The 242195-nt window shown below is 35.1% G+C and overlaps 1 protein-coding gene across 15 annotated transcripts; it reads left to right on the forward strand.

Annotated features, from left to right (window-relative positions):
* Positions 1-17916: 17916 nt before the first annotated feature.
* ADGRL2 (adhesion G protein-coupled receptor L2) lies at positions 17917-155123 on the forward strand. 15 transcript variants are annotated; one of them, XM_012722499.1, is made up of 23 exons: positions 17959-18090; positions 78026-78239; positions 102348-102457; positions 107557-107568; positions 108484-109284; positions 115639-115932; positions 116481-116584; positions 117456-117641; positions 118446-118484; positions 121288-121471; positions 127745-127870; positions 128148-128353; positions 129457-129630; positions 130573-130782; positions 131624-131844; positions 133204-133270; positions 141954-142045; positions 143881-144049; positions 146877-147005; positions 147526-147622; positions 149378-149506; positions 152078-152130; positions 152825-152901. In XM_012722499.1, the coding sequence occupies exons 1-22, from the start codon at positions 18018-18020 to the stop codon at positions 152113-152115; spliced, it is 3675 nt and encodes a 1224-aa protein (XP_012577953.1). In that variant the 5' UTR covers positions 17959-18017; the 3' UTR covers positions 152116-152130; positions 152825-152901. The 15 variants fall into 15 exon arrangements, with proteins under 15 accessions (XP_012577948.1, XP_012577956.1, XP_012577945.1 ...); XM_012722489.1 differs by lacking the exon at positions 152078-152130 and having other exon boundaries at positions 152825-154857; XM_012722495.1 differs by lacking the exon at positions 152078-152130 and having other exon boundaries at positions 115837-115932; positions 152825-154857.
* The last annotated feature ends 87072 nt before the right edge of the window (positions 155124-242195 follow it).

Raw genomic sequence — 242195 nt, forward strand, 5'->3', positions numbered from 1 at the left:
CAGAGGCTCAGGGGCGGTGAGAGGCTTCACCAGAGACAGAGTGGGGAGCAGAACAGGCAGATCAACGAAGTACACTGCTGAGGGGAGCAGCTGGTGGGTCAGGAGAGGTCTGACACTCCATGTGGTCACCTCCGGGGCAGGCGGGAATTGAACTCATGCGGAAGCGGCTTTAGATTCTCAGTGCTGTGCTTTAACCCACTGCGCTACCAGAGAGGGCCCAATACTTGGATTTTTTGAGAAATATTTATTTATGCATGCAGAACTGAGATATAGGCTGAAGGTGCAGGGGCTGTGAGAGCATTCACCAGAGACAGAGTGGGGAGCAGAGCAGGCAGATTGTCAAAGTATACTGCTGAGGGGAGCAGTGGGTGAGACCGGAGTGGTCTCCATGTGGGTCACCTCCCTGGCTGGGGATTGAACTCGTGCTGAGGCAGCTATGACAAGGACTAACTTCGTAGTGATATGCTTTAACCCATTGTGCCACCAGGGAGGGCCCATACTTTGATTTTATTCCCAATAAATAATGTTACATGTGTATAAAAAAATAGGTGAAGGCTTGGATTTACTTTAATAATGCACAGTATTTATAAAGCTTTGGAATTTAATTTCAAGACACTATTTTTGGTTTCTTACAATGCCACAAAGGTTTTAGCCATCCATGTGGTTTGAAAAATTTGACAGAAATTCTAGTACCAAGTTTAACATAATTGCTAGACCAAAAGTATTTGTTTGCTTTGGTCTTAAAGTTTATTTTTAAAATACTGTTTTTTAGCTTTATAAGGACAATTTTATCTGTAAGTGCATTTCAACCTATTAGACATTAATGTCTAGGCTTTAATTTTTAACTAACAACCATTTTTTAAGGCTGGAGAAATGTATTGTTATAAGAAATGTGCTTTTCAGGTATTTAAGAGTTGTGAGAGAAACAGCCATTTCCACAAATAATTATAATACAAGGGATATAGTTACTGGCATGCCCAAATTAAGTGTAATGGGACAGGCTGGGGAAATACAGGGTAGTTGGAGTGAATTTGGAAAGAATAGCATGGAAAATAGGAACCCCATGAAAGCTGACCTGAAGGCAGAGGAGGATTTTGGGTGATGCAGGCTTTGTGCAGAGTAAAGGTTAGCTTTTAAGAAAGGAGAAACAGAAATGTGTTTTAAGGAGAATGGAAATGCAAGGTATGAATTCCTTAGTGAATAGAGTGAAGTGAAACTTGGATTCATGTTTGGTTCATTTATTAAGAACCTACTCTAATAAGACTTTATTGTATAGATTGTAAGAAAGCTACTAGTATTTTTGATTGAGATAATGTTACATTATCTGTTAACTCTCAGGGCAATGTAGTCAAAGAACAAGAGCAGGGAAATAGCAGAAAAGACAGAAAACTAGTTAGAAAGCATGTGTTGTTACCCAACTGAGAAGAGGCCATGGCAATAGAAGTTTCATAGTGACAGAATAGAATATGATAATTGATTGAATTGGGATAAAAAACGAGCTTGGGATATATGCCTTGGTTCTAAATAAGTCATTCCTACCTTCAGCCTGGGAGCAAGAATGAATGCATATTCTCAAAGCTACATTGAGGTGTGTCAAAAGAATACCAGCTACTCCAAAAATTAATTCGTTGATATGTTTATTTTTTAAAATGACACCTGTGAAAAAAAGTGCAATTTCTTTATAGTTGTTTCTAAAAGTATTGAATATATACCTGCATGTGTTTAAATGCTATGTTTTTTCAAGTGCTCATTAAAGTGAAATTTTTCATTATGTTGTCTTAAGTTTCATGATTTTTATTTGGCTTTTTTTTGTATTTTATATATTTCTATGAGCTGTTCAAAAATATAAAAAGTCAGTGCTTTATCATCTAGTTAGAGAAAAATATTTTGTTGAAGATTATTTTTGGGTATGATTAGACAGTAAGATATCCTCATTGTTTAAGACCGTTTTTGAAACACGTTAGCAGCTCTTTGACCACTGGTTTTCTATAAATACCATCCTGCCTCTTCAGAAAGCTTAGGAATTTTTTTTCTTTTTTTTTTAATTGATTGCAATTTATCTTGACTGTGCTTTTCTGATTTGTTACAACAAACTTATGTATTTATTCTGTTGATGCATAGGAAATTAACTAGCTACATCTTGCTCAACATAAGAATAAGGAAATCATTTTTGCAGTAGTTTTTCAGCTCTTTAGACCCAGCAATAATAACTTTTAGGTTTTATAACTGCCTGTATCTAGTTAATTATGGGTGACAAGGCTGAACAACAGCCAAAAGCACCTATCAGCAATGATTAACTCAGAGTAAACTCTCAGTATATATTTGAATGAACAGTTATCATTTTTGACAATGAAGATATCAGTCAATTACATACATGAGAACCTAACCAGAAACATGTTCCTCTATGGATATAGGAACGGTAAAGGTAAGACTGAAAGGGTTAGCGCTCATTTTCTCTGCTAATACAGTATTTTTGCTTCCATACAATAGAGAAAATTGGAGTGATGCAGTGATTATAGTACTTCAAACAAAATAATTTTTCAATAAATACTGAATCATAATTGACAGACTAAATTTGATGAACATTGATTCATATAAACAAGAGACCCTTGTCTTTTTGGCATCTGTTTTCACTCTTTAGATTTTTTTTTTTTAATCTTGTCATTTGGAAGATTTGCCCTTTCTACTTTTCTCAATTCTGCTCAGGGCTTTCTGTTATTTTTATTATGGGGTTTGCTATTGTTGCTATCTTCCTTACATTGTAAATCAGTGACTTACCTCATTGGCCTTTATCAAAACTGATGTTCAGATGTTGAAAACAGGAAGTGTTGATGTCATTCATCTACCTGAAAATACCAGTACTTTATGCTTTCTCCTTTCCTATGTAAAGACTCAGAAAAGGTGGTTGTTTCTCTTACTTTGATATTTGAATTGATTACCATAGGAAAAGAATCCTACTTTTACTAGTTCCTCCCCCTGACCTACAGTCACAACCCCCATATCCCTGCCCCTAAATTATCTGGAACTTTAGGATATTACCATGTATTATTACAGTTTTTTTTTTTTTTAAGATTTTTTTTTTTTTTTACACATATAAGAGCTGGGGTTTAGGACAGATGCATAAGAGGTGAGCATATTCACCAGAGGCAGGGGGGAGCAGAACAGGCTGATTGACTGAAATACACTGCTGAGGGGGGGGCAGTGGGTGAAACAGGAGAGGTCTGCTTGTGGGTTAGCTCCCTGGCCAGGGATCAAACTAGTGCTGCAATGACTGCTGATAGCTTCAGAGTGCTGTGACTTAACCGCTTGTGCCACCAGGGAGGGCCCTATTAAAACAGTTTAAAAAAGAAGTCAGTAGAGGATCTTGTCAGAACTGTCTCCTGGAAGGAAGACAATCTTCTCCTTTTTCTGCGATTGGATCAGTCATGCTGAAGACAGAATATGTAAGGTAATTAATACGAATTAATGGGAGGTTAATGCCGTATGATTGTTAATACTATAGTATGAATTTTATTTAGTTAAACCATACAAATAGTTAAGTTTTAAAAGATATTTATGATTGTTACATAAATAGGCAAAGAAATGCTTCATAAACTATTTTAGAAAAGTCACGGTGTTACCATCCAGTCACTTAGTGAACTGTGAAACACTAGCATTTAGTATCATAAAATCTTTTAGCAAAGATGGCTCCAATTTAGAATCAGCCATTTTCTAGTATGCATGAGCTGTTCTTCCACACTTCTTTTCTGCAATGGTTAATTAGATAACATAGGCAGATTATCTTTTTATTGTGGAAATATTTTTTGGGTGGGGAAGCACTATATTTGTCTTTCAGAATGCCTTCTCACTTCATGATTAATGCTAAAATCTCATTTTGTTCTTGCATTCACAAAAGTACTATAAATTGCATTATGTGAAACTGAATTAATAACTGGTTTGATTTAAAGTATTAATAAAATCTAAATTTGTACATTGTGGCTGTAGGGTTTCAAGATTCTAATTTAGTGAATGCCAGAAAATTTCTTGTAGTTAGTTTTGATGAATGTTATGTGAGAAGCACGTCTTCCTAGATGAGGACAGACATACATATTATACTGTTCACAGTCTTATTATTAAAACCTGTTAAATTTCATATTTAATATTCAAATATCTTTTGAGTGAACTGCTTTGATTTATTGTCAACATTGTTTGCTTCATATTTTAAAGTTGATTACATTGCAAATACTTGTCTTGAGGATTGGTTGGAAAGTTAGGATTTAGAAAAGCCACGGTTTTCGATCCCAGCGAAACTAAGTAAATCATAAATAATATAAAATTCTACAGTGCTATGTGTATTAGAGGCAATATCAGATACCTTAATTGCAAAATAAGACAGAAATTTAATCCTCAGAGTCAAATTTACCGGTTTTTCGTATAGAGGGGGAAGATAACAACTCAAGATAGGCGATGAAGTATGAATGTCAGTTCAGTAATTTTGGAAATAGAAAGAGACATGGATTTTAACTGTTTTCGTTATTCCAAATGGCAATAAAAATATATTGTGCTCATGTTCCTCTAAAAACAGATGCAAACAGTACTTTCTCAAATTCAAAATTTGGGAAGAAATGTACACATAGGGAAGTTTACCTTGCTAAAAATTTTTGCAAGCAAATTATCATGTATTTTCAGTGTAGTTGGAAAATTTATTTGCCCAAATCCTGTTTTTATTTGAAAGGATATTTATATGTATTATATGCTTTACATTTTCAATGCTTTAAACATTTAAAAAATTATTTTAAATTAAAATTGTTTCTATAGATGTTAATTTTTCAAATGTTTTAAAGAAAAATTTTACCAAAGGTTGATTCTACTGATGTTTGGTTGAATGTGAGTTGAAGTTTGATTTTCTCTACTAAATATGGACTCTTCTGCTTCCTATCTTTTAAGTAAGGGACTCTCCTTTGAGTAGCTTATTTCACTTCTGTAAATGTTAAAAATATTACTTCTCTTACGCCAAATATTGGTACATTAAGCTTTCCAAAATATATATACTTTTATTTTCTGTCTTTTAAATTGATATTCCTCAATGTTTAACTAAACTTTTAGAAAATGTCCTCGAGAATCCCTATTCTAGCAAACCTGTTTCCAGTTTTACCACATTCAGTTTCTGAATTCCATTCACTTTCAATTCTTCATTCTACTACTGATACATTACTTCCCACACGTAGTTCAGTCTATTCATTCACTCCTTCCTATCTCCTACCTTTATACTTACCATCCTTTCTTTCAGTGAAAACCATTTATGATATGCTATTTGCAAGGAGTTATACAAGGATGCCTGGCACTGAAGTAATAGAATAGTTGTGAAGGCCATGAGTTCTATTTTGAACTAGCTAACAATAAGTATAAAATGATACCTCAGTTACCAGGTCAGAGAACATTGTGTTATGGACACTGTTGGCAGTGTAACATGGTGTATCTGGTCTAGGTGAGGGTAGGAGGAAAATTAGATAGGTTGTTGTGGATAGGGAATAGGATTTGCCAAGGAACAATTGGTAGAGGTGATTCTAGGGAACATATACCAAGAAAGGAATGGAGGTGAAGGTAAGCTTCCATGGTTCAAAAATCAAATTAGCTTAATATTTAAAGAGAAAGAACCAGAAATGAATAAGAGATGGACATTCTCAAATTTAGGCATCAGCTGAAAACTATCCATCAACATTATTGTAGTATTTCAGGGTTTGGTTAATTTATTGTATATTCATTCTATTAGTCATTAGGATATTATACTGTTCATCAAAATCAAGATAAATCCTCTTCCTTATCATTGCCATCCTTAGATTGTTTATGGTACTGGACTCAGATTCTTGAACAAAGTATTGAATGTTTTGTGAAAATTTATCTTTTGCTTTGTTTGAAGAAACTTGTAATAATTACAAAACAACTATTAAAAATTCAATAGATTTCAAAGATAGTTTAATTGAAGAGAATTATAGGAAAACAAAATAGCAATTACCATAGAAAGGGTACATGCAATGATTATGGGCAACTGGGGAAGGAGAGAGATTTTTCATTGCCAGTACAAGTTGGCTTTATGGCATTGCTAGTTTTTGAACCAATCAAGTTTGTGTGGAATATTGTTAGATGGTATGCAGGAAGATGATATCTATATGTTTAAAAGGACAGAATACAAGGTTATGTTTAGAATTAGCCAGCAAGTCAGTTTGACAGAAGAAGAGGTTGGGTTAAGTATTTTTGCAGTTAGATCTGCTTGCATCCTATTTTCAGATTTTTTGTATGCCACTTTCCATGAAAAATTTCCCCCTTGCAAGTGAAATTGCAACCTCCCTAAAGTGAAATTGCAACCTCCCTATTGTTAAAATAGAGGTCATACATTTGTCGTGAAAATTAAATTACAGTGATAAAATAATATTTGTACCTTGGAGAAAGTTTAAAAACCAGCTGCTCTGAGTTTGCTTTTGTCAAAACACAGCCCCTAAGTGGTTTTTATGTTTGTTTGTTTTTGTCTTATATATAAAATGATCTCTAGTTACAGTTTTACACATTTTTATGGTTTGGAGTGAAATTAAGAAGATTAGTATGGTGAAGGTTTGCAAACTGGATGGTGGATGAGAAATTAGCTATAAGGTTTTTATAGAACTTTAGAGAGGTTTATTAGGGCAAAGAATAAAAGGAATGAAGGGGATTAAGACATTTCAGAGAAAAGGATCAATACAACAATGAGTAAACGTGTACCACGCTAAAATGAAGTACCTTTTATACTAACAACTATATTTTATACAAACCTAGAGTGAATAATGCTCCAAAGGAGTTTTGACTTTAAAACTAGTAGGCCCAGAACTAATTTCATTTGAGAATGTAAGTTTATCCATGCAGATACATATACACAGTAAGCATAGATCAAAAGGATTTCTTTCTTTTACCATTTCACACTAATGTGTTTCTTTGTTATTTTAAATCACGAGTTGAAGAATGTATGTATAATTCATATTAAATCAGTATACTGGTCTAGAAGGTTTTTAGGACACTAATAATGGAGTAGAGACCTCTTTAATACGGATGACTATATAAAACATTATTAATGTTAACAGATGTTGCACTTTAATCCCCTAGAATGATTGTTTGGTACCAGCAGGAGATTTATTAAGCCTGAGTTGTGTGAAATTGTGTGTGCATAAGCTGCTACTTAGATTGTAAAAACGCTATTGAAAACTGTTAAAAAGTTTTAGCTATAATTGGCAGAGAAGTATTAACTATACTAAAAGAAGTATGTGTATATGGTTGGCCCATGTGCCTTAACCTTTTTATCATTTATCTTCTTGTATTAATGTCACTGAATTATTAATTCATGAGCCAGGGTGGGAAGGGTGAAGGCACCATTTAAATGTGCGGCAAATTTATCCTTATCGCTAGAGACATGAAAAAAAGTCATTTTGTGTTATCTGTAAAATGGAAAGGACATTTAAAAATTCATTTACAGTAATCCACTTCACTTCCAGTAAAACACCTAGATTATTACTACCATATTATAATGCTCTTATTAAAAATTTGTAACCTTCTCCACTCTTTTGTCTTATATATAAAATATTGATAGAAAAGTTTAGCCTTTGTGTATTTTAATGTGATATCTTCAGTAGCTTAGAAATGTAATTTTTATGATTTTGGTAGTTTGATTTAAATTAAAAAAATTTGCAGAAAATAAAATTACTTGTAGTAATTAAAAACAAGGTGTTTTGTTTGGGGGAGAGCTTAGATACACAGAATTGAGAAACAAAAAGATTTCATAATATTTTTGAAATAAGTGATCCTGGCTAGGTGGAATTTTTAGCTTTTAGGTAGAAATTCAGCAAGTTAGAGTTTAGTAGTTTCTTGTTGAATACATTGTGGAACTGGGATATATCCAGTATTTTATATGGGTGAGTAACAACGATGACAGAAATTTCAAAAGTTTGAAGCCACTTTTATAAACAGTAATTTGAAACCGTCATACTAGTGGTAGAATACCTTAGGGGGTCTTGTCCAAACCTCATTACTTTTCATTCTCCCATTTCTTACTGTTTTGATTGGTTTTACATTCTCTCCTGCCAAACAAAGTAGTAAGATAGGTTACTGTGGTAATGTCCTTTGAGGTAATGTCCAAACTCTGTAAGCAATACAGGTGACTTTGTGACACACACACTTCAACATAATTTGTTTGGGTCAGTATAATGCTGCCCCCTGAACTTCCATGTTAGCATGGCTAATTTACTTTTATATGAACATTTAAATTAATTTGTAAAATAACAGTCTAAAGTTGGTTTGATGATTTTGTGCAGACACTGATAGTTAATGATCGCTTCATGACTTGACTGAACTGCATTCTGTTATCTTCTTCCTGTGTAGCAGGGATTGGCAAACTAGGTGGTTGGCTATTTTTGTAGTCAAGTTTACTGACATGCACACAGCCATGCTCATTCATTAGGCACTGTCTGTGGCAGCTTTTGTTACAATGGCAGAGTTGTATAGTTGTGGTCCTAAAAATTGAAAATATTTACTAATGTAGCCTTTAATAAATTTAAAATGTTTCCTGACCCCATCTTTATAGCTGCCTATATAATTTCTTGCTTCTGATCTTTCCTAACATAATGTGATAACATTGACAGTTTTTTTTTAAAGATTTATTTATTTGTGCATACAGAACTGGGGTACAGGCCAGAGGCTCGGGGTGGTGAGAGGCTTCACCAGAGACAGAGTGGGGAACAGAACAGGCAGATCGACGAAGTACACTGCTGAGGGGCACAGCGGGTGGGTCAGGAGAGGTCTGCCACACCATGTGGTCACCTCCGGGGCAGGCGGGAATCGAACTCATGCAGAAGCGGCTTTTAGATTCTCAGTGCTGTGCTTGAGCCAGCTGTGCCACCAGGGAGGGCCGCATTGACAATTTTTAACTTAAAAGAGTTAAAGAATTAATAGTAACAGTGATATGTTTTTTTCCTCTCAATATTTTTCTGGATTAAAGCTGCAGAATTATGTTAGTCTTTTCCAAAATATCTACTTTGGCAAATTCAAACTTCTGATCAGTTTTCCTCAGAGTTTTATAGCCTGTGCATTTTGTTGAAAATCAGTTTCATTACTGAATTGTGGTATCTGAAATCATCAGAGGTTATATGATTATATTTTAATGTTGAAAATCCTCTTTCTAAAAACCATATATTTCCATGATTGAGTAGTTAAGAAGCACTAATATGTAAAACTTGATGTTTTAATTTTTTTTTAAAGGTTTATTTATGCATAGAAGAACTGAGGTATAGGCCAGAGGTACAGGGGTTTGGAAGGACTCACCATACATAATGTGGGGAACACAACAGGCAGATCTACTGAAATACATTGCTGAGGGAAGTAGTAGGTGAGACGGGAAGTCTACTGTGCCATGTGGGTTAACTTCCTGGTCAGGTATTGAACCCATGCTGCAATGACTAGCATTACATGTGACTGGTGATAGCTTGACCATGCTGAAACTTTAACCAACCCTGTGCCACCAGAGAGGCCCTTGATGTTTTAATTTTTAAAGAAACTACAGATTTTGCTTTTGATTTTAATATTTTGAACTTAGCAAACCTTTCAATAGGACTCAGTTTGTTATATTTTATTTCTTAATTGTGTTCATGAATATTTTCCATGCCTTCACATCTAAGTCTACTGATTGCACTTTATTGGATAAATCACCAACCACATAAAATCTCAATCTAACAGTGGATATGAGAGTTTGTTCTGTTTATTAACTTAGAACACAATTTTACTGCTAATTTTCAGAAATAGCTTCTTTTTTCTACATAGCAATATAATCCTATTATTATGAATTTTGCTTATTAGCATTTATATATATATATATAGATATAGATATAGATATAGATATTAGTGGAACATAGGAATTGGTGGTGATTAGCCTTGCTTGGCTAAGCACAGGAATTTGCTCTTTCTGGAAAAAGTCCCAAATAGTTTGCTTTTTGATCATGTAGTTTTCCCAAGAAGGCAGAGAATAAAATATGTGATCTGAGTAAGTCTCAGGTTAACATTTATGGCTGCCAATGTAATAGTCTGTAAGTAGGTTTTGAAAAAAAATGTGTTTCTTAAATACAACTCCTTTAAATGTAATTTTAAAAATATGAATTGTTAGAGTAATTGCTGAGAAATGTTTGGATAAAGAGAGGTCCATAAGCTGCATTAAGTTGGAGTCAGGACCATAAACATAGAATTGGGAAAAGAATGGAAATAGTCTTATTATATATTCCTAAATGTGTATGCAGTTGACTTTTAGGCCTACATGTTAATTGTCTTAAACCCTAGTGGTAAGTTAAGCCAGAATTCCGTGTTCCTGATCTTTAAACCTTGCAATCTTCATCAAGATGTAACTCAGTTTGGGGGTGGGGGGGCTTCACTGGTGGTGCAGGGGTTAAAGACACAGCACTGTCAAGCTATTGCCAGCCACTGCAACATGAATTCCATTCCTGGTCAGGCAGCTAACCCCACATGGCATGGCAGACCTCTTCTGTCTCTCCTTCTGCTCCCCTCAGCAGTATATTTCAGTAGATCAACCTGTTTATGCTCCCTGCTCTATTTCTGGTAAATCTTTTCATTCCCCTTACTTCTGACCCACACCCCAGTTTTGTATGCATAAATAAATAAACCTTTTGAGAAAAGATGATACTGGTTGATAATCTCATTATTGTAGCATTAGCAGTAAGTTTTTAGGAAGTGATAATTATTATCTAATGCGTATTTTGGGTTTTATGCATATTTAATCCTTAGGAGATGAAAGTGGCAATGATATCTTAATCTATTTTGTAGTCTCTTTTGAATCTAATACAGGATTATTTAATATATAGGCTAAAATAATAAAGCCTATTAAGTACTCAATATCAAAATATATAATATACAGTCACTAGAAATTATTGACTGGACCTGCCATACATGTAATTTTGGTGTTAAGATTTTGACCTTTCTTTAGAATAATGGGAAGATTTGGTGATTATATAACTATATATATAGATGTAGTTTATAAATGAGTTGCGTCATTGATTACAAAAAGCAATATGCTATATGGCACAAAATTTTCTTTGACTTCTTACGGTGTAGTCTTAATTGGTAATTTTTCATTTTTATTTTTAAGATTATTTGGCATATTTTATTCAGATTACCTCATTACCTCTAAGAAACTTCTGATGGTGATATTGATGACCTAATACATGACAGATCCTGGGTCATTATTATTGCATTTAGTGGTTGTATATATAGACCAAGAGGGAATCTGAATATTGATTCAGGGAATTGCTAGTAACAATGATTTATGAACCAAGATCTAGTACTGTGCACCAAACAGAAGATTGCATTTCATGAGAAACATTGGTATTTTTCCTAAACAAAGTTTAGTCCATAATATCATAGTTGTTAATACTAATATTAATTAATTTTTTTTAAATATTTATTTATTTGTGCATACAGAACTGGGGTACAGGCCAGAGGCTCAGGGACGGTGAGAGGCTTCACCAGAGACAGAGTGGGGAGCAGAACAGGCAGATCGACGAAGTACACTGCTGAGGGGAGCAGCGGGCGGGTCAGGAGAGGTCTGCCACGCCATGTGGTCACCTCCCGGGCAGGCGGGAATCGCACTCATGTGGAAGTGGTTTTAGATTCTCAGTGCAGGGCTTTAACCAACTGCGCCACCAGGGAGGGCCAAATAATATTAATTAATTTTAATAGCAAAATATTCTTTCCATGATTTATCGTGAATTATACTTTTAGAAATATGGGCTCCCCCTCCCCCTTAGTTATAAGCAATTTCTTATCTACATTAGCTGTTAAGATTTACCAGTCAGGGATAATTTATTAATTTATAACATTATTGTAAGCATTTTAAATAGTACTATAAATAAGTAAAATTAAGATAGTTCAAGTGGAAATATTAAAAATTAAGTTAGCATTTCGCTATTGTTACCTAAGGGATGTTAGCTTTGCTCTGTAAACAGTTTGAAAATCAACTCATTATTCTTTCTGTATTTCATCTCTTTCATAATTCCAAAATGATGGCTTTATTTTTACTTCCAGTTTTTATTTTAAAGAGAAATATGATAAAACATACAAAGTTAATGTTCATCTGAATTACAGTGGTGGCTTTAGAACGTGGACTTTTACCCTACCCTGTTATTTATAGTTTGTACATAGGTTAAATATTGTCATTTTAGGGCAAAATGCTAATAGTCCACATAAATGATAATTACATATTCAAGCTGTGTGAAGATTTTGTTAAATAAAAGAAACCTAGAGATAGTTTATATCTATCATTTTGGGGGACCCAAACTATGTGCTAGCCTTAGAAATGGTTATTTTTGCACTAGAATATTAGCATCCTGAGCGTTTGGGGTATTTTTATTTATACATACAAGTACCGGGGCCAGAGGTGCAGGTGAATGGTGGGTAAGAGGATTCCTCAGAGACAGAGTGGGGTGCAGCACAGGCAGATCTGCTGCTGAGGGGAGCAGTGGGAGAGACAGGAGAGGTCTGCTGTGCCATATAGGTCAGCTCCCTGGCCAGGAATGGAACTTGTGCTGTAGTGGCTGGAGATAGCTTGGTAGAGCTGAGACATCACTGCGCCAACAAGGATGTCCAAGTGTTTGGAATTTTTAAATGATTTTTGTTCCTCAGTATATAGCATGTAATAGGTGCTCAGGAAACATTTGTTATTTGAATACTTGAGTGACTAGCAGAAAGAATGGCTCTGTAATTAGCCTTGAATTTAAGTTCTGTAGTGGGCTAGCTGGGTAACTTGGGTCCAGTTACTTTACATCTCTGCGCCTGAATTTTCTGCCTCAATAACATTGAACTAGTAAGGATTAGTGATATGTATTTGATACAGCATTTAGCATATTGTAAGCAATTAGGAGAATTTTCTAGAGTTTGTACCCTCAATTAGTATTCAATTTAAAACAATTCCTAAAAGTTGGAGAGAACTGCCACTTTAAAATAGCCTCCCCTTTTCCCCAAATGGGGAAGAGACTAAAGTCTATATTGTTACATTTTAGAATAAGTATTTACTTTTTTTTGTTTTGTTTTTGGTAGAAAAGTTAGGAAGGTATCAACTTTTATGATATATAAGTAATATTTTGAACTGGGCATGTAGCTTCATTTTTTTTTTTTTAATTTCATTTGCAAGTTTATGTTCAGTCATAAAACATCCCCTACATTGGTTTGAAAATGACAGTCATTTGTGTTTATTATTTCAACTGGAAGGATTTTAATGAAGAGAATAGCAGACTGCCTTGCACTGTTCCTCCAGTGTCCACAGCTACAAGCCTCTTTTGCATGCTCAGCATGACTCCTAGATATAGCAGATAGCAGATGTAATTTACTGGGAGCATTCCTGAACTCTTCTTTCTGCTCCTCCTCTAAGCCCTCTCATAGGAGAATTTATTCCTTCTCAACGAAGAACTTACAATAAAGGGTAAGAGCAATAATGAATGTTAAGGGGACTTTAGAATAAATAGTTTAATCAGAGTACACTAGACTTGATACCAGTGTCGGCAGAAATAAAACGGGGAAGAGGGCGGTGACTGGTGGTTGTTCACGTGGTTTTAAAATCTCCATCAGCATGCTCAGCTCTGGCCCTCTATCTGTGAAGGGAAAGAAAATAAACTCCAATGCTGAAGAACACTCACTGTCTAGAGCTAAAAAGGGCTTTCTGGTTAGTGATAAAGTGAGGGTTTACTTAGACAACTTACTGAAAGAAAACTCCCAAGGGTGTTGTTGTTTTTCTTCAGTGTTAACAAGAAGGGGAAATTCTGGCCTGTGAGGACTGCCTGTAAGACTGTTCTAAAAACTGAACACCCTGAATGAGGTTTAGCCAAATTGAAATGAAACTAATTTATTTTTCATTTTCTGAGGCTTTGCAAGGAGTTGGAGTGTAGTTAGTATTAACTTTCTTGGGGGTGGGTGTGGAGGTGGTTAAAAGCAGCTTTCTTTTGCTATTAAGTTCTGCTTATGATTCTAATTTTATAGCACAAATAATATCAGGGACTGATAATATTTTTTACTATTATTATTTTTTTGTAAACTGTCTTTAGCTTTGGTTTAGATTTGAAATATATCAGTGCATACACTTTTTGGTTTACCCAAAGAGTTAATGTTTCATTTTACACAGTGCCTGATAGTGAGGATGGGCCGTTTTGGTCAGGCACCTGCTTAAATGCCTCTGCCTTTTCTCTGTTCACATGCTTATAGTTGTTTTGGATTTATATCCAAGGTTCACAGGGGTTCAGTGTACATGAGTAGAAATCAGAGGTCAAACTTTAGGCATGAATCTCTATGATGGCTTTGCTCTTAGATGGATATCCATGCTAGTTATTCAATTTTAGGGACTTTTAGTTGAATTATTTTTCCTTTTAATCTTCTTTCATTGATGCTTAAGAAACAGGCTTTATTTTTGCTAAGTAGGAAGCACTTCTTACAAGGTTAACTGTGATTTCCTGATAATGTAATGGAAATACGCTAATAATGATACTGATTAGTAGTGTTTTCCTAATTTTGTTGACAAATTTTAAGATCCAGGATGTTTAATGCACTAATAAATATAAGCAGATCCTTGTCTGCAGTCTACTTCTAACTGTGCATTGTAAGTAGTGTATAAAACATTGAGGGCTGTTGGATGTAAACAGTGCTAAGGCTTATTCCTGGAAGTCACTGTTCAGCTTTGGATGGTTTAGTAGTAATGATGCATTAATTGACTTTTTACATGACAGAGTAATTGGATACTACATCTAAAAAAAAAATCTTGACAGCTTTGGTAGACAATGTTATTTAGTTTATCAAAACAAGGTTAGAATGAAATTATTTGAATGGTTTTGCTTAAAGGATAGGAAAAGGAGAAAGAGGTCATACATTAGAAGTGGCTCAGGTTTTTAATAATGGAATCATTTGTCATTTACATAGAAGCATTCTGTTTGTGTATTTATTAAGAAATGATCTTTAACATAGCATTAGGAGAGTTTTCATCTATACTATGACTTTACATTTCAGTTCCTCTTTGAAGACTTAGAAAAAAGGCTTTATAAAAATCTGACAAACTGGTGATTGATATGGAGAAGCATTTAGTATTTTCTGTTTGTTGATTTTTGTTACCATACAATGTGAGAAAATTTGGTAGTTAATAAAATTTAAAGGACAAATCTGCTAGCTATATCTATCCCTATCTGTCCTTAGGCATTTTCTCGCTATTAGTTTCTCCATATTTAATTGTTTATTCATTTTTTACTTAGCTGTTTAACTTTATTAAGTATTTCAAATTTTTATTTACTATCTTTTTAATGCAACGTGGTTCTGAATTTGTATCATTGTAGTAAAATCTTTGGTCTTAGTTTTCAAAATTGCATTTAAAACGAAGTTTGGGGGGGAAATTAATGTGAAACTGATTTCATATAGGCTGTAGAATGAGAAAAATAAACTTGGTGTACTTTTATTTAGTCATTACACAGACAGATGGACTAAAGCTTTATTGGCAGAAAAGAAGTCATGATTGTATTACATTCTAGAACCTGTGTCTGTTAGAAAGTCATTGATACGAAGTCCCATAATTGACTGTAGTGTACTCTTAAAATCACATTTCATGTTCTAAGATCTTAAAATTATATTTCATGTTCAGACCTTAAGGATACATTGAAATTTCACTCTAGTTAAAATTTGCTCATGAAATAGTCTATTCTGGCCAAAGACCACAAAAGAGATCTTGGTTGTGTGGTTTTCTTCTCCTTCCCCCTCACTAACAGAGGTTTTCCTAGCTTGGCAGCTGTTTCCTTCAAGGCCGTCATCAGTCCCTGATTTCTTCCTTCCCTTTATGCCCACAAACAAGGACTCTTTCAAATGAGGGGTGACTGAAGACAGACTGGTCTTGGATCGCTTTAAGAACCTGGAAATGTGTTCGAGAGTTGTGCTTGTGGGCAAGCAGCCTGTAGGCATTAGTACATTGGAATGAAAGTATTCATTACAACCAAAACTTGGTCAGAATTCTTTGCTTGAATCAGTAGCATTCCAAGGACTGTCTTAATTTTTCTGAGTGTAATGAATGCACCTTGTTCACACATTAAAATTATACTAATTGCTATATCAGATCACTTGAACAGTCTGTAGGATATAATAATTCATTGATTAGCTTTTTAGGTGCTGGGCCATGAAGTTATCTGACTTGTCTTTATGTGAAATAGCTTGCAGTTTTAAAGCAGGTATTTGCAGCTATAAAAGGCAGGCTTACCCATGTTTTTTGTTTTTTGAATAGTGGTTTCGATTGAAAAATGGGTGCTGTGAGTAAGTCAGTTTTGCAGAGGTGCTTGTCATGTGTCACAATCAGATTGATTTTTGATACATTGTCCTTACGTTTTTGACTTTCAGAAGAGCAAGTTAATGCTTTCCTTTGCTTTTGTTTTACTTCTTTGGGTACAAAAGCATCTGAAGTGTTCTGATAACTGGGTTAATGCCAGTTCTGACCCCCTCATCATAATATGTAAATGTCTGCAGCAATGTATACCTAAAATGCTATTGGTAACTTCAGTGAACTACTAGATCAGGCTGAATGTGGATCATGGCAGGAGGAGTAAAAGGGAAGTGTTTCATTTTTGATGGTATAGGAATGAAAAAATGAACTTAATACCAAAATGTCTTGGTAGTTCTATCTGTGATTTTGTGGACCTTTATATTTAAACACTAAATAATAGCTTCAGATTTTTTACATTCTTTTTGGTGTTTGTTGATAAAAGCAAGATAGTGACTTTGTAACTCGTTACATGTTCTAAGCCATTTAAAATCTGACCGCTTTTCCACTTAAGTTACATTAGAGTAAGCTGATAATAGAATGCAGTGAACTGCTAATAGAATTCCATGTGATACATGAAGCATGTCCCAATGCTGAGCAACTCAGATAATGTGGTATAGAGAACTGAATGTTATCTGGGAAAAATGTTTTCTATATTTCCTTTATGTTTTAGTGACAACATCTAAATTATGTAACCTCATTTTACTTGAGTTACAGGCAGAATATTGAAAAGGGCAGGGATATTCTTACTGCCTCACGTTATAAAACTCTTCCTATACAGCAGGGTAACAGTAACTTGAAAAAATTTGATCGTGTATTATTTAGAAAAATAAGTGTTAGAAGATTAATATGAAGAAACTGTTAAGATGTCCCTAGAAGGGAAAAGTTCGTAATTTCTTTAAGAGCCTAGCGTAGGATAGGGGGTATACTTGGGAATTGTCTGCATTTTATACGATTAAGGCTAATGTTTATTTTGCAATCGCTCCTACTACTATCAAAGAAATAAAACACTTCCAATGAACCAGTAAGTAGTCTTTGGTCTCATGCAATCATAGTAACTGAGAAATACTGATTATAAGTTACATCATAATTTTTTTTTTCTTTCCAGTTGAAGGATGGTATCTTTAAGGGCTCATCAGATTAGACTTGGCTACAGGTTTTATATTGTTATTGTCACTAGAAACAACATGTACATTCACAAAATTCTGTTAAAAGTATTATGTGCTAATGTCAGTACTTTGATAAAAAGACTAATATGTGGCATAAAGAGATAATTATTCCAGAATGTCTTTCTGTACTTTCCAAAGAGAAAAGTATTATTAGAAATTGATTTAGCTATTGTCAGTTCATATGCCCGGGTTATTCTTAAAGGTTTTGGGGCTTTCTTTTCAGAATGCAAAGTGTGGGTACCCAGTATATGGCAGCATCTTTCATATTGGACATAGAATCAACTATATACCACTTTTTATACTTTGGAGGGGGAGGAGCTGAGGAAAAGAGAGTTTTGTTGCTAGTTATGTGTTTTTTGTGGATCATAGAGATAGCAGGATCATAGAGAAAATGATGGATTTCTTTGTTTTTCAGATATGAGGATCAATGATGCAGACTGCTGGGTTCGATGAAGCTGGGCTTTTATAACTAGATTCATTAAGGAATACAAAGAAAATATTTAAAGAGATCAATAATGGTGTCTTCTGGTTGCAGAATGCGAAGTCTGTGGTTTATCATTATAATCAGCTTCTTATCGAATACAGAAGGTAAGATGCAGTTTAAATTTTATTTTTTTTAATTTAGAATTTAAATTATGCAGACTTATATAGAAGTGACTTGAATGATTATTATTTAAAAGATATTTTGAGTGTTGCATTCATTTGTTCTTAGAGGTTGAATTATTATCATTGCAAAGTTGCATTGTAGAAAATATAGAAGTTGGATTTACATTTTACATAAAATTATAAAATATAGTAATTGCAAGTAATCCAGAAAGAACTAAATGAAAGATTTGTTTTGATAGAAAATTACATTTATTGATTATATTTATTACAGTAAATTTCAGATTATTTTATGGCAATTCTTTTGCTTTATTTTTACTAGTTTTATTATTTTCTTAAATACATTCATAGTTCTAAAATTCCTAAACAAAATTGTTTTTTTATCTTTTCTGCAAGATGCTAACATTTTTGGTAGTTCTTCCTCCTTTAATGCTTTTTATTTTGAAGACTGACCTGACTTTCAAAGAACTAAATAGCTTTTGAGGTTTAATGAAATAACTGGAATCATCATTTCTTAATAAACATGGATTTCCTAGTATCCAGTACTTCTTTAGTCTTAAATAATATGTGGTAACAACATCCAGGTGACCTTTTACAGAGGTCAGAAGGTAATGTGGCACTAAGATGCATTAATTTTATGACTAATTAATTTCGAACTACCATTAGGTGACATTGGTAGTTACTGTATTTTGTGTGGAAGTATATCAATCTTGTAAATTTTGTGACAAAAGCATACTCTCTGAGAAAAATATGCACAATATAAGGTTTTATTTTTGTCCCAATTAAATACTTTTGAAGAAAATGAGAATTTTAAATTTGACTTTATATGTACTTTTAGTTGATTTCACTTATACCTATTAATAAAAGATAAGTAGAGAGTAAGAGGCATACTGCTAAATAATAGACAGAAACATATTATTCTAATGTCTTGGTAGTAAGTTTCAACATGTTAATATTTTAATTTTGACAAGAGATTTTTAATTGAATGGCTATTTCAAAACTGTATTTTATCATTTTTCCATAACCCTTCTTAACCCCTACATGTTCAATACTGATAAACTTAATACTATAAGCAACAAATTTAGAGAGATGTTAAGATAAGAATATGTACATTCAGAAAGTAAACAATAATTACTTGAAAAGTCTTACTTGAAAGTTGCAAATGGGTTACTTTCATTTTCAGAAGATATCATTCTGTGCAGTAGAATTGAAAGATATATCAGTTACACTTTCATTTTCAGAAGATACCACTGTATTAGAATTGAAAGATATATCAAATCTAGTAATGTAATAGTCTGAAAGAATAGTACTGTAATGATAAACAGTCAACAGAAACTGAGTTCAGTAATAAGACTTTCAGATTGCTAGGAAATCCTGTGTATAATTTATAATTTTGCATGTGGGTGTTTTGGAGGGAAAACTCACTGCATTCCTGCTGTCACGATAGAATATTTTTATACATTTAAAAAAGATTCCAGGTGTGGGCCAATAGCTCATTAGTCCACATAACGAAAAAATTTCCAATCAAAGTAGAGACTACTTTGCTGGCACTGTAGCTTCACTCAGCAGGGAACTTTTTTCATGAGATACTGCAGTTTTATTTCTAGTGTCACCTGTTAGGTCAGGATTCATATCTGCTGTTTAGAGAAATTTCATTTTTGGTGCATCAGGCCAGGGGGTGTTGCTTTTGAAGCAGTTCCCTCCTGTGGGTAAAAAGAACCTGGGATGAGCCCATACTGCTGGCTTTGATAGTATTCGTAGGTCTTGCAGACTCAGAACATTGATCCATAGCATAAGGTTTTGTCTTAGAAAAGTTTATCATGACATGTTAGCCCTTTTTTACCAGAAAGCAGATAATGCTGTATGAACACCCATAGAGAAAACAATCCTGAGTTCAGTATGAGAGCACAGGGAAGAAGATATAAATTTAACCATTCAGCCATTAAATTTCTTGGGGGCTTCCATGATTTTTATCTTTTGAATTTTCCAGGGATGAGCACTTTTGTGTATCATTTCCTGGATCCTTACAGATGAACTCTTAAGGTTTCCTAGATGATTTCCTCCCTATTTCCTCATTGAGTGACTAAATTGAGCAGGGCACCTATGATTAAAAGCTTCACAAGGCACAATTCTGCCCTTGAGGATCTCATGGTCTTTTGCAGAATTCCTGCTGGGTATAAAGTATCTACTGGGGCCAACCAGGCAAAGTAATTTGAGTGCTCGTGGCCTTTTGAATTCTGCAGCAGACAGGAAAGCACTTGGTCAGAGTGATTGTCATCAACGTTTAGCCTGGTTTTCCTAGTTTTCTAAATTTTCAATAGAAACCAGACATTATTTTCAAGTCATAGCAACTAAGATTTAAAACAAAATGACCCTGTGTGTATTATATTCAGCCCTGGATCATGCCTTCTTTTTCTCTTGTTTACAGGTAATGTTTTGCCTTAGTGTTCAAAGGCTCACCATAATTTTGGATTTATTTTATATCTATTCATAGGAGAGCTATATTTCTACATTTATTTGCAAGGGCTTTTATTTTCATTTTTAAAGATTTATTTACTTTTACATACAGAATGGGGTACAGGCCAGAGATGTGGGAGGTGGTGAGAGGGTTCAGCAGAGACAGAGTGGGGAGCAGAACAGGCAGATGTACAAATAAATAGACTGCTGAGGGGAGTAGTGGGCGGGTCAGGAGAGGTCTGCCACCATGTGGGTCACCCTCCTTGCTGGGGATCGAACTCATGCTGCAGTGGCTGCGATAGCTTCATAGTCCCATGTTTTAACCCATTGCGCCACCAGGGAGGGCCGATTTTTTCTATGTACAGAACTATAATATATAAGTATGGTTTGTGTGCATATTAAAGAGCAAGTCAGCAAGTATTTTTTTAAGTTTTACCATAGCAGAAGCTGATTTATACAAAGGTTCAGTTGTTAGAATTGGCTTATTTCTCTTCCTTTCTTTACTCCCTTACTAAGTTTTCCTTAGAATTGATTTTTATTCTAGAGAACTCACTTCAAACCCTACCAAAATCAGTTTGTTGAGAAATTGGTGTGCTTTGATTCTTTTAGCCAATTTTTATAAGCATAGTAACCCACTGTGGAATCATGTAACAGTAAGTAGGAAAGTAAATTGAATTTTTGTGTCCTAGAGATTTAAATTATGTTATATAATGGAGCCCTGGCAGCTAAAGTTAGGCCTATAAAGGCTTGCTAAAGTGACAAGCTACAAATAATAGCAGTCCTTCAGCAAATATGATAATACCCATTTCAGGTTGAATTTTTTAAGCAGTGAATATGTAATTAGATTTCATTAATCAAAATCTTGGTTAATTGCCTCAAATTACATTGTTGCTTCTTCTTATTTTATTATTTATTTATTTTTAAACTCTTTACTTACTTATGCATACAAAAACTAGGGTGTAAACCAGAGTTGTCTGTGGGGAACAGAACAGGCAGATCTACTGACAACGTGCTGAGGGGAGCAGCAGGTGAGACAAGAGAGGTCTGCTGTGTCTTGTGGGTCACCTCCCTGGATGGGGGGGATTGAACTTATACTGCAGTGGCTGCCAGTCGCTTCGTAGTGCTGAGACTTAACCACTTGCACTACCAGGGAGGCCCTATTTATCCTTATAAAGGAAAAATACTGTGACAGGTATAAATGCCAAATATGCCAGATAGCAACTACATATTATATATTCTTCCAAAAAATTTAAGAATGTACCTGTAGAAATAGTATCTTACCAGTTTTTAATGTACTTTTAAATATCTAAGCAGAAAGACTTGAGTTCATGATATCTAACTAGAATATGATGGTTGACTGCAAGGTATTTTAGCTAGTAGAATGAAAAAAGTTGACCTAGGAGTAAAACATGAATTAGAAAAAACATTTTGGCATATAAATGTTTCCTTCAGTATGGCCTATGATTTGGGTGGAAGAAATAGTCGCTTTATTGACTCTGAGGTTAAATTTAAGAAAGATTAAAATAATTTCTGAACTTTAAAAAAAAAAACTGAGCTTTTTCCTTTATTCTTTTCCTCTTAGTTTTTTATACACACAGATAACAAAATGTGTAAAATTTATATTTGCTTTCACCTAATGTCATTTTCACAGGGTAGTGATTTTTTTTTGTTTCAAAACTGTATCCAAATGCCTAAAAGGATAGCTTACTTACAGTAAGCACTCTGTATTAATCATGTGAAACAGCATAAATCTTTGTAGAGTGTTCAGCCATAGATTTAAAAGTGAGAGAGAGGATAAAAAGTCATAATAACAGGTAATTAATACCATCATGATTCTGTTCACAGAGACATCGGGGTGAAGGTTGTCTGAGTAGTTCAGTATTTGTCAGCAGGGCTTCCAAATGGAACTGATGATGATTGAGCTGACTCTTAGGATGCTGACTGCTAGGTAAAGATAGCAGTGAGCATGATGATGGAGAACAAAGATTAGTAGAGGACAGCATAGAAGTGGAAAAATTATTGCATTGTTCTTAAACATTAGGAGCAACAGAATCAGGTGGAAAGTTTGGTTGGGGCCCAGACAGATTCCAGGGATGGCACTGATACTACACAGTATCACACTTGGGAACCTCTGTAATGAATACAGTGCCTGCGGGTGATGGAGGTGAAGTATAGGCTGTAGGTGCCTGGATGTGGATATTACTTTTTTAAAAAGTTTTTTTTTAATTGTTTTGATTTTTTTTTTTTTGTGATACATAAGTAATAACCAGTTTTTTTGCTGGGAATTACTATCTATCCCGCTTCACGTGACTAGTCCTCTTTTAGGCTTCTTGGATATCAATTTAGACTTTGGGGAAGGATTTTTAAAACTTGTTATGACAGTATACTGAAAAGGAAATAAAGTATTGTCTGCAGATTAGAAAAAAAAAACATATTTTCTCTTAAGGGTAGATGTTACATCTTTAGCACCCCTAAACCCTTGCTTCAGTTTCTCTTTTCATTGTGATAACTTTGTTCTTTTTCTTGTTGGGAAGAGCTACATGACTGTTGCTAAGATAATGATGAATTAACTTACTGTAGACACTTAAATTTTCCAGTCTAGCAAAATTGATTACTTTGTTCATTTCAGTATATTTGATTAGTTGAAAGCTAGGAGGTAAATTTTCAGCAAAGGTACATGGGGATTTGGCCGTATGACTGCTATTAAACTTAATGGGAGTCACAACTCCCATTAAATTAATAGGAACTGTACAGCATATCTGTGTTCTCCATATAGCAAATGTAATCTTACTTTTTAAATTTATAAATTATGTAAATTAACAGTGGTTTAAAACAATTAATTAAAAAATATTTTTAGTGCAGATCAATGTGATTTTACTCCTTGAGAAAGTACCTAACTATATTGCTCTTAGGACATTGTAAATATTCTTTATTGTATTATCTGGCTGTAATGTAATTTGATTGTAGCATCTTTCTTTTCTAGGAATGCTATAATTTGGTTTTAAAATATAAATATTAATGCTGTTTACAAATATGTGACATTGCTTCTTATCTTGCAAAACCAAATGGCCTTATTATGTTACTACCAGGATTCAAGAACAGAATATATTTTTTCTTTATATGACTCAGAAGTGAAAAAATAAAACTAGTAAGCTTAATTGGATTCATTGTTATTTTTTAAGTTATTTTAATATCAGCATGAAAATATGCCTTATTTTCTATATGAAGTTTGTTGTATTGTTTTTCACCCCATCCTCATGCTTCATTTCTAGTTTTAGAAAGGTGCTATTTTAGGTTTATCTGCAGTTTCTACTGATGTATGAGTAAGTCTTTTGCTGTTGGAAATATGTTGAAGATCAGAGTCATCCAAGAGACCTTTATAACACTGTATTGCTTGGCTGTTTATCTTCCGCCAACCTCCATATTGTGACAGAAAAGACCACTACATTATTTAATAAATAAATGTGTTACTGTGAGACAGTTTGCTAAAAGTGAAGAGGTTATATACTTGTTCATATTGATTTTACATCTTTATTAGACATTTATCACAGTTATTATATTTTGAAAAGAATCAGTAATGTCCTAAAGGTAGCTTAATTAAAAGTACAGGAAACATTTAAAGCACCTTAATTTTGCAATTCTATATTTGTGTTAATTACTCCTTAGTGAGTCATTTCAGTTTTGATTAATCTCTTGCTTCAATTTTTGAATCCACACACCTTCTTTTATATACTGTTTACTTAGGTTGTGGTATTAGAGGATAAAATAATACAAATGATTGAGTAGTATTAATGTAGGGTTGACATGTATGAAAGAACCAATTTATCTGCCAAGCTACTAAGGGAGTGTCTTACTGAAACATATGCTCGGTACCCTATGGTACTCTATTTTCTTCTCACCACCTGCATGACAGAGAATGACATATGACAGCCGTGCAGTCTACATACATTAGACATCAATGTGGATTAGTGAATATCTCATGACATCTTTCAACCCTATTCCTGAACTCCTTTTGTCAACTTGACAGAAGTGATTCCAGGAGAATACCTAGCCCCTGCCCTGGGATCTCTTGGCTAAAATGTAAGACTGAGAAGGGAATTCCATATCAGAGCTTTAGAAGCAAAAACATTTATAATCCCTCCTTATCAGCCTGGGACTCTGCTGGGTTTGACTTTTATTTCTGCCATTATTCTTGCTTTGAGGGCTGTTTTTCTTAAAAGTTAATTTTTTCTTATTTTGAATGTAATACATTCTAAGGGAAAAATGGGAATTGAGAAAAGTGCTTAAAATAGTTTGATAAACGTATAACACATTTACTTTTTGTCTCAACATACATTGTTATTATGAATAAACAAAATTAGGATTTTTATCTCTATATTTTTATATTGTGATTATTTACTTTATATTGCCATGCCATTATATATTTAGATAATGGATTTTAACATCTGCATTGTAATTGATCTTGTACAAATCGAAAGTGATTTAATCCAACCCCCTTACCTGTTGGCCATTTGAACTTAATTACACTCAAGCAGAAGTAAAATAAATACCTTATGGGAGTCTTTTTTACCCAGTTATTTCCTAAGAGTAGGATTCTGGAATATGGGCATCTTTTCAGCAGATTTTTCTAAAAATCGGTTATACAATGTCCAATTTGATTATCCGTGTGTAAAAATAAAAGGTTACACAACTTAACACCATTGATTTAAAATTCTCAGAAGTGATGTCACTTTGATATCTGAAAAACAGGTACCTGATTGTAAATTAAATTTGTAATTTAGGAACTATTGTAAAAACAAAAATATTTTTTATGGATTTATCAGTTTTTAATTCATTATTTTTGCCAATTTTTCTGTTATATCATTGGTTTTTAAATTTGATGTTTTTGTTCTCTTTACTATGAAAATGCATTCTGATTTACCTTTTAAGTTCATATTGCTTAATTTTTTTTTTTTTTAAAGATTTATTTATTTGTGCATACAGAATTGGGGTACAGGCCAGAGGCTCAGGGACGGTGAGAGGCCTCACCAGAGACAGAGTGGGGAACAGAACAGGCAGATCGACGAAGTACACTGCTGAGGGGAGCAGCGGGCGGGTCAGGAGAGGTCTGCCACGCCATGTGGTCTCCTCCGGGGGCAGGCGGGAATTGAACTCATGCGGAAGTGGCTTCAGATTCTCAGTGCTGTGCTTTAACCCGCTGCGCCACCAGGGAGGGCCCTCATATTGCTTAATTTTATGAAAATTCAGAATCAAGCACTTTCCAGTATGATATAGTGAGATTTAACAATGATCAATATTTTACTTAGTTTTCTGTAGTCATTTTTCTTAGTTTTGATGTAGAGGTATTTCCATTATTTTGAGGCTTAAAATTAATATTTTGTGAATAATTGAATATTTAGTCATTCAAATACTACTGCAGCTCTTAAATGTTTGTATTTTAATTTTTGGAATTAAAAATTTGAATTAATTTTCTATAGGGTGAGAAATGTGGTACCAGTCAGTTAATTTAAAATGAATTTAACATTAAATCATTTGGAATGAATCAGTTGTTAATAGATGAAGTTGGACCATGCCCAGCTTACAGGTGGATAATAGACAGCAATTAAAAAAGAAAAAGAAATGAGCACATTTCGTATCACAGGTTGAGTTTTAGGTGAAAGTATCCCTGTTGTTCAGATTCCAATAATATATCGATGTTCTTCTCTACTGAAGTGATTTCCATTGCATCTGTTTAGTTTATTTTTAATCAATAAGTGGTTTTGTTGTTGTTGTTGATAGGAATAAGCAAGAATTATAGTGAGTAAAATTTCCTAGAGTTCTAGGCACTTACAAGTTCTGCATTTTGGGGATTCTGAAGTGTCAAGAAATAGAAGATATTTCCTGTGGTGGAAAGAGAAAGATGCAGATGAAACAGACCTTTTGTTTGCCTAGGTTTACCCTGAAAGTGAGATGTCAAATAATTCTTGTTTATATTGCTCTTTACTTATAGAGCTCTTAATATTTTATATTCTAATCTTTGTATCTAATTGATGTGTGTTGAGTACTTTGTTCTCTTTCACGTTCCTGTTTCCTCTTTTATTTATAATATTTAATTAAAGTTTAGGTCTTGTTAAATGCTTTTATATCTATATTCTGCCATGCTTTTATATGACAGAACTCTGTGAGATGGTTGCTGGTAATTCAAAAGTAGTGAAGTGAAGGAAACAATGATGAAGGTAGGCTAAGGTATATTTCATTGTTTCAAAGTGTTCTCTAAGGGGCCTCCCTGGTGGCCAGGGTCTGGCCAAACACTGCAGCATGAATTCAATCCCCAGCTAGCCAGGAATCTAACCCCACTAGGAAAAACAGACCTCTCCTATCTCCTACTGCTCCCCTCAGTCAGACTAGGTGTGTTTAAGTTTCTTATCTGGAAAAGTCTCGAAATTCAGTGCACATGTAAATCACATGGAGGATCTTGGTGAAATGTAGCTTCTGATTCAATAATCTGTGCTGAGCCTCAGGGTCTGAGTTTCTAATAAGCTCCCAGTTGTTGCTGGTGTCTAAGAGGACATCTGTATAAAGGAGTTTGGCTATTAAAATGTTTAGTCGAGAAAATCAGATTTTGTGTGACAATGATTTCTGCTATTGCAAACTGAAATTTCTTTCTAACTTAAACAGCAAAGTTGAAATAGGGAGATAACATAGCTTTTAGTTTTGTGACTCATTTATTTTAAAACAGGACTAAGCAATCCTGAAACTTTATTGAACATTCTTATATATTGTTAGCTTTCAGCTTATTTTTATATGTGTTCTATTGACCTTTTATCTGGTTCCGTTTGAAAAAATCCCTGAGTAATAGTACATACAGCCTGATTCTTTCTCCCTAGTACTTTCCACTACTCCTGATTGATCTGTCCTTTGATTCTGGGTAACATGGAAACATTTATAGCATTTTACTAATAATGCTTCTATAGCTTAAAGTAACATGATAAAAGCATGTAATGCAAAGTGTTAGGCTGGTTTTAACCCAACTAGAAAAAGTTTACTAGTTTTTCAAAATAACATTTTTTTAAAATTAAGAATTATTGACATTTTTTGCTTGAGTAAATGATGGGGTTATAAAATGGGAGTACTTGCATGTAAACTGGTTATTATCACCAGTAACTTAAAATGTTTTATCTGCTCAAAGTCATTAGTAATTTTCCCCTCTGTAATATTAGACATGTTTGAATATTTTATTGTTTTCTATTTAGTAGTAGTCAAAATCTCCTTTACTGTCCTGACAGAGATTGAGATAGCTTATTTATAATTGATATTTCAGTTTTATAATGCAAATTTCAAATTTATATTTTTTTGGGTAAACTTCATTACATTCTTCTGCTTCTTAAAGCCTAATGATAAGTAAAGATATAAATCAAATTATATTTTGATTTAGAGGTCAAGACATTTTTATTTCTTGGTAGTAGAATTTAAGAAGTATAGATTTAAAAGCACAATTTGGAGGTTTGGAATGTAAAATTCCATCTTACAGTGAAGTAATTAAAGCCTTCAAGGATCATAGCCAGGCTCTACGTATGCCAGCCTGTTTTTCTTTTTGTGTGTCTTTTATATTTAATTTCAGATTATTGTATTTTTCTACCTCATGAACTTAACACTTGAGAATATTTAAGAAATGATTTTTTTTGAAATATTGGTCATAAAAATCATTTATTTCAGTTTTTAAAGTTACACCATTTAAGAGCTGTGAACGTCAAATAATCTTAGGAAATACATGCCTTTTTTAAATTACAATTTTTCTTTGAAGGTGCTAACAGTTGCTGAGTATGATTAATTTACAGAACACTGAAAAACTGAAATATTGCAACAATAATTTTATCCTTTACTCCATCAGTTCACACTAATTAGCATTCATCATTGAGCCTGTGAAAGGCATGCCTTTGGAGCCCTACCTTTCACTGTGGGTTTTGTACATTATCTTTGCCTTTTTGTTTGACTACAACAGGAAGTTCTTTAATCCTTTACTTTGTTTTAGAGTTTAGGCAAATAGAGACTATCCTTGTTAGCTTTCTAAAGCCCTTACTTTTGTTGCACTTAATGGCACTCACTGTAGAGTCCAGGATGCTTCTTTATTTACCAGAAAGCTTGCCTTGGAGAGCTGTCATTCTGTTCTTTCAACAGTGTTGTTAATTGACTGATAGCAAAGATTGAGTGGAAAACCTTTAGTGACAAAAGACTGGATATAGGTGTGACTCCAAAGGCTAGTGAATCTCTGCTTCTTGATCCCATTTCTATTTGTAACTTAAAGTACTAAATACAGACTAGAAGAACAAAGTACATTTAAAAGCATTCAGAAATGTTAAGCAACAATAAAACTCCGTAACCATTTAAATGACAGCAGCTGACTATTTGAATTAACTTTGTGTTTGGCTTAATTTGGGGCCCTAATTATTCCTAACTTACGTGAGTAGATTTCAATTATAGTATCCTGCAGGGATTTGTAGCTAAGGCAACTAAAAGAATCATTTTACATAAAGCACTTTTGTTCAACTGATTAGGCAAGTTAAAACGTAATGATGTAAAATTGAAACCCTTCTGACAAGGTCCAAACAAATGTTTCTAGTAATTTAGTTAAAAAGAAGATAGAACTAAGTTTAATTTTAAATAATATTTTGGTCTTCTGGGAATATTAATTTTAGTGTAGTACTGATAAATATGTACATGTATCTTAAGATTATATATTTTAATAAAGAAATAAAACTTTAGAGGGCAGATTTATCACTGTGGAGACCTTTCTAAATAATCTTTATTTGCTTTGTAATCGTTGCTACACGGTTTGAAACTTCAAATATATGGTACACAAGTAAATAGCTTGAATGACTAGCACCTTTTTACTTGGAATACATTCCAGGTGACACAAATCAAAAACTCATTTATAGATTTCATATGCTTTATAGTAAGAAGGATTCCAGATACGGTTGACATCAGTAGACAACTCGATATTTAACTGTCCAGCCTAAACACTCTTACCACTACAGGAGGCCATAGCATATTTGAAAACCTTTAAGCTATTTTCGTAATTATTAGAAATAGATGCTACTTTAGTTCCTGACTAGTCTATGTACTGAGCAAAGTATATTAAAGAACGAAGTGTTTTTAACATCAGTAGGCCATTTTGAGGTTGAACCATGACATTTCACAAGAGTCTTGTCGTCATTTGATGGTAGTATATTAATGGTAGTGTATACAGTAAAAAGTCTTTAGTTTTAAGAGCTTTTTAAAAATATGTAAATAAGAATCCTAATTTATATAGCAACACAGTACGCTAGGATAAGTCACTAGCAGCTATACAACACTTGAAATATGGCAAATATGATGAAAAGGTGCATTTAAAAAAATTGATTTATTTATGCATAGAGCACTGGGGTACAGGCCAGAGGTGCAGGGGCGGTGAGAGGACTCACCAGAGACAGAGTGGGAAGCAGAACAGGCAGATGGGACAAAGTACACTGCTGAGGGGAGCAGCCTGCAGGTCTGGAGAGGTCTGCTGTGCCATGTAGATCACCTCTGGGGTGGGGATCAAGCTCCTGCTGAAGTTGCTTTAGCTTCTTAGTGCTGTGCTTTACCCCACTGTGCCTCTAGGGAGGGCCCCAAAAAGGTATTTTAATTTTAATGAGTGCTAAGCAACTTCAATGGCCACATGTGACTAGGGGTTACTGTTTTGGACAAAATAGTTTAAGGCACTTTGTTCACCTAGACTCTTTTTTGCTCAGCATATAGGCTCCTTTATAAATTCCTTAAGTTCAGGCATAGTGTTACAGTAACTTCTGTGTTTTTCGTAGTGTTTTAATACTCAAAATATTTCAGTTAATTGAAAGTGCATTCACAGATTATTAGCAACCAAACAATATTTTAAATACATACTTCATTCATGGTGAAGCTAGTTTTGCTATTGATCACCTAGAAACAATGTGGTGAATTTGCATCAAAAACCAACAGAGATGGATGTTTAAATAATATGTAGCTGCAGAAATAAACTCTTTAGGGTTAATACCTGAATATACTTCAAGGTTTATTGGTAGCATACTCTGGGTACTGATTGGAACCTCAGTTCTTCTAGGATTTTTATTGTTTTTTAAATTAACTAGATGGTAGCAAAAACCCCATATACGACTTCTTTCCTGAAAATGGAACTTCTTTCTAGCAATCCAATGATGAACCCATCTGATAATGCGATTTGCATTCTATGGTTAGAAAACTTTTTAGAAAATACTAATGAAAGCATTAGCTGGAAAATTCTTATGGCACTGTCTTATAAATTTCTTCTTAATAACTTGAAAATTTTCTGATTTGTAGCTTAGGTATAAGGAAATTTTATTCTTATAATAAATTATAGTGTTTTACTATAATGATATTTTGCCTATATGAATATCTGATTTAACATACTATCTATGTCTGTCACTGATTTAGAAAGCTGACACATTCTATGTTTGGTAGAAATTGAAATTAGGGCCTTCTCTGTTAATGCAACGGGGATATAGCATAGCACTAAGAAGCTACCAATTGCCACTTTAGCACAAGTTCAGTCTTGTCCAGGGAGGTGACCCATATGGCACAGCAGACCTCTCCTGTCTCACCTGCTTCTCCTCTCAGCAGTGTACTTTATCACTCTGCCTGTTCTGCTCCCCACTCTGTCTCTGGTGAATTGTCTCATCATCCCTGCACCTCTGGCTTGTACTCTATTTCTGTATGCATAAATAAATAAATCTTAAAATAAAAAAGAAACTGAAGTTAAATGCACAGTGCAGCTGGAGAAAGTAATTTCCTTATTCGTTAATTTTGAAGAAGAATTTTATTTACAGTGGTATGTTAAGAAACACTATTTTCTGGACTTCTAAATATTCAAGCCGTAGATACTTTGTAATTAAAACATTTGCTCACAAAACTTGTTTTTAATGATATACTGCATTGAGTTGAAGTTTCTGAATCTCACATTTAATAGTTCATTACTACCTCTTGTTTTAAAACAATAAAGGTGTTGAAGCATTATGTTAGTAATTTCATTACTGAATAATTTATATCTATTTTAGCAATTCAGTCCAGTCTTTAATTGGGAAGTATAAAAGGAAAGTTCAGAAATAGTAGAATCATGGCCCCCTTGTTAGAATAAATGAGGAAAAATTCAGGTGCCTACCTGGAAGGAGAAGGCATAGTTTATTTTGGGGAGATATTATTATGTATATAATCTGGTACATATAGGGTAAAATAATAAACAGTAAAACTTTATAGACATTGTTCACGTTTGTCACTTAAATAAGAAGGGATTTCTGATTTCCTGACTATAACATTGACGTTATTGCCTTTTTATAAATAACTCTTGAAAATTGATCATATGGAAATATCTGAAAACTGAAACTGCATACATTTCGGTAATTTTTTTTTCTACCAATTTTAGCATTTACAAATAAATACCTAACTTGGCATGCTGTCTCTGTGTCTGCACCTTTCACTTAATCTTGATTTTTCTGTCACTTTTGAATGACAAATAATAAAATTTATAAATAGTAGAAATATGCAGTTTCATGGTAGGGCAGTTGAGAAGTACTTCATTTAATAAAGCTACAGGGACACAGTAAAACATTTTTTATAACTATCATTTTCCTTATGTGTGCTTAAGAAAATTTTATTAGTATTTTTCTGCATGAGTGTCTGATACTTTCAGTTTGCCTATAAATATCAAATGTTTTGCTGATAGCTGGACAAAGCACTCAAATGTCAGTTCCTTCCAAGAGTAAAGGAGGCAGATGCAGCTGGTCCAGAGGAGAAAGGGTCTAGTTGGTACATAAAAAATTCATGTCAGCATTTCGACACCGCATTCTTTCGGGGTATCTGTTATCACTGAATAGGAAACTGTTTCAAATTGACAGTCAGACAGAATGTTGTGCTGAATGTGTAAATTAGAATTATCACATCTAGCAGTTCCTTTCACCAGGTGCCGACTTGGAGCTCCGTTCTGCTCTAATGTCGAGAGAGTGCCAGGGATAGTTTTATTTGCTAATTATCCCTCATCTCTTCCAGTGTCTAGTTTTTTTTTTAGTAAACAGCTTGCCCAGGTGTTTTTAGGAATGTATAGCAGGACAATGGAAGACTGCAGGTGCTTATGTGGCAAGAAGATGCCATACAGAACACTGAAAACATCTCTATCCATCTGTCTGAAAACCATGATTGCTTTCAAGGGTTTTACTCCCGCATGTACTGAAAACAATACTTGTCAGTATTTTGTTGACTCTGAGATACTAGTGTGGGCAAAATAAATAAATAAATGGGAGTCGGTCTTTTAAAGAAAGCTAAGACATCTGATTCGACTTTATGTGTCAGTCTTTAAAATAAAAGAAAAGAAAAGCAACTATGATTTGCAACCTATGGTGACAAACAGCAAAGTTTTCAAAGATTTTAAGAAATAAAAGCAAGTCAGTTGTTAATGAAGGAATATTAAGGATTGTATTTTTGTTTCTTGGGCTCTTTGATCTTAGTAGAAAGATTGCTATTACATGGTATAATCATTACTTTTTGTCCATGAAATTCTTGTGTAATACAGTACTATGATATTTGAAAACAAAATCTAGAATTTGTTTTACAAATTTACATCACAAGCTGTTGCTTAGTACTCTCAAATTAATTTGTGCTTGAAGCATTTATAATAGTGTTACTTTTTTTTAATAACCTGAATCACAAAATTATCCTTTAATTAGTTCTGTTAATTGTGCTTTCTTGGCTGTCATAAATATTTTTCGTAGAGAGTTTATAATCTATCGTTTGCCTATCCTGTGGGCATTGAATTTTCTTAATACATTTTTCTATCATAGATCGCTTTTTTCATTTTTTTTCTAATCACCTTTCTATATTATAGTAAGATAATGAAGTTCTAGGTGTTCACAAGATGATGAATGTTTTGTGAAGTTACTTCAAGTTTGCTTAGGACTTAAAAATTATCTTGACATTTCAGCAACCGGCCACATTTCGGTGAAACTGCTCAACATTTCACAGGATTTATCCTGACAGCTTTGATTTAGGATTAGACATTATTATCTTTCCTATTGACTTGATCTCTGTTTCCTTTCACTGGCATATCCTGTAGTGAAATTACATTTATACCAGAATTTCCCATGAAGTTGAGAAAGAGTATATATTTAAAAGCATCAAGTTTTAGTTCATTGGTTCAAATGTAGAGTCTTAACATAACTACCTGGGTGAACCTGTGTGAATTGTTTAAATAAGTCTATATTTTCTTACCATAAAAATGGGAAAATATCTACTTTTTAGAACTTTTTTGCTTAGTAAAGAGATATTTAAGACATTATTCATTGGTAGTTATTGAAATCTAGTATGTGCCAAGACTATGCTTTGTGCTAGACATGGGTTTTTGACTTCAATAAATTTAATAATAGTAATAGTACATTATGACATTTATACAATTAGAGGGTTGGATTTGTGGCACACCCAGCTGAAACCAAGTATGTCAAGGAACGCCTTCTGGCAGAACTACCTAAATGAGTAAGAATTGGTCAGCTGAAGAAGAATGAGGGATTCCAGGAGTAAAACTAGAGTGTACAAAAACACTGCATTAAAAAAATGTGAACAACCAATTATTTAAAGTGTTTGTGATGGCTGACAAACAACACTGGGTGAGGGTATGTGCTAGATCCTGTAAAAGGTGAAGGATTTAATCATGTAAATCACAGATAATACTGAATGATTTCAAAGATGGTTTTAGTCTGGAAGTATTTATTTGGGTTGAATGGGGTTGGTTATTGAAAATAGAGCACTGAACAGATTCCTCCAGAGCCAGGTAATAAACAAGTGAAAATGAGGAGAGTATAAAGAAATGAAATGAAATAAACTGTAAAGAATGCATGTCTAAAGTTGGCAGATGGTACTCAACTTCAGGTGCTTATTTTTTCCTTATTTTGATATTTTGTCAACGTGAGTATGTTGTCAGTTGATTTGATTTTTTTTTTCCCAAGGAAAGTCAGAATTGGTTTTGCATGCTTTAAATCCATATTTTCAAATATTGACAATTAATTTAGAACACAATTCGAACAGTGAGGGGCAAGTGAGCACCTGTGAGCTGGATTTATCTTGTGATCTCATTTTCTTAAGTAAGACTGCAGTAATCTAGATGAGAAAGAATGGCATTTGGAAAAAATGCAGTAAGACAAAAAAATGAATTAACAAAGTTTCAGGGGTAGAATTTGACAGGATTTAATACATTCCTTTTTAAGAGAAAACAATCTATTTAAGTTTGTTGATGGTAAGGAAGGGAGATTCATGGATATTTGGAAGTGAGTAAGTTTAGGTCTCCCAATGGGTGCGGTGAGGGAAGGGTCTTGCTTCCTCTCTTGCCCTTAAGAAGTATGGACGATGGGTGGAAGCTGGTCATGTTATAGCACAGATCCAAGGTATGGGCTAGAAGGAATTTGAGTTTGTGTTTACTCACCATAGGTTTCTTTGTATCTGCCTTTTCTGGAAACCAACTGACTTTCCTACTGTCTTTTCCGCCTTTGCTGTACTCATAGTTTCTATTTCCTGCATTTTATCTTACGAGGTATACTCCTCCCAGCCTTGCTTTACCCTTGTTACCTTCAGCTTTTGCTGTAATCCTGGAGTTGTTTTATTTCTCCCAGTTTACCTTCATGAAGAAGTGAGAAAGTCAGAGCCTTCTTTATTTTTACTTTTTTTCCTGTGAGGCTACATTCTGCATTGTGGTTGGGATCACTTATTGATTGCCTTTGAGTTGAGCCATTACTTCTCCAAGCTGTCTTGGGTTCCTGGAGCAGCTCCTTGTCATGTTGGCTTTACCCACTCAACAGTACCTGTACAAAGAGCATTTTTAGTTGGAATGAAATGACCATTTGTGTTTAGGTAGGATAAATGGTGAATTTGGGGAGTCAAGTGGATTGTTATGTCACAAGATGAGAAATATAAAAAAAAATGGATTTGATGATAATTTATATGTAAAACTAGCACCATTAAAAACATAATTATAGTAAGCACAGACTTAAACAAATTTACCAATAGGGTATACTTACAGAATTAAAAGAATACTCATAGGACCTTGGTATTCCTTAAGCTATTATAAACATTTAACATGAGGCTTTCTTTAATCATTAAATAATAAACATGAGTCAAGTCTGGGAAACTTTTATTATAGATATACAGAAACAACTAGTTTCAATTTCTCTTCCTAATTTGTGCTTTCAATTTAGACTTATAAACAGTTACTGCCCTTTGTTGGATCCTTAACTAGATACCAAGAACTGTTTTAGGTACTTTTATTCATTGCCCTTGGTAATGCTCCTGCTCTGTGGGGTTTGTATTATTTACTCAATTTTGTACCTGAAAAAAATTTATGCTTAGTTATGTGACTTCAGTGGTATTAAATCAATAATAAATGGAGAGATGAGACTAATTCATTCCATAACTATATGACATAGCATCTTGATCCCCTTTAATTTGTAAAATAATGGAAATTTATTTTCATTTTCAATCTGGAATGTTTCTAGATTTCTATTCTGTGGTGCCTATAATTTAACCAAACCATAATTTAAGCAATGCATAGGTGTAAAAAGGAAATAGCTTCAGTGATTCATAAGTGTACATGTTCTATTCATTCTCAGGCTTGATGATGCCAGACAGCCTATTGAGAAAGTGGAATATGCAGGCATTCAACATATGCTTTTTGTCTCTGGTGCCAGACATCTTACTTAGCTTTATTTTTTTAGCTGCATTGACTACATATTTTGGCATTGTGTAGACATGTCAGTAGAAAAGCTTCTATCAGACCCCAGATGGTTTCTTCTGATGGCAACCTTCTCTCAAATTCACCCTTCAATGACAGCTTAAATGCAGAGAGGGTTCTGTTTCTAATCAGCACACATACAATTGAAAGTTTATGTTGTTATTTGAATATATCACTTTTTTCTATTTTAAATCTGGGTTCTTGCTACATAAGTTATTTAAATAAGTGTTGAATAAATAAATAAAATGTTTAAGCTCATTTTCTGACATAGAGGATGCCATTATCTATATCACCTATATAACTTTCTATGGTTAGATTTTTTTCTTGTGTTTGTATCAATCTTAGTTTTCACTGGAATCTTTGTATTCTAGTGATGCTTTGAAACTAACCCTGGAGATGTATGGGAATGATAAAATATTTTAATCTCAAGTGAGGCATTAAAATTAATGGCTATTGGAGATTACAACTGAGATGGAAAAATGCACAAAATGATATAAAAATAAACTATAATATCACTCATTAAAAAATTAATGGTTATTTTGAGATAGGAAAATAAGGAAATACAAAGGTAATGATCACTTCATTTGGTCGTAGAGACATGAAAACTGGAAATTAAGGAGAATGATAGAAAGTATTATAATCTTAATTCTGTGAGATATAAGTCAATAGCTCTATCCCCTGAAATCCATGATTAATTTTCTAGGACAATATAATAATTATATTAAATGAAACTGCATATAGAAAATCCGAAATTCTGTTGGCTGTCCAAATGGAGAAAGCCATATATCTAATAGCAATTAGGAAATAGAACTAACATGATTGAGCCTATGGTACCACTGTTTTTTGACTTCAGGTTTGTCTGTAAGGTCATTTGCTATTTCACATTCAACAAGTACTATATTGAGTTCTTATTATGCATACTTTTTCCCCCTCCCGAATGGTGGTGTGAAAAACCTGAAATTGAGGAATGATCATCATATCTATTTCCAGAAACTTAGTCTTAGAGCAAAAGCAATATTACAAAAATAGTTAGAAGTAAGGCTTAAGACAGTATCAAAACTGGTGAGGGAAGAGTGTACTGCACTGTGGTAATGGCACACAGGTGAATTGGTAGTGGGAAGTCCATGGGGATTACAACTGAGATGGAAAAGTGCACAAAATTAAGAATGATGAAAAAAAAAATTAAAGACCGTATATTCCTTAATTTGTCACTATCTTCCAAAGCATGACACATCCATCCTTACTTCTTTAGATTTAAAATTGAATTCAATGAATAAGAAACGGTTACAATTTGACATAGTGTACTATTCCTTAAATTTTCAAAATTGGGAATAATTACCTACATCAGGACCAGTGATGATAGTAAATATGTAGCAATCCAGAGAAGAAAACTCTCTGTAAAACTTAAACACATGATATAAAAGGCAGATACATTTAACATTCCCCCCCCCAGATGTAATGTAAAATAAGCGTTCTGTTTGTAATTTGTAGTGCTTATTCTCCACTAGATATGGCTCATTTTCAACTGATTACAGAGTTTTTAACAAGCCATGGAGTTTATAGGCATACAATGTGTATCATTTTAATACCATTGAAAAATGTTCATTGAATAAATACAGTTGATCTGTACCTCTGTGAAATTAATTGCTCATGTTCATTTAAGTAATTGTTCCAACTTTCAGATTTTTTTTTTTAAAGATTTATTTATTTATTCATACAGAACTGGGGTACAGGCCAGAGGCTCAGGGGTGGTGAGAGGCTTCACCAGAGACAGAGTGGGGAGCAGAACAGGCAGATCGACGAAGTACACTGCTGAGGGGAGCAGCGGGCGGGTCAGGAGAGGTCTGGCTCGCCATGTGGTCTCCTCCGGGGCAGGCGGGAATTGAACTCATGCGGAAGAGGCTTCAGATTCTCAGTGCTGTGCTTTAACCCGCTGCGCCACCAGGGAGGGCCCCAACTTTCAGATTTTAATAATGAGTAAAGTTGAGAAGATAATAACCAATAAAAGTTGTAAATAATAGACACAATTTATGATAGTAAAAAACATGGTGACTGAGTTTTAAATATTACATGTATTTATTTCATGTAATAAAATATATTTCATATTTCATATATTTAACAAATATGTTTACAATAAAATATTTTTAATACTTTGAGAATTATTATTTTAAAACACTTGCCACTTTAACTGACATGATTATACATGATATTTAATGTTTATAAAAATTGTTTAAATTAAAAAAAATGTTTAAATTGCATGTCAATTTAATAGTATTTTTATTTCCATTACGTAGTTTTTTCAAATATGATTCTTCTACCTGTACATATTTTAAAATTCTTTTAAATAAAAATGACTATATAACACTTTTACAGTTATTTGATTAATACTCGTAAGTTTTTGTTTTTTGCTCACTTGAATTTTAATATGAGATTTTTGAAAGATATATGTATGTTAATGAACTTATTGAATTCTAAGCAAATTCAATATCATGAGGTGTTAGGAAAAAAATGGTTGGAATCTTGACATCCAGAAGCTGTCAGGTTTTGGGAAAATATTACTTAGTGTCTTATTTTAAATTAATGAAGGCATTTTCTAAGAAAAAATTGAAAAATATTTATTTCTGCATACAGAACTGGGGTACAGGCCAGAGGTGCAGGGGCAGTGAGAGGATTCACCAGAGACAGAGTGGGGAACAGAACAGGCAGATCCATGAAGTATACTGCTGAGCGGAGCAGCGGGTAGCGGGTCAGGAGAGGTCTCCTGGCCATGTGGATCACATCCAGGGCAGGGATCAAGCTCATGCTGAAGTGATTTTAGCTTCTCAGTGCTGTGGTCTGCCGCACCATGTGGGTCACTGCCCTCCTGGCCTGGGATTGAACTCGTGCTGCAGTGGCTGCTATATCATCTTAGTGCTATGCTTTAACCCGCTGCACCACCACAGAGGGCCATTTTCTAAAAAGTTTTAATGGCCAATAACTTGCTGTTATTTTGTACTTTTATTTTTAGTGCATTAAAATGTTAAAAATGCACTGTTTCTAGCAAATATATAATTACATATTATATGGTTTCAGGTACTTGGATTTGTATCTATACTAGATGGAAGCTGTTCCATGGCAACATGATAAGGTGGTGCTTTAGGGAAAAAATAATTTCTAAGAATCTTGATTCTTGGTCTTAACTACTAATCTAGTTATCTACTCTCTCTCCTCTTTTCCTCATTTTAAAAGTTAAGGAAGGGACCAATATCTGTGCTGACTACAACTTTCTGAAATGAAAATTCAATCCACTAAAGCAATACCTTTGTTTCTAACTTTAAAAATTTACTTGTTTTAGTATACTCTCCATTCGTTATTTTTCATTTTGCCTTACAGTAACATTTTTTGTACATGAGAGGTAATCTTAGTAGATGATCGTTTTCAGTTGCCTAAATTGCTTTCATTTCATACCTTTATTAATTTTAGAACATGTTCATATTCACTGACATTTTAATAGGATGATAAAGTATCGAAGTATTTTACCATAGCTAATTTTGCAAAGATTTTAATGTTTTCAATAATATTAAATCAGTTTAAGTAACTCATCTGCCACTTGATAAGAATGTCAGAATGTCTTGTCAGGTTCCACATGTTTGATTAAAGGTGTTACTGTGCAGTGTTACACCCAGAGAAATATATATTATTAATTCTGTCAGCCTCACATTTAAGATGCCTTTTAACATTTCATATTTTTCTTTATCAACAAACACAGCAATGGGTTTGGTTTAAACTGTGAGCCACTATTTTCTACTATTTATTATTTTATTATAAAACAATTTGGGTTTAGTGTTAGGCCTTACTTACTGATGTTTACATATACTTTACCACTGTAAAATATGGCTAAGGATAGTTTATAAAAAAGCTTATATTAATCCTGGAATTGTATTTTACTTGACAAAGTTGAAACTAGCAATGTTGATTAATTAAAAAATAAGAAAATGTAATATTGACCAATTGTATTAATTTAGAATTGAAATTTAAAAAGGGAGGCTGAACTATAAGGTACTTTTTAAGAATTAAATGTTATTTTTATATTATCACATTGATGAATTCCCCAGGGAGAAAAAAACAACTGGTTCATAATAGGCCAGCCTTTTGTCAACACTCATTTTTTTTTTGTTGCCACTAATTTTTGAGTCTTCTCTTAGCCTCTTTAGAGTTCCTATTGACATGCTTTATCTTTCTCTGAACTTTCCTATTTCCGAGAAAGTAACGACTGTCATGTAACAAATAGATCTTGGTTCAAAATTACTTTTACATATAGATTTATTGTAGCATCATGTAGGCAGGGCACCATGTCTTGTGCCAGTGTGTATTCCCAGCCTCAGGAAAGTAGCAGGCATAGCAAGTGTTTTTCAATAAGTAAATAGTTGACGAATGACAAATGAGTTTCTCAGCAGATGATAGTTAATAGAATATAAATAAACACAATTTTTTGCTGTATTTTCTTTTCTAAATCCTAGAGAAAGAAGTATTTAACTTTTCATGACACTTTCCTTCTTTGACCAGATTGACCTGTGATTTTTCACATCCACTGATTATCTCCCATGTAACTGAATTGTGTATAACAAAAACCAAATAAATGGTGGTGGAATGAACAAATGATTTTTTCATATTTACACTTTTAAGAAATGAAAAAAATAGTTTTGGAAAGAAAATCATGAAACAAAATATAAAGGTGGCTTAATTTAAGGCACAGAGAAAAATCAGCATACATTGGGAATGTGGAGATTTGATTTCTAGTGCCATCTTTAAACTTTCTCACTCTGTTTTTATTTTACCAGGCAGAGAAGTTCTTTATTTTGTAGGGATCTGACTGTGTAGTAAATTTAGATAGTTTGTGATCGACAGCTAGCTGGTGTCAGAACATCAATTAGATTCACTTTGTATTTTTCTCAGGTGTATTGACCTTTGACCTGTGTAGGATTAATTTCGCTGTGTTTCTAGAACTTGTCATGTAAATTAGAAATGAACAACAGGGAACTTAGGTTGATCTTCATATTGCCAGATTTGAGGGTCTTAAACCACAGTGACCATTGGATGCAACTGTGGGTTACTTGGTCATTTCTGTTCCTTGTTGCTTTGTAAGTACTGCTTATATTTGGATCCATGGAGACTCAGGCTTTAAATCATGGTTCCAGGAAAGATAGGTAATCCTAGAATCTGAAAAAATAGTACCTAAAGTCATCTTGACAAACCTTTTCCTTTGCTTCTCCAACTACCACACCCCCTAATTTGAGGATTGCGACACTTTTGTTCTAAACAGTGGTCTTAAACTTAATGGTCTTCCTGGCATCATAAAGTTGCAGTGTGATTTGTAGCAAGTGGACGAAAATACGGCTAGAGGTGTCTCATGCTCTTACTTATATTTGACTTAGTGTAAAGTGAGATTTAATTCTTTACATTAAGATCAATTAGTGGGGAAAAACCGAGAAACTTGGTATCATGTATGGAAAGACTGCTGTAGAATGAGTGAGCATGTTTTCTTACACAAAAAGATTGGTAGTGGAGTTATGCTTTAGTTGTTTAAGAAAATTAAATTAGTAAAGATTACAAGTCAATACATTTGACCCAGACACATTGAATTATATGTCACAAGTGTTAAAGGCCTCTGACTCCTGTAGTTCCTTAGTATCAGAAATTAAATTAATCTGGATAACAGAGGATATTCATTTTCAACAGTTTTAAGTATTTATAGAACAGTGTTAAAAAGTACAATTTTCTATAAGTAGCAGTCTATTACAGAAGAAGAGCTAAAAATTCTAGAATAGAACTTTTTTTTTCAAGGTATTAAAACTGAAAATAGTGTTACCTTTTTAGCATTTGAGATTTCAATATTATAAATTACTCTGCATTTACTGTACATACTGGCTAGCACTGGATATGGCAATTTTCACGAACACATCTAATGGATATATTTCATGGCTTAATTTCATATACCCTTTAAAATTAAATGTAAGGTACTCCTATGAGCACTAGAACTGTCATGTATGAAGATCTTGTTGTACCCAAAATTGTCAGAATTATGTATCTGAAGAGAGCATATTGCTGGCAAAATGAGTAAATATTTAGTGAGGATCTGCTTCTGATTCAGAGGAAATTGATTGTATTTTCTACAGTATTGAGAAGGTGCATAGAATTCTTTTCTCTTGTTCACCCAGTAGCAGTCACTGACATGTAAAATATCACACTATAGAATGAATTGACCAATTAAGAGTAAAATTAAAATGAAAAATAATGTGTGATTATTGGTTTCTGCATAACTTGATAGCATCTTTATTGCATTTTAGTTAATATGAAATTTTCCATCACTGTATATACTTACGGTGAAGCAGTGAAGTGTGATTTTTGGGTTTGAGTGGGTATTTTATTTTATTTCTAAAACTTGGAAAAGCTCCTGTACATTGTTTTACAGATAGCAAATTATCCCATACCCTTTTCTCTTTCCTCTGTTTGCTTTAAACAGGCATGACTAAAGGAAATTTTAAATTAAAGTGAGCGCTGCCTTCTCTTTTTTTCCATTGTTTCTAAAACTGAAATCTTAAATATTTTTGTTTTTCTAAAATTTAATGTCATTTTGACTGGTAGGTAAAATCAGTTGTAATATTGGACATTTTTTCAGTTACACTCATGCTTCCATTGTTCCATACTTTTGCTTTTCAGTTCTGACTTACTAGCTAAAATATATAAAACTAGTGAGTGTTGAAGACTGAGCCATAAAATGAATGTGAAGTTTTAAAATTGGAAGCACTTAGCAGCTTTCACAGAACATTGCAGTTTTTTTTTTTTCATGTTTTTTTTGGAGATGTAGGATGTTTCTATAGTTTTTGTTTTAACGATTATAATTTATTCAATCTTTCCTTTCTCCACTCTTTCATTCCCCATCCCCACTCCCATCACTCTCTACTGAGCACTGCGTTGTTCTACAAAGCAATCTTTTTTTTTTTTTCTGACTTACTTTGTTTTTCCAAACATGTGGGATAAGCTACTAGTTTTCTGTCAGCTGTGCAGTTTATTGAGAGTCACCCAGAGTAGTGAGGTGGTTTGTAAGTAACGGTCCTTGTATGCTCCACTTAATGGTACCGAGAATGGAATTCCCAAGGAGACAATTTATCACACTAAAGGGAGGGGCAGGGCTTACATCTTAACTTTCATCGAAAACTTGGTTACTTATTCTTTCTTTCTTGGGCACTGAAAATTTTGTTTAAATGATTTTCCATTTATGTTCTACATAGAATGTGAAATTTAAAAAAAAATACACAATTGACATTTATTTTAAAGTTCAGAAATGTAAAAGTGACACCAGTTTGGGGCAAGAAAGGAACAATTTGTTGTTTGCTGAGTATCTCTTATGCCAGCAGTCATAAAATACAAATCTGATTTTTCTTTTCTATGTAGAGTAGGAAAAAGAAGCTAAAAACATTTGCCCAAGATCATACAATTTTTAAGTTAGTGGAGCTGTAATTGAGATTCAGACCTCTTTGCTTCAGAGTCCATATTCTTCTGTTAAGCCATTCTGATCTTAGAGAATAGGAAAGAAGTGTAGTCATCTCATGAACTTGCTTTCCTTTTCTGGAACACGCCAGGCTTTTTCTTGTGCCTATAACTCATTGCTTGACTTGCCATGTCACTGATATCTTTTAGGTCTCATCTCTAATTAATGTCAACCCCTAGAGGACTTTTAATAACTACCCTATGGAAAGCTCCTCTGATGTTACATCATTCTATTTATTTTTCTCCTGAACAGTTCAGTATCTGTAAATACTGGATTTGTATGTCTCTCCCATTATTAGCTATGAGAACAGGGATCTGCTATTTTTCTTTGTTTATTGAAGTTTTATTTCACAGAGTAGCATTTTGTACACATTAGCATACTAGGTTTAATGAGCAAATACATTTATATGTTTGACTCCTTTTTTTAAATAAAGATTTGTTTTTTTATGCAACAGAGCTGGGGTACAGGCCAGAGGTGCAGGGGGGGTGAGAGGTTCACCAGAGACAGTGGAGAGCAGAATAGGCCGACCAACGAAGTATTACACTGCTGAGGAGAGCAGCGGGCGGGTCAGGAGAGTTCTGCTGAGCCATGTGGATCACATCCCGGGCAGAGATCAAACTCATGCTGAAATGGCTTAGCTTCTCAGTGCTGTGCCGCCAGGGAGGGCCAATTGATTCCCTTTTTAGTAGACCGAGCTCAGCAACATTTGCTTTTCAAAAAAATTAAATAATTAAAACTGCTCCTGGTTTTTATATTTCAAGTTGTTACTGTGGAAGTCAAGAACTGTTATAAAGAAATAATAAATCATATGTAAATTTCTATGAAAATGATTGGGTGGTTTTTATTGAGACAAATCGTTTACTGATATATTTTGGAATCTTGCATTCATGTTCCATGCAAGTTTTACTTCTGTAAGCATACCTCATTGATTGTTGATTGTATACCTCATACTAAAGAAAGTAATCTCTCATTGATCTTAAAATACAAAATTACAGTGGCAGGTAATGCTCAGTGCCAGCATAATAATTGCTATCTGTAGTTATAATTAATTTTACATCATTATTAATAATTGCAATTTTTTCTAGACAGAAATTTGAGATCTCTGTCACATGGAATAATACTTAATTTTTAAATTTTGGGAAAGCAGAAAAACAAAAAGCCTTACTAATTTAAATAGTTTTTCTAAGTCATTATAAACAAGTACTCCCCCCCCACCCCCATCCACTTTCTATGGTTAGAGGGATAGCTAAAAGGGAATGAACCCTGTAAAACATTTCTAGTGATTTTTGCTTTTAAAATTACACAATTTCCATATCAAAATTTTACATCTGACTTTATTTTGACAATAAATTACTATTATTTTTTGTGTCTGATGACTTCTAAAATCCCAGTGATTGAAATGTCTGCTTTCTAAAGGTAACAAAAAATAGCCTGGATAGAATAGTGTTTTTCTAACAGTGGGCAAGGTAGTGTTGTGATTGATTCTCATGGGATGAAGGGAGTGCTGTTTGGGATGTCTATAAAAACAAACTAAACTTCTTCCCTAGGGTGTTCTGACTTCCTTTACGATATGCATACAGACCTGTATCATATAGCTCTTTTTATATCTGTGTGAGAAACTTAGGAGGCAAGACATATAAGAAAGAAAATGAAATAGAAGCTGGTGTGTGATTTATGGTTAATTCTGTTCCTAAAAATGGTTATTTTGTTAAAAACAATTTATAATTATCTACAGTAAGTTATCTATAAACAATTTAAAAGTGTGACTTTATGCTACTTTTCCTTACTTGGAATTGCTAATCTAAGCACCCATATGAAATACAGTTGTGAAGGAAAACCAAATATTTAATTTCAAAAATCAAGAGTAAGTAAAGTTTTTTTTTAAAAAAATTAATTTGTGTGATATTTGCACTTTGAACATCAAGAGGTGACTTTCTTATCTGAGATGCTGTTTCCTTTTTTTTTTTTAAGATTTATTTATTTATTTGTACAGAACTGGGGTACAGGACACAGATGCAGAGGGTAAGAGGATTCACCAGAGACAGAGTGGGGTACAGAACAGGCAGATCGATGAAGTACACTGCTGAGGGAAGCAGCCGGCGGGTCAGGAGAGGTCTGCCTCGCCATGTGGATCTCCTCTGGGGCAGGCAGGGATCGAACTCATGCTGAAGTGGCGTAAGCTTCTTTGTGCTGTGCTCTAACCCGCTGTGCCACCAGGAAGGGTCCTGTTTCCTTTTTTTTTTTTTAATGTCCCATGACAAATCCACTTTCTGATTTATGGTACAATCTAGACTTTAGTGGTTCTTAAAATTTTGGAGCTTGTAGACTCCTTCAAGAGCCTAATAAAACTGGAAAACAATTCCCCAGACAATATGAAGGGTGACATAGAAACAAAATATTATACTTTTGACATCTACTTAATAATGAAACTTCACTTTGGATAAGGGGGTATATGTGTGTGTGTTGTACACATCTTACAAAAATTACTGATTTGTTTCTTACACACTTGAAGAGTTTCATAGATCATATACATCTATGCCAGTGCTTCAAACACTGGTGGGATATTGTTGAAGAAAACAATACAGGGTTTAGTTGGGACTTAGGTACATGTGGGGAGGCCTGCATTAACTAAATTACAAAGGGGTAGGATTTAAAGATGACTGCTTGGTTCAATGGCTACTTTCATCCTGTTCCCCTTTTTCTCCTTTCTTCACACCTTGGCAAATCTGAACTTCGTAAAATATAAATTAGATCACGTTCTTTTCCTGTTACAGGCTCCTTGGTTGCTGTAGGTACAAACCACTAAGCCATCTAGCTTCTTATTCTCTCCAGTGTCAATGCACTATTCTTCAGTGGGCTCACTTGGCTCTAGGCATACTGGTCCTATTTTAGTTCCTGGAAACAGGAGAGGACCTTTACACCTGTTGTTTCTTTAGCCCATCTTTTTGGGGGGAGATCGACATCTGTTATTAGTACTAGAATGTTGATTCCATGTAGCTTGGAAACTCTCTTTTTGTTTTCAACAGCTTCTGGTTATAGCATGCTGGCATTATTTAATAAATAAAAGAAAAATTTAGCATATATAATGGGGATATTTGACCAAATCCGGAGCTATAATGTAATCCTGTGTGCAGAACTGTGCTTGGTATGTTTGACTAACTGAAGGGACTCAGAGAATGTATCTTCGAACCAAGCAAGATCCTTTGGCCATGCGATGAGCAGTAGTAACCAGGAAATTGGGCTGATCAGATAGTGTTTGGATAGGTGTTAATGATTTTTGTGAGGAGAATGGGTACTGGTGTGGAAAAGAGAACTAAAATATATGGAGTATTAAAAAGGATGTTACGAGAGCAGTGATATCAAGTATCAGTAAGTGAATCATCTTGTATAGTAAATGTAGAAATGGGAAGAGTGAGTGTGTGTGTGAGATAATATGTATGCATTCTTAATAAATTAACTACATTTTATTCTCTTTATAAAAACTCATGGATATGTATACAATTTTTATGTGCAGACACAGGCACCAATATGTATGACATTAACTATATAACTGACATGGAGTCTTAATTTCATAGAAATCTCATACCAGTTTTGTCTTGTTCCATAAATAAAAATGTACCTTTTTTTACTTAATAAGTTTTGATCTAACAGAACAATCTATAATTTCAAGATAGGCAGCAAATGAAAATATTTAACAAAATAAATTAATGACTAAAAATTGTCATATATGAACATAGTATGTGAATTCAAAAGAATTAAAAATTAAATCTGACTTCATGAGCACTCAATTCAAAGCTCACTTTAAAAACAAACATGCCTATCTAAGTAAATAAAAAGCATACATTTGAGTGTACATTATATACAATTTTAATAAATCATACATTTTACTTTACATTTTATAAACATAACAAATCAGTAGTTTGATCAGTTTGATCATCCTTTCAACAATAAGTTGAAAAATTGTACTGCTTTATAAATTGTAGTGGGAATAGATGAGAATGGAAACTGTAACCAGGTTACTACTTTCCTACCATGGCATTTTGTAATTTTAATAATTTTGTTCATATACTATATTTACCCTGGCTAGAAAAGTCATTACACAAAGCGATCTGATACTAGTAATAGGAATGGCTAATAATAAGTAAGTATTGTGAAGAAAACACCAGCAAAACTATAGTCTTCAAAAAATGCATATAGATCTTTCTATTCTTATTTATAGTTAAAGTAATATAGCTCAAGGATCTTCCAATCATTTTTTTAAAAAGTTGGAATTTTTTAAATCAGAAACCTGATTAGGCAGTAGGTCTTAAGTTTTCTTTGAATGTGAAAATGAAAGCATAAGAAGAAATCTGGGGGGGGGAAGGGAAGAAATGGATTAAAAACTCTATCTTAGCAACAATGTGTGGTCCTTTTGATCTCAATCAAAAGCAGCAACATTCATTCTGGTTGCACAAGTCAGACATCCAAGAGTCATCCTTGACCCGCCTCCAAGTTTGGATGACTTTAATGTTTCACATACCTCATACACATAGACACACTCATACTTTTTTCCCGTTTCTGCTTTTACTTGATTCAACTGCTCCCATAACGACCTTTCTAATATCCCTCTGTATTCTTGACATAATAAAATCAGAACATAGATAAAAACTTCTGTTTATGCCTAAATAGCTGCACTGGAAAAGATTCTTTAGGCCTTACTTAACACATGTATTCAGTCCAAATATAAGGGATAATCAGTATCACTTTCCCATTATACTTACATGTCTTTTAAGCAAAGTTAAGTATTCTCATTTGTCCTTCAAATATTTTAATATATTGGAACATAAGAATTTGTAAGTTGACTTTTCTCACTGCAAAACTGAGTTTTTAGTTAACATTATATAGGAGTTTTTATCTTAATTTCCTATACAGTTTCACATTTTGAAAAGCATCCAAAATGGTACTCTAATTTTGGCATATTTGACAATTAGTGGCTATGAAACTATTTTCAAGATGTTGGAATGTAAACTGCTTTAACTTGTTAGAACCACTAGCCCTAAAAAGCACTTTTTCATTTTTTAACAGATAAGAAATATTGTGAGATAATCAATCAAGGTCTTAATTTTTTGATTTAACACTGTTAAAATGGATTCTAGCTATATTCATTTACATGTTAACATTGTTAAAACAATCAAAAATATATTTTTTGTTTTTTATTTTTTCTGTTTATGAAATTTTACATTAATAGCAGAAAATGACAAAACTACTTTTCGATCACAGTGTTCCAGTAGGTCTTACTTTATTTATCATTGATTATAAGTGTTAATTTGTCACAAGACACTGGTAACTACGGAAATTAAAATTTCCAGAATTTAAAATTAGCATTTAAAAAAATTAGTATATCCATTGGTTTGTTCTTTAAAATTTTGTAATTACCCCTTTCAAAAATTTCATAGCAATTTTTTAAAATGCTGATGTTTCAAAGTTCCTATAATACTTATGACTTGAATTTTTTCTACATATCTTTTTGCAAATATATGACTTAACTCCTCACAAATAATTTATTCTTCTTTGTTAAATATTGGTACAATCTGGCTCTTCAAATCTTCATATTAGAAAGAAGGATATGTCCTCAGAAATTGTTTATTTTATTACTTTATTTCTGAAAACTCATTGAAAATAGAAGCCACAAGATATTTTTTATACCCATTTATGTAGGTTTATATTCTGGATATCTTAGGACTAGTATGTACTATATTCATGTCAGGCCTTAAATCCTAATTTTCTTATTGCTGTGGTGTCAAAAATGTGTTTTGATGCTTAATAGTCTAAAGAAATGATGACAAGTATATAGTGTGCAGCAATAAAGAAAATAAAGTAAAAATATTAGAAATACTGTTTCTTCCTAGCTCATTTTGTCAGCTCCATTAGCTTAAATACTTAACTCTTTTGAGAACATGCAAAATTAAAATGAGCAAAATCAGTAAGTGGAATTAAGATTAAAATAAGAACAAGCTAAGTACTGTTTTCTGTATTACTGCATCTTGTAGGGAAAATGATGAAGTTAAAACTTAAGTTTATTTTCAATGCAGGGTTTTGACTGAAAGGTAAAGGCATGGTAAGTCACCTACCTATTTCAAAGATGGTATGGCTAGACTGCCTGCTGTTAATATGCTGTAAGGAAAAAGGAAAGATGTAAATGTGTTTTGGTGATTTGCCTGTGAAGCTGAAAATCTTGTGTCCTCTACTCAAATGAACTATCAGTGTTCAAATCTTTGAGCAAAAGTGAAGGCTCTCATAAGGAATCACATTGATCTTTCTACTTTTTTTTTTATTAAGTGAGCACATGTTAAAATTGAATAATAATATATAACTTAGTTAATAACACTATTTAATGTTTCTAGATATAGTACTTTCTAAATGTGCTTTGGCAGTTCTGATTGAAATGTAGAAATTTCATTTCTTTTAAACATCATAAATGATAGATATGAATTATGGCTATGAAAAAGTGGGAAATGGAGAGGCCCTTATAGTGTATTCAAAATTAGCTTAGCTGAGGTAGTAAAAACATGTAAATCCAAATACCATCCACATGATACAGAACTTAGTATAAATGATGGGAACATAAAATGATGGAAATTTTTATGAATGGTATTGTAATCTTTTGACTGACAGAATGAGAAAAATTGAGGTAATAAGATGGTTTTTAGTTTCTCCCCAGGGTGGAAATACTGATTCTTATTCATGAATACACTCAAAGTACTAATGCTGATGAGAAGAAACTCAGTTTTATTTTAGTTATCCATTGATAAAAGTTTATTGTACACTCACATTCCTTTTGATGATTGTGTTATCAAGATGAGAAAAATAAACAAAATTATAACTGATTTCTACAGGACATGTAGGCATTGTTACCATAAGAATGTGTAAAGTGTTTCCTAGATCTTTTCCCACTCATAAACTTTCAGAACCATAAAATCATGATTCATTTTGGATGGGTAACTGCCCTAACATGCCCTCTTTTATATTCATTGAAAACTGGCCCTTCCACTCTTTCTTGCTTTTCTAAGGAAACAACTTAATTGTATAATATCCTTATAATGCACCTTTAAGTCCTTCTGAAGATCATAGGTCTGGCTAAAATTAAAGGTGAGCCTAACTTTATAGTGTCAATTACACCTTTTGGAGCATTGCTGGAATATTGATCAAACATTTTAATAGTAAGTTTCAGTCTGGATTAATTTATGTGTTATGTAAATTAATTTATATTACAGAAAGGTAACCATCAGCATTGACTGAGGTGGTGAAATTTTTGATCCTGAATATCACTGCTGTTTTGCTCTTAATGAAATCAGTCATATATGAAAATTTCACTGAAATTTAAGGTCAAGTAAAAGTTATGATTATGTACTCTCAAGTTTTCCTAAAATGCTTCCCTAGTTCCTCTTTTCTAGATCTGACTTCTATCATGGCTAAATAGCAGATTAGCAACATCTTTGCATTTTTTAATATTCAGTTTCCTGTATTATTGTATGATGAAATCTTTTGTATACCTGTCATCTAGATTTAAAGAAAGGTTTTATGGAAGAGTCATTAGCTTTTGTGATGAGTTTGAGGATTTTGACTTTAGCATTAAAGGAGAAATGCTGACTTGCTCCACGAGCAAAAAACTTTGTCGTTAGGCCTGATTTACTCTGTTTCCCAAAGAAAAATATTTGGCTTCCCTATGTTCTAAGCCCTTAATTCTCTAGGCTACAACCCTTTCTTCCTAAAATCCCTACAGCAAGTGACCTTGTCAAACAAAAGTGGGGAATAATGGGAGGCAGCTCAGGGATGGTGGCTCATTTACAAGCAGCTGTTTGCTACTGTCAGAACAAAGGCAAATCAGAGTTGCATTAAAGGGAAATGACAGGCAGAGTGAACAACTGTCCAATTGCCAGCCCACTTCCCTAATAACACTTACCTTGTACTCTGTGGTTGAAAACTGACTGGCTTGAGTACTTAGTCATACTGGCATGGAATAAAAACATATACGAAACTATAAAGACCCATTGCTGTCCTTCAGAAAAATATAGAATTATGGAGTAAGATTTATTAAAACACCTTTGCAATGCTTTTGAGTAGCAAGAACACAATGAATCCATTACGTTATATAAAATTACATGCAGTGTTCATTGTTAAGTGAAATTTCTACTGGTATATTTTATCTGTTTACTATTGTACCGTGTTGTGACTAGATTCTTGGTAAACTTTTATAAACTTGGAACAACATTAAATCGTATTAATTAAATTATAGTTGAGTATGTTCTCCTTACATGTTCACATGAAAAGGATCTTTCTTTTATAGTGTTTTGATAGTCTGCCTTTTGTTACTGTTTTTGGAAGGGAACTTAGGGTTTATTGTAGAAACCTATGTGTCAATGAGACATGAAGAACATCTCCTGTATTTGGCATTTTGTATTTTTAAAATGTTCCAGACAGGAAGATTTTCTTTTACCTCCCTCTTTAATATACAGTTATATTGTTTCCTTCACTTGAACTTTCCCCCCATAAATCAATTATGCATATTGCATAGTAACTCAACTTTTTAAAGTTTACAAAGGAGAATATTGTATAGTCAAATTCTTGTGAAATAAATCCTTTAGTCATTTGAGAATGAAGACATTGAGGATTGTCAGATTTTTGTGTCTTGTGTGAAAGTTACAGTAATTTAAGAAGTTAGCATTTTAGTAAACTGATCAAACCACGTTGGAAAGATGTGTAAAGGTTCATCAGAACACTTAAATTGGGTCTGTCATATGACCCAGCAATTCCACTCCGAGGGACCTACTCAAAGGACAAGAAACACTAATCCAAAAAGAAACCCTACGCCTATGTTTGTTGCAGCACTATTTACAGTAGCCAGGATATAGAAATAAACTAAATGTCCCCATACAGATGAACAGATGGAGAACTTGTGAGACACGCACACACAGGTACATGATGGAATATTACTGAGCATTCACAAAATACTTAAAACATGGATTTGCAGCAACATAGATGGAGTTGAAAGGGATTATGCTAGGCAAAGTAAGCCATTATTTTCCTATAAAGTTATTTTGTTAGTTCATTGTTGGTAAGACAACAAGAGGAATCTACAATTACAGTTAGCTCAGCTTCTCATGTGATAACAAGTAGTTAACCTGACAGATATATGCTTGTTTAACTTGAGCTATGTTAGAGGATTGTGGGAGTTCAAAGAACTTTAGAGATAATTTAATATCTCCAAACAAATTGGTTTCTTCATTTTTCACTCAAGGAATCAGATTCATGACTTGATGTTTGTTTAGCATAATGGCAAAATTAGGGTAGTTAAACTCAGAGACTGAGAAAAAAATTTTCATATAATTGACATTCATTGTTATTTTCTGCCATTGGTTTTATGCAACTAAATATACTGATGGAAGTTCAGCTTCAAATGACTGTGGTCTGTGTTTGATGTATGTGAGTAAGCTCAACATTCTGTCATAATATTAGAAGTAAAATCAACTCCTTTTCTGAATCAGGATTCTTTGGGTGTTCATCTTAAAACCACACCTATTCAACCCTTCTTTCTAGAGTATTGAATCCTAATTCTGTTCCAGTTTCCTAACCATCATTTTAGATAGTTTATTCTTTTTCTGAGAATGCCAGTGAAGTAAGATTTTATTGTGATAGATATGGTCGCTTTAAGATGACAATAAAGTAGAGTTGTTTTCTGGATTGACTTTGAAACTCAAAAATGTTTTCCTTTATCTTTGTGTATCAACATTTATCGCTACACTTTACAGACTAAGGTTGCATAGTGTGTTAAAGCATGACCTAGGACCAGACTGGTTGAGTAAATTTCATCCTGAACAGCTTTAAAGAGTAGTGCTCTGGCTCCTTAACTTGACCCACTTACATAATCTCATGTGCTTTGTCTTTCTTATTTGCCATTAAAATGATGGTGCAGTATTCCTGATAGAAGGATAAAGAAAACTGATACTTTTAAAGCCCTGAGAACAGTGCCTGATATATACTTGTAGAAAGGCTATGTAAAGGAAAAATCTAGTGACTTATTTCAGGTATTTCATTAAGTATATAAAATCGGGGATCCAGATACGCCAGGTGTGAGACACAATCTTAGTATAATCTGAAGAAATCAGAGTAATTTAATTATTCAGCCTGCATTATATTCATTTTTAAAGCCAAGGTTTATCAAAACTGTAAACGTATACAGGATGAGGTCATATGCATTAAGACCTTTACTTCTTTTAAAAACAGAATAAAACAACAATAAAAACCTTGCTTATGGGGTAGGAAGTTAGAGCTTGATCTTAAAAAAAATAGTTGATACTAGCTAAAATAGTACATGGATACCCTGCCCTTAAAAGTTCTTGAGTGTGGCTTAATCTGCCTAATTGCAGCCCAAACAACTTAAAATGTTTACCAGGTGTTAGTCATGAATCAGGCTTGACAAAGGCAGTTTAATTATGTTTGAATGAAAGGAAAAAATCACTGTAGATCATATTTTCACATTTATAAAACAAATGGGCTAGAAATATTTATTATAAAAACCTGTAATTTCCCACCTATAACACTATGTAGTTTTCATAAATCAACATGTGTAGTTCCTAGTACTAAAATTGACTAAAAATTGTGGGTAGTTTTTTTCCTCTGTAGTAAATCTCCCAAGATTCAGGGAAACAGTAGTTTTAGAAGTGAGTAAATCTTTATGTTCAAAGTCTATCCCACAGGTGCCTCACCTTGATATTCTTTCTTAACATAACCAAACATGAATTTCTCATTGGTAGATACAGCTTGTGTACTTGTTACAGATAAATAGAATTACACATTAAACTTACATAGATATGACTATATTAAGGTTATCTGTGTATCAGTAGATTGACATTCTTAAATAATTTATTTGTAAATAAACAAGCATCACTTTACCAACCCATGGACTACTTATGGCATACATTTCTGAAAAACATTTCAAAATATATGAAAATTTATAATAACCTATAAAATTTAAGTTACACTGTATTTGCTTTTTTTTTAAATTATATGTCTAGAAGGTATTTATGCTAGGCAAATAGTCTCTTTGAATATGATGCTCAAGAAACAAATAGCTTTGAAAGAAATCATATTAGAAGAATTGATAAAACTGATTTATTTGTTTGCTTTGTTATCATTTCTCAACGATGTAAAAGGAGATTCTAAACGATGTAAAAGGAGATTCTAGAAGATTTATTTATACTTTTAGTTGAAACATGCATTTAAAATTATTCAGTTGAAGTTGTTGATAATGAAAAATGGTTTCATATGACACTGAGTCAGTCTATTAGTTTCATGCTTCTTTTTTGTTTCTTTCATTTAATGGTCCCTTTCTCACAGCAAATGAGGTCATTTATTCATTACTTTGCCCAAATAATGCTAACCCACTTTTCCAACTGGTTTGTCTTAAAAAAAAAAAAGAAAAAGAAAATATTATAGTACCAGAGAGAGAGAGAGAGAGAGATTGTAATATGTCCTTTTTAAATTAACAGGCCATTCTTTTCAGTTGTAATTATGAAATAGCTCAATGTCACATAAAAGGCTAAAACCTAGAATAAATTTAATATGAAAAACATGAAATAAATAAAAGCCTGTCTGGGTTATAGTCCTATTCTTGAATTGCTGTTTCTTTAAAATGGTGCCCCTTATATCTTGTATTTCTTAAAATGAAGCAATTTGGTTCTGTTGCATTCTAGTACAGTTAGCTCATGTCAAAAGGTAGCAGTTTTAAACAGGTGTACATTATGGTTTTTCCCCCCAAAATCATTTAATTAAAACAAATCCGTTAGTCTAACAATGAAATCAAATACGAAAATAATTTATCTGATTGTTTTATCCATACCTCAACTTTCCAACCCTGGAAAATGATCTGTATCTTTGAACTTATTGAATTATTTCCAATCTAGGGCCAGACTGAAAGTAGCTTTGCTGGATTAAAAATGCAACTATATATCTAGAGGGGGTGGGGAGAGAAGACAGAAAGACACAAATTGATTGATTCAGCATGTGACTGGAAAACAGAACTTTACTTAAAACAGATAATTACATCCAAACAAGCTAGGGAAAATGTAAAAATATGTATGAGCAAATATCTACAGAAGCAAGCATCATGGCCGTTATAAGAAGATTATTTGTTTTGACCTTTCTCCAGCATGAAATTACTGTGTATCCACAGGCAGTGACAGTTCTGGGCTGTCACATTTCCTCATCTACAACATTAACCAGTTGAATTAGATAACTCTTTTAACACCCTCTCCTTTTTAAGTTTCATGCCTAGTTGCTGATAATCATTCAGTGTAGAATAGGATATTTAAAATGCACTTGTGCAGTGAGCCAGGTGTACCAATAGTGACATGAGTTTTTTTTTTTTTTTAAGTGTATTTATTTATGAATACAGAACTGGGGTACAGGCCAGAGGTGCAGGGGTAGTGAGAGGATTCACCAGAGACAGACTGATGAAGTATACTGCTGAGGGGAGCAGTGGGCGGGTCAGGAGAGATCTGCTGTGCCTTGTGGATCAACTCCGGGACAGGGATTGAACTCATGCTGAAGTGGCTTTAGCTTCTAACTTATGTGCTTTAACCTGCTGTGCCACCAGGCAGGGCCCATGAAGTATGAGTTTTTAATGACTGTTCTTTATGTGGGTAGTTAAGTAAAAATCAAGTGTTACAGAAGCTAATCTATAAAACAACTGAATTTGATTTCCAGTTCTAATTGTTAGCCCAGTGTATAAAACAACTCATTTAAATATGCTGAGATTTAGTTTTTCATGTGAACAGTGAGGGAAAAAAACTTGTTTGAAGTTTCCTTACTGTGTTGAAAGAGATTCTCTGATAATTTGTCCTTGATCATTTGAGCATCCTTATTGTACCCTGTTGCAGTATTTTTTAGCATATTAATTGACCCTCAGTTACAGCTGGGGGACTTAACTTCACAAGTTGTTGCACTTTCCCAGTCACCCTAAGAGTAAAAGCCAAGAAAACAACCTTCTCTGTTATATGCAGATATGGAATATACCTCCCAATTTTTTTATAGTTAACCTTAAATTCTTTCATCACCAAGAGGCATTTTTTGTTGTTGTCGAAAGAAATTTTAAGATATCTATCTTATTCTTCAAGCTTTAATCAGTACAGTGGCATCTTTTACAGTCATTGTATTGTTCTCCTCACTCCTAGCCCCAGACCCCATTTCTTCCCATATTTGTTTGAAATTGCAGTGTACCAAGTTGCATATTGTGGAATAAATAGATTTACATGCTGAGTGTGAACTGTATGTTGTTATGAAATGTATGGGGTGGAGGGTGAAGGATTTAGGCTAAACACGAGTGATACAACTTTTTTCTGCTTTTTGGTAATGCATTCATTCCTTTTGTACTTAATGTTTGTGTTTTTCTTGTCAAAGCATTCTTCTTATTTTCAGGTTGTTACATTTCATAGAATTACACTGACAGCGAGAGAGGATTTTTTGGGGGGGGGGTAAATAATAAATTTTACTTTTGAGATTTTTACTCCTGGTGCTCTGTCTACCTCTGTGTCTTTCTTTATCATACTTTCAAAGTTAAGCTGAATCTTGCTTTTGCAGTTCTGGGTCTCATTAATCTTCCGTTACTCACCAAATAGCCTAATAGTCTGTGCCACAAGATTGAATATTTACTTATGTAAACTTCCTTTTTATGGGTCTGTTCCTCTTCCCTCCCGCAATAGACTTCACACCATTCAAGGTGAAGACAATGTTTTATCTTAATTTTACTATAAATCTCTATGTTAAAACACCTTGGTGATGGTCAGTAATTAGTTGATTTATCGGTTTGTTCTAATTTTCTTAATCTTCTTCTTCTTCTTCTTCTTTGAAAGAATTTTGTAGAGGTGCTCCCACACTTTTTTGTTGTTGTTAAGTCCTTCTGCATTTCTGGTATGCCAACTTAGAGAGAGATACTATAGAATAAAAGTTGAGCAGAATTTGGACACATTATTTCCTGATTTTAGGTGTCTAAGGGAAATGTGAAGATAAAAAAGTGATGATCTATAACATATTCTAACTAGAAATGATAAAGTTGGATAAATGTCCAGTAATCACTTGGGTGCTAAATAGGTACAAGTGTCCTCCCCCACATGCACACAAATCCTTGTAGTTGCAGAGCTTACTGGTTATACTGTAACCAACGTGCTTTCTAGCAAACTTATTAAAGATTTAGAGTATGCTAAATATAATTTTATTAGAAATACAGTTTTATCTAAAAAGGTACAGTGCAAAACCTAAAAATTCATGCTTTCTGCAAAGATTGTCTAAATGACCATATCTGTATATGTGTAATGACAGAATAAACATGTAAAACAGTTTAAAAATTAAAAACATTTTAAATAAACAAGTTGATTTTATGGTTTGGAGATACCTAGGAGGGAGAGATAATTGTGCCTTGTATCTGAATGAAATGTGTTTTTAACTGAAAAATATGATGTCTGCTCTCAGTTTCTGAGGCACTCTATGAATCATCTCTAGTAGATAAATAAGGCCCCATTGTATGTAATGAATCAGCCTCTCTTCGTTGCATCTAGAGAGCAGAATTGTGGATATAGACCCTTGATCATTTTATATTGTATCATTTTATATTTTGGATCTTAGATAAGAAAAACTAAACAAAGCAATCAGTTTAGCCTTCATTTTCATAGAACATTCTTTTCCTACAAATATGATTTTGTAAGCTTTGTCTGTATATCTTATGTTTTGTATTTGACCAAAATGGCTAGTGATTAAGATGTATTGATTGTACAATATATTCCAAAAGTGGTTGGCCCTATTTGTTTTCAAAGTTTTAAATGTAGCCATGTTTTATTGACAGCATTTTTTCTCCTTAATTATGTCTTTTGTTGACAGCTCAAACCGTCTCTATTTACTCTTACTTAAAATGCAGCTGGCAACAGCAGTTGATTTGTGAAACCAAAGCTTTAATTAACTTTACAGTAAATGTATGGTATGTTTCATACCATTCAGGTATGGGAGAGAATGGATTTTATGGGATATGTTGCTTCAGTCCAAGAAGTACATAGTTTATTTTTCCGGGTCATGGATTTCATGAGAGAGCTTAAGCAAAGTTAAAAACAACCCTATGTAATATTCTAAGTTTGGATATCAAATAAAGTTCTACAAGAAGTACTTTAATTATGTTTTTACTTTAAGTGAAGCAAGAATATCATTAATACAGTGGAGTCAATAGGAACATTTGGCATCATAATCTTTTTTCTTTTTACCTCTTTTTGTACAAATAATCAAATTTGGGCCCTCCCTGGTGGCTAGCCGGTTAAAGCACTGCACTAAGAAGCTTAAGCCACTTCCACATGAGTTCGATTCCCGACTGCCCCGGAGGAGATCCACATGGCGCGGCAGACCTCTCCTGACCCGCCCGCCGCTCTCCTTAGCAGTGTACTTCATCGATCTGCCTGTTCTGCACCCCACTCTGTCCCTGGTGAATCCTCTCACCCTTGCATCTGTGGCCTGTACCCCAGTACTGTGTGAATAAATAAATAAATATTAAAAAAAAAACAAAAACAAATAATCAACTTTAACAATATTGCTTTGATAGAGATTTTTGAGGAAGAACCTTCCTGCTTTTTTTTATTTTCAAGGACTTTGTAATTAATAATTTTTTAAAAAATAAGTGAGTCCATCTATTTGAAATAAGAGAAAAAACAAGGAAAATATTAAAGCCATACATTTCATACTAGGAAATTTCTTATGTCTCATATGTTTACATAGTGGGTTGTGTTCTCTTGATATTGCACCAGACTTTAATTCCAGATACCCCTTTTCCAGGTATCACCCAATTTAACTTTGTATTTTTTATTTCTGGTATTCTACCTGAATTCCATAACTTTATGATTTTTTTTATTGAGTAGTTGCTTCCTTGCTATCCTTCATTGAGAAGACATGGGTGTCTAAGATACATGTCATTTTTGAGATCAGACTGTGGCCTTATGAGTAGTCATATATTGCAATACTGATAGTCCTTGGTAGCTACTGTTTTATACTTACAAGTGTTTTGGAAGCTTCATTGGGAAGTAACCCTGTATTTGCGAATTATTTGTAGTGAATCTTGCCATACATTTTGCTGTTGGAAATATGTTGACAGACTTATAGGTTCCTAGATGATATTGTGGATTTTTTTTAATTGAAGATTTGCCAACTTTTATGACCTGTTCTACCAAATTATAGAATTTCCTGCCTTGTATTTTAATTTTGAATTGAAATTAAGGAAACAGTGATAATGGAAACTAAAATTTTGTCAAATTCTGTTTGACTAGACATCAGCTGAACAGAGAGGTAAGTGACCAACTCTAGAGTAGCTTGGTTTGTGTGTGATTATATTGAGTTAATGCAAATAAAACAGAAAAATGAGTATATGGCAGATGTACGTTATGATGAAGGTAATTTTGATTTTGATGTTACTGACAGGCTTAAAAATATATATTGGTATTGTTATTTTTATACTATTTTGTAATTGAAAAGAGTAGCAAGAACTTCAGAATTGAGTCATCTAAAAAATAATGTAGCCAGGTAAACTAAAGGAGTTCTTTAAAAGAATTAATAGAACTACATTAGAAGTAAATGTTTTGGAATATAGTAAAATACATAAAAATAGTTAAAACAAAATGGAAGCAATGTATGGAATTAGAGACATAAAATTGACAATTTGTTTTGATATTTTTGTAGTCTAAAAATGAACAATATGAAAATAAAGAGTTAAGTAGGGGAATTAAGAAGGTTATTTTGTGCTAATAATATCTATTTGGCACTTCTTTTTATTGTTTTATAATGTTTGGTTTATAAAACCTAAATATAGTACTTTAACATAAATATTTTTGCTTATTTTATAAGTGTGTGTGTGCGTGTGTGTTATCTTCCAACCCTAATATTTGATCTTTATTTTCAGAGGAATTTAAAAAAAGTGATGTTGAGCTTTAAGATATTAATTATTATTAACTCACAAATAGGCCTTTTGTTAATAAATTAGTAAAAGCTTCCTTATAAACAGTTGCTAAGACCTGCCAAGGTAGCCTGGTCTCATTTCTTATCTGTAGTTTGATAGGAGTAAACTGCCTACTAGTTAATTATTGTCTCCAAATAGAAAAAGAAAGGCCTTGAATTTAGTGTTTGTATGGTCGCATGGCCCTGTTCAGTCATGCTCAATGCATGTTACATGATTGCCTGAGAGGAATAGAAAACCTACTTTCTTAGTCTCTGACCAGAATGCATGATAAGGCTTGGTGTCAAAAAGGGCAGAATGGGGATCACAGCAATTATAGCAAGGCAAAGTAGTTTCCTTGACAACCAGATTGAGGTTTCATTGTGATTTATTATTTACTACTTCAAATCCTCATTCCCTGATTTAATTAAGGGTTGGATTTCCATAAATTCTGTCTTTTCCAAAATTGAATTCCCTATTAATAGTGTTAAGATGTATACAAAAACAGTCCCAAACTGATGTTACTCCAAAACAGAGGCAAATGAGGGCTACCTGTAGCTTTGTGAAAATCTAGGTAGGCCGCTGGGATAACAATGAACTAAAATTAAATAGATACTGTTTTAGGTTATACTGTTAATCAGCTGGAATAACTTGCAATAAGGATCCCTGTTACAATCTTCAGAGAATCATAGTTGCAAGGAGAGAAGTTAGCTTTTGTTGTTGTTGGAAGCAGTTTTGTTCCTGATTTGTGTATGAGTGTATATGTTCTTTCTTTGCAATTATCTGTAATTATGCACCTTTTATATTGTTCAAATTATAGTCTTTTAAATTTGGTGGCAATCAGATAATTCTTTAATTCTTTGGCAGGAAGCAGTTCAGCTTTTTTTTTTTTTAAGATTTATTTATTTATGCATATAGAACTGGGGTACAGCCTAGAGTTTGAGGGGCTGTTAGAGAATTTACCAAAGACAGATTGGAGAACAGACCAGGCAGATCGACAAAGTACACTGCTGAGGGAAGCAGCAGGCACGTCAGGAGAGGTCTGCCATGCCATGTGGATCACCTCAGGGACCACGGATTGAACTCATGCTGAAGTGGGCGTGGCCACTTTGGCACTGCTACGCTCCAACCTGCTGTGCCACCAGGGATGGCCAGAAGTTCAGCTATTTATTAGAGTGAGTTAACTATCAGGCAGTTTTGTATTTCCTATGTGTTCTCTTCCCAAATAGTCCTCAGATACTTATTACCTTTATAGATGAAACTCCAACTTGACTACTTATTCTGTAATTATTAAGATATAGTGTGATAAGCTTTTTAACATGTAGTTTTTATTGAAACAACAAAACCTTTCAAATAAAAATAACTTTAACCTTTATTGAATTCTGCTTAAAACAAAATATCTGCATGTATATATTTTAATTAAAGTAGCGTCTGCTTAGCTTATTTATGTTCTTTCTGTCATAAATTCTGCCTGAGGATTCTCTATATAATTAATGTAAGAAAAACAAGACAGTAATCCCTTGGTAGAAAAGTGGTAATGGATTAAAAAGCCATAGCTGTGAAATTCCAGGAATGTGACATACTTTCTAAGAAGGATGCACTTAGTCCTGAAGTCTTAGAGATTTAGAAAAATGCCCTCTAGTGTAATTAGCCAAAACTAGACATTCCGAGTATATATTGTTATGTGCTTAACATGGATTATTCTAAGTAAATTTACAAATAATATTGAGTATGTTTTGAGAAGAATCATTACCTTGTGAGAGTAGAATTTTGAGTATTCATTGTAAGTTTTGGATTTCTTTCCAAACCAGTTGATAGAATGTACATAAGCACTTTGAGAACATGCTGACTGACCAGTTACCTAGACCGATGTTTGAGAATCTAGAGTCTTCATACATTAACTAACTCAGGAATCTCAGGGGACTCACGTATTTATCCTGAATTCCAGTTTCTTTAAAGCTTTGTACTAAATTAATATGCTTTAAATTGTAGGTTGGCACCCATTGTCACTTTCTGAAGACAACATTTAGTAGACTGTGAGCAGCATTTAAGTAAAAGAGAATAACAAAAAGAGTACATTGCATATAATAAAAATGTTTTGTCATGAGATTTGCATTATGGCACATACGTTGTATTTTTTGATGGAGCACATATGTTGTATTTTGATGTCTGTGGGATGTGGTAAAACAATGGTTGGGACCTAGAAATCTCACCAGTTACAACATCCCTAAGTTAGTTTTAACTATTTAGGTTGTTCATAGATTGCAGTTCTTTAAGAAAGAGTATTTTTCACTGGATTATTTGAGGAATAAAACAATAAATAAAAATTTGTAAGAATTGATATTCTGAAGGAGTAGTACCTAGATGAATACAGCTATTCCTAGTTATGTAGTGTGAGAACACAGAGATCACTGATTATTGTTCTGATGGTTAGGTCCAGAAAAATGCCTCCTGACACTGGAATATATCTTTGAAAGCTGATTGTGATTTTATTCATTTGGGTTAGAGAATTGAGAGAGATGAGTCTGGACACTTTGGATGTGGCTAGAAAGTCAAGAGTTACTTTGAACGCTAGATTCGATGTTTGGCCTTTGAAGACTGGGGAGAGCTGTCAAGTCCATTATACTTGCTAGAATCAGATCGGCTTTTAGAAAGATAAAGGTAGAAGAGTGATTGTTATAAACCAAAGAAGAGAAAGACTTAAATTATGGAGATGAGGAATTGAGAGAATTTTAGAAGGGCCATTCATAAGTCAGTCAGAAACTCCTCCTCTGGTAGAGTGGAGTAAATGAATGTGATAGTCATTATACAATTATACCATGAGTTTCTTGAGTTTCACTGAGTTTCTTGCCATGCTGAGTTTCAGTATCCTGGAAATAGTGGAGTAGTTTTTGATACCCACATAAACATGTGAAATGTTGAATGCCTGAATTGGGAGTAGTTCTATTAATTAAAAAAAATAGTGTGAAAATATGTTGACAGAATTCTTCCATCTCTGCATTCCATGTATTATGGTATTTTTGTAATGAATGTTCTTAGAATTAAATAATAGCAAAGGTTAAAAAATGACCTTAATGTGGTGTTTCTATTACTTCTTTTCTGGTCAAAAAATATTGCTGTTAGAATTTGTATAGTTTTGATTTGGAAACATCCCCCTCCTCAGGGATTAGGCTTGACACACGCACACACACACGCACACACACACACCTATATAGGTAATTTTTCTCTCTTTTGTTGTTCACCATTCTCTATAAAATGATGTACTCCCACTTCATAAGAACTCTTTAAGTATAAAAAGGGCAAAAACCATTTTAGTATACTGTGTCTTGTTATTAGCACATGGAGATCCCTCAGATCTGTCAGGGAGGACTAAATAAGCTTAAAAAATGAAATATGCACTAAAAGTAGAGGACATATAGGAATTTGGGTTTAAAAGATTAAAAAGGAATTATCTCAAGGAATTAAGATTTAAAACTTGATCTAGTAAAATTTGGACAGATAGTGGCTTACCATAAGCATGTTAACATGTATTTATGAAGTTCCTACCTTAAGTGCTGTGTTTATGATTGTGAACAAAATGGTAACTGTAGGTACTATCATGAAGACTTCCTCTCCCATACCCCCTTCCCAACTTTACCAGAAAGCTTGTGAATTCAAACTATGGCTCAGTGGATGCTGGAATATATTATGAAAGGAGTTGTACTTGAGAAATAATTATACCTGAGAAAAAGCTAGAGTGGCTCATTAAAGATATATAATTTCATTTACTGAGCTTACTGACGTTAGATTATTGACACCACAGCATCTCATTATTTGGACCTTATATGGTGACAACTACTACATAAAAGTATAACCAGCTGTTTGCCAGTTCCAGAGTGCATATTACACCAGACTCATCTTAATGTTCCATGTGATTAAGAAAACTTTATCTCTGAAGAGCTATCTTCAGAAAGCTATCTCTGAAGAGGGGCCCTTTCAGCTTTCCACAGAAGGCATGCATATATATACTTGCAGTGTATACTTATTACAAAGTAAGATGTAGAAAAACATATTACCTCAGAAATAATTCAAATTTTAGTCAGATTGATTAATTTATTCAACCAGCTGTCTTTGTTGTAGACGTTGTGAAAGCACAGAGGACCCCAGTCATAGTCAACATATATAGAACTTTTCATTCGATTTTCTTTGAAACGTATAGAGGTTTTAGAGTCTCTCATTATTTGGTTGGTATAATAAACATGCCAGTATCTGAATGCTCACAAAAAATATGATGTTGCATTATAAAATGAAGCTGTCATCATTAAAATATTTGCTATCATCATTAAAATGTTTGCTATTAACCTTGGAAACTTTGAAAGTTTGCCTATCAGATTTCCAAATAAAATGTCCACTTGTCTAATCTAATATACAAATGTGTTTATAGTTGAGGGGATTATGCATTCAAATAATAGGGGTTACAAAATAAGTTTGCTATACTGTATGGGAAATCTCTGAAAAAAGGATGTGTCCCTTCAACGTGCATTTGATGTTGAACTTTAATGCCTCTGAAAGATTTTGAGGGATTTCTTGGGATTACAGTGATACACATGGTGAAATCAACTAATATACTGCTGAAGTAAAGGAGTCTGGATTTTTACCAGTAGATGCTGGTACAACTTGACAAGCTATAGTGGTGTTCTAAGTGGAGTATTAAAGGCTAGTGTTCAGCTTCCAGTTGTAGTAGTCTGACCTTTTGTACCACTGAACCTCCATTTTCCTAGCTGTAAAATCGATATAAGTATGCATTAAGTGCTTAAATAACCAGGCACTGTGCTAGATGTTTGATAAACACAGGAGTATGCATCCATTCCTGCCTTCAAGGAATTTTTAGTCTTAAAAGGAGAAACTAGAGATAAGTTGGAAACTGTGGCAAGTACAGAGGATGTTCAGGAATGTGTTGTCAGAATTACGACATGTTTTGGAAAGTGAGATGGAGTAGCTCGGTTATGTGGTCAGAGAAAACGCCTCTGAGGATATTTTAGTCTTAAAAAGGGATGAGTGAAAATGTATCAGACAGCCAGAATATTCTGTGTGTTCAGCCAGGGTCATTGTAACAATTAAATGAGGTAATGTACACAGTGTCTCACTTAGTCTAAATACTTGCAAGTTATGATCTGTTCTTTTGAATTCTACACACACACACACACACACACACACACACACACACACAGAGCAAATGAACTTGGTGCCATTAAAGAAAATAGAGAGAGGAGAGATGAGAACAACAGGGACTTGCTATTTCTGATTACCTGTAATTATGATTTCATAACCTGTAAATTATCTACATATAGTTATTCAGTTATATCTGATTTATAATTTACCAATTAATCTGTTTCCTTAATTCACTGGGGATGGAATCCAGAACTTAAAACCAAGTGTCAAATGTACCACCTTCTAAGAAAGGTATGCTGGCAGAACTGAGCACTCAGTGGCCAAGTATTTTTTCAAATACTTTACAGGCAGTGACCTATTTAATCCTCACAACATCCTATGAGATATAGGACCTATTACTATTCCAGTCTTACAGATAAGGAAACTGAGTTTACTGAGTTTAGCGCTGGGAAACATCACTCAATTAGTGGAATAGAGGAGTCTGGATTGAAATCTAGATGGTGTGTGCTGGACAGAGTACATCTGCAAAGTATATAGTTAAGAAGTTCCTCGAAAAAAGAAGAGTAAAACTTCCAAGATAAACAGCTAACAAATTGGGTTTAAAGCACGCAGGAAGCAAGCAGATTAGCCAGCCTGCAGAATGTAAGTGACACTTTGCTAAAAGTTAATGTGGTTGCCAAGCTTGCAGAATACTGTTACAGAGCAGAGCAGACATTGCCAGTCAGAAATCCACATCATCGGGGTGGGGGTGGGAATGGAGAGAGCATCTCACTAAATGGCAGAGTAGTTATTCTCTCATTATTCTTGGGGCACCCTGAGAAATAGGAAAGTGCTGGCTTTGCTCGTAGCCTTGAAGTAAGACTCAGTGGCCAGGAGTGGGGCATTATGATCATCAGTGACCCCTTCTTAGCACTCCTCTCCTTTGGCAATAATTGCTGCTTTGAAAGACTAACATTCATTAGTGTGATTTTCAGGGTCTTGGGCACATAATTGCATAACAGCATCCCTAAGAACCTTTTTTCCTGCAACACCTTAAAATTGTGAGAGTCTCTGAATCAGAGTTGGAACTGCTTCTAGGGTGTTGGTACCTGGAAGGGGCAAGTGTGAAAGAGGACAGTACAGAGGATAAGCAGGAGCAGGACCTGTGCTGTTGCCTCGGCTACCCTGCTGCTTCCTATTTGCCTTGATGATCAGCTTGTCAATTACATATAAGAAAGTTTATAATTTTAACTCTAGAAATAGGATATTTCTTTTTTTTTTTTTTTAAGGTAACATTGCTTGGTTTTACAGATGTCAGATTAAACGTATCTCTCCCTGTCTCCCTCTTTGAATGTCCCGGTGACCCAGATCTGAAAATAGTTTGAGTAAAAACTATGTTCTTTAAAAGCTCATCTCTCCATTAAAAACTGAACAGCTCTCAACATTACAATATAGAAATGACAACATTGGAACAGTCATGAAATCAAAGTCATCATGTTGTCACTTAAGGACTTATTTGGTAATTTTCATACTATTTTGGGAAAGCTTCTTTTAATTCATAGTGTCAAAGTTTCAGACAAATATGTCATCTCAGCTTCAGGTAGGACTTTTATCACATGTGGGCCGTCTGTGTTTTGTGGATGCAGTGGTTACCTATGGTTAGCATGTTTTTAGTTTCTATTGTTTATATCAAAATAGTCTAACGAAGGAATTAGAGTACTAAGAAGAGCACAAATATGTAGTGAGTGAATGAACGAATGAGCAATATGTATTTTTTTTAAGATTTATTTATTTGTACATACAGAACTGGGGTACAGGCCAGAGGTGCAGGGATGGTGAGAGGATTCACCAGAGGCAGAGTGGGGAGCAGAACAAGCAGATCAAAGAAGTACACTGCTGAGGGGAGCAGCAGGCAGGTCAGGAGAGGTCTGCTGGGTCATGTGATCACCTCCTCTGGGACAGAGATCTAATTCATAGTGAAGAGGCTCTAGCTTCTTAGTGCTGTGCTTTAACCCTCTGCACCACTAGGGAAGGCCCATTCTGTCGGTTTTAGTTCCACAAATTTTTATTGAGAGAAGTAATAACACAACAGTACAGTATTCACTGGAATAATTTTGTTTTATATATATCAGGTCACACACTTGGTTAGTTGTCCTTAAAAGTTCATGTATCTTTCACAAATTTGTCTTTACTGCTGTTTATAATATAAAAATAACCTTTAATTTTAAAGTAAGATAGTCTGTGTTTGAGGGTTTACAATTATGTATGTATGTAATGTAATTTAGAATCACATTTTAAACATAGTTAACAGAGGAAATTTTAAAAATTCAACTTTGGTTTAATGAGTTCCTTGCTGGAAAATGCCTTCCTCATTCCTGACAGAAAACCTTTCTTTCATCATTGATGGAATTACTACTTTTCAGTTAAACAAAAAAGGAGTTCTATTTTCCAGAAGTCATTTGAAGTTGTAAGGGATAGACATTTTCAGTTGAAAAACAGGAAATTTCTCACTTATTCAGGAGGGAAGAGGTTAAATGACTGACACTTTTTAAAAGGATTGAAACATTAATGTGTATAACAATTTGTGAAAAGTCAAGATAAGAGTTGAGACTGTATTTAAGGCTGTGCTAATCTTTCCGACCTGAAGTGAGACATAAATACCTCATAGGAATGTATATGGTGATATAATGGTTTCCCACCTAGCATATTTGAGCCAGCAGTAGTTGAACGTTATTACTTTTGGATTCTTGTTTGGGATTAAGAGAAATGAGTGGGTGGTTTCTATGCAGTTTCAATGTAGTTAACGCAAATAAGTTTTAGAATTGGTATTAATTGGCCACCTTATAGGTACATTTAATGAGGAAGCCAGTTGTTAAACAGGCAGACTTCTTCATACCTTTAGAATTTATTGTTGCCAAATGAAAGTTCATTCATAGGCAAATCATAAGTTCATAATACTTTGTGGTCCCTCTTGTGAGGCAACTCAAATGTACCTCATCCAAATGAAATTATGGTTAATTTTTTGGTGTGCATTTTTATTGCAAATAAAAAAATATTTGTTTATGTTAAATAAGACAAGATTTTAACAGAAACACTTACAATCCAAATTTACACTCCCATTGATCTGGGAACCCAATCTGGGAAACACATTAAACAGGCTTTTTGCCTCTAGCCAGTTGTAGTCATCATAGTGACAGGAAAGGAATGGAATCTTTATCCCATGTGTCTTGGGATGACATAGCAAATTTCACATTTCTGGATCTTTGCTGCTTGTTTAGTTGCTTTAAAAACAGTCTCTTCAAGATTGAGTTGTGAGGGGAGAGTTAGTGGAATTTCTGGTAATAAAAGAGTAGTTAAAAAATAAGAAAATTGCAACAAATCATGGTAAGTAATCAAAGTGACAGTAAAATTGCTGTACCCAAGGAGATGATAAAATTGTTGTTTTGATATTTATCCCTTAATAATTCTCTAGGCCTTTGTTGATATTAGGGAATGGTTTTCCATAATTACTTGTCAATTTTAATTTGATAATATAATGTGAATGGCTTGAGGAATTACATTTCTGATGGTAACTTCTAATGTTAAACTGATTTTAATTAATTATAAAATAATGTAAGGAGTATTTCCTGTTACAGGGAGGAGAGGAGAGGAAGAGAGAAAAATAAAGTTGTTATACTAGTTTTGTGATATTTTGCATGACTCATGACCCCAAATCCAGGATTTTCACATTGAGTCCCACAAATTTGGGGTGAAAATGTTACTTTATGTTTATATATTTTAAATTTTGACATCTTTCATAAAAATTACCATTTTCAGATAATGTGCATAGTTTAAGCTGCAAAACTAAAAACTTTTAAAACTATCAAAACACAAGTGTGCTGTGTCTGTATTTCTCCTAAAAAACACCTTTATTGTATAGTTTTGGGTCAGTTTGACATCTTCCTGTACAAGGAATTAAAGTATAAAGTAAGTTAAAATTTGAGAGCCTACTATGTGCCATATACTAACCAAATATACAAAAATAAATAGGAGGATTCACTTCTGAGTTCAGTAGAGGAGGATTACAAAGTAAGATACCCTTTTGCTACCTGTTTTGATCAAGGAGCTGTCCACTGTTCATTCAACTCATTCATTCATCTGTTTATTTAACATATTTTCATTTTATACTAAACAGAGAGGTGTAACCTGACCCTATATTAGGTTTTGGCATGATGATGGTAAGCCAAAAAGGCTCTCTTTATAGATGGAGAACTCAGGCCTTTGTAAATCATCCAGGATGATTGATATTTTTTTCACTGTTATTTCCCAAGTGTCTGTAAGATTGGTAGACACATAGTAGGTGCCTAGCAGATATTTACTACAAGAAAGTGTATAGATGACATGAACCTGAATTCAGCATTATTAAGAGAACCTTGAACTGAATTTTAGAGAGTAATTGTTGCCTAAGGGATGCTTGAGTAGAACATCCTGTGCAAAGGGAATACCTTAAACACAGGCACTGAGTAGTAGGAGTAATATTAAGTTCTAATACGAAATTCACAAATATTTTTAAATAGTAGGTCAGAATTAAAGTATCCTATATTTGTGAATTTTGGAGAAGTTATAGCCATATGGTGATACTGCTAAACCTCTCACATATTATTATTATTTTTAATTTTTTAAAGTTTATTTTTACATCATTTTGTACATTTTTTTTCATCTCAATTGTATCACATATTATTTTTAATAGACTAGCTTATCAGGAATTTTTCTCTAACCAGTTTTGTGTTAAACTAGTAGTATTTTGTAACTTTTAAGTTGCTGTGTTTTAATGGTACGTGTAAATTATTAATCAGTTGTGCATACTTCAGATGTTTGTAAGTGGGAGATATCAAACTCCATCTAGTAAGGAATTTAATATCAAATGTTTTGAAGGGCTCAATGCATACTTTTCCTCTTAAGGTTTCAGAAGTAGTGATAATTGAACTTACAGCTAATGGCATTTTAAAAGTATATTTTATCCTTCAAGTGTCCAGAATAATGTTACTTTTAGTCAATCCCAATGATGATTCCCCCCTCCAGTTGTTTATGTAATTGGATTTTATTGTGCATTAATTATTCATCATGCATCTCTTTGTTAGGAATTTTTTGTGTCTTCCAGTGTTAATCACAGTATTTTGTATATGCATTTATTTTTATCAAAAACTTTATGTAAACTTTCTCCTCAAAAGAGGCATAGTATTTATCTATGGTAAGTTGATTATATTGTAAGTTGATTATATATTGCATGGTCTTTAATAGTTTGAATACATTACTTTGCAAAAACTTTATTTCTATAAGGATTTGATTGGTATCTTATGATGACCAAATATACTTAAAAATTGCCACAGTTTCAAAGCCAGTGTATTTATGCTGAGACATGACACTTCATCCTTTTCTCTTGGAATGACAAGTTGAATTGGAATTTTTTTTTATTTTACTTTTTACATATCTAGACACCTTACATAAAATGCTGATAGTTTCAAATAATTACATGGTAATGGACACACAGAATGAGATATTTTAATGTTTGATAAAATTAGTTCTAATAGGGTAACTAAAACAACAATGCTATTGTATATATTTAGTAAAATAATGTTTTTAATATTCTGCTTTTTAGTATACAAAGAAAAATTTTATTATGCAACCTTAATTTTTATAATTTTATTTGATGGTCTCATGATTATGGAAAAATTGATGGAAAAGTTGAACTATTAGTGAAATGTTACCTTTTAGTTTTACTTTTAACATTCTCTTTTCATCTCAATTCAAATGAAATGGAAGTAAGTTTTCTTGAAACTTATAAGCTAGAGTTCAACCTGGTTAAAAATCATGTCCCCTCATTAAGTATTTTTCTCACTTCCATTTTGGGAAGAAATTGCATTAACATATACAAGCGGGAATAATGAGAGATTTCACATGCCAGCACTGTGGCCTGAGTTAATGTCTCAATAGAGCTTGAAGTCACAATCCCAGTCCATAGAGGTTTCTCATAATCAAGAGGCCTAGTGCTTACCAGAGCCCTCACCAGCATGAGCAGTAGCATCCATGATGGGGTTTAGTTGAGTATAATTAAGAAAAACAGTACCACAATATTTCAAGGTTTTATATTATATCTTGATAAAAGAAATTGTATAGGAATGTATGATTTTACAAAAATGTACAAAGAGCAGACTGAATGGTGACAATGTTAGAAAGCAAAATGTTCCTCATCAAGTATTTGAAGTCCATCACAGCCATAAACCTTCTAACAGAGTGTACTATTTATTAGCAGAGCACCACATTTCTTGCAAAAATGCTCATAAATGATGCAAAATCCAAAGATAGAATTCCAATTCTGGTCTTACAAATTCCCATCTGGTAGCAGTGCATCTGTTTATTAGGAGTTATCCCCTGAATGTGAATGATTTCAGCCCTAAGTTACTGCACCTGTTGCCAGGAGGTATTTCTTCCAATCACCAGCCTAAAGCATGGAGAGTTATTGCTTGACATTTTATAGCTGGGGGGCTGTGGGGTAACTGTCTTTCAAAATCATTTGCTCAGAGTGGAAAAAAGGAGCAAAACAGTTCATTTTACTCTAAGCACCGCTATTTGGCAGTATTCACATTTGCACAGCACAAAGCTGCAGTATTGATTTTTTTGCTCACAGGGCCTCCCATAAGTTTTTCTTCGATTGTCAGGGTTGCAAGATGGATTGGATTACACTTTGCTTGTTGGGATGCTTTTCTTTGTTGCAATAGAGAAAGACTGCAAATACAACTTACAAAATAAATGTTACAATAATAGTGTGATTTAAAAGGCTTTAATTTGGAAATTTCTTTATGTTGATTTTGTTTACTGAGCAATTTCATTGAATATTTGGTAGTATTTCTTTCCCTATCCTTCTTTCCCTAAGACAGAAAGCACCCAGCTCACTATGACTCTAACCACAGGGGTCTCCAAACCTGCCATTAATTGTCACTGTCATTTGGAGCGGCAAGCTTTGATTTCATACTTACTAGATGTATGATCATAGAAAATGCAATTTATCTGTGTTTCCTCCTGTGTGAAATGGTGACAGTAACAACTATTTCATATAGTGGTTTTGAGAATTTACAGTCAATAAATACTTGAAAAGTTTTAGGGGAACTTTTGGTAACGGTGGGGGTGAAGAAGGTAGCAAATCCCCTCATCCCCTGCCCAAACAACTATAAAACTGAACAAAATTGTCAGCAACCATTGTTGGGCTCTTGAAATTAACCAATGCCAAGCAAGAAATTGGGAAGTGTTTATTAATGGAAAATTGATAAATCTTCTGTTACGGACAGTGGAATTTTATAGCCCTCTAGCCTGGGGTTGCTCCTTTTCCAGGAGCATCTCCTACTCCTTAGCTAATTGTCATGTGGTAGTTTCATCCGGCAGGAGTGTGTTGAAACTTGGTGACTTTGCTGCCAGGTTGAGTTGACTGGGTTTGGAGTGGGGGGTGGAAGCCATGGTCCGCAGTGTTGTTAGAACAGTGATAAATGCTATGCAAAATAAGTGGGGAAAGCTTTGCCAGCATATGTGGTCCCAGTTGGGGAGACTGGAGAGCCCAACTAGGCACGGAGGAATTTTGGAAGTGAAAGCCACGTGTTCTCTGTGCATTCTTGATTTACAGGGGTGTGAGAGGACTTGGCAGAGTAAATAATCAAGGTTGATAGAAAATGGCCTGAAATTTGAACACTCCTGAACACACACTGTGAATAATCAGCCTATAAAGGGTGGAGACATTATTGTGGGGTGATGGTTTTGTACAACGTTTCTGTGCAATCATTGGCTGGACACTAAGCTATGTAGATACAAGGGTGATCTAGGAAGCCAGGCTAGAACAGAAAAATATTAGTTAAAATGGCAATAATGGTAGCAATAAGAATGCAGCACCTGCATACTATGGGGAAGACAGATTCTACAGGTTGAATCCTGTGAGAGACTGTCAAGAAAGTATTGCAGCAGGGGGACAATCTGAATCTAAGGTTGTTCAAAGTGTGCTATTCAAAATGTTTAGTTTCAACTACAACAATTTACAAGATATGCAAAGAAACTAGAAAGTTGACTCTTACTTAGGAGGTAAAGCATCCATAAAACAGTCACTAATGTGAGCTCAGATATTAGATTAACAAACATTTCAAGTTGATGATTGTAAAGATATTCAAAGATTAAAGTAATACTATATTAAAGGATTAAGAGAAGTGTGACAGCAGCAATTTAGCAAATATGTAATCTCAGTAGAGAAAGGAACTATTTTTAAAAGACCTTAGAGAAATCCATAGCGTAATCTCAGTTACCATATAAAAATAAATTAATGTTTTCCTCTCCAAATACAAATTTATTTTGAATTCAGATCCTGAATCATGTATCTGGATTAGGGCTTAAAATCTTTATTTTAAAAACATTGATCAGAAGACTCTTATGCAAAGTCATGTTTGGGAATCAGTTTCAGTTATATGGTCTTGGCAAATGATTTTTCTTTAATATCCCCTCTTCAATTGAAACAGTTAAAAATTACTTCATGTATAAAGGGGGAAAGTGCAATTAAGAAATTGTTCCAGATCTGTGATGCTTTCTTCATGTGAATTGTTTCAGGTGGTCATTCCATGCTACATATATGGGAGCAAATAAGTGTTTTTAGGAAGAAAATTTATTCTATCTTTTCATAGTTTAACTATTAAATTTTTAAAATAAATACTAATTTCAATTGACTTTCCAAACAAACTTCCTTTAAAATACAATTGTTGTTGAAAGAAGTGGAATCAATAACCCTTAAACTTTTCAAAGAACTTGTATGAAGTGGTGAAACAAGGTTCAGAATTATATTTTTTTCCCTAAAATTTTGTGTGAATTTTTCTTTTGTCTCTGTAATTGGCATGTTTCTTCTTTCCCGTTCAGCACTTGACTAGAATAATTAATCTATGATGTGTGCAAACTTCATCTAGTTCCCCACAAGTACTCTTGAGTAGCATTTAGCTTGATATTCCATATAATGTACTAACAAATCCATGTTAACATATGCATATATGTTTATATCTTTAAGATAAAATTTTTAACTATTGATCACTTGAAAATGTTAGAATAACATGCACACAAAGCTAATCTGTTTAGAAATGTATATGGGGAAGATTTGTGAGAACTTGGAATGTCTTTGAGAAGGGTAGTTTTGGTCTCTATATTTATGTCATAAATCTCTGCATTTTTATACACATAATTTTCTGTTCATGACCATTAATAAGAGATTGGACTCTTAGAGGATCCTTCATGAGTTTAGAATTAGTTTAAATAATCCTTGAGATTCTGAATTACTGTTTGATGCATTAGTTTCATACTCTCAAAAATTGATAGTAAGTACAGTAGTAGCTACTTCATTATTCCTTTTGCTGTTTTTGATGTTGAGTGTAAAGCAGAGTGATGTATATACAGCATTTAGCACAGTGCCACCATTGTAGTGTATATATTAGCAATTATAATGACTACTTTAATGTCTCTTGATATATACACACATATATGTTAGATTTATTCCTGGTTGTAAACAGAAATAAAGGAAAATTTTAAAATATGTAACCTATCTGTCTTTGTGAGAAAAAACTGACAAACCCCAGCAGAATCTAGACAATGAAACTTGACAGAGTTTAAATACTTTGTCTTTTCTGGAAGTGGCTAATTATTTTCATTGATTACAAATATTCTATTTCTTAATGCTCATTGTATTTGTTTTCACTACCAAGGAAAGCAGGTATTGCAAAAGAAAATACTGCAAGTTCTATGATTTTAAAGAAATAATTGTTTAATTTAGCAATTTGGTGTGCTTTCATGTGTTGGCATTACATGCTACATACCAGTCTGAGCATTGGGATCATGACTATTAACTTGATCCTCACAGTTAAGATTGAATATGCACAGTAAGCATAGGGCAGTGATAACCATTTTAGTGAAAATATGTATAAAGTTGAGTGGAAATAGCAGTTTGAGAGCAAGAACTTCAGAAAAAGAGAAATTGTAATTTAAAACAGTAGGCAATAGATAAAGCAATTCACACCATTAAGAAACACAGTTCTGTGCAGCAAGAGTCTAAATACCATGGTATCTTTTCTTTAGAAGATTCTATATTAGAAATTTACTGAATTACTGAAGTATGCCGCTCTTGCCATTTTCTTTTCCTATTTTAGTTGACTCTCATATTCTTTATCAAATGTTCATTTCTAAATATTTTTTGTTATCTCATAATACCACACCATATTTTTGTTATCTTATAGTATCATAGATCTTTAGTAAGATCTAACATGATTGGGTTTACCACAGTCCCATGCCTTAGTAGTATTCATTTCTTCCTCCTTCACTCCACTTGCACATTTGGTTTTCTTAGTAGGAATGAGAGTTCAGCCAAGTTTGAGAATTGCTAATTTCCTAAATCAAAGCAGTGTGTAACCCAGTTACCCTTTAGGAGTATTATTTGCATTAGAAAGAGGATGTATATTCATCTGGGTAACCTTGTATTTCATTGAGTTAGTGGAAGGCATTGTGTAATAAAGAGAAAGAAGACAGATTTTGGTTTTTGGATTGAAGTGATCATCTAATCCAGCTCTTCAATGTAAAAGTTTCTAACTTGGAACCATTTATTTTACTTTTGAATGCCAGTGTTTTTTTTTTTTTTCTTTTGTAAAAAAGCCTAGAAGGTGTAATTCATACAATACAGAGTAATTAAAAGTGGAGAAAGAAAATTATTGCTAGTATTTTTTTTTAAAGATTTATTTATTTATTCGTACAGAACTGGGGTACAGGCCAGAGATGTGGAGGGTGAGAGGATTCACCAGAGACAGAGAGGGGTGCAGAACAGGCAGATCAACGAAGTACACTGCTGAGGGGAGCAGCGGGCGGGGTCAGGAGAGGTCTGCCACGCCATGTGGATCTCCTCCGGGGCAGGCAGGGATCGAACTCATGTGGAAGTGACTTAAACTTCTTAGTGCAGTGCTTTAACCCGCTGCGCCACCAGGGAGGGCCTATTGCTAGTATTTTTTTTTTAACAGAAATCTATAGGTGGTAACAGGTTAGAGAATGGAAATTTTAAAAATAGTGATAATTTAGGAGTTTTCTTTTTTTTGATATAGTTGATTAACTCAGCACATTAAAAATGTTCTTCTCACATATAAGTCCTCTTGGCTATTCTTGGTTTTCTCTCCTTTTAGCCTTTGTCCTGTGTTCTTTATAGAACTATTTGAAAGCTAAATGAAACAGTGTTATAGTTTTTCATTTTATTTGGGAATCTCTTTTACAAGAATTCATAAACAGTAATTGTCAATACTCTGCCCAACGCAAACCATACATAAATTTATATAGACCTTTTGATTAAGGACATCTATATACACTGTCTTGTTTTAGAACTAGACAAGTAGAAAAAGAAACATGTTCCGTCACCATTATGTGGATGACAAGACTGGCCTTGATCCTTTCCAGTTATTTCAGTTTTGTTGTCCTAGATTGGAATAGTGCAAGCTCCTCAATGCCTATTCATTCCTTGATGTCAGTTTTAAATAAATTATTTTGATAATGCTACTAGCAGAAATTAGTATATGTCTATTAATTAGAAAGTTAAGACCAGATATGTAATATGTAGTATAACTTCTATTTTTTTTTACAAAAATGAAAATTTTCCTTAATATTTGTTAAATTCTATATTTGTAAAACAAATGTGCCACTATTTAAAAATCCATTGATTAAATATACCCTTTTTCTTCGAACTTATTAGACTGACTTAATTTCTGATCATGACCAAGTTATACAGAAAATGTTTTGTGTATATACCTATAAATTTAATAATAAATCATTCACACAGAATTTAAAAAAACAAAGAGCTATTTAGTAACTGTAAATGGATGACTTAAAAAATATACTTTGTGGTCCATTTCAAATATAGACAGGAATCATAGTACTTGAAATGCCTTTATTAAAATACTATACTTAATAAATGAGTTAAGTTTCATTTTCTTTCTTTTTTATTTTTAAGGTTTCAGCAGAGCAGCTTTACCATTTGGGTTAGTTAGGCGAGAATTGTCCTGTGAAGGTTATTCTATAGATCTTCGGTGTCCAGGCAGTGATGTCATCATGATTGAGAGTGCTAACTATGGTCGGACAGATGACAAGATTTGTGATGCTGACCCATTTCAGATGGAGAATACAGACTGCTACCTCCCAGATGCCTTCAAAATTATGACTCAAAGGTAAATGTTCATGTTAATATCCCTTTTTAGCTATTAAAACCAAACTAGTAAAATTATGATAGTTCTAGAGTGGTCAGTTAGAGTGTCTATCTCAACATTTTTGTTAAGGCGAGGGTTTTACTTACTGTTGAATTTTACTTTGTAAGTTTCAGCATTTATATTTCGGTATCATGTTACACAGCTTGACATATGAGAAGGCAGATGCAACAGTTTTTAGTTTTTATATGTCAAAATAAAGAGTAAGAATATTTCAAATGTAATCTTATTTATAATACTTCAAAATTTTGAGATGTCTTTGTAATGTCAAGAGTGTTTAAATAACTGCATCTTTGGAATAATTGTTCTGGAATTTTTGTTAGTTAATAAACTCTATTCTATACCTAAATTGAACTGAAGCTACCTAGAGTAATCATAGCTCCATCCCTACAGATACTCAAGTTCCCCAACAGTCAACACCCCACCCCCACAGTAGTACATTTGTGACAGTAGATGAATCCATATTGATGTACCATTATCATTATTAAGTTCATAATTTCATTAGTTTTCTCTTGGTAGTGAACATTTTAATGGGTTTCTACAAATTGTTAATGATATATATCCACCACTGTAGTATCACATAGAAAAATTTCACAGTTCTAATATCCTTTGCTCCACCTATTCATCCCTACCTCCTAACTAAGCGCAACCACTGATCCTTTTGCTATTCCGTAGTTTTGCCTTATGTCTCTTCATGGCTTAATGACTCATCCATCACTTTTTAGTTTTAAATTTTACTCCACATAGTAGTATGTATATACTACAGTTTATTTAGTCATTCACTTACTGAAGGAAACCTTGTTTGCTCCTAAGTTTTAGCAATTATGTTCACAATAAACTGTTAGAAGCATCTGTTCAAATTTTGGTATAGGTATATTTTCAGTTCATTTGGATAAATATCATGGAACACAGTTGCTGAGTTATAGTGGAAGAATTTGTTTGGTTTCCTCTGGAAATGGCACACTGTCTTCTGAAATGACTGTGCTAGTTTGCATTGCTACCAGCAGTGAATGAGAGTTCCTGTTGCTCCACATAGCTAACAGCACTTGGTGTTGTCAGTGTTTAAAGTTTGACCAAATAACAGAACTTGGCATTGTCAATGTTTGGAATAGTGGTATCTCACAGCTCTTTTAATTTGCATTTTCCTAATGACATATCCTATAGGACATCTGTTAATATGTTTACTTGCCCTCTGTATCTTCATTAGAATTGAATAAATTGTTCAGGCTTTGGCCGTCTTTTAGTTGGGTGTTTTTATTGTTGAGTTTTAGTTTGAGACCTCTTGATATATTTTGGATAAAAATATTTTATATTTCTGTCATTTGCAAATACTTCCTCGATCTGTGGCTTGTGCTCTCAGTTGATAATAAAATAAGTAAAATAACAAATTCAAATTAAGAAAATGTGTGTGTATATGGACATATACACCATTGGTTGATTTTTGTATTTAAAAAATATGTTGAAAGTGTTGTGAATTTAAAAGTATATTAATATCTTTACTGGCCAATTACTTTTCTACATGTGAAAGATAGAATATATTAAAAAACAAACAAACTCCTAGTGACAGGTATTGCTTTTCCTATGCCTTGGCATCGTTTTCTTTTTTTATTCTAAATTTTGGTACTCTTGGCATCTTAATTAGAATTTCCTTATACTAATATTAAAGTAGTTGTTAGTTATGATTGAACTTATAAAGTACTATATCACTTGTCCATAGTTTTCTGCCAAGCAATCTCAATTACTTGGAACATAAAGACTATCTGAAGTAAAACTTGATTATCACTTAATTTATCATTAATTATTGCTTTTATATTTTGTTTATCCTTTATTTTTTAATTTAAACCCTTTGCCCTCTAGTCTTACCTTTTCTCACCCTCTGGGCACAATCCTCTGAATTTTCTGGCTTATTGCTAGTCTACCCCAGGAGATTTAAAAAAAAAAAAAAAAACTTTCTAGAGGAGAGACTTGCTAATTTGGGTCCACTAACATCACCAGGTGATAAAGAAACTAACAGAAAACCTGTTATCTGAGTATCTATAATGTAAAAGTGCCTGTATAAATAGCTATAAAATTCTAAATTCACATACAGTATGAACTAGTATAATTTTATTGATCAAACAATATTGTAATCAGTTTTTTAATGTTGATACTGACCAGGATATTTTAAGGAAGGCAAAGAACATATATATTACTTTGGAAAGATTGCCATCAAAATAATTTCATTTTTAGTTCTTAAGGGATAGTTTTTAAGAATTAAGGCAATCTCATTTATACAAATGATACTCGATAATTTTTTTTTTAAAGATTTATTTATTTATTCATACAGAACTGGGGTACAGGCCAGAGGCTCAGGGGCGGTGAGAGGCTTCACCAGAGACAGAGTGGGGAGCAGAACAGGCAGATCGACGAAGTACACTGCTGAGGGGAGCAGTGGGCGGGTCAGGAGAGGTCTGCCACGCCATGTGGTCTCCTCCGGGGCAGGCGGCAGGCGGGAATCGAACTCATGCGGAAGTGGCTTCAGATTCTCAGTGCTGTGCTTTAACCCGCTGCGCCACCAGGGAGGGCCTCGATAATTTTTTTTTCTGTGTAAATTAAACAAGAGCCTTATGCACAGTGACTTGAAGTCAGACCTGTGAAGCAAGCTACTATTTATGATTTACCTTCTTGGCAAGAATGGATTCTGTACCGTAGTAACATTGTGATGGAAAATTTGCACAAATTATTTCAAATTTCAGAAACTGCCTAAGCTAAGGAGACAATAAAAACAACCCAGTATCTAACTATTTAGTTATTCCTTTACTTATTGATTCATTATGTACTAATTCACCTATTCAATGGTAGCAATTAGAGTTGAGCATTTAACCAGAGAGAAATAGTAAGTGAAAAATTATGTAAAATTTTTAGTAAACTGAAGCAGTGCGAGTAAGTGTAGTAAGAATCTGAAAATATGACAGTGAGGAATTGTGCATTTTAGGCAACTTAATCTTTCTTTGTCAGGTTATACATTTAAATGTGGAGTTGAATTTCCAGTAGAATATACAAGTCTTATCATACTTAAACATACAATTGTAAATACATATTATAAGAAATATACAAGATAAGATAGCAAGTTATATTCTTTATGTTGTAAAAGCAAGGCTACCTTTGCAATACTTCAAAAAGTAAGTACAGTTCTGGAGTTTTTAAATTCTCTGAAAGCATAGAGTTGTTTTCTGTTCTGGTGTGTGATAGTGCACATAAGGGTTAACTCTAAAACCAGCTAGAAATACCCCATGGAAAAAATGTTTTCTTATCTTATATTGGTAATTTAAAAATATTTAATTAGTACAACGACAGTTTGAACATAAATATTTCAGTGACAAAAACAGTATTAAAAGACTTGAAAGTAAGTTTCAGAGTGGTCATTTATAAGTACTCTATTCTGTTTATGCCTGAATATAATCTTCATTAAAGTCTGTCATATTTAATTGGTTTTATTAGCTAAGAAAAATCAATATTTTTGAAATTGAGTAATCACTGAATAATTACGGAGTATATAGAATATTGTCTCTATTTATATTGTAATTTAAAATATTTTCAGTATTGTATACAAGAGTGATTTTTTTTAATAGAAATTTTCAATAATTTGGAAATCTTATTTATGATAATCAGATAATGTGTTTTCATTAGAATAGAAAAAAGACATTTTTCTTTAACATAGCAAACTTTTTCTTAGGTTGCTCAAATAAAAGCCCTACCATTTTCCAGTTAAAATTGCAAGCCCCCCTGTCTACAAATTATATTGATGGCAGCAGGCACAGAAATTACAATACCATTAATACCACCCATTTTGTATTGAAATCAACCCTAAGAAAAGACTTAGGGAACAAACCTAGTTCCCTTAGCTTTTAGCCAAAAAAATTAGCCAATTTATAGATAACAATTAGTTAGGATCTCCTAACATAGCAACATTAATTAGATTTCTTATTAAGTAAGTTCCAGTATATTTTTGGTTTTTATACTACCCCTTTGAACTCTTTTAATTTTATTTGGGAACAGAGTGGCATACAAGTAGTTAAGCAGCAGTTCTTACAGATTTGGCACTCACTGTGATGGAAGAGTGTACAGATGAAGCATACAGACAAAGTGAAAGAGATGCTAGGACACAGGTTATGTAGTTTCAGCAAGCAGCAGTTCTAGAGAAGAGGTTAATTTCAGGTGCAGAGGTTTGACATCAGGGAAACCAAATTAGGCATAGGAAATAATGTGTTGTAAGCCCCTAACTATCAAAGAGGTACATTTTTTTCTCTCATTGATGTTGAAGACTTTCATTCTGTGTAGGCAGCTCACAAAAAGAACGTGTTAGAATTTTCAAGGATAAAATTCAAGAAAATGACATACAGCATTGTACAGACAAGAACAATTAGGTAATAACATAATCATTGGGAGCCAGAAAATGAATTATCAAGAATGTATCATCTGGATTTGTAAACCAGAGTGTACAGTTCTGGGTCCTTTATCTTAGGGGGAAATACCTGGCTTTTGGAACTTGGGAAAAATTGATTAGATTAAGTAAATGATTTTTTTTTTTCAGAGCCTAGCTCCCATCCTATACGCTATTTGATAGCTTTCCTGTCTTTGCATTTATTTTCTAATCCTATGTCTATTCCAACTAATTAATTCAAATATAATAATTATATACTTTAAACATTTATAACTCACCAGCATTCAAGAATCCATTTCTTTTGTGCATGGGGATTTGAAGAAATGTGCTGTTGTATAGTTATATACACAGAATATGTGTACACATTTTCTGTCCCATGATATTTTTTTTTTTTTTACATTCCAGTCAGTACAGAGTGAGACGGCAGAACCGGGTGTGTGCTCCCAGCATGCAGGTAAAACCTCAGGCTGCATGGAAAGGACCACACATGCCTTAGTCTGGCATAAGCAGAATGATATCCCCCACTCACTCCACTTGCTGTTATGCTAGTTGAGACACATGATAAGGGACCCTCTGTAGGAGAGTAAAAAACACAAGCTTCTGGGTCTGTTGAATAATAACAGGTTGTTAAACTGCAGAGGAACTGGGGACACATCAGAGTCTGACTTCCTGTCTTTACACTAGGTGAATCCACTCTCAGTGCTTCTATATACGTTGTTGCCAGTACAATATATACATTCTCCTTACTTATTTTTGTACCTCCTGGATGGACTAGAAGCATGAGATTGCTTTTTACTTTGCGATTCTTTATAAAGGTTGAGTCATTTGCCATAAGAACTGAAATTTCAAGTTGTCTGTACCTGGAACCACTATTAAAAAAAAAATTCTTCAGTAACAGTTAATATTCTGAAATGATTCTTATTCAGGGTTTTCATATTTTTTGTTACTTTTTAAGTATATTGATAGATATTATGAGTATGTAAGGTACGTAAAGATGGGATACTAAAACACACACACCATTCCTTTGAAAACTAATTTAAGACCGGCAATGCTCAGAATCTAATCAAGAAAATACTACTAATGTGTGGTCAGAGTTCTGCCAGTGTTCTCTGGCAGACTTCATGATTATAGATTTCAGTGGGGTATGTTCTCCTTGACATACAACCCTTTCAACTTCTATATTGATCCTTTTGTCTTTATGAAGAAGCTTTTATCCAGGTCAGAGCTTATGTGAAAAGGTTTGTTGCTTAATTTTTGTGTCCTGATCGCTTAACAGGTAAAAATAAACTTTTTTCCCCCCAAATTTTATTGATTTGCCAATTGCTTACCTAATTGACAATAAACTTAAAACCTACTTTTCTAAAATGTTCATATCCCTGGCTTATAATTAGCATGTTATAAGAGGCAAAGATGAGCCCAACCTGTCTTTTCTCCCAACTTGATGTTTTGTGATATTTTAGGGATTGGTATATTTTATTCTTGCATTATTATAAATACTTACTGGTCAGGGATACACTTCACTTGCTCAGCATATTTATTCAGTGTCCCTGTTAATAGGCTCTTAGCCTGTCATTTCTGAGAAGCTACATTATTATCTTATCCTGTTTATTCCAAGTACCTTTATCTGTCTGTATTGTCAGGTTTATCACCCATTTGTCTATTAAGATAAAATGCATTGGGGAAGAATAAATAACTCAGATGTTACTAACCTATCTTCTCTGTATAAGGTACTTAGTTATTTTTTTTGTTAGGTGATGTATTTCCACTAATTCTTCACTCATGGCTGTGTTGCTTCAGGGCAAATAAATGGATTATAAGTACTTTTCTTTGGCCAAGAATTTGAGAGGTTACTAGTATAGACTCTTGAACCTTGGTACAGCAATAAATAACCATTAAAGCTCTAATTGGTATATCTAATTGGACACATACTTTGCATGTCACTTACTGATGGGCATAGACCAAAGCACTCATTATAGGGAAAGGAGACTATTGGTAGTAATAAATATGAACCATATTAAGCATTCACATTTAGTGTGCAAGAAAGACTAATAAATTATACAATGACTTAGAAGACAAATCAGCTAAATATCTGGTATGACCCTGCTTATCAAATGAAGAAGTATAAACAATGTCACATCAAAGATTCTGCCCTACAGGGTCCTCTGTTTCTCCTTTTCAAATGAAAATTAGTAAAATAATGCTACTGGTAATGAAGACTGAGACTGCCAGTGTGAATTGCTGATTTTCACTAGTACTTCCTATAATATGTGGGGGGTTTTCTTTCATATTAATGTCCTTTGTCAGGAAAGCCAGGGTCTTTATCCCTATGGGCACTGCATTAAGGCTTTTAAGGACTTCCTTGGAATTATTTAGTGAAATTAACAGGGCTGATTAAAGTTTGAATTTGATTTTATTTTTATACAGGTGGTGATTAGATGATGGAAAGGGAAATAAATTTTTAAAACAAAGTCATAACGTATTTCAACTTTGATTTTTCTTCAGTTTTCATTTTTGGAATTTGTCTTTTTTTTTTTTTTTAAACCCAAGGTGAGAATGTGGGGGGGGGAGGAAAGTGCATGTGAGCATTCTTTTGACATATAAATTTCAGTATTCTATAATTATCTTTTCAGAGTTCTAGGTATTGTTAATTTTAGCTTTATCATTTGATTGATGTCGCTTATGGATTAGATGACAATGATATTTCTAGTTCATATATTGTCATATTTCATGTTTTTTTTTTACTTCGAACATCCCCTTCTTATGCTAAACTAATAGTTTCTATTTACAAAGTTAATTTCAACAAATAAATTGACAGAAAACTAGTCTAAATTTATACATATCACTAAAATATACTAGATTATCATGCATTAACTTACGGACAAAAGCACACTAGTTGTGCTTATACAAAACTAATTTTGAAAACCAAGTACGTCATTTTGTATAACTAGTTTGATTTCTTTTTGGTGTGTAACTGACCTGATGTCTCACTATCGGTGTCAGTGTTATAAAGAATCCTGTTGTAAAATGTTAAGTTTTGTAAATAGAAATAATATTCACAGTTGCTTGAGAGTTCAAGTCAAGTTATAGTCATTATTTTCCCTTTGGATTTAAGTTGTTTTCCTGATTCCTTTCCCCACCAAAACCTCATCACCAAAATACAACTGAAATGTAATATAATGGTAATTTTCTACCAGAATGTAAAAGGAAGACTATGTTATGAACTGTTACTTCATTGAAGAATTAGAAATTGTTTTTCATCTGTATATATACAAGTTCATATTGGTGTTTTTTTATTATCAGGAAATTAATGTGGTATTGAAGTTGTAGGGTGAAAATATGCCTAAGTTTTACTTTCTTTATTATGATGTAATAAATAAGAATGAACATAAGATGAATGAAATTGAGAATTTGTCGTTTTAACTATCCTGGCAGAGTTTATTGATATTTATAAGTAAATTTTTAAGGTGTATCTGTTTATTTGATAAGGAAAACTTCTCTACCCGTTGTTTTCCAAACCCTAATTTTCTTAGTAGTTTAGGAGGTCTGCTTTGCCATTTCATACGCAGGGTGGCAATTGTGAGTCAGTATACTCATGACTAATTTTACTAGATGAGAGAAAATACTTGATATTAAATTATTTAGGAATACCTTAAAACCATTGCTTTTTATGGCCCAATTAATTTTTTCATATATCACATAATGAAATTGCAAGCTTGTAGTATATTGAAAACAGGGATAGCAAAACACAGTAGTATCAATATATAAGGAAAGGGATTGTGGTTTCTGATAATTTTTTGAAAACATTTCACTGATTTACATTTATTTGTATTAACTTATTTTGCTAACTTTTTTACTTACTGTATATTTTCTTTAAATGTATGATGGCAATTAAGTACCATTTTTATTGCTGTTTGCTATTCCACGATTATGTTAGGAGCTAATTAATCACTTGGATATACCAAAAAAAAAAAATCTGTTATGAAGGAATACAAAGTAAATGATACTACAATCGTAATATTTATTTTGCATAAATCAAAATCGTGTAAAACATGTCACAGTTCTCCCGTGTTTTCACATGCCATATGCTGTTAAAGACGACATGGTTATAGAACTCAACTAACGCATCCCCCAATTGCCAAAAACGAATGTCATTCATTTCAAGTTGTGTTTTACAAACCACTGTTCTGTCATTGTTACTGAATTCACTTATAACTCGTGAAAATGTTACTCTTTCCTAAAAGCAGTTTGCCATGAAGCTAATGAATCTTAAAACCTCAGTCTTTTCTAAACTTCACCTAATCAGGCTTAATCTGTTTTTGTGAAGAATATTTAAACACCATCTTGCAGGGTTTTTAAATTCTGCCTTCCGTGTTACACTTCCTCTCATTTATGGTTGGAAGAGAATTGCTAAGGGCATTCTGGGATTTTGTTACCTGGAGTTCAGTTGGTGGTAAATTCTGTTTTGGTTTAGTGGGGTTTTTTTTTTGTTTGTTTGTTTGATTGGTTTGTTTTTTAGATTTTCAGATACTCGTGTTATTGCTAGCTGTTCTGGTGAATAAATGGCCTTTAAAAATACTCCTTTTACTCATTAAGCAGCCTTATAGCTCATGACAAAAATCTGTAAGGCCAGATGTCATACTACAATTTGAATATGTCCTATGGCACCTGAAATATGTGGCAAGTGGTGGAGAAATAGTATTTGAAATGTGTGGAGCTAGAAGCTAGTCTGTGGAATCATTAAATGTGTAAAACAGTAAATGGGACATTTGGTTCTCATAGGTAGCTAATCAAAAGAGAAGTGCTTTCCTATATATTTTTGGTGGAAAACATGTAGTAAGGGGAGAATACAGTTAAGTGTAGAGCTTATAGTTACTGGTGTATCATGCTTCCTCTGTTTCTAGGGAGTGTCATATAAAGCAGTAGATCAGAATACATGTATTTGTGGGGCACAGACTGTAGCAGTTCATCAAATGTGAATATTTAAAATGTTATAGTTGCATATTTTACATATTCTGTCAGTAAAAAAACAAATTTTGCTCAGCTGTTCAAGGAAAGGCAAAACTAGGAAAATGACACTAAAATTATCATATAAAGAAACAGTCTTAGGATAGAGGTAATAAGATTATTAAGAAAAGAATTATAAATAAGTGCTGGTCACTTTATTAATGTTAGTTTTCTGGATTTCGTTGTTTATGATACTTGATTTTTAAAAATATTGTTTATTATGATTTTTGCCTAAATGACTTCATTTCAGTATCTCTTGTTTTTATAAATTATAAACATATTTTTTTCTTAATGAAGGACCCCCTGAATTTGTTTCAGACTTTAAAAAATTTGAATCCTCATTATTTTTAAACTTATAACAGAGTTGGTAGTATATTTCATTGTATCTTCTTAACTTTTACTTTTTTTATGTCTCCCTTTTATTATGATAGTTTAGGATTTGGGAGGAAAAAGTGAAAAATGAAGAACTTAGCAAGTCAATTTGTTAAGAATTGTTAATTAAGTAGATAGATGAGAAAACATTGTTTTTGTAGAAGAAAAAACCCATTTTCACAGTTCAATAGAGAGTTGGTTTAAAATCTTACAGATTAAGGAAGTGTTAAAATGAGATTGTGAACAAAACTTGAAAAAAAACTATTGATACACTGATGGACTCTGTTTTTTGTATTTTCCTTCCTCTCTTCCCATTACTCATTCTTGGAAGGTTCACTTCAATCCTTACTCCCATTACAACCTTTGTGTGGACAAAAATATTTAAGTTCTTTTTTCTTAGTAATATTTGTATGGAATATCTGTATTAGACAATTTTTATAAATGAAAGCACTTCTTATTACTACTCTTGGAACTAGGGGGAACAATGCAGTAAGAGGAGACAAGAGAATATATGCTGATTTTTCTAGGACATTATAATTTGTACTTTTTCCTATACATTAAATTATCTTTGACCCAGTCCCATGATGTCCTCATTGCTAATTCATAGGTTTCTGTATATATAATTGAGAAGAATGTTTATAAGTAACTTTTAAAATTAATTTGTGGATTATTATGTGAATAATAGTATAACTTTTAAACTTATATACTACAAGCAGGTATGGTAGGTAGATAATGGTCATTACAAATACCCTACCTGATAAGTTGATTTTGGACCTCTATATGCTCATTGCCATTTATTTCAACTCTTTGAGTAGACCTTTATTAAGCTGTGATGATTACTGAATATGAAATGTAACTAAGATTATTTTTTATTCAAATATGATTTAAATATTCATCAAAGGGAAGTTATGCTTGAGACTGACAGAGACTATTAACATCAAAAAATATAATTAACTGCATTGGGTATCATGAAGCAGAGTTAGCCAAATAGCCGAGAGGTCTAATTGCTCTGAGTTTGAGAAGCAATGGTTTTATTTTATGCTGTAGCTGTGGAATTAATAGTAATGTGGTTTCCTATGTGGGCCAATTAAAAGCTGCCTGTTAAGGTTCATTGCTCTATAGGAAACTCATTGAATATCGCTTAGTAAACAGGATTGACATGTCGCTTTGTACAAGAAGATAAAATACAATAAAAGCCATGAAAATGAGAAGTAGTATTAAAAGAGCTGTGTTTGAAAGCAGTTCATTTAACTCTTTAAAATTACAGCACTGTAGTTAGTGGCTGTTGTGGTATACCCTTCAGCATCAGGCTTGCTTTCCACCAGCTGCCAGGGGAGTTGCAGATCTTTGGCTCACCGTGGGCAGCAGTGAGCTGCTGCCCGGGAACTGCCACAGGCTGAAGGGATCTTAAACCCTTTCCCCAGAGGCAGTACTCAGTGAGTGCCTGAGTACAAAGGCTTGGCCTCCTCATCCAGTGCTTCATTTTGAGATAATTTCTGAAGTGCTCTCCCGACTACAGAGCTCCCTCCCAGAGGAATTTGTGGGCCTTTGTTGCAACTGCATTGGACTCTTACCATCTTCTTTCCTCCTGGCTTCAATGATAGTTCTAAGTGTGCACCCAGCCTCTCAGAGATCTCTGACTCAAACTCCTTCCCGTGTCATCCAACTTAAGAAAGGCACTAACATTAAATATAAATACAAGTAGTAGTAGTGCTGTTCATTACATGCACTATGGGAGTCTGACAATTAAAGACTAAAATAGACTTAAAGTGATAAAATTGCCCAATTCAGGTCTAAAACTGGCAGTTTACATTTTAAAGTTTATCTTGTAATTCTTTTTCTTTAATAATGTTAATACTCTCATCAGGTGACTATGTTAATATTTTTTTTTTTTTAACTGACTACTAAAAAATAGCACTACTATGTGAACCTGTGAGATTTTGTCTTGCCGGGATATAGAGATTTATTTATAATTGGGCAAAGATAAGAACAATGGCAAAGTTTAGTAATGACATATCAAATATATGTAAAATAAATTGACCATTATTCCTAACATGCAATATGAGATGTTATATTTAAGTGTTCTACTTTGTCTTGGAATATTTTTAATGAAAATGTTTCTAAGATCCTCTAGCTATAAAATATGCAACATGATAGAGCTTTTTAAATTAAGATACTCTCAGATTTTAGTTATAATTGTAAAACAAAAATCTCAAAATACTGTATTTTTATGTGTATAGTACAGTGGTACACATTGCATCTTTAAACACGGTAATGAAGTTGCTTGCCTAGTTATTACTTAACTTGCTTATTTACTCTTTGTGTCTGTGGCCTGAGAGTGCATGTTAGCGCTTAGTCGGGCAGCGTTACAACTTCATAGCTCACAGCCTTGTATTCCCAAGTCTGTGCATGGTATTAGAGGTATTTAAAGCTCTTGAGTCTAATGGTTTGTAGGTCACGATGAACTGAGCTTTTCATACAAGTTACTGAAATAAAGCTAAATCAGGCTAAGTGTTTAATATGGAGTAGAAGTCATCCGCCTTCACTATAACTTTAATAACTTATACTCACCACTTAAATTGTGTAGGTTAGAAAAGTTTTAACTTTGCTTAGATTATATGGTTATGGAACTGTACTTGCTTCAGATACATACCATTCATTGATTTATGCTACCAAATTGATATGTAAGTTAATGTGCCAGTCTGAAATTTTTTATGAACTTGTATGAATGTATAAGACAACAGACTGATGGTTATGGAATTAATACATTTGAGGATAGTGAACAACATTATGCACTGCATGTGATTCAGACATTCTTGAAACTAACCCCTTAAAGATATAATCTGGTAAAGATGTTATGAACAAAAATTACTGCAATGCCAAATCTTTAAGCACAATATTGCTGCAAACGTGCATGAAGAAGAGGCAATAGTAAGTAGTGCCCCACATTGGGAAAAACGAACAAATGTGTGGAAACACAGGTCTATTGAGGTAGTTATCACTTCTATCCTCATCCTTTCCAATTTTCTGTAGTGTGCTGTGTTCTACCTACTTCCTTCCTTCTGGGCATTGAGAATTTTCTTCTTGTTTTTAGGCTAAGGAGGAAAGACCTTTTGTAGATTTTTGTTTCTTTCATTTCTCACAGTTATGTAAGAGTAATTTAACCCTACTACATTTTAAAAAGTTTCTGTAAGTTCTAATGTCAATTTGGAAAATATCATTTAGGATTTTAAGTCCTTCATATATATTGTATTTGCTCCTTTTATAACAGGGCAGAAATACATAATTTTATATTCACTTGTTGTCTTTGTGTAAGTATTACCTGAATGTGGTACTTTTAGTGTATTTCTATGCTTCCAGAACTGCAGATATTTCCATATCTAGAATAGCAACTGATAGTATCTTCTATTGCTCTAGCCAGTGCCAGAATCACAGTTGGAGATAAAATTTTCCTTTCCATGCTCTTTTTTCCCTCTTTCTCCCCTCCCTTCTCTACTATGTATCCATCATCAAGCTTTTTAAAGATAATTTCTTCCATTAGTGACTGAGGTGTAGTCAGGGGACACTTTCCTTCATCTGTGTTTTTTTTAATAAAACACACTTTGTAGGTTACTGTAACCTGAATGCTTGTGAGTAGGTGTTCAATTATCTAGAATGCTATCAGCAATACCTTGTTGCTTTTTTATCAGCTACTTCCTGCTGTCAGCTTGGCATTTATTTCAATAGAAACGGATTTGCATCAAATGTAATGCCTTATTATATACAGCTAACATGGGGTTTTTTAATTGTGAAAATACGTGAGACTCCTGCAGTGATAGTCAATTTGATAAAAAAGATTAGATTATGAATATTTTTTCATGATTAAAGATTAGTTCTGATTTATCAGAAGTAAGCCAGTGAAATTTGCCATCTATTTGTCAGTCAGGTGGGACTCCATTAATTTTGAGTAGTAGGAACCACAAAGTATCCATCGTTTTATCAATCTCTGATGAATTTTGTTACTTTTATTCAGGTTATAGGTATTCAGGATTTTTTTTTAGCCTTCCTCATCTGCTCTTATTCCTAGAAATGTCCCAAGAGCCTGTGGTTCTAGCTTTCTGCCTTTTTTGTTTTTCAGCTCTTGGCTTACAGAAGAGTTAGGTAAACATCTATACAAGATGTCTGCAGTAGTTATAAAGGAATTGACAACTAGTATGTATCAGTAGGGTACTTTCAGTTGTTCCTTTCATGAAAATTCCTGACATAGGAAAAGGAGAATACCAGTTTAGAAACTGTTTATTGAGGGAGCATTTTTTGCAGTGAACAGGACTAGTAATTCTAGTGGATTTTTAAGAAACCTACCAAAATCCTATTAGACATATAAAACTAGCATTCCTCCTGTATGTTCACTGTATGAGACCACTATAGTAAAGTAACCAGCAGTATTTAATAATACCTAGAAAAGAATATAAACAAACCCCAGGAATTTATAGCTTCATTCTGAACAGGGAAACTATTTGGTGCACTAACCAACAACTAAAATGCAAAATATAGACAATGTACCACAAAGAAATAATGATTAATTGCCAAAATAATTACATAGACAGTTCCTGCCCATAGGAAAAGGAAATAGATCACTTCAGGTTTGGGTAGTCAAAAGAATTTAATACCATTTGGTTTGCATAGTTATGTATTGACTTTCTTTATAACTTCTCTTTGACTGATGCTATGCAAGTGTGTGCTATCTCCTCTTAATTCCAGTACACAATGCTAGTAGTCTTAGGTATGCATAGAAGGGACACCACTAACAGTTGGAAGACCGTCCTCAGAAAAAGTCTAGTGGCCTAAACTTTGAAAATGTTCTACCTCAGAGACATAACATCTTTCAAATATATCTTTACATTATGACAGAAATAGTTCAAGATGTGTACAATGATATTCAGTTCTGTCAGTTCAAATCCATTTTTCTAGGTTAGAAAGAACAATGTAAGGAAAGCATAGATAACAGATTTTATTTGTTGTGTGCACAAAGTTAAAACTAGATTGCTAGTGAAAAAAGATTCATGACTTTCAGAATTATCAGATAGCACTTTGTTTTCAGATTGAGCTTTCAATGTGTTGACCCTTTGAAGAAATATTAACTGCATATTTCCTTGATGCTGAGCATGAATTTATTAATTCTGTTTATAGTATTAAGATGTTTATACTTATTTCACTTTTACATAAGGCATTCCTATATTTAAACTATTACATATTCTATTACTAAATAATTTTGTAAATTCTTGAGGAAAATAAATTACTTTAAAAAATAAAAGCAATGGCAACTAGTGTATTTAGGTAGAAAAATAAGTTTGATGAGATAATACTAGTTCTGCAAGTTGTGAAAGATTTTAGTGCCAAAGAACTCACTTTGGGTAAAGACAGTGTGTTCTTGCCTCTTAATAAGTGAAAATCAAAACTAAGCACTTAAAATGTGAAACTTCGAGTTGATTAAATACTCTAGCAAGTAGTTTTATTTTGTCATAGTTTGGCATAGATGAGAGGATGCAGGGGCTGTACTGACAAAAGTCTTAAGCTTTTCTTTCTATGCACTCAGTTTGATTTGTATAAGAAATTCTGTGAACATTGGTTGCCATGCTGTTACAAAGTATGAGACCTTGAAGAGAGGAAATTAGGATAGATATCAATTAGACAAGAAATGCATTTGTTTTATGTAGAGAGATTTATAATACTGACAAAATGACACTCCATCAGGCAACTTGGGAGGTTAAAAAAAATGTTTATGGTATAATTTTCTTGTTTATCAAAATCATATCCAAACCAAGGGAGTAATTTTTAAGGTGAATTTAAAATAGCAATAGAAATCTAATATACTCCATTTTGCCCTCTAAAACTCCTTTTGGTTGTAGGTTCTTTTGCATTATTTCAAACTCTAATCCTCTGAGTGGGTAATTAACGGACCAGAAAAGCCATTTGTGGAAAAGAAGAGCCATAAGGGTGAAAATATTTCTTTGCTGAATGATCTTTAAGAAGTAAATAATTACAAAAGGCAAAGATTTGGGATGACCAATCTAAATCTGAGGATAATTAGAAGGAATAGCATATAAGAATCGAAATGCTTGGCATGTAAAATTCTCATATCATAACAAGACTAATTAAATATTTAGAAACCAAAAATCCCCTCACAATTTCAAGAAAAATAACCCACGACAAAAGGGTCTGTAACTTTGCAGATAATTAGCAAGGGTTATAGGAAGGAAAAACATCACAGATTGGCTCCAAGACTCTGCAAGGTCATGTCTTATTACGCTGTGTCTTTTATATGGTCTGGTAACAAGTTTCTTGCTAATTTAATCTAACTAGGGCATCCCATAGCGATTTCCCATTTCCCTTGTTAAAAATGTGGTAGTTTCTGCAAGTGCAAACTGTTGTAGGTTAACATTTTTATAAATAATTGCTCCTAATTGATACAGGTCATAATAATTTTTTGAATTATTAAAAGCAGAGGTCTTGGAAATTCGGACACAGGAGCAATATTTTTTAAATATTTCAAATTTTATAGTTTTTATCCCCACTTAAATTACCTTGTTCCTTTCATTAAGTAGTTAGACCTGATGACCCTGTGAATGAAACTTAGTCTCAGTGGCATGCTTTGTAAATAAATACTTCTTATTTTGCTAATAAAAGCAAGCACAGTTATGTTGAATGTGCATTTCTGCAAACAAGAGATTCTGTACTGGATTAATAAGGCTCTGTTGAGTCAAGCCTAATTTGCATTAAACTGACCCCAAGGTCCAGTAAAAACTGCAAGGAATTTCAAAGGTTTCTAATACATAAAAAGTTGTTTCTAGTAAACCAGCATTGCCTTTTCAAAATGCTTATTTTAGTAATTAATGTGGGACTTTTAAGGAAAATTATTGTTGCTGATATGCAAATTAGTGGTAAATATTGACTTATCCTACTTTATAAATTTCTCTCAAAATGCTTTACTCAAATAAAATGATTATGGAGGATGTCACTTTTTGAACTTCCAGTTTCAAAATACGGAGAAATTGAATGGCACACTTTTGGATAAAAGCTTACAAGTGTTTTCCCATCAAGTTTTTGTTGACCTGTTGATACTGACTTTTATTTATTTATTGACTTCTGTTTTTGTTGCATGCTAGTCACTTTCCTAGTCAGATATATTTGTTTTATTTATATGTTGATAGGAAATATACATTTTATTTTTAAATGGCATTTATTTATGCAAATATAATTAGAGTTTATGATTTAAAATTTTTGAAAACTATTATAGAAAACTGAAAAGAAGAGAAATGATAGCTTTTTTCAGATTATATATCAAATATATAATACTTCTTGAGATTACTTACTTTATTTCAATAATTCACCTTTTACAATGATTTTCAAATACTTTTAATAACATAATATTCTGTGATGCTTATAGTGCAATATTCTGACTTGCTTGAAAAACTAAATATAATATGATGGATAGAAATCTCCTAGACTACGAAAATTATTAAATAAGTTATGAGAACAGTTATGTGACAAATGGGAACGTTACTGTAGAACACCTCTTTTTTTTTTTTTTACCATATTAATTACACACCATTTAGCTTCCTAATGTTATGTTTACCTAGCAATTAGTTAGGCTCACAAATCATCATTAATAAATATTTTTTTAAAAAAGCAGGACTCACTTTCCTTTGCTCCACAGAATAGCAGTTTAAATGATAGAAGAGCATTTCATTGTACAATTTAAAAAAAGGTTTGATTTACCATTGAGCTCTGATTCCCTCTTTGATCTGTGGGGATGATTGTAACCTTGTATCTTAGATAACAACTTCTTTTCATTCCCTGAGTTTATTAGATTATTTTTGCTTGAGTAAATATTTGTGATCGAACCTACCTATTTAAATTGTAAGATCATCCATTGTATGAATACAATTTATTAAATTCTGATTGAAATGTACAGGGATTCCAGGGCCTAGAGTACTAGGTTCCTAGGAATTGTGAGCATATGAAGAAATGTTTGAGAAGCTGAAGGTTGTTACTTTCTTTTTCCTGCTGTCCCCTAAATAGATCTGCCTCCTATGTGTTATATTATTGGCTTTCATGGTATAAAACTATGTCCAAATTGACAGAATTCCCTAAGAATCAGGTACTGCTGATTGAAGCAGAATTGGATGTCTGGTATTTATTTTCTCCTAACTGTGCTTATTTACAAGCTGGAATAGCCAGGTTAACCATCCATCATTATTTCATTCATTCAAAAGCAATTACTACACTTTTGTAGGTGCCAGGCATATAATCACCTCCAATAAGAATTTAGAGATTAATGACTTACTTTTCTCCAGTTTTTTCTGTGTTTGTGGAAAGGTTATAAGTTTTTAAAGCTTTATGCACTTGAATGAAATCTGCTTATTAACATACTTTTATTTCAGTATTGAGGCTCAAGAATGAATTAGAGAACAGATTCATTTACAATAAATCAACTGTAGCTATTCTTTTCATTTAGAATATATAATGTGCCTGTGTATATAGTTTAAAATCTTCCAGGATATGCCTGTGAATTTTCTGCATATGGTTGTAATTTTAGAAAGGAGTTATCATTACATGATATTTTGGTATTTGAAATGTTTATTTCAAAAAAGTGTGGAGTTTTAACAAAGACAGAAGGTAATTCAGAAAAGAAGCAGATCTATTGTTGCTGGTATTTTACAACTGAATTAAAAAATAAAAGTTGCCTCTAAGAGACTGAAATTGTTGAAGCAATCATCACTCTGAGAATGGGACTAATTCTAGAGAAGGACTCCAAATTTTAGCAAACTTTTAGTTTTTAGTCTCTGTCATGATATGCTGAACATTTCTGTTGAATGCTAGAGTATTTGTTCAAGTTGGTAGATTTTTGTATTTTTAATCTTCCTTAGTACTGTGGTGAATAATGGCCCCTGGCAGGAGATAATGAAATTTTCTTAATTTATATTTTCAAGCAGAAGCTTCAATTGAAAATGGCATCCTATGGCCCGGAGACATAGCTCTAGTGCAAGTTTCAGGGGAGCTGCAATAATAATGCAGTGCTATCGAGACGAGGAACGATGGGACAGTGAAGAAGTAATTTAAGGAAGAAAAGAGAATGTACCAAAGCTTTATTGTAGCATATCTAATGATCTGCTGAAGATTCCCAATGGTTTTTGGAGCATGACTGGAGAAACTAATGTTATCTTGCCAAAACAGAAGCCCCTGCTTAATCAGCAGAACAAGACTATTGATTAAAACACCTCTCACAATAGATTACACATGGAATCTCATCTCCATACTTTGCACTTAGTAAAGTGTAATAATGAGCATAAGATAATCAAAAGAAGAGTAAAAGCAATTTGTTGGACATTGTACAATTCAAGATTAGCGTTGGAAAGGAAACAAATTTGCATGAATAGTTCAGCCTGTTTTTAAAGCTACACCCTGGAAGTCATGCACAGTGTAGGAACTACTTTGGAATACAAGATGCTCTGACCTTTTAAGATTTGCAAGCCATGTCCCTATTATATAAGGGCACATTAATTATCGTTAATGCTTCTTTTGTTGGCAATAATTCATATCTGTTGGTGCGTTTGCAAAAAAAAATTTGACAGATGAGAAAACTAAATTTGAAAGGTTCACTGCATTGTTTATGTACATAAAGTTAAGTATCAGCCTAACTGGAACTTAAACCTCAGTTCTGATTCTAAAGCCTCTGTCTTTAAACACTAATCTTTCTTTTCTCCTTGTTTCTATAAATTCTGACAGCTGCATTGTCCTTAAATATTATACTTTTTAAGTTTTGTCATAAGTACATGTTAGTATTTCCTTATGTTTCAGAAGTAAACTTATAATATATAAGCTTCAAAATACTCAATTTTATTATCCTCACTTTTGAGATGTACTATGGTTTTATTCCTGAATAGACTTGTTTTCCCCTTTAGTAAGGAGTTTTAAAATTTTAAAAATTCTAGGGTTTTGATACTTAATGCTTTTCTTTTGTGGTTGATGGTGTAAGTTTTATGAAGGTTGGTATGTTTCATATATTTAGACTATTAGTGCCTTAACTATCCTAACTCATCTGTACATCTTTACAAAACTAAAGATGTATTAAAAGTTCAGGTCTTTAAGATATATCTAGTGTGTATTATCTGAAAGATGAGCAACAATTATATTTCCTCCACGTCGTGATCAGAGGTTCACTTACTTAAAAACTCATTCTTTTCTACCTTATTGTCATTCATACTCAATTTTTATGCATAACATCTGAGAAAAGGACAGTTTCGACATATTGGATCCATGTATTACCAAAATACACTGTTAATTTAATTGTTAGTACAATTAAATAGAACCATACCTTTACTGATAGTTGTTTTGTTGGGCGAAGAGGGAGAAAATCACAGCAAGATCTATGGCCAAGGCTGAAAATACAGATGCCTTTTCTTGACTGAGTTGTGTCAGTTCATTTTCACTATAAATAAAAGAAGCAATGCAGTTATAGGAATTTATTTTGCTTTGTCACAAATTATTTTCACTGCTCTAAAGTGATACTAGTTTACAATTTTACCCTATTACATTGTATTGGTAAAGGAATTTTCTAACATGTCTTAGTACTGACAAGTCATACTGGGCATTATCGTCGCCTCTTATTTTTCCACACTTTACTGTATTTGGAAACCAAGGACTACTTGATCCACTCAAAAAAGAATGCACATAATCTGTGCTTTTATTTTCATTAGTTGGCCCTCTGAAAGCTTTACTTTTTTATGAATCAAGACACTACTATGCAAATCTATAGTACTATGCTTTTCAAATTTGTGTTCTTCTTCTTGCTGGCCATTTCCTATTGTAGCCCCCAATTCTGATTTTTTTCTCAAAATTAATATTTTTCTCAAAATTAATTTCTTACCCTTGCAATAAAAAGAATATTAGATATCTTGGGACATCACGAGTTCTAAAAATCTATATAATTTTATTTGTAGGAACTCCATTAAGTACTCTTATGTTTTACTAAAACTCTCTATTTTACTAAAACTGTTAATATCTTTTTGCTGTCAAAAGTTTTGTGCAGTATGATTACTAAAAGTAATAAAAGTTATGTGGTTGGTATAAATATGGTTATTGCTTTTAACATTTTGAAGACATAATTCAGGTCAAATGATAATATAGAGTTGCTTAGAAAAAGGTAAATATGAGCAATTATTTCTCACTTTGTGACAATTTAACACAAATAACAGAAAAGATGCCTACATATATACATGTATGCATCTCAAAAACATAAGATGACATTGAAAAATTTACAATAAAATAGATTTTAAATCCTTATTTATTTAGCATTTGAAGGTGGGATTGCATTTAGAGGAAAGAAAGTGCAGATTTCCTTTAATTTATTAGCATGGACTTTGCTTTTGAGATAAGTGACTAATCATGGTTAAGGTCAGAAATAGAAAAGTATGCCCCACCAATAAAGAGTGTAGTAGGGTATTCTTTGACCTTTAGTTTACATGTAGAATATTGTTAATTACATCTGGATGTTTGTGATTTTTTAATTTTTATCATTATTCATTTTGTGCATTTTTCCATCTTAATTGTAATCCCATACTTATTTAAAGTCATGTATTCATCTAATCTTCCAGTGGAAAATTAAACAATCTTTAGTACATGCTTTAGTTTTTTTCCTATATATATTTTTTTATTATAATAGTTTATCTTTACATCATTTTGTATCTTTTTCCATCTCAGTTGTAATCTCCATGTGCTTCCCATCACCAAATCACCAGTGTGCCATCACCATAGTCCAGTGCACTTCCCCCTCACCCCCCATTTTTGATCCCATTTCCCACTCTAACCCTGTAAAATGTCTCTAGTATATAGTTATTCATTATTATTATTATTATTATTCTCCCCACCTGAGTAAAACCATCTGGCTTCCTCTCACCCCACCTCCCACCCCTTTTCTGGCTTATTTCACTAAGCAAAAGTACATGCTTTAATTTTGAAAAATAAAATAAATTCTCAAATCCTCTGAGCTACAGCCTCTTTCACCTTGGTCAAAAGTCCTTAACTCTCGATCCATTACAACCTTGAATTCATTCCAATTTCTCTCCCACTTGTTCATTAATTAATGATGTGATAGGCTATATGAAAAACTTACTGGTAAGTCAGATTGTTGTTTTATTAGATTTCAAGCATGAATATATTGTTGATACACATTAAAAACATTCAAAGCATGGCAGACTTTTTGTTGAGTGGCTACAAAGTATATCCAGAGATAGTATAGTGTAAAAGGTGTATCACAGAAGTTAAGATTTCTTTGTTTCTGAAAGGTACCAGGAGAAAATAAAGGGAACACCCTTGTAGGTATGAATAAATATAAGAAAGGAAAGAAAAACACTTTTGTTTTCAATAGGAACTGCTTAGTGGTTAAATTTCTTAATTAAGAAACTTTAAAAAGTAATACTGTCTTTTTTCTGTAAGTTTAGGAAAGTGAAGCATTATATAAATGTTATATTCACCTATTAAAACATTATATTAACCTATATCAACATATTGGCCATTTGAAAAATAGTAAAGCCACCTATTTTTAAGATGTTAGGATATAAAATGGTTCTATGATTCACTTTAAAATAATTCATTTCCACCTAATGAGTTTGGGGAAAAATTGCATAAGAATGTGACAATGAAGCATTTACATTATTGGTATTGAAAATTATTTTGTATGATATTTTTAAAATTATGGCATATGGTATTACAGATCAATCATGGTAAGTTATCCCTTCTTTAACATGATTCTCCTTCCACTATCCATAATGTAGTTGTGCTTCAAATTGGGCTGCTTTTCCTTCATTATTTTCCTTTTTTATGGTCCATCTTTTCCATACCTGATAGAACCTTATATTCACATTGTTAAATTAATTATAATGCTCTTGTTCTGCTTTGTTAGTATTCTTAAATTTATGTACTCCTTTGCTTTGTATATTAGTATTTATGTACTAATAAAATCCAGCAAAGTTTATATTCCGTTGGGTTGTTAGAAAGGCACATCATAACGAAAATGATTCTTGCCTTTACAAAAAGATATTTGGGGCCTTCCCTGGTGGTGCAGCGGGTTAAAGCACTGCACTGGGAAGCTTAAGCCGATTCTGCATGAGTTCGATCCCTGCCTGCCCCGGAGGAGATCCACATGGCGTGGCAGACCTCTCCTGGCCCGCCCGCTGCTCCCCTCAGCAGTGTACTTCATTGATCTGCCTTTTCTGCTCCCGCTCTATCTCTGGTGAATCCTCTCACCCTCTGCATCTCTGGCCTGTACACCAGCTCTGTGTGAATAAATAAATCTTAAAAAAAAAAAAAGATATTTGTACAAATTCATAGAAATTAAATATCATCTTGCCTAGAATTCTCCCTTCATTCTTATCTTGATACATTTTCAACAATAGTAATAAGTTAAGTGTTCTAAGTATTATGTTAGTGACAATCATTTTAATGTATTTCAGAGAGACTAATTTAGAACAACTGAGATTCATAATCATACCATACTGATAGTATAAATGACTTCACCTATGAAAATAGCAAGATTCACAAAGATGCTCGAACACTTAGCCAGGCACTGTGCTCAATGTTCAAAATGCACTCATTATTCATGCATGCCGAAGGAGGAAGGTGTGACCTAATGGCATTGTATCTGGAAATCATGCTGTACAAAGTGCCTATCTAGATAGAAGGAAACACAAACCTGATTCCACCTTTGTTTTAAACTTCCACCTTTGTCAAAACTTACTTCCTAGCTGTTTAAGACTCCATTTCTCTTTAGTCATAATGCCATTTTTTTATTTCTTAAATACAGTTAGTATACATTTTTTCTTTTTACTTCGTTTTGAATATGTCAAAATTCCAATTAAAATGTACACTAGAATAAGAAAACTATAGCTGTTTTCTTTTTACTTGGAGTTAATATTTAGTATGACCCATAACATAGAAATAATACAACATAAAGAAAATGTGACTCTTAACTTTAAGCATAGCACAATCTAATATTGGTTGAATTTTTAATTTTATATACTAGTTTCCTGAAGAAAATATAAAGCAGCTCTGAAATGTTTATTTAGTAAAAATAAATGGTATGATGACACATGGGTGATTTGGTGATGGGAAGCCAATGGGGATAACAACTGAGATGAAAAAATGCACAGAATGATGTAAAAACAAACTATTATTTTTAAAAATAAATAAATAAAATAGTATGTCACCCAAATTTGATTTCTTTTGTTTTCTAGGTGCAACAACCGAACACAGTGTATAGTAGTTACTGGGTCAGATGTATTTCCTGATCCATGTCCTGGAACATACAAATATCTTGAAGTCCAGTATGAATGTGTCCCTTACAGTAAGTATGAAGTTTATATTTTTCACTTTCTCCAGCATTACTCATTGATGCTGAAAGACTACACATGTGAAAGAAGCATATGTTTATGGCCTACAAACCATTATGCATGCAGAGCACTAACAGACTTGAGCCTCCAATTAGCTTCATGAAGTGTGGAAGGAAGCCATAGTGTGATGCTGGCCAAGTGTCTGTCTGTGTTCTTAAGTGTTTGGCTTTTAAGGCTAGTGTTTTTCCAGAAAACAAACTTGAATTAGCTATTCAATAGGGCAGATAGAAATCTGTACTTTTGCCCAATACCAGTTGCTGACAAATTGGTTTGGCTCACAGTTTTCTAAAGAAGGAATTGACTTCAGTTTTAATCGTGAGCTACTTGAATGGCTACCTGCTGCTTTGGTAACTTTAGTGCCTGGTAAAAGCTACCATTGCAGTAACTGAGGCCAGTGCTTTTGGTCCTAAAGGGAATATTTCTTGACTAGATTCAGTGGTGAAGTTTTACAATAAAAAAAATATAACAATCTTGCATATACTTCTACTTTAAATTTTGCAACATCCAATTTTGTAAGATCCTATAGATTGATAATTAAAATTCATTTGGAAATTCTATAATTATACTTCAACCCATGTTCTAATTCTGTGTCGTTTTCCTCCTTTTCTCAAATCATACTTCTAAATCCTAGTCTATACTTTGAATTAAAACAAGAGTTTAGAAACTAAAAATCTCAGTATATTTCCGAATTTTCATAAATTGATGGTACCACTTCTTTTTAAATTGCAAAGAAATGTGGCAGGTCACTTTAATTTATAGGCTTTTGAAATCAGAACTTACTTGGTGTCAATTTTATCAATTTAAGAGTGTTATTGTACACTTCTTAAAAAATGGATTTTCTAAATAATGAATTTACTTTTTCCAGAACCTCACAAGATCTCTTGTTTTGATAGAATCGTATGTCCAGACTATCAATATCTCTAAAACTGAAAAGCTGAATTTTTATAGCTATGTGTCCAATGTAGTAGTAATACATTCTTACCTAACCTGTGAAGGAGCTGTCTCTCTTTCTCTCTCTGCCCATAGTTTTGATAAATTGGCTTTTTGTGGAGGATCAGTTAAAGGCCAAACACAGATTATCTTTACTTTTTATCCTTGCTCTGTAGAGTTCCTGTGAAATGGATGCTTTTTTATGTTTTCAGTATTTTCTATACCATTTGTAGGATCGGAAACCTACTGAGTGCACTGATCTTGTATCATTTCTCCTGCGTGTAGTATTGGTGGCTTACATAATCACTCTCCAGTGCCACTAGAGGAACATTGTATTCTTTTAAGCTAACAAAAATTTTGTTCCGTAAAATCACTTTCACCTGAATTTAGCGTGGTTTCTGTCCTCAAATTAGAAAAGGAATACAGCATCCATTCCCAAAACAGTGGAATCAGGCAGAGCTGCCAAGAATTGTGTCTCTGGAACCAGTTCCTGTAACCTAGTCTATAGACCAAGAACAGTGTTAAGCAAATATTATTTTCAGACTTTTAAGTTATTTCTTGTGCTGTTTAAGAAAGAAAATGTGGATATCTTCTGGAACATCTAACTTTCAAATTTTACTTTTTCAGTTCTCCAGAAGTTTTGTACATTGTGCACTAAACATGCAAATAGCTATACTCAGAGAAGTATTTGTTCTTTTTAGTTTTTGTCCTTAAAAACAAAAGAAAAACCCCAGTAATTAATTTGCTGTTATTTTTCTAGATGTTTGCACGAGGCAGAAATAAGTCTATGGCTTTTTAACTACTCCTTGTTAAATTATAGAAGTGATGATAATTCCTATATACTGTACAGTAGTGACACACTATAAATTATATGATTTTCAATAATGATAAAATTTAAAGCAGGGGATCTTTTTAGATTGTTCTGGTCAGTAGGATTGAATGTTTCCTTATCTGTTACTTCACTTTCCTCTTTTTATTTCTTTGTATTCTTGTTCATCTTACCCATCCCATACACGTGCTTTGGTTTTAAGCCTCTATTTTGTCTAGCCTTGTTTAATAGTGTTTATGTATTCAGTGATGCTTGCATATCCCTTTTACACTTAGTAAGAATTGCACCATCAGATAGTATTTATGTTATGTCTCTTACTACCTGACCTGATGCCATTTCTACCTAAAATAAGTTACCCAGAAGCTTCTACATGATTTCCATGATTATTGAAAAGATGCAGTAAATTTTCTCAGTAGAGTCCATTAGAAATGCTGTTGTTTGCTGTACTGTGAATGTTTATAGACAGGCACATGTATTAAACATGGTATTTATACTGGCCCAGGAAATGTTTGTGTCAGTTATGTATGTGAACAGGGCACCCTACATCCTTTATTATTAACAAAAGCTTTAGTAATTTGAATGTACGTATACTTAAAAGAAGTCATAAGGCTCTTGTAGAATAAAGGAGAATGATCAGATTGGAACTTCCTATCCTACAGGCAAAATTTGGTTTTGATTTTTGTACCCTCTTATTTCAAATTATCATAAATTCATAAAAATTATGCCATAATTTTAGTAAATTTCATTTGATGAGGGGTGAAATGACCATTGCTTTTGATTAAATGATTACTATGAATAAAGATGAGCTTATTCAAAATGAAATAGTGTGTCACTTCAGATACAGAGTATGTAGTTTGTTTGAGTCAATTTCTTGTCTTGCATATTCATATAGTTCTCCACTGATGTTAGTAGTCATGTGTTTATGTTTGGTCTATAGAATAGTAAACATAAAGTTTCTTAAGACAAGTTGCAGTATATATTTGGCATGTTTGGAAGAATGCTAATTTCATTCATTTTATTGCATTTTTGTATTCTGGGTTTATAGAAGTTTGAATGACTTGACACCTATATCTGCCTTTAGATTTTCTTAAAAATCACAATGCAAACTCTTTTGAATATTCATATCCATCCGAGATTTCATTTAAATTATTTTTATATTAGATGTTCCCAGTTTTTATCAGAATTATAATTTGTATGCAATTTGTATTTATTTTCTTTAATGTAGGTGATACCAGTTAAATCACAATCAAATAAGGACTTCCCTATTTAATATTTTGCTCAGTAACTGTACAGTCACTTTAGTGTATTGGATAATAAAACCCCAGCCATTTTCAGTTAATGAAAAATAGAATATATTATCTACATCCTTTATTGAACTTATCTTTAAGTTCTGTTTTAAAGGTGTAGCATTTCAAAATGTACTGTTTCCATCATTTACATTTGATTAATTTTAGTAATATTGTCCTTTTTCTCCAAAAAAAAAAAAAAAAGAAGAAGAAGAAGAAGAATACAGCCATATATAAATATAGTTTGGGCAGTTACCACACTAATGATTTCTCTTATCCTCATTTTCTCACCCACACCCCCCCACCTCTGTTATTGATCTAAGCACGTATAAAACTGCTCTTTACTGAAGAGTAATTTTAGGACTAGTGGTCAAGAATTGTTTCGTGTCAGTAACATTGAATTTCTTCTTTTTACTGGGTATAGTCAGAATCACACATTGTAGAGCAAGTATGTTTCCTGAAAGGTTCAGTAGACCATGGTAGAAAGGGGGGCGGTTGTGACTTAATGCAGGAGGTTATATACAATTCCTATGGCAAAAATATTTGTGTGATAATGTTTTTCCCTAAGGTATTTCAGGAGGTCAGTATTTAATCTTGATGAATTATGTGATTTTTAAAAATTAATCAAGCTGCGACATCTTAATGAAATGTGCAACTACAGTATCTTTGAGTAATCAGTTTGTAGATACAGTATTAGCACACCCTAATGAATTTTAATAAGGGAAGAGGGAGAAGCACAGACATTAATCTGGTCACTTTATGAAATTCAGGCAACATACTTCAAAGCCTACATACAATTTAAAATAGTGTTTTATGGTTTATAATTATTTGCATACTATTTACTGGCAAAAATCTTACATAGTACCCTTCCTAACTACATAATCTATTTCTTCAAACTTCTTGGAGGGAGGGTTTTTTTTTTCTGTCATATAACTCTACTAATCAGGTTTGTTTTATGAAAGCATTTACCTTTTATGGGGTCTGTGGAGTCAAGGTATTTGCTTTGAATGCTCGGTATGATTGCTGTTGCATGCAGCTTGCTTTGTGTAAGTTGATGATGGTAGACAATGTCATAATAAGCTAACCACAATTCTTTCTTCCTTTTTCTCCTTGCCTACTGTGCTTGCTTTTCCTTGTATGTATTTTGCTTGCTTTTTTTAATAGACTTAGTATTAACATTTTGAGATGTGATAGAATAGTTAATATTTTATAATGTAAAGATTATCTAAACCTAAATAAGTAAATTATTAGTTTTTAGTGGGGAAGTGAGGCCATGCCTTACTCCACATATCAAAGTCCCTGCTTGGGGTGGGGGTGGGGGGCGCGGTAGAGATTTATATATTCCTGAGGAGGCATTTTTTTAATGTAAAGATGAATTTTTCTAAAAGTAGAAAGTAATAGAAAAATAATTGAAATATATACTGAGATGAACAATTACCTATTTCTTCTAACATAGATATCTTTGAAAATGTTAGTGTGGTTATATTTATGTTCATTAAATTTGACCTACATTGCAAAATTGAGTTGGCATATTTATATTTTCCTACTATGCTTATCTAACTAATCAACTTGATGTGTTCACATAATAAGTTAAATGGGAGATTATATACCTGTGCATGCGTTTGTGCCCATAACTTACATATATAAAGTACAAATTGATAGCAATGCAGAATGACTTTGGAAAGTCAAGAGTATGTATGCGATGCATTAGTGAAGTTTCATTATTTATTTAGGTACACTAAGTGAAGCAACATGCCAACATATTTGTATTGCCTCCTTTATCTACTAAAATGATTGATCCATGTTCTTTTATGTAACTTTAGAATCTTTCTCCTGCTAGGTTTTCCTGTGTGTGTTTCTCTTTACCCAAATTAGTGCAGCTCTATTCTCCCTATATTTAACATCTATTACAAATTCAGTCTTAGATTAATAGTCAATTTATTTTAATCTTTTTCTTTTCTCCTTGCACTTTTTTTTTTTATTTTTCTTCCGATGCTTAAAATAGAAGTGGAGCAAAAAGGTAAATAACGTATACAGTCTGACCCCCAGCTCCCTGTTATGTGCCTTATGGATGTTACCTCCTCCCTCCCCTTCCCCCACAACACTCTTGACATTAAAGTATCAGCAGGATCTCATAAATGCACCTCATAAAGAAGTCGACTGTTTACAATGAAATTATATGACTGCTAAATCTGGTGATGGGGTAAAAATTGTGAAGTTGGTGAGGGAAAGATGCCCTTTCTCTGTTTCTTTTTCACCTTTTATCTCTTTTTTTCTGACACCGTTGGGTATATTATTATTAAAGTGTCATCTTGCCTCGCTTCCAGAACCCTCTCCATAGCATGCCATGGTTACAGGGTCTCCTGGTTGTTTCATCTGTTTTCCTCGTATTTACTTTTCTCTGCTCCTAATTGCATTTTCCAAGTATTTATGTTCCTTCAGTGAAAACACCTGTGTTTTCAGTCTAACTTGTGTAAAAGTTTTAAATAACTGTCACGTTGGGTTTTTTTGTTTTATTTATTTTAGTGTTTTGCTTTTGGGGTCTTAACAAATGGACTAGGGGAAGAAGGGTACAAAGTCTGGACTAAAATACTTAGTGCACTGTTGTGCACAAAGCTCAAAGTCTTAATATAAATTTCCAAATTATAAGATGAACACATAGTGAAAAATGAAAATTGGCAGCACAATATGAATGATCCTGAACTTAAGTTTCTGTTTGTGAAGATCAACCCCAGCAACTTTGTATGCTGGCAAATTGATTATGGTAACTTAAGGAAATCTGGGTTAATTAATACTTTTCTTAAACATACATTTGCCAACATTGAATATTGATAAAATAAATTTTTCTCTTTGATTTATGATTATTAACATTTTAGTTTGCCTTTGTAAAATTTTAACCGGGCTTAAATTCTTGTCTTTTCTCCATAACTGTTAGTTTTTGTGTGCCCTGGAACTTTGAAAGCAATTGTGGACTCACCATGTATATATGAAGCTGAACAGAAGGCAGGTGCCTGGTGCAAGGATCCTCTTCAGGCTGCAGATAAAATTTATTTCATGCCCTGGACTCCCTATCGTACTGACACTTTAATAGAATATGCTTCTTTGGAAGACTTTCAAAACAGTCGCCAAACAACAACATATAAACTACCAAACCGAGTAGATGGTACTGGATTTGTTGTGTATGATGGTGCTGTCTTCTTTAACAAAGAAAGAACAAGGAATATTGTGAAATTTGACTTGAGGACTAGAATTAAGAGTGGAGAGGCCATAATTAACTATGCCAATTATCATGATACCTCACCATACAGATGGGGAGGAAAGACTGATATTGACCTAGCCGTTGATGAAAATGGCTTGTGGGTCATTTATGCCACTGAACAGAACAATGGAATGATAGTTATTAGCCAACTCAATCCATATACTCTTCGATTTGAAGCAACGTGGGAGACTGTATATGACAAACGTGCAGCATCAAATGCTTTTATGATCTGTGGAGTCCTCTATGTGGTCAGGTCAGTTTATCAGGACAATGAAAGTGAAACAGGCAAGAATGCTATCGATTACATTTACAATACCCGATTAAACCGAGGAGAATATGTAGATGTTCCCTTCCCCAACCAATACCAGTATATTGCTGCAGTGGATTACAATCCAAGAGATAACCAACTGTACGTGTGGAACAATAACTTCATTTTACGATACTCTCTGGAGTTCGGACCACCTGATCCTGCCCAAGGTAAGATTGTTTGCTAATATTCACATGTTTTGTGAACAACTTTTTTTTTTTAAGATGCATTTATTCATACAGAACTGGGGTACAAGCCAGAGGTGAAGGGGCAGTGAGAGGATTCACCAGAGACAGAGTGGGGAGCAGAACAGGCTGAGCGACTAAGGAGGCTGCTGAGGGGAGCAGCGGGAGGATCAGGAGAGGTCTGCCCACCTTGTGAATCATCTCCATGGCTAGGGATCGAACTTGTACTGAAATGGCTGCAGCTTGCTTACAGTGCTACGTTCTAACCCATTGTACCACCAGGGAGGGCCCGCAACTTACTTTTAAAAGATTTGTGGGATTTTTTTCCCCTGCTGCTTATTTTCTAGTCATAATTTAAGCACAAATAATAATACTGTTGTGGCATTTCTTTTTCTCACATAGTGTATATACATTGTCCAGTTTCTTTTTCTGAATTTCTTAATTTAAATGTTGGTTTCAAAGTGTAGCATCATTGGTCAGTTTAGTTTTCATTGCTAAAAATATACCAACTACAAACCTGTTAGCTTGTGTTTTTTTCTACCTGACTTCTGAATTGATTACAATCTATGTGCAGACCTTTTTACCTTCTTGGCGCCAGTGGTTAAGGGAAATGTGTGTTAGGAAGTCCAGGGAGAATAACTAGGCTTGATGCAATGCTAGGCATAAGTGTTCTGAAGTTTTGGTGTCTGCTTTTGGGATAAGGGAGAGGATCATCCAACATTTTCCTAGATCATCATAGAAAATTACACATTTTTATTGCCTGATAAATTAATGATGGTTTAAGCTCTATATCTGTGACTTTACTGTCACACATGTACTACGCTTTAAGTGAAGACTTTTATAAAAATGGATCTGCTAGCACATTTTGATTTGTGTTCTCTTTAGGTATCTTTATGGGGGATCATTACCTTAGAAAGTAATATTTAAATCTTTGGATATATATTTCAGTTTATCATGTAAGTTCAGTTATATCGCAAACCGTTTCTCTAGGGTAATTAAATGATAATTCATTAAACCAAAAATACTTCTACTCATGATGAAAGTAATTTGTTACTGTATTATTGTAGAGCTTACACTAGTTATGTCTTTATTTGAACAGTAATATTTGTACTTTGACGATTTGAATTAATATTTCAATTTACTGATTTACTCAGAATTTCCAAATTTAAGGTACTTCAATTTTAGGATCCAGAAAGCTTCAGAAAAATTAAAACAGCCTCTTCAAAAAGATGGGACAAGAATGAATATCTTCTTCTGTTAAAGCAATACACATCCCTACATTTAAACACAGTCATTCGTGCTAATACTTGTTTTAAGATAGAACTAAATTCTCAGTATTGTCATAGTATCAGGACCTCAAAAACATCATTTTGTAGTTGAATTTCTAATGTTAGTTATTAAGGAATACTACATTGTGTGATTTTTGTTCATACAGTAGTAAGATCAATAATAAAATATTGACCTAGTGCAAGCTCTCATTGCCTCATTTATGTATGTCTAGACTTTTTTGAATCAAAATGACCCATTGTTGAGTTTTCAATAATGAAATATTCTTTTAGGGAATAAAGACTTCATTAATAGTGACTTAGGTGATTTATTTAAAATTTAAACTTTTTTTTCTTATGTTGCTAGCAATTTGAGATGTTTGTTATTTTTCAAAATATTAGTATCATCCTTCTCTTTATCTTAACTTTGTCAAAGGCAAATTTCAGGAACTGACAGCATTTGACATTTTATCAAACTTTGTGTTAACCTTTTTTATAAACTGTTTTGCCAATCCGGGTGTGTGATAGTAAATATCTTCCCCTCTATTAGAAAAATAAACATTTTAAAGGTGCAAATTCATCCACAAAAAATATTGAATAGTGAATAATGTTTAGTATAGATTCATTTTAACACAGAATCATTGCCTGTTGACTTGTCTTAAAGTATTTTATTAAATGTAAGATGAGGCCCTCCCTGGTGGCGCAGTGGGTTAAAGCACTGCACTGAGAAGCTAAAGCCACTTCCGCTTGAGTTCGATTCCCGCCTGCCCCGGAGGTGACCACATGGCGTGGCAGACCTCTCCTGACCCGCCTGCTGCTCCCCTCAGCAGTGTACTTTGTCGATCGGCCTGTTCTGCTCCCCACTCTGTCTCTGGTGAAGCCTCTCGCCACCCCTGGCCTCTGGCCTGTACCCCAGTTCTGTATGTACAAATACATAAATCTTTAAAAAAAAATGTAAGATGAATAATACTATCATTCCATATGACATATTCTGGTAAATAATTTGTACCATTTTAGATGAATAAGTCTTAGATACTTTTTGGAAGGAGTAGTTACCAGCTTTGAAAATGAAAACTGTATACATATTGGTAACTCCTTGTTAACTGTTCTTAACTATTCCTAGAAACTAGTGAAAATTCATAATGGAACCCAATTTAACTTGCTACTGTTGAACCATATTCTCTCTCTGGTTGTAATTCATCTTCATATGCTTTTAGAGACTCAGGTCTCTCAGCCAGGATATGTGCTGATATCTTTATGCATGTTGATGGGCCTCATAGAACTATCCTGGCCCATAAATTTAGGTCAAACCAATAAGCCTTTGTCAGCTTTCCAGAATCAAGATCCAAGAAACTGATTGAAAGAAACAATCAGAGGAATAAGGTCTTTGTCATAAGTCAGTGATTGAGTGGTTTGGCTAAAGTTCACCAAGTCTTATGTACTGGATTTGCTATGATACATATGGCCAACAAATACATTGTGCTGTGAAATTAACCATTTCTTCATACTATTCCACAGTGAATTAACTAAACTGTAATCCTTTTACTCTTTTGTAAATTCAACCTTTTCATTCCTAATAGCAAGAGCATATTATATCGTCATTTGTTCATGTTTTTTGAAATAACATCTTTTTTCTTTGAGTGTTTAGCTCTCTATGATCTATGCATAATTCAGTTGCTCCATTTTCTTAAACTAGGTCTGTCTTTCCTCTCACTTCTCTCACTCTAAAATGGGCTGAGGAAAAAACCCTTTTTAGCCCTCTTCTATCTCTTTTAATCTGAATTGCTTTATGTTTACTTAATCTGTCTGAAAATTTGATATTGCAGATCTTACCTAAAAACAATTGTCTTGGATTTTGACAGTTCCTGAATATTTGATTAGAGTACTTATAAACTAAAACACTTCCATAATATGAGAAAAAAATTATTTAGGAAGCATTTAGCATAGAAAACCTAGTTCTTGAAATATCTTTTCACTAATAATGGTCATAAGAGATAATTTGTATTTTCTGACATTGAAACAAAGGTAAATTTAATGAATATACATTTTTGCCTTTACTCTGACTCAATCTAGTCAGAGTATATTCAGGGAATAAGGGATGAGTTCTTTGACCTGGGTAAATTCTAACATTTAGAATAAAATGTGTTCGTAAATACTTTCATACAGAAAAAAAGGTAGTTATAAATTGGAAGTTCCTAGTAAACAGTACCATAATAAATGTAACCTGTTTGTCAAAATCTTCTTGGGTATCTATTAAATAAGTTTATTAGCATTTTTTTGGCTTAATTTTAAGCCTTTGCACTCACATGGTAAACAGAATGCTGAATCAGTTCATCTGCATCCCTGCTAATGGAATCCTGATAACTCTGAGTTATAACCCAGCAAAATACAGTTTGGATTTAAACTATTTTAGTGTGAATTGCCATGTTTTCTGTTATCACTTATAGGATACATTTAAGTTTTGATGCTTTTGTGCCCCATAAGTTTCATTATAGAAACTTTTTTGTTGTTTATCATTCTGGCGTCTTAGGTTACCCACCCATATCTTTTATTCCATTAGGCATTTACACAAAATGTAGTGCTAGTTCTGTGTTCCAAAATAAGAGCAAATTGCTTTGGGGATGCCATACTCTAGAGTCTACAAAAATACTTTTACCTATAAAAGTGCAATGTAGCACTTGAGTATAAACACTTAACTTTAAATAAATTGCTTAACCTTCTCCATAGCTCAGTTTCCTCATCTTTCCAAGGAAGATAATCACGATGCCTTACACCATGGGGTTGTGGTAAGAATTAAATATGATGATCTGTTGACCCATGGATGGTGATTAAAATAGCATCTAATAAATAAGTGCCGGTTAAAGATAAGTTTTATCATTATCAGGTTCCCTATTGTGACCTCTTTTCACCTATGGGAAGAAATAGTAATTGTTATAAATGCCTCTGCATTTATAGTTTCAACTTAGGAAAAAAAAATGCTTTCTTTGAAAGTGCTAAATGTCAGCCTTGCAAAATTTTAATTCTAGTTTTCCTCCAGCAGGGTTTAATTTTGCTACTTAAATTGTACTTGCATGTTTATTTTCATGCTGTTCCAATACTTCATTGATTGATCTCTGAAAAAATTGATTGCAAAAGGTAAACAGTATAAGATACATTATCAGAACACATGGAAGCAGTCTATAGAATCTTACATGAAATTTTGCATGTTAGAGGTTCTTTTATTATATACCTAAAGTATTATTAAGAATCATTATTGAAGTCTGGCTAACTGATCGTTAGTGGTGGTATCATTAAATAAGCAGTTGTACAATGGTGGGAGCCACCTAACATAGTGCAGCACTGAGCCATTTTGCTCTGCCCTTTTCTCATTTTGCTCTGATTTCCATTTTCCTTCAAAGATTTGATTCAGTGGCAGTCATTTGACACTTTTGCACAAGATTGTGATGCTTTTGACAAATGTTAATTGAGAAAGCACTGAAAGGCTGGCTGCATTGTAATCAAAAGAAAATTACAGAGGTTTAACAAGATGTCAGGCAAGTGCTTTACAGAAAAAGATAGACAGGTTTGAATAGGTTTCTACAGCAGCTGGCTAGGCATCATGTTTGACTGATGTACACAGGCATCTCTCATATGGTCAATAAATTATGCCCTGGAAATAAAACACCTGCCTACGAAGTTTCTCTTGAGAGAGTCAGAAAAAGATGTAAAAAGTGTGTAGTACACTTATCAATAGCAAGAAGTTTGTCACCAGAAAACTAGGATTCTGATAAACTTAGACTACACTGTGCTGATAAAATGTTATAAACAGTTATGGGTCAGACCTTAAAATATTGAACATGTCAGTAATAACATGAACTTGTTTTCTAGTAAGTTGTATGCTCTAAGTTGTTTCTTATGTATAGAGAAAACATAAAATAGTATTTTTTAGAAGATATTTGAAACACTTACTTTTAATTTGTTGTACTCAATTTAAAGCTGTCATCGTATGATACTGTTTGAACAGCCAGTGATTTATAAGTGTGGCTTAAACTTCAGTGCTATTATCATCTAATCAATTCTGAATGGCAGGTTTGAAATTTTATTGGCAGAATTTTTTTAAGGTAACTAAATGTTAATGAAACAATTCTCTGTTTTTTTTTTTTTTTTTTAAATCCAGTGGATTAAAGTTTAAATTTGAAAGTTGTTAACACTGGATACTAAAAATAACCTTTCAAGAATTTATTTTTTTAATGTCTACTTTAAATGCAGTTACCGGTTCTTCCTTTTCTGTTCAGGCTGATTATAGTGTGTACATTACCTTTGGTTATTTTCTCTAGCCTTTTTCTTCAGAAGATATTATGATATCACCTCTGGCCAGAGCCAGTTGCATTTACCTCCCTATGTTTTCAAACATAAAGATGCAAAGCCTCAGATGTTGCCTTTCAAAAACAGCACCAGTATGCCAAGCCTGTCTTCTGTTTGGATCTAATCAGCCATGCTCGAAAATCTCTCAAGCAAGAATGGCTGCTGGGTGGAAAGATGTCACAGTATTTATTTTATTGCAAGATGTAGAGTGGGTGATTTTAAATCTTCTGTTGTCTTAGTTATATACCTGTCAGACTGTTGATATTCTAAATTTGATTGCTTATAGAATATTAATTCGTATCAGAAAGTAAGTTTTACAAATTTTCATTAGAAACAGTGCATTTGGTATATATCTTGAACTTTAATAACCTACTTTCTTGTTAGATGACCTATGATAAAATACTATTTAAGTTGTATCATGTTGTATGGCATTGAGAAATAACCCTAACACAATTAGAGTCCTACAACAAAATCTGTAGTAAAGCCTCGACTACCATCACTTAGCAACCAAAATAAGTAAATAGAATAAATGAAGAGATTTATTCTTTCCACCCTGATAATGTTCTCAGTAATTCTCATTTTGCCAGTTTGGGAGAGTGACTTGGGTGGGGATGTGTGTGTGTGTGTGTGTGTGTGTGTGTGTGTGTGTTTGCACACATATACACATGTGTTACCTGTATGAGAGCATGACTGTGTGTTTGCAATTAACATACTCATCTTTTTTCCATAGTGCCTACCACAGCTGTGACAATAACTTCTTCAGCTGAGCTGTTCAAAACCACAGTATCAACCACAAGCACTACTTCACAGAAAGGCCCCATGAGCACAACTGTAGCTGGATCACAGGAAGGAAGCAAAGGGACAAAACCACCTCCAGCAGTTTCTACAACCAAAGTTCCTCCTGTAACAAATATTTTTCCCCTGCCAGAAAGATTCTGCGAAGCATTAGATGCGAGGGGAATAAGGTGGCCTCAGACTCAAAGGGGAATGATGGTTGAACGACCATGTCCCAAGGGAACAAGAGGTATTTCCTCTAAGATATACCTTTTAGATTTATATATACTGTACACACAGATTTAAATATAGTAAGCATGCTCTGAATTACTCTAAAATGATTTTGAGAAAGAATATTCACAATTACTATCCCTGTCATGATCTTTTAACTTTGGAGAGATAGCATCTGTATTCAAAGGTTTTGAGACTGTAAAAGCCATTTAAGGTCAACCAGTGAATTTTACCTCTCTCTTAATGACCTATGTCAAGCCTAAGATTTTTGCCATTGGGCCTTAGTGGGGCTTCCTTAGGGCTGCCTTTCTCATTACAAGTATCATTTTGGATAAGTCTCAAGAAAATCAAAGGTTTTCTATTTGCTGCAAATGTCTCATACTTCTCTGATGACTTTATTTTTACTGTTTACAACTGTGTTATACACTTTTTGTCAGTTATTGTCAACCGCTTCCATTAGCATTTATTCAAAATTTAACACACAAAGTAGAGTCATCATAGCTGATTTCCCGAATGCATGCAGAAAAATGGTTTCAATTTTACTGTTGTTTTCTACATCTGTTGTAGGAACGGCCTCATATCTCTGCATGGTTTCCACTGGAACATGGAACCCTAAGGGCCCCGATCTTAGCAACTGTACCTCACACTGGGTAAATCAGCTGGCTCAGAAGGTTGGTTGGAACCTTTTAATATGATACACATTGGTGATTAAGGGCTTTAACTTCTGACATAAATAATTTAGCTTTGTATGTTAAAACCAGCTTCCTTGTTCTTTGTTCAGCATAAAAGTAAAAAAAGAATTATGCATAGTTTTGTCTGTAAACTATTTTTCAGAGTTGCATATGTTTAGGGGCATGCTGTTTTCTATGTTCAGCTTTTAATGAGTGCATACTTGCTTAATTTTATTCATATTTAGTTTCTTCTGTTTCTTTTGATGTTGTAAGACAAATAGTGCATTGGCCTAATAAATCAAATATCATTAAGTTTGCAACTGAACCCACAGAATGCAAACAGATGTTTATATCACAGATGATTATAATAGAATAAGTTTAAAAACTGACTTTAAAAGGCTTAAGTATCTTTCATATCACAGTGTAATGCAGTGACATTTTAGTTTGTCCTTCCTCATCTACCGTTTCGTGACGCAGACAGTAGATAATAACCTTGAGTATCATATTGATTACATTCTGATTTAAGTTTCTGGATCATTGGAATAAATAAATAAGATTTTAAAATAGCAGTTTAAAATAGTTACAGTGAAATGAAAGAGCTATCTGAAAAAAAAAAATTAATGGATTTCTGGTTTTCTTTTTTCCTGTTGGTTCTTTTAAATTCCTGGATAAGAATTTCTTTAGTGTGTTGTGGATCTAAGAACCTTTAATCATCTGAAATGAAGAGAAAGTTATTGGTCTCAATTACTTGCAGATTTTGACATATTTGCAAATTTTTTTTTTTTACCACAACAAAAATGCTCAGGAGAAGAACAAGCAGCTTCAGATAGAACAAGAAATCTTACTGAGGCAATATACACTGTCATTGCAGATCAGAAGTGGAGAAAATGCTGCTAGTCTTGCCAATGAACTGGCTAAACATACCAAAGGTCCAGTTTTCGCTGGGGATGTGAGTTCTTCAGTCAGACTGATGGAGCAGTTGGTGGACATCCTTGATGCACAGCTGCAGGAACTGAAACCCAGTGAGAAGGATTCAGCTGGCCGGACTTTTAACAAAGTAGGTAGAAATTTTCTGTTGTTTTCAATTGAACATTTTATATGGCAGCTCTTTGAATCTAGCAATTGGCTGCCAAACCTCTGGCCCCTTTGACATACAACGTAGAACCAGAATTTCTAATTTGGTTCATTTCTCAGTAGAGAGTATTGGCTGAGAAAGTAGTGTGCCTGCCCTCCCCCAAGTGATTACCCGAGGGAGATCTTAGTGGCAAACTTTACCCTCCTGCGTGTGGTCAATGCCTTTATCTTAGAATGCATTTATCTGCCCTTGGAGAGATTATGTGTTGTGCAGCACACACACTTTCTGTGTGGATACATTCCACTCTTACAGTTGCAGTAAGGTTGTGATACATACAGGAATTTCAGCCAGGATTGGGGAGGAGGAGGCATTCTTCCTCTCCAGGCGTATAGTATATTAGTGTTGTTAACTTTTCCAACAATGACAGAAATTTGATCATTGTTTCAACATGCTGTAAAATGAGCGTTTATATGAAATCCATATGAATCCAAAATCTGTGACTAATACAGTCTTATAACATTTCAAAAATTAGACTTCTTTTTCCTTTTGACCACATGCTTTATTTCTAGTTATATCAAAATACTTTTGACTGGTGTACTTAGTGAAAGACAACAAAAAAACTAAAGACACAATTTTGGCACTCACTGTCAAGTCACAGAATTCCAGAAGACTACTGTACATAATACATTTTTGAGCTCAGCTCAGCTTAATTTTTGAGGATTTTTTCCTTCCTCATTTTCAACAGATAAAATCTAACCTCTGATTTTCTTTTCTTTTACTAAAAAGCTCCAAAAACGAGAGAAGACATGCAGGGCTTACCTTAAGGTATCTCTCCTGTGCTGTCACCCTGCTTTCTCCCTTCTTCAGCTACCTGCCACGCTTTATCATCTTGCTGCATGATCCAATGTATTTCAGTCTTTGATAATTATATAATGTGCCCCATATCAGCTGTATAAATGTTGGCTTTTCACAGGTATATTACTTTCAGAATAGCAAATTTATTTTTATAACGTTTGCTGTTTTTCCATTCACTCAAACATACCAGAATTTTAATGACATATGTTATGAATTGGAAAATAATCATATAGTAACTTTGTTTCCTGTTGTCCTCTCTGTAGATTAAAAAACAATTCTGTTAAAAAAACAGCTATGATATATTCTTGGCAGTTTATCATATCAAAGACTGTATAGTCATGATGTATGTGCATGAAAAAAATCACTGCTTTCTGGTCTTGTGGTGTACTCTTAAATAGGCTTTGTCCTGAAATTTTTAGGAGTCATTTCTAGACTCAGGTTGATTTGCAGAGAGGGTACTAGCAATGAAATAGAAGCTGTACAGCAGTGCTATCAGTACTTGTTATGTTGGGTTTTTATCAAGCAAAAAGGAGTAAAAGTCACTGTTTCCTTCAGAAACTTTTTCCACTTGTATTTCTCCCTGTTATATACATGTAGTAGGAAACATGCTAAGGCTAATGATGGAATTATGCCATGCTAGTTGTATGTCAGGGATCAAGATAGTAGACCCAATTGCATTTAGTTTAGCCTGAATTTTAGAAGTTCCTTTGGGAGGGGGCTTGTTTTCTGACCTTGTTCATCAGAGTACCCACATCCTTGGTAAATCAAACGTTGAAAACTACACCCTATGTGTACAATGGCAAAGTAAAAGAACTTCTGTAGATTTGTGGAAGAGAGGGTTTCAAAAGTCATAACTTACCAGTTTTGGTGAACAAGGTCTAGAAAAAAAGAATGACCTCTTACTAGTTAATAATAGGCATTGTTGGACCTGATAACTCTGCAGGAATAGTCAGCAAGAAAGTCATTTTATAGGAAGTAATATTCTGAAAGTTCCCTTTTGGCCTGTTTAATGGGGGCAAAGAAATAACTGCTGAAGTGTGTAGAATTTGTCATACTCAAATTTTCAGTTCACCTTTAAGTTATTAGTTAATGTATGAAATGTAATAATTGGTATGTTGCCCGGGACATATATCTTAGCAAGAAAAGAATAGAATTTTTTCTTTGGCAGAGTCTACTTCAGGAATATGATTAGGCTAATGATCATTTTGATTGCACTAGAAAAGTACAAATGGCAATAAATAAGGAGTGTTTCGAATTGTTAAAAAGCACATCATCAGCGAGTTATGTGTACACCTTGTAAATTTCAGTATGACCTTAATTTCTGACCAGTGTCATTTTCAGTCTGTCTCAAATGAGCTTCTCTGTTCAGATAAGACTAATAAAACTCCTTAAATTACAAATCAGACGCTGACTTATACTATGCAAATTAGGCAAGTTCTCGCTTTGTGACAGAGGATTCATTTGTAACTTAGATTAGAGACTCCAGTCTGTTTTTCTTGGTGACTAATGAATCTGGCCTCAGCAGACCAATTTCTGTTCCACTCTAGTTAATGGCTGCAGCAGTATCACTGTGAGCATTTTGACTATTCTGTCTCCCATTAGAGAGAGAAAAAAGCCTTTAACGCCACTTGGAAGTATCTTCCACCTGCCAAGAAGGTCGTGGTGGCTCAGAAGGCAGACAGAACGAGGATATTAAGATGGATTAAGCTAATTAATCTTACTCTGACAGTAGCCTCAAACAACTTTTCCCCTGTTCATTTCAGTAAAGTACCCAAAACTAGCGTTTTTGCTGTTATTCTTTGTACAATATGTTATTTTTTCCTTAGTGATTACCAATAGATCAGGGCAATTTATATGGCTTAATGACACATTATAACTAAGCCGATGGGTTAGAGAAAATAAATTCAGTGACTTCAGCTATCTAAGCCATAGTCAGTGCATAGCTACAGTAAGTATCAGTGCAAAAGCCTGTTTTCAATTGCTTAACTGACTGGGTTATATTTTTAATTTCATGTTATCTTGCATGGTAATAAACTAAACTATCTATACTATTTACAACCTGGATGTTTATGAAGATTTCATTCTGCTGTTCTGTTTCATTAAATGTTTAATACAGGCTTTAAATATTTTGATTTGTCTTTTCATTCCTTTCAAAAAATCATTGTTTATGAATTAAGATGTACTCTCAAGTGTTTTCTTTAGCTAGACAGGGAACTGGGACAGTGAATATGTCCATAAATAATTTATAAGCTTTGTAATCATCTTTTTTTTTTTTTAACTTCCTAGAGAGGTAGTAAGTGGACAATATTATAAACAACTCACTATTTTAATTCAGATTCCAAAGCAAGATTTAATTCATTTTCAAGAATAAATATATAAGCTACTCCAGAGACATCAGTGTTTCCTGTTCAAACATTCAATGTCTTGAGATTTTTAGGGTGACTATACTTGTAAAAGGACTTCAGATTATGAGCTGAAGTGATTTACTGTATTACCCTTCAGCAATTGAGATTTACATAAATAACAACAAATCTTGCTTTTACATCTATTCTTTATAACCAAACAGCAGTCAACTAATATTTAGTTAGTCCTGTTTTGAAATGGTCAGATATATTTTAACTTGACCAGATAAATGTTGTCCAGGTGTTTTTCCATCTTACAAAGAGTAAATCATCATGACAGATAAATATTACTATTGTCACTAGTCAGTGATTGAAAATCACCTTGGTACTAGAAGCAGTCAAAACTAATGATAGTTCTCTAATGGATGCAGGCAATTGTTGACACGGTGGACAACCTGCTGAGACCTGAAGCTTTGGAATCATGGAAACACATGAATTCTTCTGAACAAGCACACACTGCAACAATGTTACTTGATACATTAGAAGAAGGAGCTTTTGTCCTGGCTGACAATCTAGTAGAACCCACCAGGGTCTCCATGCCGACAGAAAATATTGGTAAGTAAATCTATTGTCAGATTTAATTTTGGCTTAGAGGGTAGATATTTAAGAAAACGATATTTCCTTTCTGAATCTGTTGAGTTGTTTACCAATGTCACATTTATCTTTTGTCAAATTATTTTTGTCTATGAACAAAAGATAATATTGATCATGCTTCATAAAATTAATGCAAAAGCCAGAATCTATCCTATGTCTTTTAAAAGTTGGCTTTATGTGTTTTTTTTTCCCAACTGAAAAAAATCATTACAGGAAAAAAGTGTTAAGAGTACTTAAATGCCACAATATGGATTGCTTAAGTAATCAAAATGCTTGCTGTAGAACTGTGGCAAATGTTTTTCCACTTTATATAATATGTTCCTAATGAATTTAAATTACTTTCTGGAATGTGTTTGCCCAGTAAAATATTTTAGGCACACAAAGTTGAGCCAAATGTTTATATTAAACACAACTGCCTTCAGGTAAAAATGTGGTCAGTGGACTACATCTCCCATAGTGTAGTACATCAATGCTTCATAGACTATGAAACAGTTGCTGATAGCTTTGTAACTTAGAGTTTATATGCTGGCAATGAGAGGTGAGAATGCACTTTTGATGATTTTAGAAGTACATAAAAGTATAGTAAGTGCAATCTCCCTGGTGGCACAGTCACTAAGAAGCATAGCATTAAGAAGCTAAAACCACTTCAGTATGAGTTCGGTCCCCGCCTGCCCTGGAGGTGACTCACATGGCACCGCAGACCTCTCCTGAACCACCCTCTGCTCCCCTCAGCAGTGTACTTTGTCAGTCAACCTGTTCTGCTCCCCACTCTGTCTCTGGTGAAGCCTCTCGCCGCCCCTGCACCTCTGGCCTGTACCCCAGTCTGTATGCATAAATAAATAAATCTTTAAAAAAAAAAAATATATATATATATATTAAGTACAGCAAAAGACTAATTTAGGTTTGATTTAGAATTGTTTATAATTCAGTAATGATGAACTCAAAGTTAGTAGTATTCCTTAGTAAGTAAAAAAAAAAAATTTCCCACGCATAAACAGTAAAAATCTCAAAAGCTAACACAGATTTCTCTTGTATTGAGTGTGTGAACATAGCGTATACTGAATGAAGCCTTTAAAAAAATCAAATTGTTTACCTTATAAAACTTAATTCATAGAAAGAATTATTAAAATCATGTTTTTAATTGCTACGAGTTTTTGTAAGAACTCAAAAACTTCAACTGAAGTCAACACAGCTTGCCCTCCTATGACACAAAATACTAGGCACAGAGAAAATGATTCTCCTCTATAGCCTTAGTAACAGTATGAAATGAATAAAGCTTGCTCTTTCCGATACAAAGCTTTATTAATTTTTGAGGTTTATGTATTATTCTAATAACATTCCTAACCAAAAAAATCTTAGTATTTTTGCTCTTCTGCCCTCTGCAAGAGTGCAAGAAAATTTGATGGGTCCGGTTGACAGTAAATGCTCCCAAAAGCCTCACACATAGATGCACTGTTATTACAGGTGTGAGATATTTTCATCCCAGTTTGAAACTTACTTTGAAAATGTAAATCAATATCCAGGAATATATTTTGCTTAAGACCTGTGTTTTTCCAAAGTTTTAAAGTATAATTCTTCAGTTTCTTAATGTTTTAATTAAAAAGGAACCTTGCATATGCAAGATTATTGTAGAATTTAGTAACCATTTTACTTACCTTTCAAAAATAATAAACTTACTGTATACATGTACACTGATTATTCAAGAAGTTAATCAATATGAAAATCAATATCGCTATTCTAATGTCTCTTTGTTTTTTCAGTTCTAAGATATAAACAATTTTGAGGCATATGTTATCCATGATTTAGTGTGAGGAAAATATGGCCTTTTTCTAGGATTTGTTCTCATTTAGTCATTAGGGGTAAAATAGCCCATTATCCTTATATTCTTTTCTCTCTTGAAATCTCATCTAAATTTAGGCATGGTTACAGTATTGTAGGTTATTAAGACAATTTGATTTTCCTCCTTGGTGATTTCTACTTGACTCCTATTTTAAATTTCTTACACATTTTGCCCTTATATAACCTCATAAAAATGGTATAATTATGTTATAATTCTGATTATAACTATACTAAGTCAACTTTGAGGTATAATTTACACACAATAAGAACAGCTGTTACAAATAGCGTTTGATGAGTTTGACAAATGTACACCTATTTAGCCAGCATTTCCCATATCCTCAGGCCCAGAGAATCCCTGGTCTGGGATATCATTATGGTTTGCTTTTCCTAGACCTTCAGTATTGTCTTTGGAATTAACTTCTTTTTACAGAATGGTTCTGAGATTCATCCATGTTAGTGTGAACACCTGTGGCTTCATCCTTTTGTTTCTGGGTGGTATTCCATTATAAGGTCACATCACTGTTTGTATTGCTGCCTACTCACTTGTTAGACATGCAGGCTTTTTCCACTTTGAGTGTTATATTAGTAAAGCTGCTGTTTTCCCAAGCAGTTGTACCATTTTATACCCCTCACAACATGGAGAGTTCTAGTTGCTCTTCATCCTCACACACATTTAGGTTGTCAGCGTTCTTAAATACTAGTCATTTTGGTGGTTTGTAGTTTCATCTCCTGTTGGAATTTTTTGGCATGTGTATTATTAATTTGCTACATTTTGCTGATAACTATTCAAGTCTTTATGTGCTGATTGGCTATTCATATCTATTTTTTGCAAAGTACATATATATATATATATATTCTGCCTCTTTTAATTGGGTTGTCTGCTTTTTAGTGATTTATAGAGATTCTTTATAATTCTTAATGCAAATCTTTTGTCATTTTGTGTGTGTGTGTGTATGTGTATACTCTTAATGTTTTCCCAGGATGTAACTTTTCTTGTTTTCAATTTTGAGGAAACTTCCTGACACTTGCTCTTCAGCCTGTGATGTACATTTTATTGACATACATTAAAAATCTTCTAATAAGGTCATTTCTCCCTACATATTTTTTTAAGCCCCCTTTTTCATTGTTGAAGAAATTTGATGAATGACTTGTTTCCACATTCATAATTTCTTGATCTGCCTTACTTTATTCCCACATATGTCATTTTACTTGTATATACTAATAATTAGATCTAGAGACTGATCAGGTCAGGTTTAACTCAATCTTCCCACCCACTGAGAACTTTCTGTCACATTAGATGAAAGAGGCACGTAATGTTTGATTGTCTTTTTGTGTGTGATCTTAGGATTGACTAGATGGTTTAGGTTTTATTACCCTAACCCATTCATTGTAAAACCACCCATCATTTATTTTTCTAAGAGGCTTAGCATGATTTTATCTGTCAATTTGAACTTATATTATGGGAATTAAACCGCCAAAGTCACAATTTCTCATAGAAAAGGTTTCACTGTTTCTCACATCTCACATCATCTTGGAGGTTCTTCTCCTGACATCATCACTCTGCTCCATGTTGATTTTATTGTAGCTCAGGCTGATGGAGCCTGTTAGGTTAACTGTCAGAAGCTATTGTTTTTCCTAAATCCACTCTCTCTTGCTCCTTCCTAATCATTGTAGCCACACCATTGTGATCATTTTGAAAAATAGGATGACAGAGAAATGCACTTAAAATCCTACCTACCAGGCTCTGTCTGGCTCCCTGTGCATCCAGGGTATTCACTTTCAGGAAATCTATTGAGCAAGGCATATGCAGAGAGTATCATCAACATCTGTGTCCCACTCACCCACCTGAGCCACTTTTCAGTAGTTTACCAGATTTGCTACATACAGGTGCTAGAGGAAAAGAAGTAGTTATAGATAATAAGTCACCTGGGTCTTCCCTCCTTCCTAATCAGATCAAGAAGGAGGTGATCATCATCCTGATTTACTTGTTAGCATGAGTAAGCTTTAAATTTTTCTTTGAATACTTATGAATATCTCTTACTTTTCATGTTTTAAACATTAAGGATGTAACATTCTAATTATAATTATGTAATTTTTCTTTACCATTATATTTTTTGTATTTAGGCTTGTTGGTATGTGCTGCGCTAGTTTGACCAGTTTCATCTAAAAGTGCACCCCAATTTTTTTCCTTATGCTAGTGACAAATATTTTTGCTGATTAAAAAAAACAGTAGTAAAAGTGCTTGTATGTCTTCTCTCTCAAACATAATGCACTTTTTTCTATGTGCATGCACATACATAATCACAAATGCAAAAAAAAAAAAAAAAAACTTTAGCATGATAGAGCACGCCCATTTTCAACTTGAGCCAATATGGCCAACCTGCTTTGTAATACTGTTTTTACCAGTTCACTTTCTCACCAGGCATACCATCACACTTTCTTATACATCCATTTTGCTGGTCTAATGGGTTTGAGTTGATCACATCGTTGTTTTAATTTTCAGTTTCCTGATTACTGAATGTATTTACTGGGTACTTTAAGGTTTCTCTTCTGTGAATTTGTTGGCCACAACTTCTCCCTGCTTACTTCTCTGTAGAGAATGTATTCTGAATATCAATACTAAGTATTTGAGTGTGAAGCTTGTCGATATTTATTCTGTATGTGCTTTCTCCTTTATACTGATTTATGCTATCTTCTGTTTTACAAAATAAGAAAGTCAAATTATTAGCCTGCTGTAGGGTTGATGTTTCTGTTATCTTGTTTGTTTGTTTTACAAAGAAGAGCCAGGGTTATGGGCCAGAGGTGCTAGAGATGAGATGATTCACCAAAGATACTGTGTGTGTGTGTGTAGAGTAAGGGCAAAAAGGAGGGGGGGCAGAACAGGTGGCTTTACTAAAATAACACTGCTAAAGGGAACAGCAGGCGACACAGAACAGGTCTGCTACACCATATGGAGGTCAGTTCCCTGGCCAGGGATACGTAGTGGTGATAGCACTGAGATATACCTACTAGGCCACCAGGGAAACTGTTTGCTATCTTTTTAAAGAAATATTTTACTTTTGCTATCTCCAGTTTAGAAGTTTCAGTATTTCCTGTTTAGAATTTTTTCTATACTTTAAGATTATAAAAATTTATGTGAAACTTACTTTATGAGGAAGGAGTCAGGAAACACATCTTTTTTTTTTCCCCTTATGTGGATAATCAGTTGTTTCAGTATTTGTACTGTATCACTTACTTCCTGTGGTTGTAATGATCTCTCTGTGGTATGTCAGGTTTTTCTACATCTTGGGTGTGCTTATCATGTACTACTGCTTTTATTTTAAAAATATCAATGTATGGACCCTTTGCATCCTAGGCCCTTAAGAATAGTCTTGACTGTTTTTGGCATATCATTTCCACATGAATTTTAAAGTCAAGTTCTGCACACTCAAACAGTCTTGCTTATGTGTTTTATTAGAATTAGACTGAGTTTGTAGGATTTTTTTCTATTACCAAACTATATAAATTTTAGGGTAAATCTCCACCTCTCTGTTTGCAAGCCTCCCCTCACTCGACCACTTTACAGATTTTAAAGCAAGTACAAGACAAGATTCATTTACCTGCTGAGTTCTCCCAGATAAAACTATGGTAGAGTTTTCTAATAAACTTCTGTATTTTCCCTTTAAAATATCTTGCACTTTTAAAATTACATTTATTATTAGGTAACACTTGGTTTTGTTTTTATTGTAAACATTCTTTTTGAATTACATATTCTAGTTGTTGCTTGGTATATAAGTATAGTTGATTTTACTGATTTGTAGCTTTGCTAGTCTTTTCCTTTTGGTAGTATATAATGTCTTTCCTCACGAGTACCATGTTGTTAATCATATTTGCTACAATTAATGATAGTTTTCTTTCTCCTTTCAGTCATTATACTTTTGTCTTTCTTGAATTGCTTCATTAACTGGTTAGTAGAGTACTAACTAAAACTTTTGCTTTAGAGTTTTCACTATTTGCTTATAAGTTTGGCTAGATAACCTTTAGCTGATGATCTTTATCTGGGCAAGGAATTTTTCATTCCTATTAATTCATTTGAACTGTTTTTGTTTAGGTGAAAATTTGAAAGTTACGTATTTTGAATCATATACTCATATTCATAAGCTAAAATTCTGGACTTAATATTTTGTAAAGTATATGAAAATGAAGAAAATCAATAAAATTTTTGTATGAAATAAATCTGCAAATTATTTTTAAGTAGTCAAAAGTATTAGAATAGCTTAGTATTTTATTCATGCTTTTGTTGAAATTCTAACAGTAAATTTTTGTAAGTAGAAAAAAAAAGTGATTTCCATGTTATTATCATTTGCCTTTTTGTAGTTTAAAGAACACCCCTTTTTTTCCCTTTATCTCACCTAGTTCTGGAGGTTGCAGTACTCAGTACTGAAGGACAGGTTCAGGATTTTAAATTTCCTCTGGGCATCAAAGGAGCTGGCAGCTCAATCCAACTCTCTGCAAATACTGTCAAACAGAACAGCAGGAATGGTAAGATGGAACTGTCTTTTAAAAATTGAAAGTTTTTTTTTTTTTTTTTTTTTTTTTTTTTTGGTCATTGAAACCTATTCTGAAAAGCTGAATATTTGGCACCTAATGTGACAACACAGCTTAATATTTAAAAGTAGCTTTGAAGTAATCTTTACTCTTGCCCAATAAATTTAATCTAAATAAATGTTCTATAAGATTTCTTTTTTCCATCTTATTGTATCATTTTATTCATAAGCAGATTACTTGTATAATCATATGACTATATTTGCCTTCATAGGACTTGCAAAGTTGGTGTTCATCATTTACCGGAGTCTGGGGCAATTCCTTAGTACAGAAAATGCAACCATAAAACTGGGTGCTGACTTCATTGGTCGTAACAGCACCATTGCTGTGAATTCCCACGTCATTTCAGTTTCAATCAATAAAGAGTCCAGCCGAGTATACTTGACAGACCCTGTGCTTTTTACTCTACCACACATTGATGTAAGTTATGTGCAAATGAAGTAGTGGAAGGTTATAAGAACTATAAAACCAGTGATGACGGAAAGCAAAACTGACATGCTAGAGATGGGGATGTGGGAAAGGGAAATAGCAGAGAGGAAAGAAAAGACCTTTCCATTTGAATTTCAAATGTTGGACTGGGTCAGAGACACAAGTTTACTTAAGTCTGTGAACATAAAATTAAATGAGCCTGGTTCAGTGATTATTAGAACTTAAGTGTATTCTTAATGAAAGCTAATTCAGTAATCAACAGGAAAATGTAAATGACTGTAATTTGTTTTAGAATGAAAATTAACTCTTACCTTAGCAGCAGGATAGCTGACTATTAACTCTTAAGACTCTGCCTTTTTAATGTGGCAAATCATCTTAGTCATACTGATCACAGTTGACATGGTTGTTACCAAATATTGTGCTTTTAAAGTATAAGATGAAAGTGATATGATATCTTTGCTGTGTCTTAAGAATACAAGTTGGTAGTTAGACAATCACAGTGTGTTAGAAGAATTGAAGAATTTTAGCTATTGTTACATACATAAAGTGTGTAAGCGGGCCTCTATCTAGCACATGGCAAAGAAAAGTAAATTTGTACAGCTTATTTTCTTCTTATATCCAATTCAGCTGATTCACTGTTTCAGGATCCTTGGTATGGTATATAAAACAGCCTGACTCTAATTGTCACCAATGTGTTACTTTGAACAAAAATGGGCCCAAAATTGAGAGTAGATTTTAAAACATTGTTCCTCATAGAATCTTCTCAGAACAAACTAATGCTTCTAATTTTGTCAGAAGAGAAAAAAAAAATTCTAATGTACTATCAGTATGTAAAATCATAAGATGAAAATTGTAATTGTGTAAAATGGGTCTTTGGTAATTTAGAGTACACTGTAGAGTGTTTCGGACTATAAAACCCCCTTTAAGTTAGATATCTTCCTTGTATAACATAGCCTACAATTTTGTTGATGAAAAACTTTATAGTCCGAAACATGCAAAGTTTAATCTAAATTACCTTTTACACATATTAAACAATTGCTATTGCCATCTTAGAGTGTAAAATCCTAATTTTATCTTGTCATTTTATTTCCCAGCCTGACAATTATTTCAATGCAAACTGCTCCTTCTGGAACTACTCAGAGAGAACTATGATGGGATATTGGTCTACCCAGGGCTGCAAGCTGGTTGACACCAATAAAACTCGTACAACGTGTGCATGTAGCCACCTAACCAATTTTGCAATTCTCATGGCCCACAGGGAAATTGCAGTAAGTATTTGCACTTCTAATTAGAACCTCAGAGATTCAAAACAGATTGTGTAAATAGTTCCATCTTTGGGTGCTTATCGTAACTAAAACAGAAAGTAATGTGGATTTCTATTTGCTTTTACACTGTCCATATATTTAACAAGTCTTGGCAATATATTGTTACTTTTCAAAGACATGTGCTTACCAGGCTGAGTTTTTCTTCTTAGGCAGGTATTTGGCAGAAGTAGTTGTGAATTTAAAAATCAACAGCATAGGTTATACAAAAGGGAGAAAGGTCTCTAAAAGTTTAACATGTCCTCCCATCTTGAATGTTTTAATCTTATTTTACCATTTTCATATTAAGCTTTCTAACTGTTTTTGCATTACAAAACTGCAGATTTTGAAAGGTTTAAGTGGCTTCTGGAGTGTTTCTTTGTATTCTTCCTTCTTGTGATGATGATAGCCAGAAGATAAAAACAGTCTAAAAATTTGTTTGCATGAAGTCGTCTCAGAATATTGTGTGATTCCTAGAATCTCAATATAAAAGCCCAAGACAAAAATTAAAACTTAAAACTTGACATATGTTAGTTTAAAAAAGTCATTTAAATGTCATTTATTTCTAATCGTGAATAAATGTCCTTTATTCTCTCATATAAATATTTTCCATGTGCTTATGTAGGTGATTTATTTCAGTTATCTTGAAATAACTGGACACTTGTATTACGTTCTTGGTAAAATCTTCCACTTTGAAAGGTCATGCTTTGGATATGAAAATCTATAATCCAATATTGAACTCTGTTTTATGATCATACCTTTTTATTAATGAGTACTGTTTGAGTACATATGAATAATCACAGTTCATTATTAACATGATGAGCTCTATCACATGTGAAAGTTACTTTACCTTTAGTTGGTATAATATAGGAATACTAATGTTCCGCATATCTTTTTTTTAATTTTCAGTACAAAGATGGAGTTCACGAATTACTCCTTACAGTCATCACCTGGGTGGGAATTGTCATTTCCCTCGTTTGCCTGGCCATCTGCATCTTCACCTTCTGCTTTTTCCGCGGTCTCCAAAGTGACCGCAATACTATTCACAAGAACCTTTGTATCAACCTTTTCATTGCTGAATTTATTTTCCTAATAGGCATTGATAAAACAAAATACATGGTAAGCACTCTTTCAGTTGATTGACCTCAGATCTCCTAGAATTATAATAGGTGTGAATCCACACATGGTTCTATATTTATATTTGACTATGTAACTTAATGTAACTGACACGACACTATTGAAGGATAATTTGCAGTAATTTAGGGGTGTCCCACTAATTATTAAGCAGTACTATTATGAGTTAGTTCATTGTATTAAGGTATACAGAGGCATTTTCCTAACTTGTTATTAAGACATCTAATTTTAATAGAAGAGTGCTGGGGATACTGAAATGAAAATACCCTTTTAAAATTTTTTCATTTTGCTTCCATAGTCATCTGTGATCATGTCTTCATCACCTGAGCAATTTATTCATCATCATGAGATCTCAATGTCAGAAATAGAACTTAATTAGTTTGTGCTTCACCCTGTTCATTTGCACTGCGATCAACTTAAGAATGCACCAGACATGACTCAAAAATGTTAGAGCCAGGGTATTTGTCATTAAAGCAAATTTTAAAAATTCAGTTATAGAAATACACATTATCATCTGTAGTTAGAATATTCAAATTTAATAGTTGGTAACTCTAGAAGAGAAATTAGATACTGTTTTCTTATTTATAATAAATTTCAGTAAAAAATAGTCATGGCTTTTAGTGATGAAATTTCTAGCATGCTTTGTATGCTTTAAACTCTTAAAACTTGGAAGTGTTTCTAAGGTGCTTCCGTTCAAAAAAAAAAATTAAAGCAGCAATAGTTTAAACAATGATGCATTTTAAAGATATCAGTGAACATTTTACAGTTTTCAGCAGACTATTTGTATTCATAAGTTCTCTTGTGTGTTTCTTTTTTTCCTTTGTAGATTGCATGCCCAATATTTGCAGGACTTCTACACTTTTTCTTTTTGGCTGCTTTTGCATGGATGTGCCTAGAAGGTGTTCAGCTCTATCTAATGTTAGTTGAAGTTTTTGAAAGTGAATATTCAAGAAAGAAATACTACTATGTTGCTGGTTACTTGTTTCCTGCCACAGTGGTTGGAGTTTCAGCTGCTATTGACTATAAGAGCTATGGAACAGAAAAAGCGTAAGTAATTGCAAGTGACCTGAGTGTTTTTCAAGTGAATAATTTTTTAAAGCCTGTTAGCTGTCAGTGAGGGTCCCTGACAGACTAAAATAGCATTTGAAAGCTTTATTGGTAAGAGAATGGGCATGCCGTGCACAAATTACAATCAAGTCTTTTGTAATTTTCTAGGTTCAGAGGATTTGTACTCTGGCAAAGCAGATTCTAAATTATGGACTTTCTTTTTAACACAAAAGATTGACCTGAAACAAATTGAAAAAGTAAATAACTTTTTGGCCTTAGAAAGATATTAAGTAAAAATTCTCCTGAACTTAAAGCATCTGACAGGTTTAACTACTCAGTTTTCAGCTAATGCTTCATTAGCTCTCTTGTGCAGCCAACCCTCTAGCTAACTTTCATTCTAAATTGTGACAGTAGCACATTCTATCCCATATGTTTTACTTTGATAATATTTTATCAGGCAGTTTGAAGTTAAAATAAGTCAGTCTTTCATTTATAAAAATATATAGATATTTATGGAAAGTGACAGAAGGTAGACATAGTTGTGTTTCTAAGGATTTTATTTGCTAGAGGCATGAATTTGTCTTTCATTTGTGTTTATTTCTTCCTTTGATAAAATTAGTTATATAAAGATTCTTTGGACTAAAGAAAGCTTTTTTGACTGTACGGATGATAAAAGACAAATAAAAGAAATTCAGTGGGGATTCAATATTATCTGAAAAATGAACCACTAAGTAAAATCAGTCTTAATGAGTTTATGCATCATTTACTCTAATATTGTGTGAGTTCTATGTTTTGATTTTTTTCCCCTAGTAGTCATCAATTCCCAGATGAGGTATAATATTTGTGCTATACAATTTTGCAACAAACATACAGACATATCTGAACATATTTTTTTTTTCTGTAATATTCCATAAGGTTAAACACTTCAGTTCAGAGTTACAGATCTGAAAGGGAAATTTTAAAGATTAAAAACTTTAAAAAGATGACAGTTGGGAAACTTGAGTTTCAGGGTTTTTTTTGTTTGTTTGTTTCTTTTTTTTTTTTCCAATGAAGTCAGAGGTCTTGAGAATTTGGTGAGGGTCATTATAAGCATTATAAGCATAAATATGTATGCTTTAATCAAATGTAAAGTCCAAAAAGGGGGTGGGGAGTGCAGCAGATTGAAGTAAGTTACTACCACTGTTTGTAAAGTAAAAGCTGAATTATAATTATGAATGTTGTTCTTGCCCACAATAACTGAATTTTCAAAGACAAATATAAAGATAGTTTTGTTTGTTTGTTTGAATTTCAATTTTCCTTGTGCTATTGGGGATCCATTGAAACTACTGAATAATACATACTCCTCTCTTTTCTTAATAGTTGCTGGCTTCATGTTGATAACTATTTTATATGGAGTTTCATTGGACCAGTTACATTTATTATTTTGGTAAGCATATTGTTTTCCCTTCATTATAAATCTGCTGCTTTAGTAATATTATTGAAATAGGCATTGTTTGTTTTATTATAGTTAATCTATATTCGTGATTTATGAACATGTCTAGTTTATAGCATATTATTATATAGTACAATTTAAATATTGTATTGTGCCATTCTTGAGTTATGCTTGCTAATTAGTATTATTTCTGAAAATGATCTGTTTTAAAAATTACATTTTCTCATTTCTAATTTTGTTTGCTAAAATGTCATCTAAAAGGTATCTAATGTGTAAACTACTCAAGAATACATGTTCTGAAACTCTTAATAATTAGTAAGGAATAGTTAGCATTTTGTTTATGACTTTTGATAAGAATTGTAGTTCAAAAATTTGTTTCTGAAATCTGTGATATATTTGCCCTTTGTAAAGACTGTATAGCCCTTGTAATTTCATGCTTTATGAAAGTGAGAGACATTACCTTAATGTTATCTTAATTTTCAGATACTGCTTTAGTTCTTTTAAATAATGACCACCCCCTAAATTCTATTTAGGCTACAAAATATGTTTTTAAGTTTAGATTAATAAATGAATAGTAAATCAATTTTTAGCTTATTAAAAATAACATTACTTTTCTGAGACTTAAAAATACAAAATGAAAATACTGTTTTTAAAGAAATAATTTTCAAATAAATTTAAAACAAGTTTAATATAGTGATATGGAGTATTTTTTATCATAAGTCAAATATTTGAAATACATGTGAAATGAAAAAAGGTAGCTAAAGTAGTTTATTGTTGCAGTAGTCACCATTATAAGATTGAAAGGAAACAAATTTAAATATTGCCTATCTTTTTATTCCTATTTTAATAACTTTTTTCCTTTAAAAAAGTGTTACAAATAAATTCTCTTGTTAACTAGTGTTTCATAAAATGGAGAAAATCTTTTAGTAGTTCATGGAAACTTGAAACTATTTCAAGTGTGTGTTCTTTATTATTAAAATAAATTATCTTACACAAAGCTTAAATCAAGCAAAATTTGAATTTGAAATGAATGTCCATGCGAGTTAATAATACTGTAAAACATTTCAGTTGCTCCTAGGAAAAGCTGATTTCTCATCAAAATTATTCAATCCAGATGATTGTCCCAGTTTTTATTCTTGCTTTATTTATGCTAACCAATATTAAGCCTAGCTCGAATTAAATGACAAACAGCTGATATGAAAGGTGTGCTCCCTACAAACACAGGCTGTGACCCTTTCGCCCGTAGCTAAATTTACTGATCTCTAGGAACTTATGGACACTGTTTTAGAATAATTTGTCCTATAAAAGTATCATGTTTACTTAATTGTACAGTTTTGTTTATTTTCTTCTATCTTTGAAGACACTTACAGACTTTAGGGTATTCAAAATTCATTTGGTGGAAGTTAATGTTCACAAATATTCAGCTTCCAGTTTTAAAAAAAAAAAAAGAGAGGTAAAGGGTATTTTATATTGCCCATTTCATTATTATCCTATTCCAAATCATTTAGGTTGAAATGTGACGGGCTTTTGGGAAACAGTGTTCCCAACTTAAAGAACAAATATCCTGCTGGTAGCAATCACCTAATAGATCCTGGGAGTAGTTCTTCTGCAGCTGCTTTATCCTCTAATCCTCCCAACACAAATAGACAAAGGATAGGGACGTGTAAAACATTATCTAGCATGTAACCTCAATTGAGATCTGGAAAGACTATACAACACAGATTTGTTGAATATTAATATTTTACCTACATATCTTTCTGTGGTTACTTACGACATTTAGTAATCAATTCAGATAGAAATCTGAATCAAGTTGTATATAACCCTTTTAAGGAGTATTTTTGTTACTTAGATTACCCATTAATATTGCCGGAAGTATAACTTTGGATTTCCTTCTTTGCGGAACTGAAACAGTGGAATTCAGTAGTGTTAAATAAGTGTATGTTTTAAAAGATGTTCTATGAAGACAACATGGGAAGATAAAACTTCCTACTTCTGTATTTCTATAGAATGTCTTGCCTACAGGCTAGAGTTATTATATCTATGAGAAAAGTGCTTGTAAGTAATGAGCAGTGGGAAACCATTAGTATGCCTGAAATGGTTTAATGAAAGCTTGGATCATGACACGTCAGGAGCTGTTCTTATCATTTGGACAGCTCCATCTGCATGGTTAATAATTAATTCAGTTCAGTAAGAGTTCAGCTCACACACTCATTTAGAAGTCTTCTTCAGAGAACACCTCTCTGGCTGCCAGTCCCAGGGAGAAATAGGTTTCTGCTTGGCTTACAGCAAAGATCTGGAGATACAAGTATAGTTTTAGAGTTGCATTTGCCAGGTAGCTAAAGCTCCAGGGAGGACAAAAAGGGTCAGAACATGTGCAGTTCAGTTAGGTTACTTCAGAGTGGTGTTTCTCTTCTTCTGTCTTATCATATCCATGTCAGCACTGCAAGCTGTGGAATGAATTTTAAGCTGCTAAGCTCAGACGGATATGATTCAATTGAGCAGGTTGATGACTATAAAACAAACTGTATCCTCCTATAATTGGTGGTACTTCTTCCTGTTTTAAAAAAAAACTTCATATTTTCATGTTCATCTGCCTGGGTGATTTGCTATACCGTATTAAATAGTGTTGAATATTATCAACAAATTATTTAAAGGCAGGTTATTTAAACAATAACTGATGAAATTACTGTTTTGGGAGACTTGAAAGAGATACCCCCCATTTGCCTGAATGGGGAAGTTTTCTCCTTCTGAGTTTGTTTTCACTCTCACATAGAATTCAATTAAGTTTTCCATCTAATTATTTACTCATGTGTGTACACACACAATACACACACACAGCAAGAGTTAAAATCTGATTAATTCCTGGATGATTTGACTCATCTCCTAAGTTAATTATCAGTATGGGTATTTAGACTGGTGAGTTGACATACCAGCTTGTACTTAGTAGGAGTTTCTTAGTGAATAAATGAGTGACAGCATGTGCTTACCAGACTTAGGCAAATGTTTGAATACCTACATGGAGAACATTTTAACCCTAAAAGTATTTTGTTTGACTTTGGTATTATTTATGTTAGAAAGGAATAGCAAAGGGCAAGCAAACAGTGACTCCCTTTAAGACAAGGGGACAATAGCAGCAGTTGGATGGATCGTGCGTTCTCTCTTCCTGTCGTTTTGCCTGCCTTCCGGTAGAAATGAGAAAAGTCCATGTTAAATTTTCTAATATCCTCAATTTTTTAAAGTTGGGAAAATTGGGAACAAAAAAAAAATTGAAGAAATCACATATCATGACCAGAATAAAAGAATTAAAAGGCACAAAGTATATGGCAGGAATGAGTCATTGATATTATGGGAAGATGCAAAGAGGAAATACTCAAATTGCAGCTACTAATACTGCATTTGAAAGACTATATTGGATAATAAGTTTTATCAAAGATGTTTCTATTTGCTTCTATATTTCCTGTATGACTATAACGGATTCGTACAGTTATAAAATAAGAAAAGGAAAGGGAAATAATAGAAAGGAGGAAATCTATTTGTTGAAAGAGTTTACTTCACAGAATCACAATTCTTACTAGAGTATTAACTCTAGAAAAGATAATTGCAACAGTTTGTTCAAAGTCAACAGTTTATATTTTTAATCTTGAGGATAAGAAAACTGAAAGCTCTTATATTTTTTTGTGCACATCAGAATAGATTTTAACTTCATTTAAGAAATATTTCACTCTCATCTTGGTGGTGAAATTAAAATATTTAATACCTAAGTGATATAAATATCTTCTTGCTTCTCTAATAAAACTGATGTATACTATCTATTAATGAAAACTTTTACTTTTTAACATGGAGTCATAGAAATGAAAATTTAGCATTTTTAGCCAGATGCTTTACAGTATCTTGCATGCTTTTTCATAATTACTTTGTCTTGAAATGTTGGCATTTTTATCTGGTTAAAGATAGCACTGTCTCACCTTTTGCTTATCTTCAAGTTATATTTCAGAGGTGAAAGTAGTGTTGCATTTAACTAAAATGTCTTGATAACCTAAATTATTAGTATATTAGCTATAAATTTTACTTCGTTTCTTTAAATTGAAAAATAAACACATATTTGTGAAAATCTGAGAGTAAAAGTTCTCGTTTTATAGTTTTCTATTATTATTTTTTTAATAGACTCACTTTGAAATTTCTTTTGAAGAAAAATATCAGATGGTTTCACTTATAGAAGGTATATGGGGGAACCAAATAAAGCATTAGGGAAAAAATAATAACAATAAAAATAAAACAAAACAAAAATAAAAAGACAACTATAAACCAGATACATTCTGCAGGGGAAGGTGCAGGGGAGAGATCAAAACAAAGGAGGGAGGAGTACAGGGGACTGTGATGATGGTGATTTGGTGGTAGAAATTCTATGGGGACTACACCTGACAAAAGAAAGCAAACATTGTTTAAAAATGAACGATGTAAAATACATATAAATAAAAAATACCTTCTGAGACAGTTTTAAAGATTTATTTATTTATGCACACAGAACTGGGGTACAGGCCAGAGGTGCAGGAGCAATGAGAGGATTCACCAGAGACAGAGTGGGGAGCAGAACAGGCAGATCAACAAAGTACACTACTGAGAGTTCTGCTGCACCATGTGGGTCAGCTCCGGGGTGGGGATCAAACTCATGCAGAAATGGCTTTAGCTTCTTAGTGCTGTGCTTTAAGCCCCTGTGCCACCAGGGAGAACCCAGTGAGACATTTAATTTTAAGTGTGTTAGGAATAGCAGCTTTTTGTGTGTGTGTGCCCAGATTTTATGGGTTTGTGCAAACACGTGTAACTGTTGTAAAGCATACAGTTTTACTAATGGGAATAGGAAAGTATTTGCATTTTCACCATTGCCAATTAGGGAATGGTATTGCTTTACAAAGGAAATAGAGAATCAGTTATTCTGGCAACTTGCTTCAGAGAGAAGTCACTTGAAAAACACTTTGTGAATCATTCAGTATTTATTTCTTTGAAACTATATACATTAGTTTTATAATTGTTGTACCTTCTAATTCAGCTAAGTGATTTCTACATTGTATTCCTCTTTATAGGATTTGAACTTTTTTTTAAAATATATAAAACTAGTAGATCATTGTTAGATTCCATTATTCTCTAACCCAAAATATAAGTTTTTTTTTTATTTATTACAAAGTTTATTTTTACATCATTTTGCACATTTTTTTTTTCCATCTCAATTGTAATCCTGCCGGTTTCCCATCACCAAATCACCCCTGTGCCACCACCATAGTCCCGTGCATTTCCCTCCCTTCCCCCTCAACCCCCCCCCCCCGTTTTTGATCCCATTCCCCACTCCACCCCCACAGAATGTCTCTGGTATATAGTTGTTCATTATTTTTGTTATTTTCTCGCCTGGTCCATTATACTCCTGCTATGAGTGAAACCATCCAGTATTTTTCTTTCTCTTTCTGGCTTATCTCACTAAGCATGATCTTTTCCAGCTCCATCCAAGTTGCTGCAAAAGACATGTGTTTCTCTTTTTTGGTTGCTGAGTAATATTCCATTGTATATATGTACCACATCTTTCTAATCCAGTCATCTACTTTTGGGCATTTGGGCTGCTTCCATGTTTTTCCAATTGTAAATAAAGCAGCAATAAATATGGGGGTACAAGTATCTTTTTCAATCAGTGTTTTTGTGTCTCTTGGGTAGATACCTAGGAGTGGGATTGCTGGGTTGTAGGGAAGCTCCATGTTTAGCAGTTTGAGGAACCTCCAAACAGTTTTCCATAGTGGTTGTACTAGTTTGCATTCCCACCAGCAATGCAGGAGAGTTCCTTTTTCTCCACATCCTCGCCAACATTTGTTGTTGCTAGTTGTTTGAAGATGTGCCATTCTCACTGGGGTGAAGTGGTATCTCATTGTGGTTTTAATTTGCATCTCCCTAATATAAGGTTAATTTTATTGGAAATACTGAATTATGGAGCCAGATCATGGGTATATTGAATCTCAGAACTGACATTACATAAACTTAAGTAATATTTGATGAGATACCTAACATGTCAGATTTGTAAAATGGATACCCAGAGTTGCCCTCTCCTTCTAGAAATAGGATGACAGGATATTGTTGTGGGTTATTCCCCCCTGTGATTTTCTGTATACTCTGAACTTTGTGTCTTGTGAATCCATAATATTTATAACTAGAAAGAAACTAATATTTAAAAAAAAAACTCAGGAGATATGTTTTCGGTGGCACATTCACCTTTGTTAGTCCTCAGTCTTAGCCAGAAAAGATCTGTGAATTATATTGAAGCTTCAAATCTGTTTTTATGCCAGTAGATTTCATTTTATTTCAACTGTATTAGAAGATATGTTAGGTTTTAAATAATTGGTTTTTATCTGGTTTTCTTAATTGAAGATATTTGCATAGGAATTTACATTTTCTGATTATTTTTTCATAGCATAATTATACATCCACATTTTTTAGTGCTTATTTTCCTATCATCCCTATGTTATAATGGATAATAAGTGATGTTTTTCCTGTACTTTAATACTACTGCTACTACTACTGTTACTATGACTTTACTCCTGCAGGGATAATTAATATGCTTAAATAATGAACAACAAGTGTGCTTTAGAAATTTGTTTAAGAAAAGAGGGGAAAGCTAACCCTAGGCTCAGAAAACTAATAAGTAATTTTCCTAGGGCACTTGAAAAGAATGGGAGGAAGGCTTAGTGGAGTTTAATTCTTTATAAATTTAGCAACCATTCTTACCTGAATTGTGGTCAGTTTGTTTACATTGTTTTGGTTTATTTAGGGTATTTAGAGTTTATATTGGTTTCATTTTCTAACCTTGCCAGTTAAAGTTTACTGGTTTTATTAAATAAAAAATAAAATACTGTTGATGTTGCCTTAAAAAACAGATATACTTTACGTGGTTTTTAAAAAGGAAATCACGTATTTACTACACAGCTGGAAGGATTAATTTCTCAAAAGCAGCAATTGTATCTAACTCAATACAACAAACATATCTTGCATAGAGAAGGGCAATTAAATATTCGTTATATGAAATGTATCATCTTGTAAAGTCTCTAAAAATGTAAATACTGATTTATGTTGTGACCAATTGGAACAGTCTTCAAAATATGAAGCTATAAAATTGTTTCTTAAAATGTACTTAAGTTTGGCAGACAAATATTTTAAGAAGTGTATTTTTAAGTATCTTTTTAAACAAAGAACTTCATTTGTCCTTGAGTAATTAATATCAAGTGATAGAGTACTATCTCCAGTTGCAAATTATGCCCATTAATTACTTTTTGTCCCTTAAGAGGAAATTTTACATCTACGAGAAATAATAAAGCACAATAGAGGAAATGACTAATAAACAGCTTAGATTAAAGATTTCAATCTGTTCCTTAAGCTCATCATTACAAAGGCCATGGGAACTTTATTTATTGCCCTATATTATTTTTCCTAATTCTGAAATCCAGAGTAGCGATGAGTAAAATAAATTATCATTTCATCACATGATGTTGTAATTCAGTGAAAGTGATCACGTTTCTATAACAAATTTATGTTGTTTACCACTAACGATCTGTTTTATTCCCAAATACAATAGTATATCCTTTTTACAGATATATACCATTTCTGAATATATACCATTTGGGCTTGAATTAACTTCATCTTATCTCTTTTAAGTAACAGTCTTAAAGTGTTAAGCAAATAAAACATTAAAAACAAAATCTAGCACAGTATTACTTTTATTTTTTTTATATAGAACATGAAAATGGAACTACTTCCCCTCCACTTAGCATTCTGCCAGGTGTGTGCAGAAGCAAATGCAAATCACAAATCTTTATCTCTCTTTAGCTCCTTTCTTTTGAGTCACTTACATTGAACTCCCAAGCCTTTCTTCCATTCTGGCTAAGTCCCTCCCCTCTCCACTTTTTGCAACTGGATTCTTTGCACAGATGAATGTATAGAGGGACTCCAAACAGCCTTTATTCAAATTTCACCTACCTCCATGCTATATAAAAATAGGAGAAGAAACCTACTGGTGACTACTAATACTTGGATACCAAATATGTACATGTTCCTCCTGGTTTAAAATTTGTTCTTATTTTATATAGTAAATTAATATTTTTGGTCATTTTAATTCTTTTGATCCTCACAGTTGACTTATGAATGTGTTATTTAAATATAATTATATTCATTTAAGCAATCAAAATCAAAGGCTAGATCTTTAAGTCTTGGGTTCCAAAATCCAGCCATATTTCCATTTTAAGCTACATGATATGAATACTCTTCCTAAGAAATTCACTTCAATGTTTCCATTAGATAGCTTTCAGGCCCTGGAGTACCTCTAGCTAAAGAAACTAATTTAGGTTTTCTAATTTATTTAATCATCACCACATTATCCTGATTTAATGAGGTTGCAATTTCATGTCAAATGGTCTATTAAAAAAAATTGATCATACATAGCCAGAGTATGTTTTATTTAGACTCAGCTTGACCATTGCATGTGTAAAGTAAAATTGAATCCATGTTTACCATGTACCCATGTCGCTGATATTTATATTTCACTGCATTAATTCCCTAAATCTATTTGCAGGAAGAAAAAAAAAAAGCTTACTCATTTTTTTACTCTTTGTTCACAATGGTTTAATTCTTTCTTTCTTTGTTATGACAGCTAAATATTATCTTCTTGGTGATCACGTTGTGCAAAATGGTGAAGCACTCAAACACTTTGAAACCAGATTCTAGCAGGTTGGAAAACATTAAGTAAGTGTTTTGTATCTTCATTTTAGTGCTTGACAAACTAAGTGAAAGATATTCTCCACAGGGAAAACATGAATGCCTTCTATCAACTGTAGAAATTATTCAGAATGAAGTTTTACTGATCAAGGTTGAGTCTGTCTGTTTCCATATCACAGACACTGGTCAAAAATTAGATAACAATTCCTGTTTTGATCTAAAGCCAAGGAATTGTTTCAGTGGCTTTGTGGAAATTCCATAACACTGGAGCAATTTCATTTGAATTTAAAATGCAGTTCAAAGTGATCTTCCTGTTTGCATGGCTGATATGATTATATTAAGTTTGTTTTGTTAAATGCTTTCCGATTTAAGGATTCTGAGCAGTTTCCACTTCTAATCCTGTTTTCCTAAGAGAATTTGCTCTATTACTGTTGTTAACTTGGAGATTATCTATTGTTTTCATAATCATTAAATTAATGTTTATTTTATCTCAGTGTTGAATAAAATGCAATAACCTATCAATGGAAAAATGCTTTCTAATTAACAAAAAATTTATATCTGTTGATTCATTAAGTCATCTTATGTAAGCATTTTTCAGAGCTTTTTAAAAATTGATTCTTAATATTTGTGGAGGTGTTATTCAAGTTGGTTATGATAGGATTGTGAAAAAAATACTTTTAATGTAAAAAAATGGCAGATTTATAGTAAGGATATTTTTTTTTAAATAGATGTTTTAGATAGGTTAGTGCCAGCTTCATTGCATGTTGCATGGTAAGAGAGAGAGCTAATCTTTAGCATCTCTCTCTTTTCTTCCTTTTCCTCTTTCTGTCTTCTCATCTACACCAGTAATTACCGTGTTTGTGATGGCTACTATAATACGGACTTACCTGGGTAAGGTAGAACCCTGCATTAACAAATTTATGGCATGATTTATATTTTTTACAAATCCGTCAATATCATGAATTATCCTTAATTTTTATAATTGTTTTGGAATATCTAATTTGCTGTAGTACCTTTAAACTATAGTATGCCTTTATTTTTTAATTGCTTGCCTCTGCATTTTGACTTTCTTAATTTTGACTAATTTATAAAATATATAAATGCTTTCTTATTACTTTCTATTTTAATTCTGTCTAATAATTTTGTTTCTCTTTTCTGCTTATAATGCTTTCTAGCTATGAAGATAATAAGCCATTTATCAAGTAAGATCATTAGTTAGACATGGAATGCACTGACTTTAAATCCTTCTCATTCCGTCCTATTTTCTACAGTTCTTTTCTCCTTAAGCTACTCATGATGAAATCTCTCCAAAATTATTTTATTTTGACCTTGTTCTCATGTTTTTGTCTCATTTCAGCTAGGCTTCTTCATGCTTTAGTTATAAAACCTTAGGTTCACCTAAGATTAGTTTATTAGAATGTGAAGATTAGGTGTTAAGTGATTATCTGCCATTTAACCTTTCTGTATGTGTCACATTATTCAGTGTCATGAGTACACCACAGGAATAAATATATAGGAGTAAACTCATTAAGGACTCCTGAATTTCTGTTACCAAAATGCATATAAAAGACGATAGAGTCAATGGGGGACGTTTTGCACCTTGTACTTTAATAGAGTTCTGATACCTTGTTTATTCTGGAGTAAGAAAAGGTCATACCTGCTGTTGCTGTTTCACTGGAAGCTGCAGTACTAAATGCTATTGTTCTTTCTTTAGTCAATGAAAGGTTTAAAGCCCAAGTGCTGTTGAATTTGAATATGAACATAGAGAAAGTCTACTGCTACTCCTGATGTGTTAATATTTAAATGTGATGTGTGCTGTTTTCTCTTTGAACTTGTAAATAAAATTCACTTTATTTTTTCAGGTCTTGGGTGCTTGGCGCTTTCGCTCTTCTATGTCTTCTTGGCCTAACGTGGTCATTTGGGTTGCTTTTTATTAATGAGGAGACTATTGTGATGGCATATCTCTTCACCATCTTTAATGCTTTCCAGGGAGTGTTCATTTTCATCTTTCACTGTGCTCTCCAAAAGAAAGTAAGTGAAAACAGCCAGGGACTTCTACTTGCTTGTTTTTTGATTGAAAAAAATAATAAATATAATAGAGAACATTTTAAGATACATATACTAATAAATAACAGATTTTTAATTCTAAAGCAGTTGTAATGCTTGTCTGGAAATTCAGATATAATATCTGCCAGTTCCAATCATTTTGGGATCTCAATTTGGAAATGTTATAAATTATAAAGGTTCTTCTTTGTGAATGGTCTACAGAAATACACGCTTTTTGCAAAAGGGCATGCAAGATAAATAAAAGTTTAAAGAATATCATTCTTTGCTTCAGAAAAGAAATGTGGCAATCCAAAGTGAAATTTAATATGTGACTTTAATTTTAGAAGCACAAGACATACAAAAAAATTAGCACTATTTTTTTGTTTGTTTTGAGTAGTTTTAAAAGGTGTAAAACCCAATAATTTAGTACATCGTATCTTACTACTTTTTTTCTGATTTTATGTTAAGTGGAGTCACAAAAAAAGATTCAAAATTTAAAGTTGAAGATAAAAAAGTTTGATGTATTGTAAGAAGATAGAAACCTAAGAAAAGAGCTGCTATTTAAGTTTAGAATTTCCATGTGTTTCACTAGGTATCATCCTTACCCTGTCTGCATAGCTAATGTAGTCTTTTTATTCTGTTATTACTAGTTGGTCACTGAATTGAACAGAGAAATAGAATTGTGAAAGTGAAAACTATTATGTTTTCAGCCCTGACAAGATGATAGTGTTGTTACTTCCATCAGTTTTGGATAAGCTATAATTTTGAGATAATGACAGTGGAATGTGCAATACTGACAGATAATGTACATTCACAGCAATATAGGCATTAGGCAAAACCAACACCGGAGGGTATTATTTGGATAAAATACCATTCTGATTGCCATTGTCTTGGTTATACAGCATTTCAGAGCAGTTAATAGCCATTAAATGTACAGAAATTTTTTATGAGGTATCATGTGTTATTTAATAAACCTGAACTTTAGCTTTATCAACATTTCACGGTTATAACCTTAGTAATTGCTTTTGGTTTTATATGTTTCTTACAAAATGAATGCATGAGCATTTTTTATACATGCATATAATAATCACATCACAATTTCTATCAAATGTTTTGTATATAAAGCATAAACTTAGCAGAAGAAGGGTGAGGATGTCATCCTTTCCTCCATTATATGTGTTAATTGATAAGAGGTTTTGCTGTGCTTTTTAAAGTAACAATTATGTTTTCTTCTGAACATGTTCTACCTAGTCTTGGCTATGTCGTATTGGATACTGCCAGGATAAATTGCTGTGGATATGATATAAAATGATGTAGTTAAAATGAGTGAGCATATTTAGGCAAAGAAAATGCTTTGAAAGTTCAGCCTCATTGTTTTTTGTTCTAATAGGTGTAATTAAATCAATCTGGAAGGATGGAAATAGGAAATAGCAGTTCAAAGTGCACTTAGATTTAAAAGATCATCTAGTGATTTTAACTCTCATTTTGCAAGAAATAACCGTCAAAGTCATGGATTTTCAGGAAGATACTAAGCTTGGAGCTGTCAAGGAGGAAAAAGTCTTTGAAGGGTTTTGTAACCTATTAGAAAAAATTATTTTTCTATGCAACTTCTCTTGTAATTTCAAAGTCTGTCTGTGTCCCACAGCTCACCATGTTTATAAGATGGTATAGCTGAGCAGAACCCAGCACTCTTCCAGTTCTGTGCCTCGTCTCTAGGCAAGGGCCTTATTATTTAGCAATTGTTTGGACTTCACTTTTTTTTTTTTTTTTAAAGATTTATTTATTTATTCATACAGAACTGGGGTACAGGCCAGAGGCTCAGGGGCGGTGAGAGGCTTCACCAGAGACAGAGTGGGGAGCAGAACAGGCAGATCTACGAAGTACACTGCTGAGGGAAGCAGCGGGCGGGTCAGGAGAGGTCTGGCTCGCCATGTGGTCACCTCCGGGGCAGGTGGCAGGCGGGAATCAAACTCATGTGGAAGCGGCCTCAGATTCTCAGTGCTGTGCTTTAGCCCGCTGCGCCACCAGGGAGGGCCGGACTTCACTTTTTCAAGTTTACTTTAAACTTTTATGTAGCCTAACAGCTTGTCTATCTATTCATATATCCAAGCTTCAGGGAAAAGGGAAATTACATGGGTAACTCATTAATGTGAATGGAAATTGCATAAATAGTTCCCTTGTGTGCTAATGAAGTGAATAGGCATCTTAGATGCTCTGTACTAGATGTTAAAGCTATAATACACATCAGAAAATGAGGAAAACATTCCATCCTAATTAATGGCATATGTATCAAAATTCTTTTCTTTATTCTTACGCCAAAGGAGTCTTGTTGTTATACAGAGGTTACCCACAAAACTGCAGTCCAGTGAAAGAAGTTCATGTGTTGACCTACCTAAGAGGACATGAAGCATATCAACTTAAATCATTGATTTATGAGTAATTGTGATTAGACAAGGAAAATACTAATTTTTTGTTCTGTTCTTAGCATGAAATGTAAAATTGTGGTTATCAGGTGTCTAGATAAAATGAGACTTTAAAAATATTACCATTGTATTAATTTATAATATTGCATGATAGTAACAACGTATAAGGCTTTGCCATAGATTACATCACATTTTGAAAATTCTACTAGCCAGTCCAGTGAACAGAGATACTTCTCTGATACTGTTTCAGCAGAACTTTGATTTTGTTAAATTCAGCTTATTTCTACATAAAAATGGGTGATAGAACTTATTTATCTCCACTGCTTCATTCATTAGAAAGAGAAGTATGTATTCATATTAATGCCCAGTCCTCTGGTTATTCATAACAGGTACGGAAAGAATACGGCAAGTGCTTCAGACACTCATACTGCTGTGGCGGCCTCCCCACTGAGAGCCCTCACAGTTCAGTGAAGGCATCAGCGACCAGAACCAGCGCTCGGTATTCCTCTGGCACACAGGTAACAAAGAATTTGACAGCATCTTTAATTAACGTTCTTTATAGAAAGCCTATTGAGACATGTTCTGTTTAGATGCATTAATTGTCTCCTCATTAGAATGATCTAGATAGCAAATACTTGCTTTTTAGTATTTTAATTGCTTCCCAAAGATTTCTTCAAGATGCTTCTTTTTTAGGTGTGAACATCCTCTTCTGAGAGGTTATACTTCTTTAAGAAGCATATTCTAACATTTGATACCTTGAGCTTAGAGCAGTCACTCATTAAACATTTGTTTAGTAATCACCAACTTCCACATAAAAGAAATTAAACAAAACTTTTTTACGAGTGGAAGATTAAATAGCCCTTGATAGAAAAGCAACAGAACAGTCTAGATTTCCTTAATTTTAGATCAAAATCAACTCAACATTTTTTGAAAAGACCAACAGCTAATCCTACACAGATTTCTTAGGGAAAATCTTTTGTGTCTTTAATAAGGTAACCTGGGGAAACTAACATATATCTTGCTATTTTATATTGATAGAGTCGTATAAGAAGGATGTGGAATGACACTGTGAGAAAACAATCTGAATCTTCTTTTATCTCAGGTGACATCAATAGCACTTCAACACTTAATCAAGGTCAGTTACTAGGAAAATTTGAGTTTACAATATAAATTTTGTATCATTTGCCAACTTCCAATAATTCTAGAGAAAATGCTGCATTTTTCTCTGAAATGGGTTTATATCACAGCTCTCAAACTTTTTGAGTCAACTTCGAAAAATACATATAAATTCTTTTTATTCTATAATGTAGTATAAATAGTATATTTTCCATAATAACAGAATGAGGCTAGAAAAATTACTGACACTACTTTGCCATATTAAAATGTTTTCTTAGAGAAGACAAGTTTATTCTTTATAACAGGCACTTAACGAGTTTTCTTAAAGCATTTATATAATTAGTATAACTATTATTTACATTAAACAGTGCTAGTTTTGTAATAGCAATTACTATTGTAATTTTTTTTTATATTTTACATTTCTTTTAACAGGTAAAAAATAAATAACCAAAACTCAATCTTCATAAATAAAATACATGCGAATTTACAAAGTAATTTTTCTTTTGAATTATTGGTTTTTATGTCTGTAGCTACAACTTTAATTTTATCATAATCATTATACTGCTTACTTAAAAGAAGGTGAAAATAAGATAATTTAGGAAGATAAGGCTACACGTGTATATACACAATATTCTTGAGTGCAAGCTTACTAAATTTCAATTTACTGTGTAAAACCATATGCAATTGTGTATATATATATATACATATATACATATATATGTATATATATATATACACACACACTCATACATACATACACACACACCCTTGGAAAGGTAATTTTACCCTTGGAAAGGTAATTTATCCAGGTAATTTCATTTTGATATACTGATTTGTAATATAATACATGTTATATTTTATCACAATGAAATATTAAGGACATTTTTCATTGTTGACATTACTCTGATGAGATTCTGGTTTAAAATGAAAAAAGGAATATGTATGGCATCAAAACCGACTTGAATTTTAAAATATTTTTAGCCAAATTACATTAGCTATGCAAAATATATGTCTGATAAGTATTGAAAGGTTTGTAATTTATCAATTAGAGTGACTAAAATGTGTGTTTATTCCATTGCTCTGATGTTTTACCTTATTCTGTTAAGATGACTATTAAAAAGGAAATGAATTATTCATTGACTCATTTTGAATTGAAACCTGGCAAATAAGGTTACCGACTGAAAATTCTGGTTATATAGAATCTGTGAACAGTCTAATAATTCATTACACCTAGTCTTTCCCCCACCCAGCATGTATGCTCTTGCATTTACTAAGAGAAGCTTTTTGCAATGTGTCATACTTTTTACCTGTTTGTGAAAGTTATTTTGCCTCCTGCTTGTTTCAAAGTTGGTATTAACACAGATGTTTTCATGAGGGATAATCCCACACCTGTAAATTCTGAAAGTTTGAGATTCCCTCTTCTGGGCCTTAGTGGGTAGGTTTTTAATATTAAGCAGTAACATCTTGAAACATAATGTTGATCTCTGTGCATTTAATTGCCATTTTTGTTTAACAGTGATTTTGTATAAATTAGTAAATGTCATCCTCAGCAGGTGTTTACTTGGGGGACTTAGAAAGCACCTGTGAATTACTGAAATTTAACTTCCCTCTCCCCTTTCTCCTTCAAATTAGTAGTTCAAATACAGTCTGAAAATTTCAGCAGATTTTCCGTTGTCAACGTGTCCACTACCCTTGATGAATACAAAACGTACTTTACTGCAACTGTAACACTAAATAAGAGAACTGATGTATGTTTTTTGTCTCTTTGCTTTAGGAATGACTGGCAATTACCTACTAACAAACCCTCTTCTTCGACCCCACGGCACTAACAACCCCTATAACACATTGCTCGCTGAAACAGTTGTATGTAATGCCCCTTCAGCTCCTGTATTTAACTCACCAGGTGTGCTTATACTTACAAATAAAACTACCTTTCTTTGCTGCTAAAAAGAGCTCTGCTCTTTGCCCATTTCTAGAATACAACTCAAGTCGTCATATATTTATTACAACCCCCTTAATTTCTCAATTAAAAAAGATTTATGGTATTGCCCATGCCAGGCTTCTAAAACTGCACTATATTATAGTAAAAATTTAGTTATGATAGTATTTACCAATAATTATCCATGTTTTTGACACAGGTGGCATAAATCTTAATATATTATTACAGGACTGACATCACATGGTCCGAGAGCCCATCTTCAAGATTTATATCATTTAGAGGTATCCTATCTATGTAATATACTGTTCAGTTGACTCTAAAGCTTGCTGACAGAATTTGCTTCTGGAATGAATTAGCTAATAAAGATAATTTGGATGCCTAGGTTTAGAAAACTGCATCCAGCTTTATCAATGTAACCAAACTATAGTATAGTGCAGCTTTGTTTTTCTTTTTTTTTTTTTCTTAAAAACTTTTGACAGTAAGTTAATATCAGTCAGTTTATAGCTGCAGTATTTTTATGGGGAGGGAGGGTGAGTGTCACTAACCCAAACTATATTATAATGTTTTCTAATAGTTTATTTTTTTTAAGGCATATGTATTTAATCTTAACAGAATGTTCAAGATTTTGGTAAAGATAATGCCTGATTACTGCTAGCTTATAATCTTTATTTGTGATTGATATTTACCACTAAATTAAACACAGAACTTCGTTTCCGTTTTTTTTTTTTCTTCTTAAAATTCTTTTTTAACGTAACTGCAGCTTCTCTTTTCATTCTCTTGTTTTTTCTTACTTTCCTTATGCTTTCCTCTAGCAACCTACAGAGAGACAAGTATGGGAGTAAAACTTAACTTTGCCTATCAAATGTAAATTTTTTCAGCATGATTTTTAACCGGCACAATTAAAACATTAACTAGCAGTCATGAAGTAGACTCAGCGGGCAAGTGGTTCACAATTTGCAACTAAAATGTCACCAAATTCCAACAGTACACCTTATCTGTGCTGTCTGTTGTCAGTAATAGAGGTCTGTAGCAAATGCTGTCCATACTTTAAGTATATGCAATGCTGAAATAATTTGCTCTTTAAAGCCTGAGGTACTGTCAACCAGAATGCTTAATAATTGACTTATCATTTCTGCATTCCCACAGTAATCTTGCTACAGGCTGTGGAAAGTCTTCAAGTGAATTACCTGAACTTGGGCAGAAAAAGTTGCCTCTTCAAAACCAGTCAAAGATGTGCTTAAATCTGCAGTATATCATAGAAAACACCTTTTGGGTTATCCAGTATATTGTGTTATATTTTATTAAGCAACAACAGAAAGAAAGAAAAGTGACAAATCGAACCTCTGCAGAGGAAACAAATACTAGCATGTGTCACCTATAACTTGAAACACCAAATGTTTTCTAGTGGTAGAGCTTATAAATAAAGGCTGTGCTGCATATGTGAATGTATAAAGCTAGAGAATTATGTCAACCAAACTAAAGGAAGCCTTCGCAACAGCTCTCTGACTTCGTTTTGTTATTTGTGGAGCGTGATAAATTAAACTGCCAGTTTTTCAATTGTGGAGGTTGGATCAAAGTTTTTAAAGTAACACGAGTTACCAACAAATCTAACTCCCCCATTTTCTGCTAATGATAATCTAGCAAACAGTTAATCAGGTTGAGTTTTCTAGGATAATCTGCAGCTTTAAGAGTGGAGTGAACATTAAAAAAGGGAAATTTTCTATTTTTCCAAGAATAAAATCTTTTTCTAAACTCCTCCAAGCCTTGCATACAATGCAGCAGCCTCACAGTGGTCAGTTTCATTTCACTAACATCATTTCATTCTTTTTTTTTTCAGACCTATCTGTAGACAAGTGATTTTCTTTCTCTAGGATTTGAGAATGAATGGAAACCTAACTTTCCATGTGCAGACCATTTAATTTTCTCTAAGACTTTTATTTTCATTTGCCTGCAAAGCACTGTGATGTCTTAGTTTACATGTTTATGTGTCTGTAGAAAATACAACTCTGATTCAAAGAGAGCATGTTACCATATTTTTTTTCCTCCTAAACCTCTCTTCATATCTTCAGCAGACTTATCCAATCTTTCATTCCTTTAGAGATAAAAATATATTAGCCAAGGCTGACACCCTTTTCCCATTCCATAGCTAATATTTATTCTTGGTTTAATTTCTGTGACCCATACTTAAGAAATCTCTAACATTCTGCGTTTAACCTCCATGCCCATGGTGTCTGTGGGCCAGTCTCGTACAGTAGACTCTGCTGGTTCATTCGGTGCTGTCACTGTGACTGATGCAGATTGCAGGGCTGCAGGCAAACTTTGACCATTAGGAGCCTGGGGCCATTGCTATTAGAAAGAGTTATATTACAAAAAAAAAAAAAAAATCAAAATAATAAGAGACATTAAATGAAAAATAAAAGGCTGCTTTTGCTGGTAATTTAATTTGTTGAACCCTTGCTCTGACTAAGTTGCTGAGAAGCTTAGAAATTCTTCATCATGTTACAATAAATCATTTTACTTTCTTTTATATATCAGCTACTCTTAGGCCAGATAGCCTGAGCAGACAGACATGATGTGAGTTGTCCAAAGTGAGTCATCCCACCTGCTGTCTGTCGTGTTTTTGGATGGTGCTTGTGCGACCCTGGTGCAGTCAGTGTGAGAGATGGCTGTCTTTGTTTAACATGAATTCTTTGTATCTGTCCATTTTTTTCATTCTTTTTTTTACTTCATCTCCAGAAAAAGGAAATGTTAGAATGTTGTTTAATAAGTTGCTTGCCAGTTATGTGGGTTTATGTTGTACATTTGCCTTTGGTTTTTGTATGTGACTTATTCCTTTTTAATTTAGTGTTGTTTAGGACAAATTCTGTTAATTTTATTTTTATAAACCATAGTCTCGTACTTGAAAATGTAAATGTCACTAATGAATTGCTTTGCATTAACTATGCAAGGGCATGGAGTGAAGTCTTCTTTGTAAGCGTGTCAGAGATTTGACCAAAAATCAATTCATAACTACTGTGTCCCCAAAATTCAGCAAGAAATATTCTGTAAGTCATCTTCCCTCCCTTGAAAACAGTATTATTCTTTCAGACTTTTTCCTGTTATCTAAGTAAGGGGTTGCAACTGTTTATAGTTGGGAATGCTGGAAAGCCTGGCACTTCTCAAGTGTTAGCTTTCAAATACAACTTTGTCCTGAACGACATTAAAAAGTCTTGTACAAAAGAAGTAAAGGTTGCTTAGGAAGGAACCGAAGCAGTAATGGACAACCCCCCTTTTCTGTTTCAGGACATTCACTGAACAATGCCAGGGATACAAGTGCCATGGATACTCTACCGCTAAATGGTAATTTTAACAACAGCTACTCACTGCGCAAAGGGGACTATAATGACAGCGTGCAAGTCGTGGACTGTGGACTAAGTCTGAATGATACTGCTTTTGAGAAAATGATCATTTCAGAGTTAGTGCACAACAACCTACGGGGCAGCAGCAAGACTCACAACCTGGAGCTCGCGCTCCCAGTCAAACCTGTGATTGGCGGAAGCAGCAGCGAAGATGATGCTATTGTGGCGGACGCTTCATCTTTAATGCACGGCGACAACCCAGGGCTGGAGCTCCATCACAAAGAACTCGAGGCACCGCTCATTCCTCAGCGGACTCACTCCCTTCTGTACCAGCCCCAGAAGAAAGTGAAGGCCGAGGGGACTGACAGCTATGTCTCCCAACTGACCGCTGAGGCGGAGGACCACCTGCAATCCCCCAACAGAGACTCTCTTTACACAAGCATGCCCAACCTTAGAGACTCTCCCTACCCGGAGAGCAGCCCCGACATAGAAGAGGACCTCTCTCCCTCCAGGAGGAGTGAGAATGAGGACATTTACTATAAAAGCATGCCAAATCTCGGAGCTGGCCGTCAGCTTCAGATGTGCTACCAGATCAGCAGGGGCAATAGTGATGGTTACATAATCCCCATTAACAAAGAAGGGTGTATCCCGGAAGGAGATGTTAGAGAAGGACAGATGCAGCTGGTAACAAGTCTTTAATAGTGCAGCTAAGGAATTCCAGGGGCCACATACAAGTATTAAGAAATAAAGACTCCTTTCCCTTGGCCCGGCGCAGATCCCTCCACCTCTGCCTGAAGAGACGGCTCTGTTGACCTGTGGTTCTCCAGTGTAAAAAAGATGACTGAACCTTGCAGTTCTGTGAATTTTTATAAAACATGCGAAAACTTTGTATATACAGAGTATACTAAAATGAATTATTTGTTACAAAGAAAAGAGATGCCAACCAGGTATTTTAAGATTCTGCTGCTGTTTAGAAAAATTGTGAAACAAGCAAAACAAACTTTCCAGCCATTTTACTGCAGCAGTTTGTGAACTAAATTTGTAAATATGGCTGCACCATTTTTGTAGGCCTGCATTGTATTATATACAAGACGTAGGCTTTAAAATCCTGTGGGACAAATTTACTGTACCTTACTGTTCCTGACAAGACTTGGAAAAGCAGGAGAGATATTCTGCAGTAGTTTGCAGTTCACTGCAAATCTTTTACATTAAGGCAAAGATTGAAAACATGTTTAACCACTAGCAATCAAGCCACAGGCCTTATTTCATATGTTTCCTCAACTGTACAATGAACTATTCTCATGAGAAATGGCTACAGAAATTATATTTTGTTCTATTGCTAGGGTAAAATAAATACATTTGTGTCCAACTGAAATATAATTGTCATTAAAATAATTTTAAAGAGTTTGAAGAAAATATTGTGAAAAGCTCTTGGTTGCACATATGTTATGAAATGTTTTTTCTTACGCTTTGTCTTGGTAAGTTCTACCCATTTCCACTTATTTTCCACTGTATACAGTGTTCTGCTTTGACAAGTTAGTCTTTATTCTTACATTTAAATTTCTCATTGCCAAAAGAACGTGTTTTATGGGGAGAAAACTCTTTGAAGCCAGTTATGCCATGCCTTGCACAAACGTGGTGAAATCTAGAAAAGATTGTGTGTCAACCTCTGTTTATTCTTGAACAGAGGGCAAAGATTTGGACACTAGGCACTTCTCACCAACTTTCTAGTGAACAAAAGGTGCCTATTCTTTTTTAAAAAATAAAATAAAACATAAATATTACTCTTCCATATTCCTTCTGCCTATATTTAGTAATTAATTTATTTTATGATAAAGTTCTAATGAAATGTAAATTGTTTCAGCAAAATTCTGCTTTTCTTTTCATCCCTTTGTGTAAACCTGTTAATAATGAGCCCATCACTAATATCCAGTGTAAAGTTTAACACGGTTTGACAGTAAATAAATGTGAATTTTTTCAAGTAGTTAATGTGCACTTTTATGTATGACCCCGAATGGACATTTACCCACAGATCTTTCCCACGCCTGTCTGCTGGGGTGTATTTAGCTCCCTTCTTAGTATACATGATCAAAAACAGTAGCTCACCTATTTGTTTCACATGCTGAACAGAACATATTTTTATTTTAATTAACCATTCCCATTCACAAATCTAGCTGGTAAGTTTTAAAAGGTTAACATGTTGAAAGTATTTTTGTTCGTTTCATTGCACCAAGACTAAAACAGATAAAAATGGAAAAATAAGAGGGGTTGGAAATTCTGCAGTTGAACTCGGGCAGCATTAAAAAAATTGATTTTTCAGCAGAGGGAGAAGAAATTCCTAAAGCATACTTCTACAGTTTTAGGATTATAAATATCCCTAGAAGCAGCTGCCAATGACAATATTTGTTATCATGGAAAGATTTTACTCAGGTTCAGAAATCATATAATTGAATCTCGGCAAGTATCTTTGTCCTTTCTACACCATAAGCATTTATATCAAATTCCTCTGAAATTGTGGTTCACAGGTGCTCCCACCAAATTAGAAATCATTTTATTCACCTTCTTGTTGTCAAACCTATTAAATTAAAAAGAGTAACATGATGAAAGTCTAAAGCACATATATATCTAAATGTGGGTATGTAAGTACATATAAGATAGACACTACCTTATAATGTCATTTTAATAGTAGGGGTACAGTGGATAGATGTCCAGTACAGTTAACACTTGACAAATTGAAGAGTGATTGTAAGAAATGTGTTAATGTTAAAATAGATTTAATAATCTTCTGAGGAGTGTGTTCATATATTTAAAGGGATTTCAAAACTTTATTTACCAGAGGATGTGTGTGTGTGTGTGTGTGTGTGTGTGTGTGTAGCATAATTTTTCTTTTCAGAGCCTGGGGTGTGAGTATGTATCAACATCAAGCATACTTCTTTTCAGAGCCTGAAACTGTATGGTATAGTGTTAGATACATGTTCACTGAGATTAGGCTGGTTCAGTAACATTATCCATACCTTTCCTGCCCTCCAAAAGAGGTACAATTAGTTCTGTTTCTCTTAAGGAAGTTCTCAAAACTGTATTATGTGAATAAACAGGCAAAAATCTAAATGATTAATACTTTGCTTAGGCAAGGTAGTTCACATGTCTCAAAGTGGAGGACATAATTTGGGCGCTACCATTTATATTGGCCAGCAGCAACAAGAATCATTTTCTAAGTAGTTTTTTTTTTTTTTTACATGTATAAATGCGCCTTTAATTCTACCAAGGCACATCCTAGGGCAAAGTAATTTTTTATTTTAAATTATCAATCTACTGGATTTTTAATGCTGATGCATTAGTCTTTATTAGTTTATCAGTAGTTTCTTTGTGTTTACCCAAAGAACATTGGTACATTTCCACATCCCTATTTATTTATTCAATAGAGCTGAATATTACTGTAAAGTTATATTTTATACCTCTTCTTGGGGACATTCAGCTGGCCAATAAATAATAAGTTTTTTTCATTTATTTTTGAATGTGACTTCATACAGATTAATCCAGATTAACCTTTTATTTTTAAATCTAGCATTTGTTCTATTACAAAAAGAATGATAGCTTATTCATCTGTGTCTATTAATATTACAGATTTTTAAGTAATAATGTGGAAGAGTATCCCTCCAGATCTAAAACTTAGGTAGAATATTGCCAGTTCCAACTCATCCCCATTCATTTGAAGATAAATACATTTTAACCTGATAAACTACAGTAACAATTATTTGGCAGAAAGCTGCCTTCACTATCCTCTTCTCCACAATGAAGAGAAACATGATACACAAATTCATTGCCAAATTTCAAAAGGAGTCATGTACACTTATTTTAGGGATATATTCAGTAAACGTGCTCTATCCATTCAGTTAAAAGAGACAAGAATATTCCTCTTCTTCAACTTTGAACCTTAGTCTCAAAACTGACCATTTAAAAATGTCCTCATGGAATAGGGTGTGTGAAAATTTTTATTTCAGCTATAACCTAGAAAAGTTTCAGGGAATGTGTACAGTTTGAATTTCTGAAGTACAAACAGCTCTTCACATATTCCTGATACTGAAATTTTCTTTAAAGACAGTACTAATCCCTTCATTGTTTTACAAATAAAACTTAGTATCAAAAGTTCACTGGATCCTCTGTTCCAGATACTTCTCTTTCCATTAAATTGTTGAATTAAATCTCAAACACAGGTATGATAGTTACTGGCATGTGGCACAAGGTAATAAAATTAGTATGCTTTCTGTGAACATGCTGTATCACATGCTTCCTGCTAGTGAGCATCAAGTTGACTTTGAGTTGTCCTTAAATAGCACATGGCAGACTGGAAGCATGAATGATTAAAGATGTGTGGATACTAGTGGGTTGGAAATTAATTCATAACAGTATTATTTGAATGGTATGGAATGAGAATTTTCTGATGTATCACTTTGAGTCTCTAAATGATCATAGAAACACATTATGTTAGCAAAATACAAGCAGAAAAACTTGAACAATTAAGAAGACTATCACATTTTAAATGAACATGTACTTTGTGCATATATTGGTGCTTCATTCCAAACGAATGGGGCTGAGGAAAACTAGATTTTACCTAAGTTCATTTCAACGTACTGTAGCCACAGAAATTTAAAGGCGAGGGTAGCACATATGTCAGAGCGCATTAATAAGAAACTCCAAGTGCACCTTGTAATTAGGCTAATTAAATGTGCTATGAGCGTTTTTTCATCTATTGGCATTAGACCACCCCTCATATGTTAGCAAGGCTTCTCTGGAGTCTTCATATTTTTCCTGATGGCATTGTTTACTAAGCATACATTTTCTCAAATGGAAGCCTTCAGAGGGAAGTTAGATTTTAAAGATTTATTTTTTTAATATATGCATACATTAACTGGGGTGTAGGCCAGAGCTGTAGGGGAGCAGGGTGGGCTGAGAGGATTCACCAGAGACAGAGTGGGGAGCAGAACATGAAGATCTACTGAAAAGCACTGCTGAGCAGGCAAAACAGGAGGTCTGCTGTGCCATGTGGATAACCTGGTCAGGGGTCAAACTTAGGTCCTGTAGGGTTATAGTGCTGAGATTTAACTCCTAAGCCACCAGGGAGACCCAGATGTTAAAACCAATAAACTGATGAACCTGTATTGAATTAATGCACTGTGGAATGCTGTTAAGGATGTTGACATAGATATTGATGAAAAAATGTAACAGGTAGTCCAATATAATTGAACAGACCAAAATATTTATTTGCATGCTATGTGGAAAAACACTGCCTCCTGAATCTTTTACACATTTCTCTGTTATGTGCTTATTGAAGCTATAACACCAAAATGCCTTACATATGTCTACAAGGCCTGTTTTTCTTAAACAAGGCCTGTTTAGTGATGGTCAATTTTTAAAGTTTTCTGGACGATTTTCAAAGGCATTTTTGAATCATATCAGAAATTTAGAAGGGATAATCTTAAACAAACCCAATATATGAGCATAAGAGCCTAGTAATAAATGATCAATTTTTGAATAGTTCCCTTAATGTTTTTCATAAGCATTTGTAAATCATGTCAGAACTAAGCTTTTTAAAGAGTATTTTGGCAGACACAGTAACGTGGCTTTTCTGCTTGAATTCATTAGGCAATGAATGACTGATTGTTTTATATTCTCATAGATAGGCTGACAGTTACTGTAGAGAACACCCTGGAATAATAATAATGATAGGTATCAGAAATATTGATTAGATGAAAGATCCAGGTATGTTTTTCTGATGAAATCTTAATCTTAGTAAATAGAGGGTTTTTGCATCAAAAGAGTTACTAACATAGAGTAAATTTATAAGAATTGCTGCCTAATAAAATCTCCGATAAAATGATTTTGTCCTATACTAATTTTACATATCACACTGAGAATAAAAGTATCCTTTAATAGAGGCTTCATGTATACCCAGCTCTGTACCAAATGTTATGTGATTTATTGTGCTTAATCCTCTCAACGATCCTCTGAGAAGGATACTCGTTATCCACTTTTGCAAAAGAAGAAAAATAATTTGTTGAAGCTCTCACAGCCTGTGAGTGGCTGAGCCTGTATGATGTTTATTTGGTTCCGGAGTTTGAGATTTAACAAGCATGTGCCACCTCTGGTTTTACTCTAAATTCCAAGAATATCCTTGATATTTCATGTACTCTTTCTGCTGGCAGAAAGGATTTGTTTGTTTTGAGCCTTTTATGGAACCATAAATAAATTGGAAGAAGTGACTCAGAAGAAGATACCTCTGGTAAGGGGTCTCAGAATTTAATTAAAGTGTCTCAGCAGAAGACATCTCCGTTAAGGGGTTCTTTATTGGGAAAGAAATTTTGAGCGAAAGTGAGCGTCATTAACTTTGGGGTGATCAAATATAGTTTATCCATTAGCTTTGGAAATAAACAAAAGGTCATCACCAGGGAGTTGTAGTAAGGAAAAAATTCAGAATGTTTGGATTCAAGATGTCAAATAACACTGGCTTACCCAGTTAGCAGTGTCCACAAAAATGAGAAACCATTTATTCAGGTAGATACTTTTTCTCTTTACAATAAAACCATAATAATGAAAATGTTGTAAAAAATAAAAAAGAAAACATTGAGTTAGACTTTTAAATAACAATACTGTTTTAAGTGTGCATGTGTGTGTGTGTTTCAATATTTAGGTTTTTCAAATTCATAGTCTAGGTTTAGTTTGACTAGAGGTCAATTCTTTTCCCCTGAAAAATGAAGAGTAAGACTCTTTATATTATTGTATATTGTTTTCTTCCAAAATGTGTCTAGCAGAGCCCTAAAGTGACGGATGCAACAGCAGAAGAGCAATGTGGTCGGGATTCCCTGTGTGTTAAGTTGTTGGAGATACAGCCTACTGAGGCAGGCACTATACTGAGTTTTATGATTAATTACGTTCAGTCTCACAATTGTCCAAGTATTATTACAAGGAAAAACTAAGTACTTCAATTCAACCAATTACAAAGTGGTGAGTGGACATTGAAAGTCAGTGGCTTGCCTAGTCCAGTGAGCACGTTTACCTCTTTGTTGGGGAGTTCGGAGACCCTCTGACCTACAGACACCCACACTACCCTGCGCTGGAGCCTTATAGCTGTTATAGAGTACCAAAGGCTGCAGCCCTGACCTTTAGAGACAGTTCATTCATTCTCAGAGAGAAAGGGGTGCAGAAGGGACATGAGAATTTGTACCGGGGCAGCTACCCCACGATGGACACTCTCTTCCTCCTGCCCTGCACCTGAGGCTGCCCTAACAGCAGGCTTATTTGACCCTTGGCTCCTGTTCATCTTCACACTCTCTCTTCTATTTATTTCTCTTTGATAAGTTTGTTTTTCTTTTCTTTTCTTTTTTTTAGACTAAAATGATTTTTTTTTTAAGATTTATTTATGCCTGCAGAACTGGGGTACAGGCCAGAAGTGCAGTGGCGGCGAGAGGATTCACCAGAGACAGAGTGGGGAGCAGAACAGGCCGGCTGAGGGAGAGGGTCCCTTTTCCTACTGCTTTAAAAAAATTACTTGGTTTTAAGAACTATTTTTATGTTTCTTCCCCTTTCCTCAATTTTAGGCTTTTTCCCTACTAGACTATATGTTTTGATCTGTGGCTTTCCCTTCATCTCTGTCTTCTGTTTATTTACTTCTATTTTTATTTTATTTCTTTTTAAAGATATTAATTTATTTGTTTGTTTCGGAGTGTAGACAGAAGGTGCAAGGGATGAGAGGATTCACAGGAGAGAGTGAAGCAGAACAGATGAATCTACTGAAATGCACTGCTGAGGAGAGCAGTAGTAGAGAAAGGGGATGTCTGCTGTGTCATATGTGGCTTTAGCTCCCTGGCCAGAGATTGGTCTCAGGCAGTCCTGGTGACAGTGCCAAGACCTAACCACTAGGCCACCAGGGAGGGCCCGTATGCTTTTTTGAAAACCTTATATCTGATATTAATTTTTAGTTTTAACCTTTAATCTCTAGTAGAATATAAGCTTACTTATATCTAAATTTCTCCTTAAGTATACACTATTTAATTACCTTCTCATTTTCATTTTACCCCTGACATACTTTAATAAATTCAAAAGTTCCTGCGTTTCCTTCTCATTTTCTTCTCTTAACTTTCTTTCTTCCTAGTCAGCAAATGTGGATAGCCCCCACATTTCTCAGCCCCACAAAGATGGTAGCATTGCAAAATTATCACCAGCGTTTTAATCTTACTTGTAATTTTTTATATTTATCCCAATTTTAGCCTTCATTTTATATACGATATTCATATAAATAATTTAATGAAGTAGAGGTATTATAGTTATGAAATGTTGGATTCACATAGACACAGGTGTAAGCCTTTACTCTCTCTTGGGCAAATTATTTAACCTCTTTCAAAATGTTTCCTCCTCCGTAAAATTGGAATCAGCCTACCTTGCCAAGGGTTGCTGTGCAGATTAGAAGTAATGTATGTAAAGTGTCTTATACATGTCTGGCACATGGCAGGAACCATAGATAGTAGCTGCTTTTTTTTTTTTTTTTAAGGAAGATACTGTGAGTAGCATTAACATCTCTTGACTTAAAGTTTCAGAAAAATAATCAGTCATCAGGACCTTAACTGGATTGCCATTATCTCCCTCAAGTCATGAGGTCCAGCTACACCAGTAACACTTCTTGAGCAATGCTCCACAACCACCAGACTTCCGCTGTGAGGGACGGGGACTCAAGGGACAGCTCTGCTTTCTGCCATGATGTGATCTAAGTTAATGAGAGCAAAGGGGAGCCGGTCTCTGTGTCTCCTCCTACAATATGAATTTAGATAATTAAAACAATATTTATCTTGTGCACAGAAGTATGTCACTCAGTTTTTCTACTTTTCTATATTCCTTCTTCTGCCTCCTCATTCTTCTCTACAAAGCAATAGGGAAGCAAAAGTTTTCTTCTTCCTTTATGTCATCATTTGTAATAAATATTTCTTGACTAATAGTATGTGTTTTCATGTATAAAAGTAGGTGGTAGGGCAGAGAAATAGGGATATCCCTGCCCTTCAATTAATATTGAAATAAAATGCTTAACATATTCAAAACTGCTTTCGGTTAAGTTCTATGTTTAAGCCTTTCTTGGTTAGGTTAATTTATTTATAAAGTTATTTTATTAAAATACTCCAATTTTGTAACAATGGTATGTGATATATAATATTATTATCTGTACTTAGCAGGTGCAGAAACAGGTTTAGCAAGGTGAAGTCACTGACTGGAGATTAAAAATCTAGTTACTGGGGGATAACTGGATTAAAAAGATGTGGTAAATATACACAATGGAATACTACCCAGCAACCAAAAATATAAACACATGCCTTTTGTAGCAACATGGACGGAGCCGGAAAAGTTCATGTTTAGTGAAATAAGCTAGAAAGAAAAGGAAAAATACCGATGGTTTGACTCATAGCAGGAATATAATGGACCAGGCAAGAAAATAATAATAATAATAATGAACAGCTATATACCAGAGACATTTTTTATGGGGGTGGAGTGGGGAGTGGGATCAAAAACAGAGGGGGAGGGCAGTGCACTGGACTATAATGATAGTGATGGCACATGGGTGATTTGGTGATGGGAAGCCCAAGGGGATTATGAGTGAGTTGGAAAAATGCACAAAATGATGTAAAAATGAAGTATTACATTATTCAAAAAAATATATATAGTCACTGGGAAACCTGATGATTTCATCCTAAGGACCTTGGAATAATACAAATGACATTGCTTGAGAGGAAATCACATTTTAAAAGAAATTAAATGATAATATGATAAAACAAGATGTTAAAGTCTTACTTATTTTAGGGCACCAAGGAGAGAGAGTCAGTGCTGAAAAGAAAACAGAGAGTAGGGTTGTATCTGGGTTTTGAGGGATCAAAAGAGCTTTGCTAGCTGAACAAAGTGGAAAAGAGAAATCAAGGGGGTATGTCAAGTTATGTGCAAAACAAAACAGGTATGAAAAGACCTGTTTAACAAGTATAAAAAGATATATTTTACAGATATGAAATTACCTGTAAAAGGTAATTTTAGTGAGAAGTCCAGGGTGACTGGAACAAGAATATGTCTGATGAAATGTGGGGAAACAGTTCATGAAACGACTGGGGAGAAGGAATGAGGTTAAATTGAAAGGGGTCTTGATATCCCTTTAAATGGTCATCAATACTTCTTGGGTGTGAGAACTGATGCCTGAGCTTTTTGCCCACATTGGAAGGAGGGAAGGGAGGAAACGAATGTTAGTGCTGAGTGAGTTCTCTCGTGTGTCTTTTTAACTACTTTAAATAAGTAATGCTTCCTAATTCTTAGCCATACAGATAATAAGAAGCCGTTATTATTAAAATTATTAATGCTTTCACCTGTGGTATACAAATTATGTCCCACAATAAACAGAAGAACCAGGATTCAAATGTAGTTTGGCTTCAAAGCCAGAGCTGAGAAGGGTAAGAAGGTGTAGGATGCTAAGGTGAGGAAACTGGTCTCACCAAAGTGTAGAGAAAGACCTGCTTGTGGAAAGCATGTCTGAGCTGGAGACCTGAATAGTGGCACTTGTTTGATGTTCTGGTGGGAGAATGTCCAAAGCTTAAGCTGCAGCAAGTAATAAGGCTCTGAGTTATGAATGACCTTGGAGAGTCTAAGGCGAGGAGCAAAGACAAGTATAGAAGGAAATGACATTTTAGCCAGTGCAAGACAGGAGGTACAGAGACACCTTCAATGTTTACCAGACCATTTTTCTTTCAATGTTGCTGTTTCATAATTGACTGAATTTGTCTCTTCTGTGGCATAAATGTGGTGATCATATAAAGGACATGACAAGACAAGTCATAAGTCTTCAAAACTTTGTTTTGTTTTGTTCGTGTTCTTCCCTGCTATTCCTTCCAAGACAGCTGTGGAGCAACCAGGAACTGTCAGAGGAGGTCAGTATCTTGGGAAAGAAGATGACTGACTCTTATTTTCTCAGTTTCCTGTCTGTTATTTTTCCCTAAAACTGATTGCAAATTGCCAACTAGGTTTAGGAGCTGTCATGAAGGGCATCTGGGATCAGAATCCTTTGCACATTCGTGTAGCAGATGTGGCAAGGGTCAGTGTGAAAGGAAAGAACAAAAGATCAGGAGGCTCAGTGAATCTTTACCAGGACACATCTAAAGTCTGGAAGTGCATTTCCCGGAATGCTCGAAGTCTGTCAAAGTGCATTTCAAGTGAGAAGACTGCCTGTTTGGGATTAGTTCTTACCTTCGAGACTGGATGCTCTGCACTGTTTCAAGGTGAGACAATGTTATGTGCTGCTCGTCGGATGAGACTGTTCTAATTATATGCCTCCCTGATTATTGTTCTGCAGATTGATTAGAACCATATTCAAGACATTTGTAGATCATAGTTCCTGGACACTTCTATATGTTAGCAAATCAAGTATGATTTATCCCTAGAATTATTGGTTAGGGACGGCTTCTTTTTTTCAATGCATGTTCTTTCTAGCTTATAATTTTAATTAGCGCTTGCTCTCAGTTCACACTGAGAATAGGGATGATTGTCACTTCAGCACTGATGCAGAGCGCTAGCTTGTAATGCAACTTTAACTTTTGCATTCAGACTCCTTAATCAATGCTAGATATAGGGTAAGAGAAACTGCTGAGTTAAAGTTACAATGCAAGAGGAAATTGAATAGCACTACAATTTAGGAGGTGAATTTGAATTAGATGACTGATGGGAAGCGCTGAATTTACCAGTCTAGGTATCCTTATCTATCATGCCCAATTCTGGGTAATGATCATCCTCTTCCATCAACTTTCTCATTTATAAGTGCCCACAGCCATAGGCTAGAGAGAGCCAGGTACAACCAGAGAGACTCTAAAGTCAGTCTTTTCTATTGGTTGCAGTTCCTTGAGAAAAAGGAATATCAGCTATGTGCTATTGTAGCAGTGTTTGCTGCTTGGATGGCTTCACCATCTTACTTCCTGCCATATAGACACATCAGAAGTGCTAACTTTTTCTCTCTACACAGAGGGACGTAAACTGAGCTCTGCTTGCTATCTCTCTACCTTTGACTGTGGCAAATGTCTGTAGGTGAAGGAAGTACAATTGCTTCCTGAAAATGTAAAATAACTTTAAGAAAAAGCTGCTTTGAATTTCTGATTACCCTTTTTCTACCAAAGATAATATTGTATTGTTTCTTGAAAGAGCTAGTATCTTGAACAAGATAATTATATTCCTCTTAATACCCAAGTAGAATTTTTCCTCTGTGAAATACAAGAGCACTACCTATTTCAGAAAGATTTAAGTTCAAGTTTAATCACTTCATCTCTGAACTTCAAGTGAAATTTAATTATCATCGTCTTGACATACATTGACTAATACACAAACAGTGCCAGAGAAAGTGCAAAGTGAGAATGTGGGCTAAGGAAAATAAAGAGCTGAGAGAGGAGTTTGACAGAAGTTTGGGAATTTCGAGAAAGCAATTTGTTTTTGCAAGTTCAATCTCTTTTCTTCCTAAAAATGCACTTGGTATTAAAATGTAATATTGCTTGACATTGAAAATATGAATATTTAACAGTAACAACTTGATGCAGCTTAAATGTTACTGTTTAAATGTTCTGTTAAATGTTCAAATGAATTTTGCTAGGAAGATTTACTTTCATGAAGTGAAAGGAGGTATTTGAAATGAAGTGGAATCCGTGAGGATTTTTATCACCCACTAAAGCCCAAACCGGCTTTTTTTTTTTTTAAATCATGGCATTGAACTGATTTTCAGAAACCCAGTCTAAACATTCCCCTAAACAGTCAAGTAAAGAATTTCCTTCAGTAAGATGAATTTTTTTTGATACATTTTGGATTAGTTATTACAATTGAGGTATTCCATAGAGCCAACAGGATATACACACTCACATCTATGAGTTATTTTAAATAATTAGTTTGTATGGTTATAGAGGCTACCATCTACAAAAAAACTACAGGGTGGGTAGGCAACTGGTAGACATTACAGCTTGAGGTTGAAAGCCCTCCGTCTGAAGAATTCTTTCTTGTTTTGTCCTATACAGGTTTTCAGCTGATTGCATAAAGCCAACCACCCCATAGAGGGCAATCTGCTTTACTCAAAGTTTACTGATGTAAATGTTAATGTCATGCAAAACACACTCATGGAAACACCCAGAACACTTGACCACAATTATGGACACTGTGATCCATTCAAATTGACATAAAATTGATCGCCACAGTTATTAATAATTGGTCTTCTAATATCTATTTCTACATTCAATTTGAGCCATTTTCAAAGTAGTATCCTATTGCCTTTTTATGGCTTTGCTTTTTAGACTATTTTGCACTTAGGACTATTTATATCAGAATAAATAATAATAGCTAATTGAATGGGTTTAGGAATAAGGAAAATGTTAATGAACATATAATTTGTATGACATAGGCTGGAGACAATTACAATAAGTTGACCCCATAGAGGTCCCACTGTTCTTCCCATATTTTGTCATCTCTGAGCAATAATTCACCAAGCCTCAGCTTAATTTCTTTCCCAGAAAGGAAAATAAAAGGAGAACCAATGTTTATTAAATGTCTATTACTTGCACAGTGCTAAGTCCTTAAACACATTTCAATTCAGGTCTTAAATCCATCCTTTCTTCTTCATTTCTGTTACCACTGCCTGAGTGTCAGTTCTATCACATCAGCGTCCCATGGCAAGCCCTGCTGCACTTTCCACTCTCTAATATTTACTTTATTAACACCAGATGTAAGTTTCCCCAGATTTTGCTTGCAAGTTTCTACTCCCTTGCTTCCCAGTGACAGAAAAAATAAAATTTCCTGTCTTGGCATTCAAATTTCTCAATAATCTATAAAATAACCATTTATTATTGATAATAATACCCCCCTCGATAATAACATCTAATCAACCTACTCAAACTATACACAGGCACTTCTACTCCTACTTGTGACTGGCTCTGTAGTCATTTCTGGGTTACTCAGGGTTACATTCCAAACCTCAGCCATCCTGTGCTTCTGTTTACCTAGATTTTACCCAAATCATTTCTCAAGAGTCCCAGACTTCCACTCACCATCACCTATAGTTTGAAGGGCCTGCTAAACAATTACTGTCTCTGCCAAGTATTTTGTCCCAGTGTAAATGAAAATTATTTCACACTCTATTTCTTTTAAGATCTATCAATCTATCTATCTGTCTGTCTATCTATCTATCTATCTATCTATCTATCTATCTATCTATCTATCTATCTATCTATCTATCTATCTATCTATCTATCTATCTACCTATCTATGCATAGGGGAATTGTGGTGTAGACTAAATCCGGGGTTGAGAGGATTTGCCAGAAACAGAGTGAGGAGCTGAACATGTGGATCTACTGAAATACACTGCTGAGGGGAGCAGTGGGATAGATAGCAAAGGTCTGCTATGCCATGGGGATCAGCTCCCTGGCTGGGGATTGAACTCAGGCCACAGTGACAATATTGTGGCAGTGCTGAGACTTAATTCTTACGCCACCAGGAAGTGTCCTGATTGAACAGTAAAACCTAAATTTGTCCCTTAGGACTTTTTCCTGAAACAGTGAAATTTAGTCTTTGGTTTTCATGATAGATTGAGTCACAGGAATCAGAAGACCATTTTCAGGAGCCTCTCATTATAATTCTTAACTTTTAGTAGGTTTCATGTGGTTTGATCCTCAAATTCACATTGGACATTTTCAAGTTTAAATTTGTTTTAGAGAAGGCCTGTTACAGGAAAGAATAGTAAAAAGTCAACATTCCCTAACCGGCTGTTGCTAATATCAAGAGGCTTATTATCTAAGGTCCAGTCCTTGCTTTTGGAGAACTAAGCCCACTCTCACAATTATTACTCTTTCTGAGTCCATTAAGCAAATTAAATAGTGAAGAGAAATTTGAAATGGCAGTAGTACTTGCATTATGGAAGATAAAAAGTTCTTAATCATACACATTTGGTGACAAAATTTAGGAAAAGCTACAGTGTTAGTATGCCCTAGAGTCTGTTGCCATTCATGAACCCCATCAAACTGAAACAACCCTGATATTAGCTGATCTTCCTGAGTTTAGGATAGCTGTTAGGCCTCACAAGTGTGCCCCTAACAAAGCAAATGATTGGGGCCAAAGACATTTACTCTTTGAGTAAAAGAAAAAAACAACATGAACCCATGATAAAATGTGATAGCAATATGAAGGGAAAATGTCAACCTTTCAGTAAACAGTTTTAGTAAAAAGTTATCAATTCCAATTTTTAAAAAATATTTTTATGTGTGCATACAGAACTAGGGTACAGGCCAGAGGTGCAAGGGCAGTGAGAGGATTCACCAGAGACAGATTGGGGAGCAGAACAGGCAGAATGACGAAGCACACTGCTGAGGGGATCAGTGAGCGAGACAATAGAGGTCTGCTGCCATATGGGTCAGCTCCCTTGGTGGGGATTGAACACTTGCTGAAGTAGCTGTGGCCAGCTTTGCAGCACTGTGCTTCAACCAGCTGTGTGACCAGAGAGGGCCCGATTCCAATTTTTGAAGATGAAAAATGTTCCAGAGATAAGTAGAGGTGATGTTCACATGTGAATCTACATAATACCTTTGAACCAAATACAATGGGAAATTTTATAATTTTTATCATAATTTAAAAAAGTAATTGTGTTATTTCCCCATGTTCAATTACTTACTCATTTAAAATAAAACCTATTTAATAAAACATTTATTAAACTGATCAAAAATTAGTATAAAATTGGCCCAGAGATTAACTGAAACATTTTTTCTAAACAGACCTTTGGTATATATAAGAACCTAATGTGATATAATATATATATAGCTGTGTGTTTGTGTGTATGTATACATACGTATATATCTATATATCTATATATCATTATCACTGGATTAGTATTTTGACTTTTTCAAGTCTCACTTGAAATAAGCAAGCCAAATAAAATCTATGTTAACATTCAAAAGTTTTAACATTCAGAAGTGTTAATATTCAAAAGTTAAATACAAAAATGGGAATTGTTTTTTAAGATTTGTTTATTTATTCATATAGAACTGGGGTACAGGCCAGAGATGCGGAGGATGAGAGGATTCACCAGAGACAGAGTGGGGAGCAGAACAGGCAGATCAACTAAGTACACTGCTGAAGGGAGCAGTGGGCGGGTCAGGAGAGGTCTGCCACGCCTTGTGGTCACCTCTGTGGCAGGCGGGGATCGAACTCATGCGGAAGTGGCTTTAGCTTCTTAGTGGTGTGCTTTAACCCACTGCGCCAAAAGGGAGGGCCCAAAATGGGAATTTTTAAAGCTAAAGTGAAAAGAGGTTTGGAAATGTAGATCTTATAGTCCTAAGAGCAATGAAAGAAAATATGGCATAAATATGCTGAAGACAAAGCTACATGAAAAATAATAAAAATGGTATAAGCTACCAATAAAATAATAATAAGTTCATATTTACCAATAGTGAACAGCTATGAATTATTACAAGGAAAAACTGATCAGTTAGTAAACTAAGTAATTCCAACATCATAGTACAATACCTAAGTAAAGAACCTGACTTACTATATTTGCTAAATTCAATACTGAAACCAGAATTTATTGCACTATTTTGGTTTACACAAATTTATGTGGGAAATTTCTGGACAAGTTCAGTGAAGAGGCACAGAGATAATTAGTTTATTAAGATTTACACAGAAAATCCAAAGTAACTGATACTTATATTTAATCTAAGAAAAGAGGTACTTAAATCAGTAAAAATATAATTATTAATATATCAAAGAATGCTAAATGGTTTAATTTGCACAGAAGAAAGGGAAACAGGAAGCAGATCTTACAGGGTGATTCATATTACAGGGAAGGCATTTTAGCTATTCTGAGACACCAATTTTGCAGTAGGTTATGAAAGATGGTTTTAAAAAATTTTAGATGCTTTTCTTTGAAAGCAGAAAAGATTTCCTTCTGTCTCAGGTGCTGCTGCTTCAGGTTAGAGGCTGTACTAAAAACCTTCTCAAAGACCCCTCTGGTATTATGATTACAAATGCAGGCTCTGCAATACAGCCTTTAAAAAGCTTTTTTTTTAAAAAAAAATAACTTATTTATGTATATAAGAACTGGGGTACAGGCCAGAGGTGCAGTGGGGAGCAGAACAATTGAGCTACACTGCTGACAGGAGCCGTGAGCAGGACAGGAGGGGTCTGTTGCACCATGTAGGACACCTCCCTGGCCAGGGATAGAACTCATGCTGCAGTGGCTACAGAAGGCTTCACAGTGCTGCATTTTAACCTGTTGTGCCACCAGGCAGGGTCCTATAAAGCATGTTTTAAACAGATCTCACTGTTCAATAAAACCAGTTTTCATGCTCTAGGCTAAAATATTCCTTACATCATGTAGTCCACTTACAGTTCTTGATCAAGCAAAGGTAACACGTTATTCACTTTACCAAAACAACTTTTTGAGGTGTGTTAAAAGTAGGTTTTCCCTAAGGGTTTATGAAGCAGACCAAATGAGATAACAAACTGAAAATGCTTAAGATGGAGCTTGATCACAGGAGGTACCTCAGCAAATAAGACTTAGGATACTAACGGAAAATATAGTTAAATATATAAATGTGTGTGTGTGTGTGCGTGTGTGCTTGTGTATGGCTAAGTATATACATGTATATATTCATATATTCAGGCCTGGGTTCATATTAGTACGATCAATAATACTAATTATAGGGTTGATACAGATAATACTCACGATATGTTAGATACTTATTAGTAACTGTGGAGAATGTATTATTGTTATTGTTATTATTATTATTATTATTTTTTAATATTTCAACTTCTTTTTTTTTTTTCATTTATTTATTCGTGCAGAACTAGGGTACAGGCCAGAAATGCGGAGGGTGAGAGGATTCACCAGAGACAGAGTGGGAAGCAGAACAGGCAGATCGACGAAGTACACTGCTGAGGGGAGCAACTGGGCGGGTCAGGAGAGTTACGCCACGCCATGTGGTCGCCTCCAGGGCAGGCGGGAATCGAACTCATGCGGAAGTGGCTTTAGCTTCTTAGTGCTGTGCTTTAACCCGCTGCGCCACCAGGGAGGGCCCTGTTATTATTATTTTTATTAGCCTTTTCTAAGAAGAAGAAACTAAGACACAGAATGTTTAGGAAAAAGAATGTGAAGGGTTGTTATAATCAGTGTAAACAACTTGAGGACCTTTTGTGGGATAGTTGGGACACAGCAATTGTTTTGTTTAAGGGGAAGCCTTTGTGAGAAGTGTTTATAGCATTTGTGTAATTCTTATTTCAGTACTGATTAGGTGCTGGAGGTGAGAACTCCAATCTTGAGGTATTGAAGAAGCTGAACTGTTAGGTAGGAGAGAACTGAGTGGGAATGAGAAGAAGGACTTAATTTGAGAGATTATAGGGGAAGGATTTACAGGATTTGATTCTTCATTATTGGTCCAGTAAAGGGAAAATGACATTAAGGATATTTCCTCTTTAGTAATTTAATAAAGAAAAGATGATATTTCTTGAATAGTATCTACACACAGTTGACTGTAATTTCTGAAATGCACTGATGATCCAAGTCATTAACTTTTATACATTCTTAATTTGTTTATTCAAATTTTAAATATTCAGCCAAAAACACAAATCTCTTAGTACATGGAAAATAAAGTCAAGCATATTTTCAAATTTGTGATCAAATAATACAGAAAGTCAAGTCAACTTGGGCTTTTAACAAAATAGATTAGTTCAATATATGTTTTGTGAGTGAAAAGGTCAAGTAGACAAAGGGACCTCGCCCAGACCATTAGTTGAGGAATTCTTGGCAACTTTTTGGAGTCCAATCAAAAGTCCAAGCACAAAAACACTAGCTACAGCATTTTAAACTCATAACTCTCAAGAAAGTAGAGGAATAAAGATAATTTGGATCCATACCTCCAACTCTACCTGAGCACTGTACAGACTGATCGTGTGAAAAAAGCATAAGACTCTTGTGTCTTCTTTCAGTCATTCTAGTCATTCTTGGCATCCTGAGTCCTCTTCCTCCTCCCATACTAATCTTTTTACCACTCAGTTCAATTTTCCGCCCTTCATTCAGTTCCTGCCCTCCTTCCTGCTTGAGACACTTCAATTTTCTTCTAATTGCATACCTTTCTGCCTCCCCTCCCCGCGTCTAGAATGTTTCCCCTGCCTGGATTTGCCAAATGCCTTTCCTTACAGTCTTCAAAGATCCCTTTCATTTTCCCTTCTTCCCTGAAGCCCATCATGACTGAGTGTGTGTGAGATCGAATCTCTCTTTTATTTTAGCATGCTACTCGTTCACTCCACAAAAACCACAACGGCTGAACTCAAAACATAATGTAATACTTATTTAGAATAGGCTTGCTTTTGCTCTAAGATCACCCACGGTAGGTAATTCTATTTTGACCACATTAATATTGTGTGGTTTGAAATGTAGGCATGTAGACAATAGGAATTGATTCTATTTAACTCACTTAGAAAAGCATAAGCCTAGCGCAACGGGGCTAAATGTACTATTAATAAGTACTGCAGTGGGTACCATTTTGTAACAGATATTTGCAACCAAGGCTACCTAAGTATATTTGTGCTATCTGGTGCAAAGTTCGAATTGTGAACATAACAGGATTCTCTTCAAGACAGGGATTGAGGCAAAAAAAGGAAAATGAAGATGAAAATTTGTAAGTAGCTGATGAAATTTCACCTCTTCCCTCTCATTCCAGAGAAACTAATGGAGATCTGGATGCTCTGGTTCAGGATACTGTCATTATTTCTTCTCAGACCTTCTCCCCTCATCATAGAGCAGGAGCCGTTCCACCAGCATGCACTGTTTCTTCTAACTCTGCAAGTAAAGCTAACACTCACTGTTTAATCACTTTTCTCTCAACAGGTAAGGATAATAAAACAGTGGGGAAAATGACAAAATTTAGTGCACCATTTTCTGTTAGGAGTCATGCACTAACTTTTTCGTTGACATTCAATCACTTACTGTAGCACAGCAAGAAACTCAAGCAGGTGCCACCTCAGCATTCTGAAATAAGAGTGAGCAGTATCTTCCAGTTCAAATCCTGGACTTTACAGTGTTGGCAGGGCTGACTGCGAGATGGCAGCAGAGAACCAAGCAAGAAAGTTTGGGCCATCTTTTGTAGAACTTCCGTAGTTCTCAGTGTATTTGAACAAAAGTTAGGGACACATCCAGATAGCAGCTTCTCCAGAGCCTTATTTCTAGATTAAGAAACTAAGACCCATGAGGTTGAAGTGGCTTTCAAAGTGACATGGGGAATTGAGGAATAATGGGTCTTAAATAAGTAGATGCCCGTGAATGATTACTGTAGTAAGTAGGTCGGTGAACTCTGATAAACATTACAAATTTTGATTTTACTGTATCCTTTGTGTACACATTTTTACATGAAACATTGGCAAGCAGTAGTCACATCATATGTATAAGTAATAAATAATTGTGTTAATCAAAAAGTGGGCAGAAAAGCAAAATAGACTCTTTTCCAAAGAAGAGATAGGGATGGCCAATGGGCACATGGAAAACAAAACAAAACAAAAAAAACTTTTCATCATCACTTATTGTCAAGGAAATGCAAATATAAACCACAGAGAAATACCACCTTATACCTGTGAGAATATTACATGTCAAAAAGTCCAGAAACAAGTGCTGGTGTGGATGTTGGGGAAAAGGAAATTTCTTATACTGTTGGTGGGAAGGTAGACAGGCCCAGCTCCTTTGGACAACAGCACAGAGGTTTCTCAAAGGATTAAGAATGGATCTTCCATGTGACCCAACAATTTCAGTCCGAAGGGTTTACCCAAAGAAGAAAAAAACACTAATGTGAAAGGAGACCTGCACTCCCATGTTACTGCAGCCCTGTTGACAATAGCCAAGCTGTGGGAGTGACCTAGATACCCCAAAGCAGATGAGTGAGTCAAGCAGATGAGGTATATATGTAGCATGGATGCTTCTCAGCAGTCAAAAAAAAATTTTGTGTGTGATTTGTGGCAATATGGGTGGAGTTGAAGGGGTTATGCTAAGAAAAATATTGCTAAGTCTGAAGGAGAAAGACAAATACCAAATTCCACTTACATGTAGAATATAGAGAAACCAAATAAACATTGGATGAACCTGTTGCACCACCAGGGAGGGTCCTGTATAGTCATACTTAAAAAAAAAAAAGCAAAACATGATTATATTTTTTTAACTGAGGAAGTTCTCTATATGTATCTTGCCAAAATTTCTTTCAAATCACTGTCTGACATAAATAGTAATGTAGATATCCTGTCTGCACAGTGTAATATTAAGAGTGATAATAATAGCAAACAAACCCATGAAAATGATTTGATTAATTTTCTGAAAGTACTCAGATCAAGTAATAGAAGTTAAGCCACCAAAGCAGACTTCCAGTGCCACCTTCCATCACGACTGCTGCCACCCTAAGGGAATGTCTATTTGACTTCTAAGGTCATTGATTAATTTTCCTGGTTTTGAACTTTATATCAGTGTGTGTGCGTGCTTACTCTCTTCCAATATTTATGAGAATAACCAAATGTAAACATTTTTTATAAAGATTTATTTATTTATGCATACAGAGCTGGGGTACAGGCCAGAGAAGCAGGGACAGTGAGAGGCTTCACCAGAGACAGAGCAGGGAACAGAACAGGCTGATCTATGAAGTACACTGTGAGGGGCGCAGCGGGTAGGTCAAGAGAGGTCTGTGGCGCCATGTGATCACCTCCCGGGCAGGGATTGAACTCATGCTGAAGAGACTTTAGCTTCTTAGTGTTGTGCTTTAACCTGCTGTGCCACCAGGGAGGGCCCACATTCATTCATTTTTATTACTCAAATTATTCTTTGTATAATCATCTACAAATAAGTTCATCATTGTACCAAAGATGGCTATTTTATTTGTGTCCAGCTTTTGGTTATTATATATGATGCTGCTATGAATGTTCTTATACATGTCTTTGGATGAACTTTTGTACTCATTTCAGATGCATATTCTCTTAGGAACAGAACCACTGGGTCATGTGGTGTGCATATGTTCAGCTTCAGTAGAAACTGCCAAATAATTTCCCAAAGTAGTTCTACCAATTTACACTCAAATCTGCAGTTAACAAACAGTTCTTTTGCCAGTGATCTGATTCCCCATCAGGCCTGCTTATCTGTTCGTGATGACTTTTTCTCTTACTATGGCTTTTCTAGAAGACAAAATCTGAAACAAAAACTTAAGCACCAATATTTTATGGAAGTGCTACCCTAGGGAAGCCAACGTGAGGTCAGAGGAAGACAAAGCCAGGAAAGGAGAACAAATACATGGAAGTAAATTACAAAGCTGGTCACAGCTTTGTGATAAACTGATCATTTGGCTTCTCAGAGGTCTTCAGAGAATCTGAATGAAATGGTTCTGCCTCCAAATAGTATGGCAGTGAACAGGAAGAGAGAAAAATAGATCTTCTCATTCCTCTCATTCCCATCTCATACTGGGCAATGTTTGGCCCAAAGGCCTTGATGTCTCTTACATTTTGGATTTACATATGCCTGAGTGTGGCAGTGTCTGCTGCCTCAGTGGTGACAGGAATGTCCTGGAGCTTAAAATGAGGTTTCTGTGCTTGTGAGGAAAACTTGGAGTTAGGAGCACCTCACAGTAGACAGCAGAGACCAGCTTCAAGATGGTAGAGTAGCAGTAAGCCTTTGATTTAGACCTTCTGGCTAGCCAGCACGACAAATGAGCAGCTATTGGGGGATGCATAGGTTGAAGTGGTTAGAATTTAAAACTGTAATGAAATGATAATGCTATAGTTTATTTGAGGGCTAAGGGATACAATGCATATAAAATGTTTACACATATTTTGGCATAAACTACTATGTGCAGGCCATAGAAATCAATTCAGTAATAATATAGCTTGTTAAATATACATAAATCTTTGTGCATATATATTCTCCATTGTCCTTTTATTAGATCTCTGAACAATAAGATTGGCGGTTCTCAGTTTTATTTTATTGATGGAGAAATAGAGGCAACCGAGTTGTTGAGTTTCCAATATCCATCAGGCCTGGGTATTGGAGTTGGAAGACCCAAGAGTGTTAGCCCAATTTTTCATTACCAGTTTCATGATAAAGCAACTACTCCCAACAAAGCTGTCATTGTAGCATTTCAACTAGTGTCACGTAACATCTGCACTCTTTCTTGGTGGCCAAAAAGCACTAAATGTTCCTAAGAAGGAAAAATTCTACTCTCTTTACAACTTGAAGAATAGTTGAGTCATTAATTTATACCTGATGTATAGACCATTATTTTATACCTGATATATAGTATCTTGGAGATTAGTAAATATTGTGGATAAGTAAAGTTAAAATTTATTTTCTGATCACATTTTGTTTAAAACAATGAATAGCTGTTGTTTGAGCAAGTAAACAAAAATCTTGAGCATCATGCTAAAATGTGTGATGAGAATTTTGGTACTGTGACATTTCTAAATTGTTTTCTTAAAATATATATATATTTTTGCTTATGGGCATATACAAGAAAATATATATCTTAAAATATATATCTTCTTGCTTATGAGCATATACAAGTAAATAAACAGAAATAAGCAAAAGGGTGCTGATGCATAAATTCAACAGTCAGAATTAAAGCTAATTATCCTTCTCCTTTACTCCTTCCTTCTCCACTTCCTTCTCCACTTCATAATTATTATTTCCTTTATTCCTTTGTCCGACAAAAAAAAAATCTGTTTTGCACTTACTTTTTATACTTAATGTTATCAACTTTGCTAATGCTTTGATTTCAAGCAAAAATTTCCTGTCCACAAGTTTCTATTGCTTGAGCAATTTTATTTAATAATTACGTAATATCCTAGTAAATATCAGGCTATTTCTATTAGAGGATTCCAGGCAACAGTTATATAACCTATACTCAGATTTTGCCTAAGATCGCTTATGTGATAGTCTAAGAACTTGCTTGCATTGGATCATTTAGTAAGAACAATCCATCCATCTGAACCCCAACATTTGCATCAGGCTTTGGGTGACACAGAAGCATTGGCCCTGATCACCCTTAGGAGCCACACTAGGAACTTACATTCCTTGGTGATGAATCACCTAATTATAGTATCATAAAGTTGCAGGTGTGCTGCTTTCAGAAATTCAGAGATTTTGAGTATACACCTAAAATTGAACTTGCTGATAAAAATTACCATTTCCTTCGATGATTTTGTAAGACCCATCAGCCCTGCAGAATAGTAAACATTCAGAGAAAATCCCCAAATTAAAGAAAAATACTCCTAGCATAAATCTGTTATAACACATTGTCTACTCTCTTTTTTAGCCCTGTGTCCATGTACCGAACAGAAAAGTAGCATCAGGAGAAAACAGCTCTTCCTTTGAAAAGGTGCAGAGATGTAATTTATGACACCTTTGCAAACACACTGGGGACAGGGACATCATTTCACTTTCACCTACCAGCGTGCAGAAAAAGCAAAGGAAAAGTATTAATGTGATACATCATTGCCTTTGGAAATTGGGAGAATAATTAAGTTCCTCCCTGCCTCCATTAACACAGTTTGCCATTTGCTATAACCATCCAGCCCCTACATACACCTTGGAGTGATTACTTTATGAAAGAAACAAAAGAAACCCCCAAACTTGAGGCAATAATTCTGTAAAATGTAAACAGAGCATGTCATTTTTGGTGACCTCTACTGTATACCACTTATGGTTGCAAACTGCAGAAGTGAATTGTAATTGAATTTTGTACAGTCAGGTCAATATATCATCAGTCACAATGTTTTTTAAAAAACAATTTGGTTAAACAATTGTGTCAAATTCAGTCAAAATGATCAAACCGGTTGTAAATATAACCCTGATCATGGACATTTTTCTTCAGGTTCTTGTGCAGTTTGTGTTGCCTGGAGTAAGGCAAGGTCAATTCCAGAATCATTTATCAAAGGATGATGATGTATTTAGCCAATGTATTAGTACTAGAGAATAGGACACATTGTCTGCCCTCAAGGGACTTTCAATTAATTAACAGAGGTAGAAGTTTACTTATTATTATTATTATTATTACATGTAGAAGACTTGAGATGTAGGTCAGAAGTGCAGGGGTGAGAAGATTCACCAGAGACAGAATGGGGAGCAGAAGAGGCGGATCTATTGAAATGCACTGCTGAGTGGCGCAGTGGGCCAGACAGGAGAGGTCTGTTGTGCCATGTGGGTCAGCTCCCTGGCTGGGGATGAAACTCAGGCAGCCACAGCAAAAGTGCTGAGACTTAACCCCTATGCCACTAGGGAGGAGCCAGAGTTGAAAAGGTTATGAAGAATACGTTACAAGGACTTCTCTGGTGGCCCAGAGGTGAAAGTCTCAGTGCTAGCAAGCTGTTGCTAGCCACTGTGGCATGAATCATGTTGGGCCTTCTATATTATGCTTGTATTTCAGACACAAGGAGAAATAGCAGTACAGAATAGAGACAGAACAAACCACCAACTGAAAAATGAGAGAGAACAAGTAATTTGTTCATTCACTAATTAATTTATCAAATATTTTTGGAATGAGGTCCACGTGCCTTGCTTCGCCAGGTGCTGGAGAGACGGGCCTGCAGGAGAGAAACTGCTTTTGTGCTCCTGAAAATTTCAGGAAACTGAAGGAACTCCTGCTGCTGGGAAGCAGAATGACATGAGGTTGGAAGAATAGAGTGAAAGTCAGTGAAAATTCTGTCCTCTCATATTTCAACCAATTGCCCACAGTCTGGTAATGCCTGCTTGGCTTATTTGTTTATTTTTTCCTAAATATTTATTTATTTAAGCAGAACAGGTGGATCTACTGAAATACACCACTGAGGGAAGCAGCAGGCAAGCCAGGAGTGTCCGTCTGTCTGCACCATGTGGGTCACCTCCCTGGCTGGGGATCAAGCTCATGTCCCAGTGGCTGGTGATACCTTAATAACACTGAGCCACCACCAGAGAGGCCAATGCCTACTTGGCTTATAAAAGCAATGTTGACATTAAGATGATCTTGCCATGCTTGCGCGATGTGCAAATGCAGGATATATAATGTGAGGCAGATGAAATGCATTGCAAGCTTTCAAGCATTTTTTTGCCTTAAGAGTAGGTAGATCCCACTTCTGGTGTGCAACGGTGGTAAAAGTAAAATGAAGAATGGGATTCCCCCCCCCTGTTATGTGCAAGACACTGTACTAGATTTTTCAACCTCACAGAAATCTATTTATTAATGCATTTACAACAAAACTACTATTATCATTATGTAGATGAAGAAACTGAACCTTAGAGAGATTTAGTGGCTTTAGTGGAGACACACTTTAACTCAGATACAATTAATTCTTCTGCTCATTGATTTACCCACTATTGCTATTCTGCTATATTGCTATTGAGAAAAATGAGGGTATTAGCAACAGAAGCCGTTTTATAAAGGAATATAATGAATTTAGCAATAGAATGTAGAAACCTATTCTCCATCCCCAGATATAAACTTCTAGTATAAGGGATCTGGGTTAATAATAATAGGTATGTAAGAAGAAATAAAAAGAAAAATTAAGGCAAGACAACCCTAAGGGTAGTAATAATTAAATTTTAACAAGAAAGACCCATGTAGACAGAAACCAATTACATCTAGCAATATATACACTTGTGCTTTTTGAAACAATTTCTAAGTACAGATTTGGCTTTGAACAAAAACCTAGTGCAGTGTTGGCATTGGATCTTCTTCCATGGACAAAAGCCATCTTTGGTAGGCAGAATAGTGTCCCCTAAAATAAGCCTGGGTCCTAATCCCTAAAACCAGAGAATGTGTTAATTTCATGACAAAGAAGAATTTGCAGATTGAATTGGTGTGAGGATCTTGAGTTGGAAGATTATCCTGGATTATCCAGGCAAGCCCAATGTCACCACAAGAATCCTAGTAGAAAACAGAAGGATCAAGATTAGTGATAACAGAAGCAGGCGGGTGAAGGAGCCGTGGTGATGTCGTGGGGCCATGAACCAAGGAAGGCAGGTCTCCCTTAAATGCTGGAAAGGACAAGGAAGTGGATTCTGCCTAGAACTTCTAGAAGGAATGTCTACTTGGGTAGTGAAATTTAAGTTATAATTATCATATAACATATGGGTTCGGATATATGATACTATGATTCAATGTGTATGTATATTGAGAAATGATCACCACAATAATTCCAGTAATGTTTGCTCCCATGAATAGAAAAATCAGTTTTTCCTTGTGATGAAAGATTTTATTATCGATTTTCTTAGTGACTTTATAGTACACGTAATACAGTGTTATTAAGTGCAGTTCAAAATTAGGGAGGAGGACATAATTTACAAAGTGGTTATGTATTTACTTTTTAACCCTGGAATAAAAAATATACATATTTAAAGTTTGTTTAAAAAAATCAGTTTTAAAAGTTATAACTAACATCAGCCATAAATATGTGAACCAAAAATAAGTATAAAATTTTGACAGTTATTCAATAAACTCAAAGTAAAACATGAATCTGAATAATTAATGCTGCCAGGAATATATGGGTTATTTTGGTAGCCCAAATTATTCAAATTCATTATCTACTTGAGCTATGCTTCTTTTCTGACTTCCTCTAATTTTATGTCAATTAATTATTTTTTCCATTTTAATATAAGCAGTAATTTCCTTCCATCTCCCAAATCTTTGTTAAATGTCATAGATAAGAATCTATCAGCTTCTTTCTGGGGCAGCCTCAGAACATTGCTATCCTCTGAGTTATAGTGTCAATTTTAGGGCATTCTACCATGCACCTGACAAAACACATTAAATCCCACATATAAAGAGAAGTAAATTAAGTTCGTGGACAACCTTCATTTTTACTTAACAGGAAACAAGTACCTTATTCCTTAGCTTGATATTATACTTTTTAATTTTGCATTTGGGAAAGCTTGACATAAATTTTTAGATAAGAGATAGGCCTCAGAATAGAGGTTTGTGGGTTTAAAAATATGGACACTTCATTCAGCAGGATTGCTATTGATAATCCAGGTTGCTTTGGGTAAATCTTCAACTCTTTCTTATATTGTAAAATGATAATAATAATGCTGTGTCCTTAGCTCCCAGCTTTTTTTTTTTTTTTCAAGACTACAATTGTAGAATGAATATAACAACACTATTGAAAAAACAACACTATTGAAAATTAGGGATTATTCTCATGAGACCGCTAATCTGATTGTGTAATCAGAATGCAGAGTGTAATGATTTTTGTAGTTACTAAGTCTGTGTTTCATTTAAAACTAATCATAAGTACTTAGCTGAATTTCTACTTAAATTGTTTTTTTTTTTTTGTTTGTTTGTTTGTTTTTTGCCAGAGTGCAAAAATTCCAACAGAGCAAATAGGTCATAGGATGAAAAGTTTTTCCTGCAAAACCTATGGAATTCCAGCTCCCTAGTACTGTTAGTGTTTGCTTTCAAGTTAGAGTCTGAGTTTTTTAAAAGAAAACTTTGGCTCTCTGAAATGAAAGGCTGGCCCTGCTTAGTGTCCTAGCCCAGAGCGGTCCAACACAATTGTCATTGCAGATGCCTTTTGCAGTCAGTTTCGGGAACAGAGAATGAGTCTTGGGGACCCTATGCTGGGGCTCCACCACTGGGAGTCATCTCTGCACTCTTCCACTTTTGGAAGTGTGGATATGGCAGGTTCACCTACCACATCGCTCACCTGCCTGCCTTCCTCCCTCCCTCCCTCCCTCCCTCCCTTCCTTCCTTCCTTCTTTCTTTCTAAAGATTTATCATTTTAAAGAACTGGGGTAAAGGCCAGAAGTGCAGGAGCAGTGAGAGGATTCACCAGAGACAGAGTGGGGAGCAGAACAGGCAGATAGACAAAGTACACTACTGAGTGGAGCAGCAGGCAAGGCAAGAGAGGTCTGCGCGCCATATGGATCACCTCCGGGCAGGGATGAAGTTTCACTGAAGCAGCTGTGGCCAGCTTGCAGTGCTGTGTCCCAACAAGTTGCGCCACGAGGGCCCACTTTCTTTCTTTTTTTAAATTTATTTTTATTTATTTATACACACAAGGACTGGGTTGTAGGCCAGAGGTGTGAGGGATGAGAGGATTCACCAGAGACAGAGTGAGGAGCAGAACAGGAAGATGGACTGAAATATACTGCTGAGGGGAGCAGCGAACTCTGCTGCCCCCGTGAGTCAGCTTCCTGATCGGGGATCAAACTCCTGCGGTAATGGCTGGCTATTGGTTGGTCTTGCTAAGACTTTAAACCCCTGTGCCACCAGGGAAGTGTGAATATCACATCCTTTTCCAGCTTTTGTCTGTAAGGTTAGGCACTTGTACCTCTTGGTGTTTATGTCACTCTATATGGTGTCCTGATTGACCTGCATCATCATTGTTTGTTTTCATTCTTGTTTCTCTTTATTCTTGGAGGCAGGGAAAGTGTCCTTTGTGACTTTTCAGGAATGAACTCAGTGCTACCTGTTGAATGCGTGAGTGGCTTACCTCTATTTTATACCAACTTATGAGAACAAATTTTTGCCTTAACTTTTGTTCAATCCATTTAATGAATTATAGTTAAATGGAAACATGTCAGTGGTTTCTGGTATTTTTTAATTAAATTGTAACTATGGAGGTAATTTTTCCAAAAATCAATGGAGTACAATGCCCCACAGTAATGACTTTGATTTTCTGGGATTTTAGATTATAGCTTCAGAAATAGCTCATGCAACTTCTTAATTCCTTCAGCCTGGAAGGAAGGTAATTTTTATCCCTAATAACTTTAAAAACAACAGAGACAGACAAACGCTACCACTGTATGCTTCCGAACGAGATCAGTTTTCATTCCAAGTGCGGCAGTCACTTGGAGCTGAGCGCTTTGGGGCTGTGCCACACAAGGAAAGAAGGTTTGTTCTATTGAACCTCTCAGCACCTTTCTGGGTATCCTTCCTGCCTTCCTTCCATATGGGCCCTGCCATGTCCTGAGCTCGCTCTTCTGGAAGCCTGAAGCTCTTTTTCCTTTACTTCTGTCAGTCACTTCCTTGGCCCTGCTGTGTCTACTCATCTACCCCCATCATCCACTCTACTGTGTCCTTTCTGCTTCTTGCACCAAGCTTTCATCTTAGCATTGGACCTTGGGGGCACACATTGTCTTCCCCAGGCTCAGCTGAAAATGCAGTTGACCCTGAAAGGATCCATGAGTTGAACAGGGGGAAGTCAGGGTTCTAAGTGAGCTGTGTATTTGGTCCCAAAAGCCTCAATTGAGAGATGGCAAGTGTGTCTTAAGAACTTAAGAAATTCCTCACACAGTGGCTCCACATTTCTAAATTTTGACTGAGCGTATCATGAATATGCCTGCCTTAAACCATTTGGAACACGCCATTCCCGTCTCCTAATAAGTTTTAAACTCAATTTTCACATTAAAATATATAATATTCTATAGGAAAAAGGCAGTCTTGCCAATACAATTTCAAGGTGACTGCATCTTTTATGTAACATATGTCTAAGCCCTGGATACAGTAACTACCACCGTGTAACAGCTCCTAAATTGCCATGGGTAATTAATTGATAACTGCTCTGTGGATGTTATGTAAACCCTTTATTAAAACCCATAATTCAATAAAGGGAGATACAATTCCAACTCACAGTGAAGGGCAGCCTATATGATTCTTTAAGATTTTGTGCTGCTAAACTGGGGGTGCCAGGTAGGGACTATTGCCTTCCTCAAGGGTGGTGCCATCAGTCTTACATAAAAGAAATAAACCATGTAGTCATTTTAGTCCTTTCATGTAATCACTTCAAATTAAACTATGAAAAGCACAGTCAAACAGAAGTGTCTCTTCTGAATGGGGTTAGCTTCTGTGGATGGCCCTTAGAACTTTCTGTAATGAAAGACAAATTAGCACACTGTACACACAAATAGGGAAGGGAGGGAACCAAAAAGAAGCTGCCGTCAGAAAATATTTATTTGAATGGCAGACAAGAGTGATGTCCTCAAATGCTGGAAGTTCTTCTCGCTCAACAAAATGCTCCTTTGTATTGTTTTTGCTAAGGGAGACCATAATTTTGATGTTTCATAAAAATTTAAGTGGAGATTTTCTTTCCATGGTAGATATAAATCTCCTGGAGGAAAGATTTTATAGGTAACTCCAATTTTGTGGTGCTAAGAAAACAAAGAACAGGTGAAGATTTTACTGCAGGTAATTTTGTAAATTATTAAAGAAAAAAAAAAATCTCCCCTGCCATAAACATGCTTTCTATCAAAACTAAAATTGCAAATCAACAATGTCTTTTTAAGGTATTGTAAGATACAATACTCAAACCCTAAACTAGAAATAAAACTGCCCATAAATATTTACTGGTAAGATGAGTGTGATGATAAATAGGTCTCTTAAACTAATGCAGAAAATATCAATGCTCTGAAATGTACCTGTGACTAAATATGTAAATAGTGCAATCTAATATATGTAGCACATCCAATGTGTATGCTAAGGCTTTGTTGAAAACTGCATCTTTGGGATTTTAAAATATTCAAGGGGCATAAAATAGTTCATTACAAATCTGTTTTTAAGAAACTACAGAATTGAATGTATAATGGATCCATTCATAAACTTTAGGAGGCAAATTTAAGAAAATTTTTTTATTATTTTTTTTTAATATGCCATGTGTGAGCTCAAGGAAGTCTTTTTCGTGTGTGGGAAACAATATCTGTACTTGGCAGTTTGCTACCTTCCACCTTTCCAAAAAAAGCAAAGAAAATTTGGCATGAAGAACTATTGCTTGGAAGAAATGGAAAGGTTCAGTGATTGATTGGTTGATCAACACCTTTATCTTTTGACACAAAAATTCATTGTTGTAGTTTGTTCGTTTCCCTCCACTTTTAGAGAGCCATAAAAGGAAATGATATTTGAGGCTCATTTTATTGCTAGCAAGAGTTTAATTCTGAGAGTTTGTCCTAATTTGGTCAAGAGCCCTCTGGCACCTTAATATCAAATGAAGTCATTATTCCAATGATGTCAACCTAAAGACATCTTATAGGATGGTGGTGACTTTCTGGGGAGAATTCAGCATACACTCAGTGAGAGAGAGAAGCAAGGGCAGGCAGAGTAACTGAGAAGAGAAAGAGGGGTGGAGAGGGAGAGCAGGTAGCAAGAAGAGAGGCACAGACAGGTAGGGGGAGGGAAACAAAGAGAGAGTCAGGGAAAGGAGAAATCTTGTTGCTTTCAAAATGAGTTTAACAATCCTTGCTGAGATGGCATGCATTTAATGTGATTGGTGGCCTGCTTCCCATTTTTGGTTATCATATGATAATGAATATATTTTTTGAGCAATTTGTTATGTCAGTTTGTTGCTCATCATTCTCCATCGTTGGATTTCTCTGGACAGCAGAAGATTTAAAAGGAAAATGGAAAGTGAAAAAGAAACTCCTTCTGCTTCCCCCTGCCACCCAGCACCAGAATGAAGCATATTACTCAGTGGTTTACCTAAAAACCCAGAGGCTGCAGTTCATTAATGTGAAATCTATCTCATGCCTGGCTCTCGTGGTCAGGCCCCTGGGAATCTCATCAGATGTTGGCAGTCATGGTGTTTGAAGAGAGTGCTGCAGCTGCTTCTGGTACATATCCCAGGGAGCCCAGTGCCAGCTTGAGTCAATCTGTTGGTGGTTTCGTCCAATCTAGGGTTACACTGAGAGCATCCTAATCAGGATGGCTTGCTCTTGTTCTTTCTTTCCATTACCTGCCAATGTGAATGTTAAGCCAAGGATCAAGAGGAAGCTCCACGGGCTATTCTGGACAATCGACATGAAGGTGGCTCTAGAGAACATTGCAGAGGAGCTAGTGTTATGCTGAAGTGGAATTGCTTGTTGTACACTTTATTTAGAAAGTGGTTTAGAGACTAGAAGTTACTGTCTATCTGTCTAGCTATCTATTACGTATCTATCCATCATCTCTATCTATCTATCTGTCTGTCTGTCTGTCTGTCTATCTATCTAATCTATCTATCATCTATCTCTGTATATATATTTGTCTATTACCTATCTACCTACCTACCATCTTTCTGATTTTTATAAAGATCACTGGTCCCAATAATGCATTCATAAGTACAAAGTGACTCCTCCAAAGCCAACCCAGTCCTTGTTAAAATATCAGGGTACACTGGTGATAAGAGTGGGGGTACAGACTGTATACACAGTCAGTAGATCCAATCTCACTATGAGATGGTCTATCTGCTCTAAGTTTCCACAAACACACTTTTAAACATTATATGAACAGTTTTAATGGTAGATTGATTTGCTGTTTATCATACATATTTCACACTCTCATGTGTATTCTACTTCTTTGTGTGGGAAAATTATCTCAGAATTTTCTCATGATCCTAACTTTAAAAAGTGTTTTTTTTTTTTTTAATTCACCAACTTAAGGCAACCTGTGACTGTTCTTCCAACTTCCTACACTCTCTTTTAAACTTTAAAAGTTTTTCCAAAATTCAAAGTTTTGGACAAATCTGGCTTGCCCTTGATGCTTTATATGCAAAAACTGTACCTTTTGACCTATCTGGCCACATCTACTCATATTTGAAGACCTGGCTTCATGAGCTTCCCAAGGCACTGACTATTACCTTAGAGGTATTTACTTTCTCAGTATACAACCAGAAACATAATAGGTATTCAATAAAATGAATGAATGAGTGAAAATGTTAGAAAGAACTTGTAAGGGGGCAAGGATATCCTGAATGAATTCTACAGATACAGGATTTGTAGATTCCACCCCACCTCAGAAAACGGGACTACAAATCCCATCAAAACCAAAGAGAAGCCTGCTGGGAACTGAGGGTGGAGCTAAGCAGCCAGGTTTGGATATAAAGCCAGACATGGGGGTGAGGGCTGGGAGCTGGCTCTTAGCTTCGTGGCTCAGTTTGTCTCTTGGCTCTTCATGGGTTTTCAGCGTGCTATTGGGCTCCAGGTCACCGGAACTGGTAAGACATAATCAACTTATCTTTTCCCTGAGTTATTCATTTCCCGTTCTCTTGTAAGCAAACCCATTATTTTGTGCGTGCCTGCAGTTAAATCTTAAGTGCACGGGTGAGGACCCACAGTCAGGCAACACAATTCACATTGAGTTGCCCTGTAACAAATTTAGGCTTGGTCTCATCAGATCTGTGTGTGAAACTCTAACTTTATCATTTATTATCCATCTGACTTTAAGCAAATTTCTTAGTTTTACTGTGAACATCTGTGAATCATGATCAAGGTTAATTGCTTCTTAGAATTCTTATAATGATTGAATAAGATAAATATATCAAGTGTGCAGCACATATAAGCACTTAATAAAATAGACTCCTTTCCCCTTTGTGAATACATGATCATGTAAATTTGTATTTTGTGTGTCTGCTACTCCTAGGAGGCTTGTTTGGCCACCATTCTTTTAACCTGAATTTCTGCGTTCCTATATGAGGTCAGAACTGCCCCATCAATCAGTCATAGCTAAACCCTATAAGGTACTTTTCAAAGCAATCAAGAGCAGAAATACTTGATTTAATCTGGGAAAGGTGTGCATCATGAGGTATGACTGGGAATGCCTTGGGGGGGGGGTGCTGAAGACTTGTGAGGTATGACTGGGAACCCTTGGGGGCTGAGAACCATTGTATCACAAAGGACCCCAGAAATTGATCTGTGGAAAGCCTTGTTGGTAAGGTTGAAAAGCTCGCTGGGGATTTAGGGCTGAGTCTTAATGACAATACCAAGTCATCCAGCAGATGAAAAGAGCCTGGAATGCTGATTCCCAGCCCTTGAAACTGTAGATGACAGAGCACATTTCCTGGTTTCCCCCTCCTTTTTCTTTTTGTCCTCCTTCCCCTCACAACTGATGCTGTATGTCTCTTTTATCAATCAACAGACCAGGATCTTGGTCCTGTGGCCCTATAATCTGCTCCACGACTCCCGTTTGTCAGTGTGGTATTGTCAATGCAACCGTATTTGTAGGACAAAGAAATAACCCAGGTTTTGAGGCATAAAAAAATCTGGTATTTTGGTCTTTTAAAGAAATCATCCCTGCTTTCCATCCTGCCCTTCTTATGGAGACCCTTTTGTTATGATTATGTGCAAAACTTGTGAAGCTGAATGAAATCTTGGATTTAGTGGTTGATCTATAGTGTTTGAAGTAGTTCTGATTGACTTTTGCAATTCCTAAAATCTTCAGTTAAAAACAAATATATTAAACCACCTTTAGCTAGTTATTTCAAAGAAGATTTTAGCTAACATGCTTTTTTTTTCCCCCTTAAAGGTTTATTTATTTAATGCATACAGAACTAGGGTACAGGCCAGAGGTACAGGTGTTGAGAGGATTCACCAGAGACAGGGTGGGAGCAGAACAGACAGATCAATCAAGTACACTGCTGAAGGGAGCAGTGGGCAAGATAGAAGAGGTATGCTATGCCATGTGGGTGACCTCCAGGGCTGGGGATCAAATTTGCAGTACAAAATCCTAATTCATTGCACCACCAGGGAGGGCCCAGCTAACATGCTTTTAATTTTACTAGCATCATGATCAATTTACTTGTCACCTCCACAACTTTTTTTTTTTTATCTTGTAGGACATGTAGAATTATTCATTTTTGACTGACAGTATTTAAAAGGTAAAACCAATAGTAATAACAATAAACAATTTAGTAATACGCAAGATGAAACCAGAGAGGGAATGTTTTAAATGAAACAATAAAAGAGAATCTGAATTTAAAAAATGTTTCATTCAACTACCAGGGCATCCAAACTCTCTGAGAGATTTAATGGCTCATCTTATAGCTGCTGAGAAATAAGAAATAATCTATTCATATGTGGCCCTGAATACAGAATAGTAAAGACACAAAGCTTTGTAATATTTCAACAATCTTTAGTTTGTGTTTTGGAAGACCGAGATGGGACTTTATATTGTTCACCTAAAATGGGAAGTACTGGAAAATGAGAGTCTGAATAACAATAATTAATAATAAATTTTTTGCAATTATGAAGCATCTTTCATTCCAACAGCCTCAGGAGTTTAGTATTTTTCCCAAAGGCACTGTTTAATTCTCCTCTCATGCAATTGACTTACAGCACATTGACATGGTGAATCAAAGGCAAAACAGCACTTAACATTGAAAGATTGAGCCACTGCAGCAAAACCAAACACAAAGCTCATTCTAGTACACTCTGCTCTTTTTCTTTGAAAAAAATTGTTTTTTAGATGCTAAGAAAGTCAGCCAGATCTGTATCCACTTTCCACAGTCAGTGCTTTGCAACTTGGACTAGTCCTTCCTGTTTCCATGATAGAGCAAATTAATTCTTCTTCTTCTTCTTTTTTTTTTTTTTTTTTTGCATACTCATGGTGCTTCTCTTTGCTGGCCCACTGGGACATATATTAATCATTTTTTAATAGCCCATTAGATATAGCTGTATCTTGTGGCAACCAGGTCTCTATTAATTTCAATGTCTTTAGTTTTATGTAGCATAACCAATAATACATTTCTCCATCTGCTTAGGTGGACTGAGCTTAGAGATAATGGTCAAAACAGCACCTTGTAACGTTTTGTTAAATCATATGCTTTTTGGGGGTGGAAGGCAAAATCCTAAGTTATATGTGTTTAAATATACAGACTATAATAGGATCATTATTACGAGTAAATGCCAGTAGATTATTCAAATCATAGTTGCTAGTCTACCATCTATGTAATAGATACATAGTATGAATAAATATACATACATTACATTCCTGTTTGGACCTTAATAAACCTGTTTCTAATAAATATCAGTCTTGCTGCATCTAGATGGATCCTTTTTTCTGAAACCTGACTCTTGGACTGCATAATGCTTAATATTTACAAATGGGATATGGTACATATGAAATTTAGGTATTGTAGTAACAATTTTGTTCTAAGTAGAGTTGGCATTTATTGTACATCACTATGCCTGGCACATCATCTTAGATAATTGTCACAAGAGGTTGAGGTTATTTTCAAACTTTGAGGTAAGGAACTTGAGTCTCAGTATAGTAAATAATCTAACTGAGTGTTGTGCCTAAGATTATTCAATTAATAAATTAAGATTTGCTGATTTTTTTGTAGTCAAAGAATTTCCTAAAAGTAACTTTATCTAAGAGAAATACATTTTAAACTGTTTAAATAAATCTAAGGTTGAAATGCTTAAGATTAGAGCTTTGCTGTACAGAGTCTCTAATCTTTAAAATGACACAGATTGTCTTATTTATCATTGTATCCACATGACAATGTAGTGTCTGGCACAAATTAGGTGAATATATATGTATGTATGTGTGTATGTGTGTGTGTGTGTGTAAAATAAATGAATGAATGAAAGCCATCTTTTACAGTCATGCCTCTCACCTTATAAATGACCACACATGTAGATGTTTTTGAAGTTGAGCTATGCCTTCATTTTATCCTCTAGGGAGAAATATAGCTCATTTATTATGTTAGAAATATCAGAGCAAATCAATCTTCATAAGTTATATGAAACATTTTTGCTCTTTTTCAGAATTCTCAACATGTTTCTGATGGATTGCACACTTCTATACTTTTGAGTTCATGAATTCAGCAGATATTGTTTTATTGTTTTGTTGTTATTTTGAATGGTAGGTATGTAAAGATGAATACGATAATGCCCCTACACTCAGTAACGAGCATATTAGGCAAAGCAATTGGATGCTGGGATCAGAAAGAAAAAAAAAATGAATGTAGAAGCCCATGGCCTTGAGCATATTATTTAATTTATCCTGGACTTAGTTTTCTTATTTCTCTCATTAACTGTTTACTTTCTGTTCTTATGTGTCAGCCTGTCTCTTGTAAGCAGTATGAATCCAGACAATTTTTTAAAAATCATATGATAATATTTTCTTATTTAGAGTACGTAAGCATACGTTTCCATATATGACTTTTTCATTTTGTGTTTTCTATTGGTCCCTCTTTTTTCTTACTTAATTTTTTATTAAGATAATTTTTAGAGAAGTTTTAAGTTCACCAAGAAATTAAGGGGAGGACAAGGAGATTTCCCATATAACTCTGTCCCCACAAATTCACCCTTATTATCAACTTCTTCCACTAGAGTGATAAATTTATCATAATTGATGGACATATTTTGACACATTATAGTCACAAAATTTATAATTTATATCATGATTACTCTTGCAGTTATAAGTTTATGAGTTGGGCAAATGTATAGTGGTGTGCATCCATCTGTTAACTTTTTTTCCTGCCTCCATTTTGCCTTATTTTGTATTGGACAAGTTTCCACCATTCCTCCCAGCCCCCACAACTCCCCCAAACTGTTTTCCTCTTTAGATCATGTATGATTTATGTTTATTCCTCTAGAGCTTTCACAGCTATTTTAGCAATTTAATGTCTTTCGAAGACATTAAATTGTATCAACTTCTTCCCAAATTAAAAGCCTTTGTTCTGAAATATTTTCAGCCTATCTTCTTTTTTGATTCACCCACCTTGAGTAAATTAGTCATTGCCACCATTTTATTCCCTGAAACAAAAGTGTATAAGCAAGTAGCTTAACTGGGATATAGTGAGAGAGAGAGGTGTGAACTAGGGAAGGAGAAAGAAAGAAAGAGAATGGAATGGATACAAAGATGGGTTTGAGTTAACTACTATTAGAGGTGACTGGGTATGTAATCCTTCAGCGTTTTATGAAAAATTTGGGATAAGTGTTGCCAAATGAGTGTCAGACTACTTGCTTTGGGGAGGAAGTGAAGGCATTATTCATTGGCTACCAGTTTCCCTTAGTCAAAATGTCTTGCTCTTCTTTGAGGTATGAGCTGTCAGTCCTAAAGAAAGCACACGTGAAAACCACCAGAGTAGGAAGTGGACAGCACAGTGGCATCAGGTAAAGTGGACTGAAATCTGCATATAGTGGTGCTGTGGGTGTGGTTACAGACACATTATATGTGTGGCCAAGAAAATTTCAGAGGCATGCAAGTAATATATAATTCAACATTTCTTTTGCTCATTGGAATGTTTCCTTCCGCTTGAAGATCTTTTGCATCCCCCCCCTTTTTTTTTTTTAAGATTTATTTATTTTTTCATATAGGCCAGAGGCACAGGGGCAGGGAGAGGACTCATCAGACACAGAATGAGGAGCAGAACAGGCAGGCTGAGGAAATAAGCTGCTGAGACGAGCAGCGGGCAAAACAGGTGAGGTCTGTCACACCATGTGGATCACCTCTGGCGCCAGGGATTGAACTCACACTGAAGCAGCTGCAACTCCCTTGCGGTTCCTATGCTTTAACCTGGTGTGGCACCAGGAAGGGCCCATGCATTCCCTTTAATGAAAGTTTCTTCCTTTTTTTTTTTTTTTTTTTTTGGTGGTAAAAATATCTGTTTTTGTTTTCCTAAGAATGACTGTTCTCTTATTTCCAAGATCTTGAAAGATTGCTTTCATATTTCAACATAGATAAACTCTCTGGTGAAAGTCATTTTCTCTCAAAACATTGACTGTCTTATTTCACTGTTTCTTATCGAGGTACTGCCATTTTTCTCTGGGGTTATATTAAGGTTCTTCTTCTTCTTTTTTTTTTTTTAACTTTGTTCCCTGTAGTTTCCTTTTTATTTACCTAGATGTGCCTGTTTGGAATTTTTGAGCTTCATCAATTCTGAAAAGTTCTCAGCCATTCTCTCTTTGAATGCTACTCTTTTCCCATTTTCTCTGTTAAATCTGCATAGAGCTCTGATTAGAATGTCTTGTCTTTATTTCTGTCAGTATATGACCATTTTTTCTATTTTTTTCTCTGGCATTGTTGTGGCTAGTTTTAAAAAAATTGGGCAGTTCATTAATTCTCTCTTCAGTGTTATCCTTTCTTTTGTCTAATACATCCATTTGTCCCTTGTACTTTAATAATTATATATTTTACTTACCAAACATCTACTTTTGATTCTTTCGCAAATAAGTTTAGCCATTCCTTTTCAATTTTTAAACATTCTATTATTTTTTTAAAAACATAAACAGATCAATGCCATTTATTTTACAGTCTATAAGTTGTGGAGAACATGGATTTATATCTTATTTCTGTTGTTTCGTCTGATTTTCATTTATGATGCCTTCTTCCCAAATATGTTTTGTGATTTTCTTTTTCATTGTGAATGGTATATTTTCTTTATAACTTATAAATTTTCTTTATAACTTATATTTTCCAAGGATCAAATTGAATTTCTGTTTCTGTAGAGAGGAAAGTTTTTGCTTCTGGCAGTTCCTTACTGGAAATACCCACTCTGAATCACTTTATTTACTTTTTAAAAGATTTATTTATTTATGCAAACAACAACTATGATACAAGCCAGAGGTGCAGGGATGGTAAGAGGATTCACCAGAGGCAGAGTGGGGAGCAGAACAGGCAGTTGTATTGAAATACACTGCTGAAGAGAGTAGCAGGCAAGAGAGGAGAGGTCTGCTGCACACTGCATGCAGGTCACCTCCCTAGCTGGGGATCAAACTAGTGCTGCAGTGTCTGTGCACAGTTTTGCATAGCTGCGCTTTAGCCCTTTTTACCACCAGAGAGGCCCTGAAGCACTTTATATTAAATTATCCAAATTCTAAATTTTATGATCATATCTGCAACATAAGTTTGAATCATCAAACTCTGTGGTGTTCATCTCCCCACAAGGGTCAGATTGGATTTTCTCAATAGGCCCAGCATAGGCCCACTGTCACTTAGAGGTCAGTCAAGGTCTTGTGAGCATTGGGAGACCTATCATCATTGCTCAGAGAATGCTGATTGTTTAGAGCTGAGAACAGTGAGGGTCTTTATTCTACTGGAGGAAGAGATCATCTTCACATCTTAAGAGTTTGCCCTTTCCTAGTCAAATAAACAATCCCTTCTCCCCCATTTTGACAAAAAATGTAGTTTATTCTTTGAACTGTATCTGTCAAAGATGACACCCAAGATTTCAATGGCTTGGAAGGTATCCTTGGGACAAAAGCCAAATATTGAATCTACTTATATTGAATCTACTTAAATCCAGGGTCCTGGTACATTGTATTTTAATTCTGTGAATCCCCTAATATCACCATTGCTTAGTAATTTATTTTTCTAAATTGTGCTTAATAACATCTTCATTGTTGCAAGCAAAAACTCAGAAATAGGAATTTAATTGTAATGTTATCAACAATTGCTGCATCTCATCTTTTCATCTAAATTTATGTTTTAATTATTTTTAATACTTTTTACTCAATGTAAATTCTTCTTTTTCTGGTTTCCTTTCTTCTCTAGGTTGTTTCTTTCTTCCTCTCCTTTTATTTCCTGCTTTCACTATCCTTTTTCTCCCTTGGTAAAACAGACTAGGAAATAATCTGTTGTTTATGATTTACACTTGGAAATATATTCCATAGTTACATTTTAATGTAGTTTTATTCCTTCAGTCACTTACTTTTTTTGCATTTTCCCCTATGATATAAAAAGAGGACTCTTCCCTCTAGTTTGCTGAAATTTTAAAATTTTTTAATAGGGGACACATTGTGTTTGGGCATGAATACTAGTAAATCTCATTTTCCTCAAGTCTGTGCTAATGGTAAAAATAATTTAATGTTTTACCTATAGTAATAGCTCCCTTCCATTGAGTATTTGGTGTTTGGCCTCAGATAATGCTTTGCCTGTGTTATCTCCAATCTTCAAACTACCTGTGAAGGTAAATACTATTGTCTTTCTTTTATTGATGAAGAAAACAGATTGTCTAGTGGTTAAGGTCATTTAGCCAAGTTCATCTAGTTACTGAGATTTTCACTCTAACTTGTCTAATGCCCAAACCTGTCTTCTCTTCCACTGTTCACATGGCATCTCTTGAGTATTTACATTTAACAAAAACTGCCATGTAATCTCTCCCTTTGGCTGACGATAAGTTTTATGGGAAACATGAAAAGGCTTAGTTCTATTGTGCTTCTGGACAACTTAGTTCTAGGTTCTGGGTGAAGACTGGAATCTTGAGGTGAAGATAATATTCAATTTTTCATCCTTTACATCCTAATATCTGGAAGTCTATTAGGTAATATTTTTGTTTTCAGACTTCCTAAACACAAACCTTAACCCTCATTTTACTGTAAGATACTTTAAATGAGAGCTTTATTTTCTAAAACATGTGGTATTTTGTACATTAGTGTTCCTCACATGACCAGGCCCCTTTACTGACATTCTAGAATCTCTCTGTAATGCCTCATATGTTTCAAGCTCTGATAATAAGTTTTCTGACAATAAAGTGTGTTACATTAATATAGCATCTTCATTAATATAAGTATTACTCCACTTCCCTAACAGAATCTTTTTTGAACAAGAGCCAAGATGGACCAGCTTTATGCTAAAATCTGCTATATTCATCCAGAGCGGTTCCAGAGCACTGCTTTCAGAACTCAGTTATTGATTCAGGCTTTCTTTTTCTCTCAGGCAAATGAGGACAAATCCTTGTCTCTCGTCTCCCCAGATTGATGAGGGTGTTAAGTGGGTAGAAGGGAAAGCCAATTAAATGAGTTGAATTCCTAAGACAAACTATTATAAGTCAAGCCACCATGATTATAAAGGAGTTTATTGCATTTTGCAAAGAATACATTTAAATAAAGAGTAGAAATTATGTTTAGCATGCATAGTTTATATAAATGTGGTATTAAGCTATGTACATGTAGACATCTGTATAACATAAAATACTGTATGATTGAAGTTCCATGTTTTAAAATAACTTCTTCCAAGCTGCTTACTTAATGAGCTGTTTTCTGTCTTCTGAGGAAGTGGTCCACATGAGGAAGATGTAGAGGAATCCAAGTTGGGAAAGCCTAGAATTGGGTGACAGGAGAGCATTCTCTTGGACACCATTTCTGTGCCCCTTCAATTTTGCAGCAATTGGCACAATGTTCAGATAAAGCAAGGATTAGTGAAAAGGGAAATTTGACTGCAATGGTATGACTGTTTTTCTATTTATTCATGGAACCTCAAATCTGTACTGGGACAACCCCCAGTACCATTGTTACCTTGAAAAAGATATGACACTAACTCACAATAAAAGAGTGAAAATAGGCCTTCCTGGTGGCACTAGGGTTAAAGACACAGTGCTATCAATTTATCGCCAGCCACTGCAGTACAACTTTGTGATCAATAGCCAGGGAGCTGACCCACATAATGCAGCAGATATCTCCAGTCTCGCCACTGCTCCCCCAGCAGTGTATTTCAATAGATCAAGCTGTTCTGCTCCCCACTTAGTCTCTTGTGAATTCTCTCACCCCCACAACTTTGACCAATACCCCAGCTATTGTATGTATAAATAAATAAATCTTTAAAAAAAAAAAAAGAAAAGTAAATTGGTGAAATCTCTTCACTAAGCTACGGTTAAAAAACTTGTGGGAAAATCTTATCTGGGGTACTAGGAAGTTGAATGCAGATTAGTATAAGTAAAAATCGACTGTTAGACTCAAATAAAATCCACTGCTGTTTGAATGTTATACTGCTGTTGCATGCTATAGCTAGCAGTAAACCTGTACTTAAATTTCTTTAGATTCAATGCAGAGGAAACAAAGCAAATAATACCAACTTCAAACAAACTCATCATAATTTAAACGCAGTGCATGTGTAAATGGAGGAGAAACTCAATTTTCACCCCTACTCCCCCACTCTCATCTAGTCTTCAAGCTCTCAAATGGAGTTTAATTTCCATTGAGCAGTTGATACTGGACACTCTGATTCTAAACACAGACTCAGTAACCAACTGTAAAACAAGCAGGATCGCAGTTTGAGTCTTTATTGGCATAGTTTCTCTGTTGTGTTTCCACAAGGCAGCTCTTCTCATTATGGTGCCATCCACCCACATCAAAGGAAGAAAGTAAGCCCTTGCATGGCTCACACACCTTCCTAAAGGCATCTCCTGCTTTCCATTCCCTTGCAAAGTTTTGTTGAGCTGTCTCACTTTGAAGCCTGCCCTCGCTGACCAGACTTCCCCAATTTGGTAGAGATTTTCTCCATTCAAGTGTCTGGCAGAAAATGCATTAAGCTAAACTCTATGGGAGGTGGGTTAAGAATACCATCTTTCGGGCCCTCCCTGGTGGCGCAGCGGGTTAAAACACTGCACTAAGGAGCTGAAACCACTTCCTCATGAGTTCGATTCCTGCCTGCCCCGGAGGAGATCCACATGGCGAGGCAGACCTCTCCTGACCCGCCCGCTGCTCCCCTCAGCAGTGTACTTCGTCGATCTGCCTGTTCTGCTCCCACTCTGTCTCTGGTGAATCTCTCACCCTCCACATCTCTGGCCTGTACCCCAGTTCTGTATGAATAAATAAATAAATATTTAAAAAAAAAAAAAGAATACCATCTTTCGTGTAGGGATGTTTCAAGGAGGAACCACAAATCCTAATTTCAGATCAGTCCCAGGGGTACATGTTGACATTATCCAGGGTGATGGCCTTGGATGACTCCTATAAAGCAGAAGGCAGTAGACCTGTTTGTGGTCTGAGTGTCAGGGTCTTGCTCCATGTATCTTGTGACTCATATTGGGTTGCTGACCTCGATTACATGAAATTGACTTAGTGTCTTGAATCTGGCTGGAGTAGACCTGGAACAGGAAAGGACACTCCAGGATGTAAATAAAAGCCCACTTATCGGATATTTACTTTCAGAGAGATCCTTGAGACAGTTCATTGCTTGTCTCCAGAGTCCCGGTGTCTTCTTTCAGCAAGAGCTGGGTGTTTGGATGAACTTTAAAGCTTCCTGGGTTTTGATGTGGTGCTGAAACAGAAGCTTTGATGCTTTGAGCTGCTGACTGCAGAGGAAATGCAGGGTTTATAGCTTATCAGCAGATGTACAGAGCATACAATATCCAGAAATGTTTCTGCCTATAGTGGAGACACTGGGAACTCCATAAGATCCTTGGTAGCAAAGGGCAGACCAAATACATCATACATGGTACTAAAGAGCTGCCCTTGACCTCTGTCAGGCCACAGCTCCTATACTCTCTGGCCCCACACTTAGGTTTTCACCAAACTGAACTCAAGCCAGTGTTGGGGGTAGAGGGGAGATGTTTCATTTCTAGGCATTTGTCTCTTTGATTTTGCTTATCTAGAATGCCCCTTTGGTTTCTTTTTCTTCTGGTGTATTAGTTTTCTCGGCCTGCTCTGACAGTGTACTGCAAAATAGGTGACTTTAAACAGATATGTGTTTTCTCACAGTTTCCACTGAAACTTGTAGAGGAATTCTTTGCCTCTTCCTAACTTTCAGTGGCTTGTTGACAATCATTTGTCATCCCTTGTTTTAGAGATGCAGCACTATAAGAGATGGATCTTAACATAGTGTTCTTTCTGTCTTTCATTAAAGTCTTCACTCATTTTGTCTCTGTGTATAAATTTCCCCCTTTTTAAGGACACCAGTTATACCGGCTGAAGGTTCACCCCTATGACCTCATTTTAACCTGATTATGTCTATAAAAGACTGCATTACCAAATAAGGGCAAATCTTGAGGTATTGGGAGTTAGGACTTTGATATGTCCTTTTTAGGGGGAACAATTTAGCCCTTAACTCCTGGCTAATATCTTCGCTGAGAACTCGGCTTCTCAGCAGCTTTTGTTATCCCTCAAGCTGAGCTACAATACCCTGTCTGTGAACTTTCTGAGCACTTGGTATTTTCCTTTATGATGAGGCTCAGAACATTGTGTGACCTGTTTAATTGTTTTACAAAAAGTCAATCTCCCGAGTCCTCAGCATAGCACAAAGGGAGCACAAGCTGAACTCATGTCGGCGAGATATGAAGTGGGAAAAAATTTTCTGCATCTGTGGAGCTTTCATGTAATACTTTATATTAAAGAAGGAAGCAGCCTTCCAATTTACTAAATAAATTACTTGATCTGAAAATAGACAATTGGCTAGCCTTCACATTGAATCAGAAGTGGATTTGAGAAGCGAGAGTGTGGTTTTGTTAGTGGACAGACTGGGGTACCAGGAGCACCCCAAACCTACACACTTTAATGGGTTCTGCTTTCTACTGCAGAGAAAGAGTATACTCTTAGTGTAGGAGAGCTGTAATAAGATGAATGTGCATAGAAAGAGTAGATAGAGTAATATTTTCCAATTATACACCCAAAGCTACCCATTGCCTTGTGAGTAAATGCTCAGCCAAACAGTGTTGGCTCCAAGCAAGGCCACCGAAGCACCAAAGCTGTCTACAAATCTGAAACACTTTCTGGCAGGGAACCACAGGAGGCAGGGCAAGCCTGGGATGAAAGGAGAAAATCAAAGTACAAATTAAGGTAACAGCAACTCTGCCAGCATTCCCACAGGTCTGTCACCCAGGTCTTGTTGAAGTGTCTTTACACATCTCCACTCCACGTGTCCTTGTATGTACCTCCAGTCTCGGGTGTGTATGTACAAAGCCGAGATGCAAACTCAACTTTTTCTGCCATGTCTCCATGCATGTGTCTCCTCCAAGTCTTCCTTCAAGGGCCTTAGCTTTTCTTCAGCACTAGGCTCCATTAAATGGGGCAGGGAACATGGAACCTCCCCCCTTTTTGGAAGAACATTCTCTGTAACAACCTCTGTCTGTAACAGTTTGAGCCCTTCCACCACTTCTTTTATAGATGATGAATTGGGAGAAAAACTAAAAAACAAAACAAAAAAAACTGGAGAAAAAAGAAATTGATGAATTTTACAGGGCTCTGGGATACCTTAGTGATGATGGGGTGTAGGGGAATGGGCGTTGCCGAGGTGATTAGAGCAAGGGGAAGCTAGTGCACATAGCTGGCTTCTATTCTTGACTCACCCGGATTGACTGTGACCTTCGGCAAATCACTTACCTTCTGATGCTCTTTCAAGAGAGCTTTAAAATAAGGATGGCAATTGTGGCCATGTAAACAAACGGAATGTGATGAGGACTAATTCTTAGGATAAGAGTTTAAAGAGATTTCCCGGAAAGCTATTATTTACTTTATATGTTCTAAATGTCATGCACTGGCAAACTGGTAATGTTAGCTAAAATTTAAAAAGATAAACTCATTTGAATGAGTAGATACAACTTCAGTTAAGTTTAGAAGAAAGTATCCTCTCCTCTTTGGTAAATAAAGCCAGATGTATAGCAGGCAAACAGCTTTAGAGAAAGAAATTTTGATTTATCTCAACCTTCCCCCTTCACTCCCCTCCACCCCTTGATTCATTTTGTTTCTTTCTACAGAGAGTTAACTGGAAAGTTGATCCTTGGGAGAGGCTGGATGGGAACCAAAATAGCAGAAGTGGAGAGTTTAAGGGAAATGGAGCTGACTACACCCTTCCCTGGAGGATTTTCACGGAGAAAATAGAACTAGAGAAGACACTGTATTATCTGCATGAATTTCAAAGGCACTAGAGCGGCAGCCCCACAATTTGTGTTTGTGAAGCTCAGTGATATTTATATTGCCAGAAAGGGGGCTGGAGGCCAGGAGGCTTGCAGAGAATTTGCTATTAAATTAGAAAATTCAAGTTAGGTATTTTACAGGTCAGTCAGATGCAGCAGATAGAGATTGTGGAAATGTTTAGGAAACTGCTAGCTTCCATCTTGGACACCTTATAGACTGCCAGTGAGCGTCTGGGCTAGTAAAATGAAAACATAAAACAGAAGCAGACAACGGCAGCTACACATTCAGAGATATCCCAGCTGAGAATGATGCTCACTCACTACCTCTGGAGCATTAATGCTGAAGGAAATAAATAAAGCACTTGACCTTTGCAACAAGGTTTCTGATTTCCTCTGAAACATCAACCCATATATTCCAAAGAAGACATTTGGCAACTATTAACATTCTCTATATGTGTTATGTTGTGTGGGGTTATTCAAAAAGGGAAGGGTTTGATGAAGGGTGAGTGGAACACTGTCCTTATACAGGAATAAAAATGTTACCCCCAAATCACAATAATAATAATAATAATAAAAGGGAAGGGTTAGAAAATATGAAATATTTTTCCTGCCACCAAATTGTAGAGTTTAGTTATGAAGCTAACTGTAGTGGCAATAAACATTTATGGGAAAAAGTGTAGAACAATATAAATTGTGTGATATAAGAAGGTAATGAATGTTGTAGTTAGTTATGAAATGACAGAGGAGATAGAAATAGTCAAGAAAATTATGGAAACTACGAGATTATAGCTGACTTTGAGAGATGGGAATTGGCAGAGTGGAGGGGCATGCTGGGAGTGGCTAGTGCAGGTGTTTTCACACTTTCTGCCTCCTCCTTTGCTCATGGTCAACATTATTAGTGGCCACATAGCAGACTTTGTTTTCCTTAGGGATCTACCTATCTTCAGCTTTCAAATAAACAAATTAATGTAAGTAATTTGTTTATATTTCTACTACGCTATAGACCAAAGTTTAAGCTGTGTTTGTCTCTAAATCCACTGAGTTTGGCACCTACAAGAAGCTCACCTTGGCAGCCTGGAGGCACTTTGCTGCATCTCCCTTCAAATGAACTTTCCATTCAGCAGCGAGGAATGTAGGTAGCTGATAGTGTCCAGTTGAAAGGCTTCAGGCATCTGCAGCCACTGCAGCAGCAGCACTTGAGTGAAGGCCAAGCTGTCCTGGCCAGCTCCCAGCCAATGACTGAGCATGGTGGGGATGGGCTTGATCAATTGCACTAAAGGCAGAGGCCTTTAACAGGCTGTATTTGCTCCGGAGTCCCCGTCATGTTGACTTGAGTTTCAGATCTGCATTGCAGTCTGAGATTCTCCTTCCTAATCCTGCTTCTGCCTCCCCCCCCCCCCCAGGGAATACCTCTCAGTTAATCTCATACACATCTAGTGTGGTTTCATGTCTGCTTCCAGAAAGAGTAGCTATGACTCAGCGGAAGTATTTGGGATTGAATGGAATAGGTGATATCAGATCAACTATTTGGTTGATTGTAGATTCCTGGTTGATTACCTTTCTTTGTCTCTATACATATTCTGTGCCCTGATAAAATGTTGAGCTCTGAAATGCTAGAGGCACAGAGAGTGGAGTAGCTTGTCCTAAGCTATAAGCGGACAGTAGGTCTCTGCACTGCCCTGCTTCCCGGAGTCTGGTCAGTTAAGATCAGTGTGTCTGTTCTTTTCAAGAGGGGAACATATGACCAAAATTCAACAAGGACACAGAAAAGTGCCTGTGAAAGAATTCAAACTGCTTCGCACATCCACAGTGACTGCGGGTTTTATGTAATTCCGTGAAACATATACACAAAGGCCTGAAAAGATGGTTGGTGTGGATGATGTTTAGTTGGAGGGATGAGCAGGCTAAGCATTAATGCTTCCATCTGGCAGTCCGGCAAAGAGGGGTTCTCCCTTTTTAGAGCAAATCTAGGGCTGATTCTCCCCTCTCTGGTGCCCTCTCACTTCCTCTTTCACATTGGCCTGTTTTCAGTACCCTATACGCTGCCCCTTGCACCCCCCCTCCCCCAAACATACCGTCAGCTAGAACCGGGCAGGTGTACTTAGAACAAGGACTTAATAAGTAGGACTGCACTTTGGATCACCCATATTTCCCTTGCCAATTGTTCAAGTTGCTAAATCTTTTGAAGCTTCAGCATTCACTTGAGTTAATTCACAAAATAATATATGCAAGTTATTGAGTACATAGTGGGCACTTAGTCAATGATGAAATCTTTTATCTGTAGCTATTTCTGAAATGAGTGCTCTTAAACTGAATATCCTTCCAAATATAAGGGTTTGACTACAGATTATCACGTCAGGCTCCAGGGAGGAAGTGCAGAAAGGCGTGACCATCCCACAGGAGGATGGTGACTTTTTGCTCTTCCCCAATACACCACCCAAGTGCATGATTGTCCCATATAACTCTCACCTGTCAAAGAGACCCCAGTTTCAGTTTATGTTGTGATGACTTCAGGCTTTGCAGAACCAGGCGATCTGCTTGCGTCTGGTGATTTTGCTGGCCATTGGTGTTTTCTTAAGATTTTCTACTGTCACCTCAATACCTTGTTGGTAATTTGAGTCTTTGAAGAGGCAGACAATGAGGGTTTTAGTTGGCTCTAATGTCTATTCTGTGGCTTTATTTGCCTCTTTCCCAGAGATTGAGCATTTGTGTCTACAGGCATAAGATCGATTACTGCATTGTGCAGCGGAAATGAAAAGGAAACATTCTTTCTGTCCTCTCCAGCTCTGCCTGGCATGGGCTGCAGCCAACGGCCTTGTCTGCCTGGTCACATGTCCTGAGCACATGGACACGGGGATGTAATTGCACACTTATCTCTGAGACAAAAAAATAAATGAAGTTGCTATCTAATTTATTCAGATGGCTCTCCAAATGCACCATTTCATGTACCGATTTGATTTCCAGGAACTAGAAAGTAGCCATGGATGCTTTGTTAGGAAAATTACTTCAGCACAAAATGAATCTCTTCGTTTTTTCTTCTGGCCACAGTAACTAATAGCTTAAGATATAAGATAAAAATAACGTATTTTGTAATTAATATTTTAATTTACTAAGAAGGGAGCTAAAATAGTGACTAGACTGCTCTTTCCCTGGATAATAATGAACCCAGGCAATTTCAAATGAAGGAGAGCGGCTAGGAGTTTAATACCTTTGATTAAGGACATGTTTCCACAGTGGCTATTATGTTCCTATTTAAAAGAGCAAAACAAAACTCAGGCTTATTTTATTTTGGAACTGCAGGGGGTCTGATGGCATCAAAAGAAGACTAGAAAATGTTTAAGGATAATTAAAGGCAATTTGCCTCATCAGGCCTTTTTCCTCCTCCTTTTTCCTCTTCCCCCACTTCTCCCCACAATACTTGCTAATTGCTGCTTCAGTGACCTGAGGATTTTTTTTTTTTTTCATCAAGTAACTTGCCTATTTGGCTGTTGCCCACACTTATAATTGACTGCATAAATCAACGAATCTCCATTAGTTCATTTAAAACACAGAACATGAGTTACTCCTTGTCTTAGCATGCTGGTTAGTGAGACATTAGGAAAGCTATAGGCAAGAAATGAATTCATATGTTCTTTCATTTTGCCTCCATGAGAAGGCAATGCAGTCCCTGAAAGAGACAGGAGAAACCAGAGTAGCTCACGTAGGGTCCCCTTGCTCATGGTGAAATTAGAACTCCAAGCTTTGCTTGTGCTTTATTGTCTCTTTAAGTTAAGCTTTTTCTGTTTCTTTATTCATTTTAACTTGCCATTTAGAATTTTCTTTCTTTCCTTCAATTTGAATGCCCTTGGCATGCATTTAAGCATATAACACTTAGCTTGCAAAAAGTGAACTTGGCGACTCTCAGAAAAGGCATTGTGAAAAGGCATTCACAGTAGCTTTCCCCAGGACTGGGAAAACTCAGTCACCTCTGGGAAATTTTTAGCTCAAGTTTTAAAATAACAGAACTGTGGGTAGGAACTGAGCTCCTAAAAGGCAAACAATATTGTGTTTTCAACTCTGAAAATTGATGGTAAATGGCATCAGACTCCCAGATAAAGTGACTTCCTTGGAGGAGGGATTCACCAATTTTGACCTTAGGGTTCACACAGGTTTTCTTTAAACTTAGGTGAATTGAACAGTGAGGACCAATGTGTCACATACTAAGTGAGTGCAGGAGACATGATGCCGAATTAAGTGAAGGATGCATGGTGTGTTATGGAGGAGAAACCCAGATAACCATAGAGGCAGAACAGGGTAGCTTTATTGCTGGCTAGGGAAGGGGCAGCACAGGTGTGATGGGGCAAACAACAACAGTGTCATGCCCATTTTTCAGCTGGAGAATGCAAAGAAACAGGAAAACAATCTCAAGCTGAACTCCTAGTGAGCATCAGAAAATCCTTCCAGATTTGCTTTTCTTATCCTGCCACCCCCAAACAGCAAGCAAGCCATACTCCCAACCAATGTGTGCACCACTGGGGTTTCTAAGATTTTCTATTTTTGTTTCATGGCTTTTATTTTTAACTCCATTTCACACACAGAAACAGTCAAATATTTGCACATGATGTACATTTGTTCCTAGTTCTAATTTCAAGGGAACATAGAGTACTAGGGATTAAGAAAGGCTTTAGTGAAGTGGCACAGGAAGGGAGGATTGAAGAATCCCTAGAATGTCCTAGGGGTTCTCTTCCTTAGATTCTAAGGGTGAAGGAGGTAGGGCACAACTTTTCACCTGAATGTTCTCAATAGGGGAGAAAGCAGAATGAATCAGATTCCAGTGTTGCTCCTGTCCCACCATTCAGTCTGTATGCTCAGTGGCCTTTCAATACTGATCCTGTAAGACATTTTACATCCTAGCATTCTACTTAGTTCTTGATTAGTCAGGTTGGACCAAAGTTAACCCAACCCTCCAAAATGAGGAAATGTTTGAGAAAGTGCAAATTAACTATTAAGGTGTGAGTCTGGATTATTTATGTTGTCACATGCTTCCTATATTTGCTGCAACTTTGGAGAACAGTATCTTCAGATGGAGTGGTGGATCTATTCGTGTAGTTTTCTGCTTTTCCAACCCCATGTCTTTTGATTCTTTTTCTAGACTGCAGCTGCATCGACCACCTTTGTGATCCTCTAACATTTTCATACCCTGCCCTGGCACACTGTCCTCAACCCAGGATTCTTCTCTGGATCCTTCCAGTTCCTTTTTAGAGTCAATTTCTGCTCATCTGTCACACGACTACTTAAAAGGTTCCTTGTTTTGTTCTCAAGCCACCATATATTTTTCTTTATAGGACATACAACCATAATTGAATGTCACTTGTATAAACCTACTTTACTGTCAATCTCCCTTTGCAAGATTACAAGAGTGATGTGGATAGAGGCTATAATTATCTTGTTGAGCATTATATAATAGTTCTAGGCTATACCCGGTTCTTGATAAATTGCTGTTCTAATAGTGATCAGGCAAAGAACAAAAAACAAGGTTCACCTAGAATCCTTCCATGGTAAGAGATGGGAAGGGACTGATAAACTCAAACAGTTCAGTGCCTCCTTATTGACAGTACCTGGCATCCAGATGCTATTCATGGTGTCCCAGGTCTGGCAGTGAGGCAATTTCTTGATCTTCTGATAAGGGTGGGAGCTATTGATTCAATGTTATCTGTTTGTACTCATAGAATGCAGTATTTTACATCCTTCTGCATCTACAACTTCTTCCAGGAAACTTTTTTAGTCATGGATACTTCCTTTGTATCCCCAAAGTGCCCTCAATCTGTACCTCAATATCAATGCCTCAATACACACACACACACACACACACACACACACACACTTGTTTGTTGTCTGTACTAGACCGCAAGTTTCTTAATGGTAGTTATTTTCTCATTTGCCTATGTGTTCCAGAACTCAGTGCCCAATATTAGAAGCCTGATGCTTAATTGATATAATAGAATTAAATTCATATTAAATAGGTATTTTTTTAAGATTTATTTTTATTTATGCATACAAAAGCTGGGGTGTGGGGCAGATGTGTAGGATGAGATAATTCACCAGAGATAGTGGGGAGCTGAAGAGATGGAATGGCTGAAACACACTGCTGAGGGGAGCAATGGGCAAGCCAGGAGAGGCCTTTTGCATCACATGGGCTAGCTCACTGGTCAGGGATTGAACTCATGCCTTAGTGGCTAGAGATAGCTTAATAGCACTCAGATTTAAACCCCGTGCCACTAGGAAGGCCCTTCTTCTTTTTTAATCCAACTAAATACATTGTTTGGGAAGTGGTTACATGTATATCCATATAAGAGTACTTAGCAACATAGGTCTTATAGTCACACTTAATATTAAGTTTATTGTTTAACCAATTTTAGGCATATATATATATATATATATATATATATTGGTACATTAATACAAAAATCTCATCTCTGAAATGTGATTTTTCAGCATGCCCTATCAAAACATGCCTTCTCTTTACCCAATCCTTGAATGTTGGCTGGCCTTAGATTTGGTTTAGCCAATAAGTGTGACAGAAATAATGATGTTCAGGTTACAAGCCTATATTTCCCCTTCACTCTCTTGAAGTTGGCTCACTTGTTTTGAGAACAAGTCTAGACATCATTCTAGCTGAGGTCATCCTGAACCAACTGCTTCCCAGCTGACCAGGCAACTCAGCACAAATCTGTTGACTGAATCCAGCTAAGACCAGACCTACTTGCTGTGCACAGCCCAAGTTGCTGAACTACAGAAATGTAAGCTGTGAAAAAATAAATTCACACATTTAGCTATCTAATTGGTTTTATAAGCAATTGATGAGTAAAGGTAACATCTCATTTAGATGTAAGGCGTTACACAAAACTGAGGGTATTTATAGATGAAAGGGGGTAGGTCAAGGTTATTTGCAAAAAAAGAAAAAAAAAAAGAATTATTTTCAAGTAAAATTAGCTTCCCCCAAGGGATGGCAAGGGGGTTTCTTATCATGCAGATTAGGAAATTCCACAAAAATTGGTTTAGTATTACACTTTTGGTAGAGATTGAAATTATGTTTGACTTGACCCATGCAGGAAGCATTCTTTCCAGAAAGTCCTAGATGGAAAGATCTAAAGTCTGGAGGACTTGAGACATTAGATACCTTGGTGGGATTTGGAACATGACCTAGGGTGATATCCTCTTGAGGGAATAAACAATGACTAATAACACAGAAGGCATCTCATAAAGAATGCAAGCTTCCGCAAAATTAGAGGCCAGAGCAAACATAAAGTTGAGACAATTAGATATTTGACAAGGTAAGCAAGCCATGCCACACACTACACTGGGAGGAATCAGCACAAATTAGGATAATTGCCATCCATCAGTACGTGGGAAGAATACATATCATAAGCAAAATAATTATAAACTGTGGGATTAGAAATTAGAAGGGATTTTTTTTTTTTTAAATGGGAATAAAAGAGCAACTCCAGTTAGGATGAAGAATATCAACAGCCCTTCCGATGTGGAGTGTGGAGCTCTGAATTTGCTTTGTATCACCTCTAAGAAAGTCAGAGAGCCTCAGGTTCTTCAAGTGGAAATTGGGTTAATATAACTCTATTTCTCAGTTAGAATCAAATAAGATAATAGGAAAGCCCAGAGTTAGTTGTAGAGGGCTAAAAAACATTGGTGCCTAATATTTAGGGCTGATCTCTGGTAACTCTGGATGATCAGCCATGACAGTCAGTCACATAGGAGAGTAAAAAAATTCTCCACTTCTGTCATTTTTGTCCCCTTCCTTCCTCATTGTCCTTCTGTTCACATCTCTCCAGAATAACCTTGCTTATTGCAGACAGTGGCAAAGCCTTCTTTTTGCTGAGACTGGAAGGTTAGCTCACCCTGTGAATCAGGGTGATGATACAGCCTCACCTGTTTGTGAATATCTCTGCTCTTATTTTTCTGTGACATGCTCCAGGCCATTGTATAGCAAAGGTGTATTGAAGAACAGATGTACCTACTGCTAGTTTGTTAACTTGCTAACAGTCTTTTGTGATTGAAGATTAAATATAAATAAATAAATAAATAAATAAGGGGCAAAAGAAGCATGAGTTTGAGACTTTGTCTCCTTAATTTTTAATTTCTTTAGTTTATTTGCTGCCTGGTCCCGCCCATTGAGTCATGATATTCATTGCTTCAGGGGAAGGGCAGAACCCAGCCAAGAACAAAGGAGATAATGCTCAGTTTTTGAATTCCAAAACATACTCTTAAAGCTTAATTTCAGAAACAATAGTGTTGAAAAGCCAAAGCATTCACTTGCAATATCCAGGTTTGTTGAAAGAGAGAATGGGAACATTGCTTTAAATATTAACTATTCCTTTAAAATATTAAGAGGTTAGAGAACTGTAGGGAGAAAGATTTACCATAAGCCAGAGAATATGCAGAATATAACACGGGGTGATTTTCCAATACACCAAAAAGAAAAAATCTGGTGGAGAAGCCTGGAGGGATACAGTGTGAGGAAAGTCAGATTGCAGAACCTTAGCTTCGGGCTGGTTCCTGGACTTTGGAGGGACAGAAACTCCAGGTGATTCTAGAAATCATTGATTAGCTGGAGCTTGCTTCTCACACCTGGTCCAGAACTCTGGATGGACATGATTGCTCAAAAGAGGTATTCTCAGTAGAGCAGAAATTATGGGGTTATGTGTAAGTGAGCTAGAACAGGAAATAGCCCAGGCCCAAAGTTTTTGGCTCCCAAGGAGGATTCAGAGAGATCTAGGAAACTTCCTAAAATTCAGAACTGGAGCAAGGGTTGGTATTTGAGAATTAGCAAACAGCATGTCTGCCAGGAGGCTGCTACAGCCTAAAATGGAAACTACAAATTGGATAGCCAAAAGCAGGGGCCTTATGTGAATGTGGTTAAAATCTCAGAATGTCAGTCGCGTGTGTCAGCTGAGGTGAAAGCTTCAGGCTGTGGGCACAGAAGAGCCACTTGCCTGAAAGTCCCCATTCCATGTTCTTAAGTAATCAGAATCTGGAGGTCAGCATCACACCAGTTAGTGCAGTGACCGAAACTGTTGGAGACTAATAGGTCCTGAATGAGCTCTACCTGTAATAGGGGCTGCAGCCAAAGATTGTTACCAGTGGTGTCCACCGGAAGGGGATGCTGGTAAGGATGAAGTTGCCTGAGGAGAGATGAACAAAGTATGGGTGGGGTGGAGACTCTGATAAGAACAGATCTCTGGCCATTCAGCCTTTTCTGCCCCCACCATGCCGATCTGGCAGAAGGATTTTGCAGCCCTCTTAGGGATGTGGAGAGGCTTTTCAAATAGTCAAACTCATAGAAGAAAAGTTCGGAGGCTTTAGATAGCAGAACAACTGAAACCGTTTTCAGCTTTGCTGCTGTCATAGGCTGGAGGGGAAGATGAAGATTGGGAGCTGGCTCCTTGCTGAGCTGTGTGAGTATGGGCCATTTGTCCGGTGTTTGGTTGCTGCAGCTGCTATTTTGAGTGTCGCTTATCTGGTGCACTTCTCTGCAGCTCTGGTGGGTATCTTTTGTTGTGTCTTCATGAGTTGGAGCCCAGCCCATAATCCAGCTGAAAGGGCGCTGGGTGGCGGGAAGACGCCATCTTAAAGGAGGCTTTGTGTTTAGGACCTTGGGACACTGGACACTGCTTTGGGTGAAGTAAGCAGCCATTTGCAGCCTCAGTGACTTTGTTTCCCTAGTTTGTTCAATAAATCTCATTATTGTTGTTCACTGAATGTGAGTGGTCTTGCAACTGTGTGTGTTGGTGAAGAGCTCAGACAATGATTGGTAACTATGGGAGAAGTGACCTTGCCCTGTTTTAGTGCCCTGCTGCCCTGTATGACACCCACCGATACTTTATGGGCTCAAGTGTTTAGGTAAGAACTCACACCGTAGTCACTCTGTTTCCCTTTGGGGTTGCTTTTTTCCCTTTGCATTCTTGTTCCCTTTGGGGTTGCTCTGTAACAAGGCCAGTTGATGCTGGGACACCAACTAAGAGTTAGATGTCTTTTTCCTAATGATAATTTGTAAGTCCTTTTAGGGGGTGTAGAAGGATGCTGGGAAAACTAGAAATTTAACTATCCAAAAAAAAAAAATTGTACTGAAAAGGAAGGATATAAGGTAATTTGAACTGGAAGATCTAATTTTTGCTTTTAATATAAGTGAAAATGAAAACCCATGAGTTTAGTTCTGTATATACATTTAAGCCCCATGCTACTTATAGTTTCAACCACAATTTTTTTTTAAAGATTTATTTACTATGCATACAAGGGCAGGGTATAGGTCAGAGGTGCAAGGGGATTCACCAGAGACAGAGTGGGGAGCAGAACAGGCAAATCTACTAAAATGCACTGTTGAGGGGAGCAGCTGTTGAGACAGGAGAGGTCTGCTGTGCTATGTGGTTTAGCTTCCTGGCTGGGGATCGATCTCCTGCTGCTGCTAGTTTCATAGTGCTGAGACTTAACCTCTTGGGCCACCTGTGAGGCCCCCTTGACCACTGTTTAAAGGTGTGGGGCCTTAAGTATTAGTTAACACTTTTGTACCCCATCTGAAAGCAGTCTCTGCATGTCTTCACTTGCATAGATGTAGATGTTTGTCTCTTCCACTTAACTTATGTGTTTATCTTCTTATCATGATAAGAAGATATATTCTCAACTGCTAAGCATAGAGTCTGATACATAGTTAACTCATGAAATGTCTATAGAATGGGGATTTTTTTTTACAAAAAAAAAAAAAAACCAAAAACAAAACCTGTTGAGGATTTTAGGAAGCCTGATGATTCTTGATTTATCAAAATTAAGAATCATCAGGTTTTCTAAATTTAATTTATCAAAATTAAATGTTTGGGAATTCCTATAACATAAAACTATAGCAGGCACCAAAGAGTTCTATGGCAAAATTTTGAGATGATTCTGAAAAATGAAAACTACCTCTTTGGACTTACCCTAATGCAAAATAGAAAAATGGTCTCTAATATTTGTGGGTTACTTCAGTAGGACTTCAGGCTATGTTGTGCCAATAGGCACTGGGATAACCAGTTGATTTTTATTTAGTTTGATTGGCCTGTGCCAAAACCATACTGGCTGTTTCATGTGTTTATGCACTGTGGTCTCCCCCTCTCCCCACCCTTAGAAGAAGAAGGAGTGTTGCCAAAACAAAACTAATTCTATCAGAATACATGAGACATAGTCTTTGTTTCATTTCTAAAAAAAAAAAAAAAAAAAATTAATAATTTTTCTAGCTTCACTATAAGAAGGTAATAAACATCAAAGCTGGCATAGTCAATGATTCCTTTCCAGAGATATGACCAGACAAGCCTATTTTCATTGGGCTCTTGAGGAAAGTACATTCCCAGGAGGGGAGAGGAACATTAAACTGTGTGTCATTCATTCTGCAGCAATAGAAATGTTGGTTTCTCAGGTTGTAATAATTTAGAGATTAAGTGTTGGACATGTGACTGCAGGAAGGCTGTGATTTGTTTCCTAAATCATAAAATCTTGTTTCCATTTCTCACCATGCATGCATCTCCTTTGGAAAGTCATATAATTTGTCCAACATGCCATTGTATGGAATTGTATCAGAGTTTGTGATCTTTCAATAAATCATGCCACGTAGAGCCTTCCTTCATTAGCCAACCCCCCCCTTTCTAACAATCCCTAGAAAAAAAGTGCTTTGTTACAGGTGGTTGGAAGCTTTCAAATCTGTCTTGGCTCTTTTACTTAGATCTTCCAAACTTACCTTTCACTATTGTGGAAAAGTTGCCTTTGCTACTGCGCTCACCAACATCTAGTGCTCTGAAACTTTATGAGAGGGTGTACTCCTTAATCATTTTCAATTGTATGAAGGTTTGGGACTTCACTTCTGACCACTTGTAATACTCAGTACCACAACTGTCTTTTATTTTCCTGACTACTTGTCACATTCTACTTGTTGGAACATAATACTTGTGGCTCACAGAATCCCAGACCCAACCAAGTGATGGATGGATGCACTGTTGATGATTAATCCATATCTCTATGTAGTTTAGAGTGTATTGCTTTTCCATTGATTTGTGCTGAGGGTTAAGCAACTGATTGAATGGCTGCTAAGGTTTGATTCTCACCTGTAATACTTTTCCTAGAGTTTGGGTTTGCTTTCTCTTCAACCTGTTGATGGTTAAATAGACTACTATTGTAGATAAAACAAAACAAAACACCCTGCATAAATTAACCAGATACAGTCTAGTTAAACATGTCATGACCTGAGAATGTTATTTCTCTCTCCCTCTCAAGCAGATGCAACCTGTTAATCATATTTATTATCAGATAAATGGAGAGTCTTATTTGTTTCAACTATTTCATCTCTACCCCACCCACATCCTTCAGAGTAGGAGCAGTGAGAATTAAAGGACTTCTCAAGCTTCAATTTGGGAATCTTACACTCTAAGTTCTGGGTCATCAAACATAGCACACAGTATAATTTCTTTTTAAGATTTATTTATTTATGCATACAGCATCTGGGGTGCAGGTCAGAAGTATGGGGGAGGGAGGTTAGATGATTCATCAGAGACAGAATGGGGAGCAGAACAAACAGATCTACTGAAATACAATGCTGACAGGAGGAGCAGGCAAGATTGGAGAGTTCTGCTGTGCTGGGCGGTGCCTTGTGGGTCAGCTCCTTACTGGGGAGGGAACTTGTGCTGCAGTGGGTTTGGCTAGCTTTATAGTGCTGCTGCTTAACCCACTGCACCGCCAGGGTTCCTCCACAGATTAATTTGAATGGGACGCAATAAATTCATGTGTCACGGGATATTTTACTGAAAGATTTAAATTCCATTACTATAGACAACTGTTAAGAGGTGTATCTTTTAGTTTTGCTTTTTATATATACACATTTTATGTAAATAGTATCAGATAATGTTTACCTTTCTTTCTCCCTTCCCCTCCTTCCCTGATCTTCTGTGTGGTGCTGAACAAATCTCATCTTTTTTTTTTTTTAAGATTTATTTATTTACGCATACAAAACTGGGGTACAAGCCAGAGGTGCAGGGCTGCGAGAGGATTCACCAGAGACAGAGTGGGGAGCAGAACAGGAAGATCGACGAAGTACACTGCTGAGGGGAGCAGTGGGTGGGTCAGGAGAGGTCTGTCATGCCGCGCGGGTCACCTCTGGGGTGGGGGATTGAACTCACACTGAGGTGGCTGTGGCCAGCTTGCAGTGCTGTGTCCTTTGCACCACCAGGGAGGGCCTCATCTGTTGTTTTTAATCACCACTTCATGGTCCATGATGTGCCTCCAGTGTTTTCATGCTGACATGCATTGTCCCCAGTAATGGGCATGAATTGCTTCAACATCCCTTGTATCTATCACAAGTAAAGCTGCTATGAAGTGTTCTAGGTATATATGTTTGCTAATGAACGGACAGGTTTTCTTCTTTAGTACGTCTTCCTTATGTTTATGAAAGACTGAGTCTGAGGCAAAACTTACTCTTGGTTTCAATTCTTTTTTACCCTTAAAAAAATCCTTTAATAGTTTAAATAACACTTCATAGTAGAAAGGTTACTTATAGATTAGTCATGCCCTTTGCTCAAAATTGATCTGTTTTCTCTTCTTGCTTAAATTTATAATTATCATAGTTTTCTGTTATGCTCACTGGGTGACCTAAATGTTTGAGAGAATAACTCAGTTTGCATTTTGTCATGGTAACAGTACCACTCCTACATTAAGTCAAAATGTAAATTAATAAAATTCAATACTACAACAAACAGTCAGTGAAAATCTGTAGAAGGTTGTCGGTACTATTAAAAATGATCCTATGTGTAACAGAGATGGAAGGGCTAGACGACATGTTTTTCACATTTTCCTTTTTCTGGAAGAATCCATCTGTTAGCTATGACATGGGTGGCTAGCCCTGAGGTTCAATATTTTCCTACTCTCTAATATAATAAGACAACAGTAAACTGAAAATGATGCATGTCGCCTGAGTCATTAAAAAAACAGTTCTTCACAATGCTCTTTTGGAGAGGAATCTGTGAGCTAGTGGAATGGGCCTCACCCAAGGCTCTCCTTGGAGCTGAACTGCCAAAGGACAGTCGTGGGGCACACGGTGAGCTGGTGACCGACCCCAGCTTTCAGCCACTCTGGCTGAGGCAGATGGTAATAGGCAATAGGCCTATGTACCTGACCCAGGCAACCATTCATAGACTGAGTGGTAATCTATGAAGAGAGACCCTAGGAGGTCTTTGCCCCAAAGAGGTGCTACAATTACAAAGTGATTAACTGAATCAATTAGACATATTGTTAGCGGGCAGACTGATGGGTACTCTGAGACCCCCAAATTTGCATGCTATAAATGGATTCTGCCATTTACCACATAAAGACAAAGAATATGCTCACTGTGAAAGAACTTTAATATAATCATGTGCATAGTGAGAAAAGAGAAGTTTATTGTTTCCCAAGAAAACACCTGATATTTCTCATCTCCCAAAGGGTAAATGCCCAGTAATACAGGGTTGGTCTAGAGTAGGGTCACTGAGGCCAGAAGGCCAGCCACAAGTCTAAGGCACCTTGAGCCACAGCAAAGGGGCAGTGAGACCTGAAAATCTGGGATGAAAGGAACAAAATCAAAGTATAAATCAAGTTTAAGTTTGCCACTGTCAGCTTCTCTATGGGCCAAGAAGCAAGTGGACATTCTTCTTTACATGTTTCTTCATATGGCTCCTGTAGTCTCCCTCTCGTTTCTCAGCTCCACCCTTCACTCGATAGGGCAGGGAATATGGAACATTTCTTTTGTATGAAGATTAAATGTAACTGTATTTTGGGGGATTCTTGAAACATACGGAGTGACACAGCATAGGAGGAAGCAGCCAATGAAAAGAAATAAACTAGAGAAAAAGAGATTAATAGGTTGAAATAATTTCTTTGGTACCTCCCTCCCCCAAGACTCCATCTTTCTTTAAACCTGCTTGAAATCTGACACAGTTTTCTGTGCAACAGATTCTGTTCCTAGAATATGAATTTTTAAAAAACCAAAACAATCTCAAATAAAAGCATTTAGAAGCCAAAACCAATGTTGAAAGTGATAATGAGAATGAAATAGATTCTACTTTCAGCAATTTATATTAAAGTATATATTAAATAAAGAGGTTACTGAATCAATAAAATATATTGAGCCTCTGAGTGGCTATAAAGGGACTGACATATTAAACTCTGAACATGACCATGTGTTAAAAATGAAAGGAAGGACCACAGCTGATTTTTCTAATACTATAGCTATTGAACTCTGCACTTTGTGACACTGTGTTAATGGAAGGTAAAGATATTGTTCAATGTAAAGAAAACTTATAAGCAGAGATGCAGGTATCACTGGAAGTGTGACAGGGAATATCCTATCCCAAAACAGCCTTGTACTCACCATGAATCTTTTTTTTTTTTTTTAAAGATTTATTTATGCATACAACAACTGGGGTACAGGCCAGAGGTGTGGGGGTTGAGAGGATTCACCAGAGACAGAGTGGGGAGCAGAACAGGCAGATCGATGAAGTACACTGCTGAGGGGAGCAGCAGGTAAGACAGGAGAGGTCTGCTGCACGATGTGGATCATCTCCCTGGCTGGATATGGAACTCCTGGTATAGTGGCTGTGGGTAGCTTCATAGTGCTGTGACTTAACCACTTCTGGCAGCAGGAAGGCCCAGATCCATGGCTGGGGGGGAGTTACACCAGATATCCATGTACTTCACTGTACTTTACAAACTTATAGTTAAACAATATGTAGAGTTCTGGCTAGTGGGCTATGGACAGCTGAGCCTATGTCCATGGATGTGACTATGTTAATCATGACCAATTGTGAATTCTTTATGTTCTCTTTGATTATCTTGAAGATGCTGGGAGCCATGTGTTAAGATGGAGGAGCCATAAACTAGAAGCTGCAAGGATCCATTATTCATGGCTGGAAAGATCTTGCCTTGCATAGTATAAACTTGCAGAGAGTTTGTAAGCATGGACAATGCACTTTTACATAGAGAAAGACTAAAACTCTTAAGATTGCATATTACTGTCAGATTCATAACTGGTAAAATTTGAATCCCGGCCAATCTGCTTCACTAGAAAGATTACATTGTTCCCACCATATTCTATTCACTTCAATAAAGCCGAAAAATCTGAGATAAATGGAACTCAACTTTGTCATGCAAAAAAAGGGGATCGAATTCCGGTAGGAAAGGTACAAAAGTTAAATGATGTAACTGCTTGTAGGATAAATTAAGTCAGTTGATCAGGCCTTTTTGCTATTGGCCTCTGTGGCTATCACCTGTGGCCTTGATCGTGTTAGTGTAGAGTATCTGTGGGTATGCGGCAGGACTGCCTGACTATAGACACCTGTGCCTGGGTGTGTGCGCATGCACAAAGCACAGCCCGACCCTCGAGGTCAGCTATATAAGGGCACAGTTACTCCACAGTAGGCGGAGCGGTTGTTAGAGGAGGAAACCGGGAGAGAACACCGGAAAAATATCAGAGAAAAGAGCATAAAAATTCGCAACGGGCTCAAATTGCTGTTTCCCTGCTGGCTTGTTTCTCCCGTGTACCATCAAAACCTGTGACGGTGATGGCAAGGGCGCCAAAATTCTCCTTCGAATTGCTAAAACCAACAGTGAAGCTAGCCAGCTTAGGTTGCAAAAACACTGCTTTTAAAATGTAGCTTAAAAAGAAAAAATCCTTGATAAGAATACAACTGCCATTGAAAAGGTAGTTTCTCCTGGTTCCCAAGAGGACTAGGTGAACCTCACCCTACAAAGTCTCACGGGAGGTACTGGAGTTATTCAAGCAGCGGAAGGAATGAGGGGGAAATACAAGTAAGTGCTTTATTGTTCATTCAATGGGAATGAATGTGTGAGGAAGAGCAAACAGATTTAGATTTGGCTGGTTGGAATAATTTCAGTGGGCTCTGGGATTAGAGAACAGTCTTTAAACTAGACCTGGGGTAACTGAAGCAACTGAAAGAGCAGTCTGGTGTAGAGAGAGCTGATGAAAGAGGAGGTGGGGCAGGGATTCTGCATTGCTTGATTTACACATGAAAAGGGAGTTGCTTAAGAGCTCAAGCAAATTGACTATCTCTGGGAAGGTCAGTCTCTTCTGGGTCAGCAAAGTCCCAGCTGTCAAAGCATCATAATAAAAAAAATGCCTAATATAATAGCATGTGGGAAAGTGCTTTAAAATTCTGGTCTAGAGTATGCCTGAGACAAATTCAGAAGCAGGTTTACAGGGGAGTAAATCAGAAATCTAGGATGTCCAGGAAGGAGTTAGTATCCAGGTGCACTATCAGTTTATTCTCAAAAATGCAAAGGGATTTTTGTAAAATGTTTTGTGGATTATGTCACTTGTCTTTTTTTTTTTTTTTTGAAACCCTGAATTAGTTTATACTTTCTTCTACATTTGTGTCCCTCTAATCCCACATTACGAGAATTAGTCTTACTCATTTTGCTTGTCTCAGTGAATGACATTTCTTCTGGGCCACCTTGACCTCCCTTCAGTAACCTCCCCCACCAACTACATCCCCCAACCTGTGCTCCTTTCCCTTCAGGTCTGATTTAATAGTCTCCTATGCACTGACACATCACTGATGACATCATTCATGCAATGGTGTTGGAAATTTCCTATTTCTTTTCTTTAGTAAGGAAGCTACATGAAAGCGGAGAGATTTTTGGGAATTCCCTCCTCTAAGATAAGTTTCCTTAAGTCTACTTGTCCTTTGTAATACTGGCATTATATATATTTTTTATTGTAACATACTTAATCTGTCTTGTTTTCAAGTGGTGCTCCAAAAATGCCTTTATTTTATTGCTAGAATTCTTGTACCACAATGCACGGTCCACTCTCAAGGCATGTTTGTGGGATGTCTGATGGGCAGGACCTGTATTTCTCTTGTTCTTCATAATGCTCTAGTCTTGAAAACAGTGCCTGGTCCACTACAGATGCTTATTTGAGTAAGAACAATTATAAATCTTTGTAAAAACCTCAGAGGTATACATACATTGCTTTAAGGACTTTTAAGAATAAGCAAATAGCTGTCAAGAAAATGAGGACTTAACTTGCCCAAGTAAGTAACAGCTGGGTTTCATACTGAATTGACTCCAATACTTCTCCTCTGTGAAAATGTCCAATCTTAAAAGCAGGTTGATTTGACAACAGTGATGTAGTTCTCTTCTTGTCAAGCTAATATATACACAGTCCTTTATGAGTCTTGACCAAATGCAGATTTTGAGTCTGCATTAGACTGGGGTGGCACCAGCAATTCTGCATTTTTAATGAGCTCTCAGTTGATGCTCAAATTGCTTGACACAGTAACAACATTTTGAATAACAAAGAAGATCCATGGTTTAATTTTCTTATTTAAGTTTGTAACTTCAACTGAGAAATTAAGTAAAAATTAGGGAAGGGATAAACTATAGTTTTTATCAAGGGAAAGAGCATTCAAACAAGATTGTCTAAATTCATCAAATTCATTACACAATTGCTCAGTTCTCTACTTTGTTACTGTGAAGAGAGGGTCTGTAACTCTTAAATAGGCCTTTATTTCTTGGTTTATCATTTATAGAAGTTGAAAACAAAGCTATTTCAGTCAAAATGGTTATGGGTTTTAAAAGAGGCTTCTAATGTGATCATATAGTTGCATTGTTTTGGGTTAAGACGGATTTGTCTGTAGGTTTACCTGGGAATTGCCTTTGAGACAGTATTACTTGAATGAAGTGGTTTTGACCAAGAGTTGTAGAGAGCAGAACTCGGCGTAGGTATTCAGCCACTCTCAGGCCAAGAAATTTGTGGAATGGGAACCTCAGCACAAAGAAGGTTCTATGACATTGATTACATAACCACATTGCTCCTTGAACTAAGACCTTTCTGAAAAACATCTTTTCTAATATCTTCATCAGCTTTATCTGAGTGTTATAAAAATCGCTCTGCACACTCTTTTTAGAAACTGGCTTTTTTGAAACAGAATTGGAATTCACTAGAAAAGAGCTGGGCAGAGGAGAATGAGCTAGATCTACTGTTGGCCATTTTCAGAGCCCTTTGAAATAATTAAAACTATAAAAATTTCACAGGTATTTCTTGGATCAACACAGATAGCTGCTCTTTTTATTTTTCTAGCTTTTTCCTGTTCAGTTTCTCCATTATAAAATGTAGGGCTTCAAACTGATGTAGAAAATCCCAGACAGTTTTAATAAAATAATGATTATGTAACTTTCTCCTTCTAAACCCTTGTCCTTTATCAACTGGCACAGAGAACAGAAACTTAGCCTAACCCAAACATCTACTTTTTTTTTTTGCCTACAAACATCTACTCCAAGAATCAAGAAATACCTAAAGAGAAAAATGGAACAATTGGAAGATACATAGGTTCTTTGGAGCCATAAATTTCTTTTAAGCTAAAAAATTAAGTTAAAATTCATTTTAACATCATAAAAATTTGTAATACAGAGGAAACAAAAGAAATTTTCACAATAATCTTAATTAATCTGTTAACATTTAATTGTATTTCTACTTTCTAATGTTCTATATAATTATAATCCTATAATGATGCAATTTTTTATCCTTTTTCTTTAACAATGAATATCCAAAGCATTCCCACATGTATTGAATGTTCTTTGTAATTAAATTTAAATCTATATTCTTTCAAATGAAATAAGTTAGAATTTACTTAATGCTTCTATTGGGAGATTTTAATTTTTTTATGCTAATGGGTATAGCTTTTTCATAACTTTTCCCTAAAATTTGGATTAAGGTTTAAGATAGAAATGAAACAAGTTTCAGGGTTAAGGAAAAGCAATTAAGTTGATCAGAGCAACAAAAAGAGGTCAAAGTTGGGAAGATATTGTTTTATTCTTTGCTGTGTTCTCTACCTATTTGAAGATTACATTTATTAATGGCCAGATTACACTGGATTGTTTTAGATGGTCCAAGATTGGCATTAAACACCATGAAAATTTAATGAGCAGGAAGAGGAAAAGGGGTAGGAAGGAAGTATAAAAGAACAAATATGGACTGTTCTTACACATTTATGGGTTCTGTAAGTTGATCTTCCACTTCTCCCTTAACTAAAGGGTACTTGGCGCAAGGGGGAGAATAACCAAACAATATCCTTTGTACTCCATTTTTTGTACAAGTCTTTGTGTGGTGAACAAGGGGGCAGATTATAGAAGTCATTCGATACCCTGGGCAGAATATTATTATTCTAATCTGTGGTTTGGAATGGGGGGTGTGAAATTTTCCTTCACTGGAGATTTAGAGGAGAATGGAATGTTATTTCTCATCTGGTAACACAATTTGGAAGAAGAATGATCAACCTTTCAAACAAATCCTCTTCCACTGCTAAAAATTAAAAATCCAAAGGAAAGGGGCAAACTCTTAGATTTCATCTTATATTTTTCTTCTTTTTTTTTTTAAACAAAACTCCCTTGTGTTCTACTAAACTTTCTTTTCTTTACAGGATATCTAGTTCCTATTTTTGAGTTCCTTTATTTCTATTTGGCATGGGTCACCAGCAATACCAGTTAACTTTTGAAAAATAGTCTGGGAAAATTTCCAAGCTGACTAGCCATAGATAATTTCATGGATCCTCTCTGCCTAACTGGTATAAATAACAGGTTAAACTCAGGGCTACTGGGTAACATAAATTGCTTCTTGGCATAGCTCAACCAGGCATAAACACTTCTAGCAGAATTTGGAGTTGGTATTCATAGATGCACTATTTCTTCTTCATAAGTATTCTCGATTCAGGTCAATGCAAGTCAACCCACAGAAGTCATATCAGTGTTACAAACACACACACACACACACACACACACACACACAACAGTGTGGTCAGCTGTTGCTGCTAGTAATCACACAACCATTGACTGTCAGAGGGACAGATCTTAGAGGATTACAGATTTACGTGGGCTAAGTAAGGAAAACACAGAACATGATTGTGAGCTCCTGTTCAGCAACTGAAGGTAACTTCCCTTGTGTAGAGGACTTAATCTCTTAGGGTTTCTGTTGATGTCTCTGTGAGAATGAGCCCAACTATACTAACAGAGCTCTGAAGTGACCTGGTAGAGCACTAATGAAAGTTATGAAAACAAATATTAAGTGATAGATAAACATTTAAGGATTTTGTTTCCTCTTACTGGCTCTACATTCCTGAGGTTTCTCTATTTTCTGTCTGATGTTTGCCTTTGCTGTATCCTGTTTTGTATTGCCAAATACAGGGTCTCACCTGGATGAGCAGAACCTTTCCTGTTGGAGACCACTGCTCCTCTTTGATATTGATCTTTGTCTGCAGCCTATTATATACCCATGAATGACCTAGTTCACTATTACAAAACTGTCAGGCAGTGCATTTTCAATAGAGCAAGTAATCCAGGCACCTGTGATCCTATGTGGATAACTCTAGAAAAAAATACTGGAGACTGGCAATATTTCACTTGAAATCTGTTGGATTGGAGCTGTTTGTTTCTGAAGCTTTCACTGATTTATTCCTTCCACAACTATAGTCAAAACTGCTATTTGGGTTCCTTGCTTTTCAGTCAGGAGAATTAAGGATTGAGAAATAAAGTGGAAAGAGCTATGCTCTTAGTTGGGAAATGTAGAAACAAATTACAAAACAATTTTCAAAAAAGCCATAAATGCAGTAAAGGCAGTAAAATACAGTTGTGTGAGGCCCTAGGTAAAGAAGGGCTCCTATACTGAGTGGTCAAGGAAGGCTGAGAAGCAGCAGCTGCTCAAAGACCTGAAGGATGAGAAAACATAAACCATCGATGAGAAATTTCCATCTGCTGCCACCACATATATCCACCATCTGAACTCTGACCTCCGCCCTGGTGCTATTGATGAACTCCCCCTGCTTGTCTCCCTCACCTGTCAACCTGACTCCCCACCTCTTTCCATCAAGGGAATCATATCGTGATTAGTTCTTTGCTTTACTGAAAAATCAAAATGTTATGTTTAATGTGTGTTTCCATCTATAGATAAGCATACTGTAATGTTTGTCTAGCTTCCAAAGCACTAGGTGTCCACTTCTCTCTCGCACCTCAATCATCTTTTCCCTCTGACTGAAGACTTCTTAAACTCCGTCGTTTTTGTCTTTTCAGCCACTCTTGGAGCAGTGCCAATCATGGTTTATCCTTAGCACTCACTGAAGCAGCTCTTATCAGGTTCCCTGATAATCTCAGTGTTGATAAAGTCAGTGGCTAGCAATCTGAACCTAACCTTCTAGCAGCAGTTGACAGACTTGATCATGCTCCTTGAAACACCCATGTCACTTGAAATACAGGATGTGCACCAGCCACTATTCCTGCCCACCTTGCTGCTGCGTCTTCTCATTCACTTCTTTTGATAACTTCCCTCATCTTCTTTGGAGCCCTCTGTAACTCAGCCCTCATACTTTTCCTCTCCTCCGCATAGGCTGTTTTGTGGATTAAATTTGGAGTCTGTACTGGTGAAGCCCTGATTAATCTCTTCACTCCAGAGGCCCAAACTCTTATATTCAAACAGTTGCCTGATACAGCCAATTGTAAGCCTAGTGCTATTTCAGCTTAACATGTCCGAGAAATCCTTCTGCCCTTAGAAAATGATTTATCCCTTTGACCAAATGGGAAAAATAGGAGAAGAAACAGTTTTGTGAAAATCTCCCAGGCCATCGGTCATGTTGGGCCGAGTTCAATAGTCTGCCAGGGCTGGAGTAAAAGAATGGGGAGGAGAATGTTTCTGATTTTCACAGCAGTGTAGCTATCAGAGATATGATTTCTGTTCTTCCTCTAGCTATCTGCCAGAGTGAGCTTAGGAATGTAGAAAATAACAAAAGTTTGATGGGGTTTCTTTGGTGTGTCTTTAGTCTGTTTTTGAAATCGCCTGTGCCATTTGGCAGAAGCAATGTAGGGTAAGTAGATTTGCCTATACTATTTGTGTTATACTAGGCATTTATATCGTTTAAGAAGCATTATATAACATAAAAAGTATTTGTTGTATGCAGATCACTAACATTGTGAGAACTATGGAAAAAGCAAAAATTATGAAGTTATGCGTGATATTGAAAAGCTTTCTGAGAAGATAAGACCTATAAACCAAATAAACAGAACAACCATAGTGGAGATACCAGATACTTTCCCATAAGATATGGTATGAATAAGATTTAGTCCTAAATAATGATAATATATCAGGAGGCTATAGTTTGATAAGACTTGAAGGATGTGAAATTTGCTATTATAAGTCAGTTTTACTAAAACATCTAAAATAATTCAGCAGAGACAAAACTGTCTAATATGCCAAATTTAGATATTCTCTTGGTTCATTATAAAAATTAAATTGCTATATATTGGTTAGATTGATATTGAATATTATACTTAATTTGAAAATGTCAGAGGGAAATTCAGAAAATCAAACTTGTAAGGCATACAGTCCATGTAGTTCTAATTACAGAATTGTTTTGTATCCTCTTTCTATTTAATACGAAACAAAACAAAGAACATTAACAGTTTCCTGCATGAAAAGATTTAAGGTAAATGAAGAAATTTCTACATAGGTGCGCTTATTCCTTTTAATTATAATTTTTTAAAGGAAAGAGTCAATTAGAGTGCATTGAGCTTAGAGAAACCAAAACATTTGGATACCACACTTGTGTGTATTTTTTAAATGCTTCAAGTTCTCCAAGTTTATGAGCCCAGAACAAACACAATTAAACTCATTGGGGAAAAATGCTTAAGAAGCTATTCTGGGATGCACACAACTTTTAATAAGTCAATGTTTGATATATTCAGGAAACAGCTTAGAGAGACATGTGGTATTAAGGGGATGGAATGGGGAATGAAAAAATGCAAGGAGAGAGGCTTATTACTACTGATCAGCATAGGCATTATTTTCATCTTCCTTGATAGTGGATCCAGGGTTATATTTACAAAGTCTTGGCCACATGCTTAACTGAGGCTCACCTGCTAATTGACATACACTGCCTTGCTGGTTTGCTGGTAAGCAGCATGCCTTCCTCTCCTCTTTCTGATGCTCCTGGTTTTGTGAGCAATGCTGAACTCTTCCTGGAAGTGGTTTCTGTAGGAAAGATTTCTGAGCCAGCAACAATGGGTCTCTCAACTTTCTATTGTGATAAATGTCTCCCTTGGCCCTCTTTAGCTACTTCTTGTCTCTGGTGCTCTCCAGGCAACCCTCTTGACACCTGCTTCCTGTCTCAGGAGGGAAGCTGAGAATTGCAATTTATAAAGGGATACTTTTCACTGAAGTTGAAACTCCAGTGTAGCTTTCTTATATGATCTGAGCTGTCTCTGGAAATGTGCTCTGCATGATAGATGAGAACAAATGAGTGGAGTGATCTGCTCTTTTTCCCCCTCTTGGGATCATCAGTTTTTCCCAAATTGACTGGCAAATTTGCAGGTTGCACACAGTACTGACACTTTCAGTGGGAAAGCAAGAAATGAATCCTGAGTTATGGCTAGTTGGAACGTGTGTTGGGCCAACCCCTCGATCCTTGTTGAAAAAGCAGAAGAGGACAAATTTTCCTCCCTGGGTTGGGCTTTTATTGACTTGTCAATTGCCTCTCCCACTGTCCCAGTACTACTTCTTCTGTTTATAGCTTTATTTCTGAAGTAGTGTCCTTCCTCTATTTTCCCCAGAAATCCAGTCAAATAGCATGAAAAAGCATTAGGAAATAAAAATGCCTTTAGCCTCAGGGGCTTATCAGCAGGGATCCAAGATTTTAAACCTCTGCCAGGAAATGGCTTCAGAGGCTTGGATTCTGAAGATGGAAAACTCTAATCCTTGGAGTTGCTGCAGGTTCCAGCAAGTAGGGAGGAAATTCCAGTTAAGTGGAGCTGAGGTGTCTGCAGAGTGCAAAGGGTTAAACTGACATAATTGGAATTGGCCAGCATGCACTGCTGGTCCCACCTCAGTCCAAGTCTCTCTGTCTTGTGACTTTCTGTGCTTAATTGTAAGTTATTCTTCCTTTCTCTCATTTTCCATTTTCCTTGTGTCAGTGAAAATGATTCAAAGGAAAGTACTGGAACTGAGCTCCCCTTGGAAAAGAGAAAAGCAGCACTCACTGTCTATGAGGGTTTCTCTCGCTGGCCACTGGAGCTGGTGACATTATGGAGCTTGTTAACTTCAAATCTTCTCCATTTTACATTTTTTTGGTGATACATTTTACAGAAACCCACCCCGGGGAGAGAAGGGCCAGTTGCCTCTTTATTACACCGTAGAAGAGCCACATTAGCGTTCCAGTCTATATATTATGAAATTAAGTGGATACCCTTGGGGTTAATTCCTTGTTGTAATTGTAATGAAAAGAAACAATTTCTAACCCTCCATTTAAGATCTATAACTATTAAAATCCACTAGTCTTAGTGACTCCTGGGGCCAGTGGAGTGCTTCAGTGTGTATGAAAAAGGGCACTCCAACAGTGTCCAATATCAGTAATTTAAAAAATAACAACCTCCAAGTGGGAAAACTAACAAATGAGTTTTCCATTTAGCCCCTCCCTGCTGTTTACCCATGGTGTGTTATATTCATCAACTGTGTGAAATTATATGCATATTAACATTGCGGGCTTGGGTTCTAGGATTTTGGTTGGACCAGAGCAGGGGCAGGGTGGAGCACAATGCTCTTCAGGATGAGATTTAGAGTGAATCATCATAAAAGACTGTTGTAGGAAACCAGCACCTTGCTGTCTCCCTGCTGCCTCCAGAGGCCCTTGTGCTTATCTTAGAGTGATTTCCGCACAGGCTTTTGATTGCAAATGGGTATAAGTTTTGCTTTATAATATTTAGCCTCTTATAGTTCAGTTTATTGTTAGTGACAAAAATGTGCATTCTGCCTATGATAACTGATTTAATTTCTTTCTTAGAGCTATTATAGCCATTAAAATACCAAATTTACTTGGGTATTGATCTGACACAACAGAAATCACTGGTTGGTATATGCACGGGGGTGATGGCAGTAATTTAAAATAAAAGAAATGGACATTTCAGTTCTTAATAGAGTTAGAATATGAAAAAGAATGAGACTTTGGGAGGCTTCTAAGATTTCTGGTAGGAGGTCTTTTTAATAAATGTATTTGTTTGGTTGTGGTTGACACAGTCATAGCTCTTTTTATTTCTCTTTCACTTATCATAATATGAACTACTTCAGAAGAAAGGAAAAGCAGTTGCATGTTTGACAGAAAAAGAGCAAACTAAGAAATTACTGTATTAAAATACTTTCATCTTATTGCCTCCAGAAATGTGATGAAAAGTTCTATTTTGAGATTTTTTTTTCAGATAGTGCATGCATTGTAAGTCACAATTTATTGGGGACAAGTTTTATTTTGGGTGACAATTCCCTTTTAATTTATTAAGCATAGCTCCTGGTGACCCCACGAATGTGTGTGTTCTATCTCAGACCGCCCATGAGAAGTTCTGATTCCTCTGCCTTTCTCATGTCATTTGCAAATCTCGTCCTTTCCAGATCTGTCTCCTATGTAGTCATTTCAGAATGTCAGCAAAGGACTGGTAATGGCCCATCATGTTTAGGTCACTGGCTTGTATCCGAACCAGGCAGGTGGTCTGGGTGAAATTAGCAGGCTTGTCTCAATTCAGTTCCCAGCTTTCTCCAGGCCACTCAATCAAAACATTTTGCCAGTCTCATGAGTGAGCTTCCCATTTACCCTAATTGGCCTCTTTGGAGAGAAGTTTTTGAGATGTTCTAACCTAAATATCAGGAAAACTGCTTTGTATTGAGTGTACCTGGGAGAATCTAATTCCTGATACATTAGATGAATTTTTGTTTTTAACTCATTTTAAAGTTATATAAATTCACAGAAGCTATACAGGGTATTCATATGTACTCTTCACCCAGCTTCCCCTAATATTTATGATTCACATAATAGAACAATTATCAAAACCAGAATTATTGTAACTGTGTATTATGTATAGTATTATTACAATATAGTACCATAATGCTATAAAATACATTGAATGTCTTAAAATTGAAGCACATCTAAATTTCATTGGTTTTTCTCTTGGGGTCTTTTATTCTGTCCTAGGATTCAATCCTGGAATTGATGCTAATATGTATTTAGTTGTTTCTACTTAGTCTCCTCCAATCCGTGACAGATCCTTAGTCTTATCTTCTGTGACCTTGACATTTTTCCAGAATACCATGGATCAGTAGCCATTTTTCCAGGGATCAGTATAATGTCTTTGAAACCAGTATCTCTGCTTTTTTGTTTTCCCCATGATTACATTAGATTACACATTTTTGGTAAGGAATACCAAAGAAGTGATTCATGTATCATGTGTAGAGTAATGAATATAGCTTCCTTATCATTGGTGATAACCTTGATCACATGGCTAAAGTAGTGTCTGCTGAGTTTCTCAACTGTACAGTTATCATTTTTTCTCCCCGATATAGTAAGTTTAACATTCAAAATTTTTTTGTCTTTGCAAGGAGTTATGTGCTTGTATGTGTATTGCAAGGAGGAGCAAAAAGACTTTTGTGTTTAACTAAACCTAATTTATTTGTTTTTACAATCTGCATTCTGCAGTCCATTTTACAGTGGAAGAAGTTCAAGTTGTTGATGTAGAATTATCCTTGATGCTGTCACCCTACAAGAATGGTAATAGTGGAGCATGAGAACAATGCAAGCTTGGAGGTAAAGAATTTGTGTACCTGATCAGTGGCAGTGTTATAATTAATGGCTGGGTCAGACAGATGAGTGCACTTTTGCAACAAGTGGCTTAAGCCAAAAGACTGCTATAGGTGGTGACCCCTGGAGGAGGTTGCTGGTGAGGGTAGACGGTCCTACAGAAAATGCTAAAAAGTGGGGTGGAGCAAAGGATACAAAATAGAAGTGACTGCAGAAGGGGGCATTCAGCATGAGGGGGTTGTTGGATTTTGGCCTCTATGCCACTGATCTTTCCCAAGGCTGTATGAGCCTCTGAAGGTGGAGGCTTTCAGCAGTCAACCTTAGAGATGAAACATTTGCAACTGTTGCAAGTAGCTGAGCTATAGAAACTGTTTCAGTTTTGCTGCTGTTGTGGCCTGGCAGAGAAGGTGAAGACCCAGAGCCTGAGAGTCCCAGAGCCTGGCACCAGACTGAGCTCTGTTAGTGGGGCCATTTGTCATGTCATTTGACCACTGTCTGGAGCATTTCATCAAGCTCATGGAGCATCTCTTATCATGTCTTCTGCTGTCTTTGTGCCATATGTTCAGTGGCAGGAAGATACTACCTTGTACACGTGGCCTGTTGGGGAGAGAAGCTGTACATCCTCAGTGGAGGGAAGATGCCATTTAACTGCTTTTGTTTACGACTGAAAAACACTGAACAGGTTTGGGTGAGGTAAGCAGCCATTTTTGGCCCTGGTTTGTTAAATAAATCCCATTGTTGCTGGTTCCTGAGCCTGAATAGTTTTGCAATTGTGTGCATGCGTGAAGAACTCAGACAGTGACTAGTAAATAATTTTGGCAGTGTCCTTGGCCAGTTTTAGTGTCCCTTGCTGCCTTGTATCCCTTTGAATTGTGCTTTTGACATCACTTTTAAATTTCCCTAATTCCTGTAAACTTTGAGTAATAATGACCTTCTTGGAGATTTTGTTACATGTATATACTTGTGTTTGGTGTTTTACATATTATATATGTTTGGTTTTATTCTATTTTTCAGATATGGAAACTAAGGCTGGGAGGGATTCAGTAATTTATGTAGCTAACAGATACTTGAGTTAGAATTTTATTCTTTAATTTTTAAACATAACCGCTTCACCTCAGTTTTTAAAGTTGTGATTCAATACTTAGTGCAAAGAAACAAATAACTGCATGGTAAAGATTCTTTTGTGCAATCCCTTTTCTGCTTTCCAAGTACCTACCATCTGTTTCAATTACCTGCTTTACTTCTTTTTAAGATTTATTTACTTATGCACACAGAACTGGGGCACAGGCCAGAGAGACAGGGTAGGGAGCAGAACAGGCCAACTGACAAAGTGCACTGCTGAGGGGAACAACGGGTGGGTCAGGAGAGGTCTGCCCCGCCATGTGGCTATCTCCTGGGCGGGGATTGAACTCATGCTGAGGTGGCTTTAGCTTCTTTGTGCTGTGCTTCAACCCGCTGTGCCAAGAGGGAGGGCCTACCTGTTTTACATTTAACCTCCTCTCCTCTCCTTCACTCCCCTTTTGTTCCTCTCCTCCCTCCTTTATTTCTTTTGATGAATCAAGTTATTTATTTAAGCCATGTTCTACCTGTCACTCAACATTTGATACAATAAAGAAAGCAAGGCCCAGGGGCCTTCCTGGTGGTGCAGGGGTTAAAGTCTCAGAACTTTGAAACTTCATCAGCCACTGTGGGCTGAGTTCAGTGCCTGGCCAGGGAGCTAACCCACATAGCACAGCAGTCCTCTCCTGTCTCTCCTGCTGCTCCCCTGAGCAGATTTGTCTACTCTCTCCACTCTGTCTCTGGTGAATGCTCTCACCCCTTGCTCCTCTGTCATACACCTCAGTGTTTGTATGCATAAATACATTTAAATGATTTTTTTTTTTTTTAAGGCAAGTCTAAGGTACCATTTCCTTTTCTGGTCCATGAGCAGAGTAATGGTCCAAACCAGTGGTGTGGCCCTCAGTGCTTGGGAAGTGGTCCAGGTTCTCTTCATTCATCTGCATAGCCAGGGGGCAGCAGATTCACATGAGTTGTGGAGTAGAGTAGGGTACCATTTCCCCAGGGAAAAGACTTGACCCTGATGTGGAGATGGAAGTAGGTGATGAATTGGGTCCCTAGTACTCTACATGCTCTGACTTCAGGAATGCTCTCTCCCATCCCAACCGTGTGAAGTTGCAAGGGACTTCCATATGTGTGTGAGCCCAGTTCTCCATGGGTCCCTTTCGACATAGGCAGCCGCAGGTGTGTTTCTAGGGGTTGAGAACCCTGAGATATAGCCACTGCCCGTTTCTGACCCGGACCTTATTTTCTGTCTTTCTAGTAAATGATAGCTTTTGAATTGGATGGTGAATCAAAATCAAAAGGTAAAAATGACCATAAATAGACTACAGACTATACATTAAGAAAGTATATTCAAGGCTCTCTCTGGCAGTGGAACAGTTTAAAGTGCAGTACTCAGAGGCTGGCTGTAGCCACTTCTGTGTGAGTTGGATCCCCAGCCAGGGAGGTGACAGCATGGTGCAATAGACCTCTGTCTTGCCCACTGCTCCCCTCAGCAGTGTACTTCATCTATCTGCCTGTTCTACTCCCCACTATCTCTGGTGAATCCTCTCACTGCCCCTGCACCTCTGGTATGTACCCCAGTTCTGTATGCATGAATAAATGTTTAAAAAATTCATATTTTAAAGTGAAGAAGTAAATAGAAGAGAAATTCTTCCTAATATGCTCTCATGTATAAACTTCTAATGGTTAAGTTTTCTCCCCAGGGGTTAAGTTTTCAATAGTTGTGCTTGTCTTTTCAAATTGCACAGATTGTCAAAGAGTCTAATTAATGAAAATATTGCAACAGGCTATTGCTGGGTCAAAAGTAGAAAGTTCTGAGAAATTCCAAATTCAGTGGAAGCTATAACCGCATTAAAAATCTAAATCAATTTATTATGGAAACTTACAGAAATGTTCCCACAGGAGGTTATAATCATCAGATCATGTAATTACTACAAAAAAAATTTCCTTTATCAGGATGAACTGAGATTTTATTCCTTTTGGACTAGATTACTGAAACATCATGACTTCCCCCTTAGACTTTCCTGTTTTTGCTGGGCTCTGTATTCTTTGTCTACCTGGCACTATTGATATCCTTGGGGACCAGCCATCGGTGAAATCCATCCAACTACTGAACAAAGATCCTCTGAGAGCAGCTAACAGATTATATGTCAGATTGCTCCTGCCTCTGATATTCTGCCAGATCCACTGTATGGTGAACTTTAGATATCTAAAGGCTGCCTTTCATTGATGGTCCTTCTATTTTAAACATAATATTTCTGATGCATACTTCAGCTATTGGAAATGAGAGTTTTCATATTCTAGGACTATACATTTCTTCTGTAGTTTTTCTAACTGCTACTCTTTTTTTTTTTGGTTTATTTTTTTAATCTTAGATCAACTTGGCTGAAACTTCTGATAAATTTTCATAGTACTTTTTAAGATAGTGAAGTTTATTTTGTTTCCATATCTATTTAGATCTCTATCATTCCATAATTATCTAGATCTCTATATCTTTCCATATTACATATATGTACAATGTATATAAAACACACACACACACACCTCTCACACTCTCAAAATTTATCTATCTTAAGATAAATAGATATCTGTTATAAAGAAGTTGGTAAGTCCCAGGGCTGTTAGGATGAGTTGGCACATTGACGAAGGCCTAAGAACCAGGACAGTTGATGGCCTAGTTCCAGTCCAAAGGCTGGAGACCCAGAAAAGGCTGGTTTTTAGTGGTTGAGTACAAAAACAAGAAAAGGTGAATGCTCTTGTTAAAAGAATATCAGTTTGTAAAAGGAATTTTTTAAATGGGTGAAGATCAGGCTTTCAGTTCTAGTCAGTCCTCTAACTGAGTGGATGAGAACACTCACATTAGGAAAACAATACTCTTTACACAATTGTCCACTCAAATATTACTTTTCCAAAAATAATCCCATACACACATCCAGGATTATGTTTGATCAAATATCTGGGCACCCCATTGTCCAAGTTTACATACAAAATTAACCATTCTGGTGTTCATCAACAGAGTACTTTAAGTGTTCATCAACATTATGTTTTGCCTATTATGAATTCAGTCCCAGTACACTTTCCAGGGAATTGTCTTATTCCTTAAACATTAAGACTGTGTGACTAAGTTCAGGCAACATGAGTCATTGAGGAAAATATGAATGGTAAGATATTTATGTCCTCATTCTACATGAATTTCAAAGGCTGACACAGAATTAGCTTTCTGAAAATTCCAGAGATGGGGTAACAGAAAATCTGAAGTCAGCAATACTTCCCAGTTTATAAATGCCTCAGGGTAGCCCTGTGTTCTTGATGAGCCATATTGGTGTTTTTAAGGCTTAATTTTACTTATGCATACAAGGGCTGGGATGTGAGAGAATTCGCCAGAGACAGATTGGGATGCAGAACAACAGGTGGATTAACTGAAATACATTGCTGAGGGTATAGCTGGTAAGACCGGAGAGGTCTGCTGCACCATGTGGGTCAGTTCCCTGGCCAAGAACTAACTCCTGCTGCAGTGGCTGACAATAGCATGGCAGTGCTGAGACTTTAACCCCTGTGCCACCAGGGAGGCTGGATGAGCCAACATTTGTGTGGTAACTCTCAAAAGCTTAGAAGTCCTCTGATGTCCATTTGTGCAGGATGACCCAACATATCCTGTGTGGACACCATATCAGTTACAATCTCTGCCTGTGACTCCATTAGCTCACACTGCTGTACTTTGACATTCTGTTGACATGAAAGGAGAGGACACTGAGGATCCTGTACTTACATGCTGCAGACACGATGTTTAGGGGGAGAAGGACAAGTGAGTGAATCATTGTGGAAAATGATTTTCCTTATTGTAATGAGGAGAAGTGTGTTGTTGCAGATTATAGACCTCGCCATAGCACCAAGACCTTGACTTTAAAGTACACCTGACAGTTATAGAGGAGATAGCACAGTGGGATTTTTGGGTGCTATCATTCAATTTCAAATGGACTTTTGTGGAGTAAAAAACAGCATTTGGTTATTTTTTAGAGTTTATGGTACTAAGAAAAATACATTTTATTTCTAAATGCTTAAACACTAGAATATCCTGCCTATATTTTCAACATTTTACTTCTATTACCCTTGTTGATCAATTTATCTTCATTCTTAGACTGCTTTATTGGTGATTATTTTAGAGTAATTAAAACTACATTCCCATAATTCTACTACTCACAGGCAATTTTCTCTTTGTGATTCTATAAAAAATGCATTTGAGCTATGTATGTTTCTCTATAGCTGTAATAAAAGGTCATATCTTTTTAAGATATCAATTTCTAATCTGGCCTTGTGGAAAGTCATCTTTGGGGAAACTTTCCATTCCATCATCAATCTTTATCTAACTCCAACCGTGATTATGTAGTAAACCTGATGTGTGACAAGCAAGTAGTTTCTCAGTATCTCCCACTATTTTAAGTAAGTATTAGGTGATAAACCTCCTAATAAAGACAATTCAAATACCTTGTAGGCCTCATTCAAATAAGAATTTTACTGAATTAAGCAGAGTAGTAATCTTTTTAAAATAAACTTTTAAAATTTTAATTTAAAATTTATTTTTTATTCTATTCATATTTACAACACTGTATGTGATTAAGCGACACAGGACTCCACCCTTCAGAAGTATGTTGCCACACTACTCCAATGGTCAAGGCACCATATTCCTCCACCAGGGTTCATAGTTATTCTCATCTTCCCTCTCCAGATGCCTCCCTGCTGGTCATCAGAATTCTGTGGTCACACAGTAATTTTTTTTTTTTATAGAAAATTACATACACATCAATATACTTATGTAGCAAATCTGTCCTATGCTGTAGTACATTTTGATTTAGTTTTTAGGATGGGCATTTTTTTTTTTATATAATAGTTTATTTTTACATCACTTTGTACATTTTTTTTTTCATCTCAATTGTAATCCCAATGGGTTTCAGGATGGGCAATTTTAATACAAAACATGAGGTTTTGAAAGTTACTCTTTGCGAAAAGAATGTGGCACATTCTGTTTTTAAGACCTTGCAGTTTGCATCACAATGGTTAAACTCTGAAGGCCTAGTGAGGTTTGTATGCTTAGTGAAGAAAGAAGTCTGTTTATGCCTCTAAAAATTGGCATGTATATTTTAAATTAAACGTATTCTGATTTTGGAACTTGCCAGAGGATGTCATTGAAGGTGGAAACACATGGCCACAACTGGCGTCTGTTTAAGGACCCCAAAGTTTTAAAATCCTAATGCTTCCTGCATAAAACCGAGCTCTAAGAGGGGAAAGGAAGGAATTATTCTTTCTTAATACTCCAGAGTACTGTGCTATCAAGTGCATTATGGTGCTTTTACACCTTCTCAAGAGGGTCATTAGTCTATTTCTCTACAACAATTTTTATGTTTTTTAATGTACATCAGTGTGGAAGGAATATCTAACTAACCTATTTATAAGAATCATAAAATATTGTTTTTCCTCTTAAAATTATGATATAAAAGCAAGTCTTTCCACTTGCTTTATTGCTGGATGTATTTTCAAGATTTTTATTTTTTCTTTTTATGAAACATTTATTCTCTCTTAAAAATATTAGCACTTTACTTGTCCTTTCTCATTAAGGAGAGGAGAACCAATGTTAAGAGTGGTTTGAAAAGAGAAAACTTGCAAATTATCTCCAGACACAGTGAATTTCACTCTAAATCTACATGCAAAAATGCATGTACCAACTAGAACAGGAACAGTTTTTCTATTCATAACTGAAGATAAATCTCCATAGTTACAATGTAAGAGAATTACTAAAAAGGTTTAAAAGTTCTAAATTGGCAGTAAGCCAATCATGTAAAAGACTCATTCCTATTCTTATTCTAATTCTGTCTAAAATGCTTGTTTTACTCCCATAAAATAAGCACACTGTGATAAGTACACATCCCCTAAGGAATAAACTTTTTGCTGTGAGATTTTGAGACTTGCTGTGTGAGGAATTGATAGATAACATGTACAGATATGTCTCTGCTCGGATGGTCAAGTTATGCTGTAGTAACAGAACAATCTCAAACTCTCATAGACTAAGTACATCTCCCATGCAGGGCAGCAGGGAGCCCTGCCCACCGCAGCCACTCAGTGACCAGGCCGGGGACATCCTGTGGTCAGTGTTTCTGTCACCACAGGGAAAGGGAATGTGGTGAATCTACCACTGGCCACTCACTAAGTCTTGTACCTGAAAGGGGTGTATTTTACTTCCTCACCCACTTCTTTGAGCAGGAAAAGTAACTGGATTATGCTTAACTTCAAAGAGGGAGGGAAAAATGAGATGTGGCAAACAGGCCTAATGACTATGGTAGCATATTGCATTGGTGTGATATGAACACGGCACTATGATAGCAGCAGGCAGGCTGGCTGAGGTGAGGTGGGGTGGAGCCAGCCTTATGGTGGAAGTGGGCTGCAGACAAATTCCATGGGTGCAGAGCTTAAGTATTTTAGTATAGTTTTAGATTTTACAGAACATTTTGATGCTATTGTAGAGAGTTCTCATGTACCACATCTACTGGTTTTATTTGTGCTTGCCTCTTGCATGAATACAACAATTAATGATTGACTACTGATCTATTAGTAACTTCATCCAGATTTCCTTAGCTTTTACCAACTGTTCTATTTCTGCTTCAGGGTCTTTTACAGGATACCCTATTGCATTTAGACCTGGTGTCTCCTGCCTGGTTTTTACTTTCTAAGAAAGTTAGGAAGGTAACCAAATACCTGTTACCTTAGGTAAGTTAGATAATTTGATCATTTAAAACTGTCAGACTTGAAGTGCACTGAGCAGCAAATTCCTTTCTCTAGAAGAGCCAGGTTACAAAAGGAAAAAGATGTATAGTGTTCCAAGAGCCAGTCAGACCAACATATTTCTACCCTACGAGGACTATCTGCTAGCAGTGGTATTTGTATGAATACAATCCCATTTTCTCCATTGACTAGAGTGTAAAAGGGAAAAGGGACTGAAACCTATATTGAGACTGGGTGCACTGATATTTTGTTTTCTCTATTATAACATGGTCTTTAAATTGAGCTTTTGTGTAGGGTCCATTAGTACTGTAATTCAATATGTAATGCGTATCATAATAATAATTGCTATATTTGCTTTGCATCACTCAGGTTTTTTAAAAATCATTCCACTATTTTCATTGTATTGTACTAGTTGAGAGCAATCTCTTCCTCTCTCTGTTACAAAGAACCTAATTACTAAAGCAGTTCATATAAATGAAAGGCTTTTTATCAAGTATGCACTTCAATTGTGATTTGTTGCTGTAGCATGGACCGTCACTGTCAGCTTGGGTCATAAAGCCTTTGGATAACTGGTAGACGGTAATCACCACCAATCTGGGCTAGATGTTTTAATTGTTGGTTCAGGCCTACAGAGCTCTGTCTTGCTCTCCATCTGCCCACAGATCTCCTTAGGCATGGGCATATCACTGCTACTGGAATACATAATCTCTCATGCAAAAACATTAGAAGTATACCAAAGGGGCATGACAAAGTGACTTTTATTTTAACTGAGTTGAGGGGCATCGCTTGGAAACAGTGAAGAATGGTTGAAAAACAGTGGGGATTCTTGTTTACAGGCAAAATAGTTCAGAGCTACTTCACACTGGAGAGTGCTCTTGGAATTGAATGAGAAAGGACAAGAGCTAGGGATAGACTCTCAGGCCTGCAAGCAAACATTTCTGGAGAGATTTGTTCTTCCATTTGTACTGTAGAATAGCAAAGGGAACGTGGCAGGAAGGGGAATGCCAGTTGGTTTCTCCCATAGCTGAAACCCACATCGTTAAGGGACTTGGAAATTCAGCAGCATTTTAAATTGGTTGCTAAGTTATGCTGGTCGCTAACACCGAGAACAAAGGCTTTGGGCAAATATGTTCTTGGTGGTATATGCTGGCTTGTAAGAGGGTCGAAACTTTCCATACCAGATGAAAATTCTCTATGGCCACCTGTGCCATTACCAATTCCCTCAGCTCTTTGGACCCCTTTAGCCAGGACAAAAGAGCTCTTACTACTACTGGAATTCAAAAGACTTGAAAGGCCTCCAGGAGGCACTGTAGAGAGAGTGTGGTTAGAATTAAATAGCTTTTAGTCGAGGAGAACCAGTTTCACATCGGTCTCTGAACTTGGAAATCTTAGCATTTTTCCCCCCCGGGAGATAGGGTGTTGAAATCAGATTGCCGAAGCTGTGTTACATGAATGAGAGCTTAAAAAAAGATTAAAGAAGTTTAAGGCAAAGTTCAGATATATCTTTACTATCTTCCTCAGCACATTGACACAAAGGATTAAATACAGTTTAACAGAAAAGTGGAAAAAATGATTTTAATAGAATATGGTCAGAATTTGGGAACTCAAAGATTGTTATCGCTATTCCTGAAAGTAAAATAGTCTCACATAAAATTGAGAAGTCATTGAAGTTGTATTTGTCTATAATGACATTCAGAAAATCCTTATTTATTTTTACCTGAGAGAGGGCGTTAGGAAAAAAATCTTTCTGAGGAGCCAATACTTTATTTCATTTTCCTCCTGACTCACAATCATACCTGATTTATTGTTAGTATCTACCAATGACTGAGGTTGTTAAAGACCCCTGAGCTGTGCTTAAAGTATCTCTTATAATAAACAAACTTGATAGGAAATAAATATCCCTAACTGGGATGAAAAAGAAAGAAAAACCCAAACTACTAAAGTTAAAACCTTATATATGCACCATCAAGAATATAAGTGAATTTTCTTTTCTGGTACTTACTTTAAAAAATTAAAACCAAGATGACACTTTAAGACATTGTGCTTTGATGGTACTTGGGAGAGGGAAAAAAAGGTCCCCCAAGTGCCTAATGTGAAGAGCCCCATGAGATTCTGAGAAACATACTTTTTGAATACTTCAACTTACAGTGTCTTTTCACTACCCAATTAGCATAATTTCACACAATTATAGGTATAAACATTTTACAGGCACTTGGTAGCAGGAGTGTCAAAAATGTGTTGATCTCCATCCACTTATATTGGCAACACTCACCTCGCTCTAGCATGACACTTGAATGAGCAGTGAAATATGCTCCCTACTATTAATAAAATTCAAAGCATATTTCATCTTGACACCATATCACAAGTTTGACACTGCGGTTCCTCTCTGTGGAATTTTGAGTCATGGAGACATCCCCTTGCTACATCCCCATCTCAACTAGATGATAATTTGATTCAGACTATTTCAATACATGCCAATATGTGTATCTCCCTGTAAAATGGAGGCATGCCCACAGAGAAAAGAAGGTATAACTGGCAGGTCAACATCATTTTTGTGAGGTGGTCCCTTTGTGGTTTAAAAGAAATACTTAACTATGACTTACTTTCACCAGTTCTTATGCTTTGTGAACAGGACTTTCAAGAATATAACATTGTATGAAATAAAAAAAAGGTTTTAATTGTCTTGATGAGGTTCTATTTTTAATGAATTTTTAAAAATTCAATCATGGAAGAGATCTATTAAAGTAACTGTGAAGTATTTCTAAGTTGAAGGCATGGAGATTTATTGACTGTGGTAACTTACAAATGTTTGGTTTGATTTGTTGTTTTTTAAATAGCTGGTGTGTGTGTATGCATACAGGCATGTGTTCATGTGTGTGGGTGTGTGTTTTCTGCCGCAGTGCTTGAAATGACCAGCAAAAGAGATATGGGAGAAAGAATTTCCATTATTAGACAAAATGATATTTGTTCAGGCCTGTTTGCTCTTATTAATTGTTTTAGATTTTGCAGAAATGATATGAAGTCTGTTTGGTTTGATATCATTTTATCTGTGATTTGGCATTACTGATTAAAATTTATGCCTGATAAGAATAACCAATGCTATTGAAAATAAAAAAACAAGTTCCATCGCAGTTAGTAGTGTTTGAATGTTTGGGTCAACATAATTTGATTTTAAAGAGTCATTGTTAATATTTGTACTTATTTTTAGAAATTGGCTTTTAGAGACATTATCTTAATGCTCCTTTGCACAAATTTTGCCTGTATTAGGGCATCTTTGTCTTATTTTAAATTTCAGTCACTCAGCTTCATACTATAATGAAAGATGACCATAAGGATTGTTTTTATTTAGTACCTAAAAATATAAAAGTAGTGTAATAATGTGAGTATATTCTCATAGTGGTGCAGAAATGTACAGTGTTTGAAGCACTTTGACCTATATCTTAGTTATTACAATAAAATAAATAGGTAGGATAATTCTCCATTTTTCAGTGATCAGAAACTGGAAGATATCCTTGAAATTCTGACCATGTTATTGAATTATTTTGCATATGTTATATGCCTCCGAAGAACAATTACTGTCTTCATTTTACAGATTAAAAAAAAAATACAGGCATGAAGTAGTTGGGATAATTTGATCAAGGTCAGGAGGTGGTCTGCGACAGAGTTTGAATTTGAACCAAGTCTTTCTATTTGAGTTCAAAATTTCAACTTCTACTTTAACATGTATCCTGGAAAACAGCTAACTCAAAGGTTTTCATTTGTTTAAAGATTTATTTTTTTAAGAACAATTTTAGGTTTACAATAAAAATGGGGGAAGTGACCTTGATTTCTCATATACCTCTTGCTCAGCTTCAGGCTTAACCTCCTCCATTATGAATTACTCACCATATTTTTCTTCTTTTTTATCAAGGATAAGCCTACATTGACAAATGATAATCACCTAAAGTCTGTAAGGGTTAACTCTTGGTGTTGCATGTTTTGCTGGTTTGCACAAATGTATAATTACTATAACATCATCCAAAGAACTTTTACTTCCCTAATAATCCCTTTATTCTGTCTATTAATTCTTGTCCTCCCCACTACTCCTGTCTTCTGGTAAACACTGATCTTTTCTTCACATTTTGTCCTTTGCAGAATATTGTACAGTTGTACTCATATAGTTTATAACTTCAATTTGACTTCTTTCATTTAGTAATAATTAAGTTCCCTTTGCACCTTTTCATGATTTGAGAGTTCATTCTTTTTAGTACTGAGTAATATTTGGCAGTCTGGATGGACCACAGTTTGTTCATCCATTCATCAACTGAAGGGGCTCTCAGTTGCTTCCACATTTTGAAATTTAGAGTGAAAGTGCTGAACGTATACAAGTGCATGTGTGAGTGTATATGTGTATGTATGCTTTCATATACATGTTTGGGTAAATAGTAAGAAGTGTGATTGTTGGATAGATAAAGTATGTTTAAGCTTTATAAGAACTGCCAAATTATCTCCCAAAGTGTCTGTACCATTTTGCATTCTTATCAGCAATAAATGGAGAGTTCCTGTTGCTCCATAGTCTTGATAATATTTGTTGTTTCAGCGTTCTGGATTTAGCTATTTTAATAGGTATGTAACCGTTTCGTTTTTTAGATCAAGAAACTGATTTACCAGAGGGACAAAGTGTGATCTAATTTCCCAGTCACTTAGTAGAAAAACTAGAGTTCCTTATATATCAGTACTGAATTTCTGTGGCTACATTGTTCTCTCATCGTGCATCTCTTCTACATGAATCATTGCATAGGTGAAGGAGTTACTTCATTCAAATATGTTCAATAATTAATGGCAAGGGGTGATTTCTTACCTGTGCTTCATGAATAATGTTTCAGAAATGCGAGTGGTATAGATTTATTCTCCAGCTCCGATGGGATTTGAGCTTGTCATGATCACTCAGCTATACGGATCAAATCATACTTTCTAAATGCCATTTCCTCTTGATGTGCTAACCCTTTACCTACACTGATCAATGGTCTTCTTGTTATAAAGATAGATTTAGATGGGGTTTCTTTGATTTCTCTTGATGATTTCAAAGACATGAAAGTCTACCATCCCTTTTGTGGGTCCTGGACTCAGGGTGAAAAGATGGGGCATGTTAGGACAGTTAGCCAAGCTTCTCCTGACTTTTCTTTACTGTTCCTTGAGCAAGATTTTGAAATAGAGGCAGAATGGGAAGGGCAGACTATGTTGTAGAACAATACAGCTTTTAGCATCTATGACACACTTCAAGAGGATCACAGGTACAATAATGCAAAGGGATGAATAGCAATTGCGGTTCTGTAAGAATGAGATTTGACAACTGCAGTGAATGAGAGAAAGGAAGATGGTGAAATGTGAAGAGGTGTCAACATAATCATGGAGCTAAGAGAGGCCGTCTTGGAGTTTTGTGATGTGATCTTTCCCTGTATCCATGTTATTTGTTGTCTTTTTATCCCCCTGAAGAGAGGATGTCAAAATATAAAACTGGCTTTAAGGTATTAGTTTTCTCATAATGAGGCCATTCCCAAAGGGCATGGGATGCTTTTTACCACCAAAATCTTTATGTCAGTGTCTTTATATCAGTGTCCCAGTAAATAAATCATTGGACAGGAATGATTTATTCATGGTGCTATTGATTCTTAACTATTGCTTGATTGATGAACTCATTGGTGTCCCTTCTGAAATGCTGATAAAAGCATGGATATTCCCCCTATGAAAATGAGCATATACCAATATCCCATTAAAAAATAATCATTGCTTTACAAATTGGCCTGAGGTTCTCTGAGCTGTTACAGAATCTGTGGTTTAAACTGCCACACTAAACTTTACAAGGAAAACAGTGGAGGTATGGGAAGAGGATAATTTTTTGATAGTTAGAAAGATTATATGAGAAGCATATGGAAAATACTCAATAATTTTGGTGAAATAGAACAGATTTCACCAAATCTGATTGAGCTAAGTGCATTTTCTCACTATATTCAGCTTCTCTACCTTCTTATTGTTCCCCTACTAAGAGTCAGCAACCTTTGCAAAGACTTGTGCCCTTCACTACTGTCCCTTCTTTTCTCTTTACTCACATCTGAGGACAGAAACTCTTCTGAGAACTAGCAGACAGACTGGAAGTGCCTCAGAGCCTAATAGCTACTTATGTCAGCTATGGCAATAAAATGGTTACAGCAACCCAAATTTCTGGGAATTGTGTACTCAGCTTTAACTGAAAAGTCCATTTTTTAGGTCAGTACTTCTTGAACTTTAATGTGCGTGTTTCCCTGGGGATCACGATAAAATGAAGACTTTGGTTTTGCAGGTCTGGGGTGAGTTGGAGTCTGCATTTCTAATAAGTTCCCAGGTGTCGCTGCTGTTGCTACTACTCCACTATCTGCTCCATGAGCAACAATGCTCTGTGCTTCCTAAGCTGGCAGAATGATGCTCTTCCTTGTGTTGTGTGTGTGTGTGAGTGTGTGGAGGGGGGGAGTGGGG

The sequence above is a fragment of the Condylura cristata genome, unplaced genomic scaffold (assembly GCF_000260355.1).
Source record: "Condylura cristata isolate star-nosed mole 26May11 unplaced genomic scaffold, ConCri1.0 scaffold00008, whole genome shotgun sequence".
NCBI classification, from domain to species: Eukaryota; Metazoa; Chordata; class Mammalia; order Eulipotyphla; family Talpidae; genus Condylura; species Condylura cristata.

Coding starts and splice junctions, on each gene's coding strand:
- ADGRL2 (XM_012722489.1), top strand. CDS start 18,018: ATGGTGTCTTCTGGTTGCAGAATGCGAAGTCTGTGGTTTATCATTATA. Junction 130,783..131,623: donor TTGATAAAACAAAATACATG/GTAAGCACTCTT, acceptor TTTCCTTTGTAG/ATTGCATGCCCAATATTTGC. Junction 131,845..133,203: donor AGCTATGGAACAGAAAAAGC/GTAAGTAATTGC, acceptor TTTTCTTAATAG/TTGCTGGCTTCATGTTGATA.